Here is a 250,907-nt window from a genome sequence, read left to right as displayed (position 1 = left end):
TCTCTTTGAAGTTATCATTTTAATTTGAACTTCCAAAAAAATTGAATTAAAGTAAACGTACAAAACAAAATCAAAAAATATTTTATTAAATTCCAATCTACGTTCATTATTTTGGTTTCGGCAATTATGCAATTCATACTCATAGTTACTTTTATTTTATGCACATTCATATTATATAAAAATTCCAAGTAATTTTAATATTTCAATTACGAAAATTAAAAATCCTTTCTCTTATTTTCTAATTTCCTCAAAGATAAAAGAATTTCAAATAAAAATTATTAATAAAAAGTATTTAAAAAACCTTTGTTGCTTCAATGCAAAAGAAATTATCAGTTTATTTATTAAATGTATATATATCTACGCCTCAACACTTTCCTTCAATTTTAAAGAAGTTAGCAAGCCTAGAAAAATGTAAATTTGGTTTCTAGTAAAATTTCGCTTTGTGAGTAGAATTTCGATTTTTATAAAAGGTTATCAGAAACTGAATAATGTTTTATAATCATACGTCAAAATTCGAATTAAAAGCAACACTTTAAATTTAAATTATCACAGATTACATTGAAATTACGAGAAATTTTTTTTCGAAAATGAATTAGTGAATCACTTTTGTGACCAAACTTCTCATCAGTCTACTTGGTACTTTAAAAGCGGTATTTGAAATTTGGGGAGTTAATTTTGATGCGAATATCAAATTTTATTTAATATTAGAAAATCATGAAACTTATTTAAAACTGCAATTATAGAAAGTGATACATTGCTCTTAATCATAATTATAAATTTGCATGAAAAAATTGGATCTATAACACATCTTCATTATGTCAAATTGTTCAGATCGTTTTTACTGAATTCTAACATACCCCTGTTTATCAAATGTTAATTCATTAATAATAAACTCGATTTTAAATATTTTTTCAAAAATGTTACCATAATCCACAACTAATTTAAGGCTAAAAATCAATTGAATAATTTTATTATCAACATAATAAAATTATTTATTTATTAATTACACATAAAAATATATTTACATTTACATCTTATATTTATGATTATTGTTAAGAAGAAACCATTCTAATATAATATTTTTCTTCATATTTATATACTCAGGAAATAATAGCTTAAAGAAAAATTACAATACATCACACCTGTTTTTATTTTAACTTGAAATATATGAATGAAGACACTCCGTTCATTTATTATTGATTCAAATAACAAAGCAAACATTTAAATTGCACAAGATAATATTAATTTAAAGCAACTCGAACAATGCTTATAATAACACGAACGTATTACAAGCATTCATTGTTTAACGAATTCTAATTCTTCAGAATAATTTAAAATAAATCACTTTTATTGTAAAATCTATAAATATTTCAATTTAATTTTCATTTAATTTTTTTATGTGATACATCTTAAACTAAATTAGGATACAAAATGAATTCTTATATAAACAAACTGAATATGGAGAAACCAAATCGTGACAATGTATGATTAGTTTTGTGATTCTTTTAACAAGTGCAAGTCAACCTGAAAAAAAAATTTCTTTTTCTTTTTCAAATTCAGCCGAGTGTTAACAATAAATTTACTTTCAGTATTAGCACTTTGCCGATATATATAGCATAATATATATATGAATATAATTATGCTTAGTTGTGAAAAGAAAGTTTTTCGAAAACATTGCGGAAAAAAACAGAATCTAAAAGTGTAGAATAAAATTTTTTGTTTCTCTATTTAATCCTTACACATCCTTAAATTTATATATTTGTTAAATATCTATAATAGCATACTTTTATTAGGACGTAAATATGTGTGTCCCTTTTTTGAATAATTCATAAAATTAAGCCCTTAACATCCTGCGTATTCCACACATTTCCTTTTCGTAATATATTTTTGCTTTTTCTTTTATATTGGAAACAAAAACTTTTATCCCTATATTTTGCTGTTGTGGCTAGAAAACTGAAAAACTTTTCTGATATCCTTTTCTAACTAAAAAAAAATTTTCTTTCAAGCTTTCAATATACATTCTGGTATCAGAATAGATGATACAAAGTTTAACACAATATAGAAAACATAATATAAGAACCAATTACATATGCATATGAACAAACATACTTGTTTAGCGGGATACAAAAGATAATTTTTAACTTGATAAAATGATTTTCATATGTTCTTATACATATATGTGTGTATGTGAAAAAATTATAAAAATTATTAAGCGAATTATTGATAACTAGCTATAATTAAAATAAAAAGGAAAAAAAAATAAAATAAAAATTAAATTTTAGATGAGTAGAATTTTCATTTAAATTTCATAAATCATTATTGGAATGGATAACTAATGTGTTTCAGGGGGAACCATATCAGAAAATGCGAAAGAAGAAAATAGTTTTTTGTTTTTTATTTTGTACATGATATCCTATATGAAATGTTTGTGTTAATTATTGAAGAATATCTTAAACTTACCATTTCTGCTTTATGTTGTTAAGTTTATTAATAAATTTTTAAATTCGATTTTATAGTAATGCTTCATATACAATATTTACTTGTACAATTTATATGTATATTTATATGTATTTTAATTCCGGATATAGGTCATAGGGTACAGGTAAAATCTGATTTTTACTCTTTTATTAAATTTTGATTTTTTACTGATTTTTCACCATACCATTAAAAATTAAGAATTATTTAAAATCCTGCTTACCAACAGGATATTATAAAAAAAAAAATAAAAAATTATTAGAACTAATTAGTAAATATTTGTAATTATTACATTTCTATAATGGTTATATTTTGTATTTATGTACTCTTTTCAGATACGGAATGTGTTTAATATCAAGTGATAACAACGTTTACTAAAGATAATTTAGGCTAGGAAATCTACAACTCCTGTAAAACAATTATTAGACCTTAGAGTATATTCTCACTTAACAACCACAAATCAGGGATCGAATAGTAAATCACATTATGATTTTTATAATAATATTTACAATTTATTAACATAACTTTTGTATAAAGATTAAATTATTAATTAAATGAAATGATTTTGTTTACAAACATATGATAGATATACGAGTAGATATAAAATGTTTTGTTATACCGTAATGAGCTGTAATGAAGTCCTCTTTACAATAGTTTTCTCTATATGAAAATCAATATACTCGTAAACTTATATTAAATTTGCGACTTTAGAAGAGTAATTGCTCTGCATAACAAAGTAGATTCAATAATATGGAAGATTTGGCGAGAGAGGTGAAATTCATTCACCCGAAGCCATAAGAAAAAAGCAGAGCCAATATCGTAGTCTAAATCAAAGAATTATAATCGGAGTTTTTTTATTAATTGATAAAAGTCAAAACGCGAAGCAAATTTGCAATAGAAATAAGAAACATTACCGAGGTGGGAGTTGTAATCTAATACGCAATTTTGAATTTTTTTTTAAATGCAAGTTTCAATATCATTAAAAATTAATTCATTCGTATTTCTCTTTTAAATTTTTCATTAAATTTTTTGATATTACAATTTACATTATATAAGAATCACATTGGTGATACATTTACTTTTAATAAAATGTAAATTTGTCTATCACATTATACAGAAATATGGCAACGCATAAAATACAATTATTAGAATATTACATGAATTTTTATATCAAAAATTAGGAGCCCAATATAATTTTGAAAGTTAATATTTATTTCAATATTTTTTTCCAAGTGAAACCTTAAAAATAATGATTTTTATTCTAATATACTCTTGCTTTGTATTGATTCAGATATCTACAGAATATTCGCTTCCTCATTTACACAAAGTAACATCTACATGTAAAATTCGCAATAACAAACGCGTGTAAATGTATATAAAAACGAGAAAAAATAGAGTTGACCTTGTCAACTCTGTGATACCCGTACGAATTGGTTACTCTATGTGCGAATAAATAAGGTATAACTGACTATAGAACAGAAAATGACTTTAAGTTGCCGTATTACCATATAATTTATGCAAAATTTCAGTACTACGTTTTTCAAAATACTGTGTGTGCCAAACTACTAGTGAAGTTGTACGGCAGCTACCAGAAAGAGCCAAGATATTTTAACGAATTTTTTCAAGCGCATCGGCCCTACTAATATATTCGCTTGTGTAAAATATCAATATTACAGCTTTTATAGTTTCTGAGATATAGTCAAATAACTTTTGAAGTTGTATGGCAGGTACCAGAAGGAGCCAAATAATTTCAACGACTTTCATCAGACATATTGGCCCTACTAATATATTTTGTTTGTACGAAATTTCAATGCTACAGCTTTTATAGTTTCTGAGATATAGCCAAATAAATTTTGAAGTTGTATGGCAGCTACCCGAACCGGTACCCCGATCATGTCCAATTTAAATAGGGTTCTGGCACTTACTACAATAAGTCATTTTTAAAAATTTGGTGAACTTAACTCAATTAGTTTTTGAGTTATCGTTGGGACGGACTGACGGACGGACGGACAGACAAAGCTAAATCAACTCAGAATTCGACGCTGATCAAAAACATACACTTGAGTCTATATCTAAGACTGTTATTTCTCAATGTTACAAACGGTAAGGCAAATTTAGTATACCCTTCGAACATACGTTCGTACGGGTATAAAAAAGGATGGAAGAAATTCTAAAGTTTATGGCTTTGAAACATTTTTCTCATTAATTATAGCACTTTGGCGCATTAAAAAGGAAGAATTATACTCATTCATCAAACTATATCCTATTCTTTTACAAATCTACACCGGAAAATACAGAGAGCATTTTTTTTATACATTATTCTCTCTAAAATTGAACAACATTTATGCGCCTATATGATATACATGTGTATTTTATATTAAAGGATGAAAATCACATGGTAATTTTAGCCATTGCATATAGTTCTATCATTATGTACACATACATACTTTATTAATATATTTAATAATTTCAAAATAGAATACTTTCCACAAGATTGTCATAACATATGATTTAACGGTGAAAAATAATTGATTTTTTTATGAATATGGATACAATAAAATGGGATGAACAGGAGAAAGAAAAAGCAATCTTTTTCGGAATTAATATATGAACGTAAAAATAAAATTCTGTTGAACTTGCAGTCAAACATATTGAATAGTTTAGTATATCATACAGTCCCGTACAATGAATCAAACTCTATAAGTATCAAAACTTGGAAAAACATACAATTGGCACCAAAATAGTTAAAAAAAGTCGACATTATACTTAATTTAGCAATAACTAACATGTTAACCTTCAGTAGTGTAAAGGGTTTTTTTATACCCTGCACTTCGTGAAGGGTATATTAACTTTGGTATGGAGTTTGTAACTACTTGAAGGAGTCATCTGCGGTATGGACATATATATATATTCTTGCTCAGCGTAAAATTCTGCGTCGATTTAGACATGTCCGTCCGTCCGTCCGTCCGTCCGTCCGTCCGATCGCACGATAACTCAAAAACCAATAATGCAATCGACACCAAACTTTCACAAGTTTTTTCTTTTGTGCCAAGGACGAACCCTATTGTTATTGGACTAAGTCGGACAACGGGTTCGGGTAGCTGCCATACAACTCCAAGAGTTTATTTTAAATATTTCAAAAACTAATAAAGCTATAAATATAAAATTTTGTATACATGTGTCCAATTATATTCTACACATGCTCTAAAAATTACAATGGGATAGCTGCACCGGTTCGGGTGGCTGCCATACAACTCCAACAGCAAATTTTTTATATTCGGCAAAATAATAAAGTCAGATTCATGAAACTTGGCAGTTGTGCGTCCGATTATAAATCAGATATATTTGTGAAGTTTTAGTGGAATTGCTTGACAGGTTCGGGTACTTGCCATACAACCCCAAAAGCTTATTTTAAATATTTGGAAAAATAATAAAGTCAAATTCATGAGACTTGGCAGTCGTGTGTCCAATTATGGGTCAGACATATTTCTAAAGTTTTGGTGCGATTGCTTGACAGGTTCGAGTAGCTCCCATACAAGTCTAAAAGCTTATTCTTAATATTTGGAAAAATAATAAAGTCAGATTCATGAAACTTGGCAGTCATGTGTCCAATTATGGGTCAGACATATTTCCGAAGTTTTGGAGGAATTTCTTGACAGGTTCGGGTACCTGCCATACAACTCCATAAGCTAATTTTAAATATTTGGAAAAAGAATAAAGTCAGATTCATGAAACTTGGCAGTTGTGTGTCCGATTATAGATCAGATATATTTGTGAAGTTTTAGTGGAATTGCTTGACAGGTTCGGGTACTTGCTATACAACCCCAAAAGCTTATTTTAAATATTTGGAAAAATAATAAAGTCAAATTCATGAGACTGGGCAGTCGTGTGTCCAATTATGGGTCAGACATATTTCTAAAGTTTTGGTGCGATTGCTTGACAGGTTCGAGTAGCTCCCATACAAGTCTAAAAGCTTATTCTTAATATTTGGAAAAATAATAAAGTCAGATTCATGAAACTTGGCAGTCATGTGTCCAATTATGGGTCAGACATATTTCCAAAGTTTTGGAGGAATTGCTTGACAGGTTCGGGTACCTGCCATACAACTCCATAAGCTAATTTTAAATATTTGGAAAAATAATAAAGTCAGATGCATGAAACTTGGCAGTTGTGTGTCCGATTATAGATCAGATATATTTGTGAAGTTTTGATGGAATTGCTTCACAGGTTTAGGTACTTACCATACAACTCCAAAAGCTAATTTTAAATATTTTGAAAAATTATAAGGTCTGATTGATGAAACTGGGCAGTCGGATGTCCAATTTTAGGTCAGACATGTCCGTGAAGTTTCTATAGAATGATCTCACAGGTTCGAGTACTTGCTGTGTAGCAACGAAAGGTGCAGGGTATAATTCAATCGGTTTATACCGACTGAAACGTTTTTACTTGGTATAAATCAATTTATACTTTGCGACCACAAGTATTTTCAAATGAAAACTGTTTTCCGGAACATTCCTATATGTACAAAGCACCTTAGTCACCTCAGCAGAATTCTTAACAGAATTGCTCTTGTTTGTTTAGATTTATGGAATTGTCTCTGTCGAATTGAGTCTCTTGAGTTAGTTCTCAAAAAATATTAATAGTAATTTATGCCTTATCAACGTCTTAGCTTGATTAACGTGCATCTTACCGTAGCCGGTTCAAAGAATTTGGGCCCACTAAGCTTTTGAAATAGGACGACCGGAAGTTCATTTTGTTATAGGTATAGAACAGGATAACTCATTCCCACAAGGGGCTTCTATACTCCCGTTCTGCAGATTAACAATTATTATGTTCTTGTTACTACAAAGATGCAACAGGAAAGCATTTGAGTTTTTTTTAATGAATGGGAATGATCCGGCCTTTTCGGGGCTGCTGCTGTAAAAGAGCTTATTATTTTACGTCCTACGAGTTTCGAGATCCTATGCCTATGAAGTTTTCGGAGAAGACTATGTGTATGATAATAAATTAGTGTGAAATATTCTTGTCTACTACAATCACAAGCTGCATTTACGGCCAAATGCTACCTATCTTATGATCGCTTTTATGTAATGCGATCTTTCGTCAGTACATACGACCATGATTTCCGTTTGAGTCTGATCTAGCACAGTAATGATTTGATTAATTATTTCGTGGGCCTCGGAAGTAATATCGAAATTCGGTACTCTGTATAAGTATTTTTATTCTCAAAAACCATATCTTAACAAGATTCAAGCGTTGCACGTATGTAAGCAGTTAAGTAAGTGAGACTAAAAAGCGTATTTCGACCTACAAAGGTTGTTTTAAATTTGGCTGTAAGCTTGATCGTAAAAATGACAACATTTAATGCAGTTTTAATTCGTTTTAATTAAGCCCATTTTTAGTTTTGTAGTTACCATTTTTAGTTTTGTAGTTAAACAATTTTCCAATGTAACATTGCAATGCAATTCTCCTAGTGAACTACATACCGGCTATGACGAATGATCCCTTTTGTAAAGAACTCACTTCTAAAAAAATCTCTTTCGTTTAATGCTATGAAAAATATTTAATACTAATGCTTAAACCGAGTATCACTGTATATACAATATACTATACGAACAACCTTCTTACATAAAAATATTTTGACTTACATAACGTTATTCAAAAACTTTTAATAGGCTTTTATAACGCTCTCTAAGGTACAACGCATTTTCTAATTTTGGTTTTAACTTTGAAAAGGAAACGGCAGATCTTCTCTATAAAATTTTCTGCACTTGTGAATTTAATAAGGTGTGTATGTGTGTAATATGTGAACTCTATTTATAAGAAGAATTATGTACTTTATACTATATATTTTACCTATCCATAATCATATGGGAACCATCTACCTATTTAGATAAATTTTTAATAAAATAAAAGTATGTACCTATATCAATTGTAAAATACACTGTGCTTTAATAAAAAAAGTTGTACAACGACAACAGACTTATTTTATTTGCATATAAGGTTGTTTAATACCATAGAATTTTCTAACGTCAAATAGTTGTCTTTCTACTATACACAATTATCACAAATTTTACTCAAATCCAATGATTTTAAGCCTTACAATTGTAGGAATTGCAGGAAAGACAATTAATTTATAGCACTGTTTCAAAATAATTTAGAAAAATTGACTTTCTGTTCAACCAGTTTACTTACAAAGCTTTTAAAATACTTTAGAAAAAAAGCTGAATTCTTTTTTCAAAAATAAAATTTTCAATTATGGTGCACCCGCTTCTACCCTCAAAATACTCAAAAATTAATTTTTTAGTTTTCAGTGTATTATGAAACATTCCAAGATATTAAAGCTAAAAATTAATATGTTGAACTCATAATTAAGATTTCAGTTATTTTGATTTTAAGCTTGAAAAAGTATCAACTTTTTCAAGCTTAAAATCGACCACAGGTACGGGGTTCTGTTCGACCACAGGTACGGGGTTCTGTTTCCTGATCGATGGACGTGGGATCGGGGTGGTCCGGTACTTAGGTCGGGTTCGAGCGTGTGGTATGCGGACGGATCCAAAACGGAGTCGGGTGTGGGCTCGGGCGTATACGGTGTCCGCCCGGACACGCGTGTATATGCAACCCTTGACCCGTATTGCACAGTGTTCCAGGCCGAAATACATGCAATAGAGATCTGTCTGAGAATCAATTTGGAAAGGGGGTATAGAAACCGCACCATCTATGTGTTCTCAGACAGCAGGGCTGCACTGCTGGCGCTCCGTTCAGCTCAGGTTACATCCAAGCTGGTCTGGAGCTGCCTTGCTGCACTTATGGAGTTGGCATCGGAAAACAGAGTGATGCTCATTTGGGTGCCGGGCCATAGTGGCCATGCGGGCAACGAAGTTGCCGATGAGTTGGCGCGGAGGGGATCTGGGGCTGCCTTTGTGCAGCCACTGCCTTTCTGTGGTCTGCCTTCTTCCGCCGTGGGGGCCAGGCTTGCCTGCCTACTCGCGGCGGAATGCAGTCGTCACTGGCGGGACACGAAAGGGTGCCGTCATGCGAAGGTGTTTGTTCCGGCGTGCTCCGGCGGATTCGCTGCGGAGTTGCTGGGGATGAGCAGGAGCCGGGTTCGCACTATTGCGAATTTCTTCACGGGGCACTGCCCGGTGAAATACCACCTGCACAGGCTGGGGAAGTCGGGCTCCCCCCTGTGCAGATTTTGTGGGGGTGGCGATGAGACCGCCGTGCACATTCTCTGCGACTGTCCGGCACTGGCTGTTCGGCGCCGCAATTGTCTTGGACATGGGTCCCTAAGTGTTCGGGAACTATTGTCCAACTCCCTTAGGGATATCTCCGGCTTTGTGATTGGGACGGGGATATTATAGACGGGAGGGTGGGGTGGCTACAATAAGTCAAAAATGGCTGCGGTGGCTTGGGGGGATGCTCCTGTCCCCACTCAGTTCCCTTAGAATCTACAATCTACAATCTACAAGTATCAACTTCTAAAAAGTATACATATGTTAGGCATAGAAAAATAAATTTTATCTATACTTCCAACCTTTATCGTTAAAAGTTTTCTAATTATTAATTTTTAACCCTTTTTAATTACATATATAACAGTATTTGCTTGTTCATTCAAAAGTTTACTCTTTTATGTCAACTGAATTGACTAGCAGCTTAGTTTAGCTTTATATAGTATTAGAACTATTTTAAAAATGATAATTTTAAGAGTCTTACTAAAGATGTAGAAAAACATACCATTTTTTGTATGTTTTACTAAAGTTTGTTTACTCAAACTTTTAAAGGAAAATGTACAAATCTTTACAAACTGAGGTTTTCATATTTGTAAACATCATGCGTGTACACCCTATATGCACGTTATAACATTTTTGAGGCTAATTTTATATACAAATATATTTCCTCGTTCATTTTGTTTTTGTTATACTTTTGTAATATCTGAATGTTTTAAATCATTTACATCATTTCAGTGTATACGAGTATCAGATTTGAATATTATTAATGGAAAAATCACATATCCAGTATGGTTTGTTTGGTATGTAGAATATTTTCATTTGAATATTTGTTACACATATTTTGAAGGCTGATTTTGGGTTCAATACGATGTATTTGAAAGGTGCGTATTAAATTATTAACAATGAATGGAGGCAAAATATAATATAATTGTATTTTGTATGCTCACACTTGTAAGTATGTGTGCTAATTTCAAATTTTAATTTTTCAGAAAATGAAATTTGCCTCATTATACTTTAAAATGTTTAACATGAATGTTATGTAACTCTTTATATGGTATGTGAGTAAGAATATATAGAAATGTGAAAATAATTTGGAAATCAATGATTTTGAATGGAAAACGAATTAAAAAATTTAGTTTTCTATTTATTTAAATTTTTTTTATGAGGTTGTATATAATAATAAAAAGGAATAGAAATGAGGAATTGTAATTTACTAAAAATTAGCTAAGCGTTTGTTAATTTTTAAAATATTCTTTCACATCACTTAATCGAAAACGCATATACATGCAGTTCTCATTTAACCTAAAAAATTTTGAAAAATTAAATGTAGTATTTAATAGAGCAAATGGGCAAATGAATTTGAATTGAATATATGGTAGAACAAGGAATTCTCATCAACACTTTATTATATTATATAAGAAAAGGATTGAATAGGAAACTGTAAGTGTGTATGTAATAGTTATTCTACAAGAATTTTATTTAAAAAAATTTCCAATTAAAATAAGTAATTTTTTATACATTATTGACGAAAAAAATATGTATAACACTCAAATTGCCTGCTGAAATGATGCTTTATATGTATATCAAGCAATAAAGATATGTTCAATACCTATCGCCTTCAATTGATGTTGTGAATAGCAAAATTTTCAATGAATAAAATTATTCAGTGACGTAGAAACTAAACTTTGTGCTATCATTTTATATAAGCAATCTATTGTCAATTTATATAAGGCGAATCTAAAACCAATTTAGGATCTTGAATAGAACCGAAATTCTCTAACCACAAAATATTTAGGTTAAATTGCAAATATTTTGCAGATTTAAATGTTATATTGTATATAAGAATTATCACATAAAATAAAAAGAAATATTATAATTTAAATGTATATATACCGAAGAGGCACCAAGGAGTTGTAGTAAAACTATATTCCATATACACATTGAGTTTTGAACAAAATAAGGAAATGTCCGCTCTGTATGTTGTCTAGTAAAAACTGATTCTAAATTTACTTAAGAATTTTTTATAATATTGCATTCGTTGACAGAACAAATTGATTTTTTGTGAAAATTGATCTCCAAAAGCTGTTTCTGTAAAAACGACCACTTTTTAAAAATTTTTGATTTCTATTTATTCTAGCAGATTCAGCTTCGTGAAAGTAATTCGGTAAATAAAATTTGAGTAGGTCAAGTATTAACAAAATTAGATCTTTAAATTCTGACTAATACTTTTTCTGTCCTTAAAACAAAATTTTAAAATTTATTTCTCATTCTAGTCCCATAAATCGGAAATAGAACGTTACAATAAGTTTAACTATTAGAAATTTAAAAAAAAAATTTCTTAAAAAATTAACACATACATATTTTATTTAATGAAGGATGGTGTGAGCAACTATATTATAACGTATCTTAGATTTTATATAAAATACATGTTAAATTAATTGGTATTTGAAAAATATTTGATATACATTAGATTTGATATACATTTGATATACAATGTATGTTATATTGTAGATTCTATGATGGATGCCACTGAGAGCTCAATATGGTTATGTCAATTTTTCAACCAGATTTTTTGTTTCAATACAATTTTTTTGTTTTTTGAATTGAAATTGTAATGAAATTATTCTTAATCTCACAATAGCTCCTAGATCACACAATTATTTCTTTATCTAAACTACATGCGTAATGTTACATGATATAAATCCAATATTGTAAGTTGAAAGTTTATGATATTATTATAAATATGTCCTAAAACTATGTCACATTCACCGTTTGAATAATGTTGTATAACTCAAAGATTACAATATTTCATTTATTCAAAATATTTCGTTTTCTAAATTTTAACTTTGCAGTTTAATATTTTGCAAACTAAAAAAGAAATGAAATGTCGTTGGAAGAGAAATTCATAAAATAATAACAGAGAATTTAATCAAGCTGCAAAATTTTCTTAATTATAAGGAAAATACCAAAATTGTCTTGAAGTCTAATAACTCATGAAGAAGATCGAAAAATTAATGTGTCGCTCATTATTGTTCGATCATCTGGGTCGAAATATGAAATAGTAAGTGAAATATTTTCCTTATATTATTATTTTTCACTAAGATTTGAAATTCTCAACCACTAAAAAAAAAACTGATTGACACGAAACCGATTATTTAAATTAAGTTTAATAAAACAAAAATTTTAAGAATTTATCTAACACCATCATTTTTTACAATCCGGTTTTCTAGACTGAAAACCTATTTTATTTTAAGGAGATCATATACATAAATATAAATTTCTATTATATATGAATAAATAACTATAAAATCTCTATATATATATATAAGTATGTTTTAGCAACACTTAAAACTCATAAAAACTAATTTATTCCTTCACTTCTTAAGGACCAAACATAGCAAGTACAAATTGCTATTTTAAACTTATTCGCTATTAAATCATATTCGTGTACACATATACATATACATATTGTATGTGTAAAAATGTAATAGTCTCATATTCATTATTACAACTAGCATAATATGTAATTTTTAATAGAAATATAATAAGTAATGAGAAAATTCATTAAGGGGTATTTAATTTATCCTTTTTGCTAAAAAAGTATAAAACTTCATTTTTATTTTATACTTTTTTTTATTCTTTTGTAGTTTGAGAAGATATAATTAAAGAAATTTATCTCATATTTACTCTTGCATTAAATAGTTAAAGTGATAAAATTATTATAATCATAATTTTTTTTAATTTAGCTTTTAAAAATATTCTTATAAAATTTTTTGCTTCGGCTGTCATGAACAGCAGCTATTCATGTAATGTAGTGCCTTCTATTTTTAAGAATATATTACTTAAACTTATGGATTTGAGGATTGAAAAACCAATAACTCATAATTGAAGTCATAAATCGAATGAAAATTGGAGCTCAAATACATATTATAATTGACTGATTTTAACAAATTCTAGATCTAGTCGAAAATCTAATCTGAATTATCTAGTCTAAAATCTAATCTGATAAACAGCATTTAAATTAGTACTCTTTATTTAATTTTAATTTTTCCATATACTTATGTAGAATTTTGCTAAAAAACACAAATTTATTGGGACATTGCACTAGGAAAGGAATCTTTGTATAACGCACTAAATAAATCCAATTTTCATTATCAAAAGTTTTGCTTTATTTTAAATCCTTTTAAATTTACTTAATTGTCTCATAATATATTATTTTACATAAAATTTATTACTTTTTAATTTATATAATAAACTTACATTGTATGTTATGTGAATCCCTTTTGAATATAATAAATTTAATATGAATATTTTTCTTGTGTCTATATATAGTATACAATATTTTTAATATAATATGAACGCGGTTAAATTTAATATGTATACGTGAATTCAAAATATTTAAAACAAAAAAATTAACAAGTACCTTTAGTGTCATTAAGCGAACAACTATATATCTTTAAAAAATCGCTGTTGAAATGTAAAAGGATTAAGAAATTAGCGTTATGTGTTTTCATTCTTTACTTTTAATTTTATTATATGCCTTCTCTCTAAAAATGAATTTTAAAAATATTTAATGGATTAAATTTTTATTTTTTTTTTATATACAACAGTATACATTACGTAGGTACTCCAATAATCTAAAGAGTTAATATTTTATATATACATATTTCTTATATAAATCGTTACAATTTCCGTGTATGTTCTAGATGGGTAAGTTTTCGAACACAATTCTACAACTTATTCTCAAAGTGAGTCATAGTGCCCCTAGTGGTTTTTCTTTAAATTTATGCAATTGAATTAGCAGGTACCATACTTCCAAGACATATTGTAGCGCTTATTGTATTATAATGAAATATTAATTAGCCATATCCTTAAAATTATTACGTTAAAGAAAAACTCTGGGGTATTGAAACTGTTCTGACCTAAACCTGATTATATTATTTTTTATAAATTTGGTCAAACGAAATATTTTAGATTGCATTTTTATTATATAAATTTTTAAATATAAAGTTGTTTTTTCAATCTGTTGTGTTTAATTTCAATGTGAAATAAACTACTAGTTGAAGGAATTTATGTAAGTATATGTCAAATATCAAAATAAAATATTGAAGGCAGTTAAATATTTTAAGATTCCTTATTATGATTATGATGTCTTAAATATTAGAAAATTTCACAATAAAATATAGAATTTTTTTGTCAATTAGATCTAAAAAAATTTCATAAAATATTATAAGAACTATGCAGTTTATTTCTAATACAGTTTTCATTCATCAACTTGTTATGGGTAACCTGGTTAGTCCGGTTTACTGAGAGAATCCCAGTAACTAGTGGTCGATCGAACCATTCAATATTCTGCGTCATAGTCGGACTATGTGATACATAGATTTTGTTGGTTTTTTGTACGAATATAAAAGAAGGTCCCCCAAAAATATAAATTTCAAAAAACCTTTGAGAACTTGTGGCGATTAGAATAAAATATCATTGTATGTACAAATATTTTTTTTTCACTTTTTATTTAAATTATAACCTTTGCTATATATAAAATAATGTGGTTAATGAAATTTTATATAGAAAAAATAAAAAACAGAAAAAAATAAAAACAAACGAAAAAATTTAGCCATTTGGTCTTAAAAAATTAAAATTATGGTTTAATTTTTGGTTTTTTCCCCTTTTTTATATTTTATGCTGATTTATTACATTTAAAATAATTATATAAATTTTATTTTTTTTAATAACTGAAATAATAAAATGAAAGAGAAATCACGATTAATTCAAATAAATTTAAAAGTTAGTACTTAAGACACAAAATAAAATAAATTGAAAAGGGAAAAGTGCAAAATGGCTTATTTATGTCGCATATATTTATTCCAGCCCATAATAAGTTGAAGGTTGAAATTGAAAATGTATAAAATTTTTTCAAAAATGTGTTTTTCACATATAAGGATCCTTTTGTATACCAAAAGGATACTAATTTTTTTTTTTTATAAAAATCGGTCATTTATTTTTCAAAAGTAATGATCCATAAATATACAATTTTTCATATATATGAACATTTTGTGACGTATACACATATGGTTATTTTATATATATATACATAAGTGTATACAGTATGTATACGCATATTTATACGTAATAAGTGCATATAATCGTAATTCAGGCCAATTTAATATGAAAATAATAAAATTTTTTTCTTGAAAACATACTAACATGCACATGTATACGTATTTATTACTTTTATGTATTCTCATTAGCACACTTTTAAATATATTTAATCATTTACACAGAAAGAGAGAATAAGTGCCGGGTACCCTCACATATCCCTTTTCATTCGCAATAAATGATTGCCTTTATTCTATAATATTATTTTCTACACATACACATACATATATATGTACATGTCCAATGCTTTAAAATAAAATATATACAATAATTCATTATATATAATACAAAATGATATATGTACGTACATATTATGTATATGTGTAATGTATAAATTTTGTATTAGAAGTTTTACGATTAAAAATAATCGACAAAATTCTGCTATAAAACTGAAAATTCACATGAAGAACAAGTAAAAGTGTGTAATATCGTTATACTTATACTCGTATGTACATATGTATGGGAAGTTGAAAATATATTTGAAAAAATTTTTCTTAATAATTTTCTTGGATTTTTACTTTTTTTTTACAAATTATACCAATTACTCAAAACTTTTTGTATATCATATTGTAATATACAATCATAAATTCATTATAAACCCATAAATTCGTTGCCATTTTAGCTCCATATCTTCCTAATGCTACGCTTATTAATACATAATATATTGTGTTCTTACAGGAAATATTTTATACTGTAATTTTAGTAACTAAATAAATGCGGAAATAAAATGCTGAAATTTTGATATTTTGTTTTTGATATTTTGTTTTAATAAATAAATAATTTTGATATTATGCTACAGAAGGAATAACTCTTCAAAACAAAAAATTGAATTTGAAAATTAAAAAATTAAATTTATTCAATGATTTATCATAATGAAAAACGACTTGAATGAAAATTCAATTATATTAACTGGCATACTTAATTCAAATTGGGAAATAAAATTGTATATCCTATAATGTTCTAATTAGAAGATTTAAGTAAGAACTAAGAAGATTTAAGAAGATATATGAAAATTTAAATTTATAAAAATAAAAAGACCTTAAAAAAGAGGTTTTTATTAAATAAACCAACATTTTATATTAAATTTATTTTAAAAAAAATCTGATGTGATCCACACATAACCGACCGCAACGTATATTATCTAGATTACTAAAAGTATTCTATAAAATTATAAAAATGCGTCTTTTTTACAATTTTAAGGACAATAATAAGCTTTTAGTTAACATACCTAGAAAAAAGTAATTTTGGCTCTTAGTAGCGTTTAACGCTTTGTGCTAGCCGAATTACCTGAAATGTCCGCCAGTTATTTTTGTTACAACCAGAGCTTAAGTATTAAATTTCAAGAAATTCCATCAATTCGTTCCGTAGATATGATAAAAAATTATAGATAGGATAATAAAATTGGCCCACAGATCAGTTTCCAAGCCCTGATCTTTCCAAAAAATTTATAGGTTCATTGTTTTAACATCTCGAATTTAAATATTAAATTTCAACGAAAACGGTTGATTATTTCTCTTTATATACACAAAAATGTATATTTGGCCTGTAGTAAACGCCCAGTTGCTGACACCTGATTTCTTCCAAAAGTTACGACATTTCGCGGACGTCGAAATAAATGCCATGGTCGAAATAAACTTACACATAAAATTTCATCAAAATCGGTTAAGCCGAATTTAAGACACACGCATGCACAAACAAACAAACAGACCGACAGACCCACAGCTTGCTAATAGTAGTTTATTTACACTTCTCCACCATGGAGAAGTCGTTCCCACCGGAAACATATGCAAAATTTGTTGCCATTACATCACCTACCTTATTGTATACACACTGCGGTCGGTAAAAACTAATAATTACATTGGAATGTTGAGTTTCTTAATATATAAGATTTGCAATAACTTAATTTTCATCTTTTCAACACATTTGTACACAACTTTGTTCTTATACGTATAATAAAATATCCGACCTCGAATAATAAATTACTTGTTTTTGTTCGCACACGTTGTAAATTACAAAAAAAAACAATGATTATTGAAGCTTATGAACGATAAATATTGCGAACTATATTGTGTTCCATTATTTCAAATGCCCTTATTAGTTTAATATACCCCTACACCACCAACTTTGTTATTTAAAGACATATAAATTTACAAGAAAAATTTGTAAAACTCAAAAATTTATCGTTCAAAAACAATTTAAATTGCAATTTTACATGAATTAATTGTAATCATAGCGCAAAATATAGAAAGATTTACGATAATTCGAATAATTAGTGAAGTGAATTAGTGGCCAATACAATGGTAATATTGAGTTGTAGTGAAGCCAAATGAATATTTTTGGCTAAATTTTCAATTTGATAATATCCAGTAAAATAAGGATTATGAATTAAAGAAATTAGTCAATAATTTTACACTATAGAAATCGCGAGGGTTACCCATTCCAATTTCTTAATGCTTGAAAGTAAAAACAAAATTTTCAACTAGCCTTAATTAGAACAATAGCTTTTAAATTAATGATTTTTAGTTTATGTATACATAATGTATATCATCCAAATTTAATCAACTTAAACTTTAAATCGATATATTAAGAATTTCATTTTACAACTTCAACTTCCTGAACTCAACCGAGCTTATATAACAACACTTATTTTGCATTTTTGAATAATTTTATTAATTTTAATTTTTCATTCTATTTAAATTCTTTCAATTTGATCCAACAAAAGGCAGCATTTGATCATGATTAGTATTAAATTCCAATTAATTGGAAATTTCTAACAAATATCAATGAATTCCAAATTTTTCAAAATTTCGTTACTAAATTCTTATTAAAAGGTGTTAAACCTTTTTCGTTGTTAATCGATCGGCTTGTAGATTTAAGATAAAATTCTATAATTTAACCTTAATAATTGAGCAAAAAGAAATTATTATAATAAAATACTAGGAATTCAAAATTATGTGACCCATTACATGCTCATCGTTATATTGCTTCATCATAATATTTTGCACTATTTGAATTGTATACGTATCTAAAAACAGTTTTGATAACAATATACACACTCCAACTAAATATCAAAGGATGTCTAGACAAGTAAAAATATTTGTTATTATTTTGTTTTTTTATTTTTATATGGTTGAACCTTTTAAAAACAAAATACAAAATCCTGCTGATGTCAGAAGAAAATTTTTGCTTTTGTTTTACTTGATTTTTTTTATTACTTTAATTCATTTGGGAACTGTGAATTTTATATGGTCTTCACTTAAATTATCTGAATACATAATTTAACTAAAATTTTCGTACTAAGTATACAATGAAATTTAGAATTAAGTTTTAAATTTGTTGCGTCCATCAAATATAAAATTGTTTTTGAATTTAAATTTAAATAACAAAATTTTATTACTTTTAATAATAAAATTTCATAATTGGCTCACTGTTTACTTACTTGTATGAGCCAAAATTAATCTAATAATTTATTTTGTCGCAAAAAATACTCTTTCAAATTGAAAATCTAGATGTGAAACTAGTAGAACAATACCGTTTTTTGAACTTATATAAAAATTTGCATAGGATTGTGCCATAGAGCACTGTCATATACATATTGCAAAGATTCAATTTGTAAAAGTTTTACATCCAAAGCTAATTAATATTTTTAAGATATGATAAAATTTTTGTATGAAATTAATATGTTGTAATTACAACTACTTATATACATATACTATATGTATATAAGTTGTAATTGTAATATATAGTGTTGTATATATAAGTAGTTGTATACACATCCCAATCTACAACACTATATTACTAGCATACAAAATCTTAAAGATCAAATGGAATTAAATCAATTTTTGTATAAAATACTCGTATCTAGTCAACACTATATCAAATTCAAATTTGGCTCATCATACTCGTACATAAATAAAAATTTGTTGAAAAAAAATGTTCTACAAAGTTCTAAATCTCGTTGCTTTGATTATATTAAGAAAAGAGGTAATACCATATAAAATACATATATATAAATGCGACTGCAAGGAACTAAGCTAAAATAGCCTTAAATCCTATTTTGCCACTGGCTGTTTTTTTTCTTTCAACATCATCTATTTCCATGTGTGTGTGACATTATATCGGCCGCCATCGGAATTCTAGAACGTTGCCATTCACTGCATTTGTACATTTTTACACTTACAATAAACATGGTCGCAACTTTCTCTTTTCGAAACCAAAAATAAAACATGGAAAAATTCCTTACTTGAGTCAAATAGGTTTAAGAAAATTAAGATTTCAAGCGACACATTTTCATTACGTTACTATTAAAATTTTCTGTATACAATAAAATTATTTAAACTCAGGGTCGACAAATTAAATTTGTAACTTTCATAAATCCTAATTTTGCAAATTCTTAAGGTCTCCCTCCCGTCTTTATTACACAACAAGTAGTTTGTAAAATATACTACGACCTTCTTGCTTTTAAAGAGCAGAAATACAAATCGCAAAATCTTTTTCGGTCCGCTCCTTAATTCACAATCGTTCCGTCTTAATCAATTTTATATAATAAAAGTCAAAATATCATAAACTTTATTTGAAAATTTTTACCACATTTTCCCAAAAACTTTTCTAACATCGCGATTCTTTCATTGTATCTAATTAACGCTCACCTGTATAAAGTAACATACTGTTTGCGTTGTCATGAATATTTTTAAAAAGAAGAAAACCACTAAAACGAATTTACTTTTCTCTTATGTAAAATAAATAAAACTTAGAAAAAATAACAAGCAATGAAATATCTTGTAAAATCTTTTTTATTGCTTCTTGTGTAAGTAAATTCTTAATTTTCTTTTACAACTTTACATTTTGCTTATATTTTTAGTTAATTTTAAATTGTAATGTAGGCACGATCTTTTATATGAATTATATGTGAATAAACCTTATATGACAATCTTGCAATCAACGCCCATTAAACTTTTTAAAAGTGAAAAACATGATTTTTCCTTACGTTTTCGTATATAATAAAGTTCTAAATTAAAACAAATTACATTTTTGTACAAAATACATTTAAGTACATTTTGAAGATTAAATGAAGATATGAGAGGCATCTGAATATAAAATAGAACCAAAAAGAAAAAATTAAAATTTCTTCTGAAAATTTTAATGATTATTCTTAGTTGGATTTGTTGAGTAAATAAAAATCTCAACAAATTTAAAACTTTCTAATTTTAAAAAGAAGTTTGCCTTTGCCTTTTATTATAATAGAGCCGTGGTCAATACTTTTCTCAATTTTCCAAACTTTTACAGTAATGCCACGCATAAGTCACCTCGTTATAAAAAATCTCATGTGGTCAGCACATAACTGACCGCAATGCGTATTGTCTAGTTAAGTGAAAGTGCTACAGAATATTATACAAATGGCTGTTAAATACTTCTTTCCAATTTTTTGGGCGTTAAAAAGCTTTTAGTTAACATACCTAGAAAAATGTAATTTGGCTTTTAGTAGAGTTTCGCTTTGTGCTACCCAAATTCCTGAAATACTCGCCAGTTAGTTTCGGTAACAACCAGAACTCAAATATGAAATTTCAAGAAATTCCAACAATTAGTTCTATTGATATTATAAAAAATGTAAATTCGGCCCCCAGTTAGGTTTCCGAGCCCTGATCGTTGGAAAAATGTTTTTATGTTTATTGTTTTGACACCCCAAATTTAAGTATTAAATTTCAATGAAATCGATTGATTATTGTTTTTTATATAGCTGATAAAAAGAAAATAGCTGATATATCTGATTTCTTCCAAAAAGTAGGAGGTTTCGCATACGGTCTAATGAGGCTTATATGTGAAATTTCAAATAAATTTGTTGAATATTTTTGGAATGCGTTCCTATCGAAAACTCGATATGCAAAACTTCTTGCCATCACATAACCTACCTATGTAACTTTGTGTATACATATTATGTATGGAAAGCGGCCGCTAAAAACATATAATTCTGTTAAATTCAAGATTTTTATAACCTTTACGAAGTGCAGTGTATATTCACTTTGGTATTGTAACCACTTGAAGGAGTCGTCTCCGGCGTGGATATATATATATATATATATTCTTGCTCAGTGTAAAATTCTGCGTTGATTTAGACATGTCTGTTCGTCCAGCCAGCCGATCGAACCATAACTTAAAAACGAATAATGCAATCGACACCAAACTTTCACAAGTTTTTTCTTTTGTGCCAACGACGGCTGCTATTGTAATTGGATCAATTCGGACAAAGGGTCCGGATAGCTGCCTTACAACTCAAAGAGGTTTTCTTAAATATTTCAAAAATTAATAGAGATATTAAAATAGAGAATAAATTTTGCAAATATGTGTCTAATATAAAAAACATTTTACATATGTTCTAAATTTTAATGGAATGGCTGCACTGGTTCGGGTAGCTGCCATATTCAAGAATATTTCAGAAACAAATTTTTAAATTCATATTGTCAAAGTGCAGGGTACTATTCAGTCGGTTTGTACCGACTCAAACGTTTATAATCGTTTTTTTAACGATGTATAAAAAAAGAACAAAGACAAAATTTTATATAACTTTCATATAGTTTGAAGCAAAGTGTTAGTATAATTTTGCATCAAATTATTTTGGCTGCAATATTATTATGTTAACATTATTTATGCCAAATACAAAGGCTCAAACACTTGATTCAGTTTATCAGTTCTTACAATATTACGCATCAAGGTCAACGTACATAAACTCTTTGTACGTAATAGTACTGACATGTATGCATACCCTTATATTTAATATAGCGTCAAGCATCACAATAGTGTATATATATATATGTTTTTTATTGTACAGGTATTGTGCACATTTCTACTACCTTCGAAAGAAATACAACAAATAAAATTAACAAAAAAAAACATAAGAAAAAATATTATTATCTTTGAACGTTTTATTAAGAAATTTTCAACCGTAAGAACCCTTAAGAACTTTGAAAAGGATTTTAAGTGAGATTCTTCATATCAAAAAAAAATAAATCATTACTAAAATGCACAAAAGAGATAGAAATTCATTTAAAAGGTTATCTAAACAAATTTAGAATTATTTTAAGCGTTTTTTATCACTTTCTATGTAAAAATCCAAAGCTTTTGAGCTCTAAATGCACTCTTTATGCTTTTAAGCACTTTTCCGATATGAAAATTTTGAAAAAAAGTATTTTTTAGTTTCACTCTGACTGATCGTCCATGTGAAACGGGAATTAAAAATTTCTACACCCTTGAAGATAGAGATCTGAAATTTTATATGTACATAGATCTATACTATAGAAACTTATTTCTATAGAAAAAAATTTTTACATATCTACCCCCTTCTATAAGTTATAGTTCCTCAAATAGGTAAAAGTGTTATTTTTAACTAATTATTTTAAAGAAACCATAAACATTTTTCAAATTTTACAGACGTAAAAAAGTTGTGGCCGGTTTCTTCTTGTGCAGCACAGCATAATTGAGTATTAAAAATAAAACAAAATCACTGCTAAAATTAACCGTTACTTATACAACCTGTTTTTTTTTTTCAAAATTTGATATTATTTCGTTTCTAAAGTAAAATGAGCCTGAAATTTTAGCATATTTTAGACACCAATAAATAGTTTATTTCTTTAGAAGAAATACCACCCCCCCCCCCCCCCCCCCCCAATCCCCTCTCAACTTATCGCTTCTCGTAATTTTGATTTATTTTATTAGTTTTGCAATGTAGTAGATTGTTTTTAAAAGCAGTATTTTCACTTGTTTGAAGGGAAAAGTGCTACTTTACGAATTATTGGCTTGACCCAACTTTATTTTTTTTTTATTTAAGTTCTTGCAACACAAAATGTTATCGTTCTTTTTGCTAGTTTTATTTTCTAAAAACAGTGTTGTTTGCTCTTTTTTGCGGTCTACCAAAATTTAAAAAAAAGTTTTGATATTTAAAACAAAAATACTCTTTTTGCGAATGAATTTCATTGGATTTTGTTATAATAACGACAAAAGATCTAACATTCACGAAGATTGAAAAACTTACAGACGACAAAATTTGCATTTTTCATTTTTCAGATTTATTTCAGAATTTCCAAAGGAAAATTAAAATTATAAATTGAAACACCTGATTAACTCTTCATTTATTTTTCTATTACTGGATCTCGTATTTTCTAAGCATGAATATTAAACAAAACTTTTGGTATCAGTTTAGTGAAAAAATTTCAGAAAAAAATTGAAAACGTTTGTAGCCAATAATTTGAGAAATTTTTGCTGCAATTTTTTTAAATGCAAAACTCAATTTGTTGGTATGAATCGAATTCACTTTTTTTAAAATTAAGAATTTTTTTTAATTATCCAAAGCTGAAGAAAAAATGCGACATATATTTTGAAAAAATTAGTTTCTATGCTAAAATACCAAAAAAAATTATGAGCAAAGTATAATTTAAAAATGCAAGGCAAATGTACATAGTACTCACCATTCTCTCAAAGAACTATATAGATGAGTTATTCAAAACCTGAAATATTTGCGAAGCTATTGCAATTTAAACTATTTAATTGTGTCAAAAGGGAAGTGTTGAAAAAACAATATAATTGTATAAGATCAACCTACACAATTTGGCGACTCTTTTTTACAAGCACAATGCCCTTATTTCGAATTTCGTCTGTTCATAATTAGACAATACGGAAAATATAACTGAGATATAATCAAATTATCTTTTTCATAACAAAATATATTGCAATTAATCGTACTGATTCCTAGTATTGTTTAAATACCAAAACCCCCTTTAATTCCTTTACGAATTCATAAAATCAATATAGTTTTTTACTCTGCTAAACCCAAGTCTATAGCCTCTTTGTAGAAAATTTTAATACGTATAGCCACTTTCAAATGAAATATTGTCGGACATATTCTTAATTAAAAATGAAATCTAATTTCTTTTAAAAGAAAAATGTAATTTTACATTTATTTATTTATGTGTTCAAGAATGAAAAAACCACATATTTATTATAATATGAAAATGCATTTTATATTATATTCAACACATAATTGTGTAAATCATTTATATATTATGTTAAAAGTAACATATTGAAATATAAAGAACAACACCAAAACCAGCAACATTTTCTAAATCTACTCTCCTATAAATATAGGCACATTATATATATACGGAACTTATACTTCATATTATAAATGTAATGTAGTTACTAAAACATAACACCTATACATACATATATTAGGTGTCCTTATAGATATGCCATTTTTTAGCAAAAAAGATTCTTTCCAAAAAAGATTGAATACTTATTATTTTCACTCTGTTCGTCCGCCCGTGCTTCAGTACGTACATATATCTGTTAACAAATCAAAGAAAATCTGATATCTGATATGACAAACCCAGCGCAATGTGTATTGTCTAGTTAAGTGAAAGCGTTACAGAAATGCCTGCTAAATACTTGTTTCAAGTTTTTTGGGGGTTAGTAAGCTTTTAGTTAGAGTTTCGCTTTGTGCTACACGATTCCCTGAAATGTTCGCCAGTTAGTTTCGGTAACAACCAGAACTCAAATATCAAATTTCAAGAAATTCCACCAATCGGTTCCTTAGATATGGTAAAAAATGTAAAATCGGCCCTCAAATCAATTTCCGAGCCCTAATCTTTCCAAAAAATTTATATGTTCATTGTTTTAATACAAAAAATTTAAATATTAAATTTCAATGAAAGTAGTAAACGTCCAGTTACTAGCGCCCGATTTCTTTCAAAAGTTGATCAATCCGTGCCATAGTCGAAATAAACTTACACATATAAAATTTCATCAAAATCAGTTCAGCCCAACTTGAGATACACGTGTGCTCACGACGACACACAGACAGACCAGACCGACAGGTTGCTAAAAATAGTTTATTTACACTTCCCTTCTATGGAGAAGTGCGTTCCCACCGAAAATTCGATATGCAAAATTTGTTGCGGTCGATAAAAATGACCATTAAAACTAACCATTACCTAAAAGCCGTTTTTTTTTCAATTTTTTTAATATCGTTTTTCTCTTAAGTTGCAGAAGTCTAAAATTTTAGCAGTTGTTAGATACTAATAAATATTTTATATAGACTATCAACATTTTTAAAATTTTAATTTTCGGCGGCTTAAATTTTCGTAAGTGAAAACTTTTCAGTAGTTTCGTAAGTGAAAATTCTATGTAGTCAAAAAATGAAATTATTTATCTTAGTTAATTAACTCACGCAATTAACCCTTGAATTCGACCGTTATAGTAATGCTGTTCCAAATTTTTTTGTTTTTCACTTGTCCTAAACATATGCAATAATTTGATATATATTAGTATTTTATTGAAACTAATTTAAATAGTTTTTAAACACGTTATTTTCAATTGTTCAAGGAAAAAGTGATACTTTACAAACCATTGATTTGATCCAACTTTATTATATTAGAAAAATGAAAATGGTAAAACGGAAAATTAATAAAATATTCTTTAACTCTTTCATAAGTTTAAAAAGTGATGTTTAATATATTTTATATAACAACCAAAGCTTTTACTTAATTTGAAGAGCTACATATATACTTACTAAATTTTACATATATGTATATAAATTTAAATCAAATTAAATATGTAGATTTTTTTAACCAATATTTCTGATGTAAATCCAAGCCGATGGCATTTTAACTAAAAATGTTTAATAATTTATTTTGACAATTACATACATACATAGAAACAGATGAACTATCGAAAAATATGAATATGAATTATAGACAGTCGAACCTATAGGAAAACTATAACAAAAATGACAATCGTTAAATAACTCCTACAGCTCACAGTCGAAGAGAAAAACGATATTAAAAATTAAAAGAAAACAGTAGTTTAAAGGTGTCAACTAATTTCAACAGCCCTTTTACTATGATAATATTGGCTTATACTATTTCGTAATAACAGAAGCTATTTTTTTGCGCTTTTGGAATTCTAAAAATTGTCAAAAAATTCCATTATCCAAAGATTATGGAGAGCTATAATATTTTGTACGAACGTATGTTCGAAGGGTATACTAAATTTGCCGTACCGTTTGTAACGCTAAGAAATAATAGACTCAAGTACATGTTTTTGATCAGTGTTGAATTTTGAGGCAATTTAGCTTTATCTGTCCGTCCGTCCATTCATTACAACGATTACTCAAAAACTAATTGAGCTAAATTCACCAAATTTTCGCAAATAATTTATTATAGTAAATACCATACCCTATTTAAATTGGATACGATCGAGCTACTGGTTCGGGCCGCTGTCATACAACTTCAAAATTTATTTGGCTATATCTTAAAAATTATAAAAGCCATTATAATATTATTAATGCCATTATTGTGTTTGATAAAAGTCATTGAAATTGCTTGGCGCCTTCTGGTATCTGCCATACAACTTGAAAAGTTAATTAGTTATATCTTAAAAACTGTTCAACCTACAGTGATGAAATTTTGTAAAATAAAATTTGGTAAAATGTTAGGTATATTCATTGTAGCACTTGTTATAGTTTCAATACAACTCTGAAAGTTACTTGGCATTATCTCAAAAATTATTAAAAAATCATGAAAACAAGTGTATTACTAGGGCTGTTATGTGTGATAAAAATCGTTTAAATTTCTTGATCCCTTATGGTAGCTATCATGCAACTTCAATAGTAGCAAACAGGATAACAAATTCGTACGGGTATCACTTAGTTTACTTAGTCAACTCTATTTTTTCCTCGTTAAACATAAACTTATGAACATATGAGTTATAGGCTTTGTCCTAACGATAATTAATAATACACTCTTTTTAAAACTCTTAGTTCAGTCTGTTTAAGGCTAATTGGTTTCTATCCCTTATTTCTTATTAGTTTTTAAGCTCGTCTTTATAACTTTTTAGTAAAATTCTTCACTAGTTTATATAACGCAGATGTTCTTGGTTTACGTGCCTTAAATTGTTCTTCCGCTTATTGAATAACCTTGAATAAATGTAAAATCACATTTATTTCAAATTGTTTATCCCGGCTTTTTTCATATTGCCAAAGTTCAAATAAATAATAATTACTTTAGCTTAACATGTAGACATTAAAATTTTTCAAAGTACAAATTATTATACATTAATTCTTTCATTGTTTTCATAATTAATAACTCATAATAACAATTTTTATATATTAGCACACAGATTTATTAAAAACGTGCTGAATATAGTCATATCCTAGTACGTAATATAGGAAAATATTTAAAAAATGTTTTATAGAAACACGCTATTTTAGAATTTTTTTATTTAGTCATCTACTTGACTTTCACGAAGAAAATGATGAATAAGAACAAGGTGGCCTTCCAAACGCCAACTAGAACATCGTCAACCAAAAGCATTGATAATAACAAAATTTCACAATATTTTTTTGAAAATCTTGTCAAATCAATTGAAGTTTCATTAAAATCCCCCGATAATTTGAATAAAAACCGAAACTTAATTTCAATTAGAAAAAATAAAAATAAAAAAAATTCAATTTCATTTAAAACAAGTTTCAAAAATGTTTTAGTTTCATATTTTGAAAAGAGTAGTATTCATGGATTTGCCTATTTGGTTAAAAGGAAATTACACATCGCTGAAAGGTAAATGAACTTTTCCTAAAATATTTTTGAACTTAATAATGCTAATACTCCTTAAATAATATGTATATTTAAAATATGTACATTCAAATTTAATAACTTTTTTTTCAGTTATGGTTTCTGGCTAACAATTCTATTAATATCAATATTTTTCTGGGTTATAATTGGTTTGGGGTCAGTAGATCGATATAAACGTGATAATACAGTGATTTCAATGGAAAAAGATTTTTACTTTTGGAATAGAACATCGCCATCAATTACAATATGTCCATTGGAAAATAGACTAAATACAGATTTATTTGAAATATATATCAAGTATAAACTGAAAATTAGCCTAAAAATACACAGTAATCCCTCATATAACGTAACCTATCTTACTATACATAATTTCGATATACATATGTAGATTTTACTTTTCCCACCCACCTATTTTCATTAATTGTAATAAATGTCATTTTTACTTCATCTGACGTAGCTTTTTTTCGGAAAAAAACAAGAGTATTTTTATAGAACCTTATGTATTGCAATTTAACTTAAAGTAAAAATTTTTAATCCCAAAAATTATGTTATAGGAGGGATTGCTTTAAATTATAATAATCTAAAACTTTTAAATGCATATACATAAATGTGTTTTTTTAATTATAGGTCTCAAAATATAACTGATATGAAATATAAGGAAAACCTTTACAAATTTTTAGAATCCTTAGCAAATTCGAGCTACGACAATTTCAAAGATATTGAAATATTTCCAGGAATGGTAAATACACATTAATTTTTCTATATATGTACCTAAAAACAAGAATTTTTTTTTGGTGTGATCAAAATTAATAGTTAAAAATGATCAAAGTTTATCAGTTTCTTATTTTAATATTAAATATTTTAATTATTTTAATTTAAACCACTATGCTTTCTAATTGAAATTCAAACCATGTCTGAAATTTCAAAATACTCAAAATACTTAATCAATTAGTTTTCAAATTTCAATTTTTTTCTTTAATTTTAATTTATGTACATACATACATATATTTTATATTCAAGGACTTCAATGTAGACCCAAGCAATTACATGATGTTAATTCGTAATTTGACTGGTGATGATCGTTTTCATCCTGATGTAACACAAAGGGTAGCCTTAAATGAGAACTCTAAAATGAATATGCAGTAAGATATATACATACTTATATAATTACATATCCATATATATTCAATTATATATACATATGTACACATGTATAAATAATCCATAACATATGTATACGTTAATAAAAATTAATTATTTTAGGCAAATTTTAACCGAATTTGGAATATGTTATATGATTAACAATTATTTTGCGGACTTCGTTGCAACTGATTATTTATTATTACATAAAAAACGTAAATATAGTGATCCAGAAAAGGAATTAAGTAAAATGGATGTTTTTGATGATATTTCTTATAATGTTTATGGATTTCGAGGGGCTACTAGGGTAAAGATAATTATTAGATTTTTTAAACTAATGTACATACATATATAATTAAATATTTTAAAAAGGTTTTTGTACACAATGCATATGATATTGTTGGAGTCAATTCAAGTAATTTTAATAACTTAATATTTTTAAAGTCTTACACCAATTTTTATAATTTTAAATACATATTATATAATATACAATTTATTCCCAATACAACGAAGACCCAAAATTTGCGTATGTATTACGAAGGGCTTTAAAAACAAAATAAAAGAGTTGCATATTATTTAAAAGTACCTAAACCAGATATTTTTGCTTGATAGGAACGTCATTTATATTATTATATTAAAGACTCTTGTCATTAAAGCATAAATATGGTATTTCTACAATGTATAGTTTTCGGTAACGTACATACTACAAAAGTATTGCAACACTAGTCTTTGTATTCAGTAATGCCAATGTAATGTGATAATATTGTAGTTTGTCTCGCTAATCATTTATATATTTACACTATTCCTACAAGAAATTTTTGTACAGTTGCACAAAAATGTTGCCAGCTTTTTTCAATAGAGTATTTTCATTTTCCGTTACTTAATTTGACAGCAGTTTTTTCTACAATAAAGGATACTTGATATTTAATTTCACGTTATATGAGAAAGTTCACATTTTATATGTCAAATCAAATCACTGATCTTGATAAAATAATATTATTATTTTGATTTTAAAATTTTGAAATTATTTTAAATTCCTAATTTGTTTGTATTATTTCCTTTGCTAGACTGTAAATTAGAGATATTGTATCTTCATGTATTATATTTGAAATTACATATGCGGAAACTGTAGTTCGCGACAGCGAATTTACAAGTAAATCCACCTTTATTGCAACTAACGACAAATATTTAAGTTTCTTTTTAAAATACATATGTATTTATTATCTATTATTATATGAAAATAAAACATTTGAATATTTACATATTATACTATTTTAAATATATTAACTATTCTACTTAAGTACAACTATATTTGTTTTATACATTTGAACATGAAATATGTTAATGTATATTTATATGTCAATGAGATTTAAAGGTGTAAGACATAAATTAACAGAGTTACGTAAAACTTTCTTTAACTTTTTTCTTCTTTTAGACTGGCATAAATCTACAACAAAAACTATAAATATATATGTATACACACTTGATATAATTACTGCCGAAAATTATGAACAGTAAGTAAAAAATTTTACATTTTATCCCTAAATTAAATATTCCTAAGACAAAATCTCCGCATTTTTATTTTAGCGTAGCGACAATTCAACAAAGAAAGTGCCGATTCCCTCTAGAAACCAATTCCACACATTATACTTTTTATACAAAGAATGTTTGCTTTCAAGAATGTCGTATTGAGGCTGCTTACACTTTATGTAAATGCATTCCTCATTTTTATCCAAATAAAGGTTAATTGTATTTTAGATATCGCTTTATTATTTTTTTCTAATTATTAAATTTTTTTCAATATGTAGGAAATGTAAAACGAACATGTAATTATATGGAATTAATAGAATGCATTTCAAAGTATTCAGGTAATACCATGGACCCTTAATATTATGGAAAAAAAAATAAAAATATATTGATTTCTGTGTTATTATACGTATTTGAAAATGTTTCGAACTCCAATACTTTCTGTTTTTCATTTCTAGAAAACTTTATTGAATTTAAATTTTCTAATATCACTGGAATGGAAAATTTTCGGTGTCATTGCTTAGAAAACTGCAAGGAATCTAAAATTGTAATAAGTGCAGTTCAGGTAAATTTACTTGAATTAGTAATTTTTCATATCCTTACTGATTATTCTTTTAGCGTGAAGCTGTAAACGATATTTTTAATCATGGATATGGTGTGGTTGTTTATATTAGAGGTTATTCTGTTATTCGTTACAAAAGACAAGTTATTTTTACGTTTGAGGATTTACTAGGTAAATTTTTTTTTGCTTAATTTGAAAAAGAAAACAAATCGAATAGAAATTTCTTAATTATTTAGTTTCAATTGGAGGAACGGCAGGATTTTTTCTGGGTTTTAGTGTGTTAAGCATTGTTGAAGTTTTTTATTTTTTTACACTACGATTATATTGGTATACAAAAGGTTATACATAAATATTTAATTTAGTAACATGACATATACAGGATGTCTTTAAAGTGGTGCACTGATACATATATCACCGTATAGAACTTCGTTAGCAAATGAAATAAAAGGTTGCACTATTAGCAACCGCTGTAGAAGTGGCTCTTAAAAAGAATTTTTTTTAACTGAATTTTTTAAAAGTAGGCTGTAGATTTGGCTGCGTTAGGAATAACGATACTTTTAGATATGCGCCATACTATAGGCTATTAAAAAGTACTTAACGAATTTCATATAACTTTAAGCACAGATACCACTATCAATTAAAAAAAATTTTTGAAAATTAATTCGCAATATGACAGCTACCCAAAACTTTCCAGATCCAAAGAGTGTTCATTGTCCACTTTAATTTTGATGTATTAGTTACTCTTTGAAAAATAAATGAGAATGTATCCTTTAAAAATAATTGAATATGAAACAATATTTTTTTGAAACAAAAAAAAAACTTGGAAACAACCAGTTTTTTTACCGACCGTATTGTGTAAACAATAGGTAGGTTATGTGATGCCAACAAATTTTGCATATCGAGTTTTCGGTGGGAATGCACTTCTCCATACTAGGGAAGTGTAAATAAACTACTTTTAGCAACCTGTCGGTCTGTCGTGCCTGTATTCAGCGGGCCTGTTTTACATTTTTGCACATTTTGAAGAAAATATTCAACCGATTTACTTGAAATTTTATATATAAGCTCAGCTCAATCGTCCGCGAAACCTCCTAAAATCTGGCGTCAGCAACTGGACGTTTACTACGAGCCAAATATACATTTTTGCGTATATAAAGAGAAATAACCAACCGATTTCATTGAAATTTAATATTTAAATTTTTCGTATTAAAACAATGAATATATAAAGTTTTTGGAAAGATCAGGGCTCGAAAACTGATCTGCAGGCCGATTTTACATTTTTCACCATATCTACGGAACGAATCGATCGAATTTCTTGAAATTTGATATGAGTTCTGGTTGTTGCCGAAACTAACTGGCGAGCATTTCAGTGAATTCGGGTAGAACAAAGCGAAACTCTAAAAAGAGCCAAATTTACATTTTTCTAGGTATGTTAACTCTAAGCTTACGAATGTCCCAAAAATTGGAAAGAAGTATTTAATATACATTCTTATAATATTCTGTAACACTTTCACTTAACTAGACAATACACATTGCGGTCGGTTATGTGCTGATCACATCAGATTTTTTTATTTTGGGTCTCTTGGTTCTCTTTTTTAATTGTGCAATAAGAATATCTCAGAAAAAAAAGTTTTACCCATTCCGGATGCCCAAATCGATGGTATACGTTAAAGCACCGATTACTGGATCACTCTGTATATATTTATAATGTATTCATATTATATATTTACAATGTATGTTTGAAAAATTTCGCTAATTCTTGTGCTTTAAATTAATTAAAAAGTAGAAAACTAAAACCGAATTTTGTTTTATTATAATTTTACATCCAAATGTACTCGTATGCCTGTATAACAATGTGTGAAATTGTATGTATGCAATAGAAAACACAAAAAATTGACTTATTATTATCTTATATACAAAATTTTCCAATCTTTTTAAATTTATAAAAGTATAAGGTAAGAAACGTCATCAAAGTTTAATTAGCACCAATTATAATTACAATTGAAACATAGCTATGCACTTTAAAATATCCATTGGATACATCATCAGCCTTAATAGTAAAATATTGTTCCCACATTTGCATTTAAATAGTGTCATTAAAATTATATATTAATAGCGTTTCATGTGTCACGAAATACACGCGACATGAACTCTTATATTTAAGAAGAGATACAGTCCAAGTTAACAAAAGCTTAACTTCAGTATGTTTGCCCATCTAATCTGTACTATAATTAGCACCATTTCTATTACCATTTCTATTACTATTATTAGCACCTTTTCTCCAGAACCAAATTTTTATATGTACCCAAGGTTTAGTTCTCCAAAATCGTGAAAATGTAAGTTGTGAACCAGGTGCCATACTGATATGTAATTCGATTACCTACCTATGCTTGAGTACACTCCCCTGCCCTATATGAAAGAGTAGATCAATAGATGGCAGGATTAGTTTCTTTCTTTTTTGCCAGCAGGGCCTTAATGAAAATATTTTACAATAGATGGATACATTTAATTTGTAAATTGATGGAAAATGTTTTAAAATATTTTTATAGTATTATTTCGGAATTAAAAACAACAAATAATTAAAATAAAGTTGGGTCAAACCAATGGTTTATAAAATAGCACCTTTCCCTTCAACAAGTGAAAGTACTGCTTTTGAAAACAATCTATTACATTATTAATATTACTTCCATTCATATACCAAATTATTTCAAAGGTTGTACATATTTAGGGTGCAGGTATATATGTATGTATATTCTTGCTCAATGTAAAATTTTGTGTTCACTTGAACATGTCCACTCGTCTGTTAGTCTGTCCGATCACACGATAAATTAAAAAACGAATAATGTAATCGATACTTTACTTTTACAAGTTGCTTCTTCTGTTAAAACGGCGGCTGCTATTGTAATTGGATCGATTCGGACGACGGGCTCGAGTAGCTGCCATACAACTCAAAAAGTTTTTTTTTTTAAATTTCAAAAACTAATAAAGATACTCGTATTAGTATCAAATTTTGCAAAGATGTGTCCAATTAAACTCTACATTTGTTTTGAAAATTTTAATGGAATGGCTACACTGATTTGGGTGGCTGCCATATAATTCCAAAAGCTTATTTTAAATATTTGGAAAAAGAATAAAGTTAGATTTATAAAACTCGGTAGTCGTGTGTCCAATTACAATAGGTAGGTTATGTGATGCCAACAAATTTTGCATATCGAGTTTTCGGTGGGAATGCACTTCTCCATACTAGGGAAGTGTAAATAAACTACTTTTAGCAACCTGTCGGTCTGTCGTGCCTGTATTCAGCGGGCCTGTTTTACATTTTTGCACATTTTGAAGAAAATATTCAACCGATTTACTTGAAATTTTATATATAAGCTCAGCTCAATCGTCCGCGAAACCTCCTAAAATCTGGCGTCAGCAACTGGACGTTTACTACGAGCCAAATATACATTTTTGCGTATATAAAGAGAAATAACCAACCGATTTCATTGAAATTTAATATTTAAATTTTTCGTATTAAAACAATGAATATATAAAGTTTTTGGAAAGATCAGGGCTCGAAAACTGATCTGCAGGCCGATTTTACATTTTTCACCATATCTACGGAACGAATCGATCGAATTTCTTGAAATTTGATATGAGTTCTGGTTGTTGCCGAAACTAACTGGCGAGCATTTCAGTGAATTCGGGTAGAACAAAGCGAAACTCTAAAAAGAGCCAAATTTACATTTTTCTAGGTATGTTAACTCTAAGCTTACGAATGTCCCAAAAATTGGAAAGAAGTATTTAATATACATTCTTATAATATTCTGTAACACTTTCACTTAACTAGACAATACACATTGCGGTCGGTTATGTGCTGATCACATCAGATTTTTTTATTTTGGGTCTCTTGGTTCTCTTTTTTAATTGTGCAATAAGAATATCTCAGAAAAAAAAGTTTTACCCATTCCGGATGCCCAAATCGATGGTATACGTTAAAGCACCGATTACTGGATCACTCTGTATATATTTATAATGTATTCATATTATATATTTACAATGTATGTTTGAAAAATTTCGCTAATTCTTGTGCTTTAAATTAATTAAAAAGTAGAAAACTAAAACCGAATTTTGTTTTATTATAATTTTACATCCAAATGTACTCGTATGCCTGTATAACAATGTGTGAAATTGTATGTATGCAATAGAAAACACAAAAAATTGACTTATTATTATCTTATATACAAAATTTTCCAATCTTTTTAAATTTATAAAAGTATAAGGTAAGAAACGTCATCAAAGTTTAATTAGCACCAATTATAATTACAATTGAAACATAGCTATGCACTTTAAAATATCCATTGGATACATCATCAGCCTTAATAGTAAAATATTGTTCCCACATTTGCATTTAAATAGTGTCATTAAAATTATATATTAATAGCGTTTCATGTGTCACGAAATACACGCGACATGAACTTTTATATTTAAGAAGAGATACAGTCAAAGTTAACAAAAGCTTAACTTCAGTATGTTTGCCCATCTAATCTGTACTATAATTAGCACCATTTCTATTACCATTTCTATTACTATTATTAGCACCTTTTCTCCAGAACCAAATTTTTATATGTACCCAAGGTTTAGTTCTCCAAAATCGTGAAAATGTAAGTTGTGAACCAGGTGCCATACTGATATGTAATTCGATTACCTACCTATGCTTGAGTACACTCCCCTGCCCTATATGAAAGAGTAGATCAATAGATGGCAGGATTAGTTTCTTTCTTTTTTGCCAGCAGGGCCTTAATGAAAATATTTTACAATAGATGGATACATTTAATTTGTAAATTGATGGAAAATGTTTTAAAATATTTTTATAGTATTATTTCGGAATTAAAAACAACAAATAATTAAAATAAAGTTGGGTCAAACCAATGGTTTATAAAATAGCACCTTTCCCTTCAACAAGTGAAAGTACTGCTTTTGAAAACAATCTATTACATTATTAATATTACTTCCATTCATATACCAAATTATTTCAAAGGTTGTACATATTTAGGGTGCAGGTATATATGTATGTATATTCTTGCTCAATGTAAAATTTTGTGTTCACTTGAACATGTCCACTCGTCTGTTAGTCTGTCCGATCACACGATAAATTAAAAAACGAATAATGTAATCGATACTTTACTTTTACAAGTTGCTTCTTCTGTTAAAACGGCGGCTGCTATTGTAATTGGATCGATTCGGACGACGGGCTCGAGTAGCTGCCATACAACTCAAAAAGTTTTTTTTTTTAAATTTCAAAAACTAATAAAGATACTCGTATTAGTATCAAATTTTGCAAAGATGTGTCCAATTAAACTCTACATTTGTTTTGAAAATTTTAATGGAATGGCTACACTGATTTGGGTGGCTGCCATATAATTCCAAAAGCTTATTTTAAATATTTGGAAAAAGAATAAAGTTAGATTTATAAAACTCGGTAGTCGTGTGTCCAATTATAGGTCATATATATTCCTGAAATTTTGGTGAAATGACTTGCCAATTTTAATTATTTGGGAAAATAATAAAGTTAGATTCATGAAACTTGGCAGTTGTGTATCTAATTATAGATCAAACATGTTCGTGCAGTTTCCATAAAGTGGTTTGACAGGTTCTAGTATTTAGTATACAACAATTCAAACTAGGTATTTCAAAAACAAATTTTAAACTCAGATTGCCAAGGTGCAGGTTATGATTCCGCCGGTTTATACCGACTGAAACGTTTTTACATTTTTGTTTATATTTTTTTTAAGTATTAATTCAAAATGCATCAAATTACGTTAAGATGTTACAATCCTATGTTAGGATTAAAAATATTGTTTAGGGCTTTGTTATTCTGCTGCCAAAATTTAACATACCCAATATAAAATTTACATAATAATATTACATACAACTCGAAAAAAACCGCTGAATATTGTAGAAAACGATGCAGAAAAATATTTGGTTTTATTTAAAAATAAGGCAACCAATTAAATTAAACAATCAAATAAATTAACCAAATATATTTTTATATATAAAATGTTTTTTTTTTGTAATTAATTCCGCTTGAAAATTTTGCATAAAAGTGTGCACGACATATTTTGAAAATTTGTAAATCGATATTCTTATTTCGAACATTAGCTACAATCAAAGTCTTTTTAAATAAAAATAAAAAGTTGGGTCAAACCAATGGTTTGTATTGTAGCACTTTTCCCTCCTACAAGTGAAAATTCTGCTTTTAAATACAGTCTATGTGTATGTACCTATCACACTATTAAAATTATTTTCATTCACATACAAAACTAGTTCTAGGATTGCATATATTTAGGATGAATGATTTATGCAGTCTTTGAAATAAAGCAAAAATTAATAAAAAGTGGGTTTAACACAATGCTCGATTTTAAGGCCTAATTGTGTGAGTTTAGAAAAATAATTATATTTTTTAATGTCATGGAATTTACCGTTAGCTTTTTGCGTTTGAAGAAATTTGAAAAAGCTTGCGGTTTCGGAAATATAAGGTGTCAAAAATTTAAATTTTACAAATTTCAAGAGGCGATAACTTGAAAGGGGGTGGAGATGGAAAAAAATTTAAACAGAGTGAAACTAATAAGCACTTTTTTCAAAAATTTTTTGGAAAAGTGCTAAAAAGAACATGGTACACTTTTTTTTTAATTATTTTTACAATACTTTAAAAAAGTAATTCACATTGTATTTTTAATTGGTGTTTTAAATATGTGACAAACAAATTAAGTATTAATGGAAATTTTCAAAATAATCTTGTATTATTTATTATTCATCTTTTTGTTAAATACTAAAGCCATTAGAATAAAGTTTAATTTTATGTAAAAAAAAAACTATTATACTCAGTATACCAATATTGTAAATGTTTAATTCTAAATTCATGTTCATACATATATGTATGTAGGATTTGCACGAACGCGTTCGGGTTATTCAGATTGACGGTTAATACTTTCTTAATTTTGAATCGTATAAATAAAATGTCCGATAAAACCGTTGAATACAATATTCAGGAAATTTTTCAAAATGATTTTAAAAAAGTGATAAAACAAACAAAAAAATCAAAAAAGTTTTTAAAGAAGAAAAAATTTCGATTCAAGAAATTTTGGAACACTTTTTTAAAAACAAGTGGTATTCATGGCCTTTCGTATTTAGCAAATAAAAAACTGCATCAAACTGAAAGGTTAAATATTAAACATAATATAATTCTTACTTTTTATTATTTAACATTTAATTGTAGATCTTTATTTTGGTTAGTTTTAGTAGTTGCATCAGTTTTCTTTTGTATAAGTCTCGGTTTTAATTCGCTTGACCGATTCAGAAATGCAAGTACTGTAGTATCTCTTGAAAAAGATTACTTCTTTTGGAGAAGAACAACTCCTTCGATTACAATATGTCCTTTTGAGAGGCTAAATAGGACATTATTTGAAAAATATGCAAAGTAATTTATAAAATTTGTTTTATTGAATAATTTGTTGTATAACAATATTTACTTTTGATAATATTTTACCATTTATAGTTCTAGAAATATTCACAATGAAACTATCAAGGAAAACTTTTTCCAATTCCTTGAATCTTTAGCTAACTCAACGTACATAAATTTTGAGAGAATTAAAATATTTCCTGGAATGGAGGTAGTACATATGAAACATATAATTTTTTCTAACTTAAAAAATTTACAGTAAACTCGTTTTATTTTTAGAATTTTCATGTGGATCCATATGATTATCTAGAGTTAATTTTTAATTTAACTGGAGACGATCGTCTTAATTTTGACAATAGCAAAAGAATTCGGGCAATCAGTGGTAATCCACATGAATTGCATACAAGGTTCGTATTATATTGTGTAAAATTAATTTTTTCAATTAGACTTTCATATAAGTGTGTGCATTTTTTGTATACATCCTTACATGTATGAAATAATAACATATTTTTTAGACAAATTTTAACTGAGTTTGGATTATGTTACACAACAAATAATTTACTCTCAGACAATATTTCTACGGAAAGCCTTATTTTTAATAAACCACCTCAAAAAAGTATAAATGAAAAAGTTATTTACAAGGATCCGGAACACAATTTATTAAAATCTGATGTAACGCAAACTGATATTCAATACGATTTTGTAGGCTTTACCAGTAACTACTTAGCTGTAAAATATTTCTGTATTATTTTATATTTAAAAAATATACATAAAAAAACTTTTTTCTTAATTAGATTTATATACACAATCCTTTAGAGGTGATGTCTATACATAAAAGTAAATATGAATATACATATATTGTAAAACAACAAGTTTATATGTAACTTAAATTTCTTTTTCAAGATTATTATTTAGGTTCGAGACCCCCTATTGAATTTTTGGTGCAAACTTTAGAAATTTTGACAGAAGAAAATTTTGAAACGTATAAAATATAAAAAATTTGTACATGCATACATACATATGTAAAATTTACATTTTTTCTTATAGAAAAACAACAATTAGTCAAAGGAGGTGTAGATTTCCTAATGAATCAAATTTGACGCATTTTACAGTTTACACAAAAAATATTTGCTATGAGGAATGTCGTCTCGAAGCAGCTTATATTTTATGTAAATGTATACCACATTTTTATCCAAATCCAGGTGAAATTTACAAGAATCTTTAAAATAAAGTTAAAGCCCATTAAATTTATGATAAAACAACTTTAGGCAAAATCAAAAGAATTTGCAATTACACTGAACTTATGACATGTTTCCCTAAGTATACTGGTATGTCCATCCACACATACATATATACATATGTATACGTACACATTTCATAAAAAAATTAACAAAAAAATTTTCATTTTTCATAAAAACTACTTTCTATTTGCAGATAACTTTTTATACTTACGCTTTAAAAATATACCCGTACTGAAAAATTTCAAATGCTACTGTCTTCAAAATTGTCGTGAATCAAGAGTTCTTTTGTTGGACACAAGGGTAGAAAATTTTTTTTCATTTTTGTTTAAGGATCCTAAACCTTATTCTAAAAAAAATATTTTAGTTTAATCATGGAATGGATAAATTTATTTCTGGCAGAGGAACAACAGTTATTGTAGACAAACATTCAAACATTAGATATATGCGAAAAGTTATTTTCACTTTTGAAGATCTTTTAGGTGTGCTAATTAAAATTCAGATAAGCTACATTATTAAACTTTTTCATTTCAGTTTCGATTGGAGGAACAGCTGGTTTTTTTTTAGGGATAAGTGTTCTAAGTGCTTTAGAAGTTATTTATTATTTGACTCTTAGATTATACTGGTATGTAAAAGATCTCAAATAAAATGAGATATCGATTTTTCGATATTTTTCAAAATTTTGGAAATCAATAAAACCAAAATGTAAAACTAAATGCGAGTTTTGATTGTGTAAAATACGAAATCTTAAAAATTTAAGGTTTCTACAACGAATCCATAATGTATAGCTTTATTTCTGACATTAAAGTACGAAAAATTATGTTCGCTTATATGATAATATTTATTTTACCATTTTTTACTGTGATGTAGAAAATCAGTTTTAAAAGAACGTGCATATTTATAAATTTAGAATGACAAGTTTTTGAAAATTCAAAAATTATACAATCCTTGTGTTGTATTATCAGAACCGTGACAAAAAACTTTGAGTGCATATGTATGTACATTAGTTGTATTTTTATTCTTATCCTTTTTATATTGTTATATGTTTTTGTATAAATGCTTAAAATTTAATAAATCTATTTTTTATATGTATGTATATATCTTCCATATTATATTTATTTCATCATTTTTATTTTTTAAAATATAAATAAAAATTATAAAATAATAAAAACATTAAAATATAATTTTTTGTGTTTATCTTTTTTTGTGTTTTTTTTTTTCGTTTTTTTTTTTGGAAATAAGATTCAATGTATTAATTAAAATTTTTGCCTACTTATAAAATAGCGTTAATGTTTTTCATATAATTACTTTTTTTATCAATTTTAAAAAGTTAATTTATTTTAAAAAGGCTTTTTGTATAAAGTTAATTTATATGTTTTTTGATTTTTTTTGTGTTATATGTGGTATGTATATTAAAACATAAATATATATCTAGGAAAGTATTTAGCCTACAATTCAAAGAGAAATATAGCTACTTAGAAAACAAGTGATCAAAGAACAAATGGAATAACTTTTTATTCCTTACATTTATTCTTAATAAATACACATCAGACAAAAATAAAACACACTTTGAATTATAATTTTTTTCCACAGAACCGAAATTCGAATGCAAAATACAGGGTAATGTGGTTAAAAAGAAAAAAATTAAAAAAAAAAAATAATTTATTTTATTTGCCACGAAAAACAAAAATTGTACTATTTTAATTTTACCTCTATTTGATTTGAATAGTTGATGAATTCGGTTTGTTTTATTTTTTTTAAGAAATACAAATAATTATTTGTGTTAACCTAAGATGTTAGTGTTAAAAAATTCCTTAATTTTATATTAAGTAGTAGTGTTTTTCTTTATTATTTTTTTGTGTTTTATCAATTGTGTTTTATTTTATAAATAGGGAATATTCATGAATTAAAAATTTAGCTTTTAATTAGTTTAGCTTAACTTTTTTCAGTTTTTCCTCTGGTTTTTTATATTTAAAAAGAAGCCAAATAATTTTTCCATAATTTTCTAGTAACCATATTTTACGAAGTATCAACATCATTTTCGTCAACCATTTCAAAATCTTTTCCTGTTGATGATCTAGAACCTGACTCTGATTCACTTTCTGTCGCTGAGCTAAAAAAAATAAATTATTAATAATTCTTAAAAATAATTTAATACTTAAAAACAGTATTTAAAAAATATAAAAACTTTCTTTAAAATCAACCAATAATACTTTAAAAGACTGTGTTCAATTTTTATTTTTTAACTTTGTATCCTATCCTATGTAATTGCTTATTTTTCAATAATTTTTGACATCACAACTAAAGCTCGCTTTATAAGTATGTTGGTGGCTTTTTACAAATATTTTTAGTTGCACTTAATTAAATTTCGATTAAAATATCATATATTCAATTTACATTGAAGGTATTGATGTGCGAAAGAAATTTTTAATTTTATTTAGTTATTTTTGAATTCGATAATTCTATGAAAATAATTCGATAATTACTATGAAATAATGGAGAAATAAATATTTTGTTATAATCGTTGCTGAAGAATTTGATTTTTTTTATTAATAAATTTGAATTGAAATAATATTGAATTTATTTTGTAATCAAAGAAAAAAAATTGTCTTTTATCCATTGTATTATTGATTGATTTATAAGTAAGTTTTAAGCTTGTAATTAATACAGCGTTCATATTAGAAAGTTTACCCTTTTTTCTCGGTTGATTTATTTGTTTGTTTATTTGACGATTCACTTGACTGTGTTCTTCTAAATTCTTCACTTCTTCTAAATTCTTCACAATGCTGCAAATGTGCCAATTCCTCATCATGCTCAGCATCGTGCTCTTTTACAGCTTCGATTTTTTCTTCTAGTAAGGGTGTTATATCTTCAGCTTCATTTTCGACCTCAATTTCTGCTTCAGCTTCCGCTTCAACTTCAGCATCACTATCTTTATCTTTTTTCTTCTTTTTTGTTTTCTTATTAGCTTTTGCATTTTCTATATCACTATGATATTTAGTCTGCAATAATTTATTTCACATGAGTTTTGAAAACTTTAAAGTTTTTAACTTACTTCATATAATGGCCAAAATGATGCAAAAAATCCAACATCCTCAGTTAAATTGGGGAATATCCAAAAGTATAGTTTACCACCCGACAAAATCCATATTATAACAAAAACGATTAAACGTATTATAGTTAAAACAAGTATAAAAACTAAGAATCCAGCGGCAGCTATACTTAAATAATAGACTCCTTTACGTAATATTGGTGGCCACAAAGGAAATAGACAAACAACAATTGCTCCTAATACCAATATCAATCCAAATATCCAATAATGAATAGGTATGGGGTCGTAAATCCAAACGTATGCTTCAGATCCGTCAACAAATTGCTGATCTGCATGCATGTCCAATTTTATTTTTCTTTTACGTTTTTCTTTATTTTGTTTTTCCCCATTCTCGTCTTGGCTTCCTGAAATAGCACCACCACCGCCAACTCCTTCAGCATAACTATCATGATCTGTATTTTTATCATGTTTATCATCTTTATTACAACTTGTTTCTTTGTGTTGCGATTTCGATTCTGATGAAGAAACATCTCCTGATTGAATCTTTTTTTTACTTGATTTCAATTCGTCTGAATATACGGGAACTTTTTTTGCACGATGGAAGAACTTATGTTCCAACATAATGTGAAGGAAATTTATTGCATGTTCCCTTGATGGAAAAAGTGGATTATCTCCTTCAGCAAATTTTGAACTCATAAGAGCATCTAGGGCCTTGTTTGCTAAAGAGAAAGAATTTACAGTATATTACAAAACCATTGCGTTATTGTGCTAGTTACCTGTAAAATATTCCACATTATGACTTAAAAACTTTGTTTTTTTGGTTTTCACATTTCGTCTTAACCATTTCGCTACATTATATTCATCTTTAGTTGGTTCCTGCTCTTCAGGGCCGGTATATTCCTAAAATAATTAATTATGATTATAATAGAATCAAATATCATAATAATCTGTTATTCTACGGTATCTTCAATTTCTTCTTGTTTTCCAATCCCGAATTTCTTTTTTATATTTTCGGAATTGAAATTAAAATATAAAAAACTGGAAACGTAACTAGTTCCAGCATAATCAAATTCATCGTCGGACATTTCTCCTTAACAAATTATATTAAACATGTACACGTGGGCAAAAGTTAATTAAAAATTAATAATTTGAAACGCTGACAACAAATTTTACCACAGGTAATTAAAAAATACGTTTATATTTTTATTGCAGCAAGATGTAAAAAATACTAAGTTCATTTTTAAAATTGAAAAACAACTTCAACCAGATTTATTTTTTGTTATTTTTTTTTTTTTTTGCACAATAGTAATTTTAAATGATATGATTCATAAAAGCTATTTTTGAATATTAAATTTATAATTAGTAAATATTTTATTGGTTTAAAAAAAAATATAATTAACTAAATTCAGTTAACGAAATGAGCGTTAAGGGAAAAGTTCTTGAATATCAAAGAGAAATATTTGAAAATTTATTTTGTTGGCTTTACTCTTGACAATAAGTTAAAATCAATTGTTGAGAATAAATCGTAAAATTCAATTTTAGAAGCTCGCTTTAAAGCTCTTTTTGTTGTAGTAAACTTTTCAATTTGTCACGGTAATTACCCACAAAGTATTATTATGTAGATACATAACATAGAGACATTAAAGAACATGCATAAAAAATGATTTAAATATCAAAGCTTAAAAAATTGAATTTAAAAGTGCAAATATAAATTACCTCGAAATAAAAAAAGTTTGATCTGTGAACTCTATTTTTTTAATAAAGTATGGGAATCATCTAAGACATAAAAGTATTTACATATATAAAATTATAATAAATGTGCTTCTAAGGAATTAATGGTATATTTCAAAACTAATGAAAATGACACGTTACTGTTCTATTTCTTTTGAACAAAATTAAACCAAATTGAAAACACTTTGTACCTATATGTAAACTATTTAGCGTGATATTTTCCTGAAGTGTTAAACGAAAGCGGTGAATAGAATCAATTTATATAAATTTGCTTTTTTTTTTATTTCTCAGGTAAGAGGCGTAGATACATACGTACAGCACATAAAATATAATTTTATTTTTGCTTTTTTTTAACCAACAAAATGGAACAAAGAAAATTTCTCTTATTTTTTTGATAACGACTGATGAACTCTATTCAACACAATATACATGTATGTACCTATCTGGGTACCTACATGTAAATACTAATTATTCAGGTATTGTTTGCAGTCTTTATATAGAAATACGTCTAAATTAATTCACAAAGCATTTATGTATCTTTCTGAAAATGATCGGTATATCATGATGTTTTCCAAAATTTAAAGAAATAGCATTAAAATATTGACATGTTAATTTATAAATATGGTAACAAAATATTAAAAAGCAATTGAGTAAATAAATTGTTAGCTACATTGATTCTGCGCAATTAAAAAAAATTTTCACAATTATTATGCTATAGCTAAAAACTTTTGCAAAGGGAAAAAAATTGATTGAAATCAATTGAAATCCATTTAATTCAGATTTTAAATAACAAAAAAAAGAAAACAATCTTTATAATTCAATTAAACTATGATTATAAATATGTACATAATGTACTGCCTTCACCAGAGAAAGTTTTTCCTATTTCCTTAGAATTTTATGACAACGTCACAAAGTAATCTCCACGAATCTAAAATTTGTTTTTGAAAATAAAGCAAACCTAGTAATCTGTTTCTAATCCAATATATGGTATACCTTAAATCACTTCTATAGAATATTATCATTTTCACAAAAAAAAATAAATTTAAAATAAAAGGAAAAAAACACTTGACTTACATCTTTTCTGCGTCTCACTCTTTTCGACATTTTTACATTAACATTTCATTCATTACTGTCTGTAACTGTCTTCTTCATTTTACTGCTGCCAATATGACGTTTTGAAAAATTTTTAATATTACACAGTGCTGCCATTTTCAAAAATAATTTATTCCGACGATATACATTTGTGTACATCTCGACATGGCAAAAATACTGGCTTGTTCAATCTTGACAATTCTTCATATATAAAAAAAGCGTTTCTACGTGTCCTTTAGAAATTAAAAAAAAAACCTTCAAAAACATAGTAAACCCATTACAATCGAAGTTTTCTTCTAAATTGAATCTAGATTTTTTACCGTGAAATCTTAAAATTCTGTATTCTGTAGATTTATGTTACCTTAACGTCACAAAATTGTTTAATAAAACTTTCCACATTTAGAAGTCCATTCACGAGACAACACCTTTCTGAATTTGAATTACTATAATTATGAATGGAATTAAATATTAGCTGATAAAAATCAGCTAATATTTAATTCCATTCATTTACAAATCTGTGTAGCATTCTCGACCATATAGAAATACTTATAAAAACCAATTCCATATAAAAAATTTTCTGCAATTTCAAACAATTGAAATATAAGAGATAACTCATTTATTAAAAAACTATAAATCTTTACTACCAATTAACCTCCTTAATTTGATTTATAGTAATACACTGTTATTAGTAAATTATTTACTAATATTTGTAATTAAATTTTGCCACAAAATAACATCTTTTTACCTTTTTTTTTTAATTTATGAAATCTTTTTTAATGAAATGCCAAATTTTTGGTAACAAAAATTATATTTTGATTGTTGTTTAATAAGGTAACTGAGTTTAAATTTAGTTCTGTCTCGGGGTAGACCAATGGTTTTTAAAGTATGACTTAGTTCAAAGTCAAAATTTTCAACTTATGTTTGAATTTTCTATTAATGGTTCACAAAATTCAAATCTTTTCCTTAAGAAAACTGGAATTGAAAATGGGCACAAAACATTAAATAAAAGAATAAAAATTAAATAAAAGAATAAATTGTTCTACGTTGCTAAATGTAATGATATTTAAAGCTAAAACTATCAAATTGAAAACTCGGAATTGAAAAACTTAACCACCACTATTGTGGTGAGATCGCGAAGTTCTTTGTGCTCTTGGAATCAAATAAGGAACGCTCTTTACCGAGTACCTTGGTAAAATGTATTATGCATTATATTTCGATTGGAATTTCTTCTACAATAATCAAATCGTCCACATTTACGCATGGAGGTTCAATGTTTTCGTTATACTTTCAATGCGAATATTATCATTTTTCGTCGCCACTTTTTCTCTTATTTCTTTTATAGATGCCACTAAATAGTCGTGAACATGGAAAATCAATACATTTTTCATGACTTCATATTAAACACTGAATATGTTATACAATATTTTTATCTATTTTCGTTCCGTTCATCAAAGTATCTGAATCCGTTCGATTTACTTGTTTAATTTGACACTCCACTCTTGATGTTCTTGGGACCACTTTCCATATGATATGTTATAAAATTCCATATGATATGTTACAAAAATGCCGTATGATAATGATATGTTACAAAATTCTCTAAATGCCTTACGGACACATACAGTGCATTTCTCTCTTTATTATGTACTTCTGTATATACATACATAACAGTATTGTACAAGCCACATGTAAAAAATATTAGATTTTAAACCGCCTCTTTAAAGTTTACATATGTATTAATTTTACAAAAATTTTGCATTGTAAAAAGTCTACAGATTACTCTTACTATATTTTACTTTTTATATTGAATCTCGAACACATTTGAAATTAATTTGTTAAAATCGTAAGTTTTAACATTCGCACATGATTTTACAGTTTGACAACTTGCCTTAAAACTTATCAACTTCATTACTGTTTTGCGGAATATAGCTTTACAACAATTTTACTGAAAATAACAAAAATTTAAAAAATAACTAATTTATGGCTATAAAATATAGAATTACTGAAATGAATGGCCAACTTTATTTCATTCTAAAAATTGCAGAAAATTGGTCGTTCTACAATGATGATAAAACAATGCAGAATTGAAAGCTTGTTTGTAAAAAAAATTTAAAAAATGGTTTTGACTATTTTTTTCATATATGTATGTATATAAATTATTTTTATATTTCCACAAGTTCAAACACAAAAAAGGTTGAATTTGGGAAGTTTTCATTTATGCACGCTGTTCTTGAAGTTCTACATTAGAACTTAAGTTTCCAAGTCGCGGCGTGAAGCACTATGACAAAACTTCAGTTAAGTTTTTTGGTCAAGAAGTCTACAATTTCGGTACCTCTAAAATCTAAATAATCAGTCGTTCGAAAATAATATACATAACACATTACTTATGTACATTGTTTTTTCCTTTTTTGCAAAAATAATTGAATTTTTCTATCCTTTAGTAATTACGGGGCTGTTGTCCATTAATTTATTTAAATGCTCGATTTAGGAAAAAAACGAATTTTTTTAGTTCGAATGAAAGCATTCACAGATCATAATTAAAAAAATATAAATCGGGTATCGAAAATACCGAGCAGGCTTTTCTTACACATGTCATATAAATGTTGCCAGAAATAACCAATTGAATAAACAACCATATATTTTTAGCAATAAAGTGCTAGTTGTTAAGATTTTTTCCTAAAATGCAACATAAAAGTACTATGTTTTTAACGATGTGGTAACGTTTGTTAAAAATTAACACTTGCACAGAACCAGTGTTCCCACTCGTTAAAAATAGAATGTATCCAATTTCGAGAAAAAAAATGTATCCAGCCTCCTGAAGTAGAATTTTTATACTAAGTCGTCTTTTTTTGTACAAATAAACTCACAATTAATATTAATTTGGTTTTTTTAATAATTTGAGTTTTGTTATTTATAGTAAATTATTTAAGAAATCACACACAACTTCTCTTGCATTTTAAATGGTTTACACCAAAATATTTATGATACGTTCTTGTTTTAATGTTCTAGATTTAAATACAGGAAGAGGAAGTAACTCATTTAATAAAATATCTTTCTTACTTTCTTCTAACAAATTTTTAAATCTGCTCAGTAAAGCCAGCAAATAATATTTTTTCGAAGATAAAGCAAATTCGCGATTTAAAATTATCAGCACAGTTTTGTAATATTTATTTGGTGTTTGAGAAAGAAATGTATCCAAATTTTAACAATATTTTAATATGTAACCAATTTTGATACTTCAGCAGATTTGAGCATCTCTGTATCCACGCTAAATTTAAAGCAAAAAATGTATCCAAATGGATGCAATTGTATCCATGTGGGAACGCTGCACAGAACTTTAAATTGAAATATTCAAACAACGTATCACAAACGTCAAAGTTCGTATTAATATTGTAAAAATTGTATTCCAAAATGTATCAAAAGCTTTAGCAGTTTTTTTTTTGCAATGTAAAGGTATTGAAAGCTCTGAGACAGTAGTATAATCGTATTAACACCGTACTTAAACTTTTTATAAAGCATTATTGAAGTCAAGGTTCTTTACAGAAATAGCAACCAAAAAATATAAATAAATATTTGATAGTTGAAATTAAATTGATTTTGACACCCCGAACGATACTGCCATTGGTGATTTACAATCTCCACGAAAAGAATTTGTGATCATTCAAAAGACTACGTTGTATCTATGTTCTAATTCGTAGAATTTTATGAGTGGAATTCATGATAGAGCTGTAAATGTCTGCAGCGTAAAATTTCATGAACTCAACCTTTATTTTACAATAATTTGACTATTCGAGGCTGTATTCGAGAACGTATCAAGACTACTACAACAATATACACACTCTAATATGAAAATACTAAAGTAGTAATTAAATTACTTTATATTTAAATACAATTCACTTTATTCAAATTTAAACATGTATATGTATGTATTTTTAGTCATTTTTAAATAAACGATAAAATGAAATTATTTTGTATACACATTTTAATTGGCATTTTACAAGTTAGATTTAAAAAATAAATCCATTGTGTACTGCTTTACTATCATCTTAAATAAAAAAATATAAAATAACAGCTTCAATTAATGTAATTTCTTTTTTCCATCTTTTATAGCTTAAAAACTAGTAGGTTTCTCTATTTAATTTTTAATTTTTTTTTTTTTTTTGACAATGAACAACACTTTTAATTTTAATATGATCCTTAAAACTGACCAAAATAAATAAAAAAAAATTTTCTTATACATTTTTAAAATCAATAGAACGATCGTCGTAAAATATTTCTGTTTCAGATGGTTCTGTTCCAAAATAACGATCTCCGAAATTACCAATACCAGGTATAACATAAAATTTATCGTTTATTTCTGGATCTAAAGCTGACGAAACAATTTTAACCTAAAATATAAAAATAAATTTCAAATAATTTATGAATCTTTCATTTAAAAAAAAGTTTTTTTTTACCTTAGGAAATGCATATGCTATAGAATGAACCCCAATTTCAGCCATTAATAAAGATACTAATATAATGTTTGATTCTTGAACATCATGATCTAATAATACTCTAATTGCCATTAAAGCAGCAGCACCTGTTGCAACTGTTGCATCCATTAAAATTACTTGATAATCTTTAATATCTTTTGGTAACCTTAAATAATATAATTCTGGTTCACCAGTTGTGTGATTTGTTTGAATTAAAATTTTTCCAATACGAATATTTTTTAAAACATCACAGACAGCCTGTTCCATCGTTTCACCAGCACGTAAAATTGAAACTCCACATATTTTTTTACAAGCTAAACGTTTTCCTATTACGTAAGTACAGTATAAAAGTTAAAGAAAATAAAATAAAAAATTATAATACAAAATCAAACATACCTTGATATTGGACACCTTGCGGTGTTTCCACTGTTGTATCTTTAAATGGAAATAAACTTAAAGCATATTCAATAACTAAACGTATCAGTCTTTTTGAATAAAATATGAACTCATCACGTGATGTGTTCTTATTTCTAATAAACGTATGAAGACCCTTAATTTGTGGAGTTGACGGTAATAAATTAAGTGAATCTGGCATTGGTTGTCCTATATATGAATGTGCTAAAGTCTCACGTAACTTAAAACCTCTCTGTCATAATATATTTATATTATTATACATCAAGAAACAAAATTGAGAATATTATATTTTTACCAATTGTAATTGTGTATGAACATGTTGTACAATTAAATGTATGGCTACTTTATTTTCACCACCCCTTGGTACTATAATATCAGCATGTATCATAGATGGGGCAATATAATTTGCATAACTTGGTTTCACCATTGTTGAATACTGTTTTAATACGCCTTCAAGATCTCTACCACGCTGAGATATGTCTCTACAAGAACAGAGTAACAAACGTTTATTCGATTATATTTCTAAGATCATCTTAATTTATAAAAAAAAATTTTAGGCCCTTATTATGATCAGCGAAGCGAATGAAATTTTTGGCGAATATGAATTTTCAGTGGCGAATGAATTTTTGGGTGGCGAATGAGCTGTCAAATCTGTCGAATGAAAATTCTGTGTGACAAAGTTGGAGAATGAAAAATCAAACTAATGCATAATTGTTTTTTTTATTAGATATTATAGTATTTATAATGATATAATGGAAAAATCTAAACTATCCGTAAAGTTAGTTCATGAAATTATTAAACAATCAATATTTTTTACAAATTATTGTAAAAAATATTGATTGTTTAATATTAATTTAAGCGTGGAAAAAAAACGAACAAAAAGCAATTCGAGCGTTTATACAAATTAATGGACAACAATCCCGTAATTGCTAAAGGATAGAAAAATTCAATTGTTTTTGCAAAAAAGCCAAAACAATGTACATATGTGTGGTGTTAACCTTATTATTTTAGGTAGTTGTTCTGATGTCTTGCGATAGCAACATTTTGGATCTGGCGAATGAAAGCATTCGCCGTTTATAATTTAAAATATCATTCGATTCGCCTAGTCCATTCGACTCGCCTAGCCATTCGCTTCGTCGATCATAATAAGGGTATTAATAAATTTTCTTTAAAAATATACCTCTTTAATCTTCTTGCTAGACGAATATCAGCATCAGTATCAACAAAAACTTTCATATCTAATAACTTAAGTACTTCTGGATTATGAAACACTAAAATTCCTTCAAAAATTATAACATTTGCGCCGTACATTGTTTTCTAAATTATATAATTGAATAATATTAAATTTACTTGGTAAAAACATTTGCTACTAACTGTGTGATTTTCTCTTGAATGTGTTACAAAATTATAAACCGGAACCTCAACTTTACGACCTTCTTTTAATTTTTTAAGTACATCAATCAATAAATCAATATCAAAAGCATCGGGATGATCAAAATTATATTCATTTTCTATGGCTTGATCATGTTGTTTTTCATTTAAAACCTGAAAATATTTCATTTATTTCAAATATTAAATTCATCAAACATTATTTTAAATTATTTAATAAACTTGTTAATAAATAACACTAGCTACGGTAATAGTATTGACTTCGATTCTATTAAGTATTGGATTTGTATGTAATGAAAGCGTAAAGCAAAAATATTTTGTTTTAAAACGTTATAAAAATTTTGCAGTCAAATATTTTCTAAACAAAAGTTTGAAATACCGAAATATTAAAATAAAAATATTCTACAATTAAATAAATATTTTTTTTAAATCATCAAAAAAAGCACTAAAAAGTTTATGGTGTTTTAAAAAATGTTTTAATGAGTACTATGCATTTACAAATTATAATTTTGTCACTAATGACCAAAGATGTAATTAAAAAATTTTCGATTTTGCAGGTCTATGATGAATAAATTTAACAAAATTAATATATTTTTTTGCTACAAACACTCATATTTGAAGTGTACTATGTACCGTTAAATAGTTTCATTACGTGTCATGCCACTCTTTTTCACTGATAATTACCTGTATTATGTACCTAATTACCCTTTTTTTAGTCAATTTCAAATTAAAATTCTAATTGTTTTATCAAGTATGTACAATAAGATTACAAGCACTTTTCGAATATGCTTACTAATGTTTCGATTGAATGTTTTCATATTTTATTGAATGTATCGAAAAAAATTTTTGATTTATGATGAATTTCGATTAAACATGTGATCGAAATGACTTAATCCTGCCTAAATTTTATGTACTTTTTGATGTAAAACATAAGAAAACTATTCTTCGCACTTGAACATTTTTATATTATGTAAGTATTATGATACTCAACCCACTTTCTTCTCAATCGGTAAGTAAAAAAGTAAGTAGAGAGTATTCTCTTATAATAACAAAATTTTACAATATTATTGAAATATGCGAATCAATCTTTATTTTGATTTGATGTGCGAGTGCTGATATGTGAAATTTAAGCATCTTTAAAAACAAAAACCCCACAATATTACAAAAATTTTAATATTATATACAGAGTTTTGCTTAGTTTTCTAGATATATGTAGTTAGTTTTTCTAAAATTAAACGTAAATTCCTAGTGAATGTGAATTAAAAATATAAGTACATATATCACGTGGTAAGTTCATACATAATATTTTTTTTTATTCAAATGAATATAAAACTAAGTGATTTTATTACACTAATATTTATTGATACTCGTATATAAATAGTACTTAACTTATGTTAAATATTAAGGAAAACAAAAAAAAAATTACATGTGTATATCTGGTGAAAAAACTAATTAATACAAGATTGTTATGCCACAAATATTACAATATACGTATGTACTTTGTTCATAAATTATATAATGAAGTGCTTGAAATAAAGCTTAATTAAAACACATAGTAATAAAGTATAAAGCATTCACCCAAACTCTGTTAGACGCATTACTTGGCGTGATGGGTTATGATTCAAAAATTTTGCGATTTCCTTAACGAAATCAATTTCGAAACTTGAAATTCTATAATGGAAACCAAATTATGTATTGTTCAGTAATATCCCATCACTTCAAGTGAATCTACTAACAACGTAGGTGACTGTGTAGAAAATACAGAGTGAATTTTTGCCTAACAGAGTAACTTTATCCTGTATCTTAACCACATTGATCTCACTAAATCATCATGAAAGTATTAACTTTAAAGCTTAATAGAATTGACAATGCGTCATAGCATAAAATGAACATTGTTTTCACATGCACTCCTATATGTTTATTCTTGCTCCTTACAAAATTAAGTATTTTATTAAATTGTATTATTCATTTCCTGTGAATAATGCAATTTAATTTCATTTTTTGATAATTAAATTTATAAAAAGAAGTTTATTATGTATAAAATTTCTATTCTAAATTATGTATAAAATTAACGATTTCTACTTTATAAGATTAAATATATGTTTTTTATTACTGTTTTTATTACTGATTCTAAAGTTAAAATTTTATAGATATTAAACTAAATTAAATTGAACTTTAATATATAAAATGCGTTCTCTCCGATTAGTGCAAGAGGTCGTGCATCGATGTACCAGAGCAAAACTTTGCACTGTTACAATAACAACTTATGTAAAATATGTAAATTATGTAAATTTATGTAAAATGTAAGTGACATTTAAAAAAATATTATTTCGTTTTAAAAAATACTTCAATATTTTTTTTGTTGTGCGTTATTTTATTCAAAGGTAATTTGTGTACAAAAATATGATTGTTAATTTTTAACGACATTGCATCCAAAAATTTTCCTTGGTCTTCCCTAGTTTGAAGAAAATTTGTTATTTTTTCCTTTCTTCCGCCCTAATACAATTTGTGAAAGTTAAAACCAATATTTTTTCTTTAAAAAATTTTGGTTTTATATTTAAAGTAAACGTATTAGGTTTGAAAAAACTTTAAAAAGAGAAACAATGACGTAATTTGTCGCAAAAAGATAATTTTCACCTTAAAAAAAATAAAACAGACGGAAAACTTGAAAAACTTTTAAAAACTTTATAAATAGGTGATAAACGTCAAATTATCAAACGTTTATGTTAAAAATTTTTTGGTTATGTAAAAAAACCAAAATTTTGATTTTGGATTATAAAAGTGTGAAACTTTTAGAATCCACTTTGTTTTTTTTTTTTTTAATTAAAACTTTTGAAAAAAAAAATTTTTGTTGATAAAAAAGTTTTTTTTGAATAATAAAACCTTCTGGCAACCAAAACACATGTTTCGACAGATGTAAAATTTTAAAAATTTTTAAAACGTTAAATTTTATTTTATAAAACTTGAAAAAACTTTAAACATTCAGAAAATGAAAACGTCACCAGTTTCTCTCCTTTTTGTCCGAAAAGTATTATCTGAGAGGCTTTGCATACAAAAACTTTAAAAAGTTTTTTCAATTTTGATAAAGTTTTTAAGAACAGTCTTATACCAGACAGACCTATTATAATACGAGATCTTCCACTTTAACTTAACACATGTGTACATGTCTGTGGGTATTTTTCAAAATTCAGTACTAAAGTGACAGTTCAAATAAAGAAAAAAGATTACGTCAAGTACTAACTGAAAAACAGAATTGATTTTTATTGTTTAAAAATCAGAAAAATTAATAAAAAAAAGTTTATTTGAAAAAAAAAATAATAGGCAGCAAAGAAAACACGACTTTCAATTTTTTCATATTTTTCACGCGACTAATTAGCAATACTTGATTTAACAAGAAAAGTTAGAACTAAATTTTCAATGGCACGGTATGTATGTACATACATTATTCCTTTTACAAAAATATTAAAATCTAAATTTTTTAATTAACTAGATGCATTGTATGTATATACGTATATCCGATATAAAATTAATAAAAATTTTTTCTAAGTATCAAATCTTACAATTTATGAAACAATTTCAAAAAATATTATTACCACATTTTTATTAAGTTTCCACGTACACATTTGTACGAAATTTAAATATTTTGCATAACAAAAATACAAAATACCTGTGAATTTTTATAATTTTTGTAGCCATTTTTTTTATTTTTACTATGATTTCCAATTAGATCCGGTTCTTTATTAAATTTTGTTGCATTTGATATTGAAATTGTTTGACTTTTATTAGCAATTATTTTACAATGATTACATAAAATCAATTGACTACCAGGAAATTGTTTAAATTTAACTGGAATTTCACAATTGGAACAAAACAAATTTGACTTCATTGCCTTTGCAGTTGATAAATCCTAAATTTTTAATAAAAAAAAAAATTTTTTTGTTTTTTTTGTACTTTTTAATATATTTTTAATTTATAATATATTATTATTATTTATATAATTTAACGTATGTACGTGTTATATAGTTTTGTGATTTAACTTTTATATATATATATATATATATATATATATATATATATATATATATATATATATATATATATATGTAATATGTGTATATATTCATATATATAAATGTATATATCCATATTTATATATGTATATACATATATAATTTAATATAATAGTTTAATTATATACAAATTTAGGTAATTACAGATACCCCAATCCAAGCTTTCAGTATTTTATAAATGTAAGTATGTAAACAGATGTTTATTAACAAATAAAAAAAATAGTATTCGTGCATGTAAATAAAAATGTAGTGTTTCGAATTTACATGTATACTTGTATATAGATATAAACTTGTGCACAAATTTAAATATTGTATAACTTAAAAGGCTTAAAATATTCAGTATTCAACAAAATATAATTTGCCACAACAGAAACAAAGTAAAATTAAATAAACCCTAACTTCAATATTGTGCATATATATCGCAATACTACAAAGTCAATATTTTATATGCACAAAAAACTGCAAAATCTAAAATTCAATGTAGTTTGTTATGCGTATAAAATGTGCAAATAATTAGTATTCCGAGCAAAGAAAAATTTGTACATGTTTATTTTGGCTTTGTCACAGCTGATTTGAAAATAACGATACTTAATTGTCAAAGTTAGGGGTACTAAGCATAATGACTAGTAACGTTCAAAAATAAACATCAGAACAAAACAGAATTTTTATTAGACGATCAAATTTAAAAATTACTTTAATTTAAATATCTGAGGGGTAAAAATATAATGAAAATGTTTAAATTAAAGACGAAACCAAAAAAAAGTTTTTTAATTTTATGTAAAAAAAAAAACTATAAAGAAAAATTAAAAAAAGTACTAAGTTTTTCCTTATTAAATGTCGTTTTGTTGTTGTATCCGCACTTCACGGACTTTATATGCAATGTTATATCCATATTGTGTCAGTTGAAACGCATATATCTGCACAACTGAAGTCAGAGAAATTTACATCAATTTACAAGTTTGTATCCGAACTTTATAAAATTAAGAATACATAGAAATTTTTTGAATCTTAAATATTTAACTACACCACAAAGCGAAATTTATTAAAACCATTTTTATATCGTTCCAATCTTAATTTATGTTTCGAATTTCAAGATGCATAAAATAAAACATTTTGAACGTATACGAGTAATGTTCTTGAAATTTTTGAATTTTTACATAATTGGCATTGAAACTTCACTTTATTTAAAAAAAAGCTTTCTTCTGCCATTTCTTAACATTCCTAAAGAACTTTACAAAATGGCAGAAGAAAAAATTCACCATAGGAATCACTACGAATTACTAATCAAGTCATCAACGTTAGAGCATCGGCCTGACAAAAAATGTTTTTTATATTAGTTTATGTAGTCAATTTGTTAAAGTATAAGTTATTGATTAATTTATATCAAAATAATTGCCGGCTAGGTGTAAGGATTTCCAATTAATTCAACGAATAATCGAACCTGATGAATGTTTAATAAAGTTTGTTTATTCTTCTTAATAGACATGATAATTTAAATATTATTTTACCATTTTAAAATACTTATATACTAAAATATTAAAATATATACTTTACTTTACAGATACAATAAATACTGTAACACAACGAATTAAATTTACATGAAATTGAGATAATACACCAACAATATGAATATGTATATGTGTATATATATATGATTACAATATGATTTTTATGAAATACAAAACAAAAAAAGCATGGTTTTTGTATAATTTTTGTTAGATCGCTTGCAAAGAAATAAATAAAACTAATTAAGGTGCCTGTTACACATCAAATTAAATCTTGAATTAAATTTAAATCTGATGAATATCTGAATTGTAATCGAAATCTGACATCAGATTAAGTTTGTCAGTTTATAAATTGCAAATATGTATTTAAAATTTTGTAGTTATTAAGGCTAAAAAACGTATTTAGACTTAGTTTGATGTGTAATCGTCACCTAACATTAAACGAAACAATGGTTAAAATTAGAATTAAAAAATACTTTCAGTTTTCTTATACAATAAAATAAAATTATAAATGTTTTGTTAATCGAGAAGTTGCATATCCATAATTTTTATGCAAATGCAATTCATTCTAAAAAATACGTTTAGAAAATTTAGCATAGTCAAAATAATGTCGAATATAATATCTATCAGATCACCAAGTTGAAATTATTTTTCGAAGTAACAAAATTTACAAAAATAATTCTATGTCCACTGTACTGCTTAGTATAAGACCACTGCTTGTGAAAATAAATTTTCACAAGCTTTTGCAGTTAGGCCAATTGCGTTACAGACTTTTGCATACTTCGATATAATTCGTGCTTTTTTCGCAACAAATGTAATATTGATTTATTTTTTATTAAAATTATTTTTTAATGTATTGAAAATTTAGAACATAGACTTTGGTGAATTTACCCTAAGAAAATTTTACAAATTTCGCTATATGGTACACTTTCATGAAAACTTCCCTGGTTTTTGCTTTTACAAATATCAAAATAAAGCTCCAAATTTTTATTTTTATACATAAATAATTTTTTTTTTTATATTTTCATAAGTAAGTGCAAATGCCCTAACTAAATTCTAGAGCATAAAAAGATAGTGAAAATTTTTCTCTGTAAATTTTTTTAGAAATAACCTCCCTAGACGAAACCGCAAAGTAACAAATACAGTACTTGATGCTTTACATCCCGACGAATTTCGATTGAAATATTATTTTGTTTTTCAATTCTTGAGTATTTTCACTTTATTTAATATTATATTAAAGACCATCGTGATTATTATAATTGTTACGTTTTTTTATTATAAGAGTTGCTTCGAGTTTTTTTTTAATTTTGAAATCAAACATGTGTTTTTGTAATGTACGAGTAGTATCCTCGCATTAGGAAAACAGGAAAAATCAGATGCGTAGAACCAGCAGAGTTAAGAAGTTATTTGTTCGAATACAAATTTGGAAATTATTTTTAATTTACTCTTTGAGCTTGATATCCTGACAGATATATTCGTATTAGTAAAAGCTTTAAAGAAATGTTAGTTTTTAAACCTACACAACAAGCATAAAATTTTTTGCTTACGTATACAGAAAGAACAAATATAATATATTGTTTCCATAATTCCATATAACTACACATATTATTTAGTTTACCTTGTAGAAACAATCCATTGACAATAATGTGACCCACGGAACATCTAAACTTTCAATAATTTTTTGCGCCACAGTGGTTTTACCCGAGGCGCTACCTCCGCATATTCCTAAAAAATGAATACATATTTTGAAATTTTATATTTAAATTAAATTTAAAAATAAATTTACAAAACATATACCTATAACAAAAGGTTCAACTTGCTGACCAGCACAATTATACCATGGTGGTCGACCGGCCGTGTATATAGTCCGGTTATTTGACCGTATAATAGAGCCAGATGGATGAGCCGTTGTCGTTTGATTCATTGATGTCGTTCTTTGTCGTCGTGGTCGTTGTGGTGTGATTGGACGTTGTGATGGCGTCAAAGGTCTGACTGGGGAGTCGGACGAATTTGAACGTGAGGTCTTTGCTGGCACAGTCGTAGGTGACGCTGGGCAACAATACTTCAAATATTCATTTGCGTCTTCTTCGTTATCACCGAATTTATGACTACCATTATTAATTTTTAATATGGTATCAATATATAGTGCATCCACTAAATCGGGACGGTCATCACTAAAAAAAAAGGAAAATAATACAATATACTCAGTTTACATTTATTCTTAACGTTTTATCTATTTTAAGTGTACTTATATAAAAATATATTCAAATCAAGTTGAAACATTTTTCATTTCAATCCTTAAAACAAAATACATAAAAAACATTTAAAAAATAAGTTGAGTAATATAGAAAAGAAACAAAGAGCGAAATCGTTCATTTGCTCCTAAATAAGTAGCAAACGACTAAATTATATATATAGATATAGATATATATAAGTAATATAGTAGTAGCGGAAACTAGTCGCAAGATGAGAAAAAAAAATATATGAAAACAAAAATCCAATTTATCAATCTATACGAGTATCAATTAAAAAATGAAGAAAAACTAAACAGAAAATCGATAACAAACAAAAAAATGATGAAGAAACAAAATTATATATAACTTTCAAGCATAAAATAAATTAAATGAAAATTAAATTACATACATTAACCAATTCATTAATAATATATAAAGTCATTTCAAAATGCACCTATGAGCATATATGGAGGTAACCAGATATATATTTATTAAAAATTGCTTCTTACATAAATAGTTTTTTCAGTAATTTATTGTTATTTTATTGACTTAAAATAATTCAATAGAATGTATAAGTCAATAACTTAATAGTAATAAGTCAACAAAATGTAAAAATACTGCAAAATTTTTTAATATCGTATCATGAAATTTATGTCGCAAGTCGAAAAAAAATGACTTGATTTATATTGTGTCATAAAGCGAAATTGAAGACGTTGTATCTCCACTAACAAACCGAAACTAGACTTCTTTAAGTTAACCTAAGCGCATCGTTTTAGTAAATCAGAAATGGTTTGCTATCATTTATACGCTTTTATTTAGTACTGTAAGACTAAATTTTTTTAAATCGCTACTAAATTTTATTCAATTAGAGACTTTATTACTTCACTTGTTCATGTACAGTTTAAATATGTCTTATAGATTCCCGAGATATTATGACCAAGTTATTTTCGGAGCTGTATGGCAAAAACTGATACAATCACAACTAAATTTAACTGGAAAATTAGTCGTGCTATCTCACTTATTTGTACAAAATTTGAATAAGATCTCGAAATATTACCAAATGGGTTCTAGAGTTGCAACTAAACTAAACAAACTAAAACTATAAGTAATCAATAAAAATTTGCTTAACCAACCTTAATTGATTTTTGAGTTATTGCTTGGACGGACATGGCTAAATCAACTCAGTCTAGGTTTCCTAAAAAATTATGATCACATTTAATAAATTAATAAAGTTGGATCAAACCAATGGTTTGTATTGTAGCATTTTTCCCTTCAACAAGTGAAAATACTGCTTTTAAATACAGTCTATGTATACCTACCACACTATTAAAATTATTGTCATTCATATAGGAAAATATTTCTAGGATTGCATATATTTAGGATGAATGATTTGCGCAATCTTTGAAATAAAGTAAAAATTAATTTAAAGAGGGGTTACATAATGTTCGATTTTAAGGGTTAGTTGCGTGAGTTAAAAAAAATAATTATATTTTTTTATGTCATGGAATTTACCGTTAGCTTTTTGCGTTTATAGAAATTTGAAAAAACTTGCGGTTTCGGAAATATAAGACGTCAAAGATTCAAATTTTACAAATTTCAAGATGCGATAACTTGAGAGGGAGTGGAGATGGAAAAAATTTTCTTCTAACGAAATGAAGTATTTATTAGTGTCTAAAAGCTGCTGATTTTTTCAGGTTCCTAAAACCTGGGGTCAAGAAGAAAAACGACATCAAAAATTTGGAAAAAACGGATTTTAGATAACGGTAAATTTGAACTGCCATTTTGTTTTTATAAAGTTTGACTATAGTATAAAGCAGTAGGAGAAGCAAGTGGCTTGCCTTTCTGCATTTGCAAAATTAGAAAAATGCTTCACTGGAAAAATTAGAAAAATGGTTTCACTGCAATAAATAGTTAAAAAATGGCATTTTTAGAGTTTTGGGGAGTATAACTTCTAGAGGGGGGAGATGGGTAAAAATTTTCTTCTACAGAAATAAGTTTCTGGTAAAGATCTATGTTTATATATATATATAAAATTTCAGCTTTCCATCTTCAAGGGTGTAGAAGTTTTGTAAACAGACAGACGGACGGACGGACAGAGTGAAACTAATTAGCACTTTTTTTCAAAAATTTTTTAGAAAAGTGCTAAAGAAGTCGGTCAAGTTGCTATATTAGTTGAAGGGAAGGGGGGGGAATATAAATAAGGAATATAAATAAATATAAATTTATTGCTATGTATTTATAAAATGAATTTAAGTTAAAGTGCTTTTACAAACCCTTAACACAATATTAATTCTTTAACTGAACTAAAATTCTTTAACTAAACAAACCTGCATTTCCCATTTTTCTTTCATAAATATGCTTGATGCAATTATTAAAATAATATTGAATGTAAGTGCATTGTTTACAAAAACTTTTTTTTAATATTATTAAATAATTTCAATAATATTAATTAAAAATTATTTTTCCTAACTTTCTGCATAAATTATTTAGTAAGAAATAATAGTGAGAAGTAGCACAAATAGTATTTAAAGAAAAGCCAGCTTACATGATTATTTTTATTTTCGTTGAGGAAAAATGATGGAATCTCGCCAGCTGAAAATGTTCTTTAGTATAATTAATTCATTGTCGACATATGTAGATGTTAAGTTTAAATGCGGCACAATCATTTCGGAGATATAAATTTAACAATGGTAAAATTTATATACATATACGAGTATTATGTAATTTAAATATAAATTGCTTATTTAATGGTATTGCAACAAAGGAAACAAAGACATACTATTTCAACTTTATAACTTTCATTTTTTTAGATTTTATATTCTAAAGCAAAAACCCTCCTTCCTTTATTTAATTGAAATAAAGGTCAATCAATTCTAAACTGAATTATGTTTCTATGAGATTTATATTATTAAAACCCGTAATATTAAATTTTCAACACACATAAAGTACATTTATTTCACTTTTAAACTCAAAATATGTTATAAAAAACAAGCATGGAACAAGAGTTAGCTTAAAATTTCCGGTTATACTTAGATGTGTACAAATGTATAACCAAATCTTGCCGCAAAAATATGGAAAAGTTATAAAGATAAATGTATGTCAAACTTGTGTTTAAAGATAATATTGACATTAATTAATATTTTTCACTTAATAACTTAATTTACAAGATCAAACTAAAACATGCTCGTGATCTTTAAGTTTTCAAAATTTTTTTCATTCGTTTAATTAAGTATAAAATTAAATAAATAACATGTGTACTAAGCGTACAATTTAATATGTTAACAAAACTGAGAGTATCATTTTCGTCGAAAATTATGCAATTTAAAATCAAAATTATGAAATTTATGATTAAATATTCAGATACTTTATTCAGATATGTTAACGTATTGGTGAAATAATATTTGTTCGCCAATGCTACGTGCTTAATGACATGTGATGTTACGTTATACTCGTATACATTGTTTAAAAACAACTTTAATACTACAGATTTTAACATTTAGAATAATATAGACATTTATTAAAAACTAAAAATTTTATATATTTCCTGAAACTCACTTAATTATTTTTAAAATATGAAGTGTCTATTTTAATATTACACTTAAGAAATAATTTTCTTCCTGTATAAGTTACAAGATGCGAGAACTTTTTTACACTTTTCATCTAAGTGTTACTTACATATTTTACTTGTGATACGTACACGATATGCAAATATGATAAGCTTTTTAATTTTAAGTTTTAATAATAAAAAAAAAATATTTCTTTATAGTATGTATAACTAGGCGATTGTGTAATAATTTTTTATTTATTTTTTTTCAATATTTACAAAGCATTTTCATTCCAAAGTTATAAAACTGGTCTTTAATTGTATTGCACTCTCTCTTCAATATTTTTTCTTTATTTTGTTAAACTACGTTCATATGTATGTATAAAGAGATTAAAATTAAATCAAGCTTATTTCCATTCATTATAGACTTAGAGAAAATTGATATTTTATTTAAAAAAAAAAACTTAAAATATCATGTGAAATTTTGCAAACATTCTAATAATGTAATAAAATTAAAACAATAATTTAATTTCCAGGAATTTAAAAGAATAATTGAAACAAATGTTAAAAAGAAAATAATAAACAAAATATGAACAATTTACGATATTAAAATATCGTATTACAGTAAACGCGAAAATTCTTTTTATTATATCACAATCAACGTATTTCGCTTAAAAAGAAATTTGTATTGAAATGATCATAAAATGTTAATTTCGACTACTTTACTCTTAAGTATCAAGTTGAAGACTGAAGCTTATTACTATTTTTCAAGTTTAATTTAAAAATAAAAAACGAGTAAAAACGAATCGGTCTGAACGTTGACCGTATACCCTGCACCTTGAAAATATAAAAACTGGATTTTCGAACATTTAAATTAAGTTTCATGCTTATGTGGCAGCTACTCGATCATTCATAAAATCTGTCAAACCATTCCATAAAATCTTCCAGGATATGTCTGACCTATTATTAAGCACAAGACTGCCAAGTTCCATGAATTTAGCTTTTTTATTTTTCCGAATATTTAAAATTATACTTTGTTGTATAGTCAAGTCCATTATCCGAATTGGTCCACATTATAATTCGTCCTCGAAAGAAAAGAAACACTTTTTTGAAAATTTAGTGGTGTTTGCTTTATTCGTTTTTGAGTTGTAGTGCGATTAACGGACATGTTCACGGACAGATATGTCTTAATCAAAGAGAATTTTACGCGGAGCAAAAATATATGTTGTTACAAGCTTTATACTAAAGTAAACATATCCTTCACGAAGGTGCAGGGTATAAAAAACGAAATTAACTCCGCCGTTTCAAATTATTATCGTAAATAAGAAGAGGAAAATAATAACCATGTTAAAAAATAATCATAAAGATCGTATATAATCTTTTACGTATGCGTGTATGTATGTATAGATTTTTGATGTCACTTTAATTTTCTAATTTTAGAATCAGACAAGTTTTAAAGGGAAATTAAATTTGTTTTCTCTTTTTTTTTATATTGTTGTTTTTAATCTTAACTCAATCTAATGTCAACAAAAAACACACTTGTTTATAGCTGAAATCATCAATAATTAAAAAATGATAAGTTAACATAATCAACACGGTGTTATGACTGATATGAACTTAAAAATACTTGCACTTTCACTATAAAAATTGATTAGTTAGCGTAAAATTATTCTAAGTACATTTGTACATACTCGTATATGTATTAAGATTAACGTAAATGAATAATATTTGAAGTATGTTTAAGTGAATTTTACACCTGTTCAGTGGATGCGTAATCATAAAAGCGTATTTTAGTTAATTTTTTTCGGAATTGTTATCTAGTAAAGTGCTGTCCAAATAGTGGCCCGTTTATAAATTTTTGTAATCCTTCGCAGTCAAAAAGTATTTCAAACAATACAGCATGTGCCACTTACTAAACCTACAAATCATTTCATTTATTGTGGAAAAGTTAAAGCGAATAAAATAATTTTTTTAAAAAACATCAAGTTTCCGACCCTCGAAAAATTTCAGGATAAAAACTGACTCTTGAGTATCTAAAAATTAGAGAGGGCTAATTTAGCATAATAGAATTCAAAAATTAATAAATAACAATAGTATAATAGAATCAAAAAGTATATTAGAACTTTTTAAAAGTATGCACATACCTTTTTAAGTATACACGTTTATGAATATATGTTTCTTAAATTAAATAATTATATTATTAAATTTAAACAAAATTATAATGTATGTATGTATGTAGGTACATATTTGGATTGAAAATTTTAAATGCTTATTGTTTTGTACACGTATTTATGTATAAAAAACTTCTTTTCGGAGAACAGTTGACAATTAATTCTAAAATGGGGTATTAAATTGTGAGTATAATACTTAAAAACTTTTGTTAAAGTGTTTGTTCTTTTAACTTAAATAAATTTTTATGAATTTTTACAGTTTTACAAAAGCAAATTGGAATAATATATGTATGTAATTGCATTGAATAGAATCCGCTTCCACGAAGTTAATTTTGCTACAAATGCATACATGGATAAGTTGAGAGATAAAAATATTTTTTATTTTGGTATACTCAATTTGAAATTTAGAGTTATAATTTACGTAAAAATAAATTAAAATATATTCGTTGTACATGTACTTAAACTGACGAACATAATAATACATACATACGCATACATACATAATGTTTGAAATACGGAATGTACACGTTTTTCATTGTGCCAGTTATACAAAGTTTTCACTGTTAAAAACTGATAAGAAAAAGTTCAGAAATTCAATTGAAATGTAAGTGTGTGTTTTTATCTTTAAATTTTTTATAAAAAATTTTTTATTGATAAAAACGAAAAATAAAATTGACACAAAATAAAAAATCAATTGTAATGTATGTGTATAACTTCATACGTACTTACATAAAAGCTCATACATTTAGAGACCACCTATTGAATTTTTTAATGCAATTATCAAAAACTAAAATATCAATAAGTTACAAGCTTTATGGTATAGCTTTAGTTATCAATTATAAGATCTATTTAAAAAAATCAAAAAACAAACTGCAATAAATTAAGGTGAATAAATAAAAATAAATATAGATAAATTTTCAATTAAGTGTTCAAGTTCATTTTGTACTACTGTTAAACCTCTTTATTTTAGTATATATATGTATGTATAGATGCATTTTCCCCAATATAACACAAGGCAAATACCAGAAGCCTGATTTTTTTTTCAATGCGCTACATCATCCTCTACAACTTTGCTATACATAACTTTCACGGCATGTGTGCCTTCCCGTTTTGAGGGCAAAGTGATATTTTTTGTAAGAAATTTTTTCGATGCCTCTAAAAAAGCACTATACTAAAAAAAACAAGTAAAAACGTTTCAGTCGGTATAAACCGATTGAATTATACCCTGCACCTTTCGTTATTGTATAGCAATTACTCGAACCTGTGAAATCATTCTATAGAAACTTCACGGACATGTCTGACCTATAATTGGACATCCGACTGCAAAGTTTGATGAATCTGACCTTATAATTTTTCCAAATATTTAAAATTAGTTTTTGGAGTTGTATGGCAAGTACCTGAACCTGTCAAGCAATTCCACCAAAACTTCACAAATATATTTGATCTATAATCGGACATACAACTGCCAAGTCTCATGAATCTGACTTTATTATTTTTCCAAATTTTAAGAATAAGCTTTTAGACTTGTATGGGATCTACTCGAACCTGTTAAGCAATTCCACCAAAACTTCAGAAATGTATGTGACCTATAACTCGACATACAACTGCCAAGTTTCATGAATCTGCCTTTATTATTTTTCTAAATATGTAACATAAGCTTTTTGGAGTTGTATGGCAAGTACCCGAACCTGTCAAGCAATTCCACTAAAACTTCACAAATATATCTGATCTATAATCGGACACACAACTGCCAAGTTTCATGAATCTGACTTTATTATTTTTTTAAATATTTAAAATAAGCTTTTAGACTTGTATGGGAGCTACTCGAACCTTGCAAGCAATCCCACCAAAACTTTAGAAATATGTCTGACCTATACACACGACTGCCAAGTCTCATGAATTTGACTTTATTATTTTTCCAAATATTTAAAATAAGCTTTTAGACTTGTATGGGAGCTACTCGAACCTGTCAAGCAATTCCACCAAAAATTCAGAAATATATCGGACCTATAACTCAACACAAAACCACCAAGTTTCATGAATCTGAATTTATTATTTTTCCAAATATTTAAAATTTGCTTCTGAAGTTGTATGGCAGGTACCCGAACCTGTCAAGCAATTCCTCTAAAACTTCAGAAATATATGTGACCTATAATTGAACATATGACTGCCAAGTTTCATTAATCTGACTTTATTATTTTGCCAAATATAAAAAAATTGCTGTTGGAGTTGTATGGCAGCCACCCGAACCGGTGCAGCTATCCTATAATAATTTTTAGAGCATGTGTAGGATATAATTGGACACATTTATACAAAATTTTATATTTATAGCTTTATTAGTTTTTGAAATATTTAAAATAAACTTTTTGAGTTGTACGGCAGCTACCCGAACCCGTTGTCCGATAACTTAGTCCAATAACAATAGGGTTCGTCCTTGGCACAACTGAAAAAACTTTTAAAAGTTTGGTGTAGATTGCATTACTCGTTTTTGAGTTATCGTGCGATCGGACGGTCGGACGGACGGACATGTCTAAATCGACGCAAAATTTTACGCTGAGTGAGCATATATATATATATATGTCCATACCGCAGATGACTCCTTCAAGTAGTTACAAACTCCATACCAAAGTTATTATACCCTTCACGAAGTGCAGGGTATAAAAATACAAGTTAAAGTTTCAATCTTGGATTTTTCCTTGGTATAGTCTTCTTTTTTTACAGGTATCAAAAAATTACTTAACCGAACAAAACTTTGCTCTGATTCAGCAATTACAAAACTAAAACGAATATTCGTCGAACAGAAATTTTTCAATTTGATTTTTTTTCTTCCAAAACTGGCCGTAAACGTCCGAGTTCTTCCCTCCTCCTTTTCACCCATACAATTTTATTTCTAAAAAACTTCAACGAATCACCTACCAAGACCTTTAACATTTGGACTAGATAACCATGTATATGTATGTATGTATGAAGTGATAAAATAACAAATACATACAAAATGATAGATTTTATGAAACATTATCTATAAGTAAAATACAATTGTTTGTATAGGATAAATATATGTAGCTAAAAAAGCATCTGATATTGTCAGCACATAATTCAAGAAATTCGGATAGAATAACGTGAATCTCTTAAAGCAGATTCGGTGAAAAAATAAAGAATTCCATAAGGTTCTATAGAATATTAAAAATCGATAACAGGTTAATACAATTGACACGTCATCATATACAAAGGTTTAGGTAGGTTTATACTAACTCATTTATGTGCCACTAATGATTTGAAAGTGAAGATTATCTTAGGCAATGCATGATAACAGGTTTTATTCCACCAAAGGGTTTTATGTTTTCAGACCAAGACAGCTATATATAGATGCTGAGCTCGTACCCATATTGCACCACTGAAAAACACGCTCAATGCGCTCAATACAAAAAATTGCCATGGAAACTATACTCACCTCTACAGAAACTATACAAACTATAGTTTCCACAACTATTTTTTGAAATAATTAGGTTAGGTTTTGAGTAGAAAATTAGAATTTAGCTTTAAATTACATATTAGGCGGGATTGAATTTTATATATAAACATTATTAATAACAAAATTGGTTTTTTAAGAATCTACTTAATTTTTCAAATATTATAAAAATATATTTAAGCAATTGTTATAAAATTAAAATAACATAATAAAAAATTTTTTTTTTGGTATAAGTATATAGTTAAATTTATTTTAAATTAAATTTCAAGTAAACTGGTTGATTATTTCTCTATATATGCGCAAAAATGTAAATATGACATGCAATAAAAGTCCCGTTTTCTGATTTGTTTCAAAAGTTAGGTAGTTTAATATACTGTCAGACGAAGTTTATATATAAAATTTCAAGTAAATCTATTGAAGATTTTCTAAAACATTATCAGAAATGCAAAAGTCGCCCGAAAAGAGTTCAGTTAATGAGGGGGGCTAGACATATGCTAAAATTTGATCAATTCGTGACATAGCCAAAAGTGACTTTCAGATATATGAAAAACATAGAAAATGTCTATTCTACTCTAATGTTTTTCCATTACTTAATTAATATAATCACTTTTTATAAATAAAAAAAATTGCATATAACGGGCATAATTATGTAAGTATTAAAAACCAGTGTTAAACTTTTAAAGTTTTTTGATATGCGTAAACAAATTTTTGAAAATACATATGTATGTATATACATATGTAGGTATAAAATGACTTGAAAAAAACCTATCCATATAACAAAAGTAACTGTTTCAAATATAAAAAAATTTTTATATATATATATCTATGGAGTCGTAACATTTAAGTATATGCAGGCATAATATACTTACATATGTATGTTAACACTTAAATGAACGGAAAGTTAAATTAAAATTCCAGCAAATATTTCATTTTATTAAAATTTTATTGTAAAAAACTTTTTTTCAGACATACACGAAAGCAAATTTTTTTTTAACATACGTCAAATTTGTCAACATTTTAATTAACACGAACACATTATTTAGTTTGTGTATAAAATTTTTAATATTTTAATTTAATATTAATTAATATTAAATTTGTGCTCGATTTGGTATTTGTGCTCTCTATATGTTTATATGTACATATTATTTATTTTATATACATATGTATTATGTATGTACAAATACAGATTATGTATTGAACGAGGTTAAATCAATTTATGATTTTATGCGCAATAAGTTAAGAAAAATATGCTCAAATTGCACTTTTTCCCTTTCTCATTGCATTCCATACAATGAGGGAGGGTATGTGATCACACCAAATTTCACATAAGGAACGAGTTTTCAACTATTTTTAGCAAGATATTGGTCAGTGTGCGCACGCGTATAACTCAACTTTGACTGAACCGAGTAGGGATTGAACAACTTTAGGAATATGTCAAGCCTCGAAAACTGGACTTCTTAAGTGATCGGTTTTATGTTATTTATGTTATCTTTAGTATCTTAAGGGATCGGTTTTTTACCATTTTAAAAAAAATGTTCAACAGATTTACTTGATATTTTATATATGTATAACCTTTGGAAGAGATCGAATGTCAGCAACTGGATTTATACTACGGATCAAATATACATTTTTGGTCATATAAAAAGAATTAAATAACCGATTTCTTGAAATTTAGTATATGAATTCAAGGTGTTAAAACAATGCGCTTATAAAATTTTTGGAAATATGAGGGCTCGGAAACCAAATTAAGGGTCGATTTTACATTTTTCACCATGTCTGAGGAAGCAATTGACAGCATTTGTTAACATTTAAATTAAGTTTGCTACCAGAAGCTAATTACTGACGAATTTCAAGAAATTCGGATAGTATAAAATGAGACTCTAATAACATTTTTCTAGGTATGGTAGTAGTATTTAAAAGGCATTTTCGTATTCTTATACAACATTTTTGTTTAACTAGACAATACATCTTGCGGTCGGTTATGTGAATTTTCGACTGAATAACACGAATTAAAACTTAAATATGAATACATATGTGCATACGTATTTGTCGATGTATTTGTATTTAGATACAACTATATAGTACAAGTCGACTTACAATAAAAGTTTTCCTTCTATCTACACACGATCACAAATTTTTAATCATTTAAAAAAGTTTACTATAAACTTAGATAAGCGACTTTAATGAAAAAATGAAATTACGTTACATAACAACAATTAAAGTAACTGAAGATGTAAGAGTAAGTAAGATGATGTGTTTTCCAAAAAGTATAGTAAGTATGAGAAACCTCAATACAATTTAAAAACTTCATTAAGAAAAAATTTAAACTTTTGACCCAAGTACACTATTACTACATAAATAGTAATACTACATAAATAGTATGTAAATGAAAATTCAATAGAAAATGTTGGATTTTTCATTGACGTTTGTTTTTTTTTTGTGAAGCCTTTTCGTTAAAATAATTTAGCTTCATTTACATAATATAAACATTATAGAAAAGCTATAATCCATATAACATTCAATATATAGCATTTTCAGATTAAATAACCCTTTTCCGAATTAAATTATAAACTTTTTGCGAATGGAATTAAACTTTTTTCGAATAGAATTAACCCTTTTGCGAAATGAAATAAACTTTTTGCGAATTGAATTAAACAATATGCGAATTTTTCATTTCATACGAGTACAAATTCCAAATTTTATATTAATTAAAAAAATATTTGTGAATATTGTTTGTATGAAAAATGAATTTTTCGCATTTAAAACATTTAACACGTTTTACCATCTTATGTGAAACACCCTGCATAAGTATGTATGACTTTTGTTTTATACATATACATAAAAATATTTATGTATGTATGTACATATTGTCTAAACTCAAAATAATCAAAAATCACAGTTCTTTCAACTTTATGCTGCTTTTTTTGGCTACTAATATTTCTTTAGAAAATAATCTAATTAAAATTTTCTAACGTTTTTTAAATATAGAATATAAGTAAACGCAATAAATATTTATTAATATTTTTGTATATTAACAAGTTCGTGGATCAAAAATTTCATAAACACTTAAGTTGAAATAATATAATTACTATAGCCTATATAATGTTTATACATATGGTTAAGACTTATAATAACACCCATGCACACAAAATTTTATTGGTTCAAGGTTATGCATTACATTTATTTATGTATAACTTTTTAGACACGTATACATATACTCATCCCTTCATATCAAAGTAAATTTTGTCGGAATTTTCTTTTTGAATTCATAGAAAAATTCAGTTGTCATATTGATATACGAGTACATTATGTTTAATTATTTTCTGACAAAGGTATAACACTATAAAATATTAATAAATGCTGACAAAAGTATTAATAGCTACACTGACCGAAAAAAGTATAGGCACAGCAAGAAATTTTATGCTTGAACCGAATTTCTGAAAATATAAACATTAAAAGCAAAATTTCTTCATTAATTCATTCTTTATTCAATACGTAATAACAAATTTTTCAATTCATAAGAGAAAAATCAAAAAATAATTAAATAAAAATTTTAACGCAAATTCAGTGCGAAAAAAGTATAGGCACAGCACATGTTTTATCTTAATTTATAAAAAAATATTAATAACTAATATGAAGTAGGCATTCCTTTTCATTTCAAAACTTCTTTTAGTCTGTTAGACATTGAATTGACTAGATTTTGAGCAATACTTGGTTGAATATTTGCCCATCCGTTTGCTAAAACTTCTTTTAATTGGGTCTTAGATGTAATGTGATGAGTTCGAAACCTTTTTTCTAAAACATCCCATAAATGTTCAACGGGATTGATATCTGGAGATTGGAGAGGTTTTAAGAGTACTGCAGTGTATAATATGTGCAGTGTATTTCGGGTAATTATCTTGTTGGAAATGAAAATGATTTCCAAGACCCAAATTGATTGAACTTTTCTTAAGATTTTCCTTAAGAATATTTATGTACATCATCTTATCCATTATTTCTTCAATAAACACAAGCTTCCCAACTCCAAATGCTGCCATACAACCCCATATCATTACTTCACCATTGTTTCATTGTTGCCCATAAATTTTCTTTATTCAGTTCAGTGTTACATTTTCGCCACAATTTAATTCGACCGTTCATAATATTTTTGAAAAATGAGAAAAAGAATTTTTAGCAAACATGAATTCATTTCCCTTCATGGTAGCTGTGTCAGAGTAATGCAAACTCAAGCAAAAAGAAAAAACAAAACTTAAAACTTTAAAAAGACTTGTTTAAATTGCTTGTTACGTGTGATAATTTTTTTCGTAAACTTTTGACATGTATTTTCACTACGAACGTAATTTATTGTTGCTTAATTACGAATATTCGGGAGAGAATTTTAGTTACGTATATTACAAAGAAAGGTACCACAATAGTCCAAGGTCAGTCCAGCAAAACGGGCACTTGAACCGGGCACCATTTAATAGCTTGAATATATGTACTTACATATTTATAATTTTAAAAGAAATTATAAAATTGTTATCAAAATTTTATAATGTTTTTGAGTGGGAAAAGATTTTTCTTAAACATTTCACATTTGCATATTTAATTAAGTATATTTGTGTTTCATTTTATTATCTTAAATCTGTCTACGATGTTAAAAAACAATAACACAATACAAAAAATAAATGGAAAATTTAGAAACAATAAAGAGCCAGCCTTACAGTAGCGATTAAGTTTTTTAATAATAAAAATAATAGTGATTGTATGTTAGGTGTGTGTATGTATATATATATATGAAATTATATATAAATTATTATATATATATATATATATATATATATAATATGTGTAATTATACATAAATTATTATATGTATACATAATTAGTTTGAATGGAATACTATATAGATAATTTATTAATTATTGTATTTTTCATTTTGATCGTGTATTCTATTATCATATAATTTGAAACATGCGCTCGTGGTATGATGAGATACTATTTGGAATAAAATATGAATAAAAAAGAAATATAATTATAAAATTAGTTAATGATTTTAACTTGCATATATGAAGGAATGCATATATGTAAGTAAAGTTTCGTCTAGATAACAAATTTTGTTATACTGCCATTAAACCTTAAATCTGTACATAAGTGAGAAAGAATTTCTATATTAAAATAAATAAATGTTTTGTTATCAAACCTTAAATATGTCTACATTTTAAATTTCTTACAGAAGGAAGTGAATTTTCTAATTCATTTATATTTTGTTTTGGCAAAACAAGTAATAATAAAATCAATGTAAGTATAAACATAGACAACATAATCCAAAATAATTTTAATTAGTAAACCTGTACAATTATTAAATAATGTAAATAAAGTAAAGTAAAAAAAAGTAATTAATCTGAAAATTACACGGTGTTTCTCGTTTCTAAGTGACTTTCTAACCATAAAAAATAGGAACATAATTGATATACCAAATAGAAGTAAATGTATTTTAATAATTTTATGATTCCCAGAAGTTATTGTAATGTTTTATAAGTTAACGGAATCTCAATCAACAATTAGAGCAAACAAAGCAAAGTTGGTATGCATATACCAACTTTGCGTACACAACTTTTGTATGCAAGCGATTGACCACTGCTTCAAAAACAAACTGTTTTTGATAATTTCAACTTGACATATTATTTTAAATGTTATTTCATTAAATAAAATTAACTTATACTTTTCAAAATTTTCCATTTTCAACTAAAAATCATCAGTTGTTTTTATAACGAAAACGTCAAAAAATTTTAACCGTATGGGTGGAAATTGGCCAATTATTATTTACGCGACATTTGATTTTTTCATTATCGGTTACACTACAAATGCAACAGTTTATTCTTTTGTTATATCCCCTTCCTATGATGATTATAAGCATTGACAACATATGACAAATAGTTAATATGAAAAGACAACAGTCGCATAATTAAGTACATATATTAAATACAATCATACCCGTATGAGTATATTTATTTTTTCTTCATTTCGAAAGGCAATGACTACAATAAAATGAAGAATCATTCGAAATTTTTCATTTCTATTCTTCACTAATCATAATGGTACGACGAAATAGAAAATAGAAATTTCGTATTTTTATTTAAAATCACATTTTATTTTTTGTTTTTCATATTATATATTATTATATATGTATACATATAAATATAAGCATATTTTATTCTTTACTGTATTTATTCATCTCTTCTTTTACCATAATAATCTTATCCATATGTATATAAGTACATATTAAGAAATGATAAATAAACAAAACAATATTATTAAAAACATTATTAAAGTTATATTGACCTTAATTTCTAATTTCATATTGAATAAAATTATAAAAGGAATTACGTTAAACAAAAAATCACTAAATTTGAATAGCGTAATATGCACATTAATGTTTCATACATTATAAAAAATAAATTTACATATAAGTATATAAATATATTTACTTATTTAAATTTAAATATTAAATATTAGCATTTCGAAAAAATCTGTTTTTATGTTTGAAATAATTTTTAAGCATGTTCCTCTTGTTTATTTCTATAGTACAAATTTAATAAATGCGCCGTTTCATCATTTCATTCATTCTTACTCAACTCTATGCACATATATGTACATACCTATGTACATAATTCGTAAATATTCACTATACAATTTGGTGCCATTTAGCCCATTTTATTATTATTATTTCTTTATTTAGTATAACAATAACTATTTACAATTAATACTAAGGTATTTACATTATCACATTAAATTTTCATATTTACAAAAATTGTTTTTACTATTTTATGGAAAGTATACATATTCATTATTCATTAAAGAGCAAAGTTTTCTAATATGTGTCGAATTAAGTTTCTTTTAAATATTTCAAAATTATTCTCATACTTTAAATTTGTAAATAATTCATTAAACAATTTTAAGCCCTTATACATCAACATATTTTGCGTTTTGGTTTTTGTATAAAAATTTAATCTAAAATCCAAGAAACTTCTTAAGTAATAATTTTGAGCATTTTCAACATAAATTAACCTATTAGTTAAATAACTTGGCATCATTTTATTTTTTATTTTGAATACCGTCATCAATACATTCATTTTAACCCGCTGCGACACACTCATCCATTTCAAAGTTTCCAACATAAATGTTTTGGAAGTAAATCTATTTAATTTTAATATTATTCTCATACCTCGATTTTGAAGCTTTTGCAACCTCCCCATCATTTCAGCATTGAACGTAAAAATTATTGATGAACAGAATTCAAAATGAGGTTTCAACATTACATTAAAAACTCTAATTGCGCTCATCAACGTTAAATTTTTTCTTATTTTTGAAAAAAATCCTAACTTTTTACTAATTTTTTTACAAATAAAATTTAAATGTGGTTTAAAGCATAACTTACTATCTATAACTACCCCTAAATATTTAATCTCATTAACAACTTCAATAGCTGTTGAATTAATTTTTATCTCATTATTTAATACACCGTTAATTACCATACATTTAGTTTTTTCAAAATTTAACTTAAGCTTATTAATTACAAACCAATTGTTTAATTGTTCCAAATCATCATTAATTTTATATATACATTCATCAATATTCTTACCCACCACATAAATTAATGCATCATCTGCAAATAACGCCAAATTTCCCGTTCTTATTACCTTCTCCATATCGTTTACATAGATTAAAAACAATAAAACGCCCAGAATAGTACCTTGTGGAACTCCTAAAGAAACTTCTATGGGGTCAGATATTTCTCCACCAACTTTTGTCCTTTGCTTTCTGTCTTTTAAATAAGATTGGAACCACTTTAATTCAATACCATCAATGCCATATTTTTTCAGCTTGTAAATTAAAATATCACGGTCAACTGTTTCAAACGCACGTCGTAAGTCTAAAAAAACTGCTACTACAACCTTGTTGTCGTCAATCGCAATCTTCCAGTTTGTTACTACAAGATTAATCAAAGATTCACAACTGTGGCGTTTCCTAAATCCAGACTGATGCTGAGAAATGAAATCATGTTTTTCGAAGTACTCATCCAATTGGTTAAATACAGCCTTTTCAAGAATTTTAGATAATATTGAAATCATGTTGATTGGACGGAATTCATTGCAATGTTTGGTATTCTTTACCTTCTCAATAGGCACCACCATAGATTCTTTTAAACAGTCGGGAAAAATTCCCGAACGTAGAGATTCATTTATAATTGATAGCAAATTTTCCCCAATAAAATCAAAAGAATCCCTTATCATTTTCACATCACATAAATCCATATCTTTTTTATTGTTTAATGTTTTTAGCATTAATATTAAGTCATGTAGTGCTAACTGTTTAAATTGAAATTGAGTGCTACAATTACTAATAAAATTTTGATATTGCTTAATGGGTATCGATCTGTTTATCTGGCTTACACTTTCAACAAAGAATTCATTAAATTTGTTTGCAATTTCACGATTATTTGTACATATTGCATTTCCAAAAATTACCTCTTTTATTTCACTTTGAGATTTTTTCAAAACGAGGTTCTTTATTGATTTCCACATCGATTTCTGGTCAACTGCTTTATCGATCATTCTATTGAAGTGATTTGATTTGGCTTTATCAAGTTCATTTTTATATTTATTTCTTAAAAGTTTATATTTGTACCACTCATTATGCCCACCAACTATTGTTGCTATTTTGTATTGCATTATCTTTTTATTTTTCAAAATCCCTAATTCATTTGAATACCACTCACAAACCTTATCTACTTTATTTTTGGTAATAATGAATTCGCTGATAATATTTTTTAAATTACTATTAAAAATTTGAGCCTTAATGTTGCAATCCAAGTAATAGGTTGTCATTATTTCACTAGTAACTATTTTTTGTATAAATCTGGTTCTATTATATTTTAAATATTTAATCTGCGTTTTTTTTACATTAGATTTTATATTATCTTTAATATCAATTAGTATAGTTTCATGATCACTAATCTTGGTATTTTCATTTATTTTTGCATTTATACTATATTGGTCATTTACTAACACGTAGTCTATTAGTGTTTTGGAAACTTTTGATATTCTCGTGAACTCACTTACAATTTGTTTAAATCCATTATCGGTAATAATTTCTTTAATTTTACTTTTCATATTATCATTCGATTTCCAATTAATATTAAAATCACCAGTTATGATTACTTTATAATTCATTTCGGAAAGTTCCTCGATATACGAAGTAAAATGCTGGTAAAATTCATCATTTGCACTCATATAACCTGGTGATCTGTATATCACAGCTAAATATAGTATTGTGTTGCCTTTGTAAAGTTTCAATACAAGCCACCATATTTTTAAGCCGATTGAAACCGATTTAACAACGTCAAAAGACCACTCTTTTTTGAAATAAATTAGCACTCCACCAGTGTGACGGGAAGATGTATTTACTCTAGCGATATTATAACTATTTACTTTTATCAAATCGTCTGAATCGTTATCAGATAAATGAGTTTCACTAAGACAAATAAATTCGAAGTTTTTATTTAATATGGTAGATTCCAATTCATTAAAATTATTAAAAACACCCTGTATATTAAGATAAGCACACTGAATTGTCTTTAATTGCTAATAACTTATTCTATTTTTTTCTATGTTAAGTTTTCTTTTATATATTGGGCAATCCAGACTTTTAGTGCTATGTTCTACATTAATATTTAATAAGTTAAGCTCTTTTCTTGCTCTACAACAATTTAGACATCCAATCGCGTCTTTGGTACAATTCTTTGCTATATGATTTGTTTCACCACAATTGTAGCAACAGGAACCTATATTACACTTAGAAGCTGAATGATTATATCCTAAACAATTATAACATCTCATGACATCAATTTTTTCATATACTTTGCAACGATTCCATTTTATGTTCACTTTACCGTCTTCTACAAATTTTTTGAACGCGCAACCATCAATTTCAATTATCGAATTATATACTTTTCCAGATTTATACACTTTTAAACATTTAATTGTTTTTATCTCAATATTGTTTTGTGCTTTAATTGCACATTCAATTTCATTTGGATTAAGCTCTTCACTCATACCTACTACCAAAATTTTAGGATTTTTTAAAGAAGGAATTTGTACTTCATACTTTTCTCCAAATTTGTTTTTTATTTCGGTTTGTATTTTTTCGACAGATTGTTTATTTTCGCAACTTATTGATACAGCACCATTATTTTTTAATTCATGAACACTATTTACTTTTGCAGACAACGCTGACGGATTTATTTTATTCTTTATTTCTTTTATTGTATCAGCACTCTTTTGTTTACCTTTGGGTTTTACAATAATTGGCAACTTTAATTGATCTGCATAAGAAAGGGTTTTTTTTTCTTTATTTACATTAGATAAAGCAATATCATTTTTAATATTCTTCATGCATAATTTTATTTCATTTTGGAATTCACTCAATTTTTTATTTATACTTTCTAGGCCATTTTCGCTGCACTCATCACATGAATATTTTATATTTTTATTAGTATTTAAACAGTGCTGATCAGCTGTTGTAAGTTTAGCACATTTAATATGAATTGCACCACCACATCCAAACGCACATAAAATAAAATTCTCAGAAGTTTTAATATGTTTTTTACAGTTTTTCTCAATGCAAATTACACTCATTTTTATTTTGTTCTGATTTTGCAGTATGTAAATTTCATTCCAACATAGGAAAATTATTTTCCTTTTTACTAAAATGACTATTTAAACTGCAACAAAACTCCAATATAAAATAAAAGTTTATAATATAATTGGTTAATAAAAATTTAAATCAAACAATTTAAACTATTATTCACTATATAATTTATTAAAACAAATTTTGCCTTTTATAACACGTATGATTCAACTAAGATCTCTCTCTCCAACTCATTTTATGACCATTCTAAACAAAATTGCACTTTTAAATTTATATTTCACCTTAAAAAATAATTAGATAATTTTTTATAAAATATTAAAACTTTCTTATAGTTATTTTTGCTTTCAAATTAACACAGTATTAATTTATAGATACAAGTTAATTTTTAAGCTACTGTAATTATATTATTTAAATATTATTACGATTTTAATTTTTTTGTAATTCCAAAAGACTTGTTTTTTATTCTCATTTAATTTTAAAGTTCCGAGCCGCATTTAAACCTTACTTCTTACAGTATGTTGCTAATTCTTTGAGTACCTATTATTTTTGGATGTTGTTGTTATGAATATTTCTTAAAATTTAAACACAGATTGGTAAGTATAGTTAAGTAAAAAATATTACAAAAAAGTTAAGAGAAAAATAAGTAATATAAATGAATGGTGCGTACATATTTGTAAAGGATTTCAACACTGTTTTCTTATAAAAAGAAAAATAGTAATCCATAATAATTATTCATATCTCATTTAATACCTATTACAAAAATGTTCAAACACATAACTACTTAATTCATATGAAATATTTAAATATGCCTTCATCTATCTTAAATTATATGGGAGCATATATACAAAAAAAAAATTTACGAATTATTTAATAGCACCTTGATCCACATTAGTTTCGTTACCGTTATCTGAAAATAAATCAAAATTCAAGTTGATTTTCCTCAGGTTTTTTTTTACAGAAATTCAAAGGCAAATAGATTTCTTAATACTTAATAAATAATAAAAAATCTGATGTGAACAAGAACGTAAGAGACCGCATTGTTAAAATGTTGAATAAGATTATGAAAAATTACTTTGACTAAGTATTTATTTCATAATCTATAAAAGATAGAAAGTAGACTTTATAGTAAATTTGATTTGATCCGATTTCCCTTTTATCCAGCCCAGTTGATTTATCCAGTTAATCTCATTAATGAAGTCAAATATTAAATTTAAAAAATTTCGTCAACTAGTTCCTGAAAAAGTTCTGTACCCAAGCCCTAATATTTCCGAAAATTCAACATTGATTTAATAAACAGATTTTGAGTTTGCAATTCGGATGATACACTGATCAAAAACTGATGATAAGAATAAAATTGTAAACGCGGCTCGTCAATTTCATTTCCTCAAAAATTTAGGTGACTTGTTTTATTGCCAGACTGACCTCATATATTCAAATTTCAGTATAACACGTTGATTATTTTCTTTAAAAATATCAAAAATCGCGCCGTTGTAAATATCAATTTTGAGATATCTGACATTTCCCAAAAGTCTCGTCTTCAAAGTAAACTTGAAAATAAATCTCTGCGAAAATTGGTTCAGCCGAACTTGAGACAAACATCTCTCTAAAACGCATTTACCCTTTGGAAAATTGTTGACAATGGTCGCGCACCGTTCGATGGTAATTTCATCCCATGCGCGTCTCAAAGCTCCCTTGCGTGCCTCTCCGACGTGCTCCCCAACTCCTGGTAACATTTTATGCCATCATAGAAAGTCACTTTTTCGTAACCGGTCGTCCTTCCAATCTCAGGTGTCTTCATACCAGACCTGTGTAATTCTATAATATAAATGCGCTTGTTATCGCGATTCATTTCTATGCTAACAAAAATTAAAGGCACAGTTAACAGGTACTACTTGGGGTAAAATTACACGACGAATGCAAATAATGCAACCAAACTGAAAAAAAACTAGAGTTATAACATGAAAAATTAATATTTCCAAAAGTACGGGAACTTTTCAGACACCGTGTAGTATGCAAATCACAAGAACTTGAACATAAAATTTGGAATACTTGCTCATGAAATTAAAATCAGAGCTAAATTCGCTCAGTATACAATCAACGAAGGTTTTCTTAGAAAACTTTCATAAATGTTTTTAGTTAAGGAACAGGCTAATAAATAGAAATTAAAACGAAAAAATCTGTCAAAAAATTGACATTTTAAGTTCAATAGCTTTTTACCAAAGCATGTGATGTGATTTACATACTCAATAAAATTGAGTTAAACCAATGGTTTGTATTGTAGCACTTTTCCCTTGAACAAGTGAAAATTCTGCTTTTAAATACAGTCTATGTATATCTATCACACTATTAAAATTATTTATGCAGTGTTTGAAATAAAGGAAAAATTTATATAAAGAGGGGTTAACATAATGCTCGATATTAAGGGTTAATTGTGTGAGTTAAAATAATTATATTTTTAATGTCATGGAATTTACCGCTAGCTTTTTGTGTTTATAGAAATTTGAAAAAGCTTGCGGTTTCGGAAATATAAGGTGTCAAAGATTCAACAAAGACGGACGGACAAAGTGAAACTAATAAGCACTTTTTTTCAAAAATTTTTTGGAAAAGTACTAAAAATGTTGAATTTCAATGAAAAGAAAATTTTTTTTCTTTTGTTTTGTGTTTTTTACCTCTCTTCTTTAATTTTAAAAATAGAATATAATATTATATTAGTCAACATAGTTCTTCTGAGAAGCATCTGAATGAACTTTCCGATTTCAAATTTCACATGAAATTTAAATTTTTTGGAAATTTTTCATAAGATTTTTTTTCTTACACAAATACATGTGTATATTTATATTGTATTAGTGTGAGTAAACATGTATGTACGTATGTATTTATGTACATCTGAAAAGAAAATTTTGTGTTTCTAATGGTTCAAAAGGAAAAATGTATGTATGCATAACTTCATGTCAGGGCTGTCGTTTGGTTCCGACCGGCTCCCATTTGGCTCCGATTTGAAAATTTGTGTTCCCGGCTCCTCCTTTTGCATTTTAGCTAAGATTTTATTTTTTCCTAAGTCAGACCCAAAAACAATATTGATATTTGAATTTTTTAGTTGAAAAATATAATTTCTGAATTAAACAAAAACTTTTTTTTGCAATATTTAAATATTCGTTGACAACACTTACGAAATTGTGTACATATACCTTTTTTGACTAATTTAAAAGCCGCCACCTATCTTTTTGTAGTGAAGTTAATCAATTAGTCAGTTAAAGTTTCAAATAACCAAGCTTAGAAAAATTCGTGGACGTCAGCAAATGAAATATGTCTGTATAGAATTTTTTCAATGCACGATAATATTGCAATTTTGACATTTTAATTGAAGTCGATTGAATATATTGTTGAAAACTTGAAAAATTTATTCATCGCTCCCTCAGTTTAGCTCATTGTAGTGCTGTAGCTGAAAAGGTATTTCTTCTGTAGATTTAATTAAAACTAGATTGAGAAACTCCTTTTATCTTGAAATGGTAAGCAACATTTTAAAATCAAAAGAATTATTTAAAAATATTGATGAGAAAACTAGGAAAACTTAAAGTAAGAAAATTTGAAGTACACATTTTTTCATTTGAGGTACGCATTTTCAACACCATTTTAATCTACATATAAGGAAATGAATAAGACAGTAAGCATATGATCAGAAAAAAACGTGATAAACCTTTGTATGAAATTTTTGTCAATACCTATTTTAAGATATTTTCTGACAATCATAAGTAGAACCTAAACTTTGAAAAAATGTATAAACGTAAAATATTGTTTTAAATTTACATTTTTATTGTGATATTTTTTAATTTGTTTATAATTTTTGTTTTTCGATTTTTTGCATGAGTACGATAATAAATTGTTTTGTTTTATGAAATATAGGAATTGGATCCACTTTTTTGAAAATGGCTCCCGTTTTTGTAAAATTTCTGCTCCCTATCCAAAAAGTCAAACGATAGCCCTGCTTTATGTAAGTATACATTCATAAATACTAATGTATACAATCTGTTTCATTCAAATTGTAGTTCTTCAGTGTATTTTTTTTTATTTTTCCTCGATTTCCCAATATTTTTTATATTAAATTTTCTTTGTCATATGCACGTACATACATACTAAGTATAAATTTTAATTCAACAATTTTTTTAGTTATTTAAATTTTATTTTCTTCACATTTAAAATAAAAAGTATTCATAAGAAGTATGTATATGTAACTATGTATCTACACTAATTTTGAGTTAACACACAATTTCCTCAACATGTACAAATTTCTCTGAAATACCGTTTCATCTTGAAAATCTTGCTGTTTGCTATGAATAATCATAAACGTGTTTTGTGCACGCCATAGAGACATAGACAAACGTGCTCCTTTAAATATAAGTATGAACTTAATTTCATAGTTTTTATGTATATGTGTCTATATTAATATTATACCAATAATATATGTATATATATGTACATTAAGATATACATCGCCGCTATATCCGCTTTCGTATGTTATAAAAACAGCCAACGTAAAATATTAAAAATTTCTCCAATTGAATTGGAAATACAAAGGAGCAAAAAATTTGATATATAAATAATATGTTATGTATAATAAATACACTTAAATATAACAAAAATTAGCTGAACAAATTTTATTTTACAATACGTATACCAAAGTAAAAAAACATAATAATCAGATCGTAATAATCATAATATATATACGAATATATATATATGATTATTACGATGACCATACGATATTTTGATAGGTGAAATAAAGAATAGTTTTAAAATGAAAATAGACCCAATACTTAGGTTAATTTAGTTTAACGTAATTTATTTCTTAAAAAGAAATGTTTTTTAATTGGTAAGTATTACTTATTTAACTATGCAAACTATGCAAAACTATTTCCAGTCAGTTTTTTCTATAATAAAGAATTGAATATTATTTTTGAATTCGGTACACCTTACTAAGGGTTGAATACAGAATTTTAAAATTAGATGTAATGAATTTTACTTTACTTACTTATTTACCTATGTAGAGTGAAAAAGAAATAGCAACTTCTTTAAATTGAGAAAGGAATCTCGATCATAAAAATGGAAGAAAAAGAAAAAAAAAGATAAGGAAAACAAACATTCTCTCATCAGACTCACGAGTATATTTAGTTCGCAAAGTGAATAGATAACAACATAGAGCGAAAATTATTGACTAATCCTTTGGTTTTAATATAAATGACTACTTTACTACGATATTACTTCATATCATTTCAAATTTAATTCATAAGTAAAAACCTATCACTATAAGGAACAAGTGCCTGAAGGTGTAAAACAAATTGTTCTGAGTTGATTACAACATTTAATAATACAAACTATGTAATATACTCATTTTAAAATAAGTACTTACTTAATTATTTTTTTTAAATCAAAGTACAATATGTATATATATGTTCCCTGAAACAATGAAGTAGGTACATATTTCAGAAATAATACATGAGGTATCGCATGATATAAGAACATAGTACTAGCTTTTATTGAAAAAAGAGCACGTAAAAAATAATTTTGCTACATAAAACAATGACGTATTTATTAAAATTTCGTTAATTAGTTTAATTTTTAGGTAATTCAGTTTTTCTAGTTTTTCCCAGTTCTTACATATTTATTTTAGTATCCTACATAGCCTACATACACTTACATATACGTTTATATTATATTTATATATGTATACCTATGCATATACAACAGTCACGCGAGGAAGCACTACTTGTCTAGTAATAAGAACTGTCAAATGATTCTTTCTCAGGAATTATTATTAGAAAGCAAAAAAATAAGTTGTTAACTTGCCACTTGTTCAAAAAAAAACTTTTGTTATTTTTTTATTTTCTTACGAGACTTTGCGAAACTGTATTGAATTTAAACTTTTTTTTAAGTAAAAAAAAAATAATAAGCTTTGTCTCGTAGGTGTGTTTTTTTAACAAAAATTAAAAGAATAAGTGTGTAATTTTGTGACAAGTCGTATTAATTTCAATATATAATATTGAAGTTGTCAAAAAATAACTCAGTTACTATTTAAATCAAGTTATTTTAAAACTAGCCTCGAGGCTTATTACTTATTAAAATTTAAATGAGTTATTTTTTAAGTATGTACATACTTTCTTGGGAAGGGACCTATTGTTAATTTTAACACAACATTCAGCTGAAAAGAAATTCAAAATAGTCTGTCAAATTTCTTTTGTATTTATATTATATTTATTATTTAAGAAAAAAGTGCTTCGGGACATTACTGTAACTACAGCAATCTATATTGGGGAATATAAAAATATTGAATAATTCTTTAAAACCGAATACTATACTTCCAGAATATTTTTAATAGAAAAGAATATTTTTTTTTCTTTAGTTTTTAATAACTATTAACAAATTTTTTATATTTTTTACATAAGTAAGTATGATTTATGGAATAAAAAATTATTTTCGCTTACTTATAAACAAAAATTAACACATCCAATTACCACAGCCAATACACAATTAAAAGCATCAAACTATGAACAAATAAATTTTTTTTTTTCAAAAAAATACCGCTTACAACTCATGAAACAAACTTACTATTTAATAATAAATTAACACCGCTAAAATTTAATTTTTGTCACATGTAAATCTACATAAGTAACTTTTACGAGCATATAAAACAACCAAAAAATAATGTTCTGCTCACGCCTGTATTTTCATTATGTCTAGACTCTAGAATGAAACTACTTTATGTATATGTACATGTAGTGTAACCAACGTATAAATGAATTAAATTTTAATATACATATTTATAATCACAATTTAAAATAAAAAATGTTTGCTATACTTTTAATAATTTGGACATGTTAAGCACGAACAGCATTTGACGTTAAATTTAAAAAAATTAACTAAGTATTCAATACAAAATACATGTTATTACTAAGTGAATATTTATGTATGTACATATATTTTTTATAACGAACCAAAACATAGTCCTGTTAAAAGGTATAAGTGCTTAAATCAAATTATTTTTTTTAATTTTTATATTTAAGCCATTTACTCAATTCACTTGCATATACATACGTATTTAACATAAAAAAAAAACCAATAGTACAAATAATTTATAATTACACTTTTGTGGATAAAATGAAGTATACTATAATGTATGTACAATGAAGTTGAAAAAAGTTAAGGTAATTCTTATTTTTGTATGAAATAATTCATTTCTTATTATATAAGTAGAAATAAGCTTTGAAAATATTTTAATATCGTAATAAAATTATAGTAAAAGGAGAAAATTAAACGTTGATCCTCCAAATATGCTGTCACTTTTAGAGACATTAAATTGAAGAAATAAATACAAACATAAAGTAAGACTGAATTAAAACAAAAAAATCTTGGATTTTGTTTGATATGTTCAAATCAAATATGTTCAAATCAAACGAATGTTTACAAAAAATTTTTCTTTGTGTTAGTATGTCCGGCGAGTTACATTACATACATAATATTGTAATATAAGTAAATGATAATTACCAAATAAATTAGCCGATAGGTAAGTAAGTACGTAAAATTATGAAAAAAGAAATAGAAATTTTTATTTTATTATTTTAAGTAAATTTTGTGTTATTTCAAATATAATAATATACGTATTAATATTTAGATATTTAAATTAAAGTATACCTTTTAAAACAAACAAAAACTAAAGTATAATTAATATTAAATTATACTTATATTAAATATAAGCTAAACTAAAAAGTATGTATGTACGTATTGACGTGTTCATTTATTTGAATATACATTGAAGATTGAATTTTATTCCATTGAATTGTAAGAACTTGAAAGAAGAACAGTAATACTAATATTTTGTGAATTTAATGAGTTGTTTGCGACGAACCCGTGAATTTATAACACACCAAGAATTTATTCTTTTGTTCTAATAGGTACATAATTAAAAATGTAGATTTATCCAGGTATACCTAGCTTCTACAAAGTAATTACAGTCTTCTTAAGTAAGAACTTTATATATTAAATTATGGATATTTCAGCTTAAAACAATTATCAAAATTGTTTTTTTTTTTATTGGTGTGAAAAGAAAACTTCCTTTTATTCGGAATAAAATACTTTTTATTTTTCGCTAATATATTTCGTGCGCTACATACGCACTTTATCAAAGCTGATTTTCTTCAGATGAAGTTTTCTTTTCACACCAATAAAAAAAAAAAAAATTATATTTCGGAAAAATTATCAACCATTGAAAAAAAAAAATTTTTTTGAATATCAAAATTGCTCAAATATTATAAACGTAAATATGCATGTACAGAAAAATTCAATATTAACATGCATATTCTTACAAATGTTTCACATTTATAATACATAGTAAGAACATACGTATGTTCCTACTACGTACTATGTTGGTAGAATAGCTACCTACATTTTTTTCAATTTACTCGAATTACTTTCATACATATTTGTGAATAAAAAATTAAAAAGTTAAAAAATTAAAATAATTTAAACAAAAAAATCAAACAAGTAATAGTTTTTTACATTTGATGACCGTCTCCGCCTCCGGCAAATGATGGCATTATGTTGGAAATTGTGATGAAAGATTAATAATTGTTCCTTCTTGAAAATATTATAGAAAAAGTTTTTGTATTTTTTATTTTTTTTTTTAATAGAACAAAGTATATTTTGGAGAAAATCTTATAGTATAAAAAAAGCAGAATTTACTTAAAATTTTCTTAAGAATTTCCTTTTCTTTTTAGTTTTAAATTTTTTTCTTTTGTCAGTCTCACACTTGAAAAAGTTATTCAGGGATATAATTAAAATATAAGTATTTTATATTTCACTATTTTTTAATTAAAAATAAAATTGATGTTATTAATTAGGTATTTATTTCTTTAAACAATATGTGAAATTATTTTCCAACACGTTTTTGAATTTTTTTATGGTAAAAAAATGTCCTTTTTGCAATTGTTATAAAAAAAATTTCATAGAAAATTTTTCTCAATTAATATATTAATGCAGTATTAGTATCAAAAAAGTAAAATATGCATATATATTTCTTTGTATAATTGTATTATAAAGCACTTATTTTCATTTTATTTAAAAAACTTTTTTATTTTCTTTTAGTCTGATTTGGTATTGTGTGTAAAATCCACGCCATTAATTTTCTTAAAAAAAACTTAATCGAAGTGCCGTATATCTTACAAAATATATGTTATCAGTCAACGAGATTCAACAGAGAACTAAAACAAAAAAAAGTGACAGTGGAAGAAATGGCCACACTGAAATTTAAATTAAAAAGAGCAATAAACGTATTCAGTGACGTGACAAACATAAAAGTAAATTCAAACGATTAAAATTACCTTCAAATATGATGAAAATTACACAAAAAATTTTATTATATACTCATCCATTATTTTTTAATTTTAAAATTAAATTTTCGATAGAATTTAGAATTAATTTAAAAAACCCGAACCATTGAAACAGAAAAAGGCAAAATATCCTTTGCCGATTTTGTTAATTTAATTAAATTAAATAGTAAATATTATAATTTATTATAGCTGCTGAATCAACGGAAACAAGGAAAGCAAAGAAGTCATTGAGGCATTGGCTTCCTATGTACCGAACAATTAAAACAATCAAAGAACGACAAAAAATAAAGAATGAATGAAATCAAAGAACGACAAAAAATAAAGAATGAATGAAATCAAAGAACGACAAAAAATATGTCCAAGATAAAATTCTCTTACAAAAAATTATTGGCTCGATGTTTTTGATAATATCAAAAAATTGAAAATAAAACATGTGAAAATACTCATTTATACGAAGCTATATTGAATTAAATTAAAACATATCAACATACGTGCATTTCAATAAAAAGTCAATTGAATAATAAATGCACAAAAGTAAACACTATAATATTTTCTATAAACGTTTACACTAATTTTATAGCAGCACAAAATGTTATATTTTAGTTTCATTATTAAAATATTTATAATAAAAAATAATACATAAAATAAAAATTATTTTCGTTTTTCATTAAAAATAATGAAAAATGAGAATAATTTTGATTTATTATTAAAAAATATGTTGTATTTCTTATATGTATATACATAATTGATCAGTCACCAGAAATGTCATTTAGACATTAATTGTAAATATAACAAACTAATTTTACTTGCAGTCGTCTCAATAAATATGCTTTAATAGCTCAGTGAATTTTTAATTTGTAATTTATGGACTTTTGTACTTGATTGCTTTTGCAAATTTAGTCAACTACGTAAAATTCAATGTATCTTTCAATGTATCAATATTTAAACTGTCATTTGAACTATCTCTGCTCTTTCTACTTTAGCTATTGGTCCTTTCATGAAAATAAAAATTACTCAGTTAAATTAAAAAGCAAAATAAACTTTGGGGCTAGATTTAAAATGACTCAATTAAAAAATAACTGAGTTATATTTTGAGAATTGGAAATCCCATGTAACAGAATCATGGTTTATTAATTATACTACACTGTTATATACAGTTTAAGTTAAATTTTAACTTTATTTTGATTATAATTTGAAATTTTTTATTGTTAGTTTGTTTTGTTTATTTGATGTGTTAATTTTTTTCATAAAAAATCAAAAGTCAAAATGAAAACAGAAAAGTTTGAATTTGAAAAAAACAAAAAAAAATTAAATAGCTTTTCGAAGGAGCAACTTATTTACTTTGGATTTTAATTCGGATCCAAATATTTTGAGTTCTTCCTTAAAAAACTAACCTCAAAGATTATTACTTAAAAAGAATCCAATAATCTTGGATCTGGTCTATTATATGTAGCAAAAGTGCTAAACTTTTTAAATAGTAAAGTTTACTATGATAAAGTTTACTATTTATGATGAAAAATCACCATTTTCACAATAAAAAAAAATATATTATTCTTCAAATAATTCATTTTTATGAAACAAATATTTTACTATCCCTTTAAAACAATAAGATTCAGGCGCAGGCCTCAATTTTTTTTTCAGGGTTACTCTTAAAAAAATTTATAAATAAAATTTTGAAAAAAAAGTGTCAATATCTTGACAAATTTTTTTTATTTTTCTGAAAATTTTCTATTTTTTGCTAAATATTGACAGAAATGTTAAAATGATGATGCATTGTAAATGGTGTAAAATTAACCAAATAAAATAAAATAATAATACTAATAATAAAAGGAGTCAAATTGTGATTTATTTATAATTTTGCGAATAAAATATGTGATTCTAATAGATTTCATATTTAAAATCAAAGCAAATTGCAACGAAGCATGAAGAAACATAAAATAAAAAAAAAAAACTAAAAAATAAATTAAGAATTTGAACGAGAACCAAATGTAACCAAACACATGAAAAATTTGTCGTAAAGCAAATCTTAAAATTACAAAACAAGATTAATTTGGCCTAATTAGGTAAAGTAGCAACATTGATGAATTTATCTAAAGACAAAATTGAGTTTTCTTAAAAATTTGGGTAAATTTTTAGGTAATCGAATACCCAAAACTTTATGTTTTTATATAAAAATAAAATTTTCGACGCTTTCTGATTTTTCAATCATATGCTTGATTCTTGAAACTTTTTCAAATGGCAAAACAAAATAATTTTAGCTGCGTTTACAGTTAATATACATTTCATTTCCATTTGCACACGAACACAAAAATGGTTTATGGAGAGTGAAAGACAAAAACTACCTTTAACCAAAGAAAAAATGAATGAATGATAAGCCCCTGTGTTATTCATTTTTTATAACGCACATTGGCAACTATTTTTGGCAATTCATTCGTTAATGATGACACCAAAAATGAATCATAGTTTCGTATAAATGTGAATGATAAAGACAATAAAGCCTTTGAAAAGAAGCACAATTAAATTAAATAACAATTTTTGTCCGTTAAATTTGAAATATATATGTACGAAGCCTTAATCAATTTCGTCTATGACTTAAACACATTTTGTATGAAGTGGGCATGGGTAGGTCAAAACTAAAAAAATAAATGGTAAAAAAGTTAGTAAATCTTTTTGTTAGTAAATTCTTAGTTTTGACCACGGCTAACTGAAATATTTGTTATGTCCAGGATTCGATTCAAAAAAGAAAACCAAAAAATTCGGAGCTACAGATTTAATCCTTTGATAAAAAGGAACGAAACCTATTGAAAAACAACAATGACAAAAAACAAAGATTAAGAAAAGGGTATACATGAATTATAAATCAATTGATGATTATGTTATTGAAAAATTAATATGATACTATGAACTTTTATTTGCCTACATACATAATGTGTTATTATGTTAGAAAAAACGTGTATGCCATGTACATAATTATAAAGGGTGAATAAAGAGAAAAATAAATTTTATTTACTATTACCAATCTAATAAGTATAAAATCGTTATATGTACATGCATTTGCGCATATACATATTTTATTTTTAATTATACATATACAATATGGAAAGTAGATTAAGTAAATGTAATAAAACAAAAAGGGGAATTCAAATTTAAGAAGGATGATTAATTTACTAAAATTAAAATAGTTAAAATTTACAAAAAAATATACATAGTTATTTTATCATACAAAAAATAATCTACTAAAATAAATGTCCTAAAAATTTTAAACTACTTTTTTTAAATAATAAAATTTATATAATTTTGAAATTTATTTATTGCTTATTTTATAAATAATTTTATACAATTTTTTTAAATTTGATATTATAATGTAGTATGTACAAGTGTATGCATATTTTAGTTTCATTGCCGATATTTTAAATAAAATATAAATATTTCATTTAATATGTACATATATGTATTACGTTCGTAATATAATTAGATTAAACCTGAAATGATCAGAACTAAACTTTAAATATGATTTTTGATTACAATTTAGTTATAACATGAACAATACTTCACTCCCTCATACTTAAGTAAAGAAATTTTATTAATAGAATTTAAAAATTTATATACATATATACAAATAAGTTTATGAATGTATATATTATAACAATTCACTTTGTAGGTATAACATTTTATGAAAACAAGGAACAAACGCGTTGCCACACTGTTACATGCATTGAATAACAGTAATAACGGTACATAGTACCCACATCAAAATATTCGCAAAAAATTTCAAAACAAAATTTCAAAAATTTTGTGCAGTCTTTACACATACATATTTGGAAGTTTTTATTATAACTATATTTTATAAGAGCTATTATGATTAAGATTTGCAATACAATCTGAAGGGTTGATAAAGAAAATTAAAATGAAAAAGTGAATTTTCTATATACATATGTACATATATGTAATATATATATATATATATGTATGTGCATATAAATATATATATATACATATATATATGTAATATGTATATAGGTCAATTGTTTTGGTTTTTAATAGAATACGTGACCTTGAAAATATAACTTATAAATTTTAACTTATAAATTAATTTTTTTAATACCAAAAGCATTTTTTGTAACCTAATCGGAAGTAAAACTATTACACTAAGGTTTTGTAAAACATTTTAAATGTTATTCCTTTATTTTTTCTTTTTGATATATTTTTTGAGCTAATAGAACCAAACATTCCCACGTGGTGTTTGTTCTAAAATAGTTTTTAATGTTCAAAATTAATAAATGTATGTATGTATGTATGTGGCATAATTAATATAATAGGCATGAATAAGTATTTAGTAAGATGTGCCTATATACATAAATGATTGATAGCTAAAGACAAAATCTTTATTATGTTAAACAAATGTTTCTAATACATTTTATTAAAAAGATTTTTAAAATTACCTGTCAGAAGATGCTGACGATGGTGGATCAAATTTTACAACTTTTTGATAATTTGCCATTCTATGTAGTTTGTACGTTCGTAAATTGTCTAAGGTAAGTACTTCTCTATGAAAAGTTTACAAAAAAAAATGGAAAGGTTAAATTTTTATATTCAAATACTAAATAATGCAGATATGCCACGTTATAGATCTAACATAATTTTACCTTTCTCTAAAACTGTCTAAAACCAAAATAAAATTTTCCTGCCTTCTAATATAAATCCAAAATAAAAAAATTTATCCTTTGTGCAAAAAAGTAATTACACTTTCAAAATTTTATTATTGCTTTATTTTGTTGCCATAAGTCATCTACGGTATATTTTATTGGAAATTGCTTCAATAAACGTGCTTTCTATTTTCAGAATCAAAAGAAAAATGACAAGAAGAACCGGACATGCGTATTAAATTTAACAAAAGTGAACTATCACTTAATTTATAATATAAATATATAATGTTCCTATATATTTCAACTTATTTATATTTTCCTTGCTCTACATTCAATATGTAGTATGTAATGTACTTTATCTTTTATGGTGTTTGTTATTATTTATATTCTCCGACTTATATATAAAACAGCTGATTTGGTATCTGACATTTCGTTAATTTGCCGATATGACAACTTGTTAATGTTGGTAACAAAATCAATTTGGTGTTGCCAAAGAAACAGAATTATTCTGTGATTTACACCAGCTCTTTCAAAAATTCTTTTACAAAATACCAATTATAGCAGCTTGGAACATGCATAATGCTTATATCGTAAGTTTAACAATCCTTAACGTGCATATCGTAGGTTAAAAAGCAGAAAGCACTAAGTGCATTTTTTTAGAATTCGGATTGCATAGATGAATTAAATCAGTATAATATAATCTTTGTTGTGGCAAAAAATCATGCAAATCCAGAATATAGTTTATAAATCCAGAAATTAAAAAAACCAATCGAATTGCACTAATTGATTAGTTTTACAATTTTACGATTTTTTCAAATTGAATTTACTCAAAACACAGTTTCCTGACTTAATGCTTTCTGCTTCTTAACCGACATATTAAGTATCGTAGTATCAGTCGATCGTTATTGATATTATACAGAAGAAAAAAAAAACAGCTTTTCGTATGGGGCTGCCATAGTTTGACAAAATGGCAATATTTTTTTTTATGCTTATGTTTAAACTTGAAGTATTGAAAGTGAATACAGAGCAGTGTCCTAGGACCAGTTCTTTATTTGCAATACACAAGGGACATAACCATAAATGATGAAACAACCACGGCAACCATGGCAGATGATACTGTCATTTTTTCTGTAGGACATAGCATAGTAGAGTGCAATGAAAAACTACAAAGATCAATAGACTTGATTAATAGCTGGACTAATAAATGGATCAAACTGAATGAATCAAAATCACATATAAAAAAATAATATTTATTTAAATGGTCGACCAGCACATGAATCTGGATGCTAAACTTACGGGGAAGGTATATATTAAGAAGAAAAAGAGAAATTAAACAAGAAACGTATTGGCTTAACACTTTCCGTTCATATTAGCAAATTCTAAAACCAATGTGGCTTAGCAATAAAAGTAAAATATTCATAATTCAAAGAGTAAAAAATCGAATTTTAAGAGAACTTGTAAATTCCCCTTAGTATGTGCGAAACATTGTTATCCACAGAAACCTAAATATTGCAACGGTCCAAGAAGAAATAAATCAAACCGCTAAAAAGCACAAATACAGAATTGGAGATCATGAAAACATGGAGAAGCTGCAATTCTTGACAATCCTGAGGCGACTCTTGATTTGAAAACAAGTCCCAGCTAAGCTAAAATGAAAAGAATATTTCTTTGGAAGATATCTCTGAATGTCTACCCAACACACCATTGAAAGTGATAAAAAAGTTACTATAGGCTGTCACTAGGCTTAGTTGTAATAAATAATTGGAAAAAAAATTTCGTTAATTTTTTTATATTTAAAATTGATTTATATTTAAAAATGGTTTTCTTTTCAAAATAAAAATTATGTGTTATAAAATTTTTTAATATCTTAGAAAAATTTGTAAATTTTTTGTATTTGATAATTTTTGGTGCTATTTCAATTATTATTTATTTATAGAAAATAATTTCCACTGTAATATGTAAAAATGTTACACTAATTAAAATTCTAATAATACAAATATTTGTTAGAATACTATGAAAGAAAATGAACTAGGTATAAATTACTACAAATTAACGATACCCAATCCAATGGATTAGAAATACTAATTAGTATTTCTAATTAGTTGGTTTTAACACTGTTTCATGTTCAGTTTTTGAGATGTAGTGTTTTCATGTTTCAGATAATTCAAAGTGCAAAAGTAACACTTTATTTATACTTTTCTGCATGTTAAATACAAACTTACACATTTGTTAAAACTAAAATATTTTTTTTAAGAAATTTTAAAAAATCGGAGAATGTATTAAAAATAAACTTAAATTTGATCAATTTTTTATGCAATTTTTTATAATTTTTCAAGCATTTACTATGCAACCCTTTTTAGAAATAGGTTATTGAAAAAAAATATAACAAAAATAAGTAATAACTATTTGTGAGATTGCCGTCATGTTTTAACAGATTTTTTTATACTATAATTGCAAAGATCTTCAAAGTTTTATAATACTGCAAATAAAAAAAGTAAAATATCAGAAAATTTTGAAAAATTGTTAGAGTAATTTTTATATACATATATTTGAAGTTTTGTTGCTCTATGTCGCATGGCTTCAAAGTTATAAGCCTTTATTTATATGCAGGAAAAATCTGGTACTTTTTTTCAACAGCCTTTAATACAAAAACGCGTATATCTGTACCCTCCCCCCAACAATTTTTGCTAGAAATCGATCAAAGAATCATCATTAAAAATGTTTGCCACCTTATGCGAAATACTTTGTATATTTAGTTAAAAGAAAAAATCGGGAACTGCCCGCAAAATTAGTAGAATCAATGGAAAACAATCCGAATGTAGCGCATCGAGGAAATAAATTTTAAATCAAAATTTAAAAAACATAATGTTCGATTTTGAGGGTTAGTTGCGTGAGTTAAGAAAAATAATTATATTTTTTAATGTCATGGTTTATATTTTGTAATGTCATTCACCGTTAGCTTTCTGCGTTTATAGAAGTTTGAAAAAGCTTGCGGTTTCAGAAATATAAGGCGGCAAAAATTTAAATTTTACAAAATTCAAGAGGCGATAACTTGAGAGGAGGTGGAGGTGGAAAAAAATTTTCTTCTAACAAAATGAACTATTTGTTAGTGCCTAAAACCTACTAAAATTTAAGGCTCTCACAACCTGGAGTCTAGAAGAAAAATGACATCAAAAATTAAAAAAAAAAACAGATTTTGCATAACGGTAAATTTAAGCGGCCGTTTTGTTTTCTTAAAATTTAACAAGGTTTATTTTCCAAAAGCGCTGGGGAAAGCAAGCCACTGCCTTTCTCCGTTTGCAATTTGAAAAATGTTTATGGTTTCACTACAATAAATAGTTTAAAAATGGCATTTTTAGGGGGGGATAACTTTTAGAGGGGGGAGATAGATAAAAATTTTGTTCTACGGAAATAAGTTTCTAGTAAAGATCTATGTACATATTAAATTTCAGCTTTCTATCTTCAAGCGTGTAGTTTTGTAAACATGACCACAGACGGACGGACAGAGTGAAACTAATAAGCATTTTTTTCAAAAATTTTTTGGAAAAGTGTTAAAAATATATAGAAGGAAAAGTGGAAACTTAAACGCTTTGAGATCTACAATGGATTTGGTCGATCCTTTATATTATATTTACGTGTCCTTACAATATTTGCATTTTCTTCTTCACAACTACACATCACAATTCTATAAGTTGTAACTTAGAAGGTTTAAAAGCAAACTTAATTTTAAAAATACCGGTTGTCTTAATTGAAATTATAGTTTTAATATACATGTTTATGTATGTATTGTTCACATAATTCCAAATTTTATTTTTATCTAAAGAGTGTTACACTTCAATTTATTTTTTTTATTTTTCAATCAGTTTTCGAAATTGTTATTGATTCAAAATTAAAATTAGTAAAATTAACCATAATTCTTTTTGAGTTCAAACATCTTTTTGATAAAAAATCAATAATTTTTACTGTTACGAAGAAAACAATAAGCTTCTTTCAAAGTACAGATTTAACGTCATCTTAAAGTAATAAAATTTGAAAAGCTGAATACTTATGGTTGTACTGTGTACATACATATATATGGTAAATAGTGACCGACTTGAATTGTGCATATCCAAAATGTATATTACAAGCCATTGACATTTTACACTATTCTAAAATGCATCGAATACGCAGTCGAAACGTAAAACAACAAAAGCAGAGCGTGTAGCGAAAAAATTGAGACTGCTTTTTGTACAATTATTTATTTACACGGGTACTTATTTCAAAACTTTGTTAATAGCAAATATAAAGTCTGTCCGGGATAAGAAAATTTTTATAAACTTTTAAAAACTTTGTGAAGGTTTTGCATGCAAAGCGTCTGGGATAATACTTTTTGAACAAAAATGAGAGGAAATGGGGACATTCTCATTTTCTCAATGTTTAAATTTCAAGTCTTCTAAAGCAAAATTTAGTGTTTTAAAAATTTTTCGTCAACAATTTTTTCTTCAAATCATTTCAATTAAAAATAAGTAAATTAAAATAACTAAAAAGGCGTTACAAATGATTTTTTCTAAGTTTCACGCTTTTATAATCCAAAATCAAATCTTCAGTTTTTGGTAAAACTAAAAAATATTTATTTACGTTTATTAAAACTTTGAAATTTGAAGTTTATCGCATATTTATAAAGTTTGTAAAAGTTTCTTTGAAGTTTTGTGTCTAGTTCATTTTTTTTAAATGACAATTCTTTCTTCTTCTCTTTTTAAAGTTTTTTCAAGTTTTATCCCAGACAGGCCTATATTCAATATCATTTTTCATACAATGCAGAAGTTTCAAAAGCTTTTTATTTTTGTAAAACTGTACTTAGACGGCATTTAAGCTGTATTAAAACTTTTTAAATTGTGTTTTGGAAGTCGCGGATGCATAATTTTTGCTTTGAAATACCTGGCTTGATACTAGAAGAAATTGGAAACATAAAAAACCGTAAAAAATTGAATTTAAAAAATTACTAAATAAAAAAATGTAAATTTGTTGTAGAATTCGCAGTTTACAAACTTTTTATGCAATGTGCAACTTCGACGGACGCAATGCATATCAAAATGTTATATCCAGAATTTGGTCAAACGTAAAAGTGTTGGAGTTATAATACATATATATATATATGTGTCTGCACAATTAAAGTAAGGAATACTGTTACACAATTCAATTAAACTCAAGCAGATTATATGAAATACATCGCCGTATTACTGTAATTTTTCAGTTGTAATTTTTTTAATTTAAAAGCTTATTTTTCTTTTTTACAAAAATTAATATTTATTTATATATTATTTATAAAAGATAATGTTTACAATATCAAGAATAATTATGTATATAGAATGAGATTTGTTTTAAATAAAATATTTTTTTTAAAATAACAATAATGTGAAAGCTGTATTACAAAATATACACATATATATTTATTTATATAAATTAAAAAATTTTTAATTCCATTCCGTGATTCGTGATCTTTACAAAAATAATGAATTTAAAAATGTAGCTGCTTCCGGATTAGAATTAATAACAGTCGAATATTTTTCTGGAAATTTATCTTTAATTTCTTTGATAAAGCCCAAAACATTATTATAGGTCTCTTCATCTTTATATTCCTTTTTATAAAGTATATCAGTTGCGAAGGCTATTATTTGTTCCAAATACTGTATTAAAATCTCCTTACCATCAAGATAAAGTTGTTTAAAACATTTAAATATAGAATTATTTTCTTCGAAATCCTCTTTAACAGGAAGCTGACCCATAAATACAGGTAATACTTGCTCTAAGGGTACTAAATTACTATTTGTAATAATTAACCGAGCAATAGCACCACATATGTTATCAAGAACGCCTTGATGTTTTTCTTTCGAAACAGCATGTGATAGAGCAGTCAATATATGTGGATATGATGAAAACGATTTTGTTTTTGCATAAAAAACCATTTCCCCAGTACCATATACAGAATTTTGCCTGACCTGTTCTGATTTATCACTGACACCATCTAACAAGATTGGCAATAAAATATCAAAATATTTTTCGGTATTATGTAATAAGGGCTGGAAGCATTCTGCTAAAGCACCGTATGCAAATGAGCGCATAGAATCTCCGTTATAATCATTTTTCTTAGATTTTTCAATTTTTTGTATAATTATTGGAGATATTCTTTCGAAAAATACAGCGAATTGATCTGGTTGCAAGGCCCGTCCAAATAAAGGTAAAATGTTTCCAGCAGTTTCAACGACTGCTTCATCATATTCACTTTCCTCTGGATCATCTTCATCGTTTTCACCTTCCTGCTCATCGAATTGGCATGCTATTTTACCAGACATTACATCATTAATGCAACAGAAAATCAATTCCATGCTATTTTCATCGCTAATCACAAAACATTTCATTTCCTTTAGTAACTCAGCAACACCTTCCAAAGCGCACATTACAACAGAACATTCTTCATCGTTATTAACAATGTGAGCCAATTTAGGAAGTAAAATTTGTATAGCATTTCTTGTTCCCTCTTCATTTTTTTGTTTATATAAAAATATAACAAAAGCAACCAAAGTATCTATGCTCACTTTTCTAATATCCTCTTGAACATGGTCTATCATTTTGTAAACATTTTGGAATGCCATTTGCAAATAAGGATTAAAAGCTGATCCGGTATGTTGCGCGAATTCTTTCAACGTTAAAATTGCTTCTTCTTTTTCATCCAAATAAGAATTTTCCACGCTGTATCCAGCTATATCATCTTGATCATCATTTTCATTATCTGAATGTTCAATATCAATTTCTGCATCATCGGCATCATTGCCTTCTTCGCGAGTTACTGGATTCGTTCCATCTAATAAAGCATTTTCTTTATACTCTGGAATAATTTCTTCAGTATTAACTACAGTATCAAAAATTTTTTCTATTATTTTTGGGAAAACATGTTCCATTTTTTCATTTACCACTTCGGCTAGAGCTGCTATTAAATTATAAAGCGCACGACGCAAATCAGGATCATCAGCTTCTTCAAGAAGCGCTAAAGCGAAATTCATAGTATCATTTGCAAGAGGCATAAAATTTTCTTTCCCAATTGTTCTAGCTAAAGCAGCTAATGTATCTATTGCCTGTGGTCTTAAGGCTATCACATCCTCATTCTCAGATTTTTGCAAATACATTTTTAAGCCCTCTGTTAGTTGAAGAAAATAAGGTAACATGTTTGTTTTTGCTGCATTAGCCGCAGCACAGACCGAACTCAAAGCCAATTCTCGAACTTTAACGGAATTGCGGGGGTCAAGAGCATCAAATAATCTTTCCATTAAAATAGGTAAGTGTGGAACAATATCACTATCGAGATTTTCGCAAAAGGTTTCTAAAGCATAAAACATTCGATCAAAATGTTTAGGTTCATTCCCGTCTCCAGTCTTTAATTTTAGTTCATTACAAAGCTGATGTAAATATTGAAAAAGAATTGGTAAAATTTCTGGAGCAAATTTTGTAATATCTGGTTGAAGATGCTCTGAAAATTGACCTAACGCAAAAAATGCCGCATTTCGCACTATAACATTTTGATCAATAATCCCTACTTTAACAATTTCTAAGAATGTTGGTAAATATTTTGAGCAAATGGCTTCAGAACACCCTTCAGCAATAACAGCCATACAAAGATAAGCCGCTTTCTTCGAGTAAGGAGAATTGCTTTGTAAAGCAGGTTCCAAAAGTTGAAGTAATGGTGGAATAAATTTTTCTGGAGGAATATGCAAAGCCATTAAATCCATAGTTTGTGTTGCAGAATGAGTAGGTTTGGATAAGTCATTCCCTAAGAAATAATCTTCATCTTCGTCATCGTCTTCATTTTCCTGTTCTGCAGACATTAAGTTGAAAATAACATGTAAAATAGGTTCAACAAGTTTCATTTTAATAACAATTTTCTTTTTTAATCTAATTAACCAGCCAACGTACGATATTGCTTTAACACGTGCTGAGCAGTCTATTTGAAAGTTACTTGCTGTTTTAAGGCAAAATTCAATCAACAACTGGGTGTTAGATGTCAATAGCTTAGGTGTAAAATCAGCTAAATTTTCCAAAATTTCGAAAGCTTTTACAAATTTATCAGAATCTATTTGAGCTAAAGCTTCTAATGTTTTAACTACAATTGGAATAGCCTTCTGGTATGTGTGCTCAGCGCCGTTATGACCTAATATAAAAGGTACTAAGTGAGACATCCCAGTTATAATGTTATAAACGACATTAGGGTTAGCCTGATCGCTGACCATCAAAACCGCCACAAACATTTCGCAAATGGCATCTATATGAGAAATAAATTGATCAGGGGCTGTATCAGTTAAAACGGCAAACACAGATGATCCCAATTCACTTTCATTTGCATTAGATGATCGACAATATTCGAATATAAATTTTAAAATTTCGTTCACCCATGCTCCGCCACCCGAATTATCCTCATGTTTTATTAAAACTCCTACCAATTGTCCTATCGCAGTTCTAACTGGTTTTTCACTCTCTCTAGTAAGGGCACTCAGCATATTTGCTTTAATCACGTTTCTATCATCTGTTGAGAGAGCTTGCCAACTACGTAGTTTGCCTAATTGTTTTTTCAATAAAACCGCTGAATATTGCCTTAATTGAGGATTTGGAGACGCGATTGTAATTTCCATCAAAGCAGGTATTGCATTTGGATTCTTAAGAGCCTCATTTAAATCTGCCGATGCCTTTTTTATAACCTCACTATCAGAAACTAATAAATTACTAATTATCTGCTCCATTTTCTTGCTACAAAAGCAATAGTTAAAAATATAATTTTTTTTATTAAATTATCTTACAACCTAAGTTTAAGAAATTAATCACTGGTATGTTCGTTAATCCAAACTCTCAAGTCTGCCGCAAAAATCTCGCGTGATAGAATTCCTATATTTAATTGAAAAAATAAGGCAGTAAGGCACCGCATACCAAAGATAGTAATTTTAAATTAGCATTAAATACTATCGATTCATGCTATCTAATACTATCGATATTAAACTATTTTGACAACTGTGATTTTAATATTATAAAGAAATTTTAGTTGAATAGAAAAAAAATCATTTAAAATTTTATACTGATTTTCTTATTATTGATTACTATGAATAATTTATTAAAAATTATTGTTTACCATTTGTAAAGAAAATTCAAATTAAACAACCCAATTAAACAACAGTTACAAAAAAAATTAATGTATTTTACATTATTTTCCAATGAAGTATTTGCATTAAGCACAAATAAAAATTCATAATAAACTTTAATTCTACGTTAATATTATTTCCAATGATATTAATGCCTGTGTAATGATTTAATTTAAATTATTGCATTAATTTAGTTTAAATCAGATTTTTGAGAACAATGATGAACACTAAATCTGATGAGAATACAGAAACTTTGTTATTTGCCGTCAGACAAGGTCTGACATACGACTTTCACAGACTCAGATTAAATTTTAGATTTTGCTGTAGCAATAATAAATGAACGATATCTAAGATAAGATCTGTTAAGCATTTACCATTATTTACACCGATTTTGGCAGCAAATGTTTTAAATATTTGAATTGAAATACCTGACTGTAGCAAAATTTTCTAGAAAATTTAGTTTGTGCTAAATTATTTTCAAAAATCAGGCAGGAAATTTACCGATAAGATATGCAGCACGACTCTTACATTAAAGGTTAAGATAAATGTCATTTCCTCTACAAACAAAAACAAAATTTTTTGTCAAGGGGAATGGAACCAGTAATCCAAAGTCATCGCATGGACACAGTAATCGGATAGTTTTCTGTTTTTTTCATCAAACTTAATCTAATGTATAGCTTCGATTAGACTTGACATTCCAATTTTATTTAAAATATTGTGTACGTGTGCGACAAAATTTAAGGTATTGTGGACATATACGACAAAATCTGCAAATAAAACTCTAATGATAAAGTCAGATTAAATATTGCATTTTTTCACAGTAAATAAAATTTATAGTAACTCGTATATATGTGAATAGTAACTAAAATTAAATTTGAATATGATTAAAGGCGTATATGTAAACATTGTTTGGTAGCAGACTTTGTCTACACCAAATATCAAAATACAGGAATTATTCTACTCTCATCAAATTGACTGTCAGATTTTTTTAAAGTTAAATGGCGAAAATTATATTTTTTCAAAAATGTTCAATAGCATAAAATTCCAAAAAGTTTAGTGAAAGCTCTTGACATTGTACACTTTTCCTAAATGCGTTTTATACGTAGTGGAGACGAATAAAAGTAAATTGGGTATCGAAAAAATCAAGCACGCTTTTCTTATACCTTGTCATATAAAAGTTGCCAGAAACAACCGATAAAATAAACTAGCATATATTTTCAGTAATAAAGTTCTAGTTATCAAATTTTTTTCCTAAAATGCAGCATAAGAATGCTATGTTTTTAATGATGTGGGAACGTTTTATAAAAATGAACATTTGCACAGAACTTTAAATTGAAATTTTCAAATAAACGTGAAAGTTGTATTGATATGATAAAAATTGTATTCCAAAATCTACGGAAAGCTTCAGTAGTTTTTTTTTACAATTTAAAGTTCTGAGAGCGTACTACAACCGTATTAATAAAGTACTGAAATCTTTTTTAAAGCATTATTAAAGTCACGGAATATGTAAAGAATCATATGACTTTATTATAGATTTTATCTTAGACGCATATAGGAAAGCAGTGCTTAGCTCTCTAATAATGCCATATATATCTAACAGGTCACCAAGTTCAGAGAGCAAATCAATAATAAATTCCAAATTTAGATGGAGTTTAAATGGAAGAGGTGTCGGAATTTAAAATTTAAATTTCAAATAAATATATATGTAGAATCATGTATTTTAAATGTAATTTATAATTGTAATATAAAATAATTCTAAATTATGTATTTTAAATGAAATTTAAATTTTAAATTTCAAAAAAATCGGTTGATAAATTCCATCTCAAAAGTGCCTTTAAAAAAAAAAGAATGTTGACAACAAAGTTTCCGAATAACAGCAAAGTGTTAATATAAAATTATTAATTATCTATAAAATTATTACATTCATTGATAATTATGATAAAAATATGATTATATTTAAATATAACTTGATCTGTTGATCTTTTCAATGTCAAAAAGTTATATTTAGAGATCAAAAACTAAAAATGCCATTAACTTTCTTTAATAATTTATTTGAATTCATCTTTAATTTGTATTGCACAAAAGAAAAACTAAAATTAAGGGTGAAATCAATGAAAATGACAAATTATTTTCAATGAACAACATTCTAATTTTTAGTTCAGCTTGTTTTATATGGTTAGTTTTTTTAATAAATTCTTGAGTGTTAGATACATATATCTGATATTTTAGGTTGATTTTTCAGTTTACAACAGTTTGTTTTTTTTGAGAGTATTCGATGAACTGTGTCGTCTTAAAATACCAACATTATTTACTAAAAATTATTCACACCAAGTACAAAGACTTTTGTTTTCTTTATTCTCGATCCGTGGAAATTCCTTTTTCCACTCAACTCTAAATTTTTTAACATATTTAATTTCTATTGCCGGATGTTGATCTTCTGAATCTGATTCAAATAATGCATAGCTTCAGATAATTTATAGATATATGTAAAACGTGATGAAGCAGATATGCAACCATTCAGAGAGGTTAACTCTTACAAAATAACACAAGTAACATGCAATGAACAAAACAATTGGATTTTGTACCCCAGGTGGTAAGCCAAAACCTTTGGTGAATCCACCCTCTTTGGAGGCTGACCCCACGGATTCTGGGGGGGGTCACTTATTGCATTTAACTACAGGTACGAAACAATCTAGTATCTTGACAAACGCCAGTATTGGTTCCAGGAGCTCGCTAACTAAGCGTACTCCTCCCGAATCTCCTGCTTCTTCTACAAACTACTTAAAAGAGTGTGAAGAACTGCGAAAAAAAATGGTAGAGAACGAAGCTCTCCTACATAAACTCTTGGAGGAGCTAAGCGAGGTGAAATTGGAAAATAAAAATCTGAGAGCTGCACTGGAGATGAAAGTCTCAGCGAGGAACTTTAGGAGCAACAGCAGTGAGGACCTAACGGGTTTTGAAACAGATGCAAATGCAAACTGGGTAGCAAAAACTACCAAAAAACACAAGAAGAGAAAGGCCAATTCTTCCCCGGAAATGGCTAAAGAAACTGCATCTATCAGTAAAAATGTTAAACCAAACCTATCACATTCTAAAAATGATGCTTATAACGGGGCTTTATCCACCAGTTGCAAAGATATTAAAAAGTCAACTGGTCAGCTGCAAAAACCTGAAGTTCCTTCAAAGAACGCTTCCAATATATCTACTGGATGCAAATCGGATAAAGAGACAGCTGATAAAGTAATAAAAGATAGAAGGCCTCCTCCTATTAACATAGTTGGAATTGTAGATCATCTAACATTCAGCAAAAACGAAAGTATCCAGAAAATTTATGATATCAGATCGATATTAAATATTCCTGTAAAAATAGAGGCATTGAGGAAAAATTCGAATCAAATTCCTCAATGTAAAAGATGTCAGGATTTTGACCACACCAAAAAATACTGTAAAAAGCTCCCAAGGTGTCTTAAATGCGGCGGAGATCATCTCACCGCGTGCTGTGATCTCGATAGGAGCGCTCCAGCAAAATGCGCTAACTGTGGCGGCAATCACCCAGCGAACTATCGGGGATGTGAAGTAGCAAAAGAGTTGCAAAGACGAAGGAACCAAGCTGTTCAAAATAAAAAGCAAGGAAAAGAAACCTTAATCCAATTATGCCAAAGACTCCAAAAACCCCTGCGTTAGACCAACCAGCGGTTCCGAAAGTGATCACCCCTCATAACAAGAGCCCGCATCCTAAGATGTTAGGAAATAGAACTTTCGCCCTAGCAGCTTCAAGTAACACTACCCCAAGTAAGTCTGTGGAGGTAATGATAGAATTAATTTTAAAGAAACTAGAGCAATCCGAAGCCCAACAAACGAAACTTTGGAATCGACTGGACAACATAGAAAATAAAATAAACACGTGGCGCATTAAAAGATGACACATACTTTAAGAATAATGACGTGGAATGCTAATGGACTAACCAATCATATCCAAGAGCTAGAAATCTTTTTGCATAAAAAAGAAATAGACATTTGTCTTATTTCGGAAACTCATTTTACGAGAGAGTCCTGTTTAAGGGTGCGGGGTTACAAGCTCTACTCTGCTTTACATCCCGCAAACAATGCAAGGGGAGGATCATGTATCATAGTTAAAGAAAATATCAAACACGTTCTGGAACCCGAAATCGAAGAAGAAAGTATGCAGATAAGCTCGGTGAAAATAAGGAAATTAAAATTTCGGCCATTTATTGCCCTCCAAAACATAACATGAGGTACGCAGACTACAAAGAAATGTTAAAAAGAATGGGTAACCACTTCATATTAAGAGGAGATTTTAACGCTAAAAACGTATTTTGGGGCTCTAGATTAACGAGTCCTAAAGGAAGGGCTCTCTATGAAGCTGGGAGAGAACTAAATTGCTCTTTCTTTTCTTCGGGAAAACCTATATACTGGCCTAATGACCCGAACAGATTGCCTGATGTTATTGATTTCTATATTGCTAGAGGTGTAGCTGAAAACTATATTAGCATTGATGAAAACTTTGATCTCAACTCTGATCACTCGCCTGTGATATTAACTATAAGTGAAACCATTATAATGATTGACGATGCTCCTAGATTAGCTAATAAAACAACTAATTGGACTCAGTTTAGAGAAGAACTTGACGAAATTATTGACGACAAAGTGTCCTTGAGGAATGAAGCTCAACTAGAGGAACAGCTTGATTCGTTTATCACTAATGTCCAAGGTGCCATTTGGAACAATACTATTCAAATTAGAAAACCGGTGGCCAATGGCAACCTCAATTGTCCTATAGAAGTCAGGAGGCTCATCAAAGAGAAAAGAAAGGCCCGAAAAATATGGCAAGTCACACGCTGCCCAACTGACAAAACTAAACTCAATAAGCTGAGCAATAAACTTAAAGTTCTACTAAAAGACATTAAAAACGAAACTATTGCCAATCGCCTTCAAAATTTGACAGCTGAAAAAGACACTGATTACTCGCTGTGGAAAACAGTGAAAGGTATCAATAGACCTAGAGAACTAAATCCGCCAATCAAAAAGGATGACGATTCTTGGGCCTCGGATGATAAAGAAAAGGCTAACGTGTTTGCAAATTATCTCGAAAAGATATTTGAACCTCTACCAAGACAGACGCATCTGGAAAACATCCAACTTCACGCTCCTCCAGTTAAAACCCAGATTAAGAAAATAAAGCTTAGTGAATTGAGAAATGAAATAAAAAATACCAAGAACAAAAAGGCACCTGGGTATGACCTGATCACAGCGGACATACTTAAGAAACTTCCACTGAAAGCTCTAAAGATGCTGCTTTATCTATACAATGCTTCCTTTCGTTTGAATTATGTACCTGGGCAATGGAAAGCAGCTGAGGTTCTGATGATTGTCAAACCTGGTAAACCAGCAAACGAAACTAAATCTTACAGACCGATCTCTCTCTTGCCTATTCTATCCAAAATTTTTGAGAGATTGCTGCTAAACAGAATGAAACCCGAAATAGAAGCAAGAAAACTCATTCCGGACCATCAATTTGGTTTCAGATGTAAACATTCTACCATTGATCAGGTACATAGAATAACCGATTTTATTGAAAATGCCCTGGAAAAGAAGCAGATAGGCGCAGGGGTCTTCCTGGATGTAGCAAAGGCCTTTGATAGAGTCTGGCACGAAGGTCTACTGTTTAAAATAAATCGAGATTTACCCGATCCATTTGGTCAAATAATAACTTCGTACCTTTCCGACAGATGTTTTAGAGTAAAGCAAGGCTCTGAATACTCGGAACTAAAGCCTATTAGGGCTATAATTTTTTTTATAGAAATTTTTGTACGTTTTTTTTTTTTTTTTTCACTTTTTATATTTTTACTATTTAAAAAATTCATTGTTGGTGCATATAATTTTTTTTTTAATCATTTTTGTGAAATTCGATTTGAAACTTCAATTCAACATTAAAATAAAAGAGCAAAAAAAAAATTTGTTTTTTTAATAAAAAGTTGCAGCAAATGGAAACAAATTGCAGTGTTACATTAAATTGTGTTAAATTGCACCAGAATTTTGCAATTGCAGGAAAATGAACAACACTGGCTTGGTGGCCTGACAGATGGCATTAACTACCTTAAAATTTGAGTTAGCTGACAGTAATATTTTTCTTTTGTCAAGAGTAGCAGCAAAAATTTGATATATTCATTCCAAATCAATTGTCAATTTTAAGAAATTTTAAGTTCATATAAAAATGACAGCTTTTCAACCCTGATGATAATTTGTTTAGATTTTTGCACGCAAAAGCGAAAATAAAAGGGAAAATTTTAATAACATTTCAAAACCTAATTTTTATGTGATTAATAGTTTGGTAGAAAATTGCTAGTTTTCTTAAACAGGAAAGGATTACATTAAAATTTATAAAAAAATATGAAATAAAATGGATAATATTAAAGTTAAATCAATCGATCAAAATTCGAATGACAAATTTTACACGGAAGAAAAATCTGATGATGAAAGTTCAGAACTCAATAGAATAGAAAAAATACCCAATGGAAACATTGAACATTTAAATACAACTCATTCCCTTGAACTATTAAATAACAACGAAACGCATGAAAGAAGGTCAGATGAACCTACTGAGCTCAGTTTTGAAAAATGTAAGTAGAATTTTACATTATCTTAAAAATTATTAAGAAATAAATTTTGGATATTACGTAGAATTTTTTTTATCAAATTTTTATACATATATAATACATATGTATATGCATATATTTAGTTTGAAATATTCATGAGACATACTTTTAAAATAACACATAATGTATAGTTACCTATGTATAGTATATAAGAACCACGAAGTGTTTAGGAAAAAAAATTTGAATGACATTGGATGGGTAGGTGCCTACAAAAAGTCGTATTAAAATTAACCAATCTTTGATAGGCTGATGCAATACTTTTACAAAAAGAATTTTTGATTGAACTATATTTTTCACTAACATATAATAAATGCTTATATATTAACATAGTTTATAATTGTCGATAAATGTCTACATTTTTTTATTAATTTTAGTTCCGGAAAATTGCGAAGAAAAAGAGAAACGTCAACAAATTGAAAATGCACTGTTAAACTCTAGAACACTAAATATTTATCAAGATTTTGCACGATCAGATTATGGTTTAGTAGGTGATGATTTACGACGCAAAGTGTGGCCAATATTAGCTGGGGTTGACCCAGACAATATCGAACCAGCACCAAAACTATCTGATTTGAAATCACATCCTGAGTATAATCAAGTTATATTAGATGTAAATAGATCAATCAAAAGATTTCCACCAGGCATTCCATATGAACAACGTAAATACAATAATTATTTCTTTTTTTTTTTATATATATGTACCTATAAGAAAAACGAATTTAATAAAACTGACGCACTATGAAATATTGCAGGTATTGCCTTACAAGATCAACTTACAGTATTAATATTACGTGTAATTACAAAATACCCACATTTGAAATATTATCAGGGTTATCACGATGTTGCTATTACTTTTTTGCTAGTCGTTGGAGAAGATGTTGCATTTCATGTTATGGAAATCTTATCAACAAATCATTTAGTTGAATGTATGCAAGAAACAATGGAACCAACACAAAAACGTTTAATGTTTTTGTATCCAATAATAGAACACGAAAATGAAGCATTGTGTAGATATTTACAAAAATCTTCAGTTGGAACATTATTTGCCTTGCCATGGTATTTAACTTGGTTTGGACATAGTTTAAATTCCTATAGATCAGGTGCAACAATTGGAACTAATTATTATCTTTAAACAAAACTATTTTTTTTTATAATTTTCTTTAAAGTTGTGCGATTGTATGATTTTTTCCTGGCTACTCCATTCCTTTTACCAATATATGTTACTGCGGCTATTGTGTTATATCGTGTTGATGACATTTTCAAAGAAGATTGTGATATGGCTAGCTTACACTGTTTTTTATCACAGGTAACTAAACTAAAATGACAAAAAAAATAAGTAATTTAACAAGTTTAAAATAAAAGCTTCCAGATGATTTACCATTTGAATATTTATTAAAAAATGCTGAGGAACTTTATAAAAAATATCCACCAAGTAAAATGGAAAAGGAAGTTGAAGAAATGATGATAAAAGAGTACATTTTTTTGGAATCATTTTTAATTCAGTAAAAAAAACATTTTTATTTTAGGAGAAAACAAAGAGCTTTTGAAGAGGAGCAGGCAACATTACGTCGTAAAGCTTTATTGGAAAGAAGAGCTATTAACTCAAAATCGAAATCGATTGTTAGTAGATATTTTTCACAACTACTGTTAACAAAACGAACAATATTTGTTACAACAGCATTTTCAATACTATTTGGTCTCTATGCTTATTATTATAAAACACAATTATTAAGTAGTGGATTTAGCTGAGTAAGTATTTACTTCCCACTAACAAAAAATATCGGTACGAATGTGCATAAAATACCTTCAACACAATGGGCTATTGGTTTTTCTATTCCATAAAGAGAATTGAAAATTTTTTGAAAAAAAAATATTTTGAAATTTGTAAATAAATAATATTTTTATAATTTGTTATTTAATTTGTTAAATGTTTGCAAATAGCAAAAATCTTTTCTTTTTTTAAAGTTTTGGAAAAAAAGAAATAAATACAAAAGTTAGAAAGGCAAGTGGGAAGTACATAAAAAAAAAACTTATTGAAAAAACTAAAATATTAAAAGAAAAAATATAATTTAAGAAAAGTTATTATATATAGTATTGTTTTGTAACTTTAATGATAATAATAAAAAGAAATTTTTAAATTTTTGGATATCGCGGAAATCAAAACGTTTTTAAAAAATATTTTTGGCATAATTAATTTATATTAGTTAAAATCAAGAATCACAAAAAAAGCAATTTTTATTTTATAATCAATAATAGTTTTAATCGAATTCTATCATTTTTACACAATTCATTAAATGTTAAGGGCTACACGTTGAATCTTTTTCATTTGTAAAATATGTGACCGATTAATTAAAAAAATATCTAATAAAATTAACATTTCAAGTTTAAAAAATGTAAAATTATGTGGGCAATTCCTGCATAATTTTAATATTACAAAATTGTTTTTTTATATTTGAATTATATACTTTCCTTCTTAATAATTGCAATATGTACTTATTTTTCTGATTTTTGAAAATTATATACGAATACATACTTTGAAATTTGAATCAGATCAGTTTAATTATAATGTTTTAATATTTGTGCCTTTGCGGGATAACTTGAAAATGAAGTTTTCCATATTGAGATTTACAATTCACAAGAAAACTTGATTGAATTGAATTTTGTTTTTGTTGGTACTTTAAGATCATGGTCGTTATGTTTCGCTTAAAACTTGAACTACAAAACACAAATATCAATTGTGTGGCATATACAATAGTTGCCAAAGAAATTGTAGTTTTAATTAATGGTTATACATACATAATTAAGTTTAACCTGCATCCATTTGAATAGCGTACATTTTAGGTACAATATGTTACCAAAGAAGAAATTTTATGTTTTTGCAATAAAATCTCTAAATTTTTCGCGTCGGTATTCATACTTTTTATGTAAAGTTTTTCTTCAATTTAATTTACAACTCACAAACCTATTTAAGTAAAGTGCAGTTGCTCTTTGAACAAGAAAAATTTAGAAACTCATTGAATTTTAAAAAAAAAAATGAAGTTAATTTGTTTAATTATTTAAAAATTGTTATTACTAAATTATTATTTCAATCGGAGACTCATTTTGTATTTAAATAACAACAAGAAAAAATTTAATTTCTGCTTATAATAATATAGTGCATGTAGTTAAAGAAATAATATGATTTGTAAATCTTTTTTAAATAAAAATTTAATCACAACAAAAACATAATAATGAATTCCAGCCGAGTAACAAGATTAAAGTGAAGCAACCAAACATAGAGTTATCTTTTTATTAGGTATGCAACTGTTCGTTGCTCTAACGTCGGGGTTGGAAAATTAAATTTTTAAACACAAAGTAATTTATGTACATAAAATAAATAAAATAACTAAAATTGAGATGTGTTGTATAAGATTATGTGAAAATTACGTATTAATAAATATTATATATGTAGATAACTTAAAAAACAAATAACGTATTTTTTTTTATTTCTTAACTTTTATGTTTTATACTTATTTTTTCTTACAATTTATTTTTCATTTTAAAGTTATACATACAATAATATCAACAATCGGATTATTGAAATGATTTATTTTTTTTTTAAAATTTGAATTCTTTGTATTTTTTGTTTGTTTTAGTTGTATCAGTTTGCTGTCGTTTCCTTTTTGATTTTTGGCGGGCAACATGCTCTGCCAACATATCTGATAAATCTTCTTTTTGTAAATGACTTTGTTGCTCTCGCATTTGCTGTTCATATCGTTGAGCCATAGCATCATTGTCTAAATCTAATTCAGATGGATCTAGAGCCAATTCGACCATGCCCTCTCCGCTACTAATTGGTGGAGGTGGAGGGGCTCTCATTTTATTAACACCCGAAATATCATAGATATGAGTTGAACCCATCATTGCAGCACCTACGCGATCACCATGCTTTTCAGGAAGCACTTGATACAAAACTGGTGTTTCGTTACTAAAAAAAATTAAGTAAATATTTTTGGATATTTTTTCCAAGATATTTCAAATTTCTCACTCTTCCATTTCTGCTTCGATTTTCTTCTTCCTTAATTCAATATTTTCGGGAGTCTCCATTCCCGCTGGAATACTGGTCAATCCGGATGGTGTGACTAAACCTTCAGCTGGTGTTACTAAGCCAGTTTCATCGGCTCCGTTAACTAAATCTTCACCTTCTTCTTCTTCCTCTTCTTCAGAAGATTCTTCTGATTCTGATTCAAGTTCACCCCATTGATTCCTTTCTATATCACCTTCGTCAATACCACTCTGATTGAAAATGGAAGTTGGGGAAAATAAAAATTAAAAAAAGATGTTAATAGTAAATTATTTATACTTACATCTAAGTCGACAATGTTCGTTCCAAATACATCCCCATATAATGGTTTACCATTTTCATCAACAGGAGGCTTACCCCAACCGCCTGCATGATAACCAAATGAGCAACCTTCTGGTATTGGTGCATTCAAACCAGGAATTTTCAAATTAGGATAACTTGGGGGTGGTCCGTAACGTTGTTGTGCAATCAACCATGGCGGAGGAATTTTATGGCAATTAGGACCTACTGGCATACCCAATGCAATTCTTAATTCCTCTGATAGATCTCCCGGTTTTTTCTCTTTTAAACGAGTTTCATATTCTTTTCCTTCATAGTACAAATCACCGTGAATGGACATTTTCGGTTTAGTCTGCCATTTGAAGAAAGCATCATGCAATTTTTGATAATCAATATCAATTTTACCCATTTTAGGACGTGCACGTTCTCGCATTTTTGCCTTCAAGGTTTTTGAATCATCCTTTTCTTGTAACGACTCACGCATTTCCATTATGCCAGTCTTTTTAATAAATGCTGGTAGATCAAAAGGAGGCTTTTCAATACCTCTCTTTCCTTGCAAGTATTTACGTTTGAAACACCAATGCCTTGGCACTTGGACTGTATTTCTGTGCGCTTTCAATTGTACCAACAATTTTGGATCTCGAGCTGTTACGTCGTGCATTTCTACAACGTCGGGCCTGGCAACAAGCTGTTTTAATTCAGCTACACTTAAACGGGTTAACTTTTTCAATTTTCGTTTTGACAACTTTTCTTTATCTTCCGTTTTCTCAATTTCCATGTCATCATCTTCTTCTTCTAAGAGCTTTTCAACGTTTTTCGCGGCAGCTTGACTTTGTTCTAATGCCGTACCAGTCTTTTCATTCTCTGGCAATTTTGGTTTGTTTTCCAATTTAAATATTTCGAAAATTCTGTAAAACTGACGATACATTGGTGCCAAATCAGCAACAGTTATCCTTTCTGGAACATATTCAATAGCTACATCATCATTTTTGCTTTCCTTATTATTTGAAACCTCATTTTCTTTATTTTTTTCTAAAGGTTCATCATCCTTTTCATCAAACTCTCTCTGAGCGTTTTGTCTAGCCTTTCTGTTCAACTTTTTTCGCTTTTTTTTACGTTTACTTTTATCTTTTTTATTTTGCGGCTTATTCGCTTCCTTGTTCGCTCCAGATTGGGCATCGTCCTCATCAGAATCTCCTTCGGCATCTGCATAATCTGTACTTATGACACCACTAGGTACGGATGGTTTGCTAGGCTCTTCTGATACAGTAAATATCTCGCTTCCATCTTGATAATCAGCTGCACGAATATCTTTTAAGGCTAAAGCATCTTCTAGAGCTTTTGGAAAAATTAATTCCTTGTCCTTTTGATCTTTTGTTTCATCTGTTTCCTCATCTTCGCTTTCCTTATTGGAGTCCTCTTTCTTCTCGCCATCTTTTACACTTTCTTCTAAATTTTCAGAATTTTTTTCAATGTTATCTGGTTTAGCTACTTTTACAGACATTAAGGGTATTGGTCCCCCCTTTGGTTGGTCTAAATTGGATTGTGGTGAATTTTGCCTAATTTGATTTTGTCCATTTGGATTTGGTTGGGGCCTTGATGATGGCCAATTCCCGGGAGGGGCTTTGTTTAATATGGGTGGGGGCATAACTGGTGGTGGAATGCCAGGTGGCGGAAGACCCGGTGGAGGAATTGGTGGAGGCGGAAGGGACATCCCTACAGGAGGAGCTACGGGAGCATTAGGCAATCTAATTGGTGGAGGAGGTGTGTTAAGTGATCCTTTTGGACGCGCCTTTAATTAAATTTTAATTAAATATTATTTACTTCTAAACAAAAAAATACTTACGTCATTATAATCAACTACTTTTCTTGGTTCAGCCATTTGCTGTACAACTTATAGTATTGTATAAATTGTAGAATATTTTACATCAATATAGCCTAAAAAGCTGCTGTTTTCTGTTCAATATTAATTATTATATTTATTACCGAATACCGAGTACTAGTGACTGCTTCTGTTGTCAAAATTAAGTTATAGAAATATAGAATGTATCGGCGTTATAAAAATTTTCAAACACACGGCAGCACTAAAGAAGTTTTCTATATTACTAGAAGGTGACACAGGTAAAAAATTCATACAACATGCCCCTGTACATGGTATTACATGGTCTTCTTACAGAGAGTTTATGCATAAGCTGAGTATCATACAAAAGAAATTGTAATCAAAAAACTCTCTTTGTGTAGGCGTATTTCAACAAAGTTGTAGTAATCATAAACTCACCCGAGAAGAATTTTATTTTTTGTGAATTTACTATTAAGTTTTTCAGAATATACGTTTTTCAATTTTTTTCTAAACTGTACACAACTCACGTAGATTTAAAGGCGTTTAAACTCAATGTCTGAACGTTCGGACAATACTATTAACCAATCAAAATGCTTCATTTTTTTACACATTATGCAAAACTGAAAAGGCTTGTCAGATATCAGTCACATGCATGTAGTTCGGTAATAAGAGGAAATCGAAAATATTTCTTGTATGTAGATGTAGAATGTACTGTAAAAATTACTTTATTGTAGTGTAATGTAAAAATTACGTTATATAATAGTGAGAGGAGACGCTGCCGTTAGTCTTAGAAATTTTATGTTTACCAAAAATTAAGGAAAAATGAAATGTGTACGTTTAAACAAATGAAATAAAAGCATAAATATAAAAAAAAAATCGTTTATTAAAAAGAATAATGGCTAGATAGTTCTAAAATAGTTCGCTTCATATGACAGAAGTTAAAATACAAAATCTTGAATACACAACTAAATTAACAAGTAAATGAGCTATTTTTTGACAACGTCAAAGTATTTGCTAAGTTAATATGACTTTTCAAAAATTAATTAATAATATTTCTAATGACAGAAAAAATGACGGATTTAAACTTTAATGTTGTCTCGTAAAAGATTCTAATAACTTATTAAAAAATAACTTTTTGGTATAGGTAGAATGGATAAAGTCTAGTTTCACATACAACCATAGTGATTAAAGTGACTTTTGTCAACTATTTTAACAATTGGCAAACATGATGCGAAACATCAAAAGATATATGTAATTTTTCATTACGTTTTCAAATCAATTGCCATTTTTTAGTGATATATTGAAAGTAATAGAAGGCAAAAAAATAAAAAAAAGGAAAGATTTAGTAAAAGGAAGTGTATTTTAAATATTTAACCAAAAAAATTTTATTCAAAAAATTTTATCTGAAATTATTTTACACTGAAGCTGAAATTTTTTAATTCATCGAAAATATACGTAAGTAAAAATTAATTTTTTTTTGTAAGACGCCATTTTGTTTTAAAATTTTAAAGATAAAAAAGTCGTGAATTTGTGTTTAAAAATCTTTGTAGAGTAAGAAAAAGTAGAATCAATTTAAAATATATGAAAAAATAGGTCCCATCTAAAAATTTTGTTTCTTCGAAAAAATGTATTGCAAATTTTATAATTAGATTATTCCATGTTTGGTGTGCGGATTGTACTATAATATGACGTAGGCTTTTGTAGGGTGTGCGATATATACATACAATTTTTTCACAAACTAAAATTTTGGTGGCTGCATTTCCAAAAATAATTTCTAATATTGATATTACGATATTAAATAGCAAAGGGGACAATAATAATGATTGTTTTTCGGCTAAATGATAGAAAATTGCAAGGATAAGCAAATGATGCCCCTATTATAACTGCACGTTACAAGATAAATTAAAATAAAAAGCAATGAGTGTGCATTAAACCATATACAGAATTTTTTTAGTTTTCTTAAAATATTTAAAAATCAATAAAAAGTGATTTCTTTAGATAGTATTTCTTAATGAAAAGATGAAAATCAACTACCTAATTAAAAAATTGGTTGGAGATGTGAATATGTTGTTACTAAACAATATCTAAATTAAAAAGAGAAGTTTAAAATGTAAACGTAGATAAATTGATTAACTATAATATGATTTAAAATATAAAGCAAAAAGCGAAACAAAAAGTTACATGCACACAATGTGCATAATATTTCCAAAATCTAAACATCTTAAAGTTGATTTTGATTTCTGCTTTTACATCAGGGCTATTAAATGGTTCGAGGTGGAAGAGGATACAATTTTGGTGGGCAGAGAGACCATATGGGAAATAGCCGTGGTTCCTATAGAGGTTCAAGTTCTAATTACTATAGTTCACGTACTGGCAGCAGTCGAAGTGGAAATTATGGTAGTAGTCACAGTCACGGAAATTACAGATCAAGTCAATATGACTACGATTCTCGAAGTTCTAGAGATAAACATTCTGATCGTGAACGTAAAAGACATCTTTCGTCTTCTAGAGAATGTTCTATTGACCGAAAAAGGTCCAGACATGAGAATTCAAAATTAGATTCAAGTTACTCATCATCATCGTCTTATCATCGACGACTTGATAATTCAAATCGACGTCAAACTCCACCGCCTCCAAGCTTGTCATCCAGTAAAGCTTCTTCGTCTTATCGTAATAGTAATACTCGGCGAGATGGTTCACAACGTAGAACGAATCTAAGTTCTCGCCGCTCAAGTTCTATGGGTCCTCCAAAAAATTTAGCGCCTCGAACACGAATACTATCCAGACCAAGGGGCACAATAAGTCGCCTTCGAGGTTCTACACGTAACACAATTCGTTTGTCGACTAATTCACGAATAGCTACTCGGGCTCGCCGCCCTGTTACTGATATGCGCATAATGCGTAAAAGATTGATTTTCACTAGCCAAAAAGACCGAGCTAGAAGAATTAAATTAGCAAGGTTAACAAGCTCTTTAAGAAAACGTCGAGAAGTTGATAAAAGCAGCCATGAAACTTCGAAATCTGCTAGTCGTCGTTCACGTACTGAGAAAAGCAACAAGACTGATGAAGAGGAAAAAAGTCGGTCGAAGTCTAAATCAGTTAGCAAGGATTCTAAAAAGAAATCGAAAATATCAAAACCAAAAGCGGATGATGACAGTAGTGAAGTTAATGACAAAACTTCCGATAAAGAAAATAAGAAGGAAGCAAATGACAAAAAAAGTGGAACCAATGACAACACTCAAGATGAAGATCAAAAAGAAGATGAAACAAATGAAAGAGATTCAGAAAAACGGGAAAAGAAAACAAAAGATATTGACGAAAATAAAAGCAGTGCAAAAAAATCCGATCGGCGCTCTAGAACTAGGTCTTTAAGCCCTAGAGGGAGGCGTTCTTACATCAAACTAACTTGCGTTCAATGTCACATGAAATGTTTGACCTTCCAAGACTATAACAATCATTTATACTTGCGAGTGCACAAAGTTGCGATGCAACGTTTAGCTTTACGACAAAAAGCTCAGCTTTCTGCAATGCGTCTTAAACAACGAAACGCTCAAAGAGAGCTTGAAGAATCTTCAAAAGAAGATTTGGCAAATTGTAAGCAGCAGTTTTGTATGTTGTGTCGTCTAAATTATTGCATACCAAAAGAAAAGCATCAATTATCTGAACACCACCGTAATATGAAGAAATTTTTAATGCCTTATTGCAACATTTGTCACTTTTCGTTTCAAAGTCCAATGATGTATGAAAATCATCGATGCTCTTTAGAACATATTAAACGTAAAGCTCGTACATCTAAAAAATCGCATAGTGAAAGTAGTGATGAAGAAAGGGAAGTTGATTTGGCCAATTTTACTACAGTTGATTCGGTTGGTGAAGTCGATTATCAAAATGACAACGAAGAAAACACTGAAAACAATGAAGATGATAAAGAGAAAGTTCTTGTTGGAACTGAATATGTTAAAAAAACTGAAGCATTTTATTGCGATTTATGTCGTATATATTTCCCAGCAAAAGACGATGAAGAAACTACTATTAAAAAACATTGTGCTATGCGAAGTCACTTGAAATCTTATTTGAGATATAAAGACGATCAATATCTGCAAGTTGAAGCTGAACGTGTGCAACGCAAAGAAAATAAAGAAAAAAAATCTGGTACTGATGAAAAAGCTCCAAGTGAAGAAAAGGAAAGCGAAGCCGGAGAAAATCAGCATGAAGTTGATGATGAAGATATTGTTGAAGATAAATTATGGCAAGATGTAGATAAAGATTTAGGGGACTTATTACGTGAAGTTGGCCCAAAAGAAGAAGAAGAAGATGAATCTGTCCTTAATTTAGATACAGAGAGATTTGACAAGTTTAAAAATAGTGACAAATCAGATAAATTAAATGGCAACGTGAAGGCTGAAGAGACCGAAGAAAATGAAACTAACGATCAACAACCAGAAGAAGATGATGAAGAAGTAACAGGCAAATCTAAAGAAAATGAAAATGATAGCGGCGAGACGAGTATAACAGAAACGAAATAAATCTCTACAAAATAATGAAGATTTGATTGAAATTTGATATATACAAATACTTTTAATAATGGAAAGTAATCAGGTTACAAAATAAAGACAAACATAAAATAAAAGGAAAATATTTTTATATTAATTTTACACATTCATTTTTGTATTATCGATAGCTATAAATAGAAATTTTTACTTTTTTTCCTTTTTTCTGATTTCTACTATTTCAGTTTTATTTAAAAATGTTCTTTATTTATTTTTTATTACTATTTTTATTTTAAAGCTAAAGTAAAATTTAAGGATAACTATCGATAATAATTTCTTAAATGCTTATTAATGTATAAGTTTCTCCTATTTTTCAGAATTCGAAGGTAAGTTCTATTAAAAATTAGAAAGTAAAGAGTAAAAAGAAGATATTCGTAAAACAATAACGTATATGAAAAATAAATTGCTTCTCTTGACTGAATAAAAATAAAAAATTGAACATAAAACAAAAAAGAAAGAGAAATATGAATGATCAAAACGGATCAGGAGGGGGAGGTGGTACTGCTATACAAGCTCCACCAGCACCTGCCTTGCCAAGTTTAATGGCTCAAGCAATTCCTCCACCTATTCCGTCGCCAGGCCAAAATAGTAATTCTGGGTATAGCAATATGTATAATAACTATCAACAAGAAATGTATAACTATCAGCAGCAACAATATGCCCAGCAATACGCATATTACATGCAATATGCTCAGATGCAACAGCAGCAACAACAAAATTCAAATAACTCACAGAATAAAGCCTCAAATGCTCCTCCCGGTTTTAGTAATGCTGTTATATGTAATGATGATGATTTTAAAAATGACACTCCTCTGAATAATTCCTCATTTAATATGAACACAAAAAATTCACAACAGAATAGGTCACCATTTTTTTCTCAGCAAAATAATAATAGTAACAATAACAGTAATGGTGGTAAAAATTCTTTTGGTGGTATTAGATTTAATTTAAATCAACAGAAGAGAGTAATAAGTGGACCCAATCCTTTGAGTTCACCTCTAAATCAAAGTAATCAGAATCAAAATAATAATAGTAATAGTAATAATAATAATAATGTAGGCGGTGGTGGTGGGGGTAAAAAAAAAAGGAAGCGCAATAAAAATAAGCAAAATCAACAACAACAACAACTACAACAACAACAGCAGCAGCAGCAACAACAATCACAGCAACAAAATTTACAATCCCAGCAAGCACAATCGCCACAAAGCCAGTCTATGAATGGAATGATGTTTAATACCCCACCTCCTCCGTTACTTCCAGATTTAACAAAACCTCCACCACCATTACCACCAACTCTTCATTCACCTGTATCTAATAGCATGTCAAATAGTAATAATATGTCATCTCCCATAGCCTCTCAAAATTCTCATTTTCAATCAAATCAGTCAGTTGAAAAACAATCGCAGACTGGTTTTAGGAAACCAAACCCCTTTGATAATCCAACAGATGCTTGGCCAGATAGCTTAAATAACTATGTTGCACGTTGCTATGCAAAATGTGAAACTGATTTAGATAAAGATCAAATAGATATTTGTTTAAAAGGTAAGATTACGCAAGCTGCAAACCGTAATGAATTATGGACACGAGATTGGGATAACGAACCTATCCCAAGTGTCCATAGTGAAAGAAACAGTATAAAAATACAAGCAATACCTGGTCAAGTTACACCGTATATGAAAACTGGCCAATTTAATCAAAGTCAAAGTAATAATTTGAATAATTCGAAAAGTAAAGGCATATCACGGAGTCTAACTGCACGTCTAGGTCAACGATCTTCATTTAATTCAACAGGTTCTTCAAAACGTTCAAGGAGTCGGTCAAGGTTAGTAATTAGAAAAATAAAGTAATAAATTTTATTGAATATTTTCTCAAATTTAGATCCCCGTCTAATCGCAAAAGGCGTTCACGTAGCTCATCTGATTCACCGCAAAGAAAAACTCGTCGTAGCTCTTCTTCATCAACATCATCATCGTCAAATCGCTCAAATGATTTTATACCACTAAATAGTATCTATGGTAATAAAAAGCAAAACAAAAATGGTAAAAAAATGAAATTAAAGAGCAAAAACAGCTCTATTCATAGTAGTAATATTAACAATAAAAAAGCTCCTTTCTACTCTTCATCAATTGGTGGAGCCGTTGATGATGATTCAGATCGTTTGCAACAACGTGCAGCTAGATTTGCTCAAAAGAAATCTGTTGCATCTGTTGCGAATTCCCTGAATAACTCATCATCAAACAATTCTTCATCTACAACATTATCTCTTACTACAAAAAAACGTAAATTAGGCCAGCAAACAAGAATATTTATTGACGATTCTGCTGTAGACACATCTTTAGATTTGAGCAATATTCATATAACAGGTTCATGTCGTAACTTAGAGAAATCATTTTTAAGATTAACAAAAGCTCCGGCGCCAGAAGAAGTACGTCCAGCTGAAGTTTTAGTTTTTTCTTTGCAAAATGTTAAAACCAAATGGGTGGAAAAACAAGATTATCATTACGCTTGCGATCAATTGAAATCAATTCGACAAGATTTAACCGTAACAATTCAAATAAAATTTAAAATTAATCTAGAAATTAAACTATTGTTTTTATATGCTTAAAGGTTCAAGGAATTCGTGATAAGTTCACAGTAGAAGTATATGAAACACATGCCCGTATTGCGATGGAAAAAGGCGATCATGAAGAATTCAATCAATGTCAAACACAACTTAAGATGCTATATTCAGAAGTTGGTGGTGATAATATATTGGAATTTACATCTTATAGAATTTTGTATTATATATTCACCAAAAATACTCTTGGTAAATAATTTTTACATCAAATATGACAAATTTCACTAAATTAAATGTATAATTTGGTTCTTTTTGCAAGATCTAACAACTGTGTTAAGATCATTAACAACAGAGCAAAGAGAGAAGGAAATTGTTGCATTTGCACTGAATTTAAGATCTGCGTGGTCATTGGGTAATTACTGCAGGTTTTTTCAATTATATAAAAATGCCCCATTAATGGCGGGTTATTTAATTGATTGGTTTGTTGAGAGAGAGAGGAAGCTCGCACTAAAAAATATTATTAAAGCGTACGTATACACATTATGATTTTGGAAACAATAAAATTTAAAACAAGCTTCAACCATAAAACTAAACAGGACTTTAAAAGTTCCTATTTTTTATATATATATAACATGTATAATATATATATATAATATATATGTATATATATACAATATATATATATATATATATATATATATATATATATATATATATATATATATATATATAGTATATATAATATATAATATATATGCAATATATATATATATATATATATATATATATATATATATATTAATATTATATATATATATATATATAAATATATATATATATATTAATATATATATATATATATATTTATATATATATATAATATATATATATATATATATATGTATATATATATATATAATATATGTATATATATATATAATATATATATATATATTATATAATATTATATTATATTTTTTTCGTTTTTAATTTCTTTTTAATTTCTGTTTTTAATATCAATTTTTTTTATTAATTTAGTTAAATTTTATTAATTTAATTTTTTTTACTTCCCACCGGTACTTTAAATTCATAAATTAAAATTTTTTTTTTAGCTTGTTCGTTTTAATAATGGCTTTCTAATTTATTAACTAATTGATTTATTTTGATCTAGTCATATTAATTATGGTATTTTTTAATTTTGAAACTATTAGTTTAATATGTAGGATTCGTGCTTTTTATTAGTGAAATTTGGATAAGAATTTGCACTTGTTGACCGAAACATTCTTATGTCATGACAATTCAGTCTTATTCAAATTTACTAAATAAACATTTTATAATATTTAATTACGAAAAAATTTAGACAACTAAATTCTTTTGTATATACCTAATTAAATGTAATTTTATATTAACAAAGTAGTTCAAAATTACTTTTCTTAGTCAAAAAAGCTTTTATATTTCATACATATTTATTTTCTTACTTTTATGTTTTTATTTCATTTTACTTGCAATTTATAAACAATTTTATATATATAATATGAAAAATTATGTATTGTATAATTTAGTTATCGTCCCAGTATTGGTGTCGACTTTATTACAAGGACTTTGGCATTCGATACAACAGAAAATTGTTCTAAATGGCTCTCAACTCTCTCATTATCTATGACCGGTCAAAATAATAGTCAAATCGATTGCAAAAATAGTATAAACGCGATCTAAAAATTTCAAAAATTAAAAAGAAAAAGTTATAAATCCCGTAATAAAAATAATAAAAGAGTTAATAATAATTCAAAAATGAAATGCAAAAATAATGAACATATATTAAAAGACAATTTACTAGATAATAAAAAATTATAATTAAAAAATGCACAAAAAGTGATATTTCATATTGAAATAATCAATTTTATACTCGTCATTTTGTTGTTATAGAAAATTTAAAATTATAAATTAAATATATCACATAATGTTTGTAAATCGAAAAATAGGTTTTAGGCATTTTGGACCACTATTTTATTTAAAAAATTAAGTGTTTTTAGTTTTTAATACTTTACTTTAAATTTTTTTATGTTTTATTTTATAATTTTTTAATTTAAAATAATGTTAAATTTAGAAAAAAAAAACTGTTGTTATCCAGTGTTTGTTGGATAGATTTTTTATGGACATTTTGCTCTTGATTTGTAGTAATAACAAAATTTTAATTTCTCACATAAATTGGGGGAATAATATAACACTCGTGCATTTCATGGAAAAGAAGTACATATTTTAAAATGTAAAATATTGAGGTTCAACTTTATAAGTAAAGGGATTTATTTTTTTATTTTGTCAAGCGAATAAATCAATTTTTGATTTGACACAGAGTTTAAATACTTACCGGGTATTGGAAGATATAATTGACTAAGGAGATGGAAGATGTTACAACAACAGTAAACGGAGATTATTTTGAGGACTAAAATTTGAATTGGATTGATGGCGAAATATTGAAAAGGCTAAAAGAAAATATAAACGAATTAAAGTGTTAAAAAAAATATTAAGGGTACATTTTACTCAAAAAGTTAAAGAAAAATTAACAACCAAAATGTTGCATTGCTCTTCTTTAGCATAAAATTAAAGATAACCATAGAAAAATCGTTTATAATGTGGAAACTGAAATGTTTACTTTCTTTTTTCAAAGAACTGGATGACAAAATTAATGAGTGTGAGAATTTCAAATTTTAAGCGGAAATGAAAAACAAAATTACGAAAGATAGCATATTAACTAACCTTTAAAAAATTAGTAGTTGATAAAGTAATTTAATACGGGATCTATTCATGTTCAAAATGAAATAGTAGAAGAAAAAATAAAAACTGGAATTAAAAAGAAGGTATGACATGATGATAGGAAAAAGCTGATTTGGTATGATTGATGAGCATATTTCGTTAGTCGAAGATTTTTCAAATAAAAACAGAGTTTACCTTAGAAGAGTTTTGCTTAAAAAGCATTGAATGATGCAATAAAATCAACAAAATCAGTGAATGCCCCTCTTAAATCAAAATGTTGCGGTTAACCATTTATTGATGTTTGGATGAAAAAAATTAAATTAATGAAAGATATAAAATATAACAATGAATTATCTTAAAATTGGAATAAAGAATGTGATCAAGAGAAAAATTTTTTAAGTTAACGCGAATATGAAATATGATTATCGAATTTCAGGTTGTTAATTTTTTTTTTAATTGGTATTAAAAATTTGAAAAATTAAGCAACTTCAGCAAAATTTCGTTTAATTCAATCTAACACTTGCGAAAGCTGAAAACATTCTTTGAGAATAGAACGCTGATACAGACATTTGGCATAAAATGACATGGCTTAATTTATAATTTTATTCTTCAAATTTTACGAATATTGTATAAAAATCATTACTGACTATTTTAATGGAAAAATATAATTATTTAGAAATTTCAAGAAATGGAAAAATTGAAAAATGAAAAAAAATAATTGGGTGAAAAGAAGGCAACATGGTTGAAATTTTCTCTTATTTCCTTTTGACTGTTATCTCAACGTTCTTAAAACTCATTGAAGCATTAACAATCAATTAAGATATATAATCACATTATACTACGTTGCAGAAGTCCGAAGCAAGAAAGCATTTACATTCTTCTATTGCTTTATTCAAAGATAAATTTTGAAGAAATGAGATTCTTCATAAATTGGACCCTATTTTTTAACAATTAACTACCCTAAAATATAAAAAGCTTATAATTAAATAATGAACTTTCATACTAAAAAAAATAAGTGAATTTTTGTTTTTATTTTTTTTTTTATTTAAATAAGTGTTATCGTGTTTTTTTTTCGAAAATAATGAGAGCCAGTAATTTAGGTTAAATTAACAAAAAAAAAATTAATTAAATGGAACATTTAATTTTAAAAATATAAGAAATAATTATTGAAATTAATATAAACAATTAAATTATATGCAAAAATTATTATAGATCTAGAAATTTGATGAAAGAACTTATATTATATAAATTTCAAGTGGTTTTTCCTGCTTTTTTTTTATACTTTATTAATAAATCTTGCAAAATCGATTACAAAAAAAATATATAAAGAAATTATATAATAATTAATTCGCGCGGGTGTAAGAATGTTAGATTTAAGTAGGAATTTACTAATTATAAAAAATTAGATGTTTTTAGGTATCCTTTTAATGGAATGTGTGTCCAGATGAGGAATGGAAAAACATCTTGGACATGTATATACCTATCGTGATACATAGAGGAGGAGAACTTTTAAAAAACAGGACATAAGGTGTGCAATGTACGAAATCCTCAGAACGTTTACTTATTACTTCCTTTGATCCTAAACCTCAGAATATACAAAAAATGAATCCCTTCAAATTTTTAGTTCCTTTCTAATTATTAATATTCCTGAAATATTATTTTAAGAAATCCTTTTTCGAAGTAAATTTCCTCCTTCAAAGGGATAAAAATCTTGCAAAAGCAAAAGTGGCTTATCAGAGTACTCATTTCATGGAATCAAACATTGGAAAATTTGTACGTGATTATTTATAATAACTTACATTGAACAAAAGAAAAAAAAACTTTAAAAAGATGTTATCAACAGATAATGGCATGTATGTAAAATATATTGTTAGTTAAAACATTTTAAAATCATATAAAAATTATGCAATGAAATTTATATATGAGAAGTAAAATAATAAGTATAATTCACTATAAAAAGAGAATATTTTGAATGGCAAATAAAATATTCCAAAAAGAAATATCAAAATTTTTTATTATTTATATATTATTTAATTAATTTTCTTAAAAGACTGTATTTGGCAATATATGTAGGTAGAAGGCGAAAATTATATTTGTCACCTGTGATCTTACTATGTAATTTGATTTTCGTGAAACGATTGGGTATTCAGAAAATGGTAAGGTAACACCAATCAGTTTGTTTCGTATTACCTTTCCGTTTCTTTAAAAAAACTACTTTGATGAGGCTCACTCAAAATTAATTAAATCTACTGCAGAATCAAATAATTCTAGTTTCTATATTGATGTATATGTGCATGTAATGGTTAACAGCAGTACTTTGATATTTTTGTAATGTCAATACATCAGGCCACCAAACTCAAAAATTAATTTAAAAATAAATTCCAAATTTATATCGAATTTAAATTGGGGGGTGTCGAAAATTGTTTAATATTTTCAAAAAGTTGGTTAGTAAATTCCATATAAAAATTGCAATTTTTAATGCAGCCAACCTTTCCTGGCTTCCAAATGGAAAGGGACAACCCGGAGATTTTTTTTTACTTCTTTATTAATCCGACCAAAGTATAGATTTTGACTAGGACATCTTTATCTCCATTAAAATAATATTGACTTAAAAACTGTTGATGAGCCAGTTCATTTGGCTTCGTCCTTTTTAAGCGGCGCACTTCGTTGCCAGTAGGTAAAAGCTTCTTCTCGTCCTCATTTTGGTGATTGGTTAATTGCTCTTTGTGTTTAGAGGCAAATCTTTTGATTTCATTCTCAACACTACTTATTTTGAGATCCCTGTATAGATCTTCGTTGCGAACATACCATGGTGCGTCAACAATCTGCCTAAGGATTTTGTTCTGGGATCTTTGTATGATTTCTACTTTGGTTTTTTTTTGCACAACCCCAGAGTTGGATGCCGTAAGTCCATATTGGTTTTAGCACTTATTTGTAAATTAGGATCTTGTTGTGGATAGACAGCTCGGAATTTCTGCATAACAACCAATTTAACCTTCTTGCTTTCATGTTCAATTGCTGCTTTTTCATTTTTGTATGCTTTTTCTATCTTAGTTTCGCGTCTAGGACCATACCCAGGTATTTTGCAATATTTGAATGTGGAATAGTTTTAGAGTCGATACTGATCGGAAGTGTTGCAATGTTTTTATTTGTAAAGTTTAAATTTTGTCTCGTTCAGTTTTATACGCCATTTCTTTGCCCAGCTTTGCTTTCTTTGTCATTCACTGCCGCTTGAACCTTTCCTGTTGATGCATGTACTTTATTAGCTACAGCTATCAGCGCGCTGTCATCCGCAATGTGGCTGCAGTGACTTGGTTCCCCAGAGGTAAATCACTTGTGTATAACGAGTATAGCAGAGAACCAAGGGCACTGCCCTGGGGCAGCCTGGCCTCTATGTCTTCCAAGTCTAAGTACTCTCCGCCATATCTTACACGGTATTTTCTGCTCGTCAAATATGATTTTAAGATTAGGTAATATAGGAGTGGGAGGTCGCGATGGATTTGAAATTTAAGACCTTCCAACCATACCTTATCGAAGATTTGCGACATATTTACAAAAGCACCAGTACAAACTTGCTTAGATTCGACAGCTAGTTCAAATTGATTGGTAACTCGGTGTACATGCTGAATAGTCATATGTCCTTTTCGGAAGGACATCGTAATTGATGTGATGGTATAAGATTTCGATGTTGAATGTTGTGAACTAATATTTTATGCAACAGTTTTTCAAAGACTTTCAGATTGGCAGCCGCGATATAGGTCTATATGAGGAGACCTCAATAGGTGATTTGCTTAGTTTTTATATAACGACGATTTCAGCGATTTTCCATATTTTGGGAACGTACACTAGTTGAAAGCAGGAATTTACGATATCTTTGAATCTTGATAAAACAATGTCAGGAAGATTTTTCAAGATTTCGCCATTGATAAGATCGAAACCCGAAGATTTTTTCGCTATTGAAGCTATTAATTACAAACTTGAGATCGGCTGATGTTGTTAATGGATGTTCCGAGTAATCACTCTTTTGAAAATAATTGGTATTTTCTTCATCGCTCATAGCGAAAGGTTTAAACACACTTTTAAGAGCAAAAATATCGGCCTTTTCCTTCTCAGTTTTTGCCCACTGACCGTCTGGTTTCTTAATTGGCGGATCTTGAATTACGACAATGACGATGAATTTTCGTTGTAGCCTTCCACAATGAATACTCTGTTTCTTTATTGTTGTCCAGTTCACGTAGATATTTACTGATAGACTGATTTTTAAATTCATCAAGTAGCTTTCTCTAATTTGTTAAGTTGATTTAATTTCGTTTTATCTCCTGGATAACTTGACACTTGCCACCTTTTCCTAGCTTTTCTTTTATCCTTAATTAATTGTAAAATTTCATTGACTTAGATGGAGGAGTGCTTCCGATCGCAACTTGCTGTATGAGCTGTGAGTTGCTCAATCTCTTTGTCCAGTTGTGTAGATGTGTGAATTTCGTGAACAGAAAACTATGTTAGTTTCTCCTCGAATGCTTCCCAGTTGGTTTTCTTATTTGTCAATCGGGGAATAGGTTCCTTTTCAATAAAGTTATCGCTTATGGTCAGCGCCACTGGCGTATGATCCGAATTCAGGTCAAAGAAAGATTTAATTTCCATGCAGTTACTATTAATTCCTTTAACGACAAAGAAATCTAGTAAGCCAGGCATTTTATTGAGATCGGAAGGCCAGTATGTAGGGGAGCTTGTTAATAAGAAATTACAGTGTTTTACAGCCCCAGAAAGTGTGTTTAGCATTGAAGTCGCTGTCTATTATGAAGTTGTTATCGAGATGACTAAATATGTCTGAAAACTGATTTTTATGGATGGAAAAACCAGGTCGAAAGTAGATTGCTGATATTTTTAGTCTGAATACAAACGGTGGTAATTTGGATACTGGATGTTTCAATCTTGTAATCTTCATAGGGTAGCAAAGTGTCTTTTACAAGTATAGCTATTCCTCCACGCGGAACATCATTAGGGAGTAATGTAAAAAAGAAGTTATAGTTACGAATATCAACATATGACTGACTGGTAAGCTGCGTCTCAGAAGTTAAGCATATATCAATATCGTAACAACTAAGAAATAATTCAAGTTCTTTTATACGTAAGAGACGAATCATTACTTGTACGGTTTGTGTTCATTTCTTAAGTTGAACTGTTTGGGTTTATTTGTTTCACTTAAAATTTTCTCGTAGAGCTTTTAATGTTCATCTTATGAAAGTGCATATAAATCCTGCTTGATATCAGATTTTGTCTGACGGCAAAATTATAGATATTAATCTATAATTTAATTAATTTAATATTAATCTATAAAAGTGTTCGTTTTCTCTCACAGGAAAATAATTTTTACATTTACAAATCAATATAAGATTATTTTTGATGTTTTCTTAAGGACCGAAGGACTGATATTTGAGATTTGACATTAAAATCAATTCGTAAGTAATTATAAGTGTGTGTTTTAACTTCACCCTTCAGTCGAAATTAATTTTTTTTTTTTATTCAAAAAAATCACATTTCTAAAAGCAAAATTTTTTTTATTTAGTTTTTCTTTTATACTTTAGGTTATTAGTATTTAGTGTTCTTACTTTTTAATATCGAATATTATGAATATCTGAAAATTACTTACATACTAATTCGTTATTTTATAAGAATTGTATAGAGGGCTATGATGTTGCACATCATTTTTATATGCGCAACATCATTAAATATCTCAATATCTTATGACCCTCGAAAATGAACACATTTTAAAAATTTATTTCTTATATTATCAGTTTTATTTGTCAATTTTCCGGAACAACAATAATAATAAATATATATATATTTTAAGGACTCTAAAACAGCATAATTTTTAACAAGTTTTAATTAATATGATGGTTATTACTCACTGAAGTATGATGGTATGAAGTGTGGTATGAGCTTCACATACTACTTCATTTTAAAACAAAATATTTTAGAACATAAATTATTCATGCTAAAAAGTTATTTTACTTACTGAATTCAACGAGACGTCTTCATATATTTCATTTCATCATTCTAAAAAAAGGTCATTTAAAATATTTGCTTGTATGCTACATTTTATCAAACACAAATTCATTTTGCTTAAAAAAATCCGGTCCTGGTAAAATTATGTTATCCGCAGTAATTTTAATTTAAAACAAAACAAAAACAAATGTTTTCTTTGCAAAATTAAAAACGTAATAAAATTACAAATTATGAATTAACCAAAGCACTATTGAATAAATATTTCTTTTAATTATTGAAATGAATAATACTCACATATATATGGTTGTAAAAAACTACATACATACATATTTGTTTATGCAAATGGGATAATGTCTTTATATCTAACAAGTCCCAATACTCAATTTTTTTTACGAAATATTACGAATTTTTGGCTTCGTTGCTGGTTTTTTCTTTAAATGCCACTGATCGTGTTATATTTTTTATTATTTTTTTCTTTTTTCTTAAGTAAAAAAAAGTTTAATATTTTAAAAAATTTCAGGATATTATACACATTTTTTAAAAAGCTTCCCATTTAAATTCTATTGCACGAAAAAGAAAGAAAGGTAGGAGGAAAGAAAAAATGAAAAAAAAAATTCAAATTCATATTTCAGTATGGTTTCAAATGTTAATGAGGAAGGGTGTATGATTTTTTATGCACATATTGTATTTCGCAATAAGGTAAGTTGAGTAGTGTCGGCTAACAAAAATGTTATTAAAAGTAATATAGGTTGACACATTCCAACAATTTGAATTATCTCATTTCGGTTATTTATACGTTACTTATAAAATTGTTTCAAATAATTTCAGTTAGTTTTTAAGTTATTAAAAATAAATATGTATGTACCTACTTCCAATAAATTTTTTTTTTAAATAATTATTTTAAAACTATTTCAAACATATTATATTGAGTGCTTCAAAAATTTTGCTGTGCTCTTTTTTCATATTTTATTAGCAGGTAAACAAGAGCAATCTATTTATAAAATGTCCCTGTATGTGTATGTATGACCTATCTTAATTCTAAACGGAAAGAATATTACATAAAGAACAAAAATTTTAAAATACCTGTTATTTTACAGTCGGAATTTTTGAGTCATTTGGTAAAATACCATTTATTTCAAAAATAAAAAAATATTCAAATCCGGTCATAAAAATATATGATTGTTTTTTCCAAACATTTTAAATATTTTTTTTTCTTAGGTAATTGATATAAATGATAGTAAGTTTTTAATATTTTTTCAAATAAAAATAGAGGTAAAATTTTGAAGTTTATATAAAATTTGTATTTAACAAATAATATTTGATTGTATTTTAGATATTATTTTCTAATTCCCTCTTGAAATTTTTTCTTTACTTATTTTTTTCTGTATTTATATCAATATTTAAGAATTATCTTTCACTAATTATATTTTCAACTTGACACTAAAGTTACTCCCCATATCTTAAGTTAACTTACCCTATGAGAAAAAAAAGCTGTTCACTTAAAAATAATGAAATTCTTTCAGTAACATATAAAACGTTGAAGGCGAGGGATGTGCTTGTTGTTTTTCCGCTTTTTTTTCTAAATTTTACCTGCTTTATAATAAGTGTGAATTTATTTTAATATTTCTTCTCAAAAAATAGCCACTTCGATTTAAAAAAACCCATATAAAATAAGGTCATGCTTTCAAGTTTCTCTCTGAGTATTGGGACTTGTTATATATAAAGACATTAAATGGGAATAGAGTTATACACCTTTTTCTTTTTTTTCACTTGTTATTGTTTCACTTATAAAATTAAGTAGTGTAAGCGAGATAAAAACCAAAATACTCCTTCCTTTAGTATTTCTAACTCGTTGATGTAAACAGTACGTTTCCCTCTCACGCGCTAAACACAAAGAGCCTCACTTCAAAACTGCAGAAATGTTAGCTTTAACACTTTATAAAGCACTATTTGTCTACAGCAACTACAAACAATAACACACAATAAAAAAAATGATAAAAGATGCTGTTAAAATTTGTAAAATTTCAGAGGTAGCAACTGCAAAAATAGAAAATAAACTAATTTTGAAGTTGCAGTTTCATTGTGTGCGATTCCATTCAATCTCCATTAACCCAGAATCTATATTTTTCTGCAGTTGTAAAATTTTGCACTTAGAAGTACTGCCTCATTTTGTTTAAAGCTTGACATTACAAAAAATCAAGGTCTGGACCCTGCTTTTATTTGTGAATTTGTAAAATTACATATGTATGTATGTATCTTTGGCGATATGACATTTTTGAAGAATCATGTTTTTTTTGTTGTTTGTTTGGAAAAAATATGATTTTTGCCTACTTTCATTTCGAGTTTTCTATATGAAACGTTGACTAAAAGCTAAAAGTTTTTATACAAAAATGAAAGTTGGAGTTTTTTGAACAACATATCAAAAATTCAAATTTTAACTATAATTTTGATTATAGTTAAATAATCATAATTTTAACTATAATTTTTTTGTATCGCCATGTCAGGCAACATAACAGAGAATTGAGAGTTAAAAAATGATAATATAGTGAATAAAACAAAATTTGGTGCTATATTTTTTAGTCTAGAATACACGACTTAAAATAAAGTTAATAAAAATTTTATTAGATTTTAATTTAGAGTTTAAGTTTGTAATTATTTGATTTAAAGTTTTATAAATATGATAGTGCTTTTAAAATTTTGAAATCATTGTAAAAAATGTGCCGGATCAAGTTGTCCCCTACATATAAACAAACATAATAAAAATATTATAAAGAAATTCTTTATTTAATTACCGCATAAGATTCTTTATGCGGTAGTTTAGGTAAATCAGTGAATTAGCCTTATTAACAATGTGAAAATATTTCCTAATAAAACTAAAATTACACACATACCTAAAAATAGAGGGAACATATGCAATAATTTTTATGAATTATGAAGCATATGAATTTAATTAACATAGTATACACATGAAAAATATATAGATATACAGGGTGTTTTTTTTTTTCAATTTTATTTATTATTAATTTCAGATAATTTTACACAAACAGTATAAATTATGTATAAGAAATTAATTTTTTACACACTATTATTTTGATAGATTAACAACTATTTAATTCAAAATTCATTTATAAGTATATTTTAACAATTACGTATTCTTATAATTATTTTTTTTTTTATTTTTAATATTATTAAATTTTTATTAAATTTACATTTCAGTTAAATTTAAATTTAGTTTTCAGAGGGGTAGATCTGTTGTTACTAATTTGGTTGAGTTTGTCTCGGATACTATCAATGTTATGGAAGGGGGTGGGCAGGTCGATGTTATTTTTACGGATGTTAGTAAGGCCTTCAAAACTATTCCGCATCAGGTTATATTGAGAAAGTGGGCTGGCGTGGGTTTTTCTCTTCGTAGCCTGCTCTGTCTGATGTCTACTGTGCCGAGTCGGGTGTTCCGCAAGGTAGCCTTTTGGGTCCAATACTTTTTTTGGTTGCGACTAACGATGCTTTTGGTTCTGTTCCGTGTTCCGCGCTTTATAGTTTTGCGGATGACTCCAAGATTGTGAGGACGGTTCGGTCAGAGATTGATTGTCTAGAGTTACAGAGGGATTTGGATAGTTTTTGGGACTGATGTAGGGTCAATGGCTTGGAATTTAACATTGGTAAGTGTCGGGTCATGAGCTTCTCGCGTAGAAGGGATTCTTCTATTGTATTGGTGGGGTGGTATTGGGGAGGGTAAGCACTTTTTGTGATCTTGGGGTTATGCTTGATCGCAGGCTGGATTTTGATGCTTATTTGAATATGATCCTTGGTAAGGCTAACTCGAAGCTGGGTTTCGTAATGAGATGGAGGGTTTATGGATCCGTATGTTGCAAAGCATTTGTATGTGTCCTTTGTTAGGCCAATTCTCGAGTAAGCTTGTCAGGTTTGGGAGACTTTTCGTGTTGTGGAGGCTTCTCGTATTGAGTCAATTCAGAGGAAAATTTTGCGTTTTGCTTTGAGGGGCTGGGACTGGTCTAATCCTTTTAGGCTTCCATCGTATGAGGCTAGGTTAATGTTGATTGATTTGCAGTCCTTGGGGGCACGTAGGGTTGTTGCTGACATAGTGTTTATCCATCAGCTCGTGTCGGGGGCCATTGTGGCTTCTTCTTTGTTGAGGCTGGTTTCTATTGGGAATAACGTAAGGAATCTTAGGTCCGTGGAGTTGTATAATGTTCGCTATCACTCTACTGATTACGGTAGGAATGAGCTGGTTAATAGAATGTTGCGGTCTGTTAATTCTAATTCTTTGATATTTAGATCCTGCTATTAGTAAGATACTCTCAAATCTAAACTTTGGTCTAATTTAGTTTTGTAGTATTTTTTTCGTTTCTTCTTGTTCTTGTTTTTTTCTCTCGTCTTTACTTATCTACATTATCTATATTATCTATTTATTGCCTGATGGTTGTTTTTTTTTTACTTTTTTTGTTAATCGCTTTGGTTTTTTGTTTTTATTATTATTATTAAGTTGTGCTCGTCATTTATTTTACTTGCCCTTCTGCTCTTCCCTCTTTTTTTCCTACATATTCCCCTTTCTTCCCTCCCTTTTCTGTAAATGACGACGCTATTGCTTGATAACTGATAGTTGCATAATTGCAACTAAATGATGTTTTTATTTGCGCCTGTTGGCGATATGCTTAATGCTTGATCTATGCAATGAATGTCTGATATAATTCCACGATATCAACCTATCATTTTTTTTACAGGAGAAAGAGCCCTATATTCTGATCTTAATTTTGATATAACATAAGGTGGAAAAATTTTTTGAAATATCGTGTCTATCAGGCGAAAACTGAGGTCAAAACCTTAAAAAATTAACTAAAATAAAGTACTTTTCAAACAAAAACAAACTTTTTTAATCTTTATTACGCAGTATTATGCTTTATTAACATGTACTTTCTTTTTCAAAAATGAAGGACATTTGCATTACCATTATTTCTCCACAAAATATTTCCAAAAGCTTTAGAAATATTATGTCTACGAGGATCAAATTTATTAAAAAACAACAAAAACTAGTTTTTTCACAACAAATTAATTGTAATCCAATTAATGTTCACCCTTCAACCTTCTTTGTGTTTTGTTATTATTCGAAAAATGTAATTAGTGATCTTCACCTGTAGGTAATATAGAAAATTTTAATTTGTAAGCACTAGTAAAGTAGAAAAAGATTGAATTTTAACTTTTTCTAATTGAAAATTTGAAAAAAGTTGATCTTGTGAGAGATTTATGATGTTAAAAAGGGTCCTCTATAGATCCCATAAGAATACTTGTAAATTCGTCAGCTGTTAACTGTCGCTATCTCTTAGGGTGACCTGTGTTTCTGTCAGCCGAGGATTAAAGCATCAAGTTCGGCCCATGGATGTAGTTCTGTCATTCGTGGTGACAACACAATACATATCATAACAGACTTGTTTGGTATAAGAAAGTTTTTGCATGGAAAGCGTCAGGGATAATACTTTTTGAACAAAAATGAGAGAAAATGATGACATTCTTTTTTTCTCAATGTTTAAAATTTTTTTAAGTTTTGTATAGTAAAATTTAGTATTTTAAAAACTTGTAAAATCTTACGGCTGTCGAAACCTATGATTTTCTTGGTTATGTCAGAAGGCTTTATTTTTAAAAAAAATATTTTTCATCAGCAATAACTTTTTATTCAAAACTTTTCAATTAAAAATAAAATAACTTCAAAAAAGGTTTTTTTGAAGTTTCACACTTTTATAATTCAAAATCAAAATTTTTGGTTTTTGGTATAACTGAAAAATATTTATTTATGTTTGATAAATATCTTGACGTTTATAACATATCTAAAAAGCTTTTAAAAGCTTTCCGTCTGATTTATTTTTTTTTAAATGAGAATTTTTTTCTCTTTGTGAGAAATTTCGTCATTGTTTCTCTTTTTAAAGTTTTTTCAAGTTTTATCCCAGACAGACCATTAGGAATTGAGATATAAGAAATTGAGAATTTTTTTTTTGGTAAGTAGTAAGAAAGCACGTAAGTAAGTAGGCAGCGGCAAAATAGATTTACTGACTACTTACTCCAATTAATTTTCCCAAAACAGTCAAGGTCCAGACCTATTTTCTTGCCAGTCGTGGTTCTGGCCTTGATATTAGTATTATGTCATGATGCTTGATTTTAAATTACACTAAGTTGCGAAATTTCAGCTAATAATCATAATAAAATATCAACAATCTCCATAGCATATTATAATTAATTTTTTAGACAAAATAAAAATAATGAATTTTAAATTAACTAACTGCTGCTTCAAGAGCAGAAGAACAATTGGCTCTCTTCGTTTTTTGTTTACAAGAAACTGTTTAATGGAAAAAGCCGCTGTTGACAAACATAAAATGAAAGGATGGCAAATTCATTCATACGGTACACTGAATGAATTACAATTTTCTGATAAATTAAGAATTCCTATTATTCGTTGTCCGAATGAAGTACTTGTAAAAGTGACATCTGCCGGAGTGAATCCGATTGACGTATCTATGGTTGGTAAGAAATAAAACAAGTTTTTCATAAGTGATCTGAAATATGTATGCGAAATTTTAGGAGGATATGGTTCCAAATTAATAAATATTTTAAGGTGTAATCGTGAAGGTATTGAGTTCCCCCTAACTTTTGGACGTGAGTTTACAGGAGTCATTGCGCAGAAAGGTATGGGAATTTGCAAGGATTTGCAGGTTGGTGATGAAGTTTGGGGTGTTGTCCCTATTCAAAGACAAGGAAGTCATTCAGAATATACGGTTGTGCCGGACTTTTGTTTATCGAGAAAACCTGTAAATTTGAATCATATTGAAGCTGGATGTTTACTTTATGCAGGATTAACAGCTTGGTCTGGTTTGTTTATTTCCGGTCAACTAGGTGGTGTTGCTGGAGCTCTAAATTGCGGGAATACTTGTAGTCAATCCAATACAAAAAAAGTTTTAGTTCTAGGTGCATCGGGAGGGGTAGGTTCGATTGCTATTCAAATTTTACGAGCGGAAAACTCTACAGTTATAGCTACTTGTTCTACAGATGCAATACCTCTTGTTAAAAACCTTGGAGCCCAACATGTTATTGATTATTCAGATCAAACACAATTAAAACAATTAGCAGATTTTAGCCCATACGATATAATTTTAGATTGTGCTGGATTAGGCCCAAAATACGCTGGGCATTTCGATTGGCAATTTAAAAGTTTTGTTACATTTTCATCTCCACTTTTAAAAAATGTCGATGAGTCTGGAATAGGCTTGGGAATGTTAAAAAATTTTATTGAATTGATAGAATCGAATTCAAAAACATTGTCATTAAGGCAAGGATGCGTTAAATGGGGTTATTTTGTACCAGCTCCACAAGGAATTGAATACTTGAAAAAACTGATTGAAAGGAAAAAGGTACGAAGCTGTCTAAATTTACCTTCCTGTAAAATAAAATCATTAAATTTTCAGTTGTTACCACAAATAGATTCAACATTTAATTTCGAAAATACGAAGGAGGCCTATGAAAAAGTTAGTCACGGACATTTGCGTGGAAAAGTAGTGATAGATTTTATTAATGAAAAAAAAAATAGTCAATGATACGCTAAATTATTGAACTTGTATAATAAAAGGAAATTAATATAACTGCACAACTTTTTAAATAAAACTAGTAAATTTATTTTTTATTTTTATTATTTTTCTTTAAAATTAGGTAAATCAATATTTAAGTATTTAATTTACACCATTCGTCGAATAAGTCTGTTAATTTTATCTTCGCGGTTGCCAAAGTCGCCACCTTCAACGTAATGGTTATTTTTCTTGCGCCATCCTCCTGTCGGAGAATTCAATTTGAAGGGCCATAAAAAGTTTGAAGCATTTTTAAAGTTTGGTCCAATAGTGAAAATTTCATGAACTAAATCTTCAACACATTGCAAGTTATATTTTTTACTCATTTTTCGTTCAATAACAAAATTATCAGTTATCGGGATACGTTGTTTTCTATGTTTAACAAAACCACGTTTGTAAATAAGTTGTCGCACTGACTTCAAATTAGGATAACCCCATGTAATGTATGGCTCACAAATACGAAGCATATTGATGGTCGCTTTGTTGAGTTTAATAAAAACACCATTATTTATTTGACGTAAACGGAATAATTGTAAAACCTTCCGAACTTTTGGTGCAACTTTGTTAATACTAAAATGTTAACATTTTGTTAGTACATATATACTTATTCTCAAATTTTGTTTTTAATTATACTAATTTTATTTTTGTACATATTTGCAATATTTAATTTTGTTTGATTACAATTAAATCACTATTGTCTATAGAAAACATAGCTAAATGAAATTGTAAACAATTTGATCTGCGATTCTAGTGGAGATATAGAAATTATTAAATAATTTATATACCATGCCAAGAAGAATCGCAGTTTTAATTTTGATTATTTTATAATCTCATCTCTACTTCAAGATGGAGTTGCAACTTACCCACGAATACGAATTACAAAAGCCAATTTGCTCTCAGCTGGAACGTAATACATGCCCCTCTTTTTAGCTATGCGTCTCAACTTGATTTCCCGACGTTCGGCTCTTGCATATTCTGCATTATATTTTTCCGCCCTTAAAAAGTTTTCACGTTTTCTAGTAGCAATAACAACACGTTTTTTTAATTTCCTTTTTATAAGACTTGCTTTGGTACAAGTACGTTTTTTTGCAAACTTTAATTTTGATTCTGGTACAGCTGGAAGTTTCTTATTAGCATCTTTCTTCACTGTTTTAGTGCCTTCCTTCTTCTTACTATCCGTGGTAGTCATCCTAAAAGTTTAATTAATTTTTTTTATTATTTTTCTCTTGCAAAGATAGAAAAATCCAATTTATTTTTGTTAAAATATAAAACCTGGATTAGTTTCCCTACACGTTGCCGTGGAAAAGAAATTTAGCCGGAAGTTTTACAGCGAAGTCAAAATGTTGGCAGCTTTTGCTGTCAAATTAGACACTCTTATTATTACATTATGTCAACAAGAGGAAGTAAACAAAATAACCTTATTCAACAAACAACTTCGTTCTTTATTGTTCAAAAGTTTCTATTTTCAACTGTAATCAATGCGAAACCTGTTTCATATATCAAATTGAATGATTTCAAACAGTTTCTAATTATTGTTTTTTGTGCATACATATATGTGCAAACAATAACCTTTTAAGAACAAGGAATTTGAATTTCAAAATAAATTTTGGCATTCAACTTCTGTTTTAAATTGTAATTCAAAAACAGTTGACATGCATCTTTTTGGAATTGAGAAAAATTTTTGATTAGAAGTTTTGGAGGATTTGTTCGTTTTCTGATTATTAAAAGAAAGAGTCATAATAAGTTGAGTTTTGTTTCATTGTTAAAAAGTTAGAACAAAATAATCTTTACTCAATAATCTTCTTCAAACTACATACAAGAAAACTTTCGATTTCTTTTATGTGTCGAACAACTGATTGATATCTGACATTGTAATCATTTCGTGAATAAATATAAAGTAAGCTAACAAACTGATAAAGTCGTGTTTGTTTTGGCTTCAGCCTTCAGTCAAAAGTTAAATTTTTTAATTTAAAAACAAGGGAACTTCTCTATATAAATATATGGTATATTTAGAAATAAATTCGATGGAAACTACATATGTCAATTATAACTTTTTTTACTCTTGCACTGAATTAAATTATTTTTCCTTTGTTTATTAATTATTTATTTCCTTATTTATTTTAAATTATTTATTTTTTCACTTATTTTTATTTTAAAAAAAAATCACTCTTAATTTGCTATATATTATGTATTAATGTCATAAATATCTACAGGCCATCAAGCTCAGAGAGTAAATCAAAAATAAATTCCAAATTTTTGTGGAGTTTAAATGGAAGGTGTGTCGGAATTTATTTGTGTGAAGGAATCAATATTTTTGGCTCTAAGGATTCTACATATTTTTTGAAATTTAAAATTTAAATTTAAAAAAAACCGGCTGGTAAATTCCATCTGAAAAATGCACTAAAAAAAATGCAATTTTTAGCGCAGACTGAATTACATAGTAAAATTTTTGAAAAAATAGAATTTAAAAATAAATTGAAGAAAAAAGCAACAAAATAATAATTATAATCTAGATGGCTTTTAAAATCATACTAAGTAAAATTAGAATAATAAATACTCAAAAATTTCACAAAAAAATAAAAAAATATTTCAGTCGGCAAACTTCGAAAAAATAAAACATTAAGAATGGTTTTTGTATTTTTTTACGATGCAAAATATCGGAAAATATTTTCAGCTTGGAGGCCTGATAGATATATATGGATATACTTTGTTATAAATAAAAAATTAACTTTGCCACTTGATTTGATCAAATAATGCTTGATGTGTATACAAAATTTCACATCCAATTTCATAGCTAAAAAAATTTATCGTCAAACTTTAAAGTCTAAACAGTGTCTTATATTTCAATAATTGTCAATTCTGTAAATACCATAGATATATATAAGTAAGTAAATATGGGATTATATAAACAAATTCATAATAATATAAAAAATTGCTTACAGCATATAAAAGAATTAATTCATTTCTAAAAATTGTTTAAAAATTTGAATATGCAAAATTAAATGTGGTATAAATTCCCATTTTTCAATTGCTGCTCTGGGTTACTGATTCTCTAAACACTAGCCAATTAATATTACAAAATGTTACAAAATATGAAAGATTTGTCTGTTGAACATACTTAGTATGTTTATTATTTTATTGTCGAAAGTAGTCTTAAATGTCAAACATTGTTTTGATTTACTATAAGATAATGTTTTGTTTTCACCGCTAAAAAAGGATCTAAATTTTTTAATTTGAAACAATTGAGCAGATTAAAAATTTATAACAAAAAACTTTCGATAAAATATTTAAAACAAGTTTTGAAATGATAAAAATAATAGCTTTGAATGAAGAAATCGATTCGGAAGCCAATAGTGACGATGAAATTCGAGTCACAAAAGAAGCAGAGGTAATTTACTGTTAATTTATTAAATCAATAGAGCTTTTGAAATTTTTATAATTTTTCTTAGGAAACTATAGCAGTCTCAGAATATATGAGAGCACTTAAGTATAAAGCAGATAAAGATTATGAAAATGCTATGATATTATTTACGGAGCTATTGGAAACAACGGTGCTTAATGAGGTAAAAATATATTTACACAATGTTCTCTTATAGCACATTAATTATCACCTTTATTATGTTAGTTGTCTGCGGAAGATAAAGAGAACAAGCTTTATTCTGTTAGGTACAATTGTCACAAAAATATTGCTTACATATACGAAGAAAAAAAGGAATATGAACAGGCTTTGGAAAATTATATGAAGGTTTGTTGATTATATAAATTTAATTTACATTTATATTTTTAATTTCTAAAAAAAAACATGAAAAAAGGCTCTAGAATTAGATGACACAGAAGTTTTTATGATGAACCGTATGGGCCAGTTAGCTTTAAAACTTGAAAAGTGGGATTTAGCTGAATATGTGTTTCAGAAATGTTTAGCAAGAAATCCTAATCATTGGGCGGCTGCGGACGGGGTTTTAGATTGTTTATGTAAAACTGGAAATATAATGGGTTCATACGGTTGGGCATTAAAATTGTATTTGAAAGACAATGATTATATAAAGGCTGAGGATGTTTTGATAGAAATTACAGAAACTTTTGAAGATGTAATACCCTTCTTCGAAAAAGTTTGGCCCACTCCATTCACTCGGAAATCTCCCAAGACCAACGTAAGAAAAAAGAGCGTTTTCCCAGGCCCAAATCCAAATATTAAAGAAGAAAATGAAAAACTTGTTAAACCTGCTTTAGATAAATTCAAAGCAGATGCTTTGAATTGGTTAACTGTTGGAAAATTTATTGTGTCCCTTTACAATCACTTGATGGAAACAAAACAATGTCCGGTCTTCATTTTAGCAGTTTCCGATATATATGAAGAGGAGGACGAATGTAGTGCAGAATTGAATGGCGATGAATTCACAAAAGTAGATCAAAGTCAAGAGGTAAATAACATAACTATTAACTCTACAGTTGAAAGCGGCTCTCTAAATGATAATTTGGATAATAAAACGGAAAACGAGGCAGAAAATTTTGTAGCGCCAAATACGATTGACAACAATGTTGACGTTGTTGATTCCCCTAATCAAATACAAGAGGAAAACAATGAAGAAACTGAAAATCCCAAAAGTGAAACAGAAATAGTTAGGAAGCCAAGACGACGTTGCAGTGATCTGAGTTTTTTGGAACAATGGGGTTGGCATAAAAATAAAAGATATTCTTCAAGAAAACGAAGTCAACAGGACAAACCGGAAAACGATACTACAATGAATGGCTATCTAAGGAAGATTTTTTCTAAAGATTTTGAGTATGCTTTTCAACATCAATTTTGATTAAATTTAATATATTAATAAATAGTTACAAATTATTTTAGTGAAAATTTTGATAAAGAATCACCTTTTCTCCCTGATAAGAAAGGGGAAGAAATTGTTCTATCTAAAAAACAAGAAGAATATAGTGACTTTTTGAAGAAAAATGTTGTTAGTTGGGAGGAATTTCACAGTAGTACTGAAGCAGACTTTCAAGATTTTGTTAAAGAATTGAAGGTAGTTTAATATCAATTTTAATGCACATGTGTCAAATATGTTTTAAACCGTATGTAATTTGTTATTTCAGAATCGAAATTTTGATCTTTATTGTTTGTTATTCATTTGGCTCAAATATATTTCAAAGTATTGGGAACAATCCTTCACTCAAGAAATAAAGGACATTTACTATGAAATTTATAAGTTCTATATGTAAGCGCTTTTGGTAATATCAAGTATATTTTTTTATTTCTAAACTTTTATCAGAAATCACTATGATCTTCAGACTTGGAACCTTTTATCTAACGATGATTTTAATGCTTCATTTCGAATGGCTCTTTTATACTTGGAAATTGATATTGAAAAGCAAATAGAAAAGTCTAAAAGTTCTTGCACGTGCGTTTCTATAAATTACATGTTTTTTTGTACAATAAAAATAGCTTTTTTTTTAATTGTTTTAGTATAGCCACCGATTCAACATGGCGCACAATATTTTGGCATTTAAAATTTAATTCTGGGATAATTTTTGTTATTTCCGATGAGGCATATGAAAAGAATATAATTCGACTAGTTTGGTTGGATTATTGTGCAGCGAAGTTAGAAAGTAATTGGAATAAATGTGTTGAATGTCTTCAACATCTCGAACGTTTGATAGAACAGCAAGATGAAAAAAATTTTGTTTTGAAGTTTCCAAATTTGAAACAAAACAATTATATTGATCTGGAAAGTGTTAAATCAACATGCGTTAATATTCAAAGACGTATTAGTTTGATTAATGTGAAAAATCTGTACGATAATCAAAATTATAAAGAGCTTTGTGAGATTTTAAAAGAAAGTTTAATATATAGTACTGAAATTAGAAACTCTGATGATAGTGTTTTGAAAATTCAGACACAATTTGAAGTTTTGTTAGAGTCTTTATGGAATTCGCAGCAATATGAGGATTGTATGATTTGGTCAGAAAGATGTCTGTGCTATGCTGTTCGCAATCTTTTAGATGCTCCAACCGATACTTATCGATATGAGGAGTGGGCAAAAAGCTGTAATTTCATACTTATATATTTAGAGGAATTATTATTGCCGAATCCACGTGAAATTTTGGATAGTATTAAAAAATATACTTCACGTTTGGTTCAAAGTATATCAAAGATATTAACACATCAGTTTGATATACAGTTTAATAAAAATAATAATCCCCCGCATCCAGTTGATTGCAAACGAACTTGGGTTATTCTACATCAAATTCTTTTAGTAAGGGAAGAAAAAAATCCCGTTTTTGTAAAACCAAAGTCTCAAGATGGAACAATTTCGATTGGGGTTGAAGAAAATATAGAGGAAATGCTACCGAAAACCTTTTCATTTCTTTTTACGGCACATGAATATTTAGGAAGAAGATTTTGGTGCACTAGAGACGGAGGATTATTTTTACTTTACATTTTAGACTTTGTTATTCCGAAAATTCGATTACCTTTATATGATTCTATTCGAGATGTAGTTGTGGAATATGTTGAACAGCTCACATATTGTTTGTTTGGTTATCCTGCAAAAAAGGCGAGATCCAAACATATTGAAGAACATGATGCAAAAAATATTGATATAACCTTTGAATTGGCAGTCAAAATTTTTGATTTTTATCGTCCAGAAATATTACCGGAATTCAATTCGTACAAATTAGATTCTATATCTTCTGATTTCGAAGCATTATTATTAAAAATTTTACCCCTTATACCAAAGGAGTGTGATCCAACAGATTATAGTAAAGATATACGAGAGTTTGTGATTGGGCAAAACTTTGAACTGCCTGAAGAAGGATTTGACAAGCTACCTTTTCGGATTAAATATATCTTTTACTTATTGGGAGATTTTTATTTTAAAAATAGAGATCTTCAAAAAAGTATAAAATATTATATATTGGACTTAACATGTGAGCCAAAAAGGTTTGACTCTTGGGCTGGTAAGTCATGACAAATTCGATAGAGTTTGATCTAATTAAATATATTTGTTAATGTGATTTATAGGAATTGCACTTTCAAAACAAAGTCGATTGGACACGAAATTAAATTCTTGTACTGCTGTTGACTTCAAAGAATGTTTGGATGATGCAGATAGTACCAAGAGATGTTTCGAACAGTGCATAAGTATTAACAAGACCAATACTTTGTTATGGATAGAATATGGCCAATTCGCTTATACTGTTCATTCATTTTGTTCACGATTGTTGAAGCATTGTATGACATTATCAATGGAGCAATTTTCTTTCATAGAAAGTGTTAAAGAAAATTATTTACAAACGGCACAAACTTGTTTTATAACGGCTGACAAAACGATTAAAGAGAAAAAAGACCCCGACGTTGATGAGGACGATGAAGAGACGCATGACGAAAAGTGGCTACATCATTTTATGCTTGGAAAAATAGCTGAAAAACGTAAAGAACATCCAAAAATCTATTTAGATCACTATTTAATGGCGGCAAATTTATTACATGAGAATAACGCAACATATCCAATAAAAATCAATCATAACAATCCATCAACCCTCTCTATAGAAGCTTTGGAAGTATTTTATAGAACATCGTCGTCGATAATAAAATATTTAGAACAAAATAAAGAGGTCCGTCGGGATATTGGAAAATTATTCCAACAAGTTCTAAAGGAGCTTGCTGGCAGTCCATTTGCTTACAATCAGGCGAAAATCAATGGTCCGTGTTATTGAAAATCTTTCAATTTTTATGTTAAACTTTTTATTTTTAGATAGCAGTATTAATGCTTATAAAAGAAAATTGGCAGCTGAAAAAGCTGAGGCCTTGGCAAAAAAACAGAAACTAGAGGAAAAAGAAAGACTGCGATCAGAGCGCTGCACAAAACAAAATTCTCAAGAGCAAGCAACTGTTACGTCGACAACAACAATTTCCAATGCACCTATGAATGACACTAATGTGACAGTAATTTCAACAACAAAAATCGAACAAACAACTATTGAATCTTCATCAGTTGTAACAAGCACAACTAATGAAATAACTAATGAATCTAATGAAAACAAGATTGACATAGATAAAAGCAAAAGTGTTGATTCTGAAAAAACTAGTTCTGGGACTGAATTACAATCATCGGTTCCACATGTAAGTGATTCTGCACCGTTAATCTCAGTTAAAGAAGAAGCTGTTGAAATAAAAGAAGAATTATCTGAAATGAATAAAGATGAAAAAAATCAGGATATGTGTTTAAAAGTAAACAGTAGATCTCAAACTCCAGTTCAGAATGTTGAGAATATTCAAAGTGAGCCTGGAAGTCCATCACGTCGCGGATCTCAGGTATGTTAAAAAAAAATTTTGTTTTTCTATACTATACTTTTAAGTTGTGGTGAACAATTTTAGAGCACATCCATTAATATACATTTAGTAGGATTTGGATGATAACCTTAAAAAAATCGCGTCATTATCGAGTTTTACACATACCAAGTCGATGGTAATTCATAAAGTGGAAAATAAAGATTTTAGGCCCTTTCAGAAACATAATATGTCGTGCTTTAACTGCTATATATTTATGTTTATAAATAAATGCTGCAAATAAAGTTCGTTAATAAATATTGCTAAATTTTCAGCAATAATATAGTGAAATCGTTATGAGTAGCGCAGTTAAATTATTTTAGCTGTTTTACTTCTATGAATTTTCAAAATTATTGCGCATCTATCAAGTTATGTTTTTGCAGTATTGCGATTATAAAAATCGTGTCTATGTATTTCAACAAGTTGTTTTTATAACATGTATGTACATCATTGATATAAAAACTATTGAACTGAATTGCTTAAGCTCATAAAAAGTTCCTGAAGCGTGTATAGGCTTATTTAGAAATTTAATTAAGAATAAAATAGTTCTTAATGTTCACTTTGTTTAAATTTCATTTAAAATTAAATAATATCTTATATAAATTACTTCTATTACTAACACAGCGTTACAATATTTCTAAAAGATGCTTGCAGATTTATTCTATTATGTACATACATATGTTCTTATTATTGGAAGGAAAATTAACAAGCAAACATTTTTCTTAGTTTATTTTAATGTGAATTAATTATAAACTATATTTCAGATTCATTTATAAAAAATTTAATCATAAATGTTAATATATCTATGTAAATAAATAAAATGTTAATCTAAAACTAAAAAAAAATAAAAATTAGGTATCAAAAAAGGAAATTACTAGTCCCACGTTATCTGCAATGTATTCCAATTTTGCAGATACATACAAAACTTTTGTGTATTTTTCAGTAGATCCTAAGCAATGAATATTTAAATAATCTAGAACATTAAACTGAAGAAAGGTTATTTGGCTTAATAAATATAATTAATTCAGCAGAATCTTTATATTATTAAATTTTTAATATTAAACTTGGCGAAGTTTATTATTTCTGATTTTTTTAATTGTTTCACTTAGTATAATATGAGGAACGGCGGGAAATATAATTATGAATATTAAAATTTAAAATTTTTATATAAAATAATCGAAAATTTGCCAAATATTTAAATCTTTCCGATTCTTCAATATTCTTTCTGTAATATTTGAAAGTGTAGTTTATTATATTAATTAAGTAACATATTTTTTTATTGTAGATAAAACTCATAAATAAAATTCATTAAATAAAATTTTTATCAAAGTTGCAATTTTAAAAGTTACAGTAGTATTAATTTAAAAAGTCAGAATAGGCTGGATTTAAATTTGGTGATTATTTTGCTTTTGAATTTAGTGTTTACTTTGGCTAACTTTTTTTTAAGATTACAGTCAAAATAAATTTACATAATGGTAAATTTAGAAATTCTCATTAAAAATTAATTTACATAATATGTATTTATTAGCTACAAAGAATACCATTTTATTTATTTGCCGATTTTTCTTGAAAATTTAGCATTGTTAGCTTCACGTGATAGTTTCAATAAAATTTGTAAAACTGTAATAAAATAAAAGAAAAAATCCACATTTTTTTAAATTATATTGATAGTCTTACAGTATTTGTGTAGATAATTTTATTAACCAAAATTTATAGATTAATTTTTTGCGTTTTTGTTAATTTTTATGATGATATTTGTTGAAAATAGTTTTAAATATCATTTATATCCTTTTCTTTATTTTTTATATATTAATTCTAAAATTCCTTAATTTGGTTTTTTTTTTTGGTACATATACTTATTTTTTTGTATATACATAATTGTATTATTAAAAGTCTTTTATTCAGATTTATTTCATTAATTTCAACTTATGAGTTTCCTTTAAATCTGCACAAAACTCCTCTAAAATAAAAATTTCTAAGACTATAAAAATAATAATTAAAATCTTTTTGTACTACATTATTTAATTAACAAATAATTTAATATATTAATTAAAAATATGTAATACCGTAATACATTATATCTTTCGTCTCATATTAATACATATACAACTTAATTTATAATATAGTATAAATGCAGTGTTTAATAAAACTTTATTTTTGTGAGTTGTATCAAATGTTTGAAATTTTTTTATTCAACTCCTGAAATTTAAAAGATCGAATTCAATTTGAATAGATTTTTTAAATAATTATTTTTCAAATTCATTCAATTAAGTTTAAGCAGATTTTGAAAGTTTAAATGTGTAAGAAAAATATAGGAGAGAAAAGAAAATACAATATCTTCAATTAGTTGATCGTAATGTTGAGTTGCTCGCATGAAAATTTTGATGTAATTGGGATGAACTTTGTTGCTTTTTTTGTGTTTGATACCATATTTTTAAACGATGACTAATTTCGGAAAACGATGGTCGACGTACAGCTTGCTCATGCCAACATTCTATCATTAATGAATAAACAGCTGTTGGACATGCTTCTGGACATGGTAAAAGTTGACGTGCTCTTACCATATTAATAACTTCTTGATTGCTATAACCATAATAGGGCTAAAAATTTTTTTTTTTATCAGTTCGTTTTCACAAAAAATATGTAATAATTACTTGTAATCCATAACTGTATATTTCCCAAAGAACGACACCAAATGACCATACATCACTTTCAGTCGTAAATTTTCCATATAAAATTGATTCAGATGGCATCCATCTTACAGGAAGTAAAGATTTTGATTGGACTCTAAAAGAAACAATATTTTGAACATACTACATTCAAATATATAATTAATATTCCTACCTATAATAATCTGAACTATAAATATCTCTTGATAAACCAAAATCTGATATTTTAACAGTTAAATTGTCGCCTACTAAACAATTTCTAGCTGCTAAATCACGATGAACATAATGATGTCCAGATAAATATTCCATACCTTCACTTATTTGCAAAGCAATATATAAAAATTGTAATTGTGTTAAAGATTTATTTTCATTTGGTGAATTTGCTATTAAAAATTCATGTAGATCGCCGTGTGACATGTACTCAAATAACATACAAAGTGGTTCTTTGTTCAATACAACACCCAATATACAAACAATATTATCATGCTTCAAATCTGATATTAATTCAATTTCTCTTTTAAAATCTTGTTGAGTCTTTGAGGATGCATTTTCTTTTAAAGCTTTTACAGCTACAAATATTTTTTCACTGTTCGTTTGAGTTAATTGCCCCTTGTAAACCTTTCCTACAAATTATAAAAAATTATGGAATTTTTAATCTCTTTTTGGAAAATTGTTTCGTAACCCTGAAGGATATGATGTATTTGTTACTTACCAAAAGCACCTTCACCTAATTCTTCAACGAATTCAACATCCTGTAATGTATATTGTGGTACCCTTAAAGAATTTGCTCCACGATTTGTGTTTTGCTGCCCGTTGACTGGGTTATTTTGATTATTATGGTGATGATTGCTATTACCAAATAATCGCGTCATTTCGAATGATGAATTAACCTGTGAATTTCCATAAATATTTTTATCAGCACTTGGAAGACTTATCTGTAATGATTAAGATGGTATATAAATGTGTCAAATAATTGTAAAATAAGTTAATTTTTAATTGTTGTAACAAGAATTTAAGTGAGAAATGAACAAATATTTTGTATTATTTTTGTTTGATTTTTATACTTCTTACATTTTGTATATTTGCCATTGGAGGTTTTTTACTTTTTTTATAACATATAATAATAACTATAGTTAATATGAAACCCATTAATGCTACAAGTGATATTATAATATAAAGCCACATTTGTTCTGCACATTTGGGAATTTCACAATGTTCAATCAATTTCTCAAATGATTTGTCACCAACAAAGCACCAAGGTCGATCTTCGTGATTTCCAGGGTTTCTAAAATCCAAAATCAGTTTAAGTGAATAAAATCATGTATCGTAAATACCAATTGTTAAGAAAAAAAAAAGTAAATAAAATTACACCCTAACGAACCTGCAATAATTTTGTCCAGCTAATTCAGGATAGTCAGCAATTTCTTTCATTAACCATGACCATTTAAGACACGGTTTTCCTGATACCGATACAGCTACAGTACCTCTGTAGCCACTTCCATTTTCCCAATAACATTTTTCATCAGGGTCAACGTCAATTGCAATACCAAATGATGAACAATCGATATCATTTGGAAGACGATAACAATCTTCAAGTGGTAGCTTTTGTCCAATTGTCGGATGCCGTTTAGCAATCGCATACTCTTTTTGACATAATTCGTTCTCAAGTAGCTCACATTCATCACGACATATTCTTTTTAAATTTTCTGAATTACGTGTAGGCGGATATTCGTTTGATATTTCACTTGAAAATATTTCATCGTAAAGAGTTGGTGGTTTCTTTTTTAAATATAGACGGCGTTCTTTAAGTCTTTCCAAAAATCTTTTATTACGTTCAAATTCAGAAACTTTTTTTATATTACTATTACCATTATTATTATCATTGTTATTGTTGTTATATGATGGTGAAGTACTATAATGATTAGCATGTATTTTATTGTTGTTGTCCTGGTTATTATTGTTGCTTTCTCCATTTCTTATATTTGATGTGTTTTTTTCGAAACGGTTTTTTTTCTGACGTTTTTGTGTAAATTGTTTCTTTTGGTCTTCATAATTAGCTCTATTAGCAAAATATAAATGATTTGTACGATCTGGTGTTCTACATATAGGTAGTGTACTGTAACAAAGACTTGGCAATGCATAGATGCGACAATTTGGATTCATGTCTCTGCAATAATTATGAAAATTAAAAATTTTTTTTTTTTATTTATATGTTATAAATTACTTTGATTCTTTTATGACCACCCATGCAGCCCTTAAGCGCTCTTCCAATTCAGTCATAGTTAAATTTGGTGGAATAAAAACACTATGATTACTTAAAAATTTTTCGCATGTTGTGCCATTGTACACTTGACAAATCCCTAATTCAATTGGCTATTTAAATAGTTTAAATAAAAACAGACAAAAAAATTAAATAGATGAATGTAAGGTTGTTCATGATTTAATTAATAATTTTTAGTAAAAAGATGCTACATCTATTAAAATAAGTCTATTTTACATTTAATTTTATAAAATAATTTACATTTTACATTTTTATTTTATAAAACTAAATTAAAACTTTAAAGTTAAACTTTAGATAAAATTTATAAGTAACAAAAAAGCTTTATTAGCATTATGGTTTAAATAGTTCCTTCAAATAATTTATTAAAAATATTATTAATCAAATATTTGTGATTTTTTTTAAATTTTCCATTTGTGGCAATTATGGAATATTTAAAATACGAAAATTATCTTCTTTAATTCTGCTTGTGTTTTATGATTGCTACGATGTATCTAGTGTAATTTAATTTTTTAGAAATAACGCGAAATGTTTCTATCACTTCTATACACAACTTTAGACAAAATGGTTTCGTAAAATCTTTATAAGGCTTAAAGCTCCAAATTTATAAATACAAAATTTTTCAATTATTCATAAATTAAAGAATATAAAAATATTCTTACTAAGTTTGAAATTTTCCGTAGACGTTATACGTAATAAAATAATTTTCCTTTTAATTTTTAATAATAACAGAATAAAAATTGTAAAAAAAAAACTTTAAATCCTTTCGTTTTTTTTCCTCAATTTTCGAATTCTTACCTCTCCATTATATTGTGATGTATATTTTGCATGATCAGCTATTTCGTGCCCATTAATCCTAAGGACATTTTTATGGATTTTATTTTTTTTGTTTTTGTTGTTATTATATATATTTTTTTTTATGTTAAGGATGTAGTGTATTGTTTTGTGTTTGTCGATGATGGTGATGATTAAGATGATGTTGATGACGATGTTGATAATGATAATTGTAGTTGTATTGTTGCAATTATTTAGTTAGTTGTTTATTTTTTATTCCGTGTATATTATTTCATTACATACAAGTACGTATATATATGAATGTTTATTCATAAAGCAAAAAAATAAAAGAATAATTTCATAAAATTTAAAAGAAAGAAAGAAAATATGACATGAAAAACAGTCATATGAATAAAAAAAATGGAAAGAAAAGTGATAACATCCACCATATAAGAACGCAACAAGGATCCCATAAAACAGTCAGAGAACCAAAAAAAAACAAAAGAGAAAAAAAAATCAGTTAGTCCAAAGTAAAAGCCATTCGTTTTTTATACAAATATAGATGTAGTATAACGACAAGAGGGGTCGTTGATTCCATTATAGTTCATTGTTGTGTTGAGTTGTTTGTTATTTTGTTGTAAATTTTTATATTTTGCATTTTTTTTTATTGTATTCAATCCCATGCCGCCGCCACATCCCAACAATATTGTTATTTGTGACATAGTTCATAATTGTTTTTTTTTTGTTTGATTCCGCATAGAAAAACGGAAGGATATGTATGGGTACCCAAATTGTTTGTAGAGTACATGAAAAGAGAAAAACATTTTTTTTATTTTGATTATTAAAGAAATAAGTATTTCGTATATCTGATGAATGTATGTTTTTATACATTTTTTATAAATATTCAAATTATATGAAAACCTAAAGTAATTTGTACATATTTATATTTAAATATATTTGATCATATGCAATTAAAAAAAGAAAAAAAACTAAATGAGGACTATTTGTTGCATTAATAATTTCAAAATGATAAGGATACAATTATTATTTATTGTTCTGTATATAAAAGTTTGTAATTATATTATTGTATGTACTACAGCTATTCATTATACGTATATGTATGTACATAAATATACGTTTTATTTATAGATATACAATTGAAAATCTATTAAAATTACAGTTGGTATCGATTAAATTTTTTTTAACAACCTTGTTTTAAACTGGCTTTTAATCTTATATTTGGAAAGAAAATCCAATTAAAAGTAAAGCTTTTTAGAGTAATTTTTCTTGTAAGAAGGATTTTTTCACTTAAACCTCATTTTAAAAAATTTAATACTTTGTATTCAAATTAAAATGAAGGTTTGAAAAATTATCTCTTTACTAATAATTGTATTTAAGATGAATACTTGTAACAAGTCGGATTTTGAAGAAAATGAAAAATTAAATAAGGAAATTTTTTGTTTGTTGCGAATAAAGTCGTTTATCTTGTTTTGGGCGAGTTAAAATCATATTTTGTTTCTTTTAATAATTTTCTCACTCCCTTCCATGTGACCAGTTCGAAATTTTGCATATTGGTTTTGAGAGTTTACGTTGACTTCCTTCTATTAACAAAAACAAAAAAAGGAAATAAGTATTAAGAATTTTTATAAAAAATTACAAACTTCGTGACATTTCAAAGTGAAATGAAGTGGAGTCACTTAAAAATTTAATTAAAAGGAAACGTTTTTCCCCTATTTATGGGTTTTCATGAATTACTTTTTTTAAATTATTCTTCTGTGTTTGCTATACTAATATACTGTGCAGTATGCTATAACTATAGTCGGTTAGGTTGAATGTATACAAAAATCATGCACAGAATAAATTATGCTTTAATTTTCATTTCTTTTCATAATTTATACTTTCGTTGTTTTATAAATTTGGTTTCACTAAGATTTAACTAAGATTTTTACTTAATGCATGAACATGTTATTATTGAATGTCATACATACATATATATATATGTGTATTTTACATAATAATAATATATTTATAGCTAAATTAAAATGTTTGCCTCCTTCAATGTACTTTTAAAATTCATGTATACAAGATAATTAGAAATTATATTATGTATATGATAATAATGAAATTTTCTTGAAAATATAAGTAAATAGGAACAAACATAAATAGTGAATAATTACATCGTAATGCATATTGTAATCAATTACATAATACATATATAATTGTATGTATATAGTAAATCCACTAATGAGATTTTAGTTAAATATAGTATCTAAGAAAAAGTGTGCACGTGAAATGGGCTATTGTGTTTATAATTAAAAAGCAGTTGAGCAAAAAAATCAACTACATTAGTTACGTATTTTATTTTAGTTAATCTAAGGAAGCTAGATATATATACACTTGACTACACATTTAATACATATGCATAATATATAATTTATTAAAAGTGAATGAACTCATAGTCAAACTTAATTAAATTTTATTTAAACTTAATTAATTAATTTAATATAAAATTTAATAATTTCATATTTTAAGTCGCGAATTTTATTTTATTGTGGTAGTAGCCTCAAAAAGATATTTTTGTAAAAAATTGTTTATATGCTTCCACAATAGCCCTTAATTTACTCGTATAACGTTTTGAAAACCTTCGTACCAATTTATTGTCTTTTAATAATTTTTTATGTTACTTTTTTAAATAATAAGTGTTAATTTTAAATTTAAGCAATGCAGAATATAAGAAATAAAAAAAACATTTATTTAAAACATTTTTTTGATTTTACCTATATATGGTGGAAAATTTACCTCCACGGCGTTAGTTACAGACTTGCAATTTTGCTAAACAAAAGTATACAAGCTTGTTATTAGAAAAGAACGATTATTATAAAATGGTAGTAAATTAAATTAGTGATTTTTTTTTCGTACCAAATTTTATGTAAAAAGACCTACAAAAAGCATTAAATCCGGTTTGCATATCAAGAAATTTTAATAATTCATATGTACATAGATTTGATTTATTTCTATTAAGAAAAATATGAACTCATTCTAAAACTTGATATTCAAAAACCTGGAAAACAAATAAATTTTAAAAATCTATGTACAAGTTCAAATTTCATGATCATATTATACATATAATTTCAAAAAATATGCAAATTTATGTAGGCAAATGCGAATAATTACATATTATACTCCATTTTCCGTTCTACATCCGTTTCAAATCACTCATTTTTACTTTATTAATTCTGTTTTTTGTAACATTTCTTTTTGATTACTAAAAATTAAATCAAACATTTTATATAAGGTTTTATTATTCTGAAAATTACAGATTTCCAATCCTTTAGCGTTCAAAATGAAAAAATTTTGAAAAACGGTTATATTTTTATGTTTTTATATTATTACATGTACATACATTATATGTGTTGCTTAATTATTAAGTATATACATAAATATAAAGGAAAGGTGAATAATTGAAAATAAGTTGTTGTATTTTTCTAATTTTATACACTTTTTATAGGACGGAAGGTAGCCAAAAGTCATTAGAACGCAGTCAGTTATTCATCGTATTAAAAAATAAAAAACTTCAAAATTATATATATGTATGTACATACATACTTAGGAAACAAAAAACTAAAATAAAAAAACGAAAAGGAACAAAAGGATATCACGAATGAAGACATAATTCATCACTTTCATATATCTGTTTATGCATACATATATATATACATATATATACTTACAAACATAGATTTGCATATATATTTTCGAATATATTAATGCATAATATTAACGTTAAAATCTAAAACGTGCTTTATTTGTATACAATTTTATTCTAATTTTTCGAAATCATTTGAAAGTTATTTTTTTCGTGTTTCATTTTTTTATTGCTCTACATTCTATTGTAAATATGCTCTGAATATAGTACATATTATAATTCCATTAAAGTTAGAGCAGGCCGGATTTACTTTAGGAGTAGTAGGCTATCCAATTTTTCCTCAAAAATGCTTCTACCTTTAAAGATGAAGCAGCAAAAATTATAAGTCTTTTAATAATTGTCTTTTATTGTAATTAAGATATTTCTGAGTGCTAAATAATCTGCTTAGCACTTATATTATTTATGATTAATTTTCTCATGTATTTCTAAAATTTTGGATTTATATTAAAAAAATAATATTAAAAATGAATTTTCAATTTTGAGATTCTTTTGCACAAACAAAGTCCTATATACTGCGATTTGTTCAGCCAAATCCGACACTGATTATTAATTTTCACACAAAACTATAAAACTTGATTTGTATTTTCTTTTCTTTTTTTTATAATTTATAAATTATTTTATTCAAACATGCAATTGAATAAGTGTCACGAACCTTAAAAAATAAAAAAAAAATTCAAAATGGGGGTTGGTTGAAAAAACTCGATAATCCTTTTTTATCAATTAACAGTCATTATTGTCGCCAACAACCTAAGTGAATTCGCGACATAACAAAAAAAAAAAAACAGAAACAGAAAAGTTTTTTTTACCATTATTTATTTGTTATTATTTTGCTATTTTAATATTATTATCCGTGTATCGAATATAGTGAAAATTCATTTTTAAATAAATAAAAGAAGAAGTCCGTAATATTTGAAACTAACTAAAAAGACCTTAGAATTAAAATATATATTTCATTATTTTGTGTGTGTGTGAAAATATAGATGAATATGATAGATTTAATGAAACTGTTGGATGGTAGATTGGAAACTATTAATCAATTATAAAATCCATATGTAATTTTAATTAAATGTATTTTGAGTAAGCAATTGTGAGAGTAAATCAGAAAATCAAATTTTGAAATATAAAGACGAATTTCTCATTAAAAGTAATCTTTGGTTGTAATATTTAAATATTACCATAAATAGTTCATAATTTCATTTGAATATCTAAGTATGTATATATTGAATACTGAAAATCTCATAAGTCTTGTGCGTAATAAAAAAATAATGTAAATGCCAAACGGTTGATTGTTGAATAGTGAGTTTCTATATATAGAACTTATACATACAGTTCGTTCAATAATAAATTGAAAATAACGAACAATAAGGTAAATAATTACTAAAGGGTAACTACAAATAGGGTAATAATTACTCGAAGCCTTATATTGCTAACAATACTTTACAATATTTTCTCTTTTAAAAATTCTTAGCCATATAATGCTTTTCTAATTCTAAATTATATAGTGAAAATTTGTATATATAAATATGTTTCTATAATATTTATATAGTTTGTTTCGAAAAGCTATTATTCAACAGCCTAAAGAAAAATTTTTAATTTTTTAATTCTTTAACAAAGCTTATTTTTAAATTAAATTTGACATGAGAAATCCGCAGCCTTAGAGTAAAATCTTTCTGTTTCATAAATTGTCAGAAACTTGTCAGAAAATTGTCCGTTTGATGATTTTCCAATTATATTTAAGGCAATATAATTAATATTGTGTATAATATAGCTTTAAAGAAATATAATGTGTTCAATAAAAATATACATACAAATATCTTTGCTATGTTATATGAGTGTGATTAAAAATTTATAGAAATTAATGCTATTACAACAAAACTTGCTTAAACTTAGGGGTAAAAAATATTCATAGCAAAAAAATGGTGTATTAAGAAAATTAAAATATTTAGTAAATTCTTTTAATAAATAAACTCAAATTTCAAGTAATATTTTACAGAATTCAATTAGTTTAGAAGATTTTTTAATTTAGAATATGAATTATGAGCATGCTTCAAATAAGAACGATTTTTTTTTAGAGAATTTTTGAAACTGAAATATTCTTTTAAATGCATCGTGATTTGTTTTTAATTCATATTTACGAGTATTTTAATTTTTAAATTTAATTTAATAGCAGAACTCTATTTATGTTTTGCCAACAAATCTAAATTATCCTTGAACTTTATTTTTATATAGATAAAACAAAGGTGAAAAAACATTGTTTATTTAAATTTTTTGTAAATATTTTTATACTTTTTTTAAATTCGTTAAAAATATTGACGCATACTCTAAAGAATTTACAAAATAACAAAATCTTAAACAAAAAAGAGTTCTTTTTTCATTCTAAGATAAAATTTCTTTATGTAAATTTTTCTTGATAAAAAATATTATGTTGTACATGGCAGTTTTTTTATTTTTTACAATAGCAAAAACAAGACATTCATTGTTTTTCAATAGATTTTAAATATTTTTATCAAACACCCCACACTAAAGTACAAATTAATAAAACAATCATCAAGGTTTTTTTTTAAATGAAATGAAAAATGAAATGAAAATCAAAGTACAAGTTTATTATCAAATAAAATTAAATAGAAACTAATTAAAAAATTGAAAAGAGTATAAAAATAACATTTTAGAATGAGCAATTATAATTTCCATTATTAATAAACACTTCATTACTATCAGGAAAATAAATTGTTGCGTAAACATCAATTTGCAAAAACAATGTTTATTTTCTATTTATTTGCATATTTCTAGGCTTTTTCATATTTCATTTATGTATTATATAAAAATAAAATTATTTTTCCTTCAATAACATTGTAAATAATATGAATTATTCTGTAATTACTTTTCATATTATTAAAAAAATAGAAAAGGATTTTTATTCTTTAGAACTAAAATAACATTTTTTCCTTCCACACCGTCTGTATATAAAAATGAACGGAATTTTAGCTTCAAGCGTTGATAAACAAAAATTTTTTTTCTTTCGTTTCGTTTTTTGTTTTTTTTTTGAATATGCGAGTAAAGTACATAGAATCTAGGATAATAGATTTTAAGGAAAGAAAAAAAAACACACATTTTCAAAATGAATAGGATCAACAGATGCCAGTTACCCAAAAAGGAAATAATGAAGAAATTTTATCTATATAACGTATAGTACGTAAAATTTAATATATTGCTGCCGTATATAGAAAAACTACTAAAGAATAAAAAATAAAATAAAAAATAATATTTATTTACATTTCTCTATATTCTTCTAGGTTCCTTTTACTTCTTTCTATTTTGATTTTTTGTTATTTATATTTTTTTTGCTCTTTTTTTTTCATATAAAAGGAAGAGTTAAATTAGGAATAGGATTAAGGTTTTTTTTTATTTTCTTTTTTCTATTTTGTTTATTTTTTTGAACAAAAGATAGAAATAAGATAGAAAACTCGCACTTAACTTGAAATGATATTCTATGATAACAACTACTGTCGTCATTGCATGTTATATTAAATAAATTTCTTACAGATTGTGAAAGATAGATTTGGTGTAGTTAGGTGTTAGGTGATCTACTTTATAATAAAAAAATATAAACGAAAATTTAGAAATTAAAAACCTAATATTAATTTATATGTTTTTAATTTATAAATTAAGTTACATAAGTTATAGAGAAAAATTAAGTTACTATAGTTAAAATTAAAATAAAAAAGAGAAATGAATATTGTTTGTATCTGAAGAGGCAAACCAACCAAACTCTAATATTACAACCATATGAAATATGCGTGTATATGACTGCGTATACATACACAGACACACACTATACATACCAAATATAACACGAAAATTACTTGTTTTATATTCAAGAGATGTTTTACTACTCATCATTCTCATTTTTTATTGTTTTATATTCTTATTTTTTGTTTTTGTTAATTTCTCTTTTTGTTATGAGTTGGTATTACTTAATATTTTACATAATATTAAATATTGTGATATTTATGGGCATGTTTAGATGTAATATTTTTGTAGATGATGTACAAATTATGGAACCTATATAAGTACTTACATATAACGTATATAACGTATTATTCTTACTTTCTATACAAATATAATACGTTATACATACAAAAGTATATATAACAGGTTTCACTTTTAAAGATAATGTTTTGATAATCTAGTTATGGGTACATACACATGTACATAAACATCATCTTAAAATTTAAAATTAATCTAAATTGTATTCATATATGTATATATATATGTATATATACAATATATATATATATATGTATATGTATATGAATAAATAATATTAAGAATAATATTATTTATTGTATGTGTACATATAAATGTATATTGACATGTAAAATTTAATAATGAGAATTTTATAAAAATTAAATTAAAAAGAAACACGTTACTGAATAAGCCTCGGTCTAATACCATTATAATATATCTGGCAATACGTTGGGAAAACTTTATTAGATGTTCTCTTTAAACGATTTCGTTCTAATAATTGATTAGCAAATTACAGTTATTTTAGTAAAACTCAATAGGAAAAGCTCATGATGCATTGAATAATGGCGCAAAAATTGGTTATAGGTTTTTGTATGAATGGTAACGCAAAGAATGTATTTTTGATTTGAAAAATTAAAGTATGTTCTTTCATTAGGCTAATATATTTTAAATAGTCGATTTGCTTTATGCAATGCAATATAATTTTTAACATTTACAAGAACTCAGTTAATTGTCAAAACTCAATTTTAAATGAGAACTACTGTTTTTTGTTTATATTTTCTGAAATAACAATTATTTTCGCCAGACTATTCAAAACTATATAGTGGAGGTGGTTAAACCTCAGTGCCTCAAATCAGAATAACTTTGAATTGTTCGCCTATAGGTTTTTGATCTCAGTTTCCATAAATGTTTTAAATTAAGAACTAATTGTGTGACAAATTTTTTTAAATTTAATTGTACTATACATTTACATATGTATGTATGTGAATAGACATCATTAATTTTTGTTTGATTCTTTAAAAAATTACATACCAAGACTTTTTTTTAAATAAAAAGTTCGATTGTTTCTTTTTATTCTTTACGGTTGTAATAAAATTTTTATTCTCATGCTTATTTACAGGAGTATTTCTGATTAAGATTTATAAATATATATGTACATATATTTACACATATATTTACAAAATATATATAGTTAATATGATCCTTACATAATGTGAATGTATGTTTTTAAAAATAGTTAGATACTAAATCTATTTGAGAAACTATTTATATAATAATAGTAGTGTATTATTTCTATAAAGAAACATATATATTTTTGTAACAAAAACGAAATTTAAAAGGATTTCTATATATGGTATAGCTTATTATTTTGTAGTATAACAATTATTACCATTGTATTATTATACTATTGTTTGTTTGCATGTTTTATTATTAGTAGTGTCATGTCAGAGGATGTAAATGAAATTAGAAAAAAAATTTATTGTTTAACATATTTTTTTTCCTTAAAATTGCTATAATTGGCAAAAATAAAGTTTCTATTTACTCTTTAAATAGATGTATAATAATATGAAAATTACAAATGCACATCGCATATGAGCCCCAAACATAATCATATCGCTTAAGTAAATGTCATTGAATTCATAATACAGAAGTTAAAATGTCATCTTAATAATAATGATGGAAGTTTTTTTTATGTCAGTTTTATTTTGATATAATATGTACTTACTTATGCCTAAATATGTGATTCTTACATGTATGAATGAATTCATACGAAATCAAGAGTTCGGGGTTAACTTTCTGTTATTTATAAGGAAGAAATGTTGTTTTCTTTTTTAGATAAGCATTTTTTGTAAAGAAAAATGTCAGCTATATAAGTAGATGAAATTTTGTAAAAGAAAAAATGTCGCATCTTTTGTGTGTGTAGTAAAATTTGTATATATAACAAAATTTAAATAAAAAACTAACATGGTGAATATAAATGTGGTATATTTGGGAATATGTACTTATGTACATTACATTTGCCATAATAAAAGTTTTTCATTTTTAACTAAACATTTACTTTACATACATATGTATTTACTGTACATATATGTGCATGCAAAAATAAATATTATAGAATTTACAATTCTATATTATAAGAAAAGCTAAATCGAAAGTCGTACGTAGACTGAAATTTTAGTTTTTAATTATCAAATTTTATGAAGTATTCACCAAATATTAGTGATAATAAAAAATTATTCAATTATTCCTTAATTACATAAACATATGAAAATCTAAATCAACTAAATATTATTCTTTCATATTCCACATATATGTATTTCTACTTTTAACAAACAGCACAAGCCCTTTTTTATTATAAGGAAGTTCAAACTTATAATAACTACCTATGTACATGCTTGTAGAAAATTAGCACGATCTAAGCACAATATTGACTCATTTTATTACAAAAAATAAAAAACTGGTAGAATTGTAAAGAAATATGTCACGTACATTTTCATAGTCCAAAAATTTCATTTATTAATCAAAAATTTTAATATTCAAGTATAAATACAAAGATTTTAAGTATAAAGATGTTACATTAAATGTACTTTACATTTTGAATTTTAAAAAATAATAAAAGCATAAAGTTGAATATTTTTTCATTAGAATTAAAAAAAATATTATTAATTCAGAATAATGTGGATTTTTCAATTTTTATCGAATTCAAAATAAAATTTATCTAATTAAATTTATTTTTCATCCTTCCTTAATTCAATATCTAATTAGAGAGAAAGATACAAAACCACATTAAAAAAGACTCGAATTAAATAAATACAAATGTATTTTGAAAGTAAATTTATTGCTTATAAAAAATTTTCTTTTTATTCCCGTATAATATAATCATACATACATATACACTTATTCCATTATTAATAATAAATTTAAAAATTTCGAGGGTTTTAGAATATTTGGGAATATTTTAGTAATATTGATTTTTGGAAATCAATTTGAAATATTAAGAAAAATTATTATTTTAAAAAATATGTAAGTAATTAATTTAATTTCTTTCATATTTTTTATCAAACCTTTTACAAATTAAATAATCATTTATATTAAATTTGTCACAAATTTTTAAATTTAAAAAATTCAGCCAACAAAATCTAAATGTTAAGTACAATCTCCAGTTAAGTATAAATTCACGAATATAAAAAAATCTAGGCCTCTTGATTGAAATTCTTGTCACAGATTTTGTTTATAAGAACTTCATTTATTTTTTTTTTTATTTGAAAACATTAAGAAAAGAGAAAAGCCTGTTTTTCCATTTTTGTTTTTTTTTTCATAATTCATTTTTGTACATTCCCTTTCGTCATAACAATTTGTATCATTTCTATTTGTCCTTTGTTTCATGTGTCTCTTGTATATTGCTTTCAAAATAATTTTTTTTTGCAATTAAATTAATTAAAATTTATATAGAGAGAACGAAATGAATTAACATTTTAACGTTGTGGGTGTAGTCTTCGCCAGGATAATATTTTTATTTTTATTTTTTGGCATGATTTTGCTATTTATTTCTTATATGTACATACATATGTACATATATGCCTACATTATAAGGAAGTGATATAATTTAACAAAATTAACAATGTAGACATTATGGACAATAGATATGTATGAAGAAATTTATAGAAATGTTGATTTTCATGTATTGTGTAATTTCATAAAATGTGTTAAGACATTATTATAAATTTTGTAGGGTCACAGTAAAACTTCTTTCCAGATATCGATGTGCTGCTTTCCATCAAATTTTCCAATTTATGATTTAAATTTTTATACCTGTATTTTTTCCTCTTTAAAACTTTATAATATATAATGAACATTAAAATTTTATATATACAAATTTTAAGGTTATTAAATTGATTTTATCTATACAAACATTATAAATGTGTACATAGGTATATAAAATTTTACATATTAAAGAGTAAAGATAATAAGGCATGAAAATGCGTATGATAAGAGGGGATAAATTCTTCGTATATAACAATTATTGCAATAAACTTTCGAATAACAATATTTTTTTTTCATAATCTTAACAACATTTTCCGATCATGATTTCATAATATAATCTTTTAATAATGATCTATACATAATATTACAGTTAATAATGTTAATAGACCTAATAAAAATGTATATTTTCATATAATTAAAAATATAATTAAAAATATATACATGTACATATATTTATTTATTTCATATATTTATTACATTATATATATTAAACATTAAAATATATGTATGTGTATAAATTATATAGAGTATATTCAATTAATATTACTCTTAAATAAATGACTATACAAATATATAAGTATAATTTGTATGCTTATGAAAAATAGTATATACGACATAAGTAATAAGTATATAGAGTTAAAATGATGAGGGTCGAAAAGCAGAAGAATGGAAAATAGGCGAAAAGATCCCAAAAATCAACCAAAAATTTGTGGAAATGTTTACCTTATTATCGAATATAATGATCTCTTAATATGTATTTTTATATATACATATTATTCGTATAGATATGTATATATCAAAATACATACATATAGATATGCTATTAATAATTATATAAATAATTAAATATATAAACTTATAAGCAAAAAAAAATTATATAAAAAGGAATGGAAAACAAAAAAACTAATTGCCATTTTTATGTTTTGATTTTCTTTTTTCGTTTTAGCTTTTTGTTTATTCATAAAATTAATATAAACATACATATATATATTTACATATATTATTAATTTACAGATGTTCACATATTTTTGTCGTATAATATTAACCCTTTAATAATAATGTTAAATATTTTCCTGAAACTGATACATATATGTATATCATAAATGATAAAGAGCTTGCTAACTAGTGTTGTTTTTGTGTTTTAATTCGAATGTAATTGGTTCTTATGTCTAAAACAAGTCAAAAAATAACTGAAAAAAAATTAGAAACAACTAAAATAAAACGTCAGGTTGTGTAAAACAAAATATTTTACAAATTCAAATAACTGAGAAGTAGTTGCAATTTTAATGCTTTCTATTTGCTTTTATATACTAACATCAGTTTTAAATTAAAAAACAAGGGGTACTACATATAATAAGGAGAATTATATTTAGTTGTGTGCATTTTATTTTAAAATCAAATAAATAAGTCAAATATGGTAGGGTTAACAAACCTGCAAATGTAATTTTAATGTTGTCAAATATATTTTATGTCAATTTCCATTTCTTTGTCGAATATTTTATTATGCGGAAATAAAAATAAATTTAAATACATAAGAACAATTTTACATATCACATGGTCCAAAGAATAAGTTCATAACTCAAGTTATTTGATTTATACAAGAAATTAGTTTTCGAGTTTGGCTATAATCAAAAAACAAATTTAAAATTTAATGTTTGTCGCTCAAATATTCAGACACTCATAATATTTAGAAGAATAGAGTTAATAAAGGTTAAATAAAAGAGTTGCATTAGAGTAATCGAACTTTTTTCTGTACTGATGGTTAAAGCATTAAAAAGTACCGTTTAAGTATTTGCATAAGGTAATGTTAGGAATTTTACTTTTTTTTTGCTTTACTAAATAATAGCATTTTGTGACTTATCATCTTATTTCCTTAGACGGTGCTTACTTTGTTTAAAATTCATATTTATTAACCTTCATATATGAATATTTATCATTTTAATATGAACTTTTATTTTATGTAATGTGCATCGACATACATACATACTTTTAATCTTTAACATGGTCATAAAAATAAGCTCGCTTCCTTATCAAAATTAATATTATACTCAAAAGTCATCTTAAAATATAATTTTTTTTTTGGGTTTTTTGTGTTTACCAACAGTGTGATATAAAAGTATTTGTGTATCTTATTTGTACCCACATTAAAAAGGATGTGTGTATATAACTGTCTGTTTGTATGTGCGTATAATCATTTGTGTTTAGAGTAGCAGTATATAATTACAAAGGTTTAATCCCAAAAGTAAAACTGTTATATTATTTTTTCTTTTTTTTTTATATTTGTTTTTGGTACACCTATAATCCTTTTTTTGTTTTGTTGTAAATTTTTCGGTTCTCCCACTTTTTTCCACTTTCTTTTGATTTGGTTTTATTTTGTTTAATTTTTGATTTTTTTTTTGTTTCATATTGTTCACTTATGATTTTCACATTCTTCTCCCTATCTTTTCTTTTTCTTCAGGCAATTTTTGTCACGCGTTTTTTTAACTTGAAAAGGGGGAGGGGAAAGCTCTATTCTTAAACTTTTTAGTTATGTAGGTGGTGTACGAAATATTAACAATAGTAAATAAAGGAAAAAACTTAAGTAATAAAATAATTTTCATAAACACGATTAATGTACCAAATTTATTTATAGTGAGTTGGAAAATAATTGATTGCGTTTACCTTCTAATTATTTTGAACTATTTATCCGTACAGCGAATGTTGTCTTTTGATGACCATTCTTTACCGAACAAATTATGAGAATAATATAAAAGGTTTTGCTAATTTTAGAATATTAACTCTGGAATAACGCTAAAGATTTAGTGCGCATATTTAAAATGTAACTAAAACTTAAAACTCCACAATTTTAAAAAACTTCCTATGAAATTCATTACAAATTTAGGAGAAAAATATATATTTAAAAACGATAAGCATAAAAATATGCTTTAAAGTTTAAACGATAAAAATATACTTTAAACGATAAGCACATTATATTAAGTCTTTCAATTGTTTGACGAAAACAAAAACCTATTTTGTTCCAGTAAGATTGACATTAATATCTAAATGAAAAGTTTTTAACGTAATTAATTTATTGCCAACTCAGTACTTATAAAGAAAAATTTACACAAAATTGTGAAAATTTAGTGTTATAAAATATGTGAAAAAAAAAATTTTTTTATTACCTATTGAAGCAAAACTTGAATAAAAGCAAATCTAAAACCCAAAAATAGTTACAAAAGCTACGAGTATATAAAAAAAACATTATGGTTCCATTCAGGAATTTTTTGTAATCTTTTAAATAATTTTTTCATTTAAAAAAAGTTTTAAAACTTTTGAGAAAATTAAATAATTGTTATTATGTCAGGTATGGGGTAGTTGAGGTAGTTTTAAAGGCTTGAAAAAATTTCCATTAACAAATTGTGGTACATACAAACTTAAATATATATATATGCACATTCATTTTAGTAGAAATCTGTATTAATTTTAACTGCCATAAATATTCGAATTCGGTGTAGAATAATCAAAAAATATGTGATTATTCAATTATTCGGTGAAAAATTTGTTAAAATTTTTATATTTCTACTCGTAAGTTAAAGAAAATCAATTTTCCAATAGTAAAAAGAAAATTCTGTATTTAGATTTTGAAAAACAATTATAAAATTTCATGTGCTTTCAAAATTTTTTGCACTTTCTCTGCAATTTCGTATACAGAAATTGTAAAGAAACAAAATTTTAATTAAACTTAGATTAACTTTTGAAGTACGCCATGGGTATTAAACCCTTTATAAGGGTTAATTACGAGTACATATAATTTTTAAACCATATTCAAGGTTTCATTCAGCAATTCACATGAAAATCTTGATATTCTATTTTGTTTTTAGGTCTGTTGGTTAGAATTCGACCAACAGACTGATTTTTTTATTGCGGATCTTCTTTATTTCAACTTCAAATTTGTCAATAAATATCCTAAATCAAGGAATTATGTTAAAATGATATTTATTAAAATTGTTTGCAAAAGATATTTTCAGCATGCTATAACACTGTTTAAGAAAACTAATGTCAGTAAAATCTGTATTTATTTATAACAAAGAATATACACAATTAGGACAGTTAAAAATGGATTATAAATAGATATTCTTTATTTTTTTCCATTGCCTATCTTAAGGCGCAACGTTTTCTTGACGGTGTTCTGTTGCTTATTCATATTAAGCGTATTTTATTTATTAGAGCAAAACAAAAATAAAAACTCTTATCGTTCTCTCAAAAATTTTTAGTAAATATTTCATCCGTTTTTATAAATTTTTAGTGATTAGGAAACACTCTGTAATAAATGTACATATCCTTTTTATACAAATTTTCGTACAATAGTAAAAAAAAGAAAAGATTGTACTTTTTTTAATGGTTTTTAATTTTCATATTAAATATTTTTAGGTTTGTCATTTCATTCATATTTACGTTAAATTCTCGGAGTCCCGCTCCCTCAGCTAACATTTTCATTCCATTTTATTGTATATAAAGTTTTTTTTTTGTTGTAACTTTCATATAATGTGAGAAAAATTAATTTTCCAAGTCATTAAATTACATTACGCACCATTATAAATAGTTTTTCTTTTTTGTTCTGTTTTGTTGTTTTGGTCTCTGTTATACCATAATGTGTTTATAGTACACAGTAAAGAATAAGAGAGTAACGTGACACTTACGTCCTTATGAAAAAAAATGTAAAATTTTATTTTTGTAATTGCCAATCCCTTGTTTCCTTAAAAATAAAATTGTCTTTTTTTTCCACATGCAGTAAAAGTATAAGGAGACTAGTTTTAATATTAAAAGTGAAGCATATAAAATTCTCCTCCCATTTTAGAGAAAAAAAATAGGGCTATGTGTGAAAACTACACAAAATTTCAATTTTTTTTTTAAATTTCACTTAAGTAGTAAAAATAGAATTTTTTTTTAAAGATTTTTGGAATTTATTCTACTTTTTACTCTTTTTAAAAAGGAATTTAGGTCAAAAATGTCTAAAAAAAAAGTTTTCTAATTACATTTGAATGTACATACATATATACATATAAAAGGTTAGCGGAGTAAGTAGGTATTCCTTAATGTATATGTATGAATGTGTTTTTCTTTTACATGGAAATTATACTAGAATGTCTACAGTTTATTATTGTGAAAATTTAAGTTTTTTTTTAAACTGAAATGTATATGAATTTCAATAAAAAACTTTTCTTATAAATTCTTTTTGATTCCATTCAAAAATTAAAAAAAAAAGGTTTTTGTTGGATAATTTCCAAATTAAATAGATTTCCATGCCCAAATAAGAAAGAAATACGGTGAAAATATGATTTGTTAGAGTTGGTTGATAAATTAAGGAATGTAATCGCTCCACATTCTTTTAAAGCTTATATAGAATTCAGATTACGAGTCACACAGACCTTAAAGTCCTTAGAATAGAGGAAATGCTTTAATGTAATATGTTATATAGACTTTTTATATATGAAATCATTGTTGGGAATTAAGCATTTAATTATTACGTATACAATTTGAATAATATTGCTCATTTGCAAGAAGTGAGTAAAAAGAAGAAAATTGCTTATTGCTTTGAATTAACTTAAGATGTACAGAACAGAAGAAGCGTGTATGGTACAGGCATGCGAAAATACAACACAATGAGTTATTGACTAAGTATTAAGTTTTCAAGCAGCAAAATTTTATTAACATTTCTAGGTACTTAACTATTTCAAATAAGCTTTGTACTGTTTGAACAGAGTTTTCTCGCTATTCTTACATATCTTTGTTGATTTTATCTTCATGTTATACTATGATTCCATTCCAATTTTGTATTTCTATTTCACGATGATTACCAGATTAGTTAAACGATTATTAAATAATTTATTATCCCAATTCCCTATATTTATTTTACGATTATCGAAAACAAAAATATCCTTTCATAAAATTTATAAATTCTTAATCTTATTAGACAATTTTATTTTATTTATTTTTCATTAAAAATTAAATTTTATGTGTTATATAATAATTATGCTGAATATTGATGACATTTTTATATTATATAATATAATAGCAAAAATAATTAAGTGTATATAAGACCCATTATCAATTAAAAAGAAATAATAAATTTTGCCCCTTTCTTATAAAGTTTTCGTTGGGATTTTTTTATCCTTTTTATAAAAATTGAAAGATGCTATATACTCATTTTGTCTTTTTTTTCTGTTTTGAAAGCAGAATTTGTATGTTTTGAACCCTAAAAAAGTTCAAGTACCCACTATATATGTATACTGAGCAATGTTTATATAAATGAATGTATATAATATTTCATTGAATGTATGTGTGTACGCGGTGTTAATTAAAAAGCATCTAAATGTATATTTTTATATACTATGTGGATGATTGTGTTAATTCATTAAATGAATTAAATCAATTTCTTTCAATAATTTTTAACACTTATAGAGCCATTTTTATTATTGTAGAAGTATAGTGCATAGACATAAAGTGTGTATGAACATATTACGTATATGTAAAACAAAATGTATAGTTATGTGAATATTCGCCTATATAGAATTTTGCGATGGTATTTTTCTACCCTTTATACTTATTTTTAATGTATGGAAATTCACGACAAAAAGATTTGGTAACATACAGAATTGCTCTATACTAAAGACCAGCATTTAATTATGATCCTTTCTACAATTATTATTTTTTTTTATTTCAACTTCCATTGTTTGGGGTTTTCCTTTTTTTTTATAAAGGAATCTTTATGAAAACGACTTTTCTTTTTTATTATTCTTTGAAAAATATTTCTTTTCATTGATAGTGTAATGGTTATTAAAACCTTGATAACCAGGAATTTCTTTTTTCAAAAATTTATGAATAAAAATATGTTTTATATGTGTATAAAATGTATATGTTTTATATGTAATGAAAATATTCATATGCATGTAAAGAACAGGATGTTTAATAGCTCATTTTGTAACATATACGTGAATTGTAGCTCCAAACATTAGAATGTATCAGAAGATATAAGACATAAAATTTGAGAATAGTCTAAGAAAGTTCGGATTGTTTTGACATATTAATTTTAAATATAGGTGTTATTTACATTTCTAAGAGTAAATAACGTGCATATTCTTTAAGTCTTTAAGTTAGAGAGCTATGTAATTGTTGAGTTATTACTATAAAACTATAAATATTTTCATTCAAACACTATGCTAAGCGAACTTTGTAATATTTTATATTTTTGACTCATTTGCCTGAGTGTGCATTTGCCTGAGTGTGATTTGCCATCTGTATAAGATATAAAGTTTTCACCATATATAAGTTTGTCTCAAAAATAATTGCGTAACACTCTGTATTGAGAAAGCAAAAAAAAGAAATCCGTACGTAATGGCAACAAAATAGTAACAATCACAACAATAAACAACAACCAGAAATTATGTTAAAAACAGGCAAACAAGCAGAAAAAAATTAAATCCTGTTTTTTTTTTTCCATTTTTTTTTGTATTTTTTTTTTCTTATTTTTTTAAAAACAATTAAGGGGTGAGAAATATTTTGTATATAGTTTTTATTTTCGTGGTTGTCGCTATTTTGCCGCCATTATTGCTACATACTTATGTATGCTTTTTACTTATAGCCGTCAATAGTATAATCGTACAATTTTATATACATAAAATTTTGTAAGTATTTACAAACATGTACATACTCGTATATGTACAAATGTATCTATTGCAAGTATTTTATTTTTAAAAAATAATATTTTTAAGTTGAAGCAGAAATTTTATGCTTTTGTTCCTTTTGTTGAATTTTTGATTTCAAGTGTTCATAAAGTTTCATATTTTCTATATAATTTGTGTTTGCTTTGATATAAAATCCTTTCCATATATGTGTCCTTATGTATTCGTATGTTTATATGTGTATTAAATATTTACATATGTATGTACATATGTGTCATATATTATTCGTTTATGAACTTTTACAAAATCTTTTAGAAGAAAGTGGAAAAATAGTGGGAACAAAATAAACGCATATTTTCTATTAAGAAAATAACATATGGTTTCACTTAAAATACATTTTCCATCTTAAGAGGAAGGGGTAGGGTGTTGATTATGTGTTTTTTGTTTTCTTTTAATGGAAGCGAAGAAGAAATTAAAATAGAAAGTATACGATTGATAATTGTAAATGAAGAGGAAAACCATTAAATAAAAGGAATCTTAATATAAAAAATTGTAAAAATTAAAGATATAAAAAACTAAAATGCTTCAATAAACCGTTAAAAAAACACAATCATACTTACATTTTATAAATTATAAAATTTTTATCCGGAAATTTCCACTAACCGAAATATATTTTTTAATTAGTGTTTTGTATTCTGTTCTTGTTCTGATTCAGTCGAATGGATTATTAGTAAATATGAATTTCAAACAGTTACCAGATCAGTTCCTAGACTTATTTGTAAGAAGTCATAACATAATATTATGTAATTTGTTTTCCAAATAAATAATAGGTATGTATGTGTTAATTAAATGTTTATGCCGACGCATGTATGTGCAAATTATATTCTTAAGTCGAGTTTTAGTTCAAACTCAAGGTGTAGTGCAGTACATGTACTTGAATTCTCTGCATTTAAATCTTTTCTCAATTAAATAATTATCTAAATTCCACAAATTCAGTTTAAATTTTTCTGTTAAAAATGATTTTAAACAGTTGTGCTTTATTATCATTTAATTATATGTAAATGTACATAGTATGTAGATGTTTTAATAAATACAATATGTTCATCGGTACATGCATTAAATGGTACCCCTTCTATTAGATACTGTCATTATTATTTAATACAAATGATAGCATCTTAAATGATTTACGATCTTTTTACCTAGCAAACAAAAACAAATTTCGAAGCTGTTTAAATGTCAATATGACTTAAATAGTATTAAAGGATAAATTATGTTTAAAAGGATATACTATTTTTTTCGAATCTAACTTTTGAGATCTAAAGGTTAAAAAATATATTTAATTTACCTTTGTAAAACTATCGTAATGTAATGCCAATTTCACTTTTGACATATAATTAATGATATAAATATTCTTAATGCAATGTAATGACGTAAAACACTGGTAAACACTTAACAAATTAAATGTCTTAAATATTTTGATTAATAGCAACAAACATGTTATAACATTTCTTCTATATGTTTTCGTGTTTGTCATTATTAGATAGAGTTTTAGAAATTCTTACTTTAAAATTTTGTTCAATTCAATAATTCAAATTCATTTCACTTCTAACTTTTTCTTATATTCTCTTCTTTAATTTCGTTACTTTTTCTCCCTCCGTTCTAAGAGAAATTATTTCTTTTGGAATTCTCTACTGGTATACAATTTAATTACGTTAAGTGTTAAAAACAATATTTTATAAGATTATAAGACTATGTAATGTATTATACAGTGCATGTATACATATTTAGGAATAGTGTGTTTACTTTTATATAATTACGCTTGAGTATATAACATAGGACTCTGGAAATTATAATCGCAAATATTATTTAAGAAAGGAGGCATGTAAGCGATAGGATTTTGTGTGCTCATATGGTCGTAGTACATACAAATATTGTCAACATGTATGAATCTGTACTATAAAAATTTATGAAAAAAAATATGTGCACATGAATATGTATTAATGCATATTTAACTGATAAACAAGAACAAAAATTCTTTTTCTCCTTATAATTTTAAGTAATTATTATATATTGTGATTTATAGACTACAAATATTGATAATAATACTAATTAATTTTTTTTTCTTTTTGAATATTTATAAAAATTAATTTTATTTTTTCAAACAAAAGAACTGTTTTAATTTAATAATATAAGAATAGTAAAAAATGACATAAATACCAACCCGTTATTATTATTCCTATTATTGTTACTATTACTATTTCTATTGCTATTATTATTCGTGTTAGTGGTATTGTGGTTATTATAATTATTATCGTCATTAGTATTATTATTATAGCTATTATTATTATTATTATTATTGTTTTTATTTTTATTATTGCTATTATTTATATTACTAATACTATCGATACTATAACTGTTACTATATTTATTATCATTATTATTATTCTTATTATTAATTATACCGCTATTACTTCTTGTTAATTCTATAATTTCGGCAACCGGTTCTATTGAAATTTCTGGTTCTGTTATGTCTGCTGTAGCAGAATTTTTTTTATCGTTGCCATGATTTTCATTATTTTTATTATTATTTTCGGTTTCCGATGATAATGATGATGATGATGTTAACGATGAAGATATCAAAGTCGTTGAGAATGATGATTTTGGACTTAATAATATCAAAGAAGAAGATGATGGGTTGGCTAGAACACGGGTGATATGGCTGCTGGCGCTGCTATAGCATCCATATATCATTATAAAAATCCATAAAATTTTATACTGACGCAATTTTTTTCTCATTTTTAAATATTGAAAAATTAATCTTTTTGTTGCTTGGTATTTTCCTTTTTTTTTTCTTTTAATATTTGTTTATTATATATTTTCCACAAAATATGTAGAAATTGTGTATTTCGAGGGTATATTATAAATAAATGTGTATATGTAAAGTTACGTATTTATAAATGTGTGTGTATACATATATAAGTGAGTATGTAGATGTTTATGTTACAAAAAGAAATATATAGTAGCTATGATGATATTTTTTATACTTCTTTTGTTATTTATTTAAATGATTTTTTTTAATTAAATTTCATCCTTTTTTTGAATATTCTTTATTAAATTAATTTAATTTTTTAAAGATTTTTATAACACAATATCCAATATGTAAATATTTTTTTAATACAATTTAATTTCAATTCTTCTTAATTATTTGTGTATAAAATATTTTTAATATCATTTTTGCATGTGTATATATTATGAATTACATATCTTTTTGTATGTGAATAGAATAAATATTAAATTTTTTTTTTGTTTTAAATATTAAATAAAAGGAATAATGAAAATAGGAAAAAAAGAGAAAGAAAAACAAACTTTTATCATGAAAATTTCACATATTCTTTTATTTTATTTGTCATTTATAAGAAAATTTTTCATTTATTTTTTTTCAATTTCAAAAAATTTTCATTTTGTTTTCAATTATAAAAAATTTATCTTATTTTTAATTTTTTTAATCAATAATAATTTGGAAATTTTCTATTTATTTAATTCACTTTATTTTAATTTATTTTTTATTATTTTTTGTAGACGAACCGACGACCATACCAAAGGTGAAATTTAGAACCTTCTTTTAGCTTGTATGTTAAAATAGAACTGAAGAACTAACTACAATACAACTCTGTGAATTCCTCGCATTTTTGTTTTTTCTATAGTTGTGTGTGTGTGTGTTTCTAGATGTATGCAGCATTATTCATTAATACTATAGAAAATATACAATTTCATTTTAAGCATTGAAATATGCAATTCCTAAATTCACAAGCAGCCAAAAAGGAATTCTTTCTTGATTCTTATATTCATTTTATAACACAAATACATACATAGAAAAAGAAAACAAAAAAAAAACAAAAATTGTTCATGTATTTGTGTTGACTTTATAATTGTATGTGTTTTCTGTATATTTATTTATTATTTTCATTTGGTGTACCTTTTATGTTGTTATTTATGTTGCGTATGGAAATATGCTATGCCTATATTTAGAACTTTATTTGTTGTTGTTTCTTCAGAAATATTGTTAAGTATAAATTTTATGTGTTAATTCAATCGGAGTAAATTAACTACAATGTTTAGAAACTGGATTCATTAATAAATTCTATATGGTATATGCTAATTTTGTTTAATGTTAAAATATTTTAATTCATCTATGGTGAGCAGGCTATTTAATTCATCTTGGCATTTTGTCATTTTTTATTCAAATATTTTCTGTTAAATTGTTAAAAAATTTTAATGTTATATTTTTTATTGAACTTTTATCATAAGATAAAGCAAGAAAAAAGCTAATAATTGGCGAATAATTAACTAAAATAAAATAAATTTTATGAACTTTAAAGAACTGCGTTGTTTTGCAAAAAAGGAAATGCTTTGAAAGCGGCATCGAATTCTCATAAAACAAAAAAAACGTGAACAATTTTAAAAGTTTATATTCCAAATTGGTAAAAGAACCCCTTTTTGGATGGAATTTTTATTTTAGCATTTTTTCTTAAAATTGAGCACTTTGGCAATGACATAAATTGAAAATTGTATGTTATTTCGAACTTTTTCCGAGTTTTATTTTATTTTTGTACGTGGATGTACATATTTTTTGAAAGAAATATTTAAAATAGTGTAGGTACGAATTTTACTCAAACGATTAAATTATGTATACATAATATAAATCAGTGTATAAGATCTTCAATAAATTCTATTGAAGATATCTAAGAAGATAATAAATGTGTTTATATAGTATAAGGTATTTATATATGTATAGGTATAAACCAATACACGTTAAATATTTATGTTTGCGACAATGTAATAAGAACAAAACTGTTATACCCACATTCATTTTCAATTTGTAGAACTACCTCGAAAATTTTTACCTTGCACATTTTCGTTGAAATGTAATCTGATAATGAACATTGAAACAAGTCATGGTAGCATAAAGAGAAAAATTAATTAGTATTGGTAAACAATGAAAAATTTTTAAGATTCTTAAAAGAAATAATGTAAAAATGTGACTACTTCAGTTTTATGCTCATATATTTTATGGCTTTGTGAGTTTTTGAATTATGTCCCAAAAAAAGATTAACTTTGAATATCTGTGTTTATTTAAAATATTATAAAAGACTAACTATTAATATTCATTAATTTTTAATTAAATAGATGTAGGCAAATGGGTTTAAAAATAATTTTTAATTTAAAAGAACGTCTTATCAAATTTAAATAAGTTGAATTCCATTGCTTCATATTTAAATCAAAGATTTAATCATTAATAATAAGATTAACGTACTAACGAAGTTTTATCAACAACATCACTGAGCTAAGATAACGGTCACTGATAATATCATAGGAATCCACCTACACATATCAAAATAAAAAAATAAATCATAACTAATTGCAGACGGTTTTTTTTTTGTTTTGTTTAATGGAAAAAGTGAATAAAACGAGAAAAATTGAGATTTATTCACATACGGTATACATTTACACGCATATATATATGCATGTGCACAAGTTAAAGTAGCGATATTTTAAGTTTTAATAAAAACTAAATGCCGCGAGAAGAATTTATGTGGGTAGTATGTTTTCACTCAGATAGTGAAGTATTGTGACTTAATGCGCTTGTGCAGTAACAGTAATATTGTAATACAAGAGTAGTGGTCTCTACGTATATATATACTATGTATATGCTCATAGTATATATATACTATGTATATATATACTATGTATATGTATACGTAAGTGTTTACTATTAAAATACAATGACACAAAATAAACTATGACAGTGTTCAAAAAATTTTCCCCTTAAAATATATAACAATTATAGTAATTTCGAATTTCTGCAATCATAGAAAATGAAAAATTCCGTTATCAATAATTTTAATGACATGTAAATATTATTCCTTTTAAAATACGAATAAAATTATACAAAATTCTGTATAGAAAAAGAGTTTGAAATAAAAAAAATAAATGAATAACAATATAGCGGTAGTTTCTGGACATTCAGCTTTTACTATTTTGAATGTTTTCTGTAAATTTCGAGAAAAAAAGATTTGCCCATTTAATTTTATTTTGTCTGCCCGCATGTACGTCTGTTTACAAAACTTGTACAATACACTAATTAGAAGAAAGTTGAAATTTTACATTGTTTTTGAAGTAAATGCCATTAAAAAATTTTGAAACAAAGAAAGATTGAAAAGTATTTTTGCTTTATTGGAAAAAATTCATCAGCATATACCACGCTTCAAGCTAATCTGTTTTTCCCAAATCGGTTTTTCGCAAATTTAAAAGTGATTGTCCTCTAACATATTAACTTAGATCAGTTTTAAATTTTAACGGTTTGTTAGTATTGTAACACACTTAATTTTACTAGAACAAATTTTCAGTAATTTTAATTCCTTGTTCTTTTAAGTTTATTCAAATTTCTAAAATTAAAAAATGTCAATTTTTTATCGACTATATATATTTTAGGTATCATATTATGCTTCATTGAATTTCATTTTAAAAGCAGGAATGTAACATTAAAAGCGCAATGTAGTCATTTTATCAAATATCCTTATAATTCAATTAAATTATTTATCAATTTAAATCAATCTTTATATTAATCAGGTCTGTCGTTTGATTATTAAAAGAGGAACATTTGATTGAAAAAATCAAAAACGGAGCACTTTTGAAGAGAGATCAAAAAAATAAAATATGAATAGCAAAAGTTATTTCTTTTAATATGCAAATCAGCTCAGAATTATAAAAACAGAAATAAATTGCAGCTCAGAAATAGAACTTAGATATATTAGATACAATTTTAAACTATAATTACAAAGAAACTGTAAATAGGTTTATTAGGATGAGCCACCAATTTGCACTAAAATTCTAATCATTTTATTGACATTCAATTGTTTTCTAAAATAATTTTACAGGGCTCCCAATTCTTTTGCGAAGAGTTTACTAATTTGGTATAAATTCAAAGTAATTAATGACATAGTTCATTGCATCATGTTTGGAAATTTGAAAAGCATATGAAGCAAGAAGTATATAAAACATAGAAGGAGCATAATAGTACGTATCATAAAATAGGAATTCAAAAACTTCGATCGGAGTTTAACGGCATCTTTTATATTAATACGCGTGTATGAAAAATAAAAATATATTAGTTCAAGTATCATCCGAAAAATATGCAATATTACATATAGAGAATATTATTGGCAGTAAGAGAATTATTTCAACATAATATCCGTTGCATAATTAAAAATTTAAACTAAATAAATGGAAGCTTAAAATAAATCTTAGCACACACATATTTTCACATACCATTGTAGTAAAAAAAAATTCACTTCATGTATTATTTCAATGTGTTATTTCAAATAAATTCATTAATGTATTATCAAATGATGTTGATGATGATGTTTTTATAGCTTTCAGTTTGTTTAATGTCATTTATATGTACGATTTTTTTCGTCTTGTTTTTTATACTCGGGAAAATTAAAGCTCAAAAATTTTGTTTTTCACTGTTTTCAATAATAGTTTTAGTTTTGATGACTTATTTGAATTATTCCTATATGTGCGACTAATAGAAACCCTATAAAAGGATCAAATAGTAGGAAAGGGAATGTCATACTTATTATTGTATTTTAAATTTTAACTTCTATTTTTTTTTTTGAATAAATGATAAAATAATTTTATAAATCTTTCTTGTTTTAATTATCGATTCTTTTTTTTTCTTTTTATGTTTTAGTGCTTTACAAGCGGTTTTATTGCAAATAGGTCGATTGCATAAATTTCACAATAAACAATGGTATCAAAAGGGTCAATAGGTTCAAAAGTCTCCTTAAAATTATATAAAACATTACACAAATATATGTATGTTCTTGTATAAAACACATAAATTTATTTACATATAAATGCTATAAGTGCTAGACCCACGTTTGTGTAAATATATTATGTTATATGAAAATAAATATATTTATAGAATTGTAATAGGTGTAAAGTAGTGGAAGTACGATAATAAAAATAGGATTTTCTTTTTTTGGAGCATTCACCTTATTTTTTATTATGTTGATAGATAGTTTTTGATTAAATTTTACTTTTGAGACCAATTTTAATGCAAATTTAATGGATTTGTTTTTATTTTCTATTTATGTAGATATTATATATTTACTTTAAATTTTATATTTATGTTGGGGGAATAAAATATGCGTGTTATGTTTTCTACTTTTTTTGATAATATAAGGAGTTTAAAAATCAGAGATATCGAAAATATTGCAGAAAGGTTAAGGGTGTAATTATTTAAAGCATCTTAAAGGTAGCTCTGAAGTTGCAAATTGCCAATAAAAATTAGAAATTTTATGACAAATTATAATGACAAATTTCATTTGAATTATAAAGTTTTTTAAAATATATTTTTTTATTTGTTGGTTCTTTATTAAGAGTATTTTGTAATGTGTTAATATAAAAAAATATTGAATAAATTTTAATAATAATTAGGCTGAATATAATTGTGATGATATTTTTCTCACAATGGAAAATTTAAAAAATTAAATTTATTTCTCTATTATTTAACTTTTGTAAATTAACTTTATAATTTAACTTTAATTAATCGATAATTCGATAACTGTACAAAATTATAATGTTTATTATTTTTCCATTTAACTATGATTCAATTTAACTCAATTTCATTGTTTAATGTTATACAATTAATACAAGTAGTTTATTATAACTATAATGATTGGAAAATACCTACAGCAATTTAAAAATTTAGTATTTTAATTTTTAATATTATAAATATATGTTATAGTAAATTTAATTTCAATTCTATAAATTTCACGGAAAGTGAAGTTAAGATTCTTATTTAATATTTTTAATTTTCGTATTTCTTATTTTCGGATTTAAATAATTATATTGAAATAAATGAATTAGATTGAATTAAAATATAATGTATATTCAATATAAAGTGTGTTGTTAAGTTCAGCCGAACCTCTTCGTTTCATTTCCCAGATATATTTTTATTCTTTTAAAGTTACTAAAATTACATTGTAACAATCATTTCCATACATAATGCTTCTTCAGCCTAGTATAAAATAAATTTTTTTTAACAAAAATTTCCCCCCTTAACTTTTAATATTATATTATATGATTTTAGATTATGATTTATATATTCAATATGTTAATCTTTAAAAAGGTCTAACAAATTTTATTAAGTAATCTTAAAATATTCAATCATGCTAGTTCAATTATTACCATTTTGTTATTACAATAAAAAAAAATTCCATTCATAAGAATTTTTATATCAAATTTAATCAGCCAACGTCTGTTCAATTGTAATTTGCACAAGACAATTTAGTTTGTATTTAATTAACTTACAAATAAATACATATACTGCATATGCAATGCTATAACTACAATTATGTATACACATTTATTATATATTATATGAGGGTCTCAGAAGCAGAGATTATAATATTGCAAATATAAGTATGTATTTCAATTTATATCTAGTTGTATCCAATTAAATAGCGTTGGAATAGCACGGAGCAATTAATCTGACATATTAGAGTTAAAATATTAATAAATTAATAAATCATTTTACCACACTAAGAACGCGCTTATATATACTAATTGAAATCTTTAATTACTTGAAAATTTTCATCAGTATCAATGAAATGACTAATATGAAATTATTTAATATGTATATGGAAATTTTCTAAAAGGTGTTTTTATGTAGAAAATTTAAATTGTAGATTTTGTGGTCTTTTAGTATACAAATTAACATAAAGTATTCCTATATCTATTACAAAAATTTATATATACATATTTGTATGTATTTAAATATTTTGTCAACGTATGTGGGTTTTATTGAAAACAAAAGGGAGTAATAGATAGAATTTAATAAATTCATTAAAAAATTGTTGTACTTTTAATTGAATGAAATAAAAAATTTTTAAAATTCATAGATTGACACAGGCTAACTGTTGTTTGCTGTTTTATAAGAACAAACTTTTATAATGTGAAATGATACCAAATTGTTAGAAATGATAAATAGATGTCAATGTCATTGAAAGTTTTAAAATAATCATAGGGAACACTACATATTTTCATTGTAATTTACTCATAATTAATTTTTTGAGTTGTTGTATTGCTTAAAAATATATTTTAGTAGCTTAATTCATAATTTGTATTGACCAAATTGAAGAAATGCAAATATATCAAGATAAATCGTATACATATATGATAATCTAATATAAAACTGCGTCGCAATATATATATATAAATATTGTGTATATGGAAAAAACCTGAATTCAATAATTAAAGTCTAAGATTAGCTGAATTTAATTTTATTACTGTTGCACTCAAGGTAAATTATATTTATTATGTATAAAAAACATAATTTTAATCCTAAGTATGTTAAAATTCGTGACTATGAATAAAAAAAGTTTGTAATTTATAGATAATCAAAGTTGTTGGAGAACATTTTTATTGCACATACACCATTAATAAATTTTTAAAGAAAGACGCTTTTCTTATATCCTTGATTTTTTTACTTATCAATTTCAAAGCATCTATAACAAAAATGCTAGACTCTTTGTCTCCACTTTAAAATAACAAATTCAAAAAATTAACAATTAAAAGCTTTTTTCACATTTTTCAAAAGCAAAACTAGAAATATTTCTTTATTAATTGAATATTTTGCGCTTCTGTGACAACAAACAATTTAAGTCGTTTAAGTTGTAAATTTTTTTTTTTTACTTTTATGTTTTAATTATTTTTTAAATAGGAATATGTTCAATGATTCTTTTTAATTTAGAAACGTCATATTATTGGGAAGAGCCTTATTTGCTTAAATGTAATTGAATGCGTATATACGGGTTTTCTCTCAATACATATTTTATTTCCGCGGAAAAACATAGGCAAAAAAAACTTGAACTTGAGAATAGAATGACAAACAACAAAACGAACAATGTTTAGAGCTGTTTACTATAATTTCTTATTAATTCCAATTAAAGTTGTGATTAATTATAGAGTTTCGAAACAAGATAAGCTGTATGAATTAAATAGATATTGTTAGAATGAAAAAAAAACAGAAAATAATTTTAATTGAAATTGGAAATTTTATGATTTTTGCTTTTACGCCAATCTACTAGACGATTGCTTTTTGTACTCACAAACAGGAGATGTTATATGTATCTATGTGTAGTTTTGTTGTTTTTTCCGATTTCATTTGCAAAGAGATCGGAGCTTTTTTCGATGATAATTAAGTAAGATTATAATATTTTTTTAAGACTATATATGCATTTACATATCTAAGTCTATTTTAATGATTTATTATTCCCGATTAACCCCACTATCATTGATCAATTTAAGTCTATATATATAATTTATTAGAAATTTATAGTAGCACTTTAGTCGATTATTGAAATTCGGAATTGTCAAACATTTACGCAAAAAGTTTGAAAATTTTTTTTAAATAATAAACAAGAATCAATTTTTATTTTAAAAAATTAAAAGTTACAAAATATGGAATTAAAAATTTGTAAAGTTTTAATTTTTATATTAGCAATTAATTATGCAATAGGAAAAGAATTCGAATTTGACAATTCAATAACAATACAAAATAATAATAATAATAACCGTGTAAAACGTGTTGTTAATGGACGTAGATCTAAAGAAGCACATCATCCTTATCAAGTTGCAATATTTGTTGATGGTGATGTATTTTTGTGTTCTGGTGTAATTATAAAATCAAATTGGATTTTAACAGCTGCACATTGTGTATATGAAGAAGATATAACAACAATGGTTATAAGAGCTGGTAGTAATCATAGATCAAAAGGTGGTGTTATATCATTAATTGATGATGCTTATTATCATGAAGAATATGATCCAGATACATACGATTATGATATTGCATTATTGAGGAGTACAGTTGATTTTAGTAAATATTTTAATAGTAAAATATATCATATTAAACCGATTGAAATAGCAAATAAATCACCATTAACATATGGTTATGGTATTGTTTCTGGTTGGGGTCGTACAAAAGAAGGTAAAGAAGGTGGTGTTCAAAAATTAAAATATGCTTTACTAAAAATATTTCCACAAAATTTATGTAAAAAATTAAATGATGGTATAACAAATCGTATGTTTTGTGCTGGCGATTTAGATGGTAAAACTGATGCATGTCAAGGTGATTCTGGTGGACCATTAGTTAGTTATGGTCAATTAATTGGTATTGTATCATGGGGTGAAGGTTGCGCTAGAGAAAATTTACCAAGTGTTTACACAAATTTATATAAATTAAGAGATTGGATTGATTATATATTCGAAGAATATGATGATGATTATCCTGTTAATAATAAAAATAACAATAATTTTAATAGAGATATTGAGAATAAAAGAACAAAAACAACAAGTGAAAATGAAATAGATGATTTAAATAGTATTAGTAACAATAACGAATTTGAATCTGAGGTTAATGAAAGTGAAATAGAAGATCTTATAAAGAATAAAATTAGTACCAGTAGAAAAATTAACAATGATGATGAGAATGAGACAAACGATGTTGAAAAATTAAGAATGTTAAAAACTTTATTAGATTTTCTATTTTAAATTTAAATTTAATGTAAAAAGATAATTTAAGAAATTTTTATTTATTTTTTAGTTGTTTAAAATGATTTTTATTTTGTTCTTGTTATTTTTTAAATAGGAATATGTTAAATGATTCTTGTTCAATTATAATATAAATTTATTAGTCAAATAATATAATGTTGTAAATTAATTTTATTAAAACTCGAATATTGTACATATATACTCGTATAAAAATTTTATTTGCTTTTCATTTTATAACTTAAAATTTGAATTGAATTGCGATTTATTTTTGGTAATATAAAGTTTATTTAAGAAAAGTCGTAACAACATTTACGCAATATAAGCAATTTCTAAAATGTAATTTAAAAATAAATTATCTCTTAACTTCTTGTACACATTGTAGATTGTAGATTCCAGAATGGAGAACCTTAAAGATCTATTCCTCATACACTTGCGTTTCAAGTGTTACTCGTTGTTCTTCTAATTCAAATTATGTTCAAAATATTACAAAAGCGTTCAGTATAACCAATTAATTTTATATTTTAAACAAGTCAATTGCCAATCGGAACGATTTTTCAATCAGGATGATGATTTCACTGAACTTTTGAATTTAACCATATTTGTGAAAATTTTGCATATCTTAAAGCAAAGTTAGTTAAAATTTTTTAGAAAGAAATAACCTTAAATTTGTCGCTAATCCAAATGCGCTTTTTCCAAAACGTACCTCTTTATATTTGACTTTTTTTTGGCTGTATTAAATAGATTAATTCTGGTATTGTAACTGAACTTTTTTAGAAAAATTTTCATTTTTTTATGGCAAATTCTTTTATTTTACTTACAATTATTTCCATTTTTTCTATATTTAAATTAACCAGTTCTAAGTTTAGCTTTAATTTTTGGAAGAATATTTGAAGTTATTGTCCATAACTATATTTATGGACAATTACTTCATGAATTCATTGAAATACATGTATTTAGGTTGGAGTCTACATTATGTTAATTTGAATTCGAAATGAAATAGTCAATGGAAAGCTTTTATTTTCTGTAACTTCAAGCCATATTGTATATTGGCTTGCAATTACGGAATCATAATTAACATTATGTGTATAGCCTTTATGTGATAGCTTTTTTGGAAATCATGTAGAAAAATATAAGTGATTATGTGAAATTTTTCATTTATTTTGGTAACATCTTAATTTGTTTTGCAATCAAATTCAATTTAAAACGTTTAAATTTTTCAAAATTTAAAATATTTTATTGAATTTTTTTAATTTATGAAACATGAATTTTAAACTTATTTTTAATAAATTACATACTCGTATTAAATAAAATAACGTCAAGTGATTTAATACAGTTCATGTACTTAGAAAATCTGAGTTCAAGTTCATTTTTGCGCATTCGCTATCAAGGAAATTGTGTTAAAATGTATTAAACAAAACCATTGGGATATTTAATTTGAGCTCATTGAATTAATTCATGATTTATCATAAAATTGGGTTTTATACATAAGAAAATTTTTATATATTTGTTATAGTATCCAAGTACATGAATATTAAGAATGGGAATTCTATATTCAAATAAATCGGTAAAATGACTAATAAGTAGATATTATATTTTTTTTTAAATTAAGAAATCCAATACGAAATTCCTAAATAAATGGAAAAATAAATTTAGTTTTGAATTGCACGAAACAATCATAAGTTAACACTGAGTCTAAAGTGTTTTTTTTGCAAAATTTTCACATACTAAAACTATCATAATTAATTTCAATTTAGAATGGAATATTAAATATTAAAAAATCATGTGGTTTATTATGTTGGTTGGAAAAATATAAATTTCAAATTTATTTAAAAAAAGGGATAATATATTCGTTATTTTAAAATTTTTTATTTTATTCTAAAATAGAAGTTTGAAATTGTTGTTCATTATACGGAAAAATTTTATTTAGTTTAAGAAAAAATGAAATTAAATTTATTTGTAATTTTAATTTTTTGTACTATTTTAATTGTTAAATGTACGATTGCCAAAAAATTTGAAAACTCTTCAGTTAATTATCGTGTGAAACGTGTTGTTAATGGTACAACAACTGAAGATCATCATCCCTATCAAGTAGCATTATTTATTAATCATGGAAATGTATTTATATGTTCTGGATCAATTTTAAGACCCAAATGGGTTTTGACAGCTGCTCATTGTTTGCATGGGAAAAAGACATCAGAACTTGTTATTGGAGCTGGAAATAAGCATAGATTTGTGAATATTATTAAGTCTCGAGTGAAAAAAGCCGTGTATCATGCAAAATTTGACCCAAAAACTTTTGATTATGACATTGGCTTAATGTGGACTGTTGTTGATTTTAGTAAATATTATTTTAGTGAAAAGTATGATGTTAAGCCAATACAAATTACAAATCAGCCTCCGTCAAATTATGGTTATGCCTTATTATCTGGTTGGGGTCGTATTCAAGAAGGAAGAAAAGGCGGTATACATGAATTGCAATATGCTTACGTTAAAATAATACCTCAAATAGAATGCAAGAGATCGTATAAATCACTTACAAGTCGAATGTTCTGTGCTGGTTATTTGGAAGGGAAAATTGATGCGTGTCAAGGTGATTCAGGTGGTCCATTAGTTAGCGTTGGCGGTAGATTAATTGGTGTTGTATCTTGGGGTAGAGGTTGTGCAAGAGAAAATTTCCCAACCGTTTATACAAATTTATTTGAACTAAAAGAAAGTTGGATATTCTACGTCATGAATAAATACGATAATCAGAAATCTTAAACCAAAAATTATTAAATCCAAGTTAATAGAATTAGAATTTTGATTAAATATTCATATGTTTCGGTTAAATAATAATAATTTTCGGTTTAAAAAATAATATAAGATTCCTTAACAAACTAAATAATAAATATGATTTTCAAAGTTTTTCAAGCTAATGAGTTTTTCAAGTTAAAATTACATATCAGTCTCAAATGGAATATCAAAATTTGACAAAGTGTAAAAATATTATGCAATTATTCAGTATACGATTTCATGTTTTAATTCGAAATTAAATTTAATTCAAAGAGTTCGTACCTTAATTTTAAAATTAGAATTTTAATTCTTAAATAAAACCAGTATTGACCGCAACTGGAATAAAGTGTTTTATTAAATTTTTCAGTTTACAATAGCTTTCAGTTTACTATAGCTTTATTATTGTGAAGTTGATAAAATATAAAGCCATTTCAACGTTATAGTATAGTTTAACAAAACACAAGACAAAAATGAAAATCAATTTAACATTTAATTTTTATTTTTAAACCTTATTTCATTTCTGGAATTGAATAATTGAGCAAGCAATTTTAAAATAACAGATCTTTGAAATATAACAGGAAGATATTTTAAATACCTATATTCGATAAAATTTGAGTATTGAATTTGGATTATTCATTCATTCATAATTTTAAGTTTTAAAAAGATTGTATTAATTTACTTAAAATAATTTTCATTTTTATTCATAATTACTTTTTTATTAATAATTCAAAAAAATTGGATCTGAAGAATGAGAAAATTATAGGTTCCTACAAATAATTTGTTGAGTTTTGGATGGGAAGTTTTTGGACCCATTAATTTCAATTAGATTTTGTGTATGTAATTTTTTTTGTTATTTTGGTTCCATCACTCTAACATAATCCTTGATATATGCAAAATTAAAATTTTTTTTTTGGAATATTGTAACGCAGGTATTAAATAAGGCAACACAGGCATGTTCTCAAATAGTAGAATAAGATGGGCAATAATCTAGAAAAGGATGGCAAACCTTTATGGGGCTGCGTGCCAAAACTCGTTCCTTTGATTACGTCATCCATCTGTTCTGCAGTTGCATGAAGAAGTTTCCATTAGGTTAAAAAAAAAAGATTTTTGTTGTTGAATTGCTGCCGCTAAGTCATCAATACCAGGATGATAATTAGTTGTTTTTAAAGGAAACCAGGCTTCACAGGTTTCACTTAAAAAATTTTTGGAAACAATTTTTAGCAAATATAATTTTTATATTTTAAGCAAATATAATATCGGAAATATAAAAAATTTTGCACTGAAGTATTTATTAGCTCGTGCCAGGGAAAGCAGAGACGAGTGCCACCATGGGCACGCGTGAATTAGGTTCGCCATCCCTGATTTAGAAAGTTAAAGCGAAAAAAAAAACCGTTTATAGTTAGAGGCAATAAAAAATAATGTTGCTAGTTTAATGTAAAATCAACTTCATTCATAAAATATTTTTATTATGTTACTATAAATGTGTGAGTTCAAGTATGTGGTTGATTTAAATGTTTTTTAATTTTGTACAATAGTATGAAGATTATTTTAAATAACTATATGTACGATAATTTTTAAATATTTATATTGTGGAAAAAAGTTTTTAATGTGTTAAAACAAATTGATTCAAACGACCAATTTTTATTACTATTTCTTAATGCAATTTCGTACTAAATATATGTTTGTCACTGGGAACAACAGTATTTTAAACACGATATGTGTGTGCATACATATTATGTATATCTTATTAGATTTAATGCGAAATTTGTGAGATCTCAAAATAATCTAAATTACTTATCTGAATGAAGTTATTATTTACGGAATGAGGCTATTTGTATTATGATTTGTACTGTTCCAGATTATTATGAAACTATGAGTTAAGCTCATTGAAAAAGAAAAATGTCTGATCATAAGTAATTATTATGCTATAATTGAAAGAGCAACTTTATTAGGTTCGATGAAATTTCATTTTTACATTTTCACAGTATTATTTTATTGTGGTTGTGATTTTTTAATATTAGGTAAGGAAAAAATTTATGTATTTATGTATGAAATATTTTTAAAAAATTAAGTTTCATACATTAATTTTTGATACTTGCCAATCGAAAATTTAACACCACTGTGCTGATAACTAACGTATATCCCTTGTCACGTGAGAAAATATTGTGCGTTAGTAAGTTGGTATACTGATATTGTAACTATACGCTGCTCTTGATCGGTGTGTTTTGGAATTACAAAAAAATAGAAAATGAGCGTCAGTAAAATTTTTATATTTCAATTATTGTGCATTGTTGAGTCTTAAAATCAATTGTTTTAAAAATTTTTTATACTTTAATAATAAACATGATAAATTAAAAATAAATTGAAAGCTTAATCAATTTTAGAAAGTAACTCCAACTTTATGTAAAATAATTTTTTATTATAAATGCAGATTTGCTTTTCATAGCTTGCTTTTTTTACAACTCAACTGAACTTGTTATAAATCTGTCAATTCGTACCAAAACTCGTCACTTTTTGTGTCTTTTTATCCCTTTATCGTTTTTATGTCGCACGACTATCAACGCTTTGATCACATGTGATGATTGCCTGTTCCATTCTCATATGATGCGTCTATTAGGATAGGGTTTTGAGTGGTCTGCATCTTTTTGTATGATTCGTCTCATATTTTAGAATGAATTTAATAAGGTTTATAGGTAAAATACTAATTTAGCAGTGACATTTGTTAAATAATTGATTATAATTGGAAATAAATTGGCTTTAACTTAAAATTACAAATATAAAAAATAAAGTTCTTCATACATTATATTTGACATAAATATATTCAATGGGTTGTAATTTATTTCTTTAGGAAAGTTCAGCTACTACAACCACAACTACAGGAACAAGTTCATCCTCCTCTTCGAGTGAATCATCATCATCTAGTTCTGATTCTTCATCAGAGGAGTCTGACAGCGGCGGTTCTACAGAAGATGAAAATGAAAAGCATGATGAAAATGAACCGTTTACATTTACAGAATTGGAACCAATTTACAAAAGCTGTGTTAAGAATTTGGAAGAGTGTGTTACAAGATTTCCTGAACACTATAAATCAATATATCGTTTAGTGCATCATTATTTAAACGCACCCGATAAGTTAAAGAATATGCAAAAATGTCATCAGTTGTTAATTGGAAACTATACAACTAGTTTGGGTAATCACATTGCTGGTTTGTTTTCTGATCGTAAAAATAATAATTTTTTCAATGGAATTTGGAGGATTCCTTCATCAGAAATTGATCGTCCAGGAAGCTTTTCAACACATTTAGTGAAATGTGTAAATATTTTACTAGAAGTTTTGAGAAAAGATGCCGGTCACAGTATTTTAATTGACATGGCTCTACAATTACACAGAACTCCAGATCAAGATAAGTACGTCTTTTTTTGTGTATAATAAAATACTTACGGTAATTTACTTGCAGTATGCTTAGTTTTGTAATATACACATGTATGTGTATATCAAAAAACTAAGCATACCGCAATTTCTAAATATAATGTGTACATATGAAAGTTTATTATATATCAAAATATTTTATTTTTAGACGTTATATTAGAGACTTTGAAAGAAAGGAATTATGTAAGCAAGCAATGGCATTTTGTGTACAAGTTATGCGAGATATTTTGAAAAAGAATCAAGAAAATCGAAATGATTCAGAGCTTGTAGAACTCTTGTTAGATGTTTATAAAGCCCATAAAAAATGTATCAAGCACATGAATCAAAAAGAAGCATTATTCTCTCAATTGCTTGTGGATACTTATAAATTTTATATGGAAGATAAAGTAAAAAAATTACCAGAAACATGTAATTTATCTGATATTGCAATTCGATTTTGTGTTCAAGAAATTTCGCGTCGTAAAACAATTGGAAAGTACGGCGGTTCAATGTTAAATTCAAATCCAGATACATTAATGTCAAATGTGTCTTCTATGAGTGGACTAACTACAACTCAAATTTCTATAAACGAGTTGAATAATTTACAACAAGGAATAACATCTCGAGTAACATCTCCTGCAGCAGGTTTTTCAGATATCAACTCAAATACAATAGTTCAACAGCAAATTGCTCAAGCTAATTTACTACATAAAAATGCAGGACCTTATGTAATTGGTCGAACACCTACTCCACCTATGGTATGTTTAGAAAAATTTTCAAAAATTTTAAATTTAACTTTATGAAAAAATTAAGAAAAAGTAACTTATTACCGTTATTTCAACTCAATCATTATTTTTAATTTGTTTAAAATTAAGTTGATTAGGATAAATTTCATTTTCATTTCCTTTTAAATTTTCTGAAATTTTGCCAAATTTGATAACTTTGAGTACCTCTTGAATTTAAAGATTCCTTGAATTTAAATCAAAGATATGTATTTTAAATTTTTCACTTGCTCTAAAGCTGTTAAATATAAACGAAAAGATAAAATAGATAAGCATTTCATATTTTTACTTAATGCCATATTTAAAATACTAAATGAAAATTTTATTTTAGAATAAACCACCAACCACACAATTAGCTGGCGTTCCTTCTCGACCTCGGGGAAGACCAGTGGGTAGCAACAAAAATAGTCCTAGCATTAGTACACCAAACTTGTTAAATACACCACCACATGCCGCATATCCAATGGATGCATCATCGATTGCCGCATTAATGGCATTTTATGGAAATCCAGCATTACCGCCATCCGCTTCAAAAGTAATAGTGCTTTTTTTATTATAAATCTTAGAATAAAGGATAATGTATTTAATTGAAATTCCTTTGATGCTTTTCTAGGATACGAAATTCATGAATAATTTCTTCTCCGAGTTCTATAAATTTTTGGGTGCTAGTTCTGCTATGAATCCAACACCGACAGCACCAATTGCATCTCATAACATGACTTCACCATTATCTTCACCAATTACGCCACCACAAAAAAATTCAAATTCAACTGTTATAATAAATAATGCCGTTAATCCATCTTTGTCAGTCAATCAACAACAAAAAAACAATGTCAATTCTTCGAATATTGTGCTAGCGACGTCCCAGTTTCCTCCACAACCCACATTATCTTCATCTCCGAAGTTACCACAATTTGACATAAAAAATTTAATAGCATCCGCAGCTTCTCAAGTGGCACAAACAACACAGTCAGCTTCAGCTACTATAACAGTTGGCAGTGGTGAATTAACTATTACGCCAGCAAATACAAAATCCCCCAACTTGGGGTCTTCAAAAAATATTGGCGATCTTCCTACTCAAAAAGGTGGAAAATCATCACCTGCGTTATCAGTAACAAAAGTCAATCCACAAAAATCTCCAGGTCTTATTAGCGTTAAACCTTTATCGGACTTAACTGGTCCACCTAAACCAAGCATCCCAAACATTTCCAAACTGCCAATTCTTCCTGACTTACCTAAATCTTTAACAATAACACCAGCCATGTCAACACTTCATCAGCAGCCTGTATTACAAGTTCCGTCATCCTTAAATACAAAACAACAAAAGCAATCGCAATCAGGCGGTGGTAAAATAAAATCAAGAAAAACTTCAACTGTAGTTACAGACTTAATAAATAATCCTTATAAACGCCCACCTTCTGCTGGTAATACTATTCCAAATCAAGCTGAATCTTTCTTGAATCCAATGGCAATCGCAACACAAATGCAATACCCTGGATCCTCCAATTTTAATGCATCAACATTAACGCAACAAGCATCCTTGTTAAATGCATATGCGGATATGTTGAAACAAGTTGGACTAGAATCAAATAAGGATTTACTTGCACAAATAACAAAATCTCTTAGCCCTAATTTTACTACCGATAAAGGAAACACAAAAAAATCTGCTTCAAAATCAAATAAGGCTTTATCCGTCGCTAAACCCTCGATTCCACAACGAACATCGTCCAATTCGTCGAATCAGAATGCGAGTGGCATTTCAGTTCCAATTGTTGGTAACGTACCCGCTATATCACCAATATCTTCTTCACCGACAAATAAATTTTCACTTCCAAGTTCACAATTGCGTACCACTTCTTTTGCAGATGCATTCGTTGCATCTTTGAATAATAATTCAGGGCAAAGTTGTTACAATAGACCAGGATCAACACCTTCACCATCAACGCAAGTTAGTCCTACAAAAACCTTGCAACAAAAGTTAGCCGAACAAAAGCAAAAGGCAAATCAAATGATTGCTAAAAATTCAGCTGGTTCAAGTTCTGGAAATCAAAAATCTTCGAAGTCGTCTAATAATGATATAGACATTATAGTTTTAGATTAAACATTTAGTAGACGAACAAAAACTGTTTTGCATAACTTTCAATTCGTTGATAGTTATAAAAAATAAAAAAGTTTTTTATTTTATTCATACATGCTTGATTTTGGCATTTCTTACATACATATAATATACATACATACATATTTTATATTTTAACAAAACAAATAAAAATTATGATTAGATGCATTTGTACTACTTTTTTCCATGTCAAAAATATAAATCGTGCAAGAAAAGATCCTTTGTCTATTTATTTTGCATTTAATATTTTGCAAGTTTTACTATAGAATTGGAATATTTTTTTTTTGTGTACGTGGAATGAGAAGGAACGGTGCGCCTCGAAACTACGCGACTTTTTGTTAGGTCTTTCTTGCGTAGGCACTTAGCGGCTGAACTACATTGGAACCCAATACCCCAGATTATTGATAAGATACCTTATTGTATTACTTTTGCTTTACGAAAATAACCTTCTTGAGCTATCCCCAGCTCTATCATTAATTCCACTCGTAGAATCTAACGAATTACGAACCTAACTACGACGTAGACTTTTGAATGATAACGAATTTTTTTCCTAGAGGTTATGAATCACCAATGGCTGTATCATTTTTCGGAGTGTCAAAATCAGTATTTTATTTCGAGTATCAAATTATTTATATTTTTTGGTTGCAATTTCAATAAACGACTTTCATACAAAACGATATTTTTAAAATATTCATGCAAAAGAATATTTTTTTAAAATATCCTTGTGTATGAAGGTTTTGCTGCTTGTTTTGTGTTTGGATATTTTTAAAAAGTGGAAAAAAAAACTTTTTGCAATATGAATTCATTTTTTTTCATAGTACTCGTAGCTGTGTTAGAGTAATACCAACTCAAACAAAAAAAATTAAAATTTGAAAATTTAATACGGCTATTCTCTTTAAATTGCTTGTTACGAGTGATTATTTCTTTTGTAGGCTTTTGAGGGTAATTTTTACTACGAACGTAATCTATGATTACTCCATTACGAATATTCGGAGCAGAATTTTAATAATACGTAATTGATTATATGATATTCGTAATTTTCCGAATTTCAGAGCTGCGAACGAAATTCATGATAGAGCTGCTCAAGTTAGTTTGAACTGCTTTTGCATCTTGTGGATGGTTTCCAAATATCATTGTTCGGAATCGTTCGGGATAATTCAAATTTGCCCTTCAGGTTCTAGCTTAAATCTAAAAAATCTAAACAAGAACTAATTAATTTACTTTTTCAGATTTTTAGTTTATTGCATTTATTCAAGTGATTTTTTTGGAGTTTAAAATGTTTTTGCAGCGTTTAAAAGAGTCTTTTAAAAATGCGTTAGAATTTTAAACATGCACTATTCTCGAACGTGCTTCTGTAGCAGATAAGATTTATCGAACATACTGTATTCTAAGACTTTGTATTTTTGATTTGTTGAACATGCTTTATATTGATTAAGTGCTAAAAGATGATTATTTATTAATATATTTGTACTTATTAATCATATATTAATAAATAAGAATCATTTTGTTACAAATTTGGCTCATAAAATCTGTATTCCTAAGATTTGTATATTCTTTTCAGTATGTATACGAAACAATAAGTGTTACAAACAAATTAAATATTAAAATCCTAAGTTTAGTATTGCAAAAGAATAAACTTAGGATTTTAATATTTAATAAAAAAACCAAAGTGAAACCAAATTTGTAACAATGGGGTCGCAAAATTTGTAACTTTGCAAGATCGCAAAAATTATATCTGTTTTACATTTTTGTTTTTTAATTTTTTGCAAAACTTTGACCTATAAAAAGGTTTTTTATATGTATTTTCCAAAATATTACTCGTTATAGATTTTAAATTATTTAGATCTTTAAACAAATTAACAATTTTAAAAGTGCCCCCAATTAAATTGTTCTCCATTGGTGAAAGGTTCGCAATTCATGATGTATTTATCATATATGCTTATTTTTGTAATTTTTTCCCAAAAAGTAATTTCTAAATGCTAATAAAATGTGATCATGTTTTAATTTTGATTTAGATTCAATACCTTCAGAATGAAATGAATCTATATTTTTTTAGATTTTTAAAACCACAATGACTACAAGTGTTCTGGAATGAATTCAAAGTGTTTCTTTCAAGGAATTTCCAAAACGACTATACATTGAAGGTTAAAGATAAAATAATTTGTGCCAGCATAAAATTGTTAAAAAGAAATGAATGTGTAGATATTGAGCCTTATTCTAGTTGTCGCGTCACTTACGTGACATTTGTATTAAATTACAAAATTTATAATTTTTTATATTTTTATTAAATTGTTTAAACTTACATTTTTGGTGTATCCATCTCGCTTGTCACTTGTTAAATACTTTTCGACAAAAAACGTCGTTTCACTACGCCATGTGTCGCTCTACAACGACAACTGGAATATACCTGAAACACATTTTCCCGCTATTCCACGACACGTGTCACTTTAATCGCCATTTAGAATATCAAATTCAAGTCGTGACGACAATTGTCGCTCTACTTCGACAACTAGAATAAGGCTCATTGTCTGAAACGAATTTGCATACATTTAGGAGAATGTTATGTGCATACATGTTATGGAGAATGTTATGTTGCGTAATTTAATATTTTCCGTTACAAAATATTATATTATGTACATATAAGTTTTTAGAAAAAAAAAAACGTGGAAATATTACGATATTTAACTCCCGTATAATAAAAAATTGTTTGTTGAATTTGAAATGTGTTGAAGTTAAACTTAACTTTACATCGAATATTTTATTCCGAATCTTGGTGCATGATTTATAACTGTAATTTATTTTAATTTAATGATTATTAATTAATTTAATTTAAGCGCATGACCTATGTATTATATTGACTAATTAAGTACGTTTGGACTAACAAAATTTTTATTCAAATTTAATGCCTGATTATAATTATTACATTGTAATATGTACTTGTTTGCGCATGTGATTTCAAATTCATTTCATTTTTTCATTGCATTTAGATTTAAAAATATCATTTTCTGTGCTCTTCTTTGTTTTTTTTAGCATTCAGTTTACTTACAAAAATTAAAAGCGCCCAAAATAAAGTAAATTGAAATATTTACTTTTTACCGTAAACAAACATACCTTGAATTGCATATTGTTTACCTATTCAATGCTTGTTTTTGTAGTAAAAGCAAAATTTTTCTCTATAAAAGTAAAAAATAATTTATAAAGTTATCATTTACAATAATTAACTTACATTTGTTATGGTTCAATCAAAAATGTTTTTTCAAATACTAAAATTATTAGTATTTGTAGTGCTTTTGGTAAAAAGCACTAAAGCCCAATTGGAAAATACAACAAATTCAACATTGATATTAAAGAAAAACGATGACAAAATTGTTGGTGGACAATCAACTTCTATAACTTCGGTTCCATATCAAGTTGCTATTACCGTATCAGGATCTATTTGTGGAGGATCTTTAATAGCTACGGTAAATTGTATATTTCCAGTTTATTAATTAATATGCATACATAGATTCTTTTTTTTTATAGAATATCGTTTTAACTGCAGCACACTGCGTTGTTGGGCGTAGTCCATCATCTGTTACTGTTCGAGCTGGCTCTAATTATTATAATCGTAATGGAGTTCTTTTACCTGTGTCGAGGATTTTAAGCAATTATAATTTTAATTTCCAAACTATGACTCATGATATTGCTATGTTAAAGTTAAGTAGAAGTTTAACTGCAAGCGAAATGAGTATTTATGGTATTCAGACAATCCAACTTCAAACAACTATACCCCAAGATAATTCATTGACGAAAGTTTCTGGATATGGTAGATTGTCATCTCAGGGCTCCTTGGCATCAACATTACAATCAGTTACGGTAACTCTAATAAATTGGAGTCAATGTAATCAAAGATACAATTGGAGATTGACGAGCACAATGATATGTGCTGGACATTTTGGTGGTGGAAGAGATGCATGTCAAGGTGATTCTGGCGGGCCATTAGCATATGAAGGAAAACTTTTAGGTATCGTGTCATGGGGTTACGGGTGTGGTAAGTTATATATTGAGCAATGAAAAATTTGCTTTTCACAAAAAGTCTATTTTTATTATATTTTTAGCTTCAGCTATGTATCCAGGCATTTATACTAGTGTACCAGCGTTATATGGATGGATTCAAAGCAGTACTGCTGAAATGCTAAGATTTGTGTGATAAAATGGTGCATTTGTATTTAAATTTAGTCTAGTTTTTTGAATGATTTCAAATTGTTTCAATTATATGAGTTTATTAAGGAAAAGAGTTATAATAATTAAAAATCAATAAAAAAAATTAGTTTTCCTGGAAAGATAACATTATTTTCAATGGTTACAATAACGACCTAAAATGACTGTTCTTATATTTTATCATTCTAAATTTTTAAAACGGTTCAGCAAATTCTTAAGTTAGAGTCAAATATATGTATATCTGTGGCACGCTATAATGAATATTCTTAAAATATCGTGAAACACAACAAACATAAAAACAGCAGAAAATATGAATTGTTCTTCCTTTATTTGAAAATAAATTTTTATTTTCATTATTAAATTTTTGAACTTATTATTTAATTTTGTACTTATAAATTGTCCCAAATACATACTTAAAAATTTTATTTACTTTGCTAAATTTTTAGTAAATTAATAAATTTTAAAGACCTACTGTGGAACTGTCAATTACTAAAAGCAAATTATGGATTGGGAATCGGAATTAAATTATGAATCGGGAAATAAAATCACTTATGTGAAGCTTTGTTATACTTTAAGAATTTTCTTATGACAAGAGAGCAATTTTATACCACTTTAGTTTTAATAGAAATATGTTTAAATTTTATTATTTGTGTAGTAATATACAAATTTTAAGTACACAAATTGGAAATTTCTATTGAGAACAGGCTATCAGTATACTATTAAAATAACAATATAAAATTATTACATTGCAAAATTGAGAAAATTAAGAAATATTTTGATTAAGATGTATCTATCCAAAGGAGGTACAGTTGGCACCATATTTTGTTGCCTTAAGCAAAAAAAGGCAACTGACATCCCGACAAAAAATTTTGCATTAAAATATTTTTGCATTAAAACATTTTAATGCAAAACTTCTTATTAAAAAATAAAATTGTGACGTATCTTTGTATACTTATTACGTTTTTTTTAACAACTGTTATACTATTCTTAAATCAATATTTGCGAAATAATTCTTCAAATTATTAAATTTCTATGACATTTTTTTCGTGTTAAATTTTGATATTAATTAGAGGTTAAATTTTGGAACTTTTTAGTTTAATAACTAATGAACAGGAGCAATCATTTCACAAACTTTTTTAACAATGTTAAATAAGAATCTGAAAATCAAAAACATTAATTTTTTTTGGATATTAATCGCAGCTTTACAAATTATCACAGTTTCAGGGGAGAACAGTACTTTAGTAATAGAGGATCGTATAATTGGCGGCATAAAAACAAATATCTTCAAGCATCGATATCAAGTAGCATTGATTAAAACTGGTTATTTTTATTGTGGCGGAAGTTTACTGAGATGGGTAATATAAGCAATAAATTTCGTTAAATTCATTTGTTTATATAGTTTCCTTAAATATTTGCATTATGTGTGCATATATAAATTATTTACTTGGATACATTTTTTTTAGAATTGGGTAATAACAGCTTCTCATTGCACTAAAGGAGCAAAGCCAAAGCAATTTAAGGTTCGTGCCGGTTCAAGCTATTGGCATAAAGGTGGTGTTTTAGCCAGAGTAAAAAAAATTATGGTTAATGCGAAATTTACAATGCGTACACTTACACATGATGTTTCTTTAATGAAACTTAAATCGTCTCTTAGTAAATATGCTAACAGATATCCAATCAAACGAATTGGTATTGCACCTTATTTGCCACGTGCTGGCGCAGTAGCAGTTATTGCTGGTTGGGGTGACACTAGTAACAAAAGTAATTCCCCTCCAAGTCAATTACGGCAACTAAAGGTTAGAGTAATTAAAAGAAAGTTATGTAAACAAAGTTATGGAGCATATTTAGACTCATCAATGTTTTGTGCTGGTGTATGGTATGAAAATGGTAAGGACACATGTTATGGAGATTCTGGTGGCGGTTTAAAATATAATGGGCAATTAATTGGTGTAGTTTCTTATGCTGGAAGTATATGCGGTGAGTAGTTAAATTAAAATAAATATTTTTTCTATTATATTAAAAACCACCCTTATTTTTTAGCGGAAAAACATTATCCTACAGTTTATGCAAATTTAAATTTGAAAAACTTAAAACAGTGGATTTTTAAAGTTATTAAAAATCACTGATTTTAACTATTAACACCAGTTTTTGTTTCTTATATACAAAATTTCTTTTAGGAGATGCAGTTTTATTCACCTTTAAATTATTTAACAATAACTTTCAATTTTATTTTTATTTTAAAGAATTGTAAATTGAAAAAATATGAAACAATAAAATAACTATTTAATAATAAAATTAAAATGTTAGAAGTTTCGCTTATAAAAAATATTCATTAGGTAAAACTTTACAGGTTTCTCATGCAGTTTCCCATATGAACATTTTAAAAGTATATTGCATATACAAGAGCTGCGAAAAAGACCATTTTCGATATGGTCCATTAAATTGTGTATATGTACATTTACATATTTCATATTGTAGTTTGATATAAATTTTGGCTTGTTATTTACTTTTACAAAATATATCTCACCAATCAATAATTAAAATATATTTTTCATTTTTAATTTTTTCAGCATTAACTAAAAATCTTTTCACAATTTTATAATTTTAATTAATTTTTCAGAATAATAATTATAAAGAGAACGAACGAGTTTGAATTAGAAAGTTAATTTTTAAAAAATAGCGGGCTCGAAATGCAACTATACAACTTCATATTACCATACAATTTTAATACTACCATACAATTTTAAGAAAAATTTGATCATATCTTTGAAGCTATAATCTGCACTATTCAAATTTCAAATAGAAAGAAATAAAGTATTCTGAAAGTTATTATTCTGACAAAATTTAATAGTGGTTCTTTAAGTTTTCACAATAGTCGCGTTGCAGCTTGAAAAATAATTCGATCATATCTCGGAAACTATAAAACCCGCACAGTATTCAGTTTTTTGAACAACTTTCAAAATACTTTATATCCCAAATATCGGAAATAATAAATTGCAAATTGGTTGCAAAAATTTGGTAAACGAGTTCGCATAAGTACTCGCTAATAAAGAATTCCAACAACAACTTACTCATCCTTAAAAATTTTACAAACTAGAGCAGGTCTAAGAACATTCTATTAAAATATTGATAGAAAATGTAGAAAAATATTTGCGGAGGTATCACACAGTTGATACGATATTTTTAGATTTGCATTTAAATTATTATTTAAGTTCTATTAAAAGTTTAATTTTTCAATATTGTGTATACCTATGTCATCTTATGAAAGCCTTTTTGAAATTTGAATTAAATAAATTCGGATCAAACCATTCGTTTGTAAAGTAGCACATATCCTTTGAATACATGAAAAAACGTTTTCTTTAACTCTCTTACGCCGTTCAAAAATACGTGAATGAGTGAAAAATCAATCATAATTTTTTGTATAACATAAAATACTCGTTTCATGTTTTTGAATTTTTTTATTTTCTCTTTTTCTTTTACAATTATGCATTGTTTTGTACTTTGTGATTTTATTTTGAATTTTTTTTGATTGAATGTTTCTTGTTTATATATTTTTTTTTTCAAAATAGGTGAAATTTCATCCAACGTCGAATTAGGTTTAAAAATAATCTGCTATCTGTTTAAATTATTTTTAAATTTATGAAAATATATTAAATTATTGCATAGACCTAGGATGAAAAAAAAGCTGAAAGAAGCGTTAACGTTATATCCGTTATGTAAGAAACCGGTCATAGAAATCGCTTGGTTATCCCTGTTATACCCGTACGAATATATGTTCGAAGGGTATACTAAATTTGCCTTACCGTTTGTAACGCCAAGAAATAATGGTCTTAGATATAGACTCAAGTGCATGTTTTTATCAGTGTTGAATCCTGAGTCAATTTAGCTTTGGCTGTCCGTCCATCCGTACGTCCCAACGATAACTCAAAAACTAATTGAGCTAAATTCACCAAATTTTAAATGATTTATTATAGTAAATATAATAAATATAGTATAGTAGAACCCTATTTAAATTGGATATGATCTGGGTACGGGTTCGGGCAGCTGCCATACAACTTCAAAATTTATTTGATTATATAAAAGCTGTGATATTAAAATTTCGCACAAGCGAATAAATTAGTTGGGCCAATGTGTTTGATAAAATTCGTTGAAATTGCTTTGCTCCTTCTAGTAGCTGCCATACAACTTCAATAGTAGTTTGGCCGTTATAAAATATTGAAAACACAGTACTAAAATTTTGCATAAATAAATATGGTAACTTAAAGTTATGGTCTGTCTCATACTCAGCTATGACATATTTATTCGCACATAGGATAGAAAATTTCTTACGGGTATCACTGAGTTGACACGGTCAATTCTATTTTTTCTCGTTTTAATTAAATTACTTAGCAACATACGACTATTATCATATACATTATTTATTTTAATTTCTATAATATAGGGGACAAGTGTACTTTGTTTGAATATTATTATTTCAAAAGCACTTAAGATTTAAAGACGAAAACAATTCCCCGTCTTATTTACTTTTTGCCAGATGCAGAAATAGTAAATTTATTTATTATTTAATATTTCAAAGATATTTTAGGAGTATTGGAAAAATTTTTCAAGTTTCTCCAAGGATTTTAAGTACAATTTGCCTATGTGTGTTAGTGTCAATATTTTGCTAATTTTTTTCGGACCCGTTGTGTATACATAGAGATTGCTTTTTACCGACCGTATTGTGTAAACAATAGGTAGGTTATGTGATTTCAACAAATTTTGCATATCGAATTTTCGGTGGGAATGCACTTCTCCATAGTAGGGAAGTGTAAGTAAACTATTTTTGGCAACCTGTCGGTCCGTCGGTCTGTCGGTTTGTCGGTCTGTCGGTCTGTTGGTCTGTCGGTCTGTCGGTCTGTGTGTGTACACATGTAGCTCAAGTTCGGCTGAATCGATTTTGATAAAATTTTATATGTAAGTTTATTTCGACCATGGCACGGATTGATCAGCTTTTGCGATATATCAGGCCTCGGGAACTGCACATTTTTCACCATATCTACGGAACGAATTGATATAATTTCTTGAAATTTGATATTTGAGTTCTGGTTGTCACCGAAACTAACTGGCGAGCATTTCAGTGAATTCGGGTAGCAAAAAGCGAAATTCTACTAAGAGCCATATTTACATTTTTCTAGGCATGTTAACTATAAGCTTACTAATGTCCTAAAAATTGGAAAGAAGTATTTAACAGACATTTTTATAATATTCTGTAACATTTTCATTTAACTAGATAATACACATTGCGGTCGGTTATGTGCTGATCACATCAGATTTTTTTTTTTGAGTTTCCAGTTCTCTTGCTATTTTTATATAACAAATATTTAATGTTTAGTATTAAAAAACAATCTTTTTCTGGAATAAGTATAAGTATAATTTTACTCATATTTACAAAGTATGTTTAAAATTACTGCAAAACATGTTTGATTAACTTTGAATTTATTTGTACTGCAAACATAATTTTTTTTTATTTTATCTTAAGCAAGAACTCGCAAAAAAAATGAAATTATGTAATCTCAAAAATATAATTAAATATTTTTTTAACTGTTTAATAATTTTTAAATGTTGCTTTATTAATTTTAAGCTTTTTTATTTTGAAACTCTTAATGTAATAGTTGTTAATTAAAGTATTACAGTATTTTTAGAAACGCGTATTGCCAAAAAAATAGGGGTTATTTTGAAAATTTCTTTCATTAGCTTAGAAATATTTCTTTTATAAAAAAATAATTTAAAAAACTTAAGCTTCTGGAAATGGGAGTAATGAATTGATTGGTTTGCAGAGATCTTAAGGGTCTGCTATATACTGGAGAAAAACTTCGAAATCTTGTTAAATTACAAGTTTTATTATTTTTTATTGTTTTAGCATGGCCAACATTGCAAATAATTTGCAAAAAATTAATATTTACTTTGAATTAACCTGTGCACTATGGAACCACGCTGAGTGGGAGTGAGAAGGTGCAAATTTCAAATTTTCTGGTGGTTTTTAGATTCTTGATTTTTAAATTGAAAGTTTAAGGAAGGAAAATCCTTTTCTGTATTAAAAAAAGGGATTTACAACCATTTCTATTAATTTCTTTTTTAATAAATTTTTTGAATTATATTTATGTATCTTCTAGATTATGCGCGTTATATATTTCATACCGAAGGCCAGATATATGTTATAATATGAGATGCACATATATGTAGGGAATTCTTCTAACTGTGTGTAAAGTAATTGAATTCAGTGTCTATAAGAAAAGATTACAACAGACTATAGTTGTATTTCTTGGCACATAAAAGAAAATAAATTGTATGTTATCATTTCCGAAATCTTAGATCAGTCGCTTCATATCCATATCGTTTTTTTATACAAATGAAGAGGTAAATTTAACTTTCAAGTTGGTAAACCAAAGCGGAAGGAGGATTCACTCTTTCCAATTTTAATCTTATGCTTTCGAATAAAATTAAAATTTGAAAAAGTGAAAAAGTTACTTTCTTTGGCAAAATATTGCAAATAAAACGTAAATTTGTTCATTTAATTTATTTGGCAGAATTTTGAGCTAAACAAATAAATCATTTATGTGGTATTTTTTTTCGCGTATATAGCATTCAAAACTTTAATACGAGTACTAGTAGCACATATGTACATAACATTTAAAGATGAATTTTTGTTTAAAGATTTTAATATCCCCACTTGAATAAAGAAATATCACTTAAATAAAAGATCTATTATTTAATAATTTAAATAATAATTTTATATAAAAACAGACGAACGGTTTGGGTAAACAAATTTTTGTTATAAAAAGCGGAATCATAATTTGGTTGATATTTTATAAGTGATTAAAAATGAAGAATTTAACAGCATTTATTCAATTTATTACAATTTTTGTGTTGTTTGCAAATTTTGCGAACGGGCAGGATAGAATTGTAGGAGGGGCTTTCCAAAATATCAACTCCGTTCCTTATCAAGTTCTTTTATTTCCATCAAATTACTATTGCGGTGGTTCGCTCCTTTCTAAGGTTAACATTTTCTTATGCTGTTTATATTTTTTTATATATATTTCAATTTTCACAATAATTTTGCAAAATTTTTTTTTTTGCTAGCATTGGATTTTAAGCGCTGCTCATTGTACTAATAATTTAGATGCTTCGCAAATTACCGCTTATTTTGGAATTCAGAAAATGTCAGAGGCATATTTCAGTACATCTTATGCCATTGATTTTCTTGCGCAATATCCGTATTATGATCCTGTTTCACAAGATAATGATATAGTTATGTTAAGAACAGCCACAGATGTCACTTTTACTCCAACAATACAACCAATTCAATTACAAAGAACAATGCCAGGCGATGGATCAGATGTTAAAGTTTCTGGCTATGGAGACACCGCATTTGAAGGATCATCGAGTGATTTCCTATTAAGTGCTGTTATAAAAATAATGAATTTCGAAACATGTAACTGGAATTACGGCGGCGGATTGACAGATAATATGATTTGCGCTGGTGTAGCAAATTATAAAATTGATTCATGTCAGGGAGATTCTGGTGGTCCTCTAGTATATAATGGAAAATTACTTGGTGTTGTTTCATTTGGAAATGGATGTGGTAATAATTTCATATTTATATTTTTTTTTTATTTAAATATAATAATAATGAAAATGCTTTTATTTCTGTTTTTAGCTACCGATGGTTATGCTGGAGTTTATACAAAAGTACCTAATTATATAGATTGGATTGAACACTATCTTAAATATTGAAGGATTTCATATTCTAAATTTTAACAAACATATTTAAAGGTTATTTATTGTTAATATATCACTTACGTATGTGCAAATACAAATCAATAAATTTATGCAAAATAAAATTTTTAAAACTTGTACTTAATTTATAAAATAATGAAGCGTAGTAATAATGAAATTCGAAAATTAGCGCGTCAGTATATTGCTAATGTTTGCATAAGGAAGTCAAGTTTATTATAAAGATATTACAAGCTCTATATGCAAATTTTACTATCAGTTAATTGTACGAGGGAAAATAATTTAAAAATTTTTGAATTAAAAACCTGTTGAAATTTTCTAAACAAATATCGTAAATACTGTATTAGTGATTTTAAATCTATTTTGTCAATGGTTGTCGGCAGGTTTAAGAATTTTTGGTATTTTAGAATATTCGTATTAAGGTTTAGTTGTTAAAAATTGAACAAAAAGTAAAAATATAATGAGCAGTAATGATTTTATTGATCGCGAACAAAAACCAATGCGATTTTGTACCGAAAATTCTGATATTTATTAAAGATTTTAAGATAATTTTCAAATTATTTGTCCAACTATGTAGTTTCAACTGCATTTGGAATATAACTTTGATAACCTTGACAAATTTAACTAAAGAAACTGAATAAATTTCATATGTGCTACTGCCGCAGACGAAATATATTATCACCATAAATTATATCTGAAATTTTCACATAATTTTCAGAACAGAAATTTAATTATTGATTATAATTGATCCGCTATTTGATTAGAGAAAAGAACATAAATTTTAAGTTCATAATGCTAATAAATTACTATAATGTGAATTCTGGCGAATGAAAATTTTTTTCGCATCATAATAAGTCAAAAATATAAAGAATTTTATTGAAGTAATTAAATTTTAAAACAAGAATTTAAAAGAAAATACTGCCATTATGGCCAAAAAATAATGTGGATAAATCCATTTTATTGGCCAAATGCTAGCGAATTCGGCAGTCCAGCAGAATTCGGTAAATTTACCAATTCATTGTATTTAAAAAACTTAAAAATCAAATGAAAATTAACTATGTTAATAAAAAAGTGCAACAGAATTTATAAAGTAAATATGTATAATAATTAAAAGTATAAAAAGAGCCATCTCATAATGTGTCATCTCATATGAGAAAAGGAAAACTAAAAAGGAAAAAGCAATAAAAATCTGTTATCGCGTATTGTTGCTGTATTGAAATCTTATGCTTGCGATATTTTTCCAGCCATTGTTTGCTCAAGTTCTTTAAAAGCTTTAATGAACATCTTTTAATCAGCTGAATTTATTTCATCAGATTTTATTGTATAACAGATTTCTAACTAAATTAAATAAAAATTTTAGTCAATATTTTGAAGGTGCTTCATTTAAAGTTATATAATTTTTAGGTAGAAAAATTTTTCACTTGAATAAAGAGCGTGTGTTAAAATATTTGCATTAATAAAAAAAAATTATACAAAGAAGAACATTCAATATTATTAAATGCTAAAATAATAAAAATGGAATATAATGGATATAAACAAATACTAATCTATTATAAAAGAGACAAAAATATTCTTTAAACGCCACTTAAGGTAAAATTCAAGACATAACAAATCGCCATGTTTCTTCACTTAATAATACCAATTTTTTTTCTATTAACAAATAATAACAATGTATATTCAATGCCAGATTTCTTTGGCCAAGATAGAATTGTAGGAGGTAGTTTTCAACAGATAAGCACTCGTCCATTTCAAGTTGCTATTTTCCCAGGAGATACTTTATGCGGTGGTTCAATTTTAAACGAGGTATAATTCAATTTATTTCTTAAAATTTATAAAATTTTTCATTTAAACAATACACATTTACGTATAATAGTTTTGGATGGTAACAGCAGCCCATTGCACAGATGGTTTAACAAAAGATGATATTGAATTTGCATATGGAATACAAGATATTTCAAAAATAACTAAATACCTTCCTATTTCAAGACTTGAACAACATAAAAGTTGGAACACTAAAACAAAAGATAGTGATATAAGTTTGATAAAAGCTGTCGATAAGATAATATTTACTCCATCAGTTCGTCCAATTTCTATAGATCTTTCTATACCACCAGATGGTGCAACTGTTACTGCATCTGGTTACGGTGATGTTGAGGAAAATGGTGAAGCAAGTGAAGCACTAAAAAGTGTTGATTTGGTTATACAAAGTTTTGATACATGTAATGCTAAATATGGAAAAACATTAACAAATAATATGATTTGTGCAATTGCACCTGCAGGAGTTGTTGGTGATACATGCCAGGGTGATTCTGGTGGTCCATTAACATATAATGGAAAATTGATTGGTGTTGTATCAGCAGGAGCAGGATGCGGTAAAAATAGAAAATCAATATATTTTTTATTTAGTTTTTTAATATTTTAATTTGTTTTATTTTCTTATTAGCTGGTGGAGTTGCCGGATTCTATGTAAAAATAGCAAATTATATAAAATGGATTAACGATATTATTGTACAGTAGAACTAGAGCGATGAAAAGGTCTTATTCACTAAAGATATGTGATAATAATCATTTATAGTTAGTTTGTGTATATAACAAAAAATTTATAAAATGTGTTAAATATATTTTTGAAATTCTTGTAATTGAAAATATAAAAAAAAATGGAAATTTTTTGTTTATTACGTTTTACTATTTTCTCTGTAATTTAACTACTGCTGTTACCTGCAAATTATTTTTGAAAGAGACAGTAATGTCCTTTTTCTTTTTGTTTTTCTAATTTAATAAAATTAGATTTACAATTTTAATTATAAAATTTTTTAGTGCCCCTCTTTCTAAAAAAATTGAAAAATTATGTAAAGTTAGCGTGCATAATATAGAATTATTGGGATATTGTTGAAAATTTACATGGAAACGACGTAAATATGTAAAGCATATGCATTTTGTGTTGCTATATAAGTATCCGCCTTTCTTATAAGTGTTTTTCATTCAAAGTGGTTTAATGAAAGCTGTAAAAAATGTAACCTACTACGTACACGTATACGGACATATAGTAAAAAATGTTTACTATACGTAGTAGGTACATACGGGAATATACCCTATGTTTTCTACAACTATGAAAACGTATTCTAACAGTATTTACAGGTCTTTAATCTCCATAATACATATTTTTAATAAGCTCCTTGTTTTCAAAGTAAAGCCTTTATTAAATATTTTGAACGAAATTGGAAACTAAGCTATATTGTCAAATTTAATATGGTGTTGTTATACACCATAATTATTTTAAATTTTTGATTAAATAAAGACAAAAACTTAATCTTTGATCTTTAATTTATTCAAATGAATTACGAAAATAGAATACAATATATGCCACGTAATTATATTCATTTTCGCCCTTAATTTGCTGCTCAAATTGTGCATTTTGAAGTAAATGAAACAATTAAAAAGCTTTTAAATAACTATAAATTACCGTTATATAAACAGCAGGTTTCTCGGAAAGGATTGTTTTGTATTTCCGGTGGTAACACACTTCTCAATGGTAGGGAAGCAAAAATAAATAATTTTTGTCAAGGTATCGATCTGTGTGCGCACGCATGTGCTTTAAGTTTGGTTACACTGATTTTGATGAAAATTTATATTTGAGTTTATTTTAGCTATGTCTCCCGTTTATCAACTTTTTAGGATAGTTCAGACTTCGAGAACTGACCTTTTTACATGCCTATTTTAAATTTTTGTTCATACTTAAGAAAATATTCAACGAATGTTCTTGAAATTTTATATATAAGCATGGCCTGACAGTATATGAGAAACCATCTACTTTTAGGAAATAAGAAATCGGGTGACAGCAACTGGACTTTTACTGTTATTGGAGTTTTTACACCCATTTTCTTAAAATTTAATATTAAATATCTGGATGTAAAACAATGAACTTAAAATTTTTTAAGAATATCAGCGCTCAGAAACTGAACGTTCGCTAGAGGCCGATTTTCATTAATTTATTATAGCAAAAGGTCTGCTGGAAATAATTGACGAATCTGTATTGTTCCAGAAATTTGGATTATGTTAACTAAAACCTTACTAAAAAAATTAAAACAAAGCCTTAAAATTTGTTCACAATCTTGTGTGACATTTTCGCCAAACTGGACAATACATATTATTCGAACCTATTTTTTTCTTTAGATTTTATGGGTTAAGTTTAATCAAAATGTTATGAAATTTAATTCTCAAAAACTTGCTGCAACAATACAATGTGAACATGCTAGTAGGTTCATTAAATACGATGAAAATAATAGAAAAGATAGCTTTAAAATAAATAAAAATTAATAAAATGAAAATTCTTTTCCTTGCAGTCCATTTGTTTTTTCTGTTTTTTATTTCTTGAATGTGAATGAATTCTGATACTTTTGGATGTGCGGTTGACTTAAAACATAGTTTTGCGAAAAGCTAGTAATTTGAGTCAAGTACGTTGTGCTTACAGTCACCAAAAAATTCATGTAATATATTGATGAAAAAAAATGCAAGAAGGATATAACTCCACAACTTTTGTTGGGGGAAATTTTTGAAAATCCGTTCTGCCATGTCCTAGGTCCTAAAGAAGTTCTAAGAAACTTAGAAACTTAAAAAAAATATATTTAATCAAATATATGTAATTATCATACGATATATGATGGAAACAAATTTTTCTGGGAATGTTTATTAGGATAAATCTTGTAGATTTTATCGAATATTTTATTTTCTTTTATTTTTACTAGTATTTGCCTAAAAAGGGCTTATATGTACATATGTATGTCGCATATTTCTAATTGATTACACCAGTTAATGGTACAAAAAATTTTTATGTTTGTAAAAAATTTAAAATTATTAAGTAATTTTTTTTATTTACTCTACTTTAATAAGAGTAATCTCGTTATCATATCGTCAATCACCATTTTTAAATTTTTAAATTGTTAATAACATAACTAGCTTGTTCCCAACCTATTTTCTATTCTTTAAAACCATTTTAATTTGCATAGCATTTTTTCAATTGTATTGTTTTAGCATTAAAAATTATTTTATAAAATTTTATTTAAATAAATATAAGAGTAAAGAAGAAAACAAGTGAGTTACCATAAGAACAAAAATAGACACTATGATTTTTAAATAAATATAATGAACGTATAAATGTTTGGATACAACACATTGTTATATAAATTTATATGAAATATTAGAATAATTGAGTAATATTGTTGTTAATTAAACGAAAATTAATAAACCCAACTGTACAAATAAGGCGCGTTGTCAGTTGAATAAATTTGAAATTTTTTTAATATTTTATTTAAATCAATAACGGTAATAATAGAAATTGACAAACAAGATTTTATTATAAAAAGCGATCAGTTTATTTTTTAAAGGCAATTTTTATTAAACATTTAGTAGAAACTTACAACTACATAATGTACTCCCTCTTGATATTATCAAGTCTTTTAATATTTGCAAATGTTGCAAACACAGAAGACAGAATTGTTGGAGGTAGCTTCCAAAGCATTGCTACCGCAGCATATCAAGCTCTTGTTTTACCAAGAGGTTTCTTATGTGGTGGATCAATTTTAAATCCGGTTAGTAGTTTAATTATATAAATATATTTGAATTAACGTTAATATTTTATTTGATGTTATTTAATTTAAAAATTTAGAGTTGGATTGTAACTGCTGCTCATTGTACAGATGGTTTCGATGAAACAAGTGTTCAAGTAGCTGTTGGAATACAAGATAGAAGTTTATTATCTTATAATCAACTTCTCAGCATATCTGTTTTAATTCAAAATCCACTTTATGATTCTTCTACATACGATGGAGACATTTCATTATTAAAACTTTCTTTTGGACTTCTTTTCACACCAACTGTTAAACCAATTGCATTAGCAGCATCAATCCCACCACCAGGTACAGTTGTTTCAGTATCAGGCTATGGTAAAACTGAATTGGGAACTACAAGTAGTGTTTTATTGAGTGTTAGTTTACAAATCAGCGATTGGAATTATTGTAACAGATTCTATGGTACCCTTACACAAAATCAATTCTGCGCTGTTGCCTTACCAAATCAAAAAGCAGATTCATGCCAAGGTGATTCTGGTGGCCCAATTGTATACAATGGACAATTACTTGGTATCGTATCAGCTGGTGCAGGATGTGGTAAGAATAAAAATCAAAAAATTAATACAATATATTTCATAATTTCTTTATTTTTTTCTGATTTTACTTAAATTTTTCTATTATCTTGTTTTTATAGCTGAAGGAGTTCCTGGATTCTACACAAGCATTCCACAATATATTCAATGGATTAACCGCATTATTTCTTCATATTAGTGCAGTATTTTTCATTACAAGTCTAACGAAAATATTTGAGACATTTCCATGAAATAAAAAAATATATTGCTTTAAAAATGAAGTTTTTATTTCATTATTTTTGTCATTAAATTTTTGTTTTCAATAAAATTTCTTAAGGTATTCTTAATTTTTCAGGTATTAATTGAAAGTAAGCATGAATACACATTTTCTTACGAACTTCCTTTAAGTTTCAATTAACACATGCTTGCAGTCTATTTATAATAAGTATTACTATTTGTTCTCGTATATATTACATCGTGTAAGGGTCAGAGATATATCCAAAAATTTTGTTAACGGTCTACAAAATTGTGTGAATCATTTTGTTCAAGTCGGCTGTGTCAATCAAACACAGTAATTTAAAATTAGAGTTAAATTAAAGAAATATGAGAAAATTGATTTTAAGATTAAGAGTGCAATGTTAAACATTCTGAGCTTTGCCTACGCTTGAATGATACGCATTATCAGAATGCCCTCCATCTGTGGCAATGTTATTATATGTATACCACATACTGCAGTGCAGTAAAATTAAATGTTGGAGTCTTTCTTAGTAGATTTTGGAAGTTTTCTGTTAAGATACGCTTTGTAGTAGATTTTATCTTAACCTGTAAGGACGCATTTAGCAACTTTTCTTTTGAAATTTATATGATTGAGATCGCGTTTAGCACATCTATGCAACGTTGACTTATATTGCACATTGAATTTAGAAGTTGTGTAAAAAAAATTTAATTAAATAAATGAGAATTGTAGCAGTTTTTTCATATTGCACCCAAAATAATAACAATGATTACAATCAACAATGATAGTGCTTTAAGGTGCAGTGTTAGGTAAACGGGTAAAATTTTTGATCTTTATGTTATTGTATATGGGAATTCATACAACCTTTTTTTTTAACATAATATGAAGAAAGTCAAGAAAAATTTCGAACAAATTATTAGTAAGTGCAAATTATTAGTACCAAAAATATTTATACAATTATTCACATTGAAATTTTTTTGTCAAAATGATTTTAGGGTACAAAATGATTTTAGGAACTACAAAATGAATTATCTTAAAGGTATATTTGAAAAAGAATTCATTATAGGAATAAAATAGAAATATGCAGCACAACAAGTAAAATAAAGGTTTAAGGTTTTCCGTTTAAACCGCCTATTTTAAAACCATCCATTTAAATACTTTTTTACCCAAAACTTTAAAACTTTTAAATTTAGTAAACGTATTTGACAAGCGTTATAGGTGTACTTTGAAGTGAGTATATAAGTATAATACATTAAAATTTTACTGAGTAAAACCACTTTTTTAGGAGATAAGATCGTGGAGAACCAATCTCCAAAAAATTTGTTAAATAAAAGTTGTAGATATTTCGGAAGCTTTATCACGAAATACCGCTAGTCTATATTTTGTAAATTTTCATTTCGCTACCATTAACTTGTACGGGGTTATCAGTGGGTCAATTTTGCTGATTTTCAATGCCTTTTTTCGAACAGTTAAGGTGTTTATCTATACCGAATTTCAAGTCTATAGCTTTTTACGGTCTGAAATGAGCGCTTCAACAATAGATCAAAAAACGAATACAAACTAAATCGAGTTAAAATTCCATATTGAATATCAGTATATATAATATGTACTTCATGGATAATTGATGCGCAAAATACACAATTATATTTGTTAAGAGATTTGTGGGTGCAACGCACAGCAGGACCGTTAATAAATTGGACGGAAGAGCGCGGGTCGATCATTAAAACAATTGCCCGCGTTTTTCTCACTCCAAAAATTTATATAACTCTTAGGACTGGGGAAATGGGAGCTGGCCACACTGTATCTTTCAGACTTGAGGCTGGATGGTCCACTGTATCTGTATGGTCCATCAAAGTAAAGAGCGAGGTCTGCCGTCTCTGTCTGAAGAAGGACGAAACGGTAAAGCACTTATTGTGAGACGCGAGAGGATAGCTCGCTAATGACTGAGATGTTTCGGAAATGGCTTTGTTACCCCGATGGTCTGCTTGGGCTAGTTGTAATACTGCCTAGATATAGTACAAATGTAGGTAGGAATGGGAATTACAAAAGATTCAATTGATCAACATGGAAAGAGCTGAAGAGCCTAACTTTCCTACATGGTGGTGGGAGGTTAGAGGATTTTCTTTTAATTATTGGTTTTTTGAATTGAATTTCTTTTATTATAAAGGTTTCTTTAAATATTTATTGAGTTTAATATTTTCATTAATGTTTTTATTTTATTGTAAGAAAAAACGTACGTACGAGTATGTAACTATTTTCTGTTTTATATAGACAAATGGCGATAGGCGTAGTTTTGAGAAGAAGTATAGTTCCCAATAAATGTTTGGATATATTATAATAATTGGATATAAAAAACATAGCACTCATCAATCGTTTCATTGTATGAAACATTTCATTCTATTTTTGTTGAAAATTGATTCTATTATTTAAAAAAAGAAAAATATTTTATCAGTTTTTAATTAAGAAAATAGCAGCTAAGTAAAGATCTCATTGTTTATAACGATGTTGTATTTTTTTTTCTTAAGCTTTAACCCTTTAGTGCCATCCTTAACAATTACGCAGAAGAAAGATTATGCTTGTTCGCATTTATCTAATACTGAAAAAAAGATGTTTTAAAATTACTTTAGCGACACAATAACTTTAAAAGGAATTTTTAAATAACTTTTAAACATTCTCTTTGTGCAATGTAACCTTTATAAGTAGGCTTAACAGTACCCGTAAAACACGCATTAACAGCTGAAGCAAGTAAATAAAAGTTTTTATGAGATCATATGGCAACGGTACGCATGTCCTTTGCATATTATATAATTATATTATAATTCGAAAATACTTAGGAAAAATATAATTAGTTTCTTTAACGCTATAAAGACTTGAAGGGTTAAGAGCGCATTTTTAATATTTTATTGAAATATTATAAATCTTTTTATCATATTTTCACATCATTTTATATATTTTTTATACAAACACTTATGAATTTTATATTTATATTGTTTTCTGTTAAATAATTTACTTTAAATGAGTGTTTTAATTAGTTATTAATATTATGTAATTGAAAGTTTTTTCTTAAAAATTCCAGAGATGACTCCGTAATATAAATGAATTTAGTTAAGAAAATAAACTATTTTATTTACAAAATTTTCAGGATTTTGCAATCAAAATATCTTTATAATATTTTAGTAAAATTATTTAGGAATTTAAGTTATTCGGAAAGGAGAATAGATTTGTCCACTATTAAACAACTATACTTAACTTCTTGACTAATTCAGTCATTAAACGTAATCTAACATATTGATGATTAATTCAAATAATTTTAGAAAATATATTTGTTTTTTTTTTTCGTAAATTAATCTAACTTTAAATTTTTAATTAAAAATGTATTTAATAACCACTTGTATTAATTTAATAAAATTTGTACAGATACTTCTATCGATAATACGAGTATATATGTAACATTTAAGAACAGACCAATTTTATTAGGTAAACATTGATTTCCTATAAAAGAATTCGATAAAAAAATATTGAAAATCATTCTAATTTTGTTATTCATTTAATTCGTCAAGCATTTAAAAATGCTCTACCTAAGTTTTTTAACAATTTTTTTGCTTTCCGCATCATCAGTACATTGTTCGGCTGAGAGCGAAGACAGAATTGTTGGTGGAGCAGCGCTTGATATTGTTGCGCGTAATTTTCAAGTTGCTGTCATACCAAATGGTCAAATTTGTGGTGGATCTTTAATTGCGTATGTACGTGTTTAAATATGTACAAAGAAAAATATGTATATAGAAAGAATAATATATGAAAAAAAAAACAAAAAAATGGGTTCTGTTAAAAATAGAACTTATGATATGGTTTCTTATAACTTATTATTTCAATAAATTGTTGAATTTTATTTTAGGATTGGGTTCTTACAGCAGCTCATTGTACAGTAAATGTTGTTGTAGAACAAATCGTTGTTCGTGCAGGCTCTATATATTTTTATAAAGGTGGACAAACAAGTTGGGTCTCCCAAATAATTAATCATCCAAAATATGTAAACTCTAGAGGTGGATTTGACATTTCTTTATTAAGATTATATCCAGGATTTCAACCTAGCGTCAGTATCGGTTTGGTTTCTTTAGCTACAAGCTTGCCGCCACCTGACACAGAAGTTACAGTTTCTGGCTATGGTACATTAAATTTCCATGGAATTGTTGCTCCAATTTTACAGTACGTTACAGTATCTGTGGTTGATTTTGAATATTGTAATCAATGTTACGATAATCAATTAACCAGTTCAATGTTTTGTGCTGCCGGTGAAGGTAAAGATGCATGTCAAGGTGATTCTGGTGGTCCAATAACCTACGGTGTTGAACTAATTGGTGTTGTTTCATTTGGTGAAGGATGTGGTAAATTTTTATAAATTATCGTTTTTTGACAAATATTTCTCTAAAACTTAATATTTTTTATTTTATTTTAGCAAATGCAACACATCCCGGTATTTATACTAGCATTCCGTTTAATCTTGCCTGGATTAATAGACAGTTAGTGTCAGATCCACCAGAAACAATATGGGTACAAAACTATTTCAGTCGTTAATATGTGATCAACTCAAAGTTAATGTATTGTTTTCTATATAAAAAGGAATTAAACTGAAATTTGAATGCTATAAAAAAAGCAATAATTATTGTAATATACATTTTTCGTATACTTAGCAGTGTTTGAAAAAAACAAAATAATATTTGTGTATATATGTATATAGATAATTTATATTTTAAAAATAAGAGATAATTTTAGTGTCAAAGACAATTTTTGTTTTGTGAAAAAAATTCATTGATATTCATTGACTTCAAAAATTAGTTGTGTAAAACAAGACCAAAATATTTTTATCATTACAATTCGGACACATTATTCTGACTTAATAATTGATTATAAATGCCACTTCTTTTTTAAAATTAGAGATTTTTAGAAATATTCTCATCTCTCTATCTCACATCTTCACAGAAAAAGATTGAAAGAGGGTAGTTAGTCTTCCGTAAAAAAAACGTTAAAAAAATTCGAATTCGAGGGAAGTAATATGTTCGTTTTCGGAATATTCTTTTTGGAAACGTTTTCAATTTTAAAAACGTTTCGGAATTTCACTGCTTCATATCAGCTTTCTTTGCATCTTTTAATAAATAAGTTTTTGGAAAACTAATTCAGATTTATTTATGACCACAAGAAACATTTTACCAAAATTTTCTTTTTCAACTGAAACTTTTACTAAAATTTATTTCAATGCAGCAACTCACTAACGTATTAAAAACAATGTCATACGGATTGTGTTTCCGAATTGCGAAAAAAATATTTATTGGCGATTACTGCAAATGTTCCATCATATCTACATAAATATTTTTGTTCTAAATTTGGAACTAAATTTAAAGGTATGGGCTCGAAAAAATCATTTATTTTAAACAAAATCGTGGTTTTAATTACGTTTTAAAAATACTAAAAATTTTTTGTTGACTGTCGTATGCTACATGTGTGCATATATTTAAAACTTGAAAACTCGATAATAATTTCATACGTGGATTATTTCTTATATTAAATTAAAAATAAATGCGGAACACCACTTTTTTTCAATATTTACTTAAAAGAAAAAAATAAAACAGAAGACGTAAGCAAATTTTTATTTAAATTTGGTTGATGTGAAAATAAATCCATTGAAAATTCGCTTATGAAATTTGACTTGCTTCATAAATTTTTCTAGAAAAATTTTTTCTTAGGTTAATGTCGGTCCTATTCATTATAAATATTTTTCAGCTTCCATTCAAAATCATCATGTCTTACTGTCGTTTCGAAATTCGATGCTCAATTATAGCGTTTTATTTGTATATATGTATGTTATATTATAGCGACAGCAAAGATTTTGGCTTTCATAAAAATATCGATTTCAACTGTGATTTAGAATCTGATAACGTATATTTCTTATTATATTGTATTCAACTGAAATTGAAATACATAAGACTGCTAGCAACTTTAATTTCAATGAAAACAAACTAATTATGGAAATTGCCAAAAAAAAAAATAATTGAAATATTTTGCTGAAAATTAATTATGTTATTTGTAAGCTTTAAATATAAAGAGGTTCTGCACTTTATTTTTGCAGTGTCCTTATTTTATATTGCGTTCTTTTTACGCAATACACGTCCATATTTTATATTGCGTTTTCAAGAAGGTCTTTAACTTGAATCTAAAAATTGTAATCTTAAGAATTGTAAAAAGCGAGAAGAAAGTAATAGAAATTAAACAATGGTAATAGGATTTAAACGATGCTGAAAGAATGATAATGAGTAAACAAGCAATATGATTGCGTAATTTATTTAATTACAAAATTATATCATGTTAGTCATGAGAACCGCCACAATTCTGAATAAAATAACTTATGGTACAATACGGAAATGAAAAACAAATAAAGTTTCTCTCTGCGGAATTTTTTCAACAAATCTAACAAAAGAATATGTGGGTTACCATTAAAAAATTAACACAATTTAATTAACTTTCACACAATATTTGTATTATAGTTTTTAGATACGAAAACTTTTGAAAATCATTAATTAAATTTTTTGAATTTTACCAAATAATCGTTGAGGAAGACGTCCTTTAGAGCTTTCAGATGGTGTCAAATGTATAAAAGAATATCTTTGTACTACAGAACTAAATTCTCATAATATTAAAACTTGAACTCTTACAGGACAAACTGTAATAAATTTTTCCAAATGTTTTTAAATCAACCCAATTTCATAACGTTCGAACATATATTAAAACATGAATAGTATAATTAGTTTTTCTATTTTTTCTTTTTTAAATAAATTAAAACGCACATAAACGTAGACGTAAGAAGTTTTTGTACACAAAACTTATTTGAATAAATGGTTTATTTGAAATTAATTATTTGAAAAATTTTATTGAAATTAGATTGTAGCCTGTCGTCGAAACGCTAACATCTTAAGTAATACTAAATATGTGGAAAAAATTATTATTGGTTTTATTTTTCGTAGAAAATTGCTTAGGTTCTCCGGAAGAGGAAGATCGTATTGTTGGGGGTAGTTCTCTAAGTATTGAGTTTCGAAAATATCAGGTTGCAGTTTTACCAGGAGATTTTGTTTGTGGCGGAGCTTTGATTAAGCTGGTTTGTTTGAATAATTCAATTTATAAATATTTCAAGAAATAAATAAATTTTGTTTTAAATACACAAAATGTAGGATTGTGTTCTGACTGCAGCACATTGTGTTAATAACTTTGCACCAAATGAAATAACTGTAAGAGCAGGATCAAATTTTGCACAAAGCGGTGGCCAAATACAATTGGTGACAAAAAAAATTGTTCACCCAAATTATGTCACATCCAGCACAGGATATGATATTTCATTATTAAAATTGAGAGAAGAATTCACAGAATCATCCTATATTGGTGTAATTAACTTAGTATCAACAATGCCAGATGTGGGTTCACCAATTATTGTTTCTGGGTATGGTCTTTTGAGTGAAGATGCAGCATTTAGACGCGTATATCTTCAATCTGTGAATGTAGCAATTCTTAGTACTTCAAAATGTAATACTTCGTATCAAGGGTTGATAACAGATACGATGTTCTGCGCTGGTGTTATTGGCGGTGGAAAAGATGCCTGTCAAGGTGATTCTGGTGGTCCAGCTACTTTTAACGATGAATTAGTTGGTATAATTTCATTCGGCAAAGGCTGTGGTAAGTGTTCAAATAATATAACGCATGATAAATAGTGTGTTATTGTTTTTCTTTGTCAGTTTTTAGCACTTTTCAAAAACAAATTTGAAAAAAAATTGCTCATTAGTTTCACTTAGTCCGTCGGTCCGTTCGTCCGTGGACAAGTGGACAGCAAATGGTATGAGTCTGAAATTTTAGCAGCTTTTAGATATTAATAAATAATTTATTTCGTTTTTTCCTTCCACTCCCTCTCAAGTTATCATCTCTCATAATTTGTAAAATTTGAATTTTCGACACCTTATATTTCCGAAACTGCACGTTTTTCAAATGTTAATAAAAGCTGACTGTAAATGCTATGCCATCAAAAAATATAATTACTTTTCTTAACTCACGCTATTAACGTTTGAATTCGAGCATTATGTTAAGATCTTTTTAAATTTTTTTTCTTTCATCCTAAATTTATGCAATTTTGAAATATATTAGATTATAGATTGTTTTTAAAAGCAGTATTTTCACTTGTGGTAAGGAAAATTGCTACTTAAAAACCATTAGTTTGACTCTGCTTTATTAAATGTCCATTCGTTTATTTTATTGTTAGTGTTTAATGAATTTCTAGGTATTGCAAAAATCTAATTGAAAAATTTTATTTTAATTTTTGTAGCTGAAGAATATTACCCTGGCGTTTACACAAAAATTACTGCTTTCGTAGATTGGATCAATAAAAAATTAACCGGCTTGGGGTACGTTTAAACAAATTTTGCAAATGAAGATTTCCTGAAAATTCATAAATCAAATAAAACTGAAAATCACTAAAAACTGCAAAAAAATTTTAATTTTTTTTTCTTAAAACTTATTGAGGTTTGTAATGTTTATCAGGTTCAAATCGGAATTATTTGATTTTAATAGTTTTAATTTGAAAAAATTTGGTACGTGATTGGGGTATGGTTTTTAACTGTTCCTTTTATTCTACCCTAATACGTTTATCGAGTGCGAAAGTTTTAAAATTCTGAGTTAAGAGAAGAAAACTTAAATACTTAAATCAGTATTCAGTTCTGACAAAAAGAACTTCTTTTAAACAAAATTAACCGTTTACTTGTTTACTTTATTTTTTATTTTTCCAAAAATTTTAATAAGATCTGCAAAAGTTTTTACATTATGTTTTTCTGAAGCAGTCAATGTTGTAAAATTTGTTTTAGAAGTTGCATAAATTTTATTTGGACTAAATAAAAAGTCCATTTGTAATTCCATACTTCCGTTAAAAAAGCATATTTTGTGATTCTATAGATGATTCGCAAGTTGGTTAAGTAAGTGGGCAATAGTCGCAAATGACACAAAAAACTGTCACGTATTTTTTACCTTTATAATATGGGGGTAATTAACAAATTTTAAAGTTTAAGCAAACTTATTGGTTATGAAAGCAATTAAAGTGCAACTTTGATATTATTTTCAAATTATTTATAAACTGAATTTATTTAATTTTTATTATCCACTCATAAATCTTTTCTATGTCTTTGTAAAGCCCCTACTTAAAAAGTTTTTCAACGGCAAACCACATTTAGCGATTATTTCCAATGATATTTCCAATGATATTGCCACAGATTATTCCAATGATAGCAAAAAATTTCAGTTTTGAAAGACAAGGACTAAACAGTTAATATAGAATCAAAAAGGACCTGGAAAAGCTTTGAAATAAATATATGAATTATAGCCGTCCAGTGCAGAAAGTATTTTCGAAAATTATGTAATTGTTGTTCCGTGATGTTAAAAAAACAATGGTACTTTGAGATATTAGGTCACGCAAACGTCCCGAAGAATTAATATTAATTTTTTTTACATATCTTGTTTTCTATATAATTTAAGCTCAAATAACTCTATATAGCACAATTAACTGGTATTAATACCGTAATATTGTAAAAGTTTGTAATTATCTGAGGATGTAAATGCACATTTTGTACGTAAGTATGATCACAGATAATAAAAGATAAGCTGATTTTACCGAAAAAATCTTTTTTACTTCTCCTTTGAAACTTTTTGTTTAATGAGATACATATTTAAATGCCATATTTAATGGGAAATTATTTACAAAGCTTAATATGTATAGTGTATGAGGGCTAAAAAGTGTGATGTGAACGACCCATAACCATTAAGTGAAGTATTGCATATTCATTAAATGACGTCGCGAAGGAGTGAAACTTTTTTTTGTATAAGTTTAGTATACAAGTTCAATGTAAGCTTAATACGCAAGAGAAAGCTTTATGGAGATGTTATTTCTGGAAAAGAGTCTTTTTTTTATAGCTTGGAAAAGTGCATTTCCGTTGAAATCTTGTTAATTAAAATTTAGAAAATTTTACGAAATACGATCGGCCAGAAACCTTGCATATGATGCATTTAGTAATTTCTTTGATTCACAGTTGATAATTTTTCGTTAAAAATTCGTACAATATGCGGTTTTTAATAATTAATAAATAAGTATTTAATTAAAGTTAAAAAAAATTTTAGTTATTATGAAAAACAGTGTCTTGTGACCTAATTTTTGAATATGTAATAATTGTTAAATGCAATCTGTACGTTGTGCAAATTTGGCAAAAGCGGTTTCATATTTTTACAAAGTATATAAATATGGAATTAAATTAAAATAAGATTACTGTCTACATGTAAAGGCTTAAGTCTTGTACGACGTTATTAAAACATGTACCAAAAATTAATAATTTTAAACATTCTTTTAATAATATTTTTTTTCTTGAAAAATGCACAATGCCAAAGAATTGTTGGTGGAAATGCAACGGACATTAGTGATGTACCATATCAAGTTTCAGTTGTAATCAATGGTAACACATTATGCGGAGGCAGTATTTTATCACAAGTAAAAATTTATGAAATAGAATAATTTTACAAATATACTACTGGATATTATTAAAATATTATTTTTATTTGATTTTTTAGGATTGGGTTATAACAGCAGCTCATTGTATTTACAATGAATCTGCAACATCAATTGTTGTGCACGCTGGTACTAATATTTGGTATTCTGGTATACCATATGGTGTAAGTAGAGTATTTAGACATCAAGATTATGATCCTAATACATATATTAATGATGTTGCGCTATTACTATTAGTAAATAGCATTCAATATGATTCAAATACATTTCCTAGACAACCCATAGCATTAGCTGAAACTTTACCAGCAGATGGTACGCAAGTACTTGTATCTGGTTATGGCGATACATCAGAAAACGGAAATTTAGCAACTACTTTAATGTCTGTCTATGTTAATATGGTAAATGTTGATTCATGTAATACGTCATATGCTGGTGAAGTTCTAGATGGAATGTTTTGTGCTGCTGCTCCGAAAAAAGATTCATGTCAAGGTGACTCTGGTGGACCTATAGTATATAATAATACATTGATAGGTGTTGTATCATGGGGTTACGGTTGTGGTAAGTACATTGCATAATATACAGAACATGGGGAACATGTTTTATATTTCATTGTGTTTATTTGGAATTGTAGCAAATCCTCAATATCCTGGTGTCTACACAAGCGTTCCTTATTTTTACGACTGGATAACAACCATTTATACTGCAACTAATAATGACTTAGTATAAAATATTATTGTGTTACAAATGAAAGTTTTGTTAGTGAAATTATATGTGATATGTTTTAAGAATTATATACATAAATAAATATTAATATAAATAATATTATAAAATTAACATTTTGTGAATAATCTATTTAAGTTTTTATTTTATAATATTGGTAATACTCGTATAATATATAAAACCAGAATATTCCAAATGACGAAAGAAATATTGTATAAAGTAAGATTGACTATTCTTTTTACAATATTTTTTTTATCAGTCCCTTATTTTTTAACAATAAGTGTGTTGGAGGGTTTTCCTATAATCATTAGAATTTTAAAATATTTTAAAAATATTTACAATCAGAATTGAGAGTTGTGTTTTAAATCTCTGAATTTCCATAATTTTTCAGCTTTTCTTATGAAATAAATATTTTATTTCATAAGAACTCATGGCAAATATCATATTATCAAGTACCTCTCAATAGGAAGTTATTTTATAATTTCTCTTAATTCGTACAACATGCAGTCGAACACTAGTATTATGTATTTATGTTAACGCTATTTTTAATGGTTGTGAGCCTAAAACTATGCATTCTCTCTTAATTGCAAAATTATTGTGTCATTACAACTTTCATTATCATCATATTATTAATGAGAATTAAATACCTAAGTAGAAGATTCTTTCTCGAAAAATCTCAAATAATTTTTTTTTGTTTGAAGAAAATTTGATACATTACAAAGCATAGTTTTGATCCGATTTTTATACCCGCACGAACGTATGTTCGAAGTAACGTTGTAACGCTAAGAAATAACGGTGTTAGATATAGAATCAAGTGTATGTTTTTGATCAGCGTCGAATTCTGAATTGATTTGGCTTTGTCTGTCCGTCCGTCCCAGCGATAACTCAAAAACTAATTGAGCTAACTTCACCAAATTTTCACAAATGATTTATTGTAGTAAGTGCCAGAACCCTATTTAAATTGGACATGATCGGGGTACTGGTTCGGGTAGCTGCCATACAACTTCAAAATTTATTTGGATATATCTCAGAAAGTGTAAAAGCTGTAGTATTGAAATTTCACACAAGTAAATATATAAGTAGGGCCGGTGTGCTTAATAAAAATCGTTGAAATTGCTTGGCTCCTTCTGGTACCTGCCATACAACTTCAAAAGTTGTGGTATTAAAATTTCACACAAACAAATATAATATTAGGGCCGATGTGCTGTTAAAATTTCTTGACTCTTTCTGGTAGCTGCCATACAACTTACAAAACACACAGTATTTTGAAAAACACATAGTACTGAAATTTTGCATAGATTAATATGGTAATGTGGCAACTTAAAGTCATAGTCTGTCCCATAGTCAGTTATGGCATATTTATTCGCACACAGAATAACAAATTCGTACGGGTGTCAGAGAGTTGACAAGGTCAACTTTATTTTTTTCTCGTTTTATACATACATTCATATATGCATGTTCTTACTTTGTACAAAACATAATACACAACCATATATATTTTTATACAGATATCGAACATATTTTTCCAAAAATCATTTTTCTCTAAAATAGCAAGTTTTTAAATTTAAAGTGTATGTGTTGTGCTATTTTAAATTTATTGAATAATAAACGTAAATATATACACAAAAGGGTTCTTTGAAATAGTTGGAAGAGTTATTGAATAAAATGACAAGTTTATAATCTCGAAGGTGATTGAAATTCGTTGTTGAATAAACCATAAACTTATTAATTGTTTATTTAACAACTAATAATTGTCAAAATATTTAATTTGATCAACGGTTGGAACATTTACAGCCAGTTTTCCTTGCATAAAGTTTATTTCGCGATAAAAAACTTAGGCTTTGTTGTTGTTAAACGTTTAAATTCTAAATAAACGTATAATTTCTAAAGTTAGATGTTTCATTTGTTGAAAAAAAAATTCAAATAGTTATAGACACTATTTTACAAAGCATGCAACTGAACATATTTCTACCGCAACAGAATGTTATTGAAATCATAAATTGTATTGTTCAAAACACACTTTTATGACCTTCATCAAAGTACTAAACTAAGAAACAATCAGCTTGCATAATAACTTGTTTTTTAAATTATAAAAATTAGTTTTTCTAATTGTATATATATATATATTTACATATATTTTTCAATGAAATTTTTTATTTTTACTATAAACAGTTGAATTTTTGTTATAAATATTGCAATTACCTAGAAATTTAATTTAATAAGAGATATGTTCTCTCAAATAGTAATATTCATTGTAGCACTAATTCTTTTAAACTCTTCCAACATATGTGGGGATAATATTTTATTGCTTAACGCTGCGTTATCCAAAAATACCAGCAATGTAGATAATGAAATACTTATTCAGCCAATTAAAGCAAACGCTACAACATCGCATGATATAGATGATGATAAAATTGTAGGTGGTATAAAACAACCAATCAATGGCCGTAAATTTCAAGTTGCTGTTTTACCAGGTCGTTATCTGTGCGGTGGATCTTTAATTAGACTAGTAAGTTTTTACCAAAAAATTAATTTCGGTCTCAAATTTTTTAATTCAATTACAATTTTTTTATATATGATTTTTATATTGATTTTGTTTTTTTTCTTAAACTTGTCAATTAAGGATTGGGTATTAACTGCAGCACACTGTACTGAAGGTTTTAGACCGCGAAATATTATAGTACGCGCTGGATCAAACTATTATCAACGTGGTGGTCATACAAGATCTGTTAGAAAAATTTTTATGCATCCTCGTTTTAATATATTCACTTTGAGTAACGATATCGCAATATTAAAATTGGATAATCAGTTTTTTGAAAGCAATTCTATTGGAATAGTTGGAATTGCAAATAATATACCAAAATCTGGAAAATTAGTTAAAGTTTCTGGTTATGGGGCAATGTCAGCTAATGGAAATATTTCTTCATATTTAATGAGTGCTCAACTTCGTATTATTGACTTTTATAAATGCAAAAGGAGATATAAAGGTATTTTAACAAATACAATGTTTTGTGCAGGTGTACCAAAAGGTGGGAAAGATTCTTGTCAAGGTGATTCTGGTGGACCATTAACTTATAAAAACTATTTGATCGGAGTAGTTTCATGGGGTATTGAGTGTGGCAAGTTAATTTTAAATAATTTTCACGATAAAAAAAAATTAATTTTATTGAATTTTCATTTTATAGCAACAGCACAATATCCAGGGGTTTATACTAAAGTTCCTTTATATAGAGCATGGATTAATAAAATTTTAAGAAATAATTAAATTAAACTTTAATTGTATTTAAAAATATTCAATATACTTTTGAAAATACTGTGTGTGTAAAAAAAATGTTTTAATTATACAAGACTTATTAGAATATTTAAATTATTCCGGATGTTTCTTAAAGTGGTGCCTTGGCATTGTGGACTATAACGTAAAAATAAAACACTTATTTTCTTTAATAATCCAATTTATTTGCCACTGTTTAAAGGATTATTGTCCTCATAATATTAAAGAGAATGAATAACGGTAAGTTTAATTTCAATTAAAAGAGATGATATGATCTACGTGTAATTCTGACAAAATTTAAAAAGATGTTAAATATTAAGAAGATGTTAAGAATATTCAAAATTATAAAAGGTTCAAGTAAAATTTGTATAAAAATCACTTTAGAAATTACTATACTTTTAAAGTAGTTACCACAACATATACCAGCTTGTAGATCTTCGTTAGTAAGGAGAAAAGTAGACCAGCCTTATTGACTAATTTTTAACGATGTATGGGCACTGAAAGTAAAAAATTTTACACGCTAGTAAAATTTTGACTTTTTTACACATGTTACTGTCTTTATTGAAAGTGAACTATAAGTATAAGTGTGTTAGATTTTAAGGTACTTTTACTTTAGGTATAAGGTACTTTTAATCAGGTAAAAAAATTCATTTAAAGTTTTATTTTTGATAAAATTATTTTCCAAGAATTCATTCTCACTTATTTTACCAAATCATTATAAAAATTATTTTTAATTGCTATGTTGCGTTACCGAGAAAAGTACCGCTTTAAAAAAGCTATTGTTAAATTTAAAAGAAATTTTAGAAGTAAATTTTTGAAACGGTTGTTGAATCTGAACTAAAAGTGAATCTGAACTAAAAGTGCTACGAAGTTCATTGCACGCTTATTGAATAATCAGCTCAATCAAAGGTATTTAAAAAAATCAATATTCTATTAGACAACTTTACTTTTCAATGCTTCTACCTCCTAAACCGTTGCGATAGTTTCCTATTTTGGAATAATTATATTGACAAGGTTTTCCCTTGATAAATAATTTATATTTTCCCATTGATTCTCGCAACTATGATGTTGTATTAGTAGAATTCATAATATTTTCCCATTTACTTGGATTTTGTTTAATATTTCTTATTTTTTTTTTATTTTTTGTGTTAAGCCACTCTGTTTGCAATTTGGGTAAATGATAGTGAAAGTCTAATCTAATGGTTCTCCAATTGTTCTTTTAGCTAACTCATAAAGGAGATGCAATTCATGTAAAGGTAAATTTTTGTCTTGAAATCCCATGACTTGTATAAGATGCTGCTATGCCTTGGATTGCACTGAAATAATCATTATATATTAAAATATTATTTTCTTTTATATTTCAAATCGAATATTCAACATATTTATAAATTGCATATAACTCGGCTGAATATATGTATGCTTGAATTAAGGTTTCGCAATCTGTATTGTATAAACAACCAGTTTCTATGCCATTCAGGAAAATTTTTTCATATTCCTCATATTTCGAATGATTTTTTTTGAATGAACATTAATATTTATAATTTTATGAGCGAATCAAACTTTAATTTTTATAATTTTTAAATATATAACTAGATATTTAAATGCATAAAGGAAAAGAGTATTTTTAAATGTAGGTTTAAAAAATTGTAAAAATTTTTTTCCCTAAAAATCAAATAAATTTGGATATATAACGTGTAAAATATAAACAAAATAAATAATTTAAAGTCCAACTTTAAGAAGGAGTTTAAAAATGTAAGTATTTATAGTTTTATAAAATCACCCCCGCCATAATAACACACTCCCGCTCCACGCCAATTATTTCTTTTTTTTATAAAAGCACACGTCAAATTCTGTTAAAGTAACGCTATTTCATTGACATGTGTATTGTAACGTATCAAAAAAATCAAGTTAAAACTGTCAAATTTATTTTGAAAAAAACTTCCGCGGAACCTGTAAACAAACTACAAATAATTAAAAATTTTCCTGTCAAAAATTCGAAATAAGCCTTAGGTGCCTGTTACACATCAGATTTAATATACGATTAACACTGAATCTGATGAGAATCTGATATATAATCGAAGACTCAAGATAAAATCTGATTAGGAAAACAGAAACATATCCGATTATTATTAGATTTTCCTTCAGATTTTTAAAAATAACATGGCGAAAATTAAATTTTTAAAGAGTTTGGCCACGATCACCTGATTTTTGTTTTGCACTTTACTGTCATTAAAAGTCTGACATTAAAATGAAGGCTCATCAGATTTTATCGTAGAATAAATCGTATATTTTGTCTGATGTCTAACTAACACCTAAAGAAAAGTAATTTCATGTGTAAAGACTCATAAGATTTTATCCTAGATTTAGCTTGATGTGAAATTAGAAATCGTAAATTATGCGTGCTCAAATAAATTCTCCGACCCACATACATAAATAAATGCGTAACTCTCTTTAATCTAGAAATACCTCAGCATAAATTATTACAATAAAATTTTTTATTAATTATGTTCTTGAACTTTATACATAATAATATTGTACAATATCTACATTAAGCACATATTTATATTATTTAATCATATTTACACCTACACTTACATACATATATTTATATACTTAATTAATATTTCAATAATTTTTGAGACCCATTTTGAAATTAACAAAATAAATTTAAGGCATGCTTCGCAAATTAGAATAATTAAAAGTTGAAAAGTAAATACATACTTTTGGATATTAACAATTGTGTACATCAAGTGATATTAGTATATAATTTTCTAAAGAGAAAAATAAAATAAATTTTGGAAATATTATGTAAATAAAGAACATTATTGTTATACAAACGCACATCTTTTATATAAGCATATGTATGTATGTATGTATATGCATTAATGTTTTATATGGAAATGTGTATATGTTTACCTTAAATATACAAATTTTTTAGAAGAAGTGTGAACTCGCACAAATATTTGAATTGAAAATATAATGAATTATGTACAAATTAAAAATTTATTTTTAATTTGTACTAGGTACATTAAAGTCAATCTCTAGACTTAAGCAAACTCAAACGCATGCAACCTTTTAATTTTTAAATTTATCAAATTTTGACAAACAACCTTGAAATTCTTTTAATTTTTTATCACAATTTTACGCACTGTACACACTTCCAATCATAAATATTGTAGAACGTAAAATCATATACTAATTAAGTTTATTTTAAAATTATAATCAGACCAAATACATACACCATTTAATTAAATAAAATAATAAATGCGTTAAAATTGTTATTATAATTAACAATTATTATAATTATCAATTATTTGTTATTTACCCGGTTTATTGGAAATAAAGCCGGATTATATAATTTTGATGCAGTAAATAAATAAAATTTTGAATATATTTTGTTTTAATTTTAAGAGAAAGGTAAATTATAAACAAGTCATTCGTTTAATCAATTACAATATCTAAATAAATAATTAAATATTGCTTTTTAGTTGATATATATATATATATATATATATATATATATACATAAAAAAAATAATAAAATTCACAGCGTGGCGTTGGAAAATATTTCGCAACTATATTAAATTTATAACACAATTGAGCACAACTATAGGGTTTAACAGAATAATTTTTTGAATGACAGCAATTTTAAAAATTTTTTATTAATTTTAGGTACATTATGTATTTCTAACCCTCTTTTTCTATGTATTTTTTATATGCATTTCTAACCTGTTTATGGAATTGGTTACAGTACAATGAAAAAAAAAGATTCTTAAAATATCATAACGATTCACATAAGTGTTATAAGACTTGGAGTGGTAGGTACTTTTTTTGCAATAATTGTAATTTTTTTGCAAAAATGTGTTGTAGATTTCTCTATACGTTATATATATGTACTTACATAGGTAACTTTTGCATACACCAGGAAAAGATGCAATGAGGGCATGTTCGCTCCAAAAACGTTTGTTTCTTTTCTTACACATAGAAGATTAAGTAGAAAAAAGCTCTTGACTACTTATAGTATAGTTACCTGCTATTTAAATTTCATACAAATCTTTTTCATATTTCTTTTGCACATCCTTATACACAGGCCCCAGCCACTATTGTTACAAGAAAGTGAACAAATGAAAAAATTAACGAAAAACAAAAATTATCTTTCACCAAAGAAAAAAATGAGTGAATGATGAACCGCTGTGTTATTATTTTTTTTTAATGATGACACCGAAAATGAATGTTAAGTTCATAAAAATGTGAATGATAATCGACCCAATACTTTATTTATTTTTGGTATAAGTAAGAAAATTATAGGCAACGAATGGCAATGTCTTAAAATTTTTAGAAAATTTTTCCCATTCTTATTTTGCATTAGAGAAAAAATTATAATATCTTACTTTATTTTCTCAAACTGTATAAGTGGTCTGAGTTTCATACTTATAACATAATTGAACAAATTGTCTTAATTCATATTTTATTAACTTAATTATCACTTAAGCAAAGTGTGTTCGAATGATAATAGAAATATTTCAACCTAAAACTTTTTTTTTCATGGCATTTCTCATTCCAATTGTAGTATGGCTTATGTTATATGGTTGGGAAATCGAAAAAAAATTCATCGTTTGCTGATATTGAAAAAATGTCATCGGTGACGTTTCTGTACGATTATACAGGAACCTGCCAATAACAATAAGAACAATATTAGTACAATAATTACAAAGTTTTTATTAAAAATTTTATCGAAGAATTATTAATTATTTGGTTTTTTCATATCAAGGTATTATTAATAAGCTATTTATCATAGGTTCATTATTTAGTAAACTATGCAAAGATTGCTTTGTACAATATTGCAATATTAAGAGAATTAAGGCTTGCTGAATACGGCTTTGCTTTTAAAATCATAAACGGGAAAGCAAGTTTAAATCTGTCCTTTCAATATGAAATAATACGCTATTATTGTTCTAAATTCTTTATTCTTAGGTCATACTTTTCCTTTATTTATTTAATATTGTTTTCACGTCGTTAACTTTTGGGAACGAGTTTTTTATATTCTGTTTTTTTTTTGCAAATTTATTTTGCTAAATAAATATTTTTTCTTGCGATATGTTTTAGAATGAGAATATTTTTTTAAATATAAAAACCATTTGCAAATATAAAATAAATTTTATTGCCTAATATAAAAAAGGAAAATTATTAAAAGTTTAGAATTAGTTTGAATTTAGATACCAAATCTATGACAATGAATTTGGTAATAATATTAAGCTCCCTTTTAATAGGGTTTTTTGGATTAGTAGAATCCCAAAATTCTACTATAGAACTTGAGCCTAGAATTCAAGGTGGTAATGCCATTACAATTGCTCAAAGACCATTTGAAGTTGCTATTATAACAGCAAAATTCTTTTGTGGTGGTGCACTTATAAAATGGGTGAGTATTTTTGCATACTAAAATGCATAAATTTTTACATTGAAATAATTTTTAAAATAAATTTTATTTCTATAAGAATTATGTTATAACATCTGCTAACTGCATACAAAATTTAAAACCAAAAGATGTACAAGTTCGTGCAGCATCAAAATATTGGAATAAAAAAGGCATTCTTATAACAGCAAAAAAACTAGTTAAACACAAAAGCTACAATCAATTCGCACTTAATTTGGATTTTGGTCTTGTTAAAACACGATTTTCTTTTGCTTCATTTGTTTCGAAAGGATATAGTGTGCAACCAATACCATTGGCAAAAGATTTACCAAAAGATGGTACTACATTAGCAGTATCAGGTTATGGTAAAATATCGCAAAATGGTCCTCGACCACCAACCTTACGAATGGTGAACGTGAAAATTATCAATTTCAAACAATGTAATAAATTGTATAAAAAAGGCTTGACAAAGTCATTGTTCTGTGTTACTGGCAACAATAAGGGTGCATGTCAAGGAGATGCTGGTGGCCCAGCAACATATAAGGGAACACTTGTTGGAATAGTTTCATATGGTTACCTGTGTGGTATGTGTTAAATTAAAAAAATAATATTCCATACCTAAAATTAAATTTTTGTAAATTTTATCTTACGTTTCAGGCCAAGATCCACAATATCCAGGAATATATGCAAATGTCCCCAAAAATCGGCACTGGATCATGAATAAAACTAGAAAATAATTTAAAATAAGTTTATATAAAATTAAAAAAAGTATGAAAAAATTATTTCTTTTAAAATGTAATTTTTTTTTCAAAATAAACTGAAAAATAAAGTAAATGGAAAATTAAAAAGCATCCTTCCTTAGTTTGTTTGTTGAGAATTTATAAATAAAGTATGCATGACGCTTTTGTTGGTTTTTCTAAATATTCTTATTATTTTTAAATATTTACACATAATTTTTTGTTGATTTATAAAATGTTTGAAAATTCATATTCTCAAGCAAGTAAAAAGAAGTTCTGAAAAAATTGCCATCAAGCACATAGTGCTAATTTTGATAGTTATTTACTATTTGCTGACGTAGTTAAGAAATTAATATTATCCCTAAGATTCTAAGCGAAAATCGTGCGAATTTTACTTTTTTACACAAGTTATTTTTACACAAGCAAGTTTACACAAGCAAGATATTTGTAACAGCTCTGGGTTAGTTTTAAGAAAATTGAAAACATGCCATATATTTCTTTGTTTACATTGCCTCTGTTATCATTATCTTGGTTTTTCGTTTTGAAATTCTAGTTAGAATTTAGTAAAATGCTAAATATAGTTTTCTACAAATTACTTAATTTCCGTTTAAAAATTTCTTTAATTCTTTGATATTCTTTTAAAAACAAATAAAGGTTTTCCACAAAACAAATTGTATTTTCCTTAAAACTTCTATATATTCATATAAGATTATCATATAAGACTAAATACAAGTATTTCTAGGATAGATGTTTAATGTTCCTGAAATTTTACCTTTTTATACACTCACGTAAATATTATTTTCCCAAAAGTCAAGAAGTTGCTAATAAATTTAAATCTGCAGATAAAACACTGCACTAATAAAATTAAACCTCGACATTAAAAAAATACATGCCTGGAGAATGAGAAAGAATGACAATTCATTAACAGCAAAATCTTGCTATTTTATACATGTTCCTGAAGTTAAAAATGTTCCTTTTTAAAATTTGGAGTCTCCAACAAAAACCAGTTTTTAAAATTTTTTGTTTGATATTTTGAAAATTAAAATTTTTGAAATATTTACAGCGCGAGGACGAATATGAAGTTATGTCATCACTATATTACAAAATTGATTTAAAAAACTCTTCCACATTCCTTTAAATGATTCTCTGTTCTTTTCTCCCGCTACACAGTAATGCAGCTGTTAAAGGAATTTGTGTTAGTTATTAATCGAGCTCATAGTTAATGTTTCGAGTTGATGTTTGAATTTTTGAGAACGTCAATCAGTACTTTAAGATTTCCACTTTTATCATAATTAAAGAATATCGAGAGCTAAATCCAAATATATGTCTACACATAAATATTTAGGTGCACGTTATGTATACATATAGCAAAACTTAATTAACTAGCAATTGAATGTTATTCGCATTATGCGTTCAATATTGTAAGATAAATGCAATTTAATAACTAAATACAGATTCGGATTGGAAACTAATGACGTTTAATTGCGTAAGTTGAAAGAGCGCATTCAATTTTGCTTTTATAATTTTATATTGCTATTAAATTTGAAATGAGAAAACGTGAATTTTGTATATAAAATTTTTTAAACAGTCATGCCAATAACCTTGTAAAGCGTTTAATGTCTGTTAAAAGACCTTCTTCAAAATCATAAGTAAATATTTGGATTTTTTTTGTTAATTGCAGCTAATATCTTTTTAATTTTCCAAAATGTCAAGAAAAGTTTGTAAGCTTTATGTAATAATTTCAACACAATTCATAAACAATCGTTAACCGTTATTTGAGTTTTTTCCAAAATTTTATCACTCGTTTTCATTATCTGGGTTCCATTTACATGTACAACAACTCATGAGTGGCTAAAACCTACAATTTATATAGCAAGGATTAAATATAATATACAATATAAAAACATAATATAAAATATTTTGTTTTCTACATAAAAATATCTATGCAGCCATCTATTGGAATAAATCTGCGTAATATTAAATTTACTATAATTGATAAATACATTTTATGAAGAAAGTAACATATCGTTAGGCGTTGAAATATTTACAATAATTTTTATAGATGTCTCTTTCAAAACTACTATTTTCAATTGCTATAAAATATACTAATTTTTTAAAATTGCGATAATTTCCATTTGTGAAGTTATAAAACAAATTGTGAATAAATTTTTTAATCTTTGATGACTGGTCCTCTTCTTGTATTTAGTACCAGTGAGTACTTACATACATAAAAAGCATATTGTGAATATCAAGTTAGGAAGATTGTGTAGAAATATTAATATGTTATTATGTAACAATGTTATATTGTAAGTTCGTGCACACATTCATATATTTTATTTGATATTATAAATTTTATTTATCGTGTTTAGTATAAAAAGTATGAAGCCGTTATCTAGAACCATTCTTTAGCTACCGTCCCCTAAAATCGTATATATACAATTTATTTATGTATAATGTCAACGAGACGTAAGATTTCAAAAACGTTTGTTTTGAATGTCTTAGGAAGGTCCAATTTATTTTGAACACTTCTTCAAGAAAACCATTTGAAATTTTAATGTAGCCGAAAGGCTATAATTATATTTGACGAACTTGATCTCATTAAATATAATTTTTTTTACTAACTTCTATAATCTATATACCATAATATTTTTAAGTAGACTTAATTGGATTATAAAAAATAACATCGAATGGCGTAATTCAATAAATTATTAAGAAAATTGAAATTCTATATTATTCCCAAAAAAGAACAAATATGGCATTAAACTTACATTTTAATTCTAAACGTTTCACTAAATTGATGTCAACCTATAGAATTTGTTGTTAAACTATTAAATTTCAACAATTTGATTAAATTTTTTGTCAATTTTCCTTTTCAAATTAGATAAAATCAGTAATTTAATTTTACAATTTATATGTATATGTACTTTACATTTTGTGTACCAATATCACATAAATGAATTTATTAAAATTTAAAAATTTTGCAAATATTATAAATTATTTAAGCAAATATTATTTAAAAAAAATATTTAAAATTTTAAAGAAAGAAAAGTAATAAATAAAAAAGAAAAAATAAATAAATAACAACGTATTTTAACAACTGAATTCAAGGACATCCAAATGAAATAATATACATAATGATTTTAAAATTGAGTAGAAACAATACTTATGTGTTGAAATTTAACTCATACCAGCAGAAATTATAACTGTAGAGGAGATTCGAATATTCCTTTTAATTTTTATTAATTTGTTACCTTATTGTTCTGGTATGTATGCAGTATTTGACAGAAAAAAATTACGTTAAATAAAGAGTTTATTAACTCACTGAGATTTCAATTTTGCCGCATATATTAACTGTTATATCAACTGTGCTAAACATCAGGGTTGAAATTTGATTTTAAAATTGAAATATTTTTATAGACCATCTTTTAATTTTATACTTTTATTTTGTCTCGAGTAATTTATTTCGACTTTTTTTCGATTTTTGGTAAAAATTTAGTCACTTGAGAGAAAATTTTTTGAGAGAGTTGCTGTCATTATATTACATTATATTATATAAAGAGAGCGCGAAATTTTTTTTCGTGAGTGAGTTTTACGATAAGAGTTATAAATATTATGTTAATGTCACATTTACGAGTAATTTCCAATACGGAATACGTTCTATTTAATTATTGAATATTCGTATTTTATATAACCTAATTGTACTTAAAAAAAAACTGTTTTATAATAGTTATTGTCATTTTTCTAAAAACACATTATATTTTTTTGCCCATTTTATTTGCGAATAGTTTTATTATGCTACTATATCTAAACACGTGTGAAATAAAATTTTAAAGTGTTTTCTCAAAACGGGTCTACAATTTGAAATAAATATATTGAAAATTATATAATATATTTATGTACATTATATGGATTTTATATGTCAACTATATCTCTCATACATACAAATTTATTTCAACTACACATGTGTTATTGATTACATTCAGTTTTGATTTGCAAAAATTATAGTTTTCAAAACTTTTATTTTAAAATTTAAGAATATTTTACTATTATTATTAACACTATCCACTATTATATTTACGTTATACATAACTACTTTTTGGAACATTTGGAAAATAATATGGAAAAGAAGTTTGGCTTTTAATGTCACTCTGTCTGTCTTCTAATTAGAATAGGAAATTTTTATATCTTTCAAAAAAGACGTGTAAAACTCAAAAGCAATCTTGAAATTTCGTAAGTGCATAAAAAGTAAGGAATTGTGATTTGCTATCTTAAGAAACTGTAAACAAATGTCAAGCTGTCGAATTGAAAAGTTAAAATTCATCTTAAGTTCTTCTTCTCTAAAAACAAATATGTTACAGAAATTTTCCATCGAAAATTGTCAATAATTCTGTCGAAAAGTGTTATTCTAAGTGATTTTCCTAAATTATACGAACCATAAGAGCGTTTTCATTACTGAAAGTTGTGTTAATAATGTACATGTAGACTTAAATTTTGAAAGGGAAATGTGCTATTTTACCAGCCATATGTGTCTTATCGGCCAATATTTAAGATTATGGTTCGATATCCTTGCCTCTCCATTGTTTTTGAATACTTGCGTCATAGTAATTTTTGAAAATATTTTATTATTAAATATAATATTAAAAAAAATTATAATATTAATAATTCATACAATATTGTTTGATAATGTTTATTTAATAATAATATTTAGTTAAATATATATAAAAAAAATAAAATAGAGACTGATTTGTACAGGTGAAAAACCTACTGATAACATTTAAATAAATTTAACGAAAGTAAATAAATTAATTTTTCTTTGACAAGAGTTTTCTTTGAAATAGTGTTGACGCTTACGTTCATTTGCATGTGTGATTAATCTTAATTATCGATTGAAGTTGGCGTTAAAATACTTATTCTACGTCTTTTGTTTAAACTTTAATGCCTTTATTATTTCATAAAAGCATATTGCTCGTACAGGGTTTCTATATTTTATATTCAGTATAACTTAAAGTAAAGTAGGTGTGTTAACATTTAACAATAAAGTTGAAGCTTTAATTTAATTTCGATTATAATTCCCTAAGTTTTCCCTTAAAAACTGGCTCTGAATTGAATAAGCTTTTATAAATAATAATGTTGTGCAGAGTAAAATAATAAATTGATTTAAATTAGTGTATTATTTTGATATATTGTTTGTATCATGATTGCTTATGGTTTACAAGGTATATCAAAAATCATTTTACTGACGAGATATTAAGATGTATGTAAACAGAACATTTTTCATGTCGATTATCATAAATCATAATTTTACAAAATATTGTGCAATATTGTGAGAGTCTGAAAAATGACAAATACCCAACTATTTGAATAAATATGTTTAGGTTATATACGAAAAAGAATTAATATGTTTTTTTGATTTGACATTTCTCACAGCTCTGATAATGAAAATTAAATAAAAAAATTTGCTAACGTAAGCTAAATTAAAATTTGTTTAGAATTATCGAAAAAGAAAATTATTTATACAGCTTTTCTTCTATTTCTTTAAAATATTAAAGTTTATCAAAATTTAAAAAAATAAATACTCATGCATATATTATATATATATATAATTATACATATATATACATATATCATGAATCTATGTACATTAATACACATATAGTTATTTATTGAATTTATTATACTAACATTTAATATTAAAAACAAAATAAATAACATCGAATATATAAACAAAAATTTTTTCTTTTGATTGTATAGGTTTGAAAATTTTGAATATTTTTCTTCTAAAATTTTAAGATTTATTACAGTATTTTGCAGAAATAAGCTTAGTCCATCTTCTAACGTAGAATAAACACCTCAACTTGTCAGTAGGTCTGATTAATAGAAGATGAGGAAACTTATAATTTTATTATTAGTTAGTTTAGCAATTCTTGTAACATTTGTTCAAAAGAATGATGCTATATCTTCAGGTACCAGCGTTACCAGTATGTCTGGTGTTGGATACACTGCTGCAGTTTGGTGTCCAATTATTATGTGCGCGTCAGCTGTAATTTCAACGGTGAGTTATCGTTAGAAAATTTTTTCTTTTGAGATTTTATTAAAAGAGCATATCAGAAATTAAATTATTTACTGAGTTTATTACTATGTTATTTAACACAATAAAATTTATTGAAAGTGAATACCGCTTTGAAAGTGATTATGTTAAAAATTTTATAATATTAATTGCTATTTAATTAGCCAGTTATTTCACAATTTATTGTAATTTTTGCAAAGCAAATAGCTAGGTATGGCAAGTGGAAACGAATCTACCTCGCATAAAAAGAAAAATTATAGTGATAAATTGAAGTCAAAAAATTTTAAAAATTAAGTCTACTAAAAAGTTTTTTTTAATCTTCTGCAAAAATTTTGTTTTATGCGGATGCCTGGTATTACTTGCCATTCAGGCACGCGTGTACATATAAGTCAAAATTTTCAGTCTTTTATTTATAGGCATGCCCAAAAGGAAAAATAGCTTGCATAATTTGTGAGACTAATGTTTAGTGAGGAAATTAATTATTTTGTGTTTTACAACAATTATTGTAAGCAATATTAATTTCTACAGCGTCAACATTGGACAACAGCCTTTAGTTTTATGCTGTTTTAATTTAAAAATATTTGCGGTTCTATATAAATTTACAATTATATTAATTTTTATAGAAAGGAGTTTTAACAACAGCTACTTGCGTCAACAATTTATCTCCCTCTGATATATTAGTATTGGTGGGATCAACAACATATTACAGCGGTGGACAATTTATGGATATAGCAAAAATTATTCAACATACAGCTTTTAACCCAACAACTTATAACGCTAATCTTGCCATTCTTGGTTTTGCAACGGAATTAGATTCAGGTACTATGAGCACATACGGTATTACTGTGGTACCACTTTGTACCGCAGCAGCTGCAACAAACACATACGGTACAATAACTGCTTATGGAGCAATCAATGCAAACATGGATTTACCCGATAACATGCAAAGGGCTTTCTTATTAGTTTTACCTTCATCAATTTGCACTACATATAAACCAAATCGTTTAACAACAACAATGTTCTGTGCTGGTGATAGCACAGGTAAAAAAGATTTATGTCCAGAAGATCAAGGTGCTCCGTTTGTAGCCACTGGTAAATTATGTGGTAATTACAATTGGGGATGTTCATGCGGTAAGTTGTTAAAGAATGAAAAACTTTTTATTTCAGTTAATTTAAAATCATTTTTTGATTTGTAATTTATTATTTCGTGTTTAAATTTTAGGCTTGGCAGCACCACAGTACTCAACACCAGTTTTCAACCAGATCTATCTTTTCGCTACTTGGATTAATACTAATCTTGCTACTCTATAGATAAATAAATAAAATAAAATTTAGTTTAAGTCAACACAGCCTTTAATAAATTAATGAAACAAATGTATTATAAGAACGAAAAATAAAAAGATATACACCTGATACTGTACTTATAAGAATAAAATAATTATAATATGCACTTTTCAATTATATTGTGTTAATTTTAAATTGTCTGAAAATATGTGTATAATTTGTAAGCTTTCACAAAAATGGAATTATAAAACATAAATTTTCGTGCTAAGAGTATCGGCACATGGAGCCAATGTATTCTACACGCATTGCTGCAGTATAAGCAATTTTTTTGAAAAATCTTTTCTACTCAATTGCAGTAGACAACAAAATTGGGTCAAACCAATAGTTTGTAATGTAGCACTTTTCTCATCAGCAAGTGAAAATACGGCTTTTCAAAGCAATCTGTGTACTACATTATTAAAATTACTTTCATTCATACACGAATATATATAAGAAATTGCATACATTTGGGATGAACAATGCGTGAAATTTTTGAAATAAAACAAAAATAAAATTTAAAGAGGCATTAACGTGATGCTAGAATTTAAGGGTATGTGCGTGAGTTAAAAATAATAATTATATTCTTTAATAGCAAGGAAAAAGCTTGCGGTTTCGGAAATATAAACGGGAAAAGATTTTTTAACAAAAGTAGCTAACAAAATTAATAAACTTTGTAAAATAGCAAAGCAACTTTCCAAGTGAGAATTCTGCTTTAAAAAAAATAGAGACGATAACATAATATTTTTAATAGAATCTAAAAGCTGCAAAAAATTCAGACTTCGACAACCTGTTTGATAGAAGATAACTGACATTAAAATTGGGAAAAACGGGCTTTTGAGAGCGGTTAATTTTAGTAGACATTTTTTTTTTAATATTCAGTTATGCTGTGCCGTTGTAAAAAAAAGCCAGCCGCAACTTTTTGCTTTTGAAAAATTTTAAAAATGTTTGTTTAAAATAGGCTTCTTTAAAATAGCTTTTCTAGTTTAATAAGTTTCTAGTAAAGAACCATTTATATATTATGAAATTTCAGCTTTCTATCATTAAGGATGTAGAAGTTTTGCGAACAGGTTCACGGAGGGATGGACTGACAAAGGGAAACTGTAAACATTTTTTTTAAAATTTTTGAAGAGTTCTTAAAAAAATTAAATTAAAATAAATGAAAGACGACAGACAAATAATCAACATCATTAGCACCAAATCCATTAACATAATTTTTAAAATTATTTAAATATTTTTCAAATCCTCAAAATATTAAAAATTCATTTTTTTTTATTTTTTTAACGTTGTGTTTTTATTGTTTTTATGTTCATTTTGTGTCGAAAAGAAAAAAGCCCATTTTAATTTTTAGTTTCTGAAAAATTTGATTTTGTTGTACGTAGCGACATCTAACGAAAAAAGGTTTCAATTCATAACCTCTTACTTATTTCTGTTTATACTTGTTTCCGTTTTTATAACAACATGCATTTGAAAATTATAAATCTGTATAAATTTATTATATTAATCGATATAACCGTTATCTCGCGGATTACATTTGCAACATTTCATCTAAAACGTAAACCTACAAATATTGCTTGAAAGTAATTTTTATAAGAAGATGGCGCTGCAAAAAATTAAAAATAAAATTTTAAGTCGAAACCAGAAACCAACATTTTTATTAAGTTTGTGTTGTACAATTCCAACAGATGGCAGATTTTATTATCAAATAATAGTAACCTGGTCCTGAAACAATGATTAGCGATTCTTAAAACCAAGCGACTGATTTTTTATCGACTGAAATTCATCAAATAAATTAGAAAAAAGTTTAAAATTTAATTGAATTTAAAGTTTTTCTAAAAACGTAAAACATAGCAGACATTTAGGAGAAATCATATTACTAAATAAGAGAATTATCTTTTATGATACAAAAATAAGTGATTTAAAATTAACAATAATGGGATGTAAGTTCTGAATATTTTTGCAGGTTAACAATATCCTTGCCAATTTTTAAACCAGTTAAACCTCTCATGAAGTTAAATTTGATGAAATTCGTTACAAATTATTGCACCATGGGAAAAGATATAACAATTATAGGTAAAATAATTCCAAGATTGAACGAAAAACCTAATTCGAATCCCCCCCGTACTATTAATTTCAAATTTTAAATGATTAATAACAATAAGGTGCGTTTTTTTTTTGTGAACTCCTTCGAATTGTTTTTTTTCTTGGTACTTTTTGACTTAATAACTGATATTTTAACTGCTACCTTTTTCTTCTTAAAGCTGTTAGTTCAAGACAAAACCATATGCAGGTATTTCTGAAGTCATTCCTTCCTGATGAAATAATTTTCCTCAGCGTATTTTATTTTGCTCTTAACTATAAAGCAAATGTATATAATTTATGATAATCAAAACTACTTTAAGGCTTTCAAAATTTCTAATTAACAATGATTTTAAATGAAATTCTGTTGATATTACAAATTTTTTTGATTGACATTGGTTATTAATGAAATCCCGGACAATACCAGCTTCTCAAGGAGATTTTATCAACCCCAGTTGAAAACCAAAATTTAAATTTACAATTACTTCCTGAGTGTTAAATAATATTTTAAGTTTCAAAAAAAGGAAACGAATAACTTACTAAAAAAATTAATGAATCTGATGGCTGCCGCTGTTATATAACGAATACATATTTTATATTACTTCTATTCAGGTGAAAATATTTCACTATATATCGTTCAGGAAATAAGTGTTTTAATGAGCGTTTTTCTACCTCTAAACGTTAAGATTAAGGAATGAAAGTTTTCTTTTTTTTTATTATCGATTCTTACAACCCGTCGAGAAATAAAAGAGTAGATACCGGCATAAAATTCAAAAGGTTTATGCCATTTAGTTGTCAAAAATGTGCTATTTTCAATCCCGCAAGTAATATGAAGATTTTGGTTTCCAATTCTCAATTATTCTCAAACTTTTATAAACTCAAAAACACGCTCAAAATTATACTTCAATTCTTGTTGTTTATTTTCTACATATATGGTTTATTAAAAAAGTTCACAAAAATATTCGATTCCAGTTATGCTATTTATCTTTGTTTAAATTTTTTATGTTTTCACTTTATTTACATTTTTCATTATCAATTAAAACTAAATCATTCTTTAAATTTTCTGTTATACTTATTAAATTTTCTGCAAAATCTTCATCCTTGTTAACATTTTCAACATGATTTAATATTTTGCTTGTTTGTTCAGAAATCTCCTCCCAAGCATATGCAATATCTGATTCATTTGGTTCAAAGCCACAAATTGAAAATCTTAAGAAATATTTATCATTAACTTTTGCTTCAATCAAATAAATTTTTTTACGTTCTTGTAAATTTTCAAGTAAACGTTTTGTCAATTCATTTGAACCTTTTATTTTAAAACAGACTAAACCTAAACTGCTCTTTGTAATTGTTTCAAATCTTGAATCATTTTCAATAAATTTTTCAAATATTTTTGCCAAATGAATATGATTTCTTATAAATTCACGAATACCATCACCACCCAATGTACGTAATGTTATCCAAACTTTCAAAGCTCTAAAACGTCTACCTAATGGAATTTCCCAATTTCGATATTCTGGTGCCCATTTTGTTTGATTTTCATATTTGTTACGTAAGTAAATTCTATCAACATTAAAACTATTTATAACATCATTAGTATCTTTATACCACATTGCACAGCAATCAAAATTTGTCCGCATAAATTTATGTAAATTAAAGTTTAACGAGTCAGCATATTCGAGCCCACCTACATTTAAAAAAAAAATTAAAATTTTACTGCTTTTTTAATAATAATATAAATATATATTCTAATATTTGTAATATTAGAATCGTATTATCAGTAATAATAAGAGATTTTTCGTCTCAGTTATGCTTAGAACTGTAATTATTATTAATGAAAAATTCATACTCATTATTATTTACATAATCGAAAATTAAAAATAATTCCATACACCTTAAAAATACATTTAATTTTTATTTAATACAGAGTAGGTTTTTAAATTAATTCGTCTACATTTATCTATCGTCATAGTGAAATTATACTTACTCAACAAGTGTTTATATTCTGGCAAACAAAATGCAGCTCCAGCATATGCAGCATCAATATGAAACCATATATTATTTTCTACACATATTGGACCTAATTCAATTAAAGTATCATGTGCACATGTTGCTGTTGTACCAATTGTTGCAATACATATGATTGGATGTAAACCATTTTTTAAATCATTATTAATTTGTTCTTTTAATGTGTCACCACGTAAAGATAACATTTCATCGGTTTTTAATAATTTCACTGGTATACCACTTAAGAGACCAGCTTTTTCAATACAACTATTACTTTGTTCACTTGAATATATAATCATTTTACCATATAATTCTGCATTCGAATCAATATTGGGATATTTTAATTTTAAAAATTTTAATGCTTTGTTTCTAGCTGCGAGAACAGCTACAAATATTGATTCTGATGCTGTACTTTGAATTATTCCACCACCAGGTCCATTCGTTTCATTTAGAAAATAATCAGGAAGATTTAAAAATTTTGCCAACCAATCCATGACAATTACTTCTAATTCAGTGCAAGCCGGACTACAAATCTAAAAATTGAAAAAAAAAAACAAAAATATTTACTAAAATTTTCTATTTGGATTATGTATACATACATACATTATGTACATCCATATAAATGCTTCAACATTCAACAAAACAATAAGAAAAGTTTTTTAATTAATTAAAATAAAAATTTAATAATATTGTGCACTGAATAAAGAATTGAGAAAGATAGAAGAATAATAATTTGAGTCTTAGAATATTAAAAGTGATCGTCAAGCGTCAAGTCTGTGTATTTCATTTTTTAGTTTGTGTAATTCTGTTGGAATTCGTTTTTGTAAATTTTCGCTGAAGTGCAAAAAAAAAAAGTATGTAAAATTTTTTTGTATTACTGAAATTTTTGTTTATAATCTGTGCCCTTAATATAGCTTCTACAGATTATGTAATATGATGAACTCAGTATAAAAGAAAATTTTTGTTTTTCATTTGTTTTCATTGAAAAGGTAAAGGTTATATTTACAAAAGGTTACTGTTGATCTTCAATGAAATTGCAAGTTTTATTATTCAACTTCCGTGAAGAAATTTTGAATTTGTTGGTTAACTGTTCTTTTGTTTTTCAAATATAATCAAAGACAAAATCAGTTTCAAGTGTCAGTTACTGTAAAATTCTAATTAACTAAATTTGCTTCAAAACTACTTTAAAGAAAAAATAATGTCATACATATTGGGTGTTTCGCATAAGTTGACAAATAATTTCAGGGATAATTATTTGAAAAATTTCCAACAAAAATTTGTATTGGGGGATTGCTCTATATCGCATGGTTCCGAAGTTATTAGCGTTCATTTATATGCAGGAGAAATTTGGTAGCTTTTTTCAATAGGCTGTAGCTCAAAAGTGAGTCCCCCTCACAATTCTTGGCTGGAAGCCGGTCAAAGAATCATCTCTGACATGCGGAACACCCCGTATAAGTATACATATATATATATATATATATATATTTATCTACCAGGCCATCAAATTGAAATTATTTTTTCAAATATTCCGAACTTACAAAATTTACAATAACCTTGTTTAATGTTTTATAATTCGTTCAATTTTTAATTGTTTTAATTTAGAAGTAAATATTCTCATTTTATTTGGTATGTTTTCAATGTAATTAATTGCTCTTCATTTGGAAGACAAGAAATATTGAATTTTTTTATCAAATTTACCAACATATTTCTTTCGAATTTGAATATTAAATTTCAATTCCAAATTAATTATAGAATGAACAGAATTAAAAGATTTTGGTATTAGTTAATTGCCTTCTTACAATATTTTCCAATATCTCCTGTGATTTTCTTGTAAATTTGGAAATTACTATTGATTTACTTGATGAACTTGGTAGCCTGATACCTATGTATGTACCTAATATATGACATGAACAGCAAAAAGCTTTTTAAAAATTTTATAACTTTTTCACTTTTCAAATTATATACACTCTGTAGGAGCTGAAATTTTTATGAGGCTTATTTTTGAAAAAATTTTTCTTTTTAAATAAAATAAAAATAAAATATAAATAGGACCAATATACATACATGGACAATGTATACGAAAAATTGCAGAAATTCTCAACGATTCAATTTTAATAAAAAATTTTTGAAAATTTTATTATGCTGACATAGATGCACATGCTCGATAAATATTATGATAAAATTAAAATTGCTTAAAAAATGTATTTTAAACTTACCCAATTAAAACCGACAACACCAAGACCAGCTGACAACAATTCACCAACAATTGAACCAAATGAAGTTTCTGCAGGATAGTATGCATGAAAGTTAGGTGATTGCCAATGTGTTAAACCTGGCACAATAATTGATTCTAAATCATTTAAAATTATATTCCAATTTTCAGCTTTATTTGGTATTTCAGATGGTAATTGATTGTGCAAAAATCCTGGAGTTACAGATGGTAAAACATCTCTAAAAGTGTAAATATATTTCGAAGTACTTTTATTAACGCATAATTAAATATTAAATAATATAATCACTGTACATACGATATGTATTTAATTAAATTTTTAATCATACTTCTTACGTACCGTTCTCGAATATTTTGCAAATAATCTGCTATAAAATCAACGGCTGCTTTACCAAATTCACGAAAATCATTAAAATCCATTTGTATAAATTTCTTTTTATTAAATTGTTAGGGTTGTTTCAAATAATTTTTAAAATTGTTGCTACTATATTTACACCATTACTCAACGACAACTAATTTAAACTGAAAAGTTTTGCTTATAACACTTTTATATTTATAATTACTTGTAAAAAGAAAATTCTATACAAAATGGCTTAAAGTAAACTTCAAACATATTTGGAGTAAGTAAGAACGAATGAAAATTAAAGCTTTTTTTTATCATTGCAAAATGACATTCTTAAATGAAATTTGTTTGGCTTTTCAAAAACTTTAATTATAGTTGGATGCACTGCTAAATGACTTCATTTTTTAAAGAACTTTCTCAAAATAAAGTACATAATGCAAAATTAACTGTTTTAACACATTTTTTTAATATAATATATACAATTACAATTCATTTAACTGTACTACATAATTTGCATTAATTTTATTAATTTTGTTTGGTCAAAATTTCACATGAAAATTGTCAAATGTGATTTGCATGGAAAACAATAGTATATAGAATTTATGTAACAATAGAGTAATGTTAATGTGGACCTAGAAAAATAAAAGCTTGGTTTCTAGAAGAAGTTAATTTTATATGATCTGATTTCGCACTTAATGTCGTTGATTACTATAGAACTCAAATATTAAATTTTTAAAAGTTACACCAATTAGTTCCTTATATAGATACAAAACATAAAATCGGCTGCTGGGAAAAGTTGTGTTTCTGAGCCTTTCGATATTCCCGAAATATTTACTGGTTCATTATTTTAATAATTAGAGTATAAATTTTAAATTTTGGGTAAATTGGTTGATTATTTCTCAGTGTGTTAGCAAAAATGTAAATTTGCTCTGTGATAAAACTGTGAAACCAGTTGCTTATTTCTGATGTCCTTGAAAAGTTAGATGGCAAAAATGGAAGAAAAAATTTTTGTTTATTACTTCCTATATTTAAACATTTGAGACTGCCACAAAATCAAATAAAAAAAACAATTTCATATCTATGAAAAATTAATGAAACTGGTGCGGCCAGAAATCTTATGGTACAATTAAAAATCACTATAGCAGAAATAACTACTACGGATAAAATATATTGTTTAATATAAGTAAAAAAGAAGTCTAGCTTGCAGTATATTTAACTCTTTAAATGAACTATATGTGTGGCAAAGTCGGTTCTTTTTGTTAAGCGATCTTGTTGAAAGCTAATTATTAAATAAATACCAAACTCAATGTATAATATTAAATTCCTCCCTGATAGCCAATCCCATAGTTCCTCTTTGAGGGAAATAAACAAAAGTAAATAACTCTTAAAAGTACCTTAGAACAAATTTGTTGAAGAAAATAATCTGATCATAAAACGTGAATATGAATATTATGCTTGTAACAACAAAAGTTTCTATCGAAGCAAATACCAAGATATTAATATTTTTATTGAAGGATTTTATTCTGAAAGAAAGGTTGCATAACACCAAATATTATAGTTGATTTAAATAGTTCCCCGCGAATTGGCACACACCTATATATTTAACTGCGAATAACAAATGTTTTACATTTTTATAAGACGGTGTATGAAATATAAAATAAAAAAAATCTGATGTGGTCAGCACATAACCGACCGCATTGTGTATTGTCTAGTTCAGTGAAAGTGCTACGGAATATTATAAAAATGTCTGTTAAATACTTCTCCCCAATATTCGAGGCGTTAGTAATCTTATAGTTCACATACTAGAAAAATGTAAATTTGGCTGTTAGTAGAGTTTCGATTTGTGCTACCCGAATTCCCTGAAATGCTCGTCAGTTAATTTCGGTAACAACCAGAACCCAAATATCAAATTTCAAGAAATTCAATCAATTCGTTCGGTAGATATGGTGAAAAATGTAAAATCGGCCGCCGATCAATTTTCAGGCCCTGATCTTTCCAAAAAATTTATATGTTCATTGTTTTTTAATACAAGGAATTTAAATATTATATTTCAATGAAATCGGTTGACTATTTCCCTTTATATACGCAAAAATGTATACTTGGCCAATAGTAAACGTCCAGTTGCTGACACCTGATTTCTTCCAAAAATCTGTAGGATTAAATAGGAGGTCTGGCGGAAGGTCGAACACAGACCGACAGACCGATAGGTTGCTAAAAAAAGTTTACGTACACTTCCCTACTATGGAGAAGTGCATTCCCACCGAAAACTCGATATGCAAAATTTGTTGCCATCAGATAACCTAGCTATTGTATACACAATACGGTCGGTAATAAAGGCACATGTATACTAAAAATACAAGGTTAATTTTTCTTCGTCCAGCACAGTTTCTTGTTCTTTCCACAGCAGCACATAAATTCGACAAAAATGTTAGCAAAACGTTTTCAATGCCAGCACTCGTCGTAAAATCAAATTGCTTGGGCCTAAAAATTTTATTTTACTCATTTTAACATTCTTTCTCAGTTTATACTAAATTTATTTACAGAATTTAAAGAAATTTTCACTTACAGTATCTATAGCTGCAAATTAATATTATATACAGCGTATTCTTACACATAGTAAACTGTTGTGTAAGAATATCGTAATTTTAAATAGGTAGCTACTTTATGTTTAAAAGCTCAATATAAAATTCGGAGAGAGTGAAATTTCTTGCTTAAAATAATATTGCATAAATTCAGGAAACACAGTTATTTCGCATTCAAAAAACGGTTTACTAAAAGGTTTTCTCTGGTAAACTGAGTAAAATTAAAAAATTAAAAAATCGTTAAATTTGTGTTTTAATTTTCATAAAATTTTTATAGTTTGATTGTACGAGTACATAAAAGTTTTGAAAATGATCTTTTTAATGAGGAAATCTTTATTCATATTTTTCATCTTTCATTCATTATGCTTGATTTCATGGTTTTTTAGTTGAAGTTTTCTGAATTCTGAAATATATTCACCATTACTAATTTCATTGAACAGCTTATCTGTACATTTACGTATTTCATTCCATGAGATTTCTATATCATTTCGGTGTGGATCATTACCTCCGATCGAAAACCTTAAATATGTTAAATTTTTGGTACAA

The 250,907-nt window shown here is 26.7% G+C and overlaps 21 protein-coding genes across 27 annotated transcripts; 14 read left to right on the top strand and 7 right to left on the bottom strand.

Moving 5' to 3' along the window:
• The first annotated feature begins 14,413 nt into the window (after window positions 1-14,413).
• On the top strand, window positions 14,414-32,061 carry LOC129612380 (uncharacterized). Its single transcript, XM_055525940.1, has 13 exons — window positions 14,414-14,417; window positions 28,396-28,468; window positions 28,577-28,780; window positions 29,111-29,222; window positions 29,504-29,625; window positions 29,747-29,930; window positions 29,996-30,038; window positions 30,999-31,137; window positions 31,211-31,365; window positions 31,432-31,491; window positions 31,675-31,715; window positions 31,769-31,883; window positions 31,949-32,061. Exons 1-13 carry the CDS (start codon window positions 14,414-14,416, stop codon window positions 32,059-32,061), a joined length of 1,365 nt encoding a protein of 454 aa, XP_055381915.1.
• Window positions 32,062-41,222: 9,161 nt separating this feature from the next.
• LOC129612412 (translocation protein SEC62) lies at window positions 41,223-46,331 on the bottom strand. Of its 2 annotated transcripts, none has more exons than XM_055525992.1 (5): window positions 44,403-44,591; window positions 44,220-44,343; window positions 43,447-44,162; window positions 43,083-43,393; window positions 41,223-42,504 (listed from the first exon to the last, which is right to left on the bottom strand). In XM_055525992.1, the coding sequence occupies exons 1-5, from the start codon at window positions 44,526-44,528 to the stop codon at window positions 42,411-42,413; spliced, it is 1,371 nt and encodes a 456-aa protein (XP_055381967.1). In that variant the 5' UTR covers window positions 44,529-44,591; the 3' UTR covers window positions 41,223-42,410. The 2 variants fall into 2 exon arrangements, with proteins under 2 accessions (XP_055381967.1, XP_055381968.1); XM_055525993.1 differs by lacking the exon at window positions 44,403-44,591 and adding an exon at window positions 46,249-46,331 and having other exon boundaries at window positions 41,225-42,504.
• A 3,807-nt stretch (window positions 46,332-50,138) lies between these two features.
• LOC129612421 (uridine-cytidine kinase-like 1) lies at window positions 50,139-94,522 on the bottom strand. Of its 3 annotated transcripts, XM_055526003.1 has the most exons (11): window positions 94,250-94,522; window positions 94,046-94,150; window positions 59,911-60,287; window positions 59,732-59,838; window positions 56,206-56,445; window positions 52,524-52,694; window positions 52,330-52,466; window positions 51,445-51,631; window positions 51,132-51,381; window positions 50,718-51,061; window positions 50,139-50,651 (listed from the first exon to the last, which is right to left on the bottom strand). In XM_055526003.1, exons 2-11 carry the CDS (start codon window positions 94,102-94,104, stop codon window positions 50,496-50,498), a joined length of 2,028 nt encoding a protein of 675 aa, XP_055381978.1. In that variant the 5' UTR covers window positions 94,105-94,150; window positions 94,250-94,522; the 3' UTR covers window positions 50,139-50,495. The 3 variants fall into 3 exon arrangements, with proteins under 3 accessions (XP_055381978.1, XP_055381980.1, XP_055381979.1); XM_055526005.1 differs by lacking the exon at window positions 56,206-56,445 and having other exon boundaries at window positions 94,250-94,517; XM_055526004.1 differs by lacking the exons at window positions 94,046-94,150; window positions 94,250-94,522 and adding an exon at window positions 88,774-88,995.
• A 5,012-nt stretch (window positions 94,523-99,534) lies between these two features.
• On the bottom strand, window positions 99,535-103,193 carry LOC129612397 (importin-4-like). The gene is made up of 2 exons (XM_055525960.1): window positions 103,078-103,193; window positions 99,535-103,024 (listed from the first exon to the last, which is right to left on the bottom strand). Exon 2 carries the CDS (start codon window positions 103,015-103,017, stop codon window positions 99,730-99,732), a length of 3,288 nt encoding a protein of 1,095 aa, XP_055381935.1. The 5' UTR covers window positions 103,018-103,024; window positions 103,078-103,193; the 3' UTR covers window positions 99,535-99,729.
• Window positions 103,194-109,636: 6,443 nt separating this feature from the next.
• On the top strand, window positions 109,637-112,277 carry LOC129612436 (TBC1 domain family member 20). The gene is made up of 6 exons (XM_055526026.1): window positions 109,637-110,051; window positions 110,462-110,746; window positions 110,840-111,187; window positions 111,254-111,393; window positions 111,450-111,559; window positions 111,614-112,277. The coding sequence occupies exons 1-6, from the start codon at window positions 109,832-109,834 to the stop codon at window positions 111,834-111,836; spliced, it is 1,326 nt and encodes a 441-aa protein (XP_055382001.1). The 5' UTR covers window positions 109,637-109,831; the 3' UTR covers window positions 111,837-112,277.
• A 1,296-nt stretch (window positions 112,278-113,573) lies between these two features.
• Window positions 113,574-116,446, bottom strand: LOC129612435 (splicing factor 3B subunit 2). Its single transcript, XM_055526025.1, has 4 exons — window positions 116,276-116,446; window positions 114,434-116,221; window positions 114,115-114,362; window positions 113,574-114,054 (listed from the first exon to the last, which is right to left on the bottom strand). Exons 1-4 carry the CDS (start codon window positions 116,309-116,311, stop codon window positions 113,685-113,687), a joined length of 2,442 nt encoding a protein of 813 aa, XP_055382000.1. The 5' UTR covers window positions 116,312-116,446; the 3' UTR covers window positions 113,574-113,684.
• Window positions 116,447-117,551: 1,105 nt separating this feature from the next.
• Window positions 117,552-127,291, top strand: LOC129612497 (leukocyte receptor cluster member 8 homolog). Of its 2 annotated transcripts, XM_055526139.1 has the most exons (6): window positions 117,554-117,724; window positions 121,137-122,641; window positions 122,698-123,361; window positions 123,427-123,625; window positions 123,696-123,903; window positions 124,939-127,291. In XM_055526139.1, exons 2-6 carry the CDS (start codon window positions 121,284-121,286, stop codon window positions 125,090-125,092), a joined length of 2,583 nt encoding a protein of 860 aa, XP_055382114.1. In that variant the 5' UTR covers window positions 117,554-117,724; window positions 121,137-121,283; the 3' UTR covers window positions 125,093-127,291. The 2 variants fall into 2 exon arrangements, with proteins under 2 accessions (XP_055382115.1, XP_055382114.1); XM_055526140.1 differs by lacking the exons at window positions 121,137-122,641; window positions 122,698-123,361; window positions 123,427-123,625; window positions 123,696-123,903; window positions 124,939-127,291 and adding an exon at window positions 118,525-121,083 and having other exon boundaries at window positions 117,552-117,724.
• Window positions 127,292-138,117: 10,826 nt separating this feature from the next.
• Window positions 138,118-139,822, top strand: LOC129612392 (reticulon-4-interacting protein 1 homolog, mitochondrial). Its single transcript, XM_055525954.1, has 3 exons — window positions 138,118-138,667; window positions 138,725-139,551; window positions 139,606-139,822. Exons 1-3 carry the CDS (start codon window positions 138,406-138,408, stop codon window positions 139,732-139,734), a joined length of 1,218 nt encoding a protein of 405 aa, XP_055381929.1. The 5' UTR covers window positions 138,118-138,405; the 3' UTR covers window positions 139,735-139,822.
• LOC129612393 (60S ribosomal protein L7) lies at window positions 139,789-141,118 on the bottom strand. The gene is made up of 3 exons (XM_055525955.1): window positions 141,034-141,118; window positions 140,625-140,951; window positions 139,789-140,331 (listed from the first exon to the last, which is right to left on the bottom strand). Exons 2-3 carry the CDS (start codon window positions 140,948-140,950, stop codon window positions 139,872-139,874), a joined length of 786 nt encoding a protein of 261 aa, XP_055381930.1. The 5' UTR covers window position 140,951; window positions 141,034-141,118; the 3' UTR covers window positions 139,789-139,871.
• A 1,843-nt stretch (window positions 141,119-142,961) lies between these two features.
• LOC129612476 (calcineurin-binding protein cabin-1-like) lies at window positions 142,962-195,313 on the top strand. Its single transcript, XM_055526089.1, has 14 exons — window positions 142,962-143,149; window positions 143,211-143,324; window positions 143,387-143,506; window positions 143,574-144,544; window positions 144,611-144,782; window positions 144,853-144,974; window positions 145,029-145,157; window positions 145,223-146,715; window positions 146,780-147,460; window positions 147,513-148,072; window positions 191,208-191,767; window positions 191,938-192,526; window positions 192,882-193,085; window positions 193,164-195,313. Exons 1-14 carry the CDS (start codon window positions 143,066-143,068, stop codon window positions 194,649-194,651), a joined length of 7,287 nt encoding a protein of 2,428 aa, XP_055382064.1. The 5' UTR covers window positions 142,962-143,065; the 3' UTR covers window positions 194,652-195,313.
• On the bottom strand, window positions 150,227-176,048 carry LOC129612477 (tyrosine-protein kinase transmembrane receptor Ror). 3 transcript variants are annotated; one of them, XM_055526090.1, is made up of 9 exons: window positions 175,188-176,048; window positions 153,833-153,890; window positions 152,981-153,129; window positions 152,138-152,923; window positions 151,828-152,041; window positions 151,469-151,691; window positions 150,932-151,379; window positions 150,742-150,874; window positions 150,227-150,687 (listed from the first exon to the last, which is right to left on the bottom strand). In XM_055526090.1, the coding sequence occupies exons 1-9, from the start codon at window positions 175,760-175,762 to the stop codon at window positions 150,427-150,429; spliced, it is 2,847 nt and encodes a 948-aa protein (XP_055382065.1). In that variant the 5' UTR covers window positions 175,763-176,048; the 3' UTR covers window positions 150,227-150,426. The 3 variants fall into 3 exon arrangements, with proteins under 3 accessions (XP_055382065.1, XP_055382066.1, XP_055382067.1); XM_055526091.1 differs by having other exon boundaries at window positions 151,469-151,646; XM_055526092.1 differs by having other exon boundaries at window positions 150,514-150,670.
• LOC129612478 (trypsin alpha-like) lies at window positions 184,429-185,780 on the top strand. The gene has a single exon (XM_055526093.1). It carries the CDS (start codon window positions 184,496-184,498, stop codon window positions 185,585-185,587), a length of 1,092 nt encoding a protein of 363 aa, XP_055382068.1. The 5' UTR covers window positions 184,429-184,495; the 3' UTR covers window positions 185,588-185,780.
• Window positions 195,314-197,914: 2,601 nt separating the features above from the next.
• LOC129612379 (trypsin alpha-3-like) lies at window positions 197,915-198,864 on the top strand. Its single transcript, XM_055525939.1, has 3 exons — window positions 197,915-198,127; window positions 198,189-198,696; window positions 198,764-198,864. Exons 1-3 carry the CDS (start codon window positions 197,915-197,917, stop codon window positions 198,853-198,855), a joined length of 813 nt encoding a protein of 270 aa, XP_055381914.1. The 3' UTR covers window positions 198,856-198,864.
• A 786-nt stretch (window positions 198,865-199,650) lies between these two features.
• LOC129612378 (trypsin alpha-like) lies at window positions 199,651-206,639 on the top strand. Its single transcript, XM_055525938.1, has 5 exons — window positions 199,651-199,669; window positions 200,067-200,221; window positions 200,330-200,843; window positions 206,026-206,487; window positions 206,563-206,639. Exons 1-5 carry the CDS (start codon window positions 199,651-199,653, stop codon window positions 206,637-206,639), a joined length of 1,227 nt encoding a protein of 408 aa, XP_055381913.1.
• A 940-nt stretch (window positions 206,640-207,579) lies between these two features.
• Window positions 207,580-209,156, top strand: LOC129612377 (trypsin alpha-3-like). The gene is made up of 4 exons (XM_055525936.1): window positions 207,580-207,640; window positions 208,327-208,442; window positions 208,513-209,011; window positions 209,083-209,156. The coding sequence occupies exons 1-4, from the start codon at window positions 207,580-207,582 to the stop codon at window positions 209,154-209,156; spliced, it is 750 nt and encodes a 249-aa protein (XP_055381911.1).
• Window positions 209,157-212,065: 2,909 nt separating this feature from the next.
• On the top strand, window positions 212,066-217,588 carry LOC129612376 (serine protease hepsin-like). The gene is made up of 5 exons (XM_055525935.1): window positions 212,066-212,227; window positions 212,305-212,803; window positions 216,632-216,756; window positions 216,909-217,398; window positions 217,470-217,588. The coding sequence occupies exons 1-5, from the start codon at window positions 212,066-212,068 to the stop codon at window positions 217,586-217,588; spliced, it is 1,395 nt and encodes a 464-aa protein (XP_055381910.1).
• A 2,404-nt stretch (window positions 217,589-219,992) lies between these two features.
• Window positions 219,993-221,918, top strand: LOC129612375 (trypsin-3-like). Its single transcript, XM_055525934.1, has 4 exons — window positions 219,993-220,160; window positions 220,234-220,732; window positions 221,373-221,451; window positions 221,846-221,918. The coding sequence occupies exons 1-4, from the start codon at window positions 219,993-219,995 to the stop codon at window positions 221,916-221,918; spliced, it is 819 nt and encodes a 272-aa protein (XP_055381909.1).
• A 77-nt stretch (window positions 221,919-221,995) lies between these two features.
• Window positions 221,996-224,318, top strand: LOC129612374 (trypsin beta-like). Its single transcript, XM_055525933.1, has 4 exons — window positions 221,996-222,015; window positions 223,475-223,574; window positions 223,655-224,150; window positions 224,224-224,318. The coding sequence occupies exons 1-4, from the start codon at window positions 221,996-221,998 to the stop codon at window positions 224,316-224,318; spliced, it is 711 nt and encodes a 236-aa protein (XP_055381908.1).
• Window positions 224,319-226,539: 2,221 nt separating this feature from the next.
• On the top strand, window positions 226,540-233,733 carry LOC129612373 (phenoloxidase-activating factor 3-like). The gene is made up of 6 exons (XM_055525932.1): window positions 226,540-226,821; window positions 226,936-227,431; window positions 227,498-227,529; window positions 232,778-233,002; window positions 233,079-233,580; window positions 233,654-233,733. The coding sequence occupies exons 1-6, from the start codon at window positions 226,540-226,542 to the stop codon at window positions 233,731-233,733; spliced, it is 1,617 nt and encodes a 538-aa protein (XP_055381907.1).
• A 5,881-nt stretch (window positions 233,734-239,614) lies between these two features.
• Window positions 239,615-241,111, top strand: LOC129612372 (trypsin-2-like). Its single transcript, XM_055525931.1, has 3 exons — window positions 239,615-239,785; window positions 240,424-240,931; window positions 241,023-241,111. The coding sequence occupies exons 1-3, from the start codon at window positions 239,615-239,617 to the stop codon at window positions 241,109-241,111; spliced, it is 768 nt and encodes a 255-aa protein (XP_055381906.1).
• A 1,753-nt stretch (window positions 241,112-242,864) lies between these two features.
• On the bottom strand, window positions 242,865-247,856 carry LOC129612371 (3,4-dihydroxyphenylacetaldehyde synthase 2-like). Its single transcript, XM_055525929.1, has 5 exons — window positions 247,777-247,856; window positions 247,423-247,657; window positions 245,187-245,739; window positions 244,272-244,886; window positions 242,865-242,893 (listed from the first exon to the last, which is right to left on the bottom strand). The coding sequence occupies exons 1-5, from the start codon at window positions 247,854-247,856 to the stop codon at window positions 242,865-242,867; spliced, it is 1,512 nt and encodes a 503-aa protein (XP_055381904.1).
• Window positions 247,857-250,907: the final 3,051 nt, after the last annotated feature.

This window comes from Condylostylus longicornis, unplaced genomic scaffold (assembly GCF_029603195.1).
Source record: "Condylostylus longicornis isolate FDR11 unplaced genomic scaffold, ASM2960319v2 ptg000072l, whole genome shotgun sequence".
Taxonomy (NCBI): domain Eukaryota; kingdom Metazoa; phylum Arthropoda; class Insecta; order Diptera; family Dolichopodidae; genus Condylostylus; species Condylostylus longicornis.
This window is presented reverse-complemented; position numbering and strand designations above follow the sequence as displayed.

Excerpts from the sequence above, each read along its gene's own strand:
- LOC129612373 (XM_055525932.1), top strand. The coding sequence starts at position 226,540 with ATGTTCTCTCAAATAGTAATATTCATTGTAGCACTAATTCTTTTAAAC. Across the intron at positions 227,432-227,497 it reads TTCATGGGGTATTGAGTGTG|CAACAGCACAATATCCAGGG; the intron begins GCAAGTTAATTT and ends TTCATTTTATAG. Across the intron at positions 233,003-233,078 it reads GTGGTGCACTTATAAAATGG|AATTATGTTATAACATCTGC; the intron begins GTGAGTATTTTT and ends TATTTCTATAAG.
- LOC129612380 (XM_055525940.1), top strand. Across the intron at positions 30,039-30,998 it reads TATTGTTGGAGTCAATTCAA|GTGTAAGACATAAATTAACA; the intron begins GTAATTTTAATA and ends TGAGATTTAAAG. Across the intron at positions 31,884-31,948 it reads TACGTTTGAGGATTTACTAG|TTTCAATTGGAGGAACGGCA; the intron begins GTAAATTTTTTT and ends TTAATTATTTAG.
- LOC129612374 (XM_055525933.1), top strand. The coding sequence starts at position 221,996 with ATGATTCGCAAGTTGGTTAA. Across the intron at positions 222,016-223,474 it reads ATGATTCGCAAGTTGGTTAA|AATTGTTGGTGGAAATGCAA; the intron begins GTAAGTGGGCAA and ends ACAATGCCAAAG. Across the intron at positions 224,151-224,223 it reads ATCATGGGGTTACGGTTGTG|CAAATCCTCAATATCCTGGT; the intron begins GTAAGTACATTG and ends TTGGAATTGTAG.
- LOC129612377 (XM_055525936.1), top strand. The coding sequence starts at position 207,580 with ATGTGGATAAATCCATTTTATTGGCCAAATGCTAGCGAATTCGGCAGT. Across the intron at positions 207,641-208,326 it reads CGGCAGTCCAGCAGAATTCG|ATTTCTTTGGCCAAGATAGA; the intron begins GTAAATTTACCA and ends ATTCAATGCCAG. Across the intron at positions 208,443-208,512 it reads GTGGTTCAATTTTAAACGAG|TTTTGGATGGTAACAGCAGC; the intron begins GTATAATTCAAT and ends TACGTATAATAG.
- LOC129612412 (XM_055525992.1), bottom strand. The coding sequence starts at position 44,528 with ATGTCCGACGATGAATTTGATTATGCTGGAACTAGTTACGTTTCCAGT. Across the intron at positions 44,344-44,402 it reads AAGAAGAAATTGAAGATACC|GAATATACCGGCCCTGAAGA; the intron begins GTAGAATAACAG and ends TAATTATTTTAG. Across the intron at positions 44,163-44,219 it reads TAATGTGGAATATTTTACAG|CAAACAAGGCCCTAGATGCT; the intron begins GTAACTAGCACA and ends CTTTCTCTTTAG.
- LOC129612379 (XM_055525939.1), top strand. The coding sequence starts at position 197,915 with ATGTTTTTTCAAATACTAAAATTATTAGTATTTGTAGTGCTTTTGGTA. Across the intron at positions 198,128-198,188 it reads GAGGATCTTTAATAGCTACG|AATATCGTTTTAACTGCAGC; the intron begins GTAAATTGTATA and ends TTTTTTTTATAG. Across the intron at positions 198,697-198,763 it reads GTCATGGGGTTACGGGTGTG|CTTCAGCTATGTATCCAGGC; the intron begins GTAAGTTATATA and ends TTATATTTTTAG.
- LOC129612376 (XM_055525935.1), top strand. The coding sequence starts at position 212,066 with ATGTACTCCCTCTTGATATTATCAAGTCTTTTAATATTTGCAAATGTT. Across the intron at positions 212,228-212,304 it reads GTGGATCAATTTTAAATCCG|AGTTGGATTGTAACTGCTGC; the intron begins GTTAGTAGTTTA and ends TTAAAAATTTAG. Across the intron at positions 217,399-217,469 it reads TTCATTTGGTGAAGGATGTG|CAAATGCAACACATCCCGGT; the intron begins GTAAATTTTTAT and ends ATTTTATTTTAG.
- LOC129612392 (XM_055525954.1), top strand. The coding sequence starts at position 138,406 with ATGAATTTTAAATTAACTAACTGCTGCTTCAAGAGCAGAAGAACAATT. Across the intron at positions 138,668-138,724 it reads GATTGACGTATCTATGGTTG|GAGGATATGGTTCCAAATTA; the intron begins GTAAGAAATAAA and ends GCGAAATTTTAG. Across the intron at positions 139,552-139,605 it reads AACTGATTGAAAGGAAAAAG|TTGTTACCACAAATAGATTC; the intron begins GTACGAAGCTGT and ends TTAAATTTTCAG.
- LOC129612477 (XM_055526090.1), bottom strand. The coding sequence starts at position 175,762 with ATGAGAAAAAAATTGCGTCAGTATAAAATTTTATGGATTTTTATAATG. Across the intron at positions 151,692-151,827 it reads CAATGGCAAATATACAAAAT|ATAAGTCTTCCAAGTGCTGA; the intron begins GTAAGAAGTATA and ends TAATCATTACAG. Across the intron at positions 151,380-151,468 it reads ATTAGGTGAAGGTGCTTTTG|GAAAGGTTTACAAGGGGCAA; the intron begins GTAAGTAACAAA and ends TATAATTTGTAG.
- LOC129612497 (XM_055526139.1), top strand. The coding sequence starts at position 121,284 with ATGAATGATCAAAACGGATCAGGAGGGGGAGGTGGTACTGCTATACAA. Across the intron at positions 122,642-122,697 it reads CGTTCAAGGAGTCGGTCAAG|ATCCCCGTCTAATCGCAAAA; the intron begins GTTAGTAATTAG and ends TCTCAAATTTAG. Across the intron at positions 123,362-123,426 it reads CAATTCGACAAGATTTAACC|GTTCAAGGAATTCGTGATAA; the intron begins GTAACAATTCAA and ends ATATGCTTAAAG.
- LOC129612435 (XM_055526025.1), bottom strand. The coding sequence starts at position 116,311 with ATGGCTGAACCAAGAAAAGTAGTTGATTATAATGAC. Across the intron at positions 116,222-116,275 it reads AAGTAGTTGATTATAATGAC|GCGCGTCCAAAAGGATCACT; the intron begins GTAAGTATTTTT and ends ATTTAATTAAAG. Across the intron at positions 114,055-114,114 it reads ATCGAAGCAGAAATGGAAGA|TAACGAAACACCAGTTTTGT; the intron begins GTGAGAAATTTG and ends AATTTTTTTTAG.
- LOC129612371 (XM_055525929.1), bottom strand. The coding sequence starts at position 247,856 with ATGGATTTTAATGATTTTCGTGAATTTGGTAAAGCAGCCGTTGATTTT. Across the intron at positions 245,740-247,422 it reads GTGTTGTCGGTTTTAATTGG|ATTTGTAGTCCGGCTTGCAC; the intron begins GTAAGTTTAAAA and ends TTCAATTTTTAG. Across the intron at positions 244,887-245,186 it reads AGAATATAAACACTTGTTGA|GTGGGCTCGAATATGCTGAC; the intron begins GTAAGTATAATT and ends TTTTAAATGTAG.
- LOC129612378 (XM_055525938.1), top strand. Across the intron at positions 200,844-206,025 it reads TTATGCTGGAAGTATATGCG|ATGCTTCGCAAATTACCGCT; the intron begins GTGAGTAGTTAA and ends CTAATAATTTAG. Across the intron at positions 206,488-206,562 it reads TTCATTTGGAAATGGATGTG|CTACCGATGGTTATGCTGGA; the intron begins GTAATAATTTCA and ends TTCTGTTTTTAG.
- LOC129612421 (XM_055526003.1), bottom strand. The coding sequence starts at position 94,104 with ATGGCAAATTATCAAAAAGTTGTAAAATTTGATCCACCATCGTCAGCA. Across the intron at positions 52,467-52,523 it reads ATTCAAGAGAAAATCACACA|AAAACAATGTACGGCGCAAA; the intron begins GTTAGTAGCAAA and ends TATATAATTTAG. Across the intron at positions 50,652-50,717 it reads TAGCATATGCATTTCCTAAG|GTTAAAATTGTTTCGTCAGC; the intron begins GTAAAAAAAAAC and ends TTTATATTTTAG.
- LOC129612372 (XM_055525931.1), top strand. The coding sequence starts at position 239,615 with ATGAGGAAACTTATAATTTTATTATTAGTTAGTTTAGCAATTCTTGTA. Across the intron at positions 239,786-240,423 it reads CGTCAGCTGTAATTTCAACG|AAAGGAGTTTTAACAACAGC; the intron begins GTGAGTTATCGT and ends TAATTTTTATAG. Across the intron at positions 240,932-241,022 it reads CAATTGGGGATGTTCATGCG|GCTTGGCAGCACCACAGTAC; the intron begins GTAAGTTGTTAA and ends TTTAAATTTTAG.
- LOC129612476 (XM_055526089.1), top strand. The coding sequence starts at position 143,066 with ATGATAAAAATAATAGCTTTGAATGAAGAAATCGATTCGGAAGCCAAT. Across the intron at positions 144,783-144,852 it reads ATTTTGTTAAAGAATTGAAG|AATCGAAATTTTGATCTTTA; the intron begins GTAGTTTAATAT and ends TTGTTATTTCAG. Across the intron at positions 145,158-145,222 it reads AAGTCTAAAAGTTCTTGCAC|TATAGCCACCGATTCAACAT; the intron begins GTGCGTTTCTAT and ends TAATTGTTTTAG.
- LOC129612478 (XM_055526093.1), top strand. The coding sequence starts at position 184,496 with ATGGAATTAAAAATTTGTAAAGTTTTAATTTTTATATTAGCAATTAAT.
- LOC129612397 (XM_055525960.1), bottom strand. The coding sequence starts at position 103,017 with ATGGAGCAGATAATTAGTAATTTATTAGTTTCTGATAGTGAGGTTATA.
- LOC129612436 (XM_055526026.1), top strand. The coding sequence starts at position 109,832 with ATGGATAATATTAAAGTTAAATCAATCGATCAAAATTCGAATGACAAA. Across the intron at positions 111,188-111,253 it reads TTTAAATTCCTATAGATCAG|TTGTGCGATTGTATGATTTT; the intron begins GTGCAACAATTG and ends TTTTCTTTAAAG. Across the intron at positions 111,394-111,449 it reads TACACTGTTTTTTATCACAG|CTTCCAGATGATTTACCATT; the intron begins GTAACTAAACTA and ends TTAAAATAAAAG.
- LOC129612375 (XM_055525934.1), top strand. The coding sequence starts at position 219,993 with ATGTGGAAAAAATTATTATTGGTTTTATTTTTCGTAGAAAATTGCTTA. Across the intron at positions 220,161-220,233 it reads GCGGAGCTTTGATTAAGCTG|GATTGTGTTCTGACTGCAGC; the intron begins GTTTGTTTGAAT and ends CACAAAATGTAG. Across the intron at positions 221,452-221,845 it reads AAAAAATTAACCGGCTTGGG|ATCTGCAAAAGTTTTTACAT; the intron begins GTACGTTTAAAC and ends AATTTTAATAAG.
- LOC129612393 (XM_055525955.1), bottom strand. The coding sequence starts at position 140,950 with ATGACTACCACGGATAGTAAGAAGAAGGAAGGCACTAAAACAGTGAAG. Across the intron at positions 140,332-140,624 it reads TTTGTAATTCGTATTCGTGG|TATTAACAAAGTTGCACCAA; the intron begins GTAAGTTGCAAC and ends TTAACATTTTAG.